Raw genomic sequence first — 288358 nt, 5'->3', positions numbered from 1 at the left:
GACAGGATGTGGGGAAGAGCTAGCCCCTACTGTGACTACAGAAGTGGCCCCCAATACCACCAGCACATGTGCTGAGGGCTAACTCAGTGTGAAGCACTTTATGTGGGTTATTGTATTTAATCTTCACAGCAAGCCTGAGAAGGAGGCACCATTATCATACCCATTTTACAGATGAGGAAGTTGAGGATACGCAAAGTTAGTAACTTGCCCATGAGCTCACAACTATAGGTGAGATCCAGGATTCAAATTCAAGTTTAAACCACTAAACTACAGTGCACCCCACCTCATGTCCTACGTGTCAGGACCTGCATTGGAAAGGCATGTCTGTTGGCCCCCTATGAAATAAGAATCCAGCACTTCTAGGGGACATAGACCCAACCCAACTGACACAAAAGGTGATGTCACAGTGGGACAGGACCATTCTCAACTTTTCCAACCTCCCCCACACTGTGTCCTCAGGCAGTAGTATCCTACCTTCTGGCAGGAACAGCTTCCCCCCAGGCAGACTAGTGATTCCCTGCAGGGGTGATGGCAGCCTGGGGCTTGAAGAGATGCATGTCATGTCCTGGCCAGGCCTGGAGGTAACACGCTCCTGAAAGCCAGGCTTCAGCTGTTGGGGTCCTGGATGGCTGCCAGGCAGGAGGGCACGGACAGAAGAGAGGGGAATTCCTGCCTGGGCAGGGAGCCCTAGTAATCTGGGGTGAATGCTCCAAAGCACAGAATCTACCAGAAAAAAAAAAAGACCGGCCAGGACAAATGACCCTTCCCTCGCAAAGCTCTGACCTCCAATACTTTATTTCAAATTCAAAACAAAACGAACATACAAATAATGAAATCCACCACCTCCCAGAGCAGGGCCTAAAGGAGACCCAGAAAGTCTGGTTCTAAATCTGGAGTCTAAGAGGAGACCTGTAAACTAAGCTGATGGCCATGTCCTGAGACCCTGAAGAACTGCCAGTCAGGCCTGGGCAGGGAGGGGCCACAGCAAGGTGGGAGGGGGTGGAGGTTTCTGTCTCCAATGCCAATTCAGAAATGAAGCTGCTGTCGCTCCAGGTAGACTGCCAGCTGAGGTTGTGCAGCCTGGCCATTGAAGTCGAGAGCACGGTGCCTGTTGTCTCAGGGCAGCAAGCTTAACCAGAAGGGGGTCCTAGGGGCCCCAGCTATGCACAGCCCCAAGGCCCCGCTGGATTCCAGCACCACCCTGCCAACATTTGGTCAAGATAGGGGTGGGGGGGTAGTCTCAGCTATCCCATTCCCATTCAGAGCCCAGCCCAGCCTGCTGTCCGGGCATGCAGAGTGCAGCCTGGAGGTGGCAGATTGGCACACATCAGCCAGAGTGAACTCATGAGAACCTGCATATGACACAGGAGAAAGTCCCCTCATGAAGGGTTTCACTGGCCCCAGCCAAAGCCCGTGGCATGTGGCCCTGCACTGCCCCTCCTGTGCCTCCCACCTGCCTCCCGCTGTCCCAGGTGGCGGCCTCACCTCTTGCTCAAACTGGAAACTTCAGCCTCCTGCAAGTCCTCCTCCTTCCCAAACCCACTGCACACCGTCTGTGTGTGGATGTGGGGTGTGCATGTGTGTGTGTCCCTAACAGATCCCTTTGGCGCCAATGTCCCCGTTACCCTGGGCTCTTGTCTTCCACACTAATCTCCAACGGCAGCCAAAGGGCTATTCCTAAAATGAGATCTGGCCCGGCCACCCTTTCCACAGCTCCCTAAGTCCCTTTCCTCACTCACACCAAGATGCTCACAATGGGGACCCCCTTGCCAGCCTCCCAACCCAATGAACACCCAACACAGCCTGCACTGCAGTGACTCAAACGGCGCAAGCAGGACAGGACGGGCAGCTCCGAGCCTGGCTGTTGGACCAGGCTGTTCTCTCTCCGCCTCTACACCCTTTTCCCTCCCCTCCCCCACTGTGTCCTCAAGACCCTGCTCAGCTATGGCCCCATGGGAAGCTGTCCTCCCCACTCATTCATCACCTCTCTGCTCACGTCCCCACAGCCATTTGATCTCTCCAGTCTGGCCCCACCGACTGGGGCTCCCAGAGCCCCTGTGCATGGCAAGCATGAGGACAGCCCAGCACCCACGGGTCACTGCCCAGAGCGTGATGTGCCTGCCCCATACCACACACAGAGGGACAGACAGGCCCAGGCCCCCGGGCTGGACAGAGCCTCATGACTGCGTGAAAACCTGCTTGAGCACATTTTAAAAGGGAGGCAAGGTCAAGTCTCCTCCACCCATCACACTCACCTCCTCTGGAAGAAGTGGTTCTGATTTGCTGTCATTTTTAAGCAGGGGTGGCATTTTACCCGGCCCTAGCCTTACCCAGCTAGGAGTGGGAAAGGCGCGGTTCTGGGTAAGAAGGCCCACTGGGACCTTGGGAGGCAGTCTCACCTGAAGTGTACCATTCTCACCTTGCTCCTTTGGCCTGTGAGCAGGTCACTTCTGCTTTAAAAATTAACCCATTGTTGCCTGAGTCACTTCCACCTCAGTGAGTACCAGGTCCCTGGGGGTGGGAAAAGGTAAGCCAGCTGTCAGGTCCTGGGTTCCCAGGTACAGAGTGGAACAGGGCCAGATTATGGGCAGGGCTGCATGTGAGCCCTGTCTCCACCATCCCATGCCGGGTGACCCTGGGCAGGACACTAACCTTCTGGCTCTCACTTGGATTTTCAACGCTAATGCCCGGACCAAGCCCACTGCCACCCTCCACAGGCCATGAGAGGTCCTAGGGCCATGAAGTCAGGCTGTGCCAAGCCCTTGTGTCCTGCGCTCCCCAACTCCCAAGGTCCCCTGGGCCTCAGGATCCCTGGCGCATGTCAGGTCACGTGGGCAGGACTAGGCAAATAGGCCCACAGGCCTCCCTGACCCCCACAGCCTCTGGGCTTCTGCCATTTCCCACCAGCTGGGAGACCCCACCCCAGTCTCCTTCTCTTTTCCCATCCATTCCTGCCCTCCCTCCTTTGAAGAACTGCACCAGCTGAAAATTAATCCTTAAACCAAAAGAATGAGGTGATAATGGTACAATTTCAGGCACTGTGACATATTTGGGGACAGATGGCCACCTGTTCTCCCCTTCCTGAGGCCAGCCCCTTGACACAGTGGCCTACAAGTACCTAGAAGTACGCTGCGGCCCCTTCTGTAATGCTCAGCACCCCAGTAACTGAGGTGTACCCCCCTTCCACACGGGAGCTCAGTGAGGTCACAGGAAGCCTCTGTCTCATTCCCCAAGGAATCCACAGAACCTGGCACAGAATGTGGGCTCAATAAATTCTGCTTGCTCACGACTGCCCTGCACTGACTGGCCGTGTGCTGCAGGAAGACACCCCCGCCTTCAGCCACCCCTGCTTTGAACCTGAGCCCACCACTGCAAGCTCTCCAACCTGGGCATGCGGCATAGCTGTGCCAAATGCCTGTGGTTTCATCTGTACCACGGGGTGAAGACTCAGCAAGGCCAGGTGATAGGCAGTGTGTGGAACGCAGAAGGCCTCTGACAGTGTCCGTTCCCTTCTCTAAACACCCGGCCAATCCCTGTCACTTAGGGCCCCACACCTCATGTCAAGGATTCAGTATATCGCAGCACTGCTTTAAAATAAAGCCACCAAGAGTCCTAGGGGAAATCATGGCAGAGTTCTGAAGAGAGCCTGAACAGAAGGCGAGTATTTTCACAGAAAATTCAGGATATCCCTCATGCACAGTGCTGAAACTCTGTCCCAAAGTTCAGAGCCCAGATGTGTAGAGATGTGGCTCTTAGGAATCAAGCCCTTAAAAACCAGCGCAACTGAGAGTAGCAAGAAGTCCCAGGCTGCAGTCCGGTGGTCTGCTGGCAGCCGGCAACAGACGTGTCCATGGCTGCCAGTGGGTCCAAGGAGGATGTGGTCCCCACTGTCCCTGGCCTGCGGCTGAGTCCATGGGCCCAGGCAGCTCCTCACTCGGGGGCTGCACTGGAACAGCCACAGCAGCTGGGATGCCGCAGAGACTGCATGACAGCTCGAAGCGGCCCCCTCCTGCCCTCGGCAGACAGGCTGTCCTCGCTGGCAGGCGCTTGTTTCAGCTGCTCAAACTGCATCTCCAGGTGCTTCTGGATGGCCACGCCGAGCACCTCAGGGTCCACAGCAGCTCCATACACCTCCCAGGTCATGCCCTCAGCATCCCATCGAACATCCTGCACAGGGGACGGCTCCTCCTCCAGGCTGGATCCCAGAGTTACCTCTGGGAATGTATGCAGGGCCATAGGGGCTTCCAGGGGCGGGCTGGTGGCCACAGCCTTGCACACTGCCATAGGGGCCACCTGTACACCAGCATCCTGGGCTGACAGAGGGGATGCCAACACAGGGGCCAAGTCACTGGCTGATGTCATGGTACACACATCCTTGGTCCTGGCGCCAGTCTCCATAGCTAACCCAGTGGGACCCCAAGGGTGGGCACAGCAGTGGGAATGCCCAGAAAGTGCCCCAGACAACCTACACTGGAACTTCATCCCATGCTGAGCCTGTAGCCCAGACTCACTCACTGATGCCACCAGTTTGGGAAAGGCGAGGATCCCTGGGGCAGGCAGGGCATGGCAGTAGCCACCTGTCCCCACCTCCTCCATGCCACAGAGTAGAGCTGCTGGGGGCAGAGCATGGCAGGAGGAGGTAGCCGACTGCCCAGTGGCTTTGGGCCCAGGCTTCGGACTGCTGCTGTGGATGGTTGTGCTGCCCAGGTCCAGTGGTGGCACCTGACTCTCTCCCACTGTCCAGGCTGAGTCCAAAGTCACATCCTCCAGAACCAGATCCCGTTCCAGACCTGCAGGGGTCTGACATCCCTGTCTAGAAGTACTGCTGGGCTGCAGCTGAGCCCTGTGGACTGGTGAGCTGCCGAGAGCTGAGCAGCTGAGGCTGGCCTTCCGAGCACCACTGTGGCCCCGGGTCTGGGTGCTACGGACCAGGTCCGAGTGGCTCCTCTGTACAGCAGTGGCACTGGGGGTTCGCAGGCGACACAGGTCACCACCACCCACGGTAGACACGTTGCCCACAGTGCTGCTCCGCCAGTGGCCCACAGCACTGGGCCGTGGCTGGGGGCTGGGGGCCCATGTCTGCTCCGTGCTCTCAGCCTGGTGCCCCGCTTCCTCTGGGGCCTGGGGACTGGTGCTGGCCTCACCCGACTGGGCCTGCCATACAGTGCTGCTGGCACTCTTTCGGAGCTCTGGCCTCTGTCCCCTGCCTTCACCCAGGAGGCTGGAAGAGCTCCGGGACAGGGGCTGTGAGCGGGGGCTCAGCGGTGCCTGGGCACCCGGCTCAGGGTGGCTGGTGGTCATGGCTGCCTGCAGGAGAGAGGGAGGGGGAAAGTGGAGTTGAGTTGGGTGACAGCACTTCTGGACTCTGCTGTGGGCTCACAGGGTGCCAGGTACGCTGGGGGGACAAAACACCAAACACTTCACACCAAGGTCATCACACATTATACACAGGGATGACAGTTGAAATATCTAATAACTGGTACCAAGTGATTAGAACCAACCCAAGAATAGGGTCCTAGAGACCACCCACCATGCCAGCTGTGGATTCTTTCCTGCTGGATTATGGGGATGGAGGGGAAGCCAGGGGAGAGGCCACATCTGCTGGGGCTTTGTGGGTAGGGGCTTTGGGACAATAGCTCTTAGTCAGCACAGAAGTATTGCAGTATTTTAATAACCAGTAAAGCTTGACTGGCGAATACTAGCCTGGTTCCTCCCAGGACTGTCAGCATCCATCTGGGTCTGGACTAGGGCCTCCTTTGCACGGTGTGGGGGCCCAGAGAAGGTCTGTGGGATAAAAAAGCAGTAAGTAGAGGACACACTGAGAGCTGTCCCGGGTTCTCTCTGGCCCAGCCTGGCTGAGCTGTCATGTCTCTGAGATTCAGTCTTGGCAGCTGTGAAGGGACAGGGGTTTCCTGACCCCCATCTCTGGCTCCAGGTGTAGGGAGAGGACGCCTGTACCAGCCCTTCACACGCAGGACTCACTCAGCATTTGTCATTCATTCCACAGCCATATTCTGAACACCTACTGCATACCAGGCTCTAATTTAGATCTGCCTGTGCCCTGTGAATGGGGTCCCATACCACCAGTCAGACACACCCTCTGTAAAGTTAAACTCCCTCTTGCCAGGTATACCTGCACTCTCCTTGCCCCCTCCTCCCCACCATTTCTGTCCCTTCCTCCAGCCACATAGACCCTTATGCCCATTTACCCATCCGGAGCCTTGAGTTAGCACTGGCCCCTTCAACCTCAGTGTCTCATCCTGGGGAAGCTTTCCCAAGCTGGGCTGGGGCCATGTTTGGCTGAGCACTGTCTGGCCTGGATGGAAGATTCTGGCCAACCACAGGCATTACATCAGCCTGAAGCTGTCAAAGCAGGCCGGGAGCCTGTTCCCCTGTCTGTCCAGCACCCAGCACTGACCTGACACATACCTGGCACTCAGAGAAAGTCTGCTGTATGCCTGACCGAGAGAATAAGCAAAAACAAGAGTAAACTACAAAGGAATAGTGCTGAGCACCAAAAACAGGGTCTGAGGGAGGGCATTTCTGAGACAGGAGAGCTCACTTTATGTGATGGATTAGAAAAGGCCCAGCCCTGTAAGTCGTGCCTGGAAGGAGGAGGGAAAGGGTGCTCCGGGGGAAGAAACAGGGTGAGCAGAAGGCAGGAAGCCATGTGTGCAGAGCACCTAAGGCTGGATCTGGGCAGGGCCCCGAAAGAAGTGAGGTCAGGACATCTGGACCAGCCAGTCCCGGCCAAAGCTGTGAATGAGGAACACACTCTGGGACACCCTGCCCAGCAGGATGGGCTGGAGAAACAGGGCAGGGACAGCAGGCAACAGGTAGAGTTTGGGCAACCCCAAGTCCTCCCACCCCTGGGCTGATAAGAATGCCAAAAACCAACCAACCACCTAGGCCAGGAGAGCAAGGCCACCTGAAAGGGAATGTGGGAAGGGCCTTGGTTTCTGTTTAATGACAAACTTCTTGCTGTCCCAGCGCTCAACAGATGGCTGGTGGCTGTCTAAGCCAACAGTGAGGATGTTTCTGGAGCTATGGTCCCCTGAGAGCTCGAGACTTGTTATGGAGTCCAGTTCAGCACAACTTCCTGCTATGATGAAAACTCTACTCTGCGCTGTCCAATACAGTAGGCACTGGCCACGGGTGGTTAATGATTACCATACTAGACTGCAGTTCTAGACCCAGTCCTAGTCTGGGCAGGAGTGGCCCACCCTGGCTGCTCTTTGGGGCCAACACCAGACTGGCCCTTGGAAGGGTCAGGAAAAGGATGAGTAGCCAAGAGAGACTATGACCCAGTCCCCACCCTCAAGGAGCTGTATGATGGACATATACACAAAGGACAACAAAGCCAATAAGAATCAGGGCGATGATGATGATGGCTCCCAGTACCAAATCACCCACCATGTGCCAGGATGTGCCACATTCCTTCCAGCACATTTACTTGTCAGAGCAAATTCATGAGATACGTCATCATTCCCATTCTATAGATGAGAAGGCCAAAGCTCAGAGAAGTTTAGTGACTCACCTAAGGGCACACCGCTGGTGAGTGGCTAAGCTAGGAATCAAACCCAGGAATGTCTATGGTTCTCTGTGCCCCACCATGTCTGGGCAGACCTCTATCCTGGAAGCTCTCACCCTCCACTGTCATCAGCTTTTTACTTACCCATTGCCCTGACTCAACTGGAGCCCAGCACCCAGCACAGTGTCTGGCACTCGCAGTGGTGCCCAAGACATGTCAGTGGAACACATAAGTAAGTGGGAACAAAGCTTGGACCCCCCACCCCACCTGCTTCTAGCAGCTTCTTAGGCCGCCTGGAGTCAGGAGGGCAGGAGGTGCTCCTGCTGGCTGGGAAGGCCGTGGTCACCAAGCCCCTAGCAGGCAGACAACCACCCAGCTGCAGGTCCAAGAATGCCGAGGTGGCCTCCTCTGGACAGCCTACACAGCCTCTGGCTGAGCTCCACCTCCCTCAGACCCTCCTAGGGAGCAAGACCATAAAGAGCCAAGCCACAGCCTGGCTTCCCTGAGGAAACAGGTGGAATGAGGCTGGGGTGCCTTCAGACCCCACCAGGAGCGAGTGAGAAGCCATCAGTGACAAGCGTCCCCCTGTGCCTGCCTCATCAGGTGGCTGCCCAGTACCCATGGCTAGTCACGACCCAGAGACAGCAGTGACCACAGAGGCCCCAGAGGGGTAGGGGATATGTATCTGTTGGTTCTCTCCCTCATCCTATTCCACAGGTGGCAGGTGACAAAACTGAGACCTGAAGCTGCTCAGAACTGTCAAAGAACCGACAGCTGAACCCCAACAGGGTGAGTATTCGTTCCTCTTACAACCTGGCCTTCCCAGCTCTGAGGGAGGGAAGGCCTCTGAGGAAAGTCACCCAGGTTATTCCTCAGGAAAGGAGGTTTCCCACACCCCCTATCTCAAAGGAGAGGGGCCCTGCAGGGAGTGGTGGGAACTGGCCAAATGTGCCTTGGAGCCATGGGTGAGCAGGTGGGGCAGGGCGTCTGCTTCCAAGCCTTGCTCCTCCCCTTCCTGCGTCAGTGCAGGTGGACATCTAACCACTCTGGGCCTCACTCTCCCCAATCTGCAAAACAGAAGTAAACCCGTACCCTGCAGGGCTGTTGTGAAGACTAAATGTGATGGCATATGGACTGTCTGGAACAGAGGTTGTTAATAATCTTTTCTTCCCCCTTCCAACAGGAGTGACTTCTGCTCAAGGTACCATAGGAACTAGGGGGGGGGGGGAGGGGGAGGGCAGGCCCTTTTAGGAAACCATTGAGACACCCCATAGGTTAGCCTAATCTTGCTTCCCAATCCTCCTTACCGTCATCCCATCCTAGGACATAGTCACCACCAGTGTCCCCAATGTCTTCATCAGCACACTAAGTTTCCCAGTCTATTTCAAACCTTCATTTGGGAGGACACACGTGCACATGCAGGCACAGGTGCATGGGCACACACAGGTTTAAAGTCTGCATTCTAAATGCCCAGAAAACCATGGGAAAGCCTCTGGTTTCACCCTGGCAAGATGTTTTAGCACAAGATAAAAGGCACACAGGGGTATCCAAGGACCCTCATGTTCTTTGGACGGCACTTTAGCGCTCGCTCTAGGGCCCCATTTGATGTCAAAGTTGGGAAGTGGCCCATGCCCTGTGGCCAATGCGGGACTGTCCTGTTGCCTCGGTTCTGCGTGTCAGTAAGTGGAGGAGCAGCCAGCTTCACATGCAGCAATCAACCAATGTCACTCTCAGTAAAAGCTCCCAGTTCTGCAGAAACTTCCAGACTGGCCCAGGCAAACAGACTGCTCGGTCACTTGGTCAAAGATTCCAACTCTTGCTATGTCACCCCAGCACAGATGCACAGGCCTTTTGGTGTGTACCAAGGGGGACAACCAAGGCCACCGCACGCAGGCCCCATCTCAGACCACACTTGTGGCATCCACATAAGCCCCCTCGTAAGGGACACATAATTGGATGATGAGTTCTGCTTCCAGCAAAACCAAAACAGGAAAGGCAAGCCCACGTGGTCAGAAGAGGAAACTGCTTAAATGTTAAAATAAGGACCTTAGTACCCAGGGCCCAGGTAAAGTAACACACCTCATAAATCCCTCAGTGCAGAGCGGGGCGTGGCAACCTTCAGCAGGTGGTCTGATCCATGCCAGCAGGGCCTGGGAGCCTGACAGGGAGCTCAAGGCCAAAGTTGGGCAATGAAGCAGGGAACACTCCTGAGAGGGAGTGTTGAGAGGGGACAAAGCTTGCCCTTCACAGAGAAGGACCTTTAAGAACCAGGTGCCCAGAAACAAGCTGTGCCAGGAAAGGGTTCTAGGGTAACTGTGGACCCAAGGACCCAGCTGTCTTCACCAGAGAGAAGCCCAAGCCCCTATCAGCTTCAGAGCTTCTTCACCTGAGGAGGATGTGCCCACACTTCCCAGGAGACACCTGAGGTGGAGAAGGTAAGCCTCCAGGCCCTGCTGCCCCAAACCAGAAGCATCCCCAGCAGCTGTCGTGTCCCTACTTGCATGCTCATGGGCACCAGTGCACTGCCATGGGTCCGCACCCCACCCACAGACACACCGGAGATGGATGTCCAGGCCCTTTTGCTGGGGAGACTGTAGGAAACAGCATCTACACAGCTGCATCTGCAAACCGATCGTACAGGCCACCTCTGACTGCCGGGCCAAAGGCCTGAACACACACCAGACCACACATCCTTCCCAGGGCTGGGGTCCCTTCTCCGCCCCTCTCGCTCAAAGCCCACCCGGACTCAGGGAGAAGGTCAACGTGCTCCCCAAACTAGGCTACAGACCTTCCCAGCAGCAAGGACAGCAGCTGAAGGAAGATGGGCTGTGTGGCAAGGGGGTAGGGAGGAGGGCAGGAGAATAAGAGGGAAGGGAGGTTTGGGGCTGAGGGCGGAAAGTGCGGTGGTACGGAGGGAGGGTACAGGGAGGGGAATTAGGAGCAGCAAGAAGCCATAGGAGCAGGGGTGAGTGCAGAAGGAGACGGGGTCCTGGGCAGAGTAAATGGGAGGATGGGCAGAGGAGACATAGACGAGGGCATGGGATAGGCAATGAAAGGAGACACGGGAGAAGGGATGCGGCCCTGGGGGTCGCCGAGACCTGGGCAGGGGCCAGGATGCAGAGAGTCTGAGAGCAAAGAGAGGTGAGGTGTGGGGTTCCGGGGCGCAGGAAGGGGAGGCACCGCCCATGTCAGCCCACCCCCCCACGGGCACACTCTGAGCCGGCCTCTCACCCTCTCGCCCGCCCCGGGCCGCACTGGCCGGCGGAAGCGCTTCTCCTGCGGCCGCCACAGGTGCCGGTTCAGCGGCCCAAGATGGAGCCGGACCTGGCCTGGGACGAAGACGCCGCCAGCCGCTGTCCGCCCGACCCGCGGAGGGTACCCAGGGAGGAGGGGCGGAGGGGGCGGCGGCCCTGCTCACCTGGGCCCGCCCCCGCGCTCCACCGCCTGCGTCAGCGTCCGGCCCCGCCCCCGAGGCAGCCCAAGTCCACTTCCTCATAGCCCTGCTCCTTGGTCCTGCTCCCCTCCCTCACACGCCGCGTACTGAGGTCTGCAGCCCTTCTGGTGACCCCCTCCTCACGGTCCCGCCCCATGTCCTTCGTCACTCTGGCTCCGCCCTTCACTAGTCGCGGGCATCCGACTCTGCCTTCGAGACCCCTAAGCTCTAGGGCCCGCCCTCTGGGATACAGGGTCCCGACCCTTCCAGCCCCATCCTTACGGATCCCCATTCTCCTAGCCCTGGACTTCACAGTCCCAACCTCCTGGACCCCAAGATCGACCCTGGTCCTTTGAGCTCTGCCTCCATGACCCCTCCACCCGCCAGGCCTAGTACTGAGCCCTCCGCCCAACCTCATAGGCTCCATCCCCAGAGTTGCGTCCTCAGCCCCGCCACCAAGGCCTATATTCTCCCACCCCTTTCCTCGCCCACGTCTGTATCCCCACCAACCCAACCCAACTCCGGGCATTCAATCTCCAGCCCACTCCCATGGACCCCCAACAGCCGGCGTGCGTAATAGCAGTGCGGAGGTGAGATGATCCCACCCAAAGCCCACACCCCTTCCCGCGGCTCCTGCAGCCCCAAAACGCCCTCCCTAGCTCCCACTCCGCCCCACGACGTCTGGAGCCAGTCCAGACCCTGGGAACACTGGGTCACGCCCTGCCAGACCGGCGGAAGCCTGAGGGCTGCTCAGTTCTCTCAACCTCCCCCCAATCTCGGACAGCCGCTGGCTGGGCTCTGGGCACACAGATTCTCAACAGGCGGCCACCCTTCCAGCCTTGCCCCCAACCCCTTACACCCTCCAGGGGTCTCCTACCACCCACCCCCAAGGACCACGTGATAAGAAGAACTTGTCCTATCTCTGGGCCCCAGTCTCCGAGATTTGGGTCCCAATGTCAGCCCTCCTCTGTTGACCCCAGCTCCAAGGACCCCTGATTTGCTTGACCAGCCGTTTGCTGAGAGGTCTGCACCCTCTCTGGTCCAGTGACCTGGAAGCCAACACCATCTCAACACCTCCAGTTTGAGAAGTCCTTAGGCCCCAGCCTCAACTCTTGCTGCCATGTGCTGCCACTGGAGCATCAGGATGGGTCTACAGAAAGCCCCCCAATCCTGGGAGCGAGACTGAGATGGAAAGCCCAGGGAGTGCGCTACTCATTTCCCCATAGTCCCCCTAGCCTAGCACCTCGCCCAGGAAAGGGTGTGCAGTGAGATGCTGCAGAAGCGCCTAGCCAGCCCATTCCCCCCCCGCCAGTACCCCTGTCTGTAGCTCTGAGCTGCTCCTCATCAGTTTGCCTCATGGACCCAAGGAGGCAACAGACACTGCCACGGCAGGCACAGCATTTGCCCTGGGGTCATACCCTCATGCTTCCCTGCGTGGCTTTGAACCATAGGCACCACTGCCAGCTCCCCACAGCCTGTGGTCCTGCTTCTTCAGGCCTGGAAAGGCTGGTCCTATCTTTTCTGCCCCTCCACCCATGGTCAGTTACAGCTTCAAGTTGGGGACTCACTCACTGGTGCAGTGGGTGGGTTCTACTCAGGAAGACACTTTCCAGTGGGGCCTTAGCACACAATCCCAGAGCCTGACAGAGGGTTGTTCTGGGGGCCTGAGCACTGGAGGCTAACAGGGGTGTCCAAGTAGAGGCTCCAGGACTTGGCCTCCCCACCACACACAGCCTGGCAGGAAGAATCCTGCCCAAGTGGGCAAATATGGGATTTGTTTGCTGAAGACACCACCTACTCCTGCCCTGCCCAGGACTTAGGACCCCTTCTTCCTCCACATCTCAGAAATTTTACTCATTGTGTGTTTTTAGGGAAGTCAACTGAGCACCAAGAAGGGATGAGCTACATAGGGTTACATAGACTTGGTGCCAGATCTGAGGCTCAAACCTGGGGCTCCCAGCTCCCTGAGTATCCAAGAGCCCTCCAAGCTCCTCACCTGAGTGTTTCAAGGCCCGCTTGGAGCTGGGTGCCAGCAAATGTCTGCCACACTGCAGACACAGCCTGGCTGAACCAGCCACCAGGGTCTCTGAGCATCGCTCTGACCTTGGCCCCTTGTCCAATTGGTCTTCTCCCATTTGTAGCTTGTCGAGGAAGGTCCCCTGGCTGCCCAGGGAGAGCCCAGGATTGGGAGTAAGACATGAATTGCAATCCCAATCCCCCACCCTCCCTTTCACTGGTTCTTCAATCCCACACCCAGGCAACACTGTTCATCTCTCTGGGTGTCGGTTCCCTCATTTGCAGAGTGGCAATAATTATACTTGCCTCACAGAGCTGTGGTGAAGATGGGATTTGTGAAAGTGTTGTGTAGAGTGCCCTTGCTGCTATCAGTCATTTGATCAAATATTTATTGAGCTCCTCCTGTGTCAGGTTTTGGAGATACAAGCCAGGACTGCATTATGTTGGGGTAGGAGTGGGGTTTGTTGGTTGCTTTGGTAGAGAGGAGGCTCTGGCTTAGGACCCCAAGTCCAAGTGCCATTTCCTGAGACTTAGAACCCTGACAGAAGAGGAGCAAGTCTGGTGTTCTCAGGAGTCCAGGGAGGGTGCACTGGGATGGGGGAGACCCCAGGTGGAGAGGCAAGTAGGACGGGAGTTTCCTAGGAGGTCTGGGCATCCCGGGCACAGGGTCCCTGAAGTCACAGGAATGGATAAGGTCTTCAGGGAGAGTGTGGAGGAAAGATCCTAGGACCCAGCTGTGAGTAACGAGATAGAAAAGGACTGAGAGGGAGCGGCCAGAAAAGAAAGAGGAAAACTGGGACATTGCTGTAACCCACGGCACTCAGAGCAACCAGCTTCAATGAGGTGATGGAACAGAAGCTATTGGAGCAGACTGAGGGGTGAGTTGGAGGGGAGAATTGAAGGTAGCGCAGGTGAAGACAACTTTTAAGCATGAGCATAAAGGGGAGAAGACAGAAAGGTGTCACTTGGGAGGGGATGTGGGGTCAAGAGAGATTTTTTTTTTTTTGGCTCTGTTTTATGGTTTGCTTTTTAATATCCCTGCCTGTAGATCTGAGCTGCCTCTCATCACTTTGCCTCATGCCTCATGGAGTAGAATTCCTCGATTTCAAGCAACAGAAAACAACTCTGCTTAAGTTGAGCAAAAAGGGAATGTGTTGGAAGCCTGCAGCGAGCGCAGAATGGAAACTCATGCTGGAGTTTCCCCTTGGTTCTTCAAGACAGGATACAGGGCACTCCAGACCTGGGCAGCAGGAGCCGCTCCGCAGTTTCACCCTGTCACCACCACAGAGGAAGGATTCCAGTTGTTTGTCCTTCGTGTGCCTGGCAGCTCAAATTCAGGGTCTCACGGGAACAAGAGCCACTTGGCTGAGCTACAGCCATGTGCCCTCTGTCCTTGGATGGTGAGAGGACTACCTGGCCGAATGCATGTGTAAGAGCACCCTTGGCCCACCAGGACCACACACACACGACGTTTCCCCAGAAGGAGGAGTGGAATCTGGGTGGCCAGACACAGACAGATCCACTGCACCTTGTAACAAATTGAGCATGTTTGAGCGCGGGAGAAGGACCCGTAGAGCAGGAGTGAATGAAGAACAGGAAGGAGTGGGAACCACAGCTGGCAGAAGGTCCCCATGGGCTGGAATCCAGAATGTGTGAAACACGTCGTGGCAGCCTCTCTATGAAGCGAGAAGAAATGATGGGGGTAGTCCTAGGTAATTTAGTAGGTTTGGAAATTGAAGTTTGATGGTTTCCGTTTTCTCTGTGAAATAAAATGCAAGCTCATATGCTGAGACAGAAAGGGGAAGATGGAAAGGTTGGAAGAGTGAAGAGAGCGGAAGAGGTTTGGAGTAGTCATTGCAGAGAGTGGAATTGCCTATTGGCCAAAGAAGTCCAGTAGAAGATTGCCAGGCAATATTGTAGCCTATGCAAGATTTGTGACCAGCAATAATATACCCCAGAAAGAACCTTCATCAAAGACAAACAAGTTTTCATTAGGACTCACAGTTGTAAGAGAGCAAAAGAGTCAAAGGTTACAGCCTTCTGGATACTGGTGGCCAGGACGACACTTGAACTGGCTGAGCACTTCTGCTCTCACCAGTTGAGCTGTTGGCTCACCAAGAGTCAGTTGCATTTGTACCAAAGTTACTTATTCCAACCGTACATGTTGTAATTATGCAATTTAACTAAATAGCACATAAACTGATGGAATATGAATATGGAGAGAAAGTTTTGTACCTGTGAAAACTAGTTAAATGCTTTGGAAGGCGAGTCACAGAAACTGATGTCAGTTAAGTGTGTAAGTGTGGGGAAGGCCACTAGAAAAAGAAAGAATAGGAGGAAAGTCATAACAATCTTAAAAAACTCAATCAGATTGCTTCCCAACTGTCTTTAAGTTAACTGACTTGCCTATTAACCAACCATTTACAGACTTGAATGCTGGATTAAAGGGCTAATATTGTATAGTTTAGGCAAGTGAGAATTGTTGAACCCAACTTCAGGCATTGCCAAAGCCAAAGGCTCAGACATGAGGACAGAGCTCTGTCTCGCGCCTCCTTCCCTCTGATTCCCTCTGGTGTAGATTCATCCTGACATAGGCTCTCTTTTCTTGGGAACCAGTTTCTGGCAGCCCCAAATCTACATCCTCACATCTCTGGATCCACAAATCAAATCTAACTGACCCTGCTTGACAATCCTGGGACAGAGAAAGAAAGCTCTTGGATTGGCCAACCTGTGTCACATGCTCCCTCTGAGAGGGTGGGGGCACTGTACTAGGACTGACAGCCCCTCCCAAGTCACAGAGTGGTGGAAGGGCAAGATGCTGTTGCCAGACTAATGGGAAAGTGACAATGAGCTGGCCCCAAACACAGACAACCACTGTGGGCGCACCTCTGGGGGTCTCAGAAAGGGAGACACTGAAAGTTTGAATGTGTCACTGTGTCCTCAATGCCTAAGGAAGAGAGAATTGTGACTAGTTGAACAGTATCTGTTCTTCAGACCAAAAAGTCCCTAGACTGTGAGAGATTCCTCTAGCCATAAGATCCTTAAGTGAAGAAGACACTGACTTCCCAGGGCTGACATTTAATAGATGCTCACAGAAAGAAAGGAAGGGAGGGACAGAGAGAGGGAGGGAGGGAGAGAGAAAGGAAGGAAGGAAGGAAGGGAGAGAAAAGAAAGGAGAGAGGGACGGAGGGAGGGAAGGAAGGAAGGAAAGAAGGGAGGAAGGAAGGAAGGTAGGAAGGAAGGGGAAAGAAAGAGAAAGAGGGGAAGAGGGGAAGGGAAGGGAGGAGAGGGAAGGAAGGAAGGAAGGAAGGAAGGAAGGAAGGAAGGAAGGAAGGAAAGTTTAGTTTATCCAGGAATACCTATTGCCACTCAGTTTCATCCACAAATATTTTACTGAGTCCCTAGTAAGTGCCAGTCCTAGGCAGTTGGGAACACAGGCCAAATCAGAGGTGCCTTAAGCTGGAGCCTGTGTGATGGGGGATTCGAAGACAGCAATGACAGACACACAGGCAGACAGACAGTGATTAAAGGAAACAGAAGCGGCTGGGGCACACACAGAAGAGGCCCTGTAGTAGACACCTGTTGTTTTTTAGCTCCCCACAATTTATCCCCTCATTTCATTCAGCGGATCACCCCAAGATAGAGACTGCTAGCTGTCCCCCAATACTTATTCTCCCTTTCTATAGTAATAGAACTCCTCTAGCTGAGAACATACGTGCTCAGAATAGAGACCACCTGCAGACAGGTGGGAAAGAAACTTCTGTCTTGCTTAAGCCAATCAAATTTGAAGTCTCCCAGCAGCTCAACCTACATTCTAAAAACTACTCACCCTCTCTCCTCTACACCCATGTGCTTTGGGTGGGTCTCCGAGGAGGAGCATATGACGAGGCCCAGTCACTGCTTCTCATTATAATGGCCACAGAAATTGTTCAGGATAAGCATGTGTCCCACTTAGAGCCAATGACATGCAGTAAAGCATTTCTCTGGCAGTCCTGAGAAGGAGACTCACTCTTTTCCATAAGGGGATATAGAGACTGAAGCCACCATCTTACTCAAAGCCTGATACTGGAGCCAACCCAGAGGGTGACAAAGCGAGGATGTAAAAGAAGTCAGATCCTTAGTACATATGAGTCTTGCATCCAGTAAAGGCTGAAGCAGGTCTCATCCCTTGACTTCTCAACTAAGCCAATAAATAGCCTTTTTGTTGAAATTCCTTTAGGTTAAATTCCCATCCCTTGGTCCCAAAAGCAGCCTGTGTGACAGTGTTCAGCCAAGCCTAGTAGTATTGTGGAGGCAACACGGAAAGCAGATGCCTGAGTTCAGTCTTGCAAGGTAAGTCAGAGACCATCTGAAGCTGCTTGGGTGGGAAATGGGTTTATTATAGGGATACATGTAGATTTCAACCAGAATTGGAAAGTCCTCAGGAACAAGCAAAACAGACATAGAAATACCCATTGCTGCATCGCGTCCTTCCTGGAGCTGTGTGCACCATCTCCCACCTGATGGTTGTCCCCTGCTCTGCTGTTTCTGCCAGCTAGCTCGCGCCCTCTGCTGGCACATCATTTCTGATAATTGGCTATTTGAAGCACCAAGGCCCCAGCAGCTCATGGAGGCGTCTCTTAAGCATCCTTCTTACTTCTTCCCCTGTGGCTAGCTGCCTCCCTCCTGCCACTTGTCCCAATTCCCAGTTACACAAGAGAAATCTGACAGACATAGGTCATCTTTAATGTCAGAAGGAAACTGCCAGCCGATGGATTTAGGATTTAGCACCTGGTTCAGGTGCCCTCTCCCATCCAGCAGTCACGTGGTCTAAAACATTTCCACCTACTGGCTGTCCCCTCTGCTAGGGCTGCGGGCATGGCAGGTACCACTGCTGACATGTATGTCTACACAGAAATATATTAGCCCATACTCTTTTGACTTCAAGGGACAGGAACTCAACTCAAATTGGCTAAAACCCCAAAATGATTTTTCTTTGGTGCTTGTAAGTCAGGAGTTCGAGGCAGTCAGGCTTGGCTAGAGCCACAGGCCTGAGTGATGTCATCAGAACCTGGCATTTCTCCATCTCTTTTAGGTCGACTTTGCATATGTAGTTGGCTCTCAGCAGCTCGGGGATGATATCCTCACAGCCAAGCTATTGTATAGCTATGATTGTTATAATCACTCCCAACAGTTTCCCCAAAATCCTAGGTCTGAGTCATAGTAAACGAATGCGAGTCACTGCCCAGCTCTTAACCCATTACTGTGGCCTAAGGGATGTGATGCTCTGACTGCTGAGCTCTGGATCAAGCCTAGCCCGTAGTTAATGCCTGGGAACATTTGGATTCCCAACTCTTGTCATGAGGCCACTAACACAGTCCTTGACTAGAAGGGAATTGTTTGTGCCAATTCAGGCCTAGGTCGTGGCTCATCACTATCTGACCATGACCTTGACTGAGGACCAAACACAAACACTGCTAATTACCCACCTATGTCAGGATAGGCTAGGGTATGCTGCGATAGCAAACCTCGCAAAAATGTCAGTGGCTTAACTAAACAAAGGCCTAGTTTTCACTCGTGCTTTATGTCCATCATAGGTTGGCAAGAGCATTCTATTCCCCTGCTCCCTCAGGGACCCAGGCAGCTAAAGGCTTCTTCATACACGCTTTTACAATCGCCACATCAATAGAGAAGAACATGGGAGATTGTGCACTAATTCTTAAAGTTTCCACTAGAAAGTGATACATGTCACCTCTGCTCATATTTCACTGGCCAAAGTAAATCCATGCCTAAGCCCCAAGTGGGGCTTCATACCATCAGCGTGAGAAGAGGAAAACCAAGTATACTAACCCAATACATGCTGCACTAGTGACAACCCACTACCCAATTTCTCTCTCTTCTTCTTCCTGCCTAACAGACTCCCAGTTTTGTCCAGGATGACGATGTGCCCAGCTAAATATATTCACCTTTCCAGAATTCCTTGTAAGTAGTGATAGCCATGTGACCTTATGACCAATGAGATGTAAGAGGAAATCACTTATTGAACTCCCAGGAGTTCGATGTGATGCCTTGAAATGCAGCAGCCATGCTGTGAGCATAAGGACAGAAGCTGTACAACCAGGAAGGTGAAGGAGGAGAATGAGAGAGCCTGGGATCTTGATAAAATCCTTGAGCAGCTACCTTGCCCTGGGGTGCTTGTTACATGAGAGCAATACACCCCTACCTCTTTGATCCACTGAAGGTTGGGTTGTCTGGTGTTTACATTCAAATACATTCCTTCCTATTTACTTTCTATGTGTTTGAAGTTTCTCAATGTTCAGTCTTTAGCATACAGATGATTCACAGTGCAATGGAAAGAACATGGGCTTTTGGATTACTCAATACTGGCTTAAAAAGCTAGGGTCGGCCAATTTCTATTTATGTGTCCTTGGGCAGATAACTAAGCACACATAACTAAGGCTCTTTCAGCCTTATTTTCCTTGTCTGTAAAATGGGAATAAAAGTCCTGTGACATAGACAGTCATTGCGGATAACCCTTCCCCTTGCCTACCTCCCACTGTAAGGCTGAAAAGGTCAGATACCCACTTTCTTGGTCTCTCTTGAAACCCGCATAGCTATGTGTGGGTCTGGCCAATGAGGCATAAGAATTAACGTGCAGGGGTTTTTCTGATGAAAGGATAGAAGTGAGTGAGGAAAGAACTACTTCTCCCACACATGTTCCCTTCCTTCTTTTCCTGCCTTTGAATTTTGTATTAAAGGATAACAAGCGTGGTGCTGTAGTAGCTATCTTGCAACTTTAAGGGGACATATGCTGAGATGGCAGAGCAGAAAGACACAAGAGGATTGCGTCTTGGATGATAATCTTGAGCTGCCAAACCAAATCTGAGGCTGTCTAACTACAAATCTCTTGTTAAGCAATACATATTTCACATTTAACACCTCTGAAATCAAGTCACATCTTACAACTGATTTGATAGTAAAGAATTGCATCGTAGTTTCACAGCATTTTCTCTTATGCAAAGAAAGTGGTGCAATAGTGGTGCGTTTTACAATCAATGGCATCTTAGAGTTGATGAAATACTCATACGGTAATAAATCTCCTTATGATTTAAGTCACATTTAGCCAGGTTTTCTGTAAGTTATAGCCAAAAGAATTTGTAACTGATTAAAAATACCTACTATAGAGGGTGGTTGTGAACAATGAATGAATAAAATAATGTCAGTAAACACTTTGTGCAGATTATTTTAAAGGGATAGCGTTTGGCCAGGAGTTCATATCTTTTTAAATAAATTATTTTTTCTACTATGTCCAACTGTATACACACACACACACACACACACACACACAAAGAGAGATATAATAATGTCCAGAAATTAAGGACACATAAAACTCAAAGCAGGTGGCTAATCTTGTGTCATTCAAGATTTTTTATTACAAATGGCAGATACCTACTCAAATGAGAGTTTGTTGACTCACCTAAGGCAAAAGTTGAATGATGCTGTGACTTCAGACATGATCTGATTCAGCTGTCACCAAAGCTCAGTATCTCTGTCCCTCTCGTCCCTGCGCATCACTTGCTCCAAGCTGATCCTGTTCTCAGTCAGGCTCTTTTCTGATCATTCTGATCATGCGAGATCCCCCACTAGATTCAAGGCCCACAGGAAGAGCACCTGCCGCTGTCCCAGCACTGTCAGGAAAATCCATGTTGTATCTCATTGGCTGTGGTCAGTCCCTGTGCCTATGTTCCCCAAACCTATCACTGCAGCCAGGAGAGGGAGCTGCCAAAGAACCAAGGTCAGTTCAAAGCAGAGGGTTGGATCAGCCACACCTGAGCCATCGGCATGGAGAGGAGAGAAGGGCTCTCATAGAACACAAGGGGCACCATTTTAGCAGAAGGATGAAAGATGCTGTGTTACAACAACCCAGATGTCCTCCCTGAGCTCCCTTTCTTTCCTAAGCCCACTACCGCCACCCAGGCTTCGGCACCTATCACTCCCACAACAGATGGAGTTGGTCCAGAGAAAACCCAAGTCAGCCAGTAAAGAGAAGGGGCAAGACTATCCACCCCAGACCACGACTTCAAAATGTGTGGAGGGTGAGAAAGGGGGTAGCTTTCCAAAGGTGAGCCCTGCTCAGCTCACCACTCTAGTCTCATCAAACAAATCAACAAGAGAGTGACTGTTTCAGCCAGCGTTTGCTGCTTACAGAATCTCTATGGCAGTTTACATCTCCCTTCCTTGTCTGCAAGTTGGCTGGCATAGGTTGGATAGGCTAGACTCGTTGATTCCAGGCTTCTGGTTGGGTTTGGATCTGCTCCACAGATCTCCCATTAGCCTGGAACCAGCAGCTACCTGGGGCAGGCTCTTCTTACTGTGATGGCAGAAACACAAGAGAGCAGGGCACTTCTGGCCTCTGCGTGCATCATCCCTGTCCATTGGCGCAAGCAAGTCACAGGGCCAAGCTCAAAGCCAACTGGTAGGGAAGTATGTTTCCCCACCACCTTGCAAAGAAGCAAGAGTATAATACCAGTACTGGGGAGGGAACTTGGGACCCATATTATAATCTGCCACAGAAGGTAACCAAAGAATGACCTTCCCTACAGGCTCAGCCCTTTTAACTGATTTGCCTGTTATAGTGAAAGCTCAGCCTTGAGCCCTAAAGCCCAATCAGAATGCCTTGTCCATGATCACATGGTCTATTTGGGGTAAAGGAGGAGGATATGAGGAAGCCCTGAACTCCATATGGAGGCCACACGTGCAATGGAGCAAGTCAACAGAGATTACTTCTCATCTGTCCACTATCCTCAAACAGTCTTGATTCAGTCATCAAAAAGCCCAGCGCAGGTGACAATCAAATCAGAAAATGAGTTAGCGTTGTCTTTGTGACTCCTACAGCTAGGGCTAGGGCCAGCCTCAGGTAACCCCTGCTCTCTGAGAGAGCGACGTGGTCAACATCTTCTTTCCTCTCTCCCCTCACCGCTGACTGCAGACTTCTGAGGTCACAGTATAAGGAGAGAGGAAGGGACGGGAGTATGGAAAGTTCTTTCTTGATAGTCCCATAGATGGTCTTACGCTCTCTGGATCTGGAATAGGTTTAACACTCTCATGGGCACTTTGAAAACTTCCTTAAAGACTTTCGCTTTCCCGCTTCTACTCCCCCGCCCCCAGCTTTCGAGCTGTGATTCCCTTGCCCCCAGCAAATGAATCAGAAGCCATTCGCTCTTTCCTCAGCTCCTAGAAAGTTCACCTCCTACAACCTTGTGCTGCAGTCCCATCAGCTCTCTGGCAGGCCTTTGGGACAGGATCTGAGGTGATCACACACCAGCTCTTTCCTTCATGTGGCCCACATCTGGTCATGGGAAATACACACACACTCCACATTCTCACAAGCCTGTAGGAGCAGGACAGCGGCAATTCCCATCACACTCAGGCCTACACCCCCACCACAAGCAGCACTTCTAGTCCCCAAGATCCAGGAGCCTTTGCCCCACCATGAGAGGGAGTACAGCTACTTCCCAACATAGCAGCAGCTTGCTCTTGCCTTGCAGTTTCTCTCCACCATCTCTAGTCAAAGCCACAATTGCCTGTGTGCACCAACCACCAGTCCACTCCCTCCCAACCTCCCGAGGACTCAAAGCAAGCTCTTGGAGTGGTCCTGTTGAAGGACGCCAGCACTCTCTGGGCTTGAGAGAGTGTAGCTACTCCACCTGTCCCTTGTTGGGGGATCCCCCATCACAGCCCCTGCCCTCATCACAGGAATATCACAAGTCCTCTATCTCCTCCATTTTCTCAGCCTTTTCTCTCCCACTATGTGCCAGTTGTCCAACTGGTTCTCAGCCACCTTTAAAAATCTGCATCATGGTCTTTCAACGCTTTTTGGAATTTGATAGCTAACTTCTTTGTGTTTCAGCCAAAACATTAGTTTAACATCTTGATACATATACATATATATATATATATATACACACACACACACACACACACACACACACACACACACACACTCTAGCAGCCCCCTAGAAGATGTCCTCATGGGTTTCATTGGCTAACACACTGCCATATGGTCACCCCTAACTGCAAAGAAGGCTGGTCAAGTCAGAATCTAGGAAAGGGGGATGAGAGTGCCATGAATGGCTCTTACAGTTCAGATTCATCCCTGGAGCCTAAGCACATTGCTGCCGCCAACAAAATCCAGATTCTGCTTTGAGCAACAGAGAAGCTGGAGGAGGGATGGAGGTGGGTGCTAGAGGCTGCGTAGTAAAGTTCCTGTTATTTGTCGCAATGGCCCTGGTTGATAAGACCCCAGCCCTGAGTGGCCAACAATCCCTGCCACAGCTACGTGGCCAGGGGTAACGATTCAGAAAGGACAGACCTTGCCTCAGCCCCTGACTTCTGCTCTGTCTGAGGGGCAGCCTGTGTGGTCGAGAGCCCAGAGGCTAGAACAGCTGATGTCAAACCTGGCCAGCCACTTCCTAACTGAGTGGCCTCAGGCCACCCATCACCCCAGTGTCCCTGTTCTTCTACCTGAGTAAAAGGAGAATAAGAGTCTCACAGCGCTGCCCGCCTCCATCTCCTGCCTTGACTAAGACTCTTAGTTGCAAGTGGCAGAAATAAACACATACTGGCTTAGGGGGAAAAGGTAGTTTATCAAATCTTCCAGAGATAGGTGGCTGCCAGCACAGTAGGACCAAGGGTCAGACAGCCTCATCAGGCCTCCTGCTCTGCTCTGGGCCCCTGTGCTGGCTTTGTCTCACACACACTCCTGCACACGGGCACTCCCAGCTGCCTCAGCCTTGGTTCCTTCGGCTCCACAATTCCCACACAAAAGGGAGTGTTTCTTCCCCTGCAGATCCACAAACATTCCAGGCTTGACCCTGGTGATGGCCCTAAACTATGTGCAAGCCCCAGAACAGAGGTGAGCTGGCTTCAGTTATGTGGACAAAGGGAGGCGAATGTAATTCCCAAGGAAGAAAAGGCAGGATGCTGTTGCCAGTAGAGGGAAAGGCTGCCAGGCAGGGGCAGGAAGGAGGGAGAACTGAGCAGGGAGCGAGAACAGTCCCAGGAGGCAGGAGTGATTCCTGGGCTCTGGGCTCCATCCTGGGACTCTGAGTGGTTGTCCACAGGATGGTACACATTGGAGCCAGCATGGTAGAGTGGGGGACAAGCAGGGAGCTTCTGACAAGGACAGATACTCCCTCCAAACTCGTGAAAAGAAGGGACTATAGGAAATTAATGCTGAGGCCACTAAAAGAGATGGTGCTGGTGGTGGGAAAACCCTTCCTCACCTCACAAAAGGACCTGGGGTGACCAGGGTGGGATTGACATAAATGTGAGGAATGCAGTCTTTGACGTGTTTCTCAGCATGGCCTTTATCCTGCTCTGGCCTCTGTTCCTAAATGATGAGAGATGACACTTCCTCGGATGGGGCTGATTCTTAAGGTTAATTGAAAGTGGCCTTTCTTGTGAATCATCCATTACACTGAATTATTAATCACCTGCAGGCATTTACAGGCCTTTAAACACTTGGACTTCCTGCAACCGTCCGTGGGAATGCTTTTGCCAATGGAAATATGACTTCCTTTTGGCCACGGAAAAGAGAAACCATGTCTGCTACTGTTTCCAGATTTCCCAGCTCCCAGAGACCCAGTAAGGAGCAAGATCTGAAAACAGGAAGCAGGGCCAGGGCTGCAGCCGACCAGGAGGCCGTTCTGTTATGTGGAGTTGGCCCAGTTGTGGAGTTAGCTGAGTGTGGATGGATGTCATGCCCTGTCAGGAGCCGTCAGGCCAGGCAAGACAGCTGGGGGCTGGGGTCATAACAGCTGAAGGGCTACTATGCAGGGACACGTGACCTTGCTACCTGCCTGGGTTCTGGTCTTGGGATGCGCTGAGAGCTCCAGGAAGCAGGAGGAAGAAGAATGTAAACCATGCCTCCCAAAGGGCTGTATGGACACTGTGTCAGCACAATAATGGCTCCAAAGACATCTATGTCCTAATTCCTGGAACCTGGGAATAGGTTTCCTTACATGGCAAAAGGGACTTTGCAGATGTGATTAAATTAAGGATCTTGAGATGGGGAGATTATCCTGGATTATCTGGGTGGGCCCCATATAATCACAAAAGTCCTTATAAGAGGGACTCAGAGAGATGAGAAAATGCTGCTGCTGGCTTTGAAGATGAAGGAAGGGGCTACTTGCAAACAGCTTCTACAAGGTGGGAAAGGCAACCAAATGGATTTTCCCCCAGCCCCCAGAAGGAATACAGCCCAGAAGACCCATTTTACTTTTCTGCCCTCCAGAATGGTAAGATAATAAATTTGTGGTTTTAACCACAACATTTGTGGTAATTTGTTATAGCAGCAACAGGAAACTAATACAGACATCCAACTCATACCTGAGGGGGAAAATAGGGAAGTTTTTAGGGGACCCAGGCCCCATTTCCTGAGACACCACCACCATTGCCAGCCCAGGGGAAACAGAGGTCAGGACCCCAGGCTCTCCAGACCCTCCAGCCAATATGACTGAGGACAGGTTTGCAGGAGGAGAAAGGCGAGTGGGGAAGTGTCCTGCCCCAATGGGTTCCTAGCAGGGTGTGGGAAAGGAGCAGAGGGAGAGGTGAGGGGTAAAGGGGTGCTGTGTGGCCTTTCCACCACCTCACACCCATCCAGACCCCGGAAAGAAAGTGTTCATGCTTCCTCTGCATACAGAGGCCAAAAGCTCCCAGCCCCCGCCTCTGTGTGAAGGGGACCCAGTTCCCCCATGCACCCCGCTGCAATTGCGTGTCATCCAGGGGTCAGGCTGTGCAGAGCCTCACCCACGCCGAAGGCCTGGGCCGCTTTCCATCTTGTCCACCCCGCCTCCTCCGTCGGGTGATAGGCACAGGTACCACAGGGGTGGGGGCCCAGACTGGGTTCCCCGCCACACACACACACATATTCCTTTTGTCCCCACTTACAGACGCCTGAAGGTCTCAGACGCTCCCACAAGAGTCTTCTGCAGGAAGCTGTGGGGGCGCCGCAAGGGTGCACACACCCCGACAGGGCACACTCAGGGTGGAAGCAGGCGCTGGACCTGTATGGCCCTTACCCGAGCCTCTCCATCAAGGCTGCGGCTACCAGCCTCGACTGGCGCCGCCCCTGTGGTCTAGTAATAATCACTATAATAATAGGGGCTATGGGTGCAGAGGGGACCCAGGCAACGTCGTCCTCGGTCAGACATTCACCGTAATAGGGTTGGCCTGTGCTGCGTCCCTCTCCCTTGGGCCAGTCGCCGTTCTAAGTGTCTCTTACGTCTATTAACCCTAGAGGGAGTACTATTATTAGCCCAGTTGAGGAAAGTGAGCCCAGAGTGTTGAAGTACATTGTCCCAAATGGCGCAGGCGGCGCGTGGGGAGCCGGAGTTGGGACCCAGGTGGTAGGGCTGCAGCATCTGCGTTCTCCCGGCCTCATTATTCTGTCTTCTGAGACCGCGAACCAGAACACTTTCGCGGGCACCATGCGCCCAGGCGGGCAGGCCGGCAGCATCTGGCCCGGGATAGGGCTCCCGGACGAAGCCCTGGGATCGCGGAGGCCCCTTGAAGCAGGGGTCGCAGCGGGTGCTGAACCCCGCAGCCTCAGCCCGCGGAGGAGCTGCAGCAGGTGAGGCGCATCTCTAGACGGGCACGCGCCCAAGCCGCCAGGTGTAACGGGCCAGGTAGCCCTCTATCAGACGAGGGCGGTGAAGGCTTCGGCTCTGTCCTCCGGAAAGGGGTGATCCTCGCACTGCGCCCCGCCCGCAGCCGCAGGGAGCCCCAGGCGCCCGCCCCACTCGGAACCCTGCGGTTTCCGGGAGCCCTGGCTTGGCTCCGCGCCCCTCCTCTGCCTCAGCCAAAGCCAGGGCCAGGCAGGGGCGGAGCTGCAGTCTCCAGGCGCTGGGTCCCTGTCCCCGCCATCCACCGCCTCAGGGCCAGAGTGCGACGAGGGACAGCTCTCGCGCCCGCGCCGGCCTACGGCCCCTCGCCCGGCTTTAACACCGTGGCCCGCGGCAGCCGCGGTAGGCAAGGAGACCCGCAAGACAGAGCCCCAAGCCGCCCCCGACGGCTGGCCGGCCAGAGCAGCCCCATGGCGGGTGAGTGCCCTCGCCTCCCCACGCTCGACCCCAGCGCGGCGCCCGGCCCCTTTGGCCACTTTCCTCCGCACCGCTGGCTCGCGCTGGGGCGTAGCCCCTGCCCTACCCCAGGTTCCGAGCGGGGTGTACTGGAGAATGAGGCCGGCTCCTCGCAAAGAGCTGCAGGTCAGGAGGTGTGGCGGTCTCGCCTTCTCACCACCCCACCCGGTCCAGAGCCCAGAACCCAGAGCCCGGAACCCGCAAGCCCCGCGCCCCCATGTTACACAAAGGAGGCCGTTCTTTGCCCAGCCGGGGCAGCGGGTGGGTGCGTGGGACTCAGCCTCCGACCACTCTCAGAGGGCGCCGGGTGAAGGCTCCCAAGTTGCTGCAAATGTGGGGCTTAGGTGTCAACAGCAAAGGGTCCCTCGGTCTCCGTTTCTCATACTTGCTGCCCCCATCCTCATCCACTACCTCTCCAGCGCCTCCCACCGACTCCGGACTCCCAGAACAGGGTTCACCTTGATAGAGCGTTGAGGGAAGGAGCTGGTTTTGGAGAAAGTTACAGAATTCAAACATAAGTCCAGCCTGTCCGCAGGTTCCAGGACCCCAGATGATAGGGTCCGGAATGCACCCAGATCACCCCTTCCTGGGCTTTGCTTAAGTTCATGGTGCCCACGCCCAGCTCACCCGCAAGCCTGAACGGGACCCCAGGGAAAATGAAGGTTCTGGTAAGAGAAGGCTTCATTTCTACTCAGAGACACAAGGAAGTGGCTCAGTTCAGCCAGAATCCCAAGTCCAGGATCAGGTACTTTCCAAAGGAAACCAGAAGGTGCCGCCCAAGGCCGAGGGACCCCAAGGGAAATGGCTTTTCCGGTGAGACCTAGCAGAGCCCAGCTAGCAGCCCCCCTCAGCGGTCCCAGGAAGCCTGCTTCTGTCTCACTCCTGGGGTCCAAATCAGTTGGGGGGAGGGGGGTGCCGCCCAAATTCTGCCCCCAGCAGGCCAGTGGTGTGAAGGCGCGTGGTTCTCCCAGGCATCACAGTTCTGGTGGTCTCCCGCACCCAGAGCAGGTGGCCCTGGTGATTGGGGGTCTCACTGCGGGGCTGCTGCTACTCCTGTTGATCGTGGTGAGCTGCTGTCTCTGGAAGAGGCTTTGTGCCAAGTTCCCCTATGAGGAGCTGCCGCGGGAGACCACAGCTGCCTCCAGCCTCCAGGGGGACAAGCTCTGCCCGCTACATGCGGGGACCCAGACAAGCAGGTGAGGAAGGATGTGGGGCCCAGAGAGCTCCGGCCTTGCTTAGGGCCCTCCCTGTGGCGTTTCCCTTGAAGTGGGGTGGGCAGGAAAGGTGTGTTTATGGAGCACAACCTCTGCTATTGCCATGCGGGGAGCTATCACAATGAAACCCCAGAATTCTTGCCACAGCCATGAGGCAGGCATTATGAAGCCCATTGTCCAGCTGAGGGAACAGGCTCAGAGGATCTAAGTAGTAAGTGAGAGAACAGGCATTCAAACCCAGGCAGGCTGGCTCCAGAGGCTGTGTTCCTTCTCCAACTCGCCACTGCTGTGGGCAGACAGAGGTGTTGGCTCTGGTTGTGTGTGTGGGGGGGGAAGGGGGGTTCAGGGGGGCTAGTGTGGAGCCAGAAAATGGTATTCTTGCCTCCTCCTGGCTCCCACTGGTTTTTCTTCCTCCAGCCCCTGGCACTCAACCCATCTGGGCTGAGTGCTCTGAGCCACATGATCCACTTGCCACCTATATGTTGTCTCTTTGCCTCTGGACAGGCCACTGGGTGTGCCATTTGTTGTGCCCCCTTCCCTCCAAAGCCGAGACTGGGTGCCCCTGCACAGCAGAGAGTGGGCCCAGGTGCCACAGGGCCCCTGCTTAGCCCCGGAGCTCCTGCCCCACACCACTGGCAGCAACCTTGGTGAGTGTGCCCACCAGGGCCTGCCCAGGGCTCAGGGCCTGCTTAAGCCAGGGAAGACCCATCTATTTTCACAAGCCTGACTCCAGAACACAGCCTGGATGGGCCCAGGGATGCCAGAACTGGCCAGTAACCACTCTTTCCAGGTACTTCGGGTTACCAAGTGCCTGCTGTACCCCAGCGCAGGCCAGATACGGCCTCATGTGCCATTTTGAAGTTAGACTTCACCACGCCTCTTTGGAAAGAGGGGCTGTCACCCCATTTGATACATTCATCAACTGAGGCTCGGAAGGTTAACCATGCCTTGCCCAAGGTCACAGAGGCAATAAGCAAAAGATCTGAAGAATGCAGCCCTGGTGTTTGCGGGTACAGAACCTGTGCTGGGTCCAGGATGATGGGCGGGCTGATCCACAGGGCAGAATGGCAGGAGGTGGGTGCACAGCTTTCTGTCCACCTCTTTATTCTGAAGCCCTCCCAAGCGACCTTCCCAGGTACCACCCAGTCATCAGCTCGGCCCTTCTAATTCGAAGAGGAAGAAAAGAGGCAATATTTTATCACTGAAATATTCTCTAAACACCACAGAAAGGGGTCATCCAGGTGCTGGGTGCTGTGACACACCACACTCACACCCCAAGTAACCCCTGCCCACTGAAGATTGGGGTTGACCACAGGGGACAGGAGTTGAGTGAATACTGCGGCCTCTGCTGGGCCCCAGAGAGGGATGGATGTATGATACCCTAAGGCCTGGATGTATGATGCCCTAAGTGCTGAGAAGGACTCTTAGAGGAACTGCACTAGAGAAGGGCTGTGTTTAGTCTGGAGACGAGAGTGGGGTGGATGTGGTCTGGAAAGGCCTTGTTGAGGCTCAACTAAAAAGGGATGGGCCAGAGGGGGGGGGTGAAGCAGAGAGCTTCCTGCCCCCAGGCCTCTACCATCCTCTGGCCTGCCAGACCTCCCAGCCCCTGTGTTGTAGGAAATATGTGCATGGTGGGGACCATCAACCCAGAGCTGTACAAGTTCCCAGAGGACAAGAGTGAGACCGACGTCCCCGAGGGCTGCCGGGGACGGCTGTGGTTCTCTGTGGAGTACCAGCAGGAGGCCGAGCGGCTGCTGGTCGGCCTGATCAAGGCACAGTGGCTACAAGCCCCCTCAGAGACCTGCCGCCCCCTGGTGAAGCTCCACCTGCTGCCAGATGAGCGGCGCTTCCTCCAGTCAAAGACCAAACGCAAAACCGCCAACCCACAGTTTGACGAACACTTCATCTTCCAGGTATGGCCTCTGAAGCAAGCAGGGTCTGGGAAGGGGTAGGCATTGTGCAGGAGAGCCTCCAGCCTCCTGTGCTAGCCAGGACCCTGCAGCCCCCAGAAGCCCCATGCCATGGGCTCTGCTTTACCTCGCCTGCCAGGTCAGGATCTATCAGAGCCCTGAACTCCAATGGCAGGGGCAAGGGAGAAACTTGGAGGGTGAGGGGGCAGAGGATAGGCTCCTCCTACACAGCCTGTCTGGATAGGAGAGAAAAAGAAAGTGCATTATAGAAGCACCTACTAAGTGCCAGGCCCTGGCCCTTGGGATGTGGAGGAAGCACCCCAAAGCCCTGGAGCACTGTGGGGTTTCTGGCAAGGTTATCCCAGTGGGTGAGACCCCCCCCCCCAGCTTCTTGGAGTGGGGTTAGGAACTTGCCTATTCTGTCAGAAGCTGACACAGGACCCAAGAATCATCCTGGGCAGGTGGGACCTTTGCTGCATGGTGGGCCAGCTGGTACAGGGTCTGGAGATACAGAAGCTATCGGGGCACTGAGCCAAGCTCACAGTTACCTGGGAACCTGAGCAGGTGACTGGGGGCCCTTATGGGAAACCAACCATCAAGAGCTGCCCAGAGGCACTGGACAAACATTTTTAAGAGCTGGGCAGTGGGCAGGCTGACAAGGGAAGGCGAGACAATCGACATCCGGGAAGAGTGTGATTGCAGAGGCCAGAGCCCTGATTCTTGCCTTCTTCTGGGGCTGAGAGCTGAGAAGAGAGGTGGTGCGGGGCCCAGACCCTGGCCATCCTGCTGGGCCAAGGCTGTGAGAATCCACAGGTGAACCCTGCTCTTGTTGAGACATCAAGACCCAGTTGCGCAGGCTGGCTGACGTCATGCTCACATACTTATTTTTCTCCACTCGTTTTCTTCACTGTCCCGTCCCTGCCTTAACTTGATCCTGGCCTCTCTGTGCTTTAAGGGAGAAGGGAAAGGAGAGGAAGAAGAGAAGAGAATCAATATTTACTGACCACCTGCCATAGGTCATGCACTGTGATTGGGGTTTTACAACCCAGAGAGTAAGAGCCATTGCCCCATTTCTCAGGGAGGGTGGGGTGGTGTGCCCAACTCAGATACCATGTTTCCCCGAAAATAAGACCCAGCCAGACCATCAGCTCTATGTGTCTTTTGAAGCAAAAATTAATATAAGACCCGGTCTTATTTTAATATAAAACCAGGTCTTATGTAATACAATATAAGACCGGATATAATATAATATGATATAATTAGTATAATATAATATAACTATCGGGTCTTATATTAACTTTTGCTCCAAAAGACACATTAGAGCTGATGGTCTGGCTAGGTCTTATTTTCGGAGAAACATGGTAGCAGAGACAGGCAGTTTCCCTAGGCTCCAGCGCGGGACTTCTCACACCTCCACGAGCAGGCATATTAGTGGGCAGTCCTGTGAAACAGTAGATTCCACTTCATGGGTCTGGAGTGAGGCCCAACGTTCTGAATTTCAAACAAGGATTCTGCTGGTCCTGTCCCAGTCTGCATGGCAAGGCTTTGGGTCACAGTCCCACCTCCCAGGGGTACCAGCCCCGCTGCTATGAAGGGTCCTCAATGATGCCTGGATTTAGGGTGTGCAGGTCCCTGGTGGAGACACCCCTCACCACGAGCTCCTATGTCCAGAACAATGTCCCACACTATCCCATCTCTTGTCCCCACACCTGACCCCAGCCCAACCCTCATCTCCCCCAGGTGTCAAGCAAAAGCATCAGTCAGATGGTGCTGAGGTTCTCCGTGTACCACGTGGACAGGCAAAGGAAGCATCAGCTCCTGGGCCAGGTGCTCTTCCCCCTGAAGAACGAGATCCTGGCAGGTGACTGTCCACGCATTATCTGGAGAGACCTGGAGGCAGAAAGCCTGGAGGTAAAGGTCAAGGTCACCAGAAAAATGCCACCAAGGGTCAGACTACCGTGAGCAGTCAACAGGTGTGGCCCAGGACCTGTTGGCCCATCAGCCCTCAGCAAACTGCCCACCACCTCTACAGGGTGACTCGGGGTGGTGGGCCTGAGTGGAGCTGCAGGAATGAAGGGGGGATGGTGTGGAACCAGTCCTGGGCAGGGAGGGACCACCTGAGGTTCTTTTCCCTGGAGGTCAGATTGCCTGGAGCAACTTGAAAAACCCATGTTTGGATCCCCGTCCAGATCAGACAGCTGTGAAAGGCAACACCCCAAATGAACCTCAAGGAAAATGTTTACCCGCTTCCCCCAACCCCCAGGAAAGACCCTGGGACTCACAATAGGCTTCGGAGTTCCCCAGATCTGGGTGTGAATCTTCAACTCTGGTCTTCACTGCAGTGTGATCTCTAGCAGGTCCCTTCAACTCTCCAGACCTTAGTGTCCCCACCTGTAAAGTGGCAGGTGGCGAAAAGGAGGGAGTGTGGGTACGACATATAGGTCCCGTGCCTGACTACTGGGAGGAAGGAGACAGACCCTGGGGCACCTCCAGCACTTTCCAGTGTGACAGAGTGCCTTCCTCTCGGCCTCTCTAGCCTCCCTCGGAGTTTGGCGACCTCCAGTTCTGCCTCAGCTACAATGACTGCCTGAGCCGGCTGACAGTAGTCGTGCTGAGAGCCAAGGGCCTCCAGCTGCAGGAGGACAGGACTTTTGTCAGTAAGCTTTCCTCCTGGGCCAGGGCCAGCCCTGTGAGCTTGGGGCCCGGCACTGGAGTCTGACCCTCACCCTTGGCCATCCAGTTTCTGCCTGCACACTGTCCATGGCAGAGCGCTGTAATCTGAGCCACGCTCTCCCTCTGTGGACATTGTGGTATGAGAAACCACTTCTTTATGTTGAATCCAAGGCTGCATTCCCTTGACCTCCAGCAAGACCTCCAAGGCCCCTAAGACCAAGTCAGGCCCTCCCAAGGCAGCACCTGGGCTCCTTGAAATGTGCTGCCCACCTCCAGCCCTGCCCTTCTGTGAGGGGGTCCAGTTCCTCCAAGGAAAGGCCCGAGGCCCCCTGCCCCCAGGGAGGGCTGCCCTGCACACGGGCATGACACTCTGCTGGAAGAAGAGGCACCCCAGGGCAGCAGGCTGGGTAGTGCTCTGCTTCCTCCAGCCTCCTAGGACCCAGCCGCTGGAGGAGCCGAGGCCCTGCACTATCTCACCCACCTGTCCTGCCCCTTGTGGGCCCCCAGCAAGGTGGTGGTTGTCAGCCACCTCTGTGCCTGCATCTCAGTCACCATAAGCAAGCTGGCGTTCAACCTTCCACTGCAGATCCAAGACCCATCTGAGCCCTCCCCCCAAAACTTGGCTCTCTGAAGGAGAAAGTGTTTAAGGGGCCCCAGGGGGCCTGAGCACCCAGCAGGCAGGACACCTCCCACGCAACCCTGTCCTGATGGGAGGGACAGATGTGTGGTGCCAGGCTGTGGTAAACAAGGGCTAGTCGAGCTGTGGGTAGTTCAGGAAGCAGAGAGGAAGGAAGAGGAAGGGAGCTGAGCGTTTCCTCGTCCCTAAAGCGGTACACTAATGAACCCGGTTTCCTCTTATCACGCCCTCTGGCTGCAGCGGCTGTGAGTAATGGGGTCCCGGCACCCGGGTGGGCATGTGCCCCCAGCCACCCTTCCCACGAGCCAGAGGCTGGACCCCTGCCTGCCTCGCCCAGTCTCCAGTCTGCACTTGCCCCTCAGGTGTGTTTGTCAAAGTGTCCCTGATGAACCACAACAAGTTTGTCAAGTGCAAGAGGACTTCGGCTGTGCTGGGCTCTGTCAACCCTGTGTACAACGAGACCTTCAGCTTCAAGGCCGAGCCCACCGAGCTGGACACTGCCAGCCTCTGCCTGACAGTGATGCAGACCACCGAAGGGGACAGTAAGGCTGCTTTCCACCCGCATGCTGGTGGGGCAACAGGCAAAGGAGGGGCTGCGGAGCATTCAGGCCGTGTGTACACTCAAAGGAAGCTGTATAGTTTCTGTTCTCTGTCTCAGGAAACTAGCGCTCAGAGAGGCTGAGACACTTGCCCAAGGACACAGAGCTCGCTAGTGAGAGAGCTGGGATACATATCCAGCTTTATTCCAGTTTGATTTTCTGTGGCACCCTAGAAAGAGGATGGCCTCTGCCACCAGCTCCTGGGGCAAATCAGTGTGGCCAAGTGACCTGATGTCATGTGTCACTGTGTGCCCTGCATTGCCTCATGCCTTCAGACAAGCCTTTAGGTCCTGGGTGAGGTTCAGGGTGGATGACAGAGTGGATCTGTCCCAGCCAGATCTCCACACTGCCTCCAACCCCAATGTCCACTGCCACTGTCTGGGGAAGCAGAGCCGGCTGGTCTCATGGACCAGAGCTTAAGACCCTTCTCCATTGTGACAGATGGTGGGTAGAAATTGTGTTGAATGTTCCCCTTGAATGTATAAGGAGCTGATGGAAGAGGGCTTCTTTCTAGAGGCGTCTCTTTCTCCCTCAGCTCTCTGACCCCTAAAGGGCAAGATGTCCACCTGGGCTTCCTTCCCTGCCATCTGCAGTTTCAGTACCTCTTTGGAGGCCATCAGCTCTGTGTTTAAAGAGGGTGGGGGCTGGCTACTTCCTTGGAGGGCAGGAGTGAATGGTGGAGGGGGGCAGGGCGACGCATGCCTGGGGTGGTGTGGCTTCTGTGCCTCTTTGCCCAGAGTAACAGTGCTTTCTGTCCCTGCAGAGAGCCACCAGGTGGGCCGGGTGGTGGTGGGCCCCTACATGTACGCCCGCGGCAAAGAACTGGAGCACTGGACGGACATGCTTAGCAAGCCCAAGGAGCTGGTGAAGTGCTGGCACGCCCTTTGCCACGCCGCAGAGTCCTGACTCGGGCAGGGACCTCGGTCAGCCTCAGTAGCCGGCTCTCCCACCACCATGCGTGACAGCCAAAGGCCTGCATGCTTCTTCCAGAACCTCACTGGGCTGCTAAGCCAGCCAGCCCATGCCAGGGGGACTTGAGTGCTGATGTACAGGAGAGAAAAGGGGCAAGAGCCCTGGCCTGCGTCAGCAGTGTGGCCGCTCCCCAGGCTGAGGGACCCTCCCAATTCACTCTGTCTTTACCCACGGGGCTGCCTCGGCTTGCAATCCTGGCTCCTGGTCATCACAGTCCCAATTTGCCTGGCATTCAGAAGAAATGGTCCGTTTAGCGATAGCATGGCTGTGTCTGCTGAATGGAGGTGCAAGGGAAACTCGGGTTTCACCATCTTGGAAAGCTGATGACGTGTTGATGCTAAAGCTGCAGTTTTTCGGCTATGGTTTCTCTGCCTTCTTCCTAGCGGAGAGAAAAATTGCCCTGGGGGACATAAGAGGAGGGGGAACCACCTCCCCCAGCACTTATTTCTGTTGGTCCACAATAAACAGCACCATCTCAGAATGGGGTTCTGTGTGGAGGTGTGGGACAGTCCCAGGGTGTCTGGGCCACATGGCGTTCCTACAGCTCAGGACAGAAAGCTCCCGGGGATGGGGATTCCCTGCCTGCAGGGCTTGTGGGAGAATGCTGTGAGCAGCCCGCCCGGCACCCAGGTTCTCGGCATCAGCTCTCTGTGCCAGCTTCGGGGGGGGGGGGGGGCGCATCCATGTGTTAGGTCTCTCCCTGCAGCTATGACAAATCCTGCCTCCATGCCATGCCAAGTCTCGCCCACAGCCTGCCCTCCCGGAGCCTGCACCTCACCCTCCCTGCTCGTTCCTGTGGTCTCCCTGGTTATGCCGTTCTTCTCCTGGGGCACACACTTTCGACAGAAAGTGGTGAAAATCCATGGCCAAAACGTAGCCTATGGAGCCGAGAGCTTTGCCTGTAAACCTAGCAGTTCCATTATGATTATTGTGCAGTGGTAGGTGTAGGTGTAAAATTCATTAAAGTGGAAGCTCCCACAAACCATGGTCTTCAACCACCATGAAGTTGTACTCTAGGTAATGAGCAGCCATTTCACTTGTCACTCTTAACAGCCAGTTTGCATTTTCACCCTAATGCTGTTGAACTTGCAGCGTCAACACATTGTTATTGTATAACTAGAACAAAAGTTTAAACCGGCATCATCTCTTTTCTTGTGCAGTGAAGCAACTTCAGCAAAAGAAAGTAGTGAACCTTGTACTCAGTTTCTGCCTCTTTCACCTGACTTCCAGTCTCAGGCCGTGCACTAATACAAGCTTTCCCTCGCAGTGGTCCGTGCAGACAGAATATCTGTCTGTGCATTCTCTCACTTATTTCACGTGCACATGTTCAAGGTAGTCCATACTCCAGCCATTTTTAATTAGTGTCGTAGCTCACACATAACGAGTTCTCTATATGTTTTCATAGCAGGTTACCTAGGGTCCTGATACAGTAGCTGCCAACCACCACCACATTTCAAGGCGAGACTCATGCCTATCGGTGGCCTTTCCAGGGCCACTTGGAAAAGCTGGAAAGCATCCCTTTCGCAGGACAGAGTGGACTGGTGTGTCCGACTCACAGCTGATAAAACTCAGTGGCAAAAGACTGGCAGGCTCTCTGCTCTGATGGGGAGGAAGAAGGGGGTGCTGTGTTGGGGTGGCCCCCGTCTACAAATGGTCAGCCCAAAACATAAACAGTGCTCTTTACAGACCAGAGAGAGCCAGCCTGGATTGTCTCAGATACTGTCCACAAGGTGACCCTACCAGAAAGAAGCCCTTGGCATTTCCATACAACATCTTAGAATCAGCTTGTCGATTTCCACACCAAAAAAGTACTAGGATTTAAATGTATCTCACTGAGTGTATAGACCAGTTTAACTGTATCTCACTCAGTGTATAGACCAGTTTGGGGGCCACATGACGCTTGCAATATTCAATCTTTGATCCATTACCATGGTGTATCCCTCCATTTGGTTAAGTCTCTTGCAAGTTTGATTAGAACTGTTTTGTGGTTTTCAGTGTTCTTGCACATCTTTCATTGGATTTATTCTTAGGTGTTTTTATGTGTTTATTGCTAGTATACAGGGATTATATTGATATTTTTGTATGTTGGTATCATATCTAGTGAGTGGCCTTGCTAAAGTCACTTAAATTGTAGTAGTTTGTCAGTAGATTCTTTGTATTTTCTTTGTATGTATTCATGACATCTGCAAATGATAGTTTTATTTCTTCCTTTGCAATCTTCATGCCTTCTTTATCTCTTGCCAAATTGTTGTGGCTGGGCGATTGGGCCAAGAAAAAGAGATGAAAGTCATCCAGATTGTAAAGGAAGAAGTAAAACTATATTTGCAGATGACATGTTCTTATATGTAGAAAACCCTAAGGAATCTACAAAAATCTATTAAAGCTAATACACAAGTTCAGCAAAGTTGCAGGATAGAAGGTTGATACTGAAATTGCATTGGGTAGGGCCCCCAGCAGAATGCTGACTGCAGTGGTGATACTGGGTGTACCTGTCTCCTTCTCAATCTTGGGGACGGGCAGAGCTTTCAATATTCACTATTAAATATGATGTTTGCTATAGGACTTTTAATGTACTCATGATCATGTATTCTCAATTTGTTAAAAGTTTTTTATCATAAACAGTGTTAGATTTTATCAAATACTTTTTCTGCATCTTTCAAGATAATCATATTTTTCTCCTTTATTCTTTTAATGTGATGAATTATATTGATTGATTTTTGACACAAATACCCTTCTGGTTTCTGTTATAAGATTGTAAGTTTGGATTTTTGATTCACAGCAAAATTGTGGGGAAGGTATAGAGATTTCCTATATACCCCTTGAACCTATATATGCACAAGCCTCCTCCATTGTGAACACTTTTCAGTTCTTAATTTCAGTTCTTCATTTCCATTTGATACTTTGTTGTAGATCCTAATTCTTTGATGAAAGTCTTTATTTTTGTCAGTCACACCAATATCTGGGTCATTGACGGATCCGTTTTACTGTTGTTGATGTAAGAACGTCCAAACCTATAAAGAAATTTTATAAAATTTTATTTGAGCCACACAGAGGATACACCTGGAAGCAAGAGCTCAACAGACTGAGATAAACAAACTTCCTAGAATGACAGTTTACAGCTTCTTTTATGCATTGGGAAGTTAAGAAAGATTAAATGAAGGTGAGAGAAAGCAAGGTGGGAATTGGATTACAGGATAGTTAACAAAATTATGTGCCCTTTTGAGGGTGGTTATGCCTCTGAGGGGTCTGAAAAAGAGAATTACTCTGTCATTTCAAAGGTGTGTTAACCTAGATGCAGAGAAACAATGTACAGGGCTTGCTTAAGGCAAAGATAAGCCTTTTACTACAGAAGTTTTATTCCGAGGGTGGGACTGCCCACCATGACCTGCGCCATTAGGAATTTATGATCAGATCACCCAGTGAGGTGACTTTCCATAGAACCTTTTTCATCCACATTTTGTATATGAGGTCAGACAATTAAGTGTGCAAACTTATTGCAACGATGTTGGTAAACTTTTTTGATATCAGAGGGATTATTCATTATGAATTTGTGCCAACTGGACAAACAGTTAACCAAGTTCACCATTTGGAAGTGCTGAAAAGGCTGCGTGAAAAAGTTAGACGACCTGAACTTTTCACCAACAATTCATGGCTTTTATGTCACGACAATGTACCAGCTCACACGGCACTGTCTGTGAGGGAGTTTTTAGCCAGTGAGCAAATAACAGTATTGGAACACCCTCCCGACTCACCTGATCTGGTCCCCAATGACTTCTTTCTTTACCCAAAGATAAAGGAAATATTGAAAGGAAGACATTTTGATGACATTCAGAACATCAAGGGTAATATGCCAATAGCTCTGATGGCCATTCCAGAAAGAGTTCCAAACTTGCTTTGAAGGGTGGACTAGGCACTGGCATCAGTGCATAGCTTCCCAAGGGGAGTACTTAGCAGGTGACCATAGTGATATTCAGCAATAAGGTACTGTGTTCCCCGAAAATAAGATCAGGTCTTATATTAAGTTTTGCTCCAAAAGACACATTAGGGCTTATGTTCAGGGGATATCATCCTGAAAAATCATGCTAGGGCTTATTTTCCAGTTAGGTCTTATTTTCGGGAAAACATGGTATGTAACACTTTTTCTAGGAGAGTTCGTGACCTTAATTGTCAGATCTTGTATGTTTTCCCCCTACAATCCTGTTTCTTGGTATGCTGGATAATTTATTATTGACCGTTATGATAAATTACAGTGGCTCCAGGAGACATTATTCCTCCATCTGGTAGACAGATAGAATGGAGTAGGTCACTTCAATCCAATCTGGTAGTGAACTGACTGGAGTCAAGTTTGCAGTTTTTGTAAGACTCTATCTCTACCTACGGTTTCCCCCATTTCTAGAGTATAGTCTTCCAAGGATTACTAAATGAGAATCTGGTGTGTTTACTAGGCTTCTTTCCCTAGGGGTCCTTAACTCCAATTTTTATCTCCTTAGTGTCATGGTATTGCAAAGAAAAAGAAAAAAAACCCTGCTGTATTTTATAGGCTTTCTACATAGCTTAATAAATCATAGCTTTATAATTTAACAAATGCTTCAAGGGGAAAAACCTGTGTCAGAATTACTTTTCTGTGTCTCCCTTCTATCTGACATCCTGGCTCTTCCAGTCCCAGCTGCCTTGGCAACCTCAACCTTCAATTTCTTGTCTCTCCAGGTCCAGAGACTCTGCTACCTTTTCTGACTGTTAGCCATGGCCCTCTGCCCAAATTCTCAGTCTCTTACCTACAATCAGCAAATTTCCTGAAAGGAAAAATGGTTCACAGAATGTCAGCTCACCTCATTGTGTTTTTCTTCTTCTGAGATCATGGCCCATCAAATGCTTGTCAACTTGGCAGCTCTTTAATACCTTAAAAAAGAGGTTTTCTGTATTTTATTCAGCTTTTCTAGTTGTTCTTGGCATGAATATCAGTTTGCCTCAAGCAGAAAAATAATTATTTTCTCAGAACTTTTTTGCCAGAAATGGAATTCTCAACTAAAAGTGATTTTATACAGGGATTTTGATTACACAATTCTTGAGAAGGCTGATGAAGTCAAAAGGGGAAAAGTTGCTTGTATCAGTTAGCTATTTTTGCAATAATGGCGCATAACAAAGAATCATCACGTCTCAGTGTTCCACTAAAATGAGCACTTATTTCTCATACATGAATGGGTCAGTTGAGTGTGGGCTGCTTTAGGTTCGGCAAATCACCTTCGAGCTGTGGATCTGGCTAGGCTCAGTTCCTCACATAGGCCTGCTCCATGTTTGTTCATTCCAAGCACAGGGTAAAGGGGCAGCAGCCACCCAGGGAAAGCTCTTTTCATGGTGAAAGCAGAAGACGGGCAAACACGTTTCTACCCCCCTGCTTGTGTTATGTCGCCTAATATCCCATTGGCTGAAGCAAGTCATGTGGCCAAGTTCAAATTCAAGGTACGTGGAAGTAAACTATGTCTTTCTGTGAACTGCGAAAGCTACATGACCATGGACACAGTTACATGGAAGGGTGAAGAATTGGGGTGATGATTCATTGTACCATGTTAATGTTCCCTAGAATTAGGGAATTTCAGGGGCCTGTGCCTGGCTGTGCAGTCACCAGGAGGAGACCTCACTGCAGTGTAGCTGCTGCCAAGCCTCAAAGCCACTGCTTCCGATTTGGTACCCCATAGTGGTTATGGGCTGCAATTATCAGAGGTATTTGCCAATATGTTTTTTTCTGATTTTTCGTTGTGGAAGTCCTTGTCCAAACTACTGCAAACACCTCCAGCATCCTGCTTTCGTAAAAATGCCAGAGTTAAAGGAAGAAAAGGATGGGTTTTATCTTCTTTCTGCTTTCCAGTCTCACATTTGGCAAACTCAACCTGGAGCCCTATTTGTAAGAGTGTTGGGGAAATATAATTTCCAGACTTTCCATTTTTAGAAAATGTAATAAAGACCTTTAAAGGGGATGGGTACGGTGCTGCGTGCCAACCTACACTCTGGGGCCAGCCTGGGTCACAGGACCCTGCAGTAAGGGATCCACACGCAAAGGAGGCGCTTAAATAAGCCATGTGACTACTCCAGCTCATTACTGAACCTCCCCTGCCCCTTGGGTGGCCTCCTTCCCTTACCCCTTAGCTGCCCCTGCTAGGATGATCAGAAACCCCTGTTAGCAAGTCAGGGAAGGAGGAATGGAAGCACAAAATGGAGAAATAGGACAATTGCTCCATGCCCATTTCCTGTTGCAGCCTCATACAGCTGAGAGCCAAGGAGAGGGAGGAGTGAATGGGGAAGCTTCACCTTTAAATGAAGTTGGAGGTTTAGACTACTACATGAAATTGGACGTTTTCAGTGCTGAATACAGCCTGCTTTTGTAATGAGAAGTTACAGGAAAAATGTATTGTTACCTAAGCGTAATCAAAGAAGTCATGGGACTTGCCCTAGATTTTTTCCAAAGGGCAGGGAGTAGCAGAGCAAGTTTGAATGGGTTGCTGGAAAAACAGGATGAAGTAGCTTGCTGATTACATTCCATAAGCCTGACTCTTTCAACATAATGGATATATTTCTTAAATGAATTTAATATGCCATTATGAAGACAGATTGTACCCTCTGCCTACTATGCTTTTTCCTAATTTTAAAGTGTGGAATTATTTGCCCAAATCACTCTACCACTCCCCATTTTTAACCAGTATGTCAGGAGGTGTGTTTCTCAGAGTGAAATGACTCTCAATGTGAAGAAAGGAAATAGCTCTTGGGAATTGTGCAGCCCTTATAAGGCAGTTTGTTAAACCTGCACAGCAGCCCAGGAGGAGCCCATCCCACATTTAGAAATGAGGAAAGGGAGCCTCAGGGAGGGGATGCCATTTCTCAGACCCCCATAGCAAGGAAGTGGTGAAGCTGGAACTGCAGATTCCAGGTGTCCCAAAATGGTGTCATTATTAAATACTGCCAGAAAGACCTCAAAAACGACAGAGACGACGTGTAGTGCCGTCACATTCACACAGCCTGGGGTCTGTTTCCCTGCCTAGTAGACAGGCCACTTCTGTTTTATGTACCTTTACCTGCTAGTGAGGTTGTGCGTTTCTCATTTCCTCCCCCTCTCTGTTTCCTTTTCCCTTCTTCCCTCTCTCCCTTCCTTCCTCCTCTATCTTCCTTCCTTCTTTTTCCCTCTCTCCCACCTTTCTGCGGTGTCTCCCTCCCCTTCACCCCTCTTCTTTCCTGGCCCCCTTCCTTCTATGTAAATAATGTTCACCTCCAGCGATGCGGAAGTATAATCCCGCAAGTGACCAGATTTGGTTCCTGTTGGCCCTTTGCTTTTGAGAATATGCTTTTATCAGTTTGTTGATTAACAAACCTTATGAGGTCGACTGCCAGGAGGTGGATGATTCGAGGGAGTAGGAGCATCGGTGCAGACGGGACCCAGAGGCTTGCATCGCGTGATGTCCACGTCAGAAGGGCCATGGGAACATGATTGACAGGTCGGGCCGGGATACAAGGTGGACAAGGGACCGAAAGTCCAGGGCGTGTGGCCAGGGCAGAGAGCCACCCGGTGTCTTCACACACGCACACACAGTGACTGAAATACAGCTACCGGAACCAGAAAGAACAGCACCTGCCTTCCTCACTGTGTCTCTAGCGCCCTCTACTGTTTAGCATCGTACTCACCTCCGATGGAGAGCCGCTTAAGGGAATTCCGTCTGCAGAGCACGTGTTGAAGAATGAGTTTGGAGCTGCAAGGTAATTGACCATCGGCAATCCAGCCTTCCCAGAGTCTTCCCTTGTAACCCCTCCCAAACACTACCTCTGCCTCCCCACCAAAATAGCCACTCACCTGATTTTATGGTAACCACTTCTTTGCTTCTACCACCTAACTATGCAGCTCTAAAAGCTATAGGTGTTTTGGGTTTGGTTTGGTTTGGTTTAAAGTTTTTGTAGAGAATCAGAAAGCAAGCATTCTTTTGTGTGTGTGGCTTCCTTCATGCACATGATGTTTTGAGATTCATCATACCTTTGGGGGTGGGCGTGGGGGTATAAAGATAGAAGTGGAGTTGCTGGGTCATAGGGGGTTTCATATATTCCAATTTACTAGATAAAGCCAAAGTGTTCTCCAAAGGCGATGTACATACTAATTCACATTCTCACCAGCAGTGCATGAGAGTTTCCATGTCTCTGGGTCCCCGTCAACCCTTGGTATTGACGGCCTTTTTATTTTAGCGATTCCTTTCTGTCTGTAAAGGAGATTATCTCCTTGTGGATTTAATGTGTACTCCCCTGATGACTAATGCGGTCAAACAATGGTTTTTATGTTAATTGTTAGTGAGGTTGGTCATCCCTCCTTTGTGATGTACTTGTTCATGGATCGGACCCATTTTTCTATTGGGTTATTTGTGGTTTTCTTATTGCTTTGTAGGAATTTCTTTTGATTGAATGAATTGCAAATGTTTTCTACCATTCTCTTTTTTAAATTACTAATATATTTTCAGTTGATTTCCTCCCATTTTATGGCTTCCTTTTGATAAACAGAAGTTTTTTATTTCAGTGCAGTCAAATGAAGTAATCTTTTATATTAGTGCTTTTTGTGTCTGTTTTTTAAGAAGTTTTTCCATAACTTGAGATCATGAAGATATTCTATACTGCTTTCAAGAAGCTGTATTATTTTGCCTTTCACATTTAGATATAGAATCTACTTGAAGATGGTTAGGTAAGTTATAACATTGGGCTCGAGTTTCTTTCCTTTTTTTCCACAAGAATATTCAATTATCCCAGCACCATTTATTGAAAAGACTATTCTTTCCCTCACTGGTCTGTTGCACCACCTAGGTAATAAATAAAGCATCCATATACAGAGGGTGCCAAAAAAATATACACACGTTTTAAGAAACGAAAACTGTATTAAAATTCTAATACTCAATATATACCGATAACAAAAGATGAATACAAGTCACGTTTGACTTCTGCAATTACAAGAGATGTTCAAAGTGGTGACCATCAGCATCCAGACACTTCTGATTGCAGCGAACTACTGCTTGAGCAACGTTGATCAAAGTGTCCACTTGTATACATTCTTTTGGCACCCCTGGCATATTTATTTCTAGGCGCCTTCTGTTACATTAGTAAATTTGCCTATCTTTTCACTAATGCCACTATGTCTTAATTACTGATTTGTAATATCAACATCTGCAGTCTTCAACCTAGTTCTTCTTCTCAAGAGTGGGTTGGCTATTTGGGCACTTTGCATTTCCATATAAATTTTAGAATCAGCTTGCTAAGTCCCTCCCATCTCCCAGAGAAGCCAGTTGTGACTTTTATTGGGATTGCATTGAGTTTATATAAGTAAGTCAGTTCAGGGGGAACTGACATCTTTAAAACAGAGTCCTCTATTTATTTAGCTCCTCTCTAATTTCTCTAAAAAAAGTTCTAGTGGTATGTGTAGAGGTTTTGTACATCCTTCATTAAGTTTATCCCTAGACATTTGATTTTCTTATACTGTTGTAAATGAAATTGTTTTTAAAATTTTTATCTTGTAATTCTGTTATACATAAAGTTGGTTTTCCTATATTGACTTTATGTCCAGCAATTAAAATCACAAACTCTAATAATTTAGCTCCAGATTCTTTTGAGCTTTCATTATACACAATCATTGTTTTATATCTTAGTTCCAGTCCATATATATATATAATATATATACACATAAATTTGCTTTGTTTGCTTTATTACTCTGGCTAGGAACACTAGAAAAGTATCGGATATAAGTTTTAACAGTGGATATCCTTGTCTGATTTCCGTTTGCAGAAATTTTCCCCACTTTATCATTAAGTAAAATGCACTGTTGTTGTTAGCTCCTTATGATAAACATTGTTAAAATTTGTTGACCACTCTCCATTGATTTAACGTATGTCTTTACAAAACAGAAATAGTTTACATACTATTTCCTAATATGATTTTTCACTTAATATACTATCAACATCAAGACCATGTTTTTTATTCATTGTTTTGCCTACCTTATTCTTAAAATGTCAGCTTTAGAAAAACATTTTCTGTTTATTCTTTTTTAACAGCTTTATTGAGATATAATTCACATACCATTCAATTCACTCATTTAAAGTGTATACAATTCAATGATTTTTAGAGTATTCACATTCCTTTTTATTCTTCTCAATTAACTTTTAAATCAATTTATCAACTTCTATGTGCCATCCTTCAGGGATTTGGTTAATATCAAATCAACTCTACATATCAAATCTTTTCAACCAGCAGGAGCATGTATAATGTTTAATTGATTCAGGTATAATGTCTCATTGATTTCTGTCTCCTTTTATTTCCTTCTTGGTTTTAAAATCATTCTCTTTAATGCAAATAAAAACCACAATGAGATACCACCTCACCCCAGTCAAGATGGCTATCATCAATAAATCAACAAACAACAAGTGCTGGCGTGGATGTGGAGAAAAGGGAACGCTGGTGCACTGTTGGTGGGAATGCAGATTGGTGCAGCCACTATGGAAAACAGTTTGGAGGTATCTCAAAAATCTGAAAATGGAACTACCTTATGATCCAGCAATCCCACTCCTAGGTGTCTATCCGGAGAAATCCAAAACTCCAATTCAAAAATCTTTATGCACTCATGTGTTTATTGCAGCACTATACACAATAGTCAAGACCTGGAAACAACCAAAATGCCCATCAGTAGATGACTGGATTAAGAAACTGTGATACATTTATACAATGGAGTATTACGCAGCCATAAAGAAGAAAGAAATCTTACCATTTGTAACAACATGGATGGACCTAGAAAACATTATGTTAAGTGAAATAAGTCAGACAGAGAAAGAGAAATACCATATGATCTCACTTATATGTGGAATCGAAAGAAAAGAATAAGTGAATGAACTAATCAGAGACAGTTTTGGAAACATGTAGGAAAAACTGAGGGTTGCTAGAGGGGCGGGGGGGTGGGGATAAGGGGAAGGTGAGAGGTTTAGAAAATAGTCGGTAACCACAAGATGACCACGGGGTTTTGAAAATTAATTTGGAGAACGTACAGAGGGATAGTGGATGGGGGGAGGGGGGTTCACACAGTGTGAGGGATATAAATGAGAAACGTCTAAGTTTTGCTTTGTCTTGTGCACCTAATAAAATAAAATTTAAAAAAAATAAAAAAAAATAAAATCATTCTCTTTGAGTAAAGCCTTTAATGTTTTTTATTTATCTGTAAGCATATTTTTATTATATTTAGAACTGTATATAATTGGTACATAGGAATATTATTATATTATTCATTTTAAATTGGTAAGTTTATGTTATATTTAATTACTGTAATATGTGATAAATGTATTACCGACATATTTTTGTTTGATTTCCTGGGATTATTTTTCTGGGTATATATTCTAGTCATTCAAAATAGTGACATTTTAATTTATTTAAGACTTTTTGTTACAACTACATATTTCTGTTTCTTTTCAAATTATATGGCCGGCATTTCTAATTCTGAAAAAAAACACTTAAAAAAATCAATAGTACACACATACACATCTGATTTTTATCTAAAACATATATATGACCAGTAAAAAAAAAAAGAAACTCAAGAAAATAAATGTACAAAAATAACTGAAGCAGACACTTCACAAGTGAAGATGTACAGATAGCAAATAAGCAAGTGAAAAGTTGCTCAACATCTTTAGTCATCAGGAAATCCACTTCACACTCAGTAGAATGGCTAAATTGGAAATGAATGACACCTCCAAATGTTGACAAGGATGCAGAACAACTGGAATCCTCATACATAGCTGTGAGCATGTAAAATTGTACAACTTTGGGGCACTGTTTGGAAGTTTCTTATAAAGTTAAATCTACACCTATCTTACAAATCAGCAAGCTCAATCCTAGGTATTCCCCCCCTCCAAAATTAAGACATATGTCCAACAAGACTTGTAAAAAGATGTTTGTAGTAGGTGTTCATAATAGCCCCCAAATGGAAACAATCCAAATCACCTTCATTAGGAAAATCATGTAATATATTCATAGATTGGTATACTACTCAGCAATAGAAAGCATGCACTACTGAGTCACATAATCATTTGGATGAACCTCAAAAATATTGTTATGTGAAAAAAGCAAGTCACAAAGGAGTATAACCTGTATGATTTCATTTATATGAAGTTCAAGATTAAAACTAATCTATGGTGATAGAAATTAGAACAGTGGTTGCCTATCATGGGTGGGAATTGACTGGAAGTAGAATTGAGGGAAATTCTTAAAGTGATGTAAATGTTCCAAATCCTGATTGGGATATTGGTTACACAAATGTATATATTTGTCAAAACCCAGCAAATTGTACGTTTTAAGATCTGTATGTTTTACTGTATGTAAATCTTAACTCAACTTTTTTAGTTCCCGGTAAAAAGAATCTGATCAGCCCAGCTTAAGTCAGGCATCCTTTCCCTCTGACTACTCCATTTTTGCCCAGGTATCAAACTAAATAGAACAGATATGGCCCAAAGAAGAGGCATCATTGTTTCTTGGCTGCCATCCCATGAAGTATCTACATCTATTATGTGGAGTTCAAAATCATATTAGGTTTTGCTATACTTGAGAAGTGGTCTTTTTAATATAGGGAATTTGTACCCTTAGAAATTATGGGAAATTTCCTAGTCAATCTATCAGATAAAAATAATAATGAAAGAGAAATTAAAACTAGGCCCTAATTCCCCACCCAGGATAACCACTGCACCATTTTAGTAAGATTTTTCCAGGCAGTATGATCACAATGTCACATAAACTGAATTGTACTATGTATTATGTAAATAAGGCATTAGCTTGTCTAATGTCTGATTATGCAGAGAATTTGTTCAGCATGGAGTGAAGTGAATCAGAGAGAAATATGAGGATGGAGAGGAGGGGACATTTGGAGAAAGTTGAAGGATGGAAGAGACCAGGCAGGAGTTTGATCTCCTATGACAAGAAACTCGTATACTGTGTAAGAAGCTCAGCCCTCCACAGAACCCTCGCATGCACTGCAGAAGGAGTGTTGGATGCCAGGTGCGCAGAAGGCATCATCAGTAGGCAGGATGGGCTAGACAAATAGAGACCAGCAGAGACCATATTGGGAGCCGGTTTGTAAGGAGACCTTTGGCCCCTTTCCTTCATTCCTCCCTGCCCCCACTCGCTGGAAGAGCTGGGCATCAGGGAACGGGGGAGGAATGAGGAGAAGTTGTCCCAGTGCCAATGCTTGCCCTCCCTCCAGCTCCAAGGAGCTGCAGTGGGAGGAAAGGAAGAGATGACCATACCTCCTCCTCCACTTGGAAGCAGAGAGGTCACCCTTAGTAAATACAGCCGTTAAGTAGGTGGAATGAACTTCTTAGTAACGAACCAGGTTCAAGACCTTCAGAGACAGAATGACAACTGATGGCAAACTTCATTCACATATTTCTCTCCCTGTTGACATTAAAACAGGGGCCAGTATTAAACTCCCAGGAAAGATGAACACTTTATTATAATCGTTCTGATTCACGACCTGTATCGCACCACCTAGAATCCCGCCAGGATACAAATTTATCATTTAAAATGAAAGACGTAAGGATGGTTAGTTTTTCTGTTTCATTCTGTATTGTTCTGAGAAACTACAGGTATTTTCTTGTAAGAAAACCATGTCACCTACGTAGGTTGTGCTGCTAAAGGAATATAAGTCTAATGAGGGCCTCATATCACAGAAGTTTAGGAGAATTCTGGGGATGAAATTTTATGACCACTGTGAAAGTTATCTATCAAAACTTTACAGAACTGTCTACTTTTTCACAATAACATTATGGAATAAAAGCCCTCTTTTGGTCTACTTCAAACCCAATGAATGTGAATTTTAGAACATGAAGTGTTATAGTAAATTTGTCATTAATGTTCTTAGATTCAATTTCTAGATTCATTTTAACTCATAACAAACCATATTTCAAAGACTGAATTACAATGGTAACTCAAATATTTGCGATATGATAGAACTTGTCTGTGGTTTCCCAGCATTCCAGAGTAATACTCTACGGCTGAAGAATTGGTATGGCATCTCAGTCATGTCATTGGTGTCCACTAAAAAATGTAATTCAGTGCTTTGCACAAATCAATGTTTTCACATACTAAATTGAACCTATAGATAAAACCTCTGTTGCTTTGTGAGTTAAGATTTCTTCAGAAATGTATTGTCTTGGTTGCACTGTCTTATGCCTCACTTGTTCATTCAAGGAGTAGGGGATGGTATTCATTTTTTTCAGCCCCGTTTGAGATGTTCCATTTTTCCAAATATGCTATTGTATGCCCATCACTCTGTTGTTATGAACACCTCCCGTATTTTAAAATGCAGGTTAAATATTTTATCTTTGAAGCCTTCTTGCATCTTCCATGGCCACAGACATGTTTGTCTGCCTAGGGCTCTCTTTTCATTAATGGTGGGCTCCTTTTGTCCTATGTGGTTCAATGCGTGTCCCACTCACCCCTGGTCACAGGGGGAGGGCAGGTAATCTAAGCAGAGTCCATCAGAGTTCTTCCATGAAATTTGCTATGTGACATCAGCAAAGAGAGCCTCTTTCTGTAAAGAAGTAAGTATGGTGCTTCCTATGGTCATCTCTTCTCCGTGACCATAGGTGGGAAAGATAAAAAGAAAAGAGGGAAAGATGAAGGAGGGAAAGGAGAGGGGAAAAATACAAACACGTAGTTGGGGAGAGAACAGGGCAAGGAGAGAAACAGGAGAAATGGAAGGAAAGGAAAAGAATTAGGGGCAACCAGATGACACAATTTAAGCCAAAGGATTCAAGTGTGCTTTAGGCTAGTACCACCCTCAGTTATATGAACCAATAGCTCCCCCTTTTTGCTCAAGCTAGTGTGAGTTGGGTTTTTATCACTTGCCACCAAGAGTGCTAATAAACCTGTTCTATTACTTCTTCTGCCTTTTCCACACAGCTTTAATCCCAGCACTATTATTTTGTTTAAAATATTTCTTCACCAGCTTGTGTATGAACTCACTGAAGACAGGCCTTCTTACTTCTTTATATTCGTGTTGTACTCAGCAAGTGTCTGCAGGATGGATCACATGTCCAATTTTGTCATCTCCCTTGAAGATCAGAACCCCTCCCCCCAAAAAAAAACCCCAAGAAGTAAAAGGAAATTTAGCACATATGAATGCCTCTAATAGCTGTTAGAGAAACTATACATTTGGGAAAGCTAAGTTAATATCAAGTCCCAATGTTTCTCTGAGATGGGAGAGCATCCCTGTCAGCTGAACTATCAGGAGATGAAGAATGAGGTCTACCTAAAATGCCTACCATGCGATTGCCAGATACAGAACCGCTGAACTGGCTGACACACTTAGGCTACCCTAAAACGAAAATGCATAGAGTAGGTTTAATATACTCATATTTCAGACAGGTAAAACAGCTAGGATCCCGATTAAGCAATTTCTAGGCATAGGTTAGATTCCTCAGAACAGGAGGCAATAGTTTTCAGCCTAAATAAGGGTTCCTGGAAATGTGCGTTAACCCATGAAATATATACCAAAGGCTGGGAAGAGATATTGGTGTGACCGGGTATTCTTTGTCTCACTCAGAATGGCTTAAAGACTTCTTCCCAATAGGATGTGAAGAGCCATCTATTTCAAAAGATTGTTTTGGTTGACATAGGGATTAGGCCACATCTTGGGGACAAAGCAGAGAAGGGTAAACTTAAGAGAATAGCTCTCTCAATGGACTTATACTGATTGGGAAAATTTTTATGTCAGAACTCTGAGTTTGCACCTACTGTGGTTATGGTTGAAAGACATGGATTAGAGGACATCAGCTCCAGGCTCCAGTTTCATCACTCGTTAGATGTATTATCCATGAGCGCCAACTATTTTGTTTGAATTCCAGTATCTCTAGATACAAAATGGGACAGATCTTTCTCTACTCACCTTACTAGCTGCCAGATAAAAGCTTAGCAATCATTTGATCTAATCTCCCTATCTTCCCCATGAATTAACTCACAAAGTAAATGTTTCTACCTTTTTTTCTTTTATTGGTCAAAGATCTCTCTGAGGATTTGTTGAAAAGTAGGGACCCTACTCCACAGAAAAACATACTTTTGTATGTATGCACTCTCACACACACATTTTTGCATATTGTTTTTGGGAGAATCACAAAACTCCTAAGATTCATTTTTAGGGAAGCCAAGTTTTTTTAAAAAGCCTGAATTTGAGAAGACAGTTTCAATGAATGAAAAGAATTTAACAAAACACACACATAGTAAATTAAACTTGTTCATATCATCATAAATTTCGTTATTTTCAAGCAATATTACTAATCTACTACCTCTCAGCATACTCCAAACTTACAGGTTAAGTACCACTCCCTATTTCCTCATTGATGACTACCATTTTATACAAGCTTCTATAATCATAACAAGAGAACAAACTGCTAGATGTTTGTTGGTAAGTAAATTCAGTATGGCACTCAAATCCTAGAAATGAACTAACAATATGACTCTCTTCCTCCCTTTATAAAATGGGTTGAAGGATGACCTTGTTTCCTTCATTTTCAATGGTTCTTTATAGAGAGACATACTTACCTTGAGCTTGTCTAAACATAGGCTTATACAAACTAATCCATTATCATGTACAGTTAAAAGCAAGGAAATCATTTCATGTTGATAGCTTATTAAAGTAGGAATAAGGAAAGCACTTAGAGTTTGTGAGTGGAGCAGAAAAGCAATTCCTGAAGAAATGTCTTACGTCTGTATCCCCAGTACTTGGTACACTGCCTGGAATGGAGCAGGGACCGTATAAAGTGACCCTTTCATTCCTGAGGAATGTATTGCCTTTGTTGCTAGATCATTTCACTAGAAGCAAGAAAGGAGAAAATAAAACAAACAAAACTCATAGAATTTCTTAGAAAAAAGTTTTAATTTATATATTTAGCTCTTTATAAAATATATTTATTTAGCTCTTTATAAAATATATTTTAAAATGCTAAGCAGAAGTCCTGTCATTCATTTGTTTCGAAAGACAAATAATTTCCATAGTCTTTCCTGAAGTGCCTGCAGTTTCTCCATCCAGTCTCAGGGCATGGCACAGGTTGCGTGCTTTACATTGTAGGGATAAAAGTCCAGTAGAGAGAAATCTTGTTGCAGCGGGTAGCTGTTTTCATCTAACACAAAGAGGCTCTGCATCTTCATTACACAAGGCGCCCCGCCCCCTGCCAACAGGGAGTGGAACAAGTCTGCTGCGACCAGGCCATAGGTGATCTCTGAGGAAGGGACTGAAGAAGACGCAAATGAACACACAGCTCTCACTGTCCTTTCCAGGTGGCCAGAGACACACACATTGAAGGGTTCGTTTTTTCCCTTGGTTTCTCAAGTCCCACCCCCAGTTTAAATTTCTCTTGCTATCCCTTCCCTTTCTATTAAGTTGGTGCAAAAGTAATTGCAGTTTAAAAGGTTAAAAAATGGCAAAAACCGCAGTTACTTTTGCACCAACCTAACAGCCACAGGTTGCTGAAGTTACTCTAGAATGATGACATGCAATTCCTGTTGATCATGGAGAGAAGGCACAAATAATGCGCCATTTACACTGACAGCATGTCCTGTTATAGCGCAGCTACTGGCTTCTTAAAACAATAGAGGAAAGAACTGAGATTAACATTTTCCTAAATTAAGCCTTAAACAAAAACGGTATGTCCATATCAGAAAAGTACTCTTATATTTATCCAGTCTACAGTTCTTATCATAGTGATATTTATATATATACACAAGAGTGTGTGTGTATGTGTGTGTGTAAAAACCTGTTTACCTCAGTCTGTCTTGTTCTATATGTAATGTTCAGCATTCAAGCAAAAATTACTAAACATACAAAAAAGCAATAAAATAAAAATCCACTATTAAGACAGAGGAATCAATAGAAAACAGATTAGCTCGTCTGCTTAGAGTCTGAGGCTAATGAGGAAAGGTAGGGAGTTAGATCACCTGACAAATGGGTTACCTTCACTTTGTTTTTAGCCACTGACTACACTTAGCATTATAGCTGAAGATACTGCAAATCCTCTCCACTGACAGTAGACTATCTTCACGTCATTGTGTCACACATTCATTTACTTACCTATTATAAAACTAAGGTGCTCACAGTATGGTGGTTACCAGAGGGGAAGGGGGATGCAGGGAGGATGAAGAGAGTGAAGGGTGTCAAATATATGGTGATGGAAGGAGACTAACCTTTGCATGGTGAGCACACAATGCAAGACACAGATTATGTATTATAGAATTATACACCTGAAACTTATATAGTGTTATTAACCAATGTCATTCCAGTAAATGTATTTTTAAAAAGCTAAGGTAATAAATAAATAAATAAATAAATAAATAAATAAATAAATAAATAAAATTTAAAAAGCTAAGGTCCTAGTGTTTTTGCTTACTAATTGAGAATTTAAAGTAAAAAGAGATTAGGTGCTTGCTTCCCTCTATTCATGTGCTGAGACAAACATAGAGTAAGTCTTACCCTCCAACTTGCATAATCTTATGCTTCACTCAGCTAAATTATCCTTCTACTTTTATACTGACAGAAATAAACCTCAGTTTACAGTCTAGTGTTCTTTCTGTTCCAATATACGCTCCTGAAATGAATGGTTTCACCAAGAATAACCTCTTGATGGTGTGTTGATATCTTACCTATAATTTTGTTGAGCCAGTCAGGAGAAATGTTGAGAAGAATTTTCTCTATGACCTTTGATCCTACATGGATGCAAACCTTATATATTCCATCAACTATGGTCATTAAAGCTGGCCTATAAAAGAGTAAATAGCACATGACCTTCAAAAAAGATTTTCAAACTTAAAAATATGTTTAAATGCAATATAATTTCAGAAAGCACTAGGTTTTTATGCAGGGTTAATTTTAATTTCTAAAGCAACTCTACGTGTTCTGAAACATCCTAGAAACAAGAGAAAGGCATTTTAAGACAAGTTTCAAATCATAAAACAATAAATTAGATTTATTCCATATTCATCTTATAATTTCAGGTACTAATATAAAAAAACATTATTTTACACTGTTGTGTAAATTATTTTTTGAAACAAAAATAAAGATGATAACCACATATTTCACAATCACAATTTCAAGTTATTCTTTTCTACTGGGTTCTTTCCTATCAAAAACAAACTCTTTTGGGCGGCCGGATGGCTCAGTTAGTTAGAACGCGAGCTCTGAACAACGGGGTTGCCAGTTCAATTCCCACATGGGCCAATGAGCTGCACCCTCCACAACTAGATTGAAGACAACGAGCTGCCACTGACCTTACAGAGGGATGGCCAGATGGCTCAGTTGGTTAGAGCATGAGTTCTCAACAACAAGGTTGCTGGTTCAATTCCCACATGGGATGGTGGGCTGTGCCCCCTGCAACTAAAGAGTGAAAACAACGACTGGATTTGGAGCTGAGCTGTGCCCTCCACAACTAGATTGAAGGACAATGACTGGGAGCTGATGGGCCCTGGAGAAACATACGCCTCCAATAAAATTTATTAAAAAGAACACACAAAAACTCTTTTGTGTGTCAGTAAATAGGGAACTAGATAAACAATTTTCAGTATGTCATGCAATGGTATGCAATGTGGCATGAAAAAGAACGAGGAAGATTGTAAGAGCCATTAGGGAAGGCACGCCATGATATGCTCTAAGCAACAAACAATGTGAACAAAACAATATAATAATATTATTCTATCTATGTATGTACTTTTAAAGAAAGGGATATATGTGTGCTGGTATTAGCATAATAAATTACTGGAAGAATACAAAAAAAAACTTCTAACAAGCATGAAAATAGCATTGATGGTGGAGGGAGTGGATGGGGCAAAAGACTTTTACTTTTTTTTTTATACCGTTCCTTTATAGTTTGCATTTTTATCACAATATGTATTACCTCTTTTAAAAATAAATTTAAAAAATAAATTGAGAACAGAATTTAGAAACAGACTCATGAATATAGGGGAATTCAGTGTAACAGCTAAAACAACACTACTGATTTTCCCTGTAAAAACCTACTTCCCCCTTCCCCCATATGATGTTGTCCTTTCCTCTTTTTCACTCTACACTCTTTCCCAGGCTATCTCTCTTCCTCCATTCTTTACTTCAACAAATACATATTAAACAGTGATTATGTACCATCCACTGTGCTAAGTACTGGGCATTGTAAAAGAAAAATAGTAAAATGGAGTTGATATTGTCAAGAGGGCAGTTTAAAATGGAGTCAGGAGACCTCCAGGAAGCTGAGCTAACACACACCCTCCATGTGAAACTGAACTTTTGAACTGGGCTAAAACGCAAATGGCTACATCCTGATATAGTCCCTGGAATTAGTACTGCATCACTGAACTCTCTATTAAGAAATAAATCTTTCACCTAGCAAAAGACATAAGCAATTAATCATGTATAGCATATTGTAAGTCTGCTTGCCAGCACCAATCACAGCTCTTTCAAAGCAACTTGTGTAATCCCTCTGGAAGCCCCCCTTTTCTGTCTTTATAAATTCTGTCCTTTTCTTCCCCCTCTCAGAGCACATTTGGGTTTCTACCCAAATCTGTGTCTTCAAAATTGCAACTCCTAAAAGACCCTAAAATAAACCTTTTGTTTGCCTTGCAGTTCTTGGTCAAAATTGATTGACAGTATATACACTAGTGACCAAGGCAGATCTGGTACCTTCACTTGAAGAACTTCGGAGTTTAGTGGGAGAAAAAGACAAGAAGCTTTTTGGCAATGGTGCCAGGATGATTCAATGGGGAAAGATTAGTCTTTTCAACAAATAATCCTGGGACAACTGGATAGTTACATGCAAAAGAATGTAACTATACACATACACCATACACAAAAATTAACTCAAAATAAATCATGGACCTATACGTAAAATTCTTAGAAGGAATTTTAGAAAATTTCCTAATTTATAGGAGGAAATCTTCATGCGCTTGGCTTAGGAATGATACCTTTCTTAGGTATGATACCAAAAGCACAAGCAACCAAAAGAAAAACAGATAATAAAAAGTATTGGCAAGGATGTCGGGAAACTGCAACCCTCATACATTGTGGGTGAAAATGTAAAGTTGTACAGCAGCTGTGGAAAACAGTTTGACAGTTCCTCAAAAGGTTAAACATAGACTTACCATATGACCCAGCAATTCTACTCTTGAGTATATACCCAAGAGTAATGAAGACACACATCCACACAAAAATTTGTACATGAATGTGCACAGTAGTATTAATTATAATAGCCAAAACGTGGGAACAATCCAAACGCTGAGATGGAGAAAAGGGGAAGGAAAAGTGACTGATAATTCAGTACGGGACCTTTGGGGGAGGGGGTGATGAAAATGTCCTAAAATTGAGTGCTATTTTGTAAAGCCATGTGGTTTATAAAGTAAAAAGATTATCCAAGACTTTGAACATTTGTTATTTGAAAAACAATGAGTTTAAACTGAGTTGGTTAGCCATTTTACCATAGAACATTTACTATCCTTAATTTCTAATGTGAAGTTGGGAAGACAGAGGTACAGAAAGGTACACTTTACTATTAGGTTGGTGCAAAAGTAATTGTGCTTTTTGCATTAACCTTTTAAACCGCAATTACTTTCGCACCAACCTAATTGCTTCCACAATTCATAGGTTAGATCATATAATACTTTTAACCTTTAAATTCCACTTATATATTAAGGTGGGAAAGTGAATGCCTTCTGAACTATTTAGATCTTGGTTAAAAGTATAAACAGGTAAAAATTTTCTTAAGTATAGCTGCTTCAAGACAATAAAATCTCCCAATTACTGCTTTTAAACATTCCTGTTATGATTACGGAGCAATTTTTGCTTTCATAAATAGCTATTATCACTCAGGGGAGAAATTTATTCTCTTGGGTTAGTTCTAGTTAGTTCCCATTAGAAAAGAGTTGATATGTGTAATTTGGGGGGGTCATTTCAAGTTCTATAAAAATAAATATTTTCCATCCAATTGGCTTGCTTATTAGTTGCCTCACCTGTAGTATGTTTTCTTGCTAGTACATGGCAAACAGCTGAAACACTGTTTGTAGATCTTGTTCTCATCTGTGTCTAGTTCTAATCCACATTTAGCACAGCCAATATATATAATGTTGGGAAGAGAAGAGAAAATGCTCTTCAGAGAACTGCGAGCATTTAGAACTACGTTCTGAGCTGCTGTAGTAGGAAACACTAGCTGTGAAATCCGGGCTTGGATGAGAATCACTCCTACAAGAGACAAATAAAAAGAAATGTTATAGAGGACCAAAGTTATAACTTTAATTTATAAACATGGTTAATTGCGTAGTTGATGCACAGTTACATATACTAACGGGTACACCCAAGGTCTTGTCCTTGGTCTTCTCTTCGTTCTTTCCCTAAATAATCTTACTCACTTCTGGCCTCGTATTAACACTGGAATGTAAGGGGTGACCTGCCTGCAACTTAGAGTGAAGATTTATTTAGCGAATTTGGCTGAACAGGTGGATGTTGTCTTTCTCCCTGCCCCCTGGAATCATGCAAAATAAGTTTAATCCCTCTTTTAGGAGAAATCCAGTCAAACACTTGAAACTGGCTAATATACCTTCTCTCCTTGCCCTCTATTCTGTTTTTTTAATTGATCACCATCTAAAGCCAAATAGGAGGTGAATTATTCTATTCTCTATTTTGTCCACAAATAATATACCACTAGCTTATCCTCTTTCTAAACTTTCTTTTTCGATTTCCTGGCCATCATCATGCATGCTCATGCTGCGCAATGAGCGTCCTCATTTACTAAAAGTGTGACTCACCAGGAACCTCAGGCATGCTCAGTGGCTCATGTTAATTCACATGTTAACAAATACTAAGTATCTATTACCCACCAGATATTCTTTTTTCCTAATTTATCTTTGTCTTATTGTATACTGAGTTCTTTGTCTAGTGAGGCTGATGAGTTTATCTGAGCATTCTTCTCCCTTCCTTTCCATATTCAGTTTAAAGCCTTTAAGTTTGTTCTTCGTCCTTTTAGCAGGTAATACAATCCAGGTCAAGGACTCATCATTGTGGTGTCCTATTCTCTTTTCTGGTGCCATTAACGGTGACTTTCCTATTCCTAAGTCCTTCTGTTTGCTTTAGTCTTTTAGTGCCTAAAGATTGTTTCATCATCTCTTCCAATCATGTCATATATCCTACATGAATAACAAGAGTATGTAGTGGGCAGCATACCCGATAAACTACTGCAGACTCTATATCACACTTTTCCACAGACATGTTGAATCACTAAGAAATTATGTAATGAAAGAATTGAATAATTTTAGAAGAATGTTAACATAACTCCTAACATTTTGCAAATTTACACACCTCTTTAAAAGAAAAGTTCCTTACAAATGCGGACTCTGCTTTCAAGGGCCTTACAGCCTGCTGGGCACTGGCATTCTGCTGATGGCAGGATGAGATGCTCAGTAAGCATCTTCATTGCTTTACAAGGAGTCAGGCACAGCCTCCTCCCCCTCTGGCTTTTGTACACTTTGTAAAGAGAGCAAACCCTCTTAGGAAATGCTCCCATGTTGATCTCCCTTTCTCCCTCCTTTTATTAAACTATGGAATAGGTTAGGAAAAAATTGCTTGTACTTCCATGTGCTCTCTCCATTTCTGTCTTAAAACACATAAACAATGATAGACATTATGAATTCAGCCCTCATAGTTGAACATAACAAGAATGAAAATGGCTAAAAGGGCCTCTCTGGACACAACCTACCAGGGATTGAGTGCAACAGTACAAAGTTTTTGCACGGTTTCCCAATAGGGAGCAAATCTCCAGGGTTTGCAAGAATACTCCCAATTCCCAGCCTCATCCCCAAAACCAACGAGGCTGTCTATATTCTTGGTACCATCAGTCATCAGAACTGTGACCACCTATTTTGTTGTCATTCATGATGTTGTTGACTTTTAAAGTCTAATTCTAAGTCTTTAATTCCAGCAGGTAGCTGTTTTGTGTTAGCAGTAGATAAGAGGGTTGACTTCTCCATAACTCCAAATTAAATGTAGCCCCTCTTCTGTCTACGGTTTTCCTTCTCACAGTGACCAGCTCCATAAGCCTGTGGGGATTTTGGGGGGAAAAAGGAGGGCACACAAATATAAATTGTTTTAGGAACTTACGTGACACTACAACATTACCCAAGACTTCACCAGGTAGCATAAATCTAGAGTCTTCTGTGGCCACAAATAACTTACTTCCATTTTTGAAAGTTGTATAAAATTTAACAGTATAAAAATTTGTAAATTTTCTATCACTTGTATTTACCTTTCAGAAATATAAAATTTAAATTAACTATTAGTATTAATAATGCTTCAATGCAGAACTGGGTATATGGAATTATTCTTCTGAGAATAAAGCTCTATATTCCACTAAAAGTTGGGGTTTTTGAGACGTGTTACATATTGTTTTTGTTTTGTACTTGCATTCTCCTTATCTTACTTTTATGATGTAATAATGCTAGTGGCTATAATTATATCTTGTAAAACATATATACAGGGCCGGCCCGATGGCTCAGGTGGTTAGAACTCCATGCTCCTAACTCTGAAGGCTGCCGGTTTGATTCCCACATGGGCCAGTGGGCTCTCAACCACAAGGTTGCCAGTTCAATTCCTTTAGTCCCGCAAGGGATGGTGGGCAGTGCCCCCTGCAACTAAGATTGAACATGGCACCTTGAACTGAGCTGCCTCCCAAATGGCTCAGTTGGTTGGAGCATGGGCTCTCAACCACAAGGTTGCCAGTTTGATTCCACGCGTCCCGCAAGGGATGGTGGGCAGCGCCCCCTGCAACTAAAATTGAACACGGCACCTTGAACTGAGCTGCTGCTGAGCTCCCAGATGGCTTAGTTGGTTGGAGTGCGTCCTCTCAACCATGAGGTTGCCAGTTCGACTCCCGCAAGGGATGGTGGGCTGTGCCCCCTGCAACTAGAAACAGCAACTGGACCTGGAGCTGAGCTGCGCCCTCCACAACTACGACTGAAAGGACAACTTGAAGCTGAACGGCACCCTCCACAACTAAGATTGAAAGGACAACAACTTGACTTGGAAAAAAGTCCTGGAAGTGCATACTGTTCCCCAATAAAGTCCTGTTCCCCTTCCCCAATAAAATCTTAAAAAAAAAAAAAAAAACATATATCCATACCTATGTGAATTAAAACTTGTAAAATTTTAATCTGGCATTCAGCCAAGGTAGAGTAAGGGACTAGATTTATGCTCCAACCTTTTTGTATAATAAAAAACAAATATGTGTCTTTGTCCCTAGCCCTGGCACACAGCTCCCCAAACCCTTGGAATCTCCAGAGTGATAAGAGTGTCTATTGCATGCTCATCAGATGGCTGGTGGCTGGTGACTGGGGGCCAGGCCCATAGAGAGGTTCAGGATGGGGGTGGTCACCAGAAACACCAAGGCATAATTTGAGGGTTGGAATTTTCAGCCTCACCCCACAACCTCTAAAAGTTGGAGTTAATCACCAATGGCCAATGATTTAACCAATCATACCTACATAATGAGTCCTTGATCAAAAGCTTCTGGGTTGATGAACACAGAGTGGGGCACCCAGAGAGGACACGGAAGCTCCACGCCGTTCCCCCACACCTTCCCCTATGCATGTCTTCCATTTGGCTGTTCCTGAGTTGTATCCTTTATAATAAGTTGGTAAATATCAATAAAAAGTGTTCCTGGGTTCTATGAACAATTCTAGCAAATTATTGAACCTGAAAGGGGGGGTGGGCGGTGGAAGTTCCCAACTGTGTAGCCATGTCAGACAGAAGCATGGGTATCCTGGCACCTAATACTTCTGACTAGCACCTGAAGTGAGGACAGTGTTATGGGCTTTGCCCTTAAACCTATGCAGTCTGACATTGACTCTAGGTAGGTAGGGTCAGAATTGAACTGAACTGTGGGACACCCAGTTGGTGATCCGAGAATTGGAGGACTGGTTGTTGGTATGGAAAAAGAAAACCCACATATTTGTGTCAGAAGTGTTGTATAAAAAAACAGTTCCGATACTTGAAACAATTGAAAAACCAAACAAAATGTATGAAACGACAATTCTCAAGACCTCGGATCTCAGGCAACAAAGGGCAGTGATCCTTAAGAAATAGAAAAAAAGAAGTGAGCTGGGTGATGACCCCAGCTTATAGACAAGAATTTCCTGGCTGTGGTGCAGGAAAGGGGTCTCCTGGCAGAGCTTGGCTGGTTTCCTCGAGTTGAGAGAGGAAACCAGAGCTTTGAGTACGGGAGGCTAAAAGAGCTAGAGTTCTCAGGGCAGGGTACTAGACAGACGAGAGCTGCAAAAACAGAAAGCTCTGGAAAGCTGCAGAGGTTTCCCCTGGAGAATTCAACTGAGTGTTTACCAGTAGATGTGACCAGATGCCAAAGAAAGAACCATCTGAAAAGATTTCTGGGAAAAATCCCTGAAGCTTGCACAAAGCTGGGGAAAATGTAGTTTCCCTTCCCACCAGCTAGAATGGAAAAGCTCATAATCCACAGGGCATGGGATAGAGAACTCAGAAGCTGTACTTAGAAGGAAATGTTTGGCATTAAATGCCTACACTGGAAGAAAAGAAAAGCCTCATGTCAATGACCTCAATTTCCACTTTAATAAATGAGAAAAAGTGAAACCCAAAAAAGCAGAAGGAAATAATAAAGATCAGACCAGAAATCAATAAAATAGAAAACAGAAAAATAGCGTGTTTCCCCAAGAATACGACCTACCCGGAAAATAAGCCCTAGCATGATTTTTCAGGATGACAGCCCATGAACATAAACCCTAATGTGTCTTTTGGAGCAAAAATTAATATAAGACTGGTTCTTATTTTCGGGGAAACACAGTAGGAAAAAAAAAAATCAATGAAACCCAAAGGTAGTTATTTGAGAAGATCAATAAAATTGATAAACCTCTAGCCAAATTGATCAGGGGGGAAAAAAAGGAGATACAAATTAGCAATATCAAGTAATAATAATAATATCATTGCAGATGGTACAACTGTTTTTTGGAAAATAGTATGGTAGTTTCATTAAAAAGTTAAACATACACTTCCCATATAATCCAGCTATTTATTCAACTCCTAGGTATTTATGAACGATAAAAAAAAAGACTATGTCCATATAATGCTTTATACATGAATGTTTATAGAAACTTTATTTATAACAGCCAAGAACTGGAAATAACTCTGATGTCCATCAACAGATGAACAGACAAACAAGTACGGAATATACAATACAAGCGAATAAAAAGGAATGAATTACTGATAGGCACAACAGTACAGATACATCTGAAAAGCATTTACGAAGTTAAAGATGCCAAACAAAACAGTGTACATGCTGTTTAGTTCCACGTATCTCAAATCACAGAAAATTCAAACTAATCTCACTGTTAGAAAGCAGATTGAATTAAATGATGAGCTGCTGGTAACTAGACACAAAAAAATTTTGAGTGATCCTTAATAATTATAAATTAACCTCAAAGGATTGTAGGCAAAAAGCTAAGAAGATGCCACTATCTGGTGCAGTTATTTACAAAGATCTATATTTCACTTTTAAATTCAAATACATTTTTCCCACAAATGGTAGGTTCCTTATTTATATTAAAACAAGCAATATTTTAAGTATATAAAGATCTTACCTGAATACTTATTCTCTAGGTGTGTTGTTAAATCTGATATCTTCACAAAAGAAGGCCTGTTGTTTTGAAATTTTGCTTTAAATGTAATTGCCCTTACGTCATCATCAAACAGGCACTCACAGGATGACCAAGGTGTTGTATGCAATTCTAGGTTTTCTAGGATGCAATTTCGCTGAACGAAAAGATACTTAAATTCCCAAATGTAATCTTAAAGAAACAAATAAAAACAAAAGGTTGCCAAAAGGAATTAATCTAGGCTCAAAAACAGACTAAACAGACTGACCTGATTAAATCACTTAAATATAACTTCCATCACACTAAGGAAGTGGGGTGTAAAGAGACTAAATATGAATGTTGTATTAAGGCAATAGGACAAGGATGCTAGACATAATTTTAATAAGAATTTTTTCTAAAGATTTCTCGGTCTCCTAAACAGTCATAATTTATTATAATCAACTGCTTCTCAGAGTAGCAAATTCTCATTTTGGTATCTACAGGCAAAGATTTTTTTTAATAATAGGGACACAGAAATGGACACGTCTGCCATAATCAATATCTCTCATTGATTTTCAACACCTTAGTTTTCTTATTTAGCTAATTTTTCCAGAACAAAGGATGCATTTAGATATAGTTGCACCTATTTTTAATTCCCTCAGTAATAATTCTACTTCTTAAAACCACTAGCATAGTCCTTCTTGCCAAATATTCTATATTAATAAATACTAATATTAATACTTCTATATTCTATATTAAGTCATATTCTAGATTAATAAATTCTACATTACAACTTTAATGTTCTATTACTATATAAATTAATAAATTCTTTATTAATAAATTTGTCCTATATTAATAAATTCAATATTAAAACTACAATAAAACAGGTCTCTTAGCACTAAGTGTTCTAATAACAGCTGTCTTTTTAGTTTTCCACTTACTTCAGATCATAATCTAATTCACACACCCCACCTGCTTCCTTAGTTTCTTTCATTTGACAGTTTTGTGTGTGGAGACTCTTAGAACAAGTCAGTAAATCCATATAAATAGAGCATCATTAGAAAAACCAAATTGTATATATTCCAAGTTGTTGCTTAAAACTAGTCACTATTTTTAAAGTAGCTTTGTCTTATTACAAAATACATCCTTAGAAATCACAGATAAGCTAAGTAAATAAATAGTAACCATAATTTCAGCACCCCCAAAATAAACAGTTAACACTTGTTTTCAATTTGTTTCATTTTTACTTAATATGTCAAATATATCTTTACATGTCATTAAGTATTATTTTACATTATTTTATAATATGCATAATATGCCATTGCACAGCTAGACCAAAATCGTAAAAATTATTACAGCAATCCTCTATTTTGGAGCACGTTGGCTGGTTCTCAGGTTTTCACTATTATAAACAGTACCGTGATAATTGTATTTTTAGCTACATCTTTATGCATAGCCATGACGAATAAGTATAATTATTAGGCCAAAGGTATTACAAATGCTAAGGCTTTCATAGCATCAATTGTCCTCAAGAAGTTTTTTGCCAGTTTACATTTTCAATAGTTTATGAGAATGACTAGTTCCCCATATCCTCTCTGTAATTTCTTAGGAGAGAAATTATCTATCATCATTTTATTTGTATGTCTTTAATTACTAGTAGGAGTAGTTTTTCTTATATTTTTTAGCCATTTTTGTTTCTTATTTGGGACTTTCCTGTTCATATCTGTTGCTTATTTAGCATTACAGATATGTCTTTTGCTCATTGCATTATTTTCTAAAAAAATGCATTTTTTTTCTGTTTTTTTCACTTGTCTTTTAAATCTGTATATGGTGATTTTTATGTATAGTATAGTTTCTGTTGCTGTATTTTATTTAACCTACTAACTTTGGATTCCAATAAGTTTGCTAGTTTTTTTTCCAACTACTTATTGTTTCTTTTTTAAAAAATGTATTTGAATCAATGGATCTGGAATTTATTTTGGCACAAATATAAAATATTAATTTAATTTAATTCTATTTTTTCTCAAATTGTTAGCTAGATATTCCAGACATTACCTACCTTTTTTTTTCCAAAAGGAAAAAGGTTTCCTTTTATTTTTTAATTATAAGATAAAATATGTTCATTGTGAAATATTTAGACAGTAAAAGAGTAAGGAAGTAATAGGTGAAGTAAGATTGGTCATATTTTAATAAGCTGGATAATGGTATTTTAGTTCATTATATTATTATCTCTATATACCAGGGATGCCAAAAAATGTATACACATGACTTGTATTCATCTTTTGTTACCAGTATATATTGAGTATTACAATTTTAATAGTTTTTTTTCCTTTCTTATAATGTGTATACATGTTTAAATTTTTTCATAAAATATTTAAAAAGTAAATGCAGTTTTCACACATGCTTAAAATTCAAACTAAAAGTAAAGAAAAAATAAAAGCCACATAAAACTACCATACAGAGATAGCCATTGCTAGCATTTTAGCATCTATAGCTCCAGATTTTAAAATGTACATACATACTTATATATCCACTTTTATTACAATGGATCCTAGTGTACATGAAGTTCTATAATTTTTTTATACTAAATAAGACATCACACACGTCTCTCTGGGCTAGTGAGCACACATATCTTTGGTACTGAATACCTTTTGTGTGGCCACCCAGACTACAAATGCCCCCATAACTGTTCCCTCACCCTCCGAAATAAGCTCAGGCATTCCTATTTGTACTTTTGAACCCTGTCCTTCAGGCCACAGATGATTCAATCAAATTCCATCTGAGCAGTAAGATTTTCTTTGCAGGGAAATGGGACTGGTCTCTTAAAGAAAAAAAAGTAAAAGGGGCGGCCGGTTAGCTCAGTTGGTTACAGAACAGTGCTCTTAAGGTTGCCGGTTCAATCCCCACATGGGCCACTGTGAGCTGCACACTCCACAACTAGACTGAAGCAACTACTTGACTTGGAGCTGATGGGTCCTGGAAAAACACACTTAAATAAATGAAAGTTTAAAAAAAGTAAAATCAGGATCTACAGAGTAACTATCTGCTTTTCACATGGTGGAGAAGCAGAGAAAGTCTGCACAGAGTACATAAAGCAGATATATGGAGAAGTTGCCTGCAACCAACAAAGCTTTTCAACGCCTAGTTCCAAGTCCCCCCAAAACCCATAAGCCCTCTTGCCCTATGTACTGTGAGATATTCCTGCATACTTCAAATACAGCCACCTTCATTGTTTAAGTTAACCAGAGTAGAGTTCTAGTTCTAACTACAAGCCTCAGTGACCAAGTTTAAATATAATTTCTTAATACATCCCAAGGATTGCAAAACTTCATGTACATGCATTTTTTACTTCCTCATTTTTTTCTTATCATTTGATACAAGCAAAGTTATTTCCTCCTCAAACTTTAGTCTTTTACTCCTTAAAGATGGGGATTTGGAATGGTTGTCTGATCTGTACTTTACTCTTCATTCATTCACTAATTCATAAAGAAAACATTTACCAGGGCAGACACAGTAACAGTGTGATTGGGACACAATGGTAAACAAGCTAGTGAGGGTGCTTGTACACACAGAACTTACAATCTACTGAGAAAATTAGTTAATTATCAAGCAAGCAAATAGCCAGATAATCTCAGTTGTGTTAAGTGGCACGAATGGAATACAAAGAGTGATCTGACAGAGAGTGGTCATGTATACACATGTGTGAGGCCTCCCTGAGGATGTGAAATTGGAGCTGAAAGATAAAGGAACCATGCATGTGAGAGACTTGGAGGAAAAAGCACTCCAGGCAGAAGAAACATGTAAATTCAAGGTGATGAGGCAGGAAAAGGACTGGCACGTTCAAGTACCAGAAAGAAGTCGTGTACAGGTCAGGCTAGGAAGTCTGAGGGAGAGTGGTATTGAGACAATTTGTGATACATTTCTGTGTTTGAATCACGAATTAGGGTGTGAATGGATTTCAAATCTCCACGCAGACATAATTATGATTGTGCATGAAAATCACTGCAGTGTCGGGATTATTTGCATTTATTCTGTGTTTAATGAGTAATGTCATGAGAGTACTTTATTATAATTTATTTTTTAAATATTAGACTTCTATGAAATAATTTCAGGAGGATATTGCACGGAATGGCATTTAGTTCTGAATAGCTTATTTTATGCATACCCAATTATTCTTAAGAAGTATAATTTAGGTTCCTAGTATAGTCTCATTAGGACCTAAATTGTAACCAAAGCTTGCCACATATGAGGCACACCGAACGTGAACTTGGAATTATTCTTCCCAAAAACATCAACTCTGTTATCTCCAGTATTCAGTAATAACTGCTTGATAATCATTTCTGATTGTATCACCTAAATGTGAGTTGTGGTTTTTTTATCCTTGGGAACAAATAAAAGCAGTGTCCAGTATAAAGGTCAATAGAGAATGCTTCAAGAAATACCAAATGAATAGCTAGAATGCTACCAATTTCTGAAAGTAGAAATCACTTACTCAGATCACTATTAAAAATTGGTATTGTCCCATTTTAAAAAGAATAATCTTGAGGTATTGAGGTAGATATTAAAACTTAAAAATGGTGGTTATAAATAAAGTATGCTGAATGAGTGAATGAACAAAGAACAACTACATCTGAATTCCTGGATTCATACATTTTCAATATTAACCTAAAAACCACAGAATAATCTAGAGACAACTATAATTTCTCTTCTATCAACCAAATAACTACTCATTTTAAAAGAATATTCATATTAAGCATGGAGCCATCTGCTTTGCTATAGCTCCATTAGAACCGGAATAATACCTTTGACCTACATTTTGATCAGCATGCACTAGACTCATGCTCCTGGCTATGAAATGTTGGTCAATAATGACCAACATTTAGTCTATCATTGACACATTTGTCAGATTTCTCAACCAAGCAAATATTTACCACTGATCCTAACATAAAAGTCCAAAGTCAGATTTATCTCAAATCCTAGTCACAGACTATTAATGATTAAGAGAGATAATGTGGCAGATCCTATATTTGGGTTAAGTATTTGTAAGTAAAAGTTTGGGAAGAGACATTAACTTTTGGGTAAAAAAGAATAGGTCACACAATCATCTCAATTAATTTAACAGGATAAAGTAAGTCATAAGCTACTAATTAATTAATTATTCTATCTGACTGTTACAACTATAGGATGTCACAATATCAAAAGGAAAATATACTATTTATTGAAATATCAATTCCATTTAATTCAATACATCATAAATTATTAATTTATGCTTTGAAGAAAAATGTAATCACGGGTCGCATTTTCAACATAAACATTCTATGGGTGGCTAATAGCCCATACTTTTTAAATAACTGGAATTATAACCTGGAACTCAGTAATTTACTAAACAGTAACATTGTGACTTGAAAGAATTAATACAACTCCACTATCTGCCTTATAACCAGAGAGAAGTTTATTTATCAGAGTACTTTGGCTGAAAAAAAAATTGTAGAAGCTTCTCCAAAATTAAATTTTTAAAGAACATTATCCGAAAGAGATAAGATCTTCACTAGAAAGGTAAAGTAGTATACCTGGGAATAAATGGAAGCTTTTATTTTGCCACCATCAATCATAGAGAACTTATTAGATTACTGAATTGCTTACTGGAGGTATAAAATTATAATAGAAGAAATCTGCAGAAGAATATTCAATCATGATCACTTATATTTCAAATTTAATCTAATCCTTTAAAATTCTCTTCATCTTAGGTTCATAAGCATTAATCATTTACCCAACTATAAATACGTAGACTAAATGCTTTTTGGTGTATTTACCTTTTTTCCTTTGAAGTTGAGGGTACCAGTCTGCTCCACGACCCCATAATACAAGCACATAATGTTGACCTTGGACCTGTTCCACAGTTACTATAACTTTCCTTTGCTTCTGTCCTCTATAACTATATAATGCCTCTGGAAAAGGAAAAGGAATATTTTAGTTGACATTATTCTATCACATGTGATACCATACTTTAATATCTAATGATTAATACATAACGATAACCAAATGGTACACTAAGAAGGTCTTGTATCTTTGTTTTGTAATCTAAAATTAAAGAGTTGCCCAAAATGATTACCTGTCAGTATAGTGATATCGACAACTCTTAATACTGCATGGACTAATACGTCAGGCTGAAGCTGCTCCAATTTTACAAATTCTATTCCGTTCATTTTCTGAGGCTGCCTCTGAGGAAGATCTCTCAGATAGGAGTGTTTTGAAGCCACATAAGCCAGTAAATCTTGAAGTACAACATCACTAATTACACTGGAATCTAAGAAAGAAACACACACACACATATAAAAGATGACAAAACTATATTTTCTTAACACAGTATTTTCTTAGAATTGTAAAGTTGTAAAGTGTGATTAAAAGTACAACATGATTTTATATCTACAAAACATGTAGCTTATTCTTGAATCAGTTTAGATGCAAAAATAAGCTTGATATTTTTAACCAATAGAAACAGAATCGTTTACCATCACCAAAAAACTTGCCCTGTTCTCTCACTTTTCCATTTTGTTATAAATCATTTTTCTACCAACTAACCAAGACCAATACTTCAGTTATTTTTTGAGTCCTCCATTACCCTGTTATATCCAGTCAGTTCCCTAATCCCTGGAGTCTGATTTGATCACGTCTTCCCCAACTATCCCAACCACTGCCATTCTTCCTCAAGATTCTTAGCATGTCACAGCTGAAATACTCTAGGAATCGCCTAACTGGCTCTTTCTCTCAACTGCCTTATTCTTTCCCATTTCCAAGCCTCTGTCCTCACCATTTTCACTGCTGCAGTGCTGTCACCCTCCTCTCTACCTAACCAAACACTGCACAGAGTAATAACCACTAAAGGCTCCCAGTGGTTTCTCCTTTTATCTCTAACTCTCACTGGCATTTGAGCATGTGATACATTATATTATTTCTCTTGATGATAGATCAGTCATTTAATTCATCAATCATTATCCCATTTAGATGTTTTTGTTTTCCAGTCTCAAATTTTTTTCTAGTTTTTTTGAGATATACTTTACACACAGTAAAATACACACATTTTAAATGTACAAATTGATAAGTTTGGGTATTTTTAAATTTTAATTTCCCTGAAGGAAAGGGAGGTATGTTTGAATGTGTGATTGATTGTTGATCCAATAAGATCTCAGCAAAAAACACTTTGTAGAAAAGTACTTTTTAGAAAGCAGAGACTATTAACCATTTTCAGTAGAAAAAAGTAAATGACTCTTCTTTCCTCCTCTCAGTAACATTCTCATCCTGATGTATTTCTTATACCACACTAAGGCCTCATTTTTCACTCACTCAGCAGTAGACCATCCACTATATGACTGGCATTACATCAGGTACTAAGGATACAAAGACATATCATGTCACCATCCAACACTGAAGGGATTATCAACCTGGAGACAGTAAATAACAAGCACTGGGCTCAAAGCATAAGAGGCATATGTGAGCATTCCTAAGAACACACAGAAAGAACTGCCCGGGGAAGCTAGAAGAGGCTTTGAGGGAATATTTGAGCTGCGTTTTGCAAAAATGTCTAATCAAAGATTTCCAGGTAGTAATTAGGGATGGGGAATATAGCATTTCCAGGTAAATAGAAGGGGTCTGCAATTCTTTTTACACACCATAGATGCTTTTGGTAGTCTGATGAAACATGTACACCCATTGTTAGAATAGAATTTTTATACCAGCTTTATTGAGCTATAATTCACATACATAAAATTCACCCTTTTAAAGTTTACAATTCAGTGTTTTTTAGTTTACAAAGTTGTGCAACTATTACCATTATTTAATTTTAGAATATTTTTATTACAGAATAATGTTTTACATGCATAAATGAAATATTAGTAAGATCACAAAACCAATTAATGGAAATATAGCAATCAAACTATTTTTAAACTGAGATAATATATGTGTCTCATTACCACATTAAATAACAAGATATAGCAGAATATATAGTAACTATTGCAATTTCAAAGTATGCCAGAGTATCATGGACATAATTCAAGTTATCTTCAACAACTGTAATGTGATATGAAAATCTTTGTGCTTTCCATTGGTGACCAAGTCACAAGTACTGCTAATATTACTGTGGATTGCTGCCTTATTCATAATGCAATTAGTGAAAATAAAGATGTAATGTCTTCCCATCCAAGTTTATGGACCCTTTAATGTAGAGGAATCAATTTTCATAGAAGAGAGACTACGAAGAACATTTAGGAGGCTAATGACCATCCAGAAGGCGATGAAGGAGCATTGGAACCAGACAAGACTGCATGAAGGGGAAAAAAGTTATAGATGTGTGAAATAGCTCAGAGGTAGAACCCAAGAAACACTCAGAGATGGAGGGTGAAGAAAAGATGAAAGATGACATCAAGATTTCTAGTACACCTGAGTGGATGGATTAAAACAAAGATTTTAGAGCTTCTAAAACCTGATACATAAAATCTATTCTAATTAAGATTACTGAATTCCTAAATGAATTTTATAAAATAATGATAACACTAACAAAGATAATGAGCATGAGAGAAAAGAATCAAGAGTATGAAAGATGAATGAGAGAAGGAGGGAAGAATAGAGATAAGGAGATCATTTAGATTACAGCAAAACCCAACCCCAAGTATCTCCTTCCACAGCTCCAATTTATTCACCAGACCTCCTGATTCTTCTTTCACAATATTTCCAGCACATCTGGAATCGGAAGAGCTGGGTTCAGATTCTGACTCTGTAAATAATGAGTTCTGTGAACTTGTACATTAATTTCTCTTGGCTTTATTCTTTGTCTACAATATGGAGCTTTTGGGGGGGTACTCCTGATATAAAATTATTTTCTTATCCCTGCTTCATGAAAATTAATATGGAAATATCTGATTACAGTTGTACCTCGGTTTTCAAACATCTCTGTTGACAAACATTTTAGTCTACAAACGCCATAAATTTTATTTATCTATGGTATCATTAGATAGCAAAATTCATGCTAAATTTTCAGTTTTAGGAGTTGATTTTAAAGGTCTGGAACTGTTTAATACATTTTGCATTACTTTCTATGGGGAAACCACACCTCAGTTTTCAACGTTTCATAACTCGAAGGTCTTCCGGAACGGATTACATTCGAAAACCGAGGTACCACTGTATTTAGATTCCAAATAGTCTATTTCATGAATCACTCTGCTAACCTTTGATTTATATATTTTATTTAATTTGATATTTAAAATAAATTTATATCCTATCACATTATCAGGACTAGGTTTGTAAAATATGTAATACCTCACTATAATGAGAAAAGAACAAAAGTCTCTTCAAAAGTACAATATATTGATCAAAAGTAAGAATGCTCTCGACATGTAATTATTTGCAAAAGAAAACCATAAGCTAACCAAACTGATTTATTCTTTCACTAGAAAAACAATTGCAGTGTTCTCAAAGTATCAACTGATAACCATTTGCCTAAATCAATTTGCCTACAGCCAAAAAGCCTGAGAATATACTTTATTTAGCTAACCTGTGAAAAACAAGGCAACATAAATTCCTATGTAAATATAAAAACAAAGTCTTTGAAGTAACCTCTAAAAGTTACCTAATTATAATTAGTTCAAGGTTTTCTATTGTTCTACAAAAACCTTAAGCTCCCCCGGGGTTCCACTGTCTATTTCCCACCAGAATTAGGTCCTAAGATTTTTATGAAACTACTAAACTAGATCAGCTTTACTTGAATCTAGATTGGCCTTAAAATCAGAGCTATCTACTCCTATCTCCCAAATCCCTTGCAAAATATTGGCATACTATGTTATTTTCATTATTTCAAAACATTCTTTACCCTTCCATTGTATTAACATCTGTAAAATGTGACAAATTTTAATTAAACACCATTTAGCTCGTAGGAAATATGCTTTCCAAGGTGTGGCAACTTCAAATATTCGTAACAAAAGATTAAACTTAAGTCTTTTAAAGAAATCCCCAAAATAAAAATTTACTGCCTTAAAATCAACTGGCCCAAAGCATACTGTTTTTAATTATTATAAGTTCATACTAAATACTGATTGATATCTGATAGGGCAAAATATTCCTCCCTGCTCCTCTTTTTCAAAAATGCCCTGGCTGTTTTTGTCCTTTTATTCTTCCATATATCAGAATAATCTTATCAATTTCATACAAATCATATTGGGACTTTGATTGGATTTGCACTGAATTTATAGATAACTTGGGGAGAATCACAATGCTAAATCTTCCAAGCAATTCATAAAGTGTATGTTTATTTAATTCTTTAATTTCTCTTAATTAAATTTTTTTCCTTTAATAGTAAAACTGTTAAATTTATTACTAGATAATGTCTTATTATCACATGATAATATTGTAAATGGTGTCTCCTCTTTGTTGTTCCACTCTAGAAATGCAACTGACTTGTGTGTATTAATCTTATGCCCAGCCACCTTGCTAAACATTCCCATTATTTCTAATAATTTGCTTGAGTTTTTAGAGAAGAAAGATCCTATGTAAACCCCCATGTCATCTATAAATAATGACAGCTTTGTTCTTTTTTTCCAATCTTTTTGGAAATTTCCTTTTCCACATTTTATCTCACTGGTTAGTATCTCCGATACAATGCTGAATAAAAGTAGTAAGAGGAGCACCCTCGTCTCATTCCTATTTTTATAAGGAATGTTCCTAATATTTCTCCGATTAGGATGACATTTGCACTGGGTTTCTTAAAGACACTCTTTATGAAGTTACAATAAATTTCTTTGTATTCCTAATGAATGGGTGTTGAATTTTATTTTTAAAAGCTTTCTTTGTATGTATTGAGATGACGATATACAGCTTTTTTTAAACTTGTGTTTAAGCTAATGTTAGACTTACAAAAAAGTTGCAGAATAGTAGAATTTCCTTATGTTCCTCTCATAGAGAGCATCATAAATAACCATAGAATGTGAGCATAGAATGTGCTTCTAATGTGAGCATCTAATGTGCTTCTAATGTGAGCATCTTAAATAACCATAGAATAATTATCATGAAGAAGAAATTAATGCTGGTTAAATATGAACTAAACTTAGATATTATTCATATTTTACCAATTTTCCCACTAATCGCCTTCTTCTGCCTCAGATCCTATCCAGGACTCTACATTACATTTTAGTTATTTTTCTTTCATCTCCTCCAGTCAGTAACAATTCATCAGTCTTTCTTACCTTTTATGAGCTTGACAGTTGTGAAGAGTATTGATCAATTATTTTATATAATGTCCCTCCATCTGGGGTTCTCCATTGTTTTCTCATGACTGGAATGAGCTAATGCATTTTTGGCAAGAATACCACAAAAATTATTCTGCGTCCTTCTCAATGCATCATAGCAAGGGATTCATGATATCAATATATCTTATTACTGATGATATTTACCTTACTCATTCAGTTAAATAGGTTTCTGCCAAGTTTCTTCACTGTAAAATTATTTTCTCCTTGTAAGCTGATAACGTCCTGGGGAGATACTTTGAGACTATGCCATGCTATTTCTCCTCAAACTTTCACCTACTAATTTTAGTATCTATTAGTGGATCCTTGTCTGCACTATTTATTACTGTGATGTCTGCCTAATGGTAATTCTCTACTTTTCTCTTTCCTCTCACATTTATTCACTGCAACTCCATTCAGAGGAATGCAATCTTATGTATATATACGTATGTATGTATGTATTTAGTCAATTAGTTGAATATTTATCTATATCAATATGGATCCATAAATATCTTATTCTACAGTTTATAATCCAATATTATCATTATTTATTTATTTATTGCTTAAATTGCCCCAACTTGGGCCAGTAGATGCCTTCGTGTATGCTCTCCTATTTTTTCAATAGCCTTCACCACCAGAAGTTCCAGACTCACATTGTATCTTCCGTCCCAGTCCTACAATCAACCACTTCTGGCAGTGTTGGTTCCTTTTATTACAGAATACTGTTTACAGACCAAGACCTGGGTACTAGGTATGCTCATGTTACTGAGGTGTCACTGCTCCTGTGCCCTTCAGCAGACAGAGATAGGAAATATACATACATATATTAGCCCACCCATACATACATAGCTATATCTCTTTATCTTTTTGTGTATCCATCTATCTATATATTGAAAACTGTAAGTTTTTAACAACTACCTCTGGCTCCAAAACAAAAGTTTCTTTTTAACCTTCTCTCTTTATTTATAATTTCTTTCTATAACAGTGAGAAGAAACCCAATTCTCATTATCTACAATTTACTTACTTACTTGTTCAATACATAGACCTGTTGCTAACCCGTTCCACTTTGAGAAATACTTTTACTAACTAGATTACAGCATCCACGTACAGTCCTTTTTGTCTTTAGCTTTGTAGAATCCAGTCAACATACTGTTTTCCATGGTTACTTAGGTTTGTTCTTTTCTTCCCCTCACTTTTCGGTGTAGTGGTTTTTTTAATTTGTAATACTGTTAGGTTCATTTGTTGTTTGTATTCCATTTTGGGTTCCCCCCCTCTACCACATTCTAGATGGTTTCAATTGTTTATTTGTGGGGTATGTGAAATATTACTATGGTTTTATGAGCCAGCACTCTACACAAAGATACACTCAGAGAAGTGTCACTGCCTCTTCATCAATGCTACCTTATTTCCACTCCCTTCTTTCTATACTTTCCCCACCTGCTCCTGTAGGTAACCAGTCTCCTTAGTTTCTGGCTTATCCTTCCTGCTGTTTTTATTTTTTGCACAAATGAGATATACATGTATTTTCTTATTCCTCTCTTCTTTCTTACATGCAGGATAGCATACTATATATACTTTTTTGAGCTTTGTGCTTTTCACTTAACAGTATGTCCTAGAAATCACTTCATAGAGCTCTTTTTTCATTTTTTTATAGCTTTGCAGTATTCCACTATGTGAACATACCATAATTTAGTCAAACATTCTGCTCAGATTTTTCCCAATGTCTTGCAATTACAAACAATACTGCAATGAATAAACTTGTGCATATGTATTTCATATTGTCGCAGTTATGTATTCAAGATAGATTCCTAAAAGTAGGTTTGCTGGGTTGAAAGCTAAGAACATATGTAATTTTGGGGGTATTGCCCATATACCCTTCAGAAGGGTTGTAGCAATTTGGATTCCCATCAGCAATGTATAAGAGGGCCTATTTCCCCACATCGTCACCAACAGAATGTGTTGTACTATTTTTTAATTTTTGCCAATCTAATAGGTGGAAAATGATATCTCTGTGTAGTTTTAATTTGAATTTCTCATGTCTTTTTTCCATCAGGTCCTTTCTGCTTTAATTTTTTAAGAGTTCTCTATATATTAGGAATATTAGCTTTTTGTTAAGGTGTACATTGCAAATATTCTCTCCAAGTTTACCAGTTGTCTTTTGATTTTGTTTATGGTGTTTTGGTCATTCAAAATTTTATTTTTCTGTAGTCAAATTTATCAGTCTTGTTTTTTACTGCCTCTGGATTCTGAGTAATAGAAAGAAAGCCTTTCCCTACACCAAGATTAAAGAGGAATTCATCCATTTCTCTTTAGTAGTTGTAAGGTTTTATTTTTTACATTTAGATTCTGAATACATTTGGAGTTTATTCTTCTATTTGTTGTGAGATATGGATCTAATTTTGTCTTTTTCTAAATGGCTACTCAGTTGCCAGAACACTATTCATTAAAAAGTTAAACTTTATTGTGGTGATTTCAGATACCATCTTTGTGATATACCAAATTTTATGAATGTGGGTCTACTTCTGATCTTCCTATTGTGTTCCACTTGTCTATTCATGCACCAGTGTCACACTGATTTCATGATAGAGGCCTTATAGTATGTTTTAATGACTGGTAAGCGTGGTCTCATGGCTTTTGTTTTTCAGTGTTTTCCTAGCTCTTCTTGCATGTTAGTTTTTCCTCATGAATATCAATATCAACTGGTAATATGCCATAACATAGCTTGTTGGTATTTTTATTGAGACTGCATTATATTTATAGATTAACTTATGGAGAACTGATGATCATTATAATGTTGAGTCATCCTATCCAAGAATAGGGAATGTTGTCTTTCCATTTGTTCATGTCTTTATTTTTTTCTGGAATGTTTAAAATTTTCTGCATATTGGTTTTGCACATTTCTTATTATACTGATTCCAAAGTATCTTCTTTAGTGGTATTGTGAGTTTTTCCCATTCATTATGCCCTTTGTTTAGTGTTTGTGTATATGAAGGCTATTGATTTTTTTTAACATTAAGTTTTTGTTTGTTTGTTTTTCGTTTTTGTTTTTGTTTATTTTTGTATTAGTTTCAGGTGCACAAGACAAAGTAATACTTAGACGTTTATCATTTATATCCCTCACACTGTGTGAACCCCTCTGGGGAGAGGGGTTAAACTATCCACTATCCCTCTGACATCGCACACAGCCATTACATTTCCACTGTCTCTATTCGTAATGCTGTACTCCGCTTCTTGTAAGTATATACATACATATATATATACATATATGTATGTGTGTGTGTGTGTGTGTGTGTGTGTGTGTATATATATATATATATATATATATATATATATATATATATATATATCATAGTTGGCATTCATTATTGTTCAATTCAGGTGTACAGTGCAGTGATCAGGTATCTACATCTTCCCTGAGGTGGTTTCCCTAATGAGACCACCTCCATCGGATACCCTACAAGATCTTTACATTATTGATTACATTCCCCAAGTTAATTTTCAAAACCCCGTGCCATCTTGTGGTTACCGACTGTTTTCTAATCCCCTCACCTTCTCCCTTATCCCCACTCCCCTGTCCATCTAGCAACCCTCAGCTTTTCCTCTATATCTCCAAAACTGTTTCTGATTAGATCATTCACTTATTCTTTTCTTTAGATTCCTCATATAAGTGAGATCATATGGTATTTGTCTTTCTCCGTCTGACTTATTTCACTTAACATAATGTTCTCTAGGTCCATCCACGTTGTTGCAGATGGTTAGATTTCTTTCTTCTTTATGGCTGCGTAACACTCCATTGTATAAATGTACCACAGTTTCTTAATCCAACCATCTACCGATGGGGATTTCGGTTGTTTCCATGTCTTGGCTATTGTGTATAGTGCTGCAATAAACATAGGAGTGCATAAAGATTTTTGAATTGGAGTTTTGGATTTCTCTGGATAGATACCTAGGAGTAGAATTGCTAGATCATAAGGTAGTTCCATTTTCAGATTTTTGAGATACCTCCATACTGTTTTCCATAGTGGCTGCACCAATCTGCAATCCCACCAACAGTGCACAAGCGTTCCCTTTTCTCCACATCCGTGCCAGCACTTGTTGTTTATTGATTTATTGATGATAGCCATTTTGACTGGGTCGCGAGGTGGTATCTCATTGTGGTTTTTATTTGCATTTCTCTGATGGTTAGTGAGATTGAGTATTTCTTCATGTCTGTTTGCCATCTGTATGTCCTTTTTAGAAAAATGTCTCTTCATGTCCTCTGCCGATTTTTCAATTGGGTTGTTTGTTTTTTTGGAGTTGAGAGAGTTTTTTATAAATTTGTGATATTAAACCCTTATCAGATATATCATTGGCAAATATCTTTTCCCATTCAGTAGGATCCCTTTTTGTTTCATTGATGGTTTCCTTTGCTGTGAAAAAAACTTTTTAGTTTGATGTAATCCCACATGTTTATTTTTTCTCTTACTTCCCTCGCGCAAAGGGATGTATCAGTAAAAATCTTACTCCAGGTAATGTCTGTGAAGTTTCTTCCTATATTTTCTTCTAGGAATTTTATGGTTTCAGATCTTACATTTAAGTCTTTAAGCCATATTGAATTTATTTTTGTATATGGTGTAAGGAGGTGGTCCAGCTTCATTTTTTTGCATGTGTCTGTCCAGGTTTCTCAGCACCATTTATTGAATAGACTGTCTTTACCCCACCATACATTCTTGTTTCCATTGTCGTAGATTAAATGGCCATATAGGCATGGATTTATTTCTGGACTCTCTATTCTGTTCTATTGATCTATGTGTCTGTTTTTATGCCAGTACCATGCTGTTTTGATTACTGTAGCCTTGTACTATAATTTTATGTCAGGTATTGTTATACCTCCCACTTTGTTCTTATTTCTCAAGATTGCTGAGGCTATCCGGGGTCTTTTATGGGCCCATATAAATTTTAGGATTATATGTTCTATTTCTGTGGAAAACGTCATTGGTAGTTTGACAGGAATTGTGTTGAATATGTATATTGCCTTAGGCAGTATGGACATTTTAACTATATTAATTCTTCCTATCCATGAACATGGTATGTGTTTCCATCTATTTGTATCTTCTTTCATTTCTTTCCTCAGTGTCTCATAATTTTCTGAGTACAGATCTTTACTTCTTTGGTTAAATTTATTCCCAGGTATTTTATAGTCTTTGGAGCAATTGTAAATGGGACTGCTTTTTTAATTTCTCCTTCTGATGTTTTATTATTGGTATATACAAATGTAACTGATTTCTGAATATTAATTTTGTATCCTGCTACTTTACTAAATTCATCTATCAGCTCTAATAGTTTCTTGGTGGAGTCTTTAGGGTTTTCTATATATAGTATCATGTCATCTGCATATAATGACAATGCATTACTTCCTCCTTACCGATTTGGATGCCTTTTATTTATTTTTCTTGTCTGATTGCTGTGGCTAGAACTTCCAGCACTATGTTGAATAGAAGAGGAGAAAGTGGGCAACCTTGCCTTGTTCCTGATCTTAAGGGGAATGGTTTTAGCTTTTCCCCATTGAGTATGATGTTAGCTGTGGGTTTATCATATGTGGCCTTTATTATGTTGAGATATGATCCCTCTATTCCCACTTTCTTAAGGGTTTTTATCATAAATGGCTGCTGGATTTTAGCAAATGCTTTTTCTGCATCTATTGATATGACCATGTAATTTTTATTTTTCATTTTGTTAATGTGGTGTATCACATTAATTGATTTGCGGATGTTGAACCACCCTTGCATACCAAGAATAGATCCCACTTGCTCATGGTGTATGATCTTTTTAATGTATTGCTGAATTCCATTCGCTAATATTTTGTTGAGGATTTTTGCATCTATGTTCGTTAGCGATATCGGCCTGTAGTTTTCTTATTTGTGGTGTCTTTGCCTGATTTTGGGATCACGGTGATAGTGGCTTCGTAAAAAATGTTTGGGAGTCTTCCCTCCTCCTGGATTTTTTGGAAGAACTTGAAGAGAATAGGTGATAGTGCTTTTTTGAACGTTTTGTAAAATTCACCTGTAAAGCCATCTGGTCCAGGGCTTTTGTTTGGTGGGAGATTGTTGATTACTGATTCAATTTCCCTGGTGGTAATCAGTCTATTCAGGTTTTCTGTTTCTTCTTGAGTTAGCCCTGGAAGGTTATACGCCTCTAGAAAATTGTCCATTTCTTCCAGATTGTCAAATTTGTTGGCATATAGTTGCTCATAGTAATTTCTTTAAATTGTTTGTATTTCTGTGGTGTCTGTTGTCACTTCTTTCATTCCTGATTGTATTAATTTGGGTCCTCTCTCTCTTTTTTTTAATGAGTCTGGCTAAAGGTTTGTCAATTTTGTTTATCTTCTCTAAGAACCAACTCTTGGATTCATTGATCTTTTGTATTGTTTTTCTGGTTTCTATTTCATTTATTTCCACTCTGATCTTTATTATCTCCTTCCTTGTACTCCTTTTAGGCTTATTTTGCTGTTCTTTTTCCAGATCCCTTAAGTGTGACGATAAACTGTAGATTAGTGATTTTTGTTGTTTCTTTAGGTAGGCCTGCAATGCTATGAATTTCCCTCTTAGGACTGCTTTCGCGGCATCCCATAGATTTTGGGTCGTTGTATTTTCATTTTCGTTTGTCTCGAGATATCTTTTGATTTCTTCCTTGATCTCCTGTTTGACCCATTCATTATTTAGTAACATATTATTCAGCCTCCATGAATTTGTGTGTCTTCCAGTTTTTTTCCTGTAGTTCATTTCTAATTTCATAGCACTGTGGTCAGAGAAGACACTTGGTATGATTTCAATTTTCTTAAATTTATCAAGACTTGTTTTGTGGCCTAACATATGGTCTATCTTGGAAAATGTTCCATGTGCGCTTGAGAGGAATGTGTATTCTGCAGCTTTGCAGTGAAATGCTCTGAAAATATTGATTAAATCCAAGTGGTGAGTCATTTAAGGCTGTTGTTTCCATATTGATTTTCCGTCTGGAAGACCTGTCCCTTGTTGTCAGAGGTGTGTTGAAGTCCCCTATTATGATAGTGTTACTGTTGATCTCTGTCTTTATGTCAGTCAACATCTGTTTTGTATATTTAGGTGCTCCTATGTTGGGTGCATAGATGTTTACTAGGGTTATGTCCTCTTGTCGGATGGATCCCTTTATTATTATATAGTGCCCCTCTTTGCCTTTTAATATATTCTTCGTTTTAAAGTCTGTTTTGTCAGATATAAGTATTGCAACTCCAGCTTTTTTCTCATTTCCATTTGCATGAAATATCTTACTCCAACCCTTCACTTTCAGCCTGTGTGTGTCTTTTTATCTGAGGTGAGTCTCTTGTATACAGCATATACAAGGGTCTTGCTTTCTTATCCACTCAGCCACCCTATGTCTCTTGATTGAAACATTTAATCCGTTTACATTTAAAGTGATTATTGATAAGTACATAATTATTGCCATTTTTAAATTTGTAGTTAGATTGTTTTCATCTTCTATTTATAGAAGTCCTTTTAGTATTTCTTGCAATGCTGGCTTGGTGGTAATAAATTCCTTTAGCTTATTCTTTTCTGGGAAGCTCTTTATCTCTCCATCAATTTTAAATGATAGCCTTGCTGGGTAAAGCAATCTAGGTTGTAGGCCTTTGTTTTCCATCACTTTGAGTATCTCCTGCCACTCCCTCCGGGCCTTCAATGTTTCTGTAGAAAAGTCATTTGATAGTCTTATGGGAGTTCCCTTGTATGTAACCCTCTGTCTTTCTCTTGCTGCTTTTAGGATTCTCTCTTTGTCTTTAACCTTTGCCATTTTAAGTATAATGTGTCTTGGTGTGAACCTGTTTGGGTTTATCCTGGTTGGAACTCTCTGCACTTCCTGGGCTTGTATGTTGGTTTCCTTCATCAGGTTAGGGGAGTTTTCGGACATTGTTACTTCAAATATGTTCTCGATCCCTTGCTCCCTCTCTTCTCCTTCTGGTATTCCTATGATGCGCATGTTGTTGCACTCGATGTTATCCCATAGGTCTCTTAAACCATCTTCATTGTTTTTTATTCTCTTTTCTTTCTGTTGTTCCGTTTGGGTGATCTCTGCTAATTTGTCTTCTAAATCGCTGATTCGATCTTCTGCTTCATCTAACCTGCTGTTAATTCCTTCAAGTGAGTTCTTTATTTCGGTAATTGTGTTCTTTATTTCTAACTGGTTGTTCATTATGATTTCTACAGCCTTCTTTATGTCATCTCTAAGCTCCTTAAACATTCTTATCATCAGTGTTCTGAACTCTGTCTCTGATAGGTTGGTTACCTCTGTTTCATTTGGTTCCATTTCTGGAGGTTTCTTCTGTTCTTTCATTTGGAACATGTTTCTTTGTTTCCCCATTCTGGCTTGACTCTCTGTGTTTGCTTCAATGTATTAGGTAGATCCCCTAGGGTTCTTAGTTCTTGCTGGGTTATCTTATGTAGTATGTGTCCTTTATATTTGACTTGCACTACTTCGTTCTTCTCCTCTGCATGTGCTCCAAAGGTGACTCTTGTGTTGTGTATATTGTCCTGTTAAAGAAGATCTTTAATTGCTTTTCACTTGTGAGTAGGTGCGGTTAACTCCTAGGCTAACTAGTTTTGAGAGTTGGCTCTGCCCACTGCAGGGTGTTCTGCTGTGTGAGGGTTGACCACTTAAATGTGGTTTGGCCTCTATGGGCTCTTGTGCCTGCAGAGAATTCCCTCTGGGTGTGTCACTTGTAGGTCAAACCCAATAGTACTCTGGTTTGGTCTGGAGTTGGCCTCTGGGTGTGTTGAATCTTGTGCCGCTTAAGCTGGGCCTTTCTTTGTGCAAGTCGCCTCTCTCTCTTCAACTTCAGGACTTAACATTAAGTTTCATGTCCTGTTACTCCAGTGATTTTTTTTTATTGTTTGAATTGGTTTTATCTTCGATTCCTTGGAGTTTTCCAGAGATGTTATCCTAGTATTTGTACATAGAGGTAATTTTCATTCTTCTTCACCCATTTAGATGCTCCTTCTTGTCTAACTGCATTGGTTAATAACTCTAGTATTAGGTTGATGCAAAAGTAATTGCAGTTTTAGCAATTCTTAATCTTTTGAACCGCAATTACTTTTGCACCAACCTAGTATAATGATGAAGAGTAGCAGACATAGTTCACATCCTCATCTTGTTCCTGATTTTAGTGGAAATGCCTCTCATGTTTCTCCATTATATAAGATACTGGCATTAGGACTAAGTATATCTATTTTATAGAGAGAGTATCAATTGTATTGTAACACAGTACTGATACTGCATTTGTAAATATAGAAGCAGAAAGTATCCCTCTATTCCTATTTCCAGGAGTGCTTTTTATAATAAATGGGTGTTGGATTTTGTCAAAGGGTCTCGCAACATCTATTGGAGATAATGATACAATTTTCCCTTAGGTTTATTAATATGGTACATAATATTCATGGATCTTCTAATATTGAACGAGTCTTCCATTTCTGGAATAAATTTCCTTTTGTCATTATTTCCTTAATGTGGTGTTAGGTTTCATTTACTAATATTTTGTTTAGATTTTTTGCATCAATAATCATGTATAATATTGATCTATATTTTTATCTGTAATGCCTTTATTTGGTTTAGGTATCAGGGTTATATTTGCTCTAGAAAAAAAATGAGGAAGTTTCCTTCTTCGATATTCTGGAATGATTCATAGAGCACTGGAACCATCCAAACTTTGAAGGTTGGTATGATTCTCCTGTGAAACTACCTGGGTCTGGCACTTTTTTGTATGATAGTTCCTCAATAATGTTCTCTATTTCTTCTTTAGAAATGCTCTCTTTCAGCTTCTATCTCTAATGGGGTCAATTTTGGCAATCTGTCTTTCCCTAGAAAATTACACATCTAGATTTTTCAAATTTATTTGCATAAAATTCTGAAAAGTAGCTTCTTGGTTTTTAACTTCTTCTGTTTCAACAATTATTTTCTCCTTGTCATTTATTTTGTATATTTGTGCTTTCTCCCTTTTTTATTGATCAAATTAATTATTTTATTCATCTATTTTGTTATTTTTAGAAACAGGATTTTGATTTATTAAGTATATTTATTGTTTTTCAATTCTCATTCTTACTGATTTCTGCTTTTATCTTTATTATTTTATTCCTTGTGATTTCTTTGGTTTACTTTGTTGTTCTTTGGCTAACGTTTAAACATATACTTCTATTATTAGGATGTAGAGTTTAATTTATATCCATAAGATCTACCTTATGCACTATGTTATTTACAAAGTTTATCTCCTTAGTTATATTCTATTAGATCTTGTGCCATTAGAGAAATGCAAATTAAAACTACAATGAGATATCACTCCACACTGATTAGAATAGCTAAAATAATAAATAGGGTAATACCAAATGCTGGCAAGGATGTAGAGAAACTTGAAGATACATTGCTGACAGGAATTTTAAACAATACAGCCATTGTGGAACATAATTTGGAAGTTTCTTATAAAACTAAACATGCATTTACCTTACAACCCAGCAACTGTACTCTTAAATATTTATGCCAAAGAACTGAAAATTTATGTTCATACAAAAACCTATATACAAATTTCATAGCTGCTTTATTCATAACAGCCCATATAGGAAACAACCCAAATGTTATTCAGTAGCTAAATAATTAAACTTTGGTTGAAGGAAAGTACCTCAACATAATAAAGGCCATATACAATGAACCCTCAGCTAATATCATACTTAATGGTGAAAAGCTGAAAGGTTTTCCTCTATGATCAGGAACAAAACAAGGATGCCCCCTCTCACCACTGTTATTCAACATAGTGTTGGAAGTCCTTGCCAGAGCAATCAGTCAAGAGAAAGAAATAAAAAGCATTCAAATTGGGAATGAAGTCACTTTTTGCAGATGACATGATTCTTTATATAGAAAACCCTAAAGACTCCAGCAAAAAACTATTAGAAACAATAAACAAATATAGGATACAAAAATCAATGTACAAATATCCATTACATTCCTATATACTAATGGTGAAATTTCAGAAAAAGAAATTTAAAAATCAATTCCTTTTGCAATTGCAACAAAAAGAATAAAATACCTAGGAATAAACTTAACAAAGGATGTGAAGGACTTACACACTGAAAACTACAGACATTATTAAACAAAATTGAAGAAGACCCAAAGAAATGGAAAGATATTCCATGCTTATGGATTGGAAGAATCCACATAGTTAAAATGACCATATTATCCAAAGCAATATACAGATTTAATGCAATCCCCATCAAAATCCCAATGGTGTTTTTTAAAGAAATATAACAACAACAAAAACAAAAAAACCAACAGATTTGTATGGAATCACAAAAGACCCTGAATAGCCAAAGCAATCCTGAGGGGAAAAAACACAACAGCAGAGGTATCATACCCCCGACTTCAATTTATATTACAAAGTACCAATAATCAAAACAGCATGGTATTGGCAGAAAAATAGACACACACCCCAATGGAATAGAATTAAGAACCCAGAAATAAACCTACATGTGTATGGACACAGGCAGACAATTTTCAACAAAGGAGCCAAAAACACAATGGAAAAAAGAAAGCGTCTTCAATAAATGATGCTGGGAAAATTTGAAAGCCATGTGCAAAAGAATGAAACTAGACGGCTATCTGTCACCCATAAACTCAAAATGGATCAAAGACCTAAATATAAGACCTGAAATAATAAAATACACTTAAAAATACACAGGTACTAAACTTATGGACCTTGGTCTTAGTGAGGATTTTATGAATTTGACCTCAAAGGCAAGGGAAGTAAAAGCAAAAATAAACAAATGGGACTATATCAAACTAAAAAGCTTCTGCACAGCCAATGAAACCGTCAACAAAACAAAGAGGCAACCAACCAAATGGGAGAAGATATTTGCAAACAACTCCTCCGGTAAGGGGCTAATATCCAAAATATATAAAGAACTCACTCATACAACTCAACAACAAAAAACAAACAATCCAAATAAAAAATGGACAGAGGACCTGAACAGACACTTCTCCCAACAAGACATACAATTGGCTAACAGATATATGAAAAGATGCTCAACCTCATTAGCTATAAGGGAAAGCAAATCGAAACCACAATGAGATACCACCTCACACCTGTAAGAATGGCTGTCATCAACAAGACAAGTAATAACAAGTGTTGGAGAGGTTGGAGAGAAAAAGGAACCCTCATACACTGCTGGTGGGAATGTAAATTGATACAATCACTATGGAAGGCGGTTCCAGTGTGCAGGTTCCTCAAAAAATTAAGAATAGACTTACCATACAACCCAGCAATCCCTCTTCTGAGTAGCTACCAAAAAAATCTGAAAACATTTATCCGTAATGATATAAGCACCTCTATGTTCACTGCAGCATTGTTCACGGTGGCCAAGACATGGAAACAACCAAAATGTCCTTCAATAGATGACTGGATGAAGAAGATGTGGTATATATACACAATGGAAAATTACTCGGCCGTAAGATGAAAGGCTGCCATTTGCAACAACATGGATAGATCCTGAGAATATCATGCTAAGCGAAATAAGTCAGACAGAAAATGTCAACAACCATACGATTTCACTCAGATGTGGGATATAAAACTGAAAGCAACAAACGAACAAACAGACAAACAAACAAAAATTCATAGACACAGACAACAGTAGAGTGGTCAGCAGAGGGTAAGGGGGTAGAGGGGTAGAAAAGCATAAAGGGGATCAAATATATGGTGATGGAAGATTTGACTTTGGGTGGTGAACACAGTGCAATATACAGATGAATGGTACATTTGAAACCTATATAATTTTATTAATCAGTCACCCCAATAAATTTAATAAAATTTGAAAAAGAAGCAAAATTGGATGTCATAGAAGGAAAGCAGTTTTTCTTAGCAGTGGTAGATAGAAGAACAAGGATTCAAACTATAACTGCCTGACTATAAGACGCATGCTTTTTTTTTTAATTACCTCAAGGATTCTTAATCAGAGGCTCAGAAATTCCACAAAAGAACTTTGGAAGTCCATGGAACCACTTGGTATTATATGCAAAATTTTGTGTCTATCTACTTAAGTCCATTTTTCTGGAGAAATGGCCCATAGCTTCTTAAAGAAGTCTATGACTCCCCAAAAGGGTAAGAACCACCACTACAGTAACTCTCTAAGAAAAATAAGAAAATGAAACATGAACCCCAATATTTCTTAAAATACATATAATTTACAGTGTAGTTCATTTTTGTAAATGTTATTTTCATTCTTACTAAATAAAATAAAACAATACTCTCCAGCAAACTTGTTTAGAAAACATTCTGTACAATTACCATTTTAACTCTAGCTTTTTTCTAATGTGTATATACTTTAAATACTAAGAAGTTATTGCTTTTAAAATGTGTCTTACATTCTTCAGGCTGGACAGATGAATAACTCCCAAGATTTAATAACTGACTGGTAAATGTTGATTGCAGTATTGTCTCACCAACCCAATGATCTTCGTGAATAGTTACATCTAGAAGGGAAAAAACAAAAGTCTGATCATGCCATAAATTCCTTCACACTGAAAAATGCATGCTTCCTACATATCAGGCAACTAAAATTCAAACATGTTAAATGATCTGCCTAACAGCACAAAATGATAATATAGCAAATCCAAAACCTGAATCTAAGTATGCATGAGTATGTAGGGAAAAATTTTAAAACTGCTTCTATACATTCAAACAATATCAATGTAGAAGCTCACTGCTCCATAGAGAACAGTTTAGTGGCTTTTATTTACATAAGACAGTGTTAGAATGTATATTTCTGATGAAAGGAAATCATTCAGGGCCAAGAAGCAAAATAATGGTTCCAAAGCAGTAGTGCCTAGAGGAGTAAAAATATTTGGCATGCATTTGTCCCTTCTGCTATAAACAGATGAATATAATTAAGGTATTCTTAAAGAACTTTGATAATTTTTCTCTAAATAGCATGGTAATCATCTTCTCTGGATATTAAAAGGGAAAGACTTTAGAGGTAAGGAACACTTTCCAATGGGAGAAGAAAAGTACTGTACGATCTACGAGAGAAGAATCCTTTAGTGGAACTAAACACCCAACAGGCAGAAAGAATCCTAAGTTTAGCAAAAATTAAGACAGAGATTGATCCCAGGCGGGCTATTATCAGTGTAGAAAATGTTAGAGGTATACAGCTATACTAACAGCAGCAAAATAATTTTGAGATAATAAGAAAGAAAAACAAGGATGCATAAATTCCAAGTATTTCCAAATTTATATCCCAGCCCTCTTCTCAGCTTCAAACCCATTTATCCAGAATTGCCTAATGGACATTCCTGACTGGATATTCTATTGGCTCCCCAAACTCAGCATTGCTCAAACCTGCTTTTCTTCTCCTATTACCCATCTCATTTATTGGCACTATGCTGCTAGCCAGGTAAATTAACATGTGAAATCACCCTGAACTTCTGCCTCTCCCTTCCCACCTTTGTCACCAACCTTACCTGCTGACTCTGCCTCCTGACTCCGCCCACAGCCCTGGCACTGCTACTCTTGACATCATGTACTCCCCTCTCTGTTAGCAGGTCCCTCCACACACCTCCAATCCATGTCCCACTATGCTAATGAGGGATTTATCAGGCACATTAATGTGATGTGTTGTTGACTTGCTTATAAAACACCCAGTGGGCTCCTGGCCAAGAGTAGCTAGCACAGCATTCAAGGCTTTTCACAATCTAACTTTCAGAATGCCTGCTCTTCAGAAAAGAACAGATAAGAAATTTCAAGGAGAGCCTTCTGAAAACTAGATTGTAAAACCTATGTCGATTGGTGATGTGTTAATTATTAGTGATAGGGTGCAGGGCAATGGATAGCCCAGCCTTGCCTCCTGGTTCTCTCGCCCACCACTGATAGGCCCAGCTCCTCTTCTGTTTGTTCTTAAACACTGTGGTTTCCCACAGTTACGTTCCAGGTCCTCTTCTCTCTTTAGTCAGTCATCTCCCTTAGACAATCCTTGCTTACAGTATATTTTCGTTCTATTGCTAAAGTATACGAGTAATAGCAAAATGTCATTGTGTTACTGAATGGAACATGACCTGGCATACATTTGTTACATAGAATTTTTCAGTTTGGGGTGTATAATCATCAGGTAGCATGAGATATCCAACACAGAGAAAGAATAATGTACAATTGGACGCTATTAGTTACAATGGAATTTCACCCATAAATGCCTATGTAAATGTAATTTCCACTACTTAATAGGGACAATGGAAAAGTAGATTTCTCTTTTTTCCATAAAGTTTCCATCTGTTCCACACAAACAAAAGAAACTTATTCAGAAATTGGTGAAGTGGATAACTTTTTCCGTAAGGAAATAAGGCAAAACAGAAAAAAAAAATTATATTTATAAACAGGTACTCATAGAAATATTCTAAGTATCCTATAAAAAGAAAATGGTTAAGTGAACTGTAGTAAAGTCACTTAATAGAATGTTACCTAGCCATCAACAACTGTATGGACACCAGGAAAAACACAGAGGTGGCAAGGCTGAGTTTCCATCTGCTGGGAAAGGCCTCCCTTGAGGCTCACACAAGTGACAGTAATTGCCTTAGTAAAATAACCTTGTCCAGGGTCCGGCCCTCTCTTTACAGTCTGGGGAACCTGAGTTTGTCAGCATTCCAAAAATAGATTTCAGCTCTTCAACTGGAAGCACACATTAAACCAGTTAACGAGACAAACAACAAAAACAGAACACATTTTTTAAAAATTTACAATGAGGCATTAATTACCAAAGTAACAATACTCGCAGGCTGTTCTCACCTTGTAGGCAGTTTTACACCTGGGAAGCCAAGTCATGATCAAAGGGCTGCTCAGTGAGCACTGAATCCGAACATAAGGAATTAGGTGAATTGACTTGCCAGCAAATAAGATGATATTGCCAGTGGGAAGCGATTCTGTTAGTTACTTACCTCTGTATCAGAGACTGCACCTGACAATCTTACACAAATACGAAGGTATATTGGCTAAGGTTCTCATTCCTCCAGCAAACCATTTGGTAGGAACTACCAATGCTTGCCTTGGTGTTTTCTATTTCTAAGCTTCTAAGGCTGACCTCCACCTCTCCTCTATCATATTCTTTCTTTATATATGTTATTAAGCTTAATCAACTTCCTTCCGGTCTGGGATTCAGCCTTAAAATAAATGGTATCTCTGCTCTAATACCATGTATTGATTTTAAGTCAATAAAGAAATGTAACACAATGTTAAATTTCTTATGTCAGGTGAAAAAGCAAGATAAAACCTTTGTATGATTACAACTATACAGTAAGAATACAAATTCAGGACTCCAGGGTAAAGAGTTGATATACATGTAGAGTCTAAAACAGGGTCTGACACAAAGTAAATTCCCAATAAGTTTCAGCTTGTGTGTATGCATTTATGTACATTTTAAAGAGCATAGGGAAGATTACTGGAAGTTAACACTCTAAAACTCAACTGGTGGTTATATGAGGTTGGTATGATATCAGTTTTCCTTTCCATATTTCCAAAAGTGATTAATATAATTTCAATAATTTTAAAATGCAATAGAAGAAATTCTGTATCTGTTCCCTCAATAAGAATGTAATATACACGGCATTATTAAGAAGTAGTAGAAACACTGTCCTTTCATCATAAAATGCTAATATAGTTAAAGAAAGGAGTTAAAAATAAGGCAGACAAAACCGTAAGAAAACAAAGAGCCAGTCTGACTGCATGACTTGAAAGCTAACATAGTGAATGAATAGGAGGGCACGGGGAAGGTTTCTGAGGGAGATGAGTGGAAAGGAGGGCAATGCACAGGACACTGGGCAATGGTAAGGAGCCAACACAGGTGCCAGCAAGGGACAGACCATGCTGATGCCCAGAAAGGCCAATGGGAAAAAAGAGTCCTCAAGTGGGAGGGGGAAAAAGCCTGCAGCTTATAAAATAAACATTCGCTATACCATGATGACCTTACCTGTGAGTAAAATTATATCTCCAAGAAACACTGTAAGTGCCCAAAATGCGGCAGTCCTCCACAGAAAAACCTTCTTTTTAATTTCTGATTGGTCAATTACCACAATTGTGGCTAAAGGCACTTGAGAGCCAGAATTTGGTCCAGATTTTATAGTTATTTCTTTCATGTGACATAGAGATAACACCATGACTAAACAATTATACTTCTGACTTTCAGAATCACAGTTTTTTATCAATGATGTTTTTTTAATACCCTTAAATCCAAACACATTCCTCTGGTTCCTTGCTACAGCAGGATCTGCTGCATTAGAAACCAACTTAATTTTCTTAGCTACTTGGAGGACTTTAGAGAGAGCTTTAGGATGGCCCCATTTATCTTCAGGGGTCCCATTTCTTTTGCTAGAATGTTTGTGGAAGGTATTTAGTTGGGAATACAGTATCCCTGAGCTACATGACTCAATACATATCTCATTTGGTGGCAGTTTATCTTCCAAACTGAAAAGTTCTTGAGATCCTGTATTTTCTCCGAGACCTTTATCAGAGTTTATGTGACTATGGCTACTTTTTGTTTCAGGACAGACAGGACTAAAAAGTTCAAGGGAATGTGCTTGGTTTTGTCCATTTTCGTATCCTTCTGCAAGATCATCGTTTGGCTGATTCAAACTATCCTCAGGTATTTTCATTTCCCCATGACTTGCTTTTGGTTCAATCTCCACGTATATGGTCCCTTTATTCACTGAAATTTCCTCTTTATACTTCCTTTGAGAAAAAAAAGCAACCTGGCTGGAGGTCATTATACTGAGAAATTCAGTGTCAGTAGATACCTTAAGGTCTGAGACCTTCCTAACTGCTCCTTCAGACCTTGGCTTATCTGCTGTGTTAGAGGAGAAGACCTCCAGACACTGGTTTTGTATTTCGTGATGTTCTGTTGTTACACACACTGTTTCCATAGCTCCTGGCCCGATATTAATCTGTTCAGTACTACAGACCAAATCCAGTATAGCTGCACACTTATGGTCTAACTGAAAGGAATTTTTCTGGACGTTTTGACCACATATATTTGATTGATCTTTATGCTGTTCATCTGTGGTTTTCTTATTTTCACTGGAAAGCTTTTGATAATTTTCTTCTTCAGTTAAATACTGAACTCTACCCTTAAGTTCACGTATTTGCACATCAGAGTTACTTATATCACTCATCCTTATGGGATGACTCTTCTGGAATTTTATAGTCTGCGTTTCAGAAATGCAATGTATAAAGTCATCTTTCACATGAACAGATGTATTCATGGAGTTTGCTAAAAAATGACCATTAAGAGGATCTGGAGGGCCAGGAGCTTCCAGGACTTGATACTCTCCAAGATTTTTGTGCTTGTATTTTTCATTCTTCAGATGTAAAGAATGTGGATTACATAAGAGCTGAATTTTTTTCCAGGGGTCAGCAGTGGACATTAAAGAAGTTGATTCCTGTGATACCGTCATTTTCAATGGCCCAATTGGAGCACCCCAAAAAATGTGGACTTCAGATCCTCTACTCATGGTTTCTGAAAAAAATGAAAAACCTAAACTGAGTATTTTGTCAGTAGATTTTTACATATTGATATTAACTTAATAATATAAAAAAAGGAAATATAATATAGACAATCAAAAACACAATTAATAGAGGTAATTCATAGTGATATTTTAACTATAAATTCATAAATATACAAAAAATCATAAAGAGAAAATCAAAATATCCACAAAAAATCCTCATGTAAAGACTCTTTAATAAATTAAATTAGATAACTATAAAAAAACTCTCTTTAAGGAAAATGAAGATAAGTATACTAACAGCAAATGAGTAAATAAATTCTTAGTATGTTCATTTCTTGTGTTGTATAAACTTGCACCAGTTAAATAACAAGTTAGTAAAGAAGGGGGGAAAGGCATTTGTTTAATTGTATCATAGTCATCTTTAAATTTCCTGTTTTCTTTACTACATAGATTATTTCAGGGCCTCCTTCCTTCAAATGTTAACTCAATTCCCAAGACCAAAACAGAAGGCTCAAACCAGATGGGAGAGAAAAATAAAGAACTGGGGCTCTCTTTAAAATGTACAAGTGACTATACACATATTATCTATTGTCATTCCAATCTGTTAGCATAATCATTCATTCCTTCTGTACTCTTTAGTCTTCTCTAAAACACAAATAGAAAGATTGAGAATAGTCATTTTGTAAAATACAGATAAAAGAAACTCATTATAATTTAAATATTTTTCATTAACTGTGGCACTTGATATAAGCATCATAATTACTGAGCTAAAAATAATCATACCACTATTTACTTGACAATAACTGACTTTCAAAAAGTATGTATTAAATCTATTCCTAGAGTTTCCTGAAAATTATTTTAACAGTGCTACAAGGACAAACAGATGGTTCTTGGCCTAAGGAAACTGTCAGCCTGGTTTTAAAAAAAACAATAAAGAGAGAGAAAGAGTGAAAGTTTCAAAATAACATAATAGATACTATATAAGCTATGAACAGGAGACGATAATCTACTGGGGAAGAATGCTAGTACGGAAGGCCAGACTATGGCTAAGAGCATTTAAACAAAAGAAAGAGCATCTGCAAAGGCAGTTGGGAAAGACCCTGGTATGATTAAGGACTTGTGACTGGAGGACTTGGATCTCCTTCTGTACTCACGCCCTAGGTGAGTACATTCAGTCTCAGAGCTCTAAATCTCTTCCATACGCTAACGACTACTACACACACATCTCCATCACAACCTCTCCTCTGAACTCCTGACTCCTTATCCAACTTGCTACTTCTTATTGCCACAAAAGTCAAATAGGCATCTGTGCAGAAAAGAATTAACAAGAGCAGGCCTGAGACCACTGTCCTTAAAAAGGCCTGTTTGTAAGGTGGGCCCTGGGCTGGCATCCATGAATTTAGATTTCAGGAGAGTTCACGCTATTCCTTGATAACAATAGCCTGCTGTGCCTAAGCTGTCTAAGTAAACACTGTTATGAGGATACTTGCTGCCCTTCTGAGAGACTGGAATTTTGATATGTGTTAGACAGAGGGGGCTATGTGACCAGGACTCCTCAGAGAAACAGCTGATTTTGGGTCTGGGGTAGGAAATGCACAAGATGAACCTGAAATATCTCATCAGACCAAAAAGCAAGAAAACTATCAAAGACTACTACCGTGTTTCCCCGAAAATAAGACCTAGCCGGACAATCAGCTCTAATGCGTGTTTTGGAGCAAAATTAATACAAGACCTGGTCTTATATAATATAATATAGTATAAGACCTGGTCTTATTTTACTATAAGACCCGGTCTTATATAATATAATATAGTATAAGACCTGGTCTTATTTTACTATAAGACCCAGTCTTATATAATATAGTATAAGACTGGGTCTTATATTAATTTTTGCTCCAAAACATGCATTAGAGCTGATTGTCCAGCTAGGTCTTATTTTTGGGGAAACAGGGTAGAGCTGTGTCAAAGAACTCAGGAGCCAACTTAAAGAGGCTCCCACTGGTCAAAGTTGGGCAATCTGAGTATCAATAGGAATGATTACTAGGGACTGGAACACATCAAATATATTTAAACCCATGAGTTCATTAGGATAACTAAAACAAACTCACCCAATGATCACCTTTGTAGGATACCAGGTGACTAAATAATTGTTTTAAAAGTTGGTGAATGAAAGGAAAGAAGATTTATTCTTTCTTTACTAATAGGATCTCAAGATGACCAACAATTTGAGGAGAGGCAATCTTTCTTTATAGAGGTATTCTGATAATTAACAAACAAAAAAGGAATGATAGAATAGCACCATTTTGCCACTCCTAATAAGTTAGTGGGTTTTCTAGGCAATGATCATTAATGGCCGCTAACAGCTCAAGGTAGATGTAAGGGAGAGTAGAGGGAATCTGTCGATGGAGACCAATTACAATGTATGGACCTTATTTAGATCCTGATTTGAAGACACAAATGTGAAAATATTATAAGCCAGTTAGAGAAACTGAAACTTTGATATTTTATAACATTAAGAGATTGTTATTCTTTTCGTGGGACAATGTTAGTGAGGCTCTGTATGAAAGAGTTATATGCTAGAAACGCATAATGAGTATTTGCAGATAAAATGGTGTGACATCTCAGATTCTTTTAAAACACTGGGCGGGGAGAGGGAGTGAGGGTATAATAGATGAAACAAGATGGGCCATGTGTTGATAATCACTGAGGCAGGGTGACGGGATGCATAGCGGGTCACTACACTAATCACTCTATTTTTGTACATGTTTTAGATATCCCATAATACTAGTGTTTTTTTGTTGTGATTTTTAAGAAACACTGTTTCATATCCACAGGACTGGTACGAGATTTAAGCAGTCTAACAACACCCTAGATTGGGGAACTCTTACACTGTTAGTAGAACAGTAAATAGGAATAGCACTTTGAAAACCAGTTTGGTAAAGCTGAGATGCACACCCACACAACCAATGATTCCACGTCTGAGCTTCTGCCCTGGAGAACTCTTGCACAGATGTACATAAGAAAACATGCACAAGAATGATTATGAGAGACTATAAGCAAAACATTTAGAACCTAAACGTCTATGAAGAGGAGAATTGATAAATCACAGAACATTCAGAGAAAGATTACGCGTATAGCAGCAAAAATAAGTGACCAAGAGTTACATGTCAACATGGATACATCTTGCAAACATAACTTTAAATGAAAGAAGCAATTTGAAGACTATATAACTTATTATATCAATACACTGAGTTTCAAAATGTGCCTGAGAATAAAATACCAAATTCAGGATGGTGGTTACTTTTGGGAGCGAGGTATGGGGATGTGATAGGTAAAGGGTACACAAAGGGCTTCCGCTGTACTGAATATGTTTTATATTTTTACAGAGGTGTTCCTCAAATTGTTCAGAAATATTTTATAATATTTTTTAAATCCTAGAAAAAAAACATTGAGAAGCAACATTGAGGACAATTTTTTTAAATTTCTATATTTTAAAAGTTTGATTGTGATGAATAATGAATGTGCATTATTTTCATAATAATCAAATCTTATTTATTTGGTAATTCAGGCTTTTCTTTCAAAATCTTCAAATTAAATTTGAAGTTCCAATAGTTGTATAACAATGGGCCTAAATCTAACACTGCAGCTATTAACACGTTGCATATGGCGGGGTTTAAATCCTTCATACCCCTCTATTCCGGCAGGTTTTTAAAAGAAACTACTTTAAAATGCACTCTTCTCTTTAAAGCGTAAATGCTTCTATGTCATTTATTATTTTTCTATGGAATTTTTTAGGATTTACTCACCTATGATGTTAGTAATCCCTCCTGGTGTGATACTGCAGAAAGCAGCTTCCTTTGTTATTAACAAAACACAAATAATTCAATAAAATGTGCAAAGTAAAAAGAGTCAACAGTAAAAACGAGAATTCTCGTTATCCGTCCTTAACGCATGGCTCAGAAAAAAACGAAGATTCTTGTGATCCGTACGCAACGTGTTAATGTATTAGCAGCTAAAACAAAGATATACTGCAATGTTCAGTTAATAATAAGGAATTATTACCAAGGAAAAGAAGTCATAGTAAGTTTAATTGTCAAGTTTTGACCCATAACAATCAAAGAGGATGAAGCAACACTAGCTGCTATAACCACATACCCCACCCTCATCTAATCCTCACAGAAAGAATAACCAGCATAAGGAATGGTATATAAGATCTAATTAACGTTTTACTATTTATATGTCATTATTAGATTTGCCACTAGAGGACCCCAAACAGCAGAGCAAAAACCTTCAATTTCAAAAGCTAAGGTATCAAAACCAAATGGAAGATAAGTATCCATCAAATACACTACAAAATCTTTACAACAGTCTTATTAGGGAAACCACTTCATGGATGGTGCAGATGCCTGATCACTGCACTGTACACCTGAAGCTGAAGCTGAATAACAATGAATATCAACTATAATTTAATATATATATAGTCACAGGATGTTGAGTACAGCATAAGGAACAGAGTCAGTGGAATTGTAATAGCTATATATGATATCAGAAGAGGTAGTAGATTGGGGGAGAGGGGTTATCACTTTGTGAGGGGTATAATTGTCTAACTGTTACATTATTTTGTACACCTGAAACTAATAATAAAGTAATAATAATTAAAAAAACAAGTAGAAGAGCAAGAAATATATTATCCTGACATGTAGGTGGGAATACTTAGTATATTCAAATCAAATGCATAAACTTACTATGATAATGAACTTCCCCGTCTCAAATCTTTGGGGTTCTCTCCAATGGTTTCTTGCCTTTAGTGTTAAATCTTTAAAAACAAAAACAAAACAAAAATCCTGTTGTTTTTTTGGTCTCACTTTCCATGTATTCTTAAACCCAATTAAATACGGCTCTTACTCTAATCATTTTCCTATAACGCTTTTTACCATAGAAACCAATGACCTTTAACAGTCAAATCCAAAGGTTAGTTTTCAATCCTTGTCTGACTGCCATTTGAAACTGTTTATCAAATCCTCTTTTTGAAACATTCTGCTTCTTTCATTTTCTGAGTCCATTGAATTGGAAATCTTTTGTGCTTAAAAGACAGGTAATTATTGGTTTATTCATTCAATCATTCATGTAACAAATATTTACTCAATTATCATGTGCCAGGCATTAAGCTAGATACTGGGAATTCAATATAATAACAAGGAGCTTTAATAGTCTAATGGGAGAGAGAACATGACAATGACAAAATAGTAATATTGAGCTACCCCAGGTTTAAATGCAGGGGTGTCCCTGGAAGGGAGAACCCTGGGGCAACTCAACCAAAGTGGGAATGCCCATCATCTGCAATTTTCATAGGCTCTTTGGGCTATGGTTAGTGACAAAATTTTAAAACTGAATTTGAATAATATTCAGTAAAAAGTACAGTAGAGCCCCTGAGTTATCCCTCTTCTCCCACAACACAGGATCTAGGAAAATAGCCTAAGCTGTGTTACCCAAGGGATAGGACCACTACAGGTAAACTCCAAATTGTTTAAGGGGAGTGTATGACATTCACTGAACGTGTGTCCTCACCTAACATTTTCTCCTAAATGTCCTGCAATCTCATTTCTATTTCCCATCTCTATGAAGAAAACAGCGAAGTCCAAATTATCAAATAAATACAGCACTTGACTACTCCAATTGTGAAACTCTCCTGAGTTTCTAGAACACACCTCTTTCCTTACTCGTTCTTTTACCTTTTCAATTTTTCTTTCTCTATCTTTTCTTCCTTGGGCCATCTCTTCTTTTCATTCCACACAACTCTACAGAATTTCATCCAATCCCATTCATTTAACTACTAAATATCCAATCATGCTTTACCGATCTATAGTGAACCAACCACTCTCCCTAACACCAGACATATTTCTAGTACATTATATTTGATACAATCACAGTAGAGTTTTTAAAATGTTCTATTTAGGGGCAGCCGGATGGCTCAGTTGGTTAGAGCGTGAGCTCTGAACAACAGCGTTGCCAGTTCAATTCCCACATGGGCCAGTGAGCTGCGCCCTCCACAATTAGATTGAAGACAATGAGCTGCCACTGAGCTTCTGGAGGAGTGGCTGGATGGCTCAGTTGGTTAGAGCGCGAACTCTTAACGACAAGGTTGTTGGTTCAATTCCCGCATGGGATGGTGGGCTGCGCCCCTCACAACTAAAGATTGAAAACAGCGACTGGACTTGGAACTGAGCTGCACCCCCCACAACTAAATTGAAGAACAATGACTTGGAGCTGATGGGCCCTGGAAAAACACACTGTTCCCCAATATTCCCCAATAAAAAAATTAAAAAAATAAAAGTTCCGTTTAGCCTCTTTCTTGAAGGGAAAATCTGACTAGATGACTCTTTACCCAGACTATATTACAGAGTCCTTGGATTCAAGTTTGGTGTGCTTTATGGTTCTGAGGCCATGAGGCTATGCAGCAAGCAGAGCCCTAAGATTCAGAGCTTTATTTGCTCTCCAGACAGCGGAAGATGGTGAGACTCACGGGGGCGACACAAAGCAGTCCTGAGAGTTCAGAGAGGATCTCCCAGGGTAAGAGATGTCTGAAAAAAATAAAAGCTCTATAAAACACAGGTTATTTGTGTATGATAATTACTTCAGTGTGCCTTTTTAAAAATACATTGGTCTAAATATATACCCATGTAAGTGTGGGACACCCATTACCAAAATAAATAAATAAATAAATAACTAGGAAGTATGGTCCTGTTAATTCAAAACAGTAATTTTGTAAAAAGTGTTTGTACCTAAAGTTGCTTCTACTAAATGCTCTGATTTATAGGGAGTGTGAGTGGGGTGGGGGTGGGGGGAATGGATGTGGTGAGGGAAAACAAAATTATTTATCAGAGCAAAAACACACAGACTGAAGAGTTAAGTTATAAAAAACTCATAAATTTCAATGATTCTAGATACGTTTTGGGTGTACTCAGAGGGTTTAAAGCTCATTAAGATACCAGATGAAACTTGCAAGTACATATCCATTACCGTAGTTAATAATTATACAATTTCTCAATCTGCAGAAGGCAATTCGGTCAGAAAGACCAATACAACCACAATTCCTTATCTTTAGAGTGGTCAGAGTCTGATGAATGGGTCAAAGATTTATAAAACAGGATGAACTGTATCAGCAGGTTTTGTCTTTGCAGAACACTGCAACTAAAAAATGCTTATTACAAAATATACGTAGTTAAAAGAGAGTGCTTTCTCCAACTTATTTATTACTAACCTAAAAACTCACTGTTATATGGCCTTTCCATGTCTATTTTACCTAAAACACTAAGTAATCATAAAATTACTCAATAGCATCAAAGGATAAAATGAAAAGGCAAACAGGATTGTAATAAAAAGCATGGGTTTTGGAGTAAGAAAGATGTGGGTTAAAACCCTACTCTGTATCTTACTAGAAAATGTAAACTTGAAATAATTGAAGCTAGGTGTTAGTTACTTGAGGTTCATTATATTATTCTTTCATTTTCAGTATATTTTGAAAACATCCATAATAAAAAACGAAATTTCTTTACATGTCAAGTGAGGATTAAGTTTCTTTATCTGTCAAATGAGAATAACATCAATCCCTGCGTAACAGTGTTTGTGAAATGGGCACAGAGTAAATACTCAAAAAATGTTAGAGTTGAGAGTCAAGATGGTGGAATAGGTAAACACTGTGCCTGCCACCTCCCATGACCACATTAAAATTACAACTAAATCACAGAACAATCAACCTCTAGAATGATCTGAAGATTAGCTGAATAGAACCCCTATATCTAAGGATATAAAGAGCAGGCCACGTAAAGACTGGTAAGAGGAACAGAGACGTGAAACGGGCCTACTCCAAACACACAGGTAGTGGTTGAGCATCAGGAAGGACACCTCAACGGCAGAGGAACCCCCATGAAGACTAAGGAGTCCCAGGTCCACACCAGGATCCCCAACCCAGGGGTCCTTGCTGGGAAGAGGAATCCCTACAACATCTGGCAATGAAAATCAGCGAGGATTTTGTCCCTCCAATCTAGTGAGACAGAAGGTGGCTAGAAACCCAGACATCCACTTAAAGGGCCCTTGCATAGACTCACCCAGTTGCAATCACTCACCCTGGGCTCCAGCGGAGGGGCAGCAACTCGAAGGTGCCAGAGACATGCAGGGAAAGACTGAGCTGTGTGGCTACAGGATGAGGGCTACAGAAACAGCCTCCATTATCCTTCTTTACATGTAGCCTACAGGCAAGTGCCATTTTTCCTGTGTTGACACCTCCCCCACAGGGCCAAATCTGAGACCACACTGGCCTGCTGAACGCCACACACACCCCACACAGGTGACTCCCTGGGACCCTGCCCTGCCCAGCTAGTGCAGCATCACCAGGGAGCACTCTAAACTCCTGAAGGGCAAGCCCACCCCGTAAGCTGTGAGAGGATTTTACAGCAGCGGACAGTCTGAGGTGGCATGGGAAACTTTTGGTGGTGGGCAGTCAGCCCCAGCTCGCTGGCAGCCTTTCACAGGCAGCTCCCAGAGATGTACAGCAGCTGGTCATGGTGTTCTCTGGGCATTTTGTGAAATGGCCACAGGCTCAGCACTGGTACAAGAACTGAATCTGCATTAACTCTGGGAAAACCACCAGACCCACCCTAGTGACTCCCTGGGACTCTGCCGTACCCAATTTGGGCAGCACTGCCGGGGGCACTGTCAACACTGGGTCAACCAGCCTTGCCCAAACACCGAAGGAGGCTCTTTCGGTGGCTGAGCCTTACAGGCAGCCGGCAGGTGGCAACAGGCCTAGAGGTGCCCAAGGTCTTTTGTTAAGCTGCCCCAGGCCCAATACTGGTAGAGGCTGACCTTGGTTCATAGCAAGGCCACCCCCACATGCCTTGAGGTCCAGCACAGGCAGTAACCCACTGCATATAGCTTTGTAGCTCCTACCAGGTAGCCCCAGGCTGGTCAGAGGCAAAGCTGAAATTGGCACGCACGGGCGCCCCTCCCAAGAGGCACCAGAAACAACACACCCATTACCAGAGGCTAAGGGGGGAGGGGGGTGGTAGATGAGGGTCAAGGGGATCCAATATATGGTGATGGAAAGAGAACTAACTCTGGGTGGTGAACACACAATGTGATATACAGATGATGTATTACAGAATTGTATACCTGAAGTCTATGTAACTTTGCTAACAATTGTCACCCCAATAAACTTTAATTAAAAAAAAAAAGAAAGAAAAAAAGAAACAACACACCCAGAGGCCAACTCCAGGTCACACCAGAGCATTACCTGGCTAGCCCCACAAGTGACACACCCAAAGGGTGGTTTTTACAGGCACAAGAGCCCACAGGGGCAGACCCCCCTCTGAAAAGTCACCCCCCCCCCAACACAGCAGCTCATACATTGTGGCCATAGCCAGTCCTTACAGTCAGCCAGCCTGGGAGTCAATTCCCACCCACAGACTCTCCAAAAGCAATCAAGGCTCATCTACAACAGGAGAATACATACCACCCACATGAGGACACTCCTGGAACACAGGTGATCTGGGAGACTGCGCCACTGGACCGCACAGAACACCTACTACATAAGGCCATCCGGTGAAGGCTGAGAGACATAGGAATCTACCTAATGCATAGAAGCAAACACAGAAAGGCAGCCATAACCAGGAAACAAACATGTTCCAAATAAAAGAACAGGAGAAACCTCCAGAAAAAGAACTAAGTGAAAGAGGGAACCAACCGACCAGAGACAGAGTTCAAAACACTGGTTATAAGAATGCTTAAGGAATTTAGTGAGAACTTCAACAAAGAGATAGTAAGCATAAAGAAGGACATAGAAACCATAAAAAATCAACTAGTCAGAAATACACTAGAAAAAAATCAACAGAAGATTAGACCAAGCAAAGGATCGAATAAGAATTAGAAGACAAGAGAGCAAAAAAACACCCAGTCGGAACAATGAAAAAGGATAAAAACAATTAACATAAAATATCATATAAAATTTTTCTTCAATATACTGATATATAAAACATGAAAACTATAGAAAATTATATATGGAAATATTAAAAAAACAGTATTCAATTTACCACTGTTTACCTTGAAGTTAAAACCATTTCTTCTCCTATATAAGAAAAAATGTGTTCTCCATAATGACTAATACAAGTGGTAGTAAACAAGAAATAGTTCTTTTATTCTTTAACCTCATTTAATCAATCCAATTTGTAATGTTAATTCATTGTGCTAATATCTGAATTCCCTATTTAAAATGATAGAACATTGCTACATTTTATGTGACTTATGAAAGGATATAAGATGCATTATTTGTCCCTCAAGAACAAAAGTAATTGAAATTTAAAGGTATTACACATTCATGCATCTGAAGTAATAGTTACTAAAACAAACCTATGAGCAGACAATTGATTGCTTAAATCTCTTTGCACAAGCTGGATTTCCTTTGCAATAAGGTATCTGCAATCGCATTCTTATCATCATACGAGGCTAATGCAGTCAAGTGAGCCTCTTGATCCTGCGGACAACAGGGAATTTCTCCCTCGCACCCCTATTCTAGGCATGTCTTCTCCCTGTAAAAGCCAAGCATTTAAACAGGAAGTGGACCTTAATCCAGCTGCTGTTTTGCCTTAAGAATAGGGTGAACATACATTCTGATTTGCCCAGAACTTCCTTTTTCCCATTAGATTGATTTGGCACTCTGGTAGAAAAATGTGTGAGTCCATTTCTGAGCCCTCTATTATATACTATTGATCTATATGTCTGTCCTTATGCTGACAGCACACTGTAGTTTTATGGAAAATCCTGGTATCAGGAAACAAATGGCCTCCAACTCTGTCCTTTTTCAAAATTATTTTGGTTATTCTTAAGTCCTTTGCATTTGAATAATTTCATAGAATCAGCTTATCTATTTCTTCAAACAAAGCCTGCTAGGATGTTAATGATGATTTCACTGAATCCATACATAGATCAATTTAGAGACAATTCAAGTATAGGGCCTACGGCGCAACGGCTAACGCATCTGACTATGGATCAGAAGATTCTAGAGAGAATTCCATCTTAACAATGCTGAGTCTTCCAACCCATTAATGTGATATATCACCACTCCTCTAAGTCATTTTAAACTTACGTCAGCAACATTTTCTATCTTTCAGTGTTGAGAGTATATCCTTAGATTTATTCATAAGTACTTGATAGTTTTTCATGCTATCAGAAATAACAGTTTTTATTTCACTTTTCAAATAGTTCATTGCTTGTATAAAGAACTACAAATGATTTTTGTATACCGACTTTGCTATATTCATTTATTAGAATTTCTTGTGGATTCCATAGGGCTTTTTTATGTACACAATCATGTCATACATAAATAACAATTTTACTTCTTTTCTAATTTTCATGCCTTACTATTTTCCTTTCCTTGGCTTATTATACTTTCTAGGACCACTAGTTCAATGTTTGAATAGAAGTGGTGAAAGTGAAATATACACCCACATTATTGTTTTAAAATCTATAGATCCATAGCTGAGGTTGGCAAATGTTTTCTATAAAGGGCCAGAGAGTAAATATTTTAGGCTTCTCAGGCCATACAGTATGTCACAAATACTTACACTGTGGATATGGCAGGAAAGTACCCATAGACAATACATAAACAAATAAGCATGACTATGTTCCAAGAAAATATGGCTACAAACGAAATTTAAAATTCCTATTCAAATGGGAATTCACACGTCACAAAAAAATGTTTCCTTTTGATCCTTTTTCAGCCATTTCAATATGTAAAAGCCATTCTTAGGTCACAGGCTACACAAGAACAAATGTTGGACTAGATCTGACCCATAGGCTGAAGTTTGTTGATCTCTGGTTTAGACCATTAATTTTGAGACCTTTCTTCTACTCCAATATAAGCATTTAATGCAATAAATTTCCCTCCAAACATTCTTTTAACTACATTATTATTTGCATTATTTCTGCTTTGTACTATTTTTTAGCCATTGCTATAGGATTTTCAATTTACATCTTTAATTTAACACAGCCTATCTTCAAATAATACTATACCACTTAACCTAAAGACCTTGCTATAGCATTCTTCCATTTTCCTCTTCTCATTTTTTGTGCTATTTTTGTCATATATTTCACTTATAAATGTCATAATCCCTAAGATATGCTGCAACTATTTTTGATTTATACAATCAATGATCTTTTAAAGAGATTAAAAGTGAATTAAATGTCCTTAATATATACCCGCATAATTGCTATTTCTGCAACTCTATGTATACATTCAACTTTCCTTCTGGTATCATTTTCCTTTTTCCTTAAGAACTTCCTTTAACATTTTTTATAGCTCAGATCTGCTGGCAATAGATTCTCTCATCTTTGTTAGTCTGAAAGAATTCTTTATTTTTTAAAGTATTTTTTACTGAATATAAAACTTTATGTTGACAGTATTGATTTTTCTTCAAATACTTTGAAGAGACTGCTCCATTGTCCTCTGACTAGCATAGTTTTTAATCTTAGCTTTTTTCCTCTTTAAGTAATGTGCTTTTTTCTCTAGTTACTTTTAAGAACTTCTTTTTCTCGCCGAGTTTCAGCAAGATAAGGTAAGGTAAGGTAAGGTAAGGTAAGGTAAGGTAAGGTAAGGTAATCCGTCCAGGTAAGATTTTATTTATGGTTATTCTACTTAATATTCCTTGAGATTCTTGGATCTGCAGCTTTGTAGTTTTCATCAGATTTGGAAATTTTTCAGTCATTATTTCTTGAAATAACTTTTCTGTTGACCCTCTCCCTCTTTTCCAGGACTGCAATTATACATATATATTACACAACTTGATACTGTTCCATAGATGTTCTATTAATATTGCAGTCTTTCTTCCTCTTTGCACTCCATTTTGAAGTTTCTTCTATATTTTCAAGTTCAATGATCTTTTCTTCTGCAGTGTCTAATACGATGTTAATCCCATCCAGTGGTTGGTTTTCATTTTGGATATTGTATTTTTCATCTCTAGATATTCCATTTGAGTCCTTTTTTCTATCATTCATTTCTCTCCTTATCATACTCATGTTTTCTTATACCTTCTTCAACATATGGAGCACATTTATAATAGCTGTTTTAAGATCCTTCTCTGATAATTCTATCATCTAAAATATTTCAGATGATTCTTCATTTCTAGTTCTCTTTCAATTGATTCGTTTTTCTCCTGGTTATAGGTTATTTTCCTGTTTCATTAGTATCCCTAGTAATCTTTTATTTGATGCTGGACATCTTCATTGCTGGGTGCTGGTTTTTACTGTATTCATTTAAAGAGTGTTAGACTTAGTTTTGACACAGTTGAGTTACTTGCAATAAATTTGATACTTTCAAAATTTGTTTTTAAGTTTGTTTGGGTGGGTTTAGACAGACCTTCAGTCTGTGGCTAATTTAACTCCACTTGAAGATCGCTAGGCAATCAATGCCCCATGCGTATAACCATCTCTTCACTATGCCTAGTAGAAACACAAACTATTCCCAGCACTTGTGAGCTTCTGGAATTGTTCAACGTACTAATTTTCACTGTGACTTTCCCCAGGATTGCGGAGTTTCATACTTTACATATGTAGATGAGTATTCAACAAAAGATTCTAGAGGACCCCTCTATAGCTTTCCCAAGACCACTTAGTTATGTAGATTTTTGTATAGTTCCCTCCACTCCAGTTTTCTACCCCACAAATTCTAGTTGCTTTAGTTTCTCCAAACTCTCCTGGGTTCTATTTGGGTTTCCTTACTTTGTACTGCAACCTATAAAGTGCCCATAGGCAGTATGCTGGGGCACTTTATAAGGGTCATGTCATTTTTTTTCCTTCTCTCAAGGATCACCACCCTGCATTGACTATTGTCCAATATCTGAAAACAGTTGTTTCATATATTTTTATCCTGTTTTCTAGTTGTTTAAAGCACGAAGGCAATTTTTATACCACTTAATTCTACATGGACAGATACACTCTTTCTATACTATCCCCTTTTTGTGTTATTTTTCAGTTTCTCTACAGGTTAAAATATGTATTGTGAAGTTATTAAAGCCTATCTTCAAATAAGAGTATACTAATTCAGTGTATAAAACTTATGACAGTTTAATTCCATTTCCCTCCTTTTGCATCTCATAGTTTTAAACTTTACATCTATATATGTTGTAAACCTCACATATATTAATATTTTTGCTTTAAATAGTCAATATTCTGTGCGTATATACATAGGTGAAGGTACCAAAAAATTTTCTCTATATTTAAACAGATATTTACCATTTCTGGTGTTCTTCATTCTTTTCTGTAAACCCAAAGTTCCATCTGGTATCTTTTGTCTTTAGCTCATGAAACATTTTTTAACATTTCTTGGCAGTCAAATTCTGCAAGAGACAAATTCTTTCACTTTTTAATCTGTCTAAAAATATCTTTGTTTTGCCTTTATTTTTGAAGATTATTTCTGCTAGATATATACTGTGTTTCCCTGAAAATAAGACCTAGCCAGACAATCAGTTCTAATGCACCTTTTGTAGCAAAAATGAATATAAGACCCGGTATTACTATATTATTATATTATATTATATTATATTATATTATATTATGTTATTATTATATAAGACCCAGTTTTATATTATAGTAAAATAAGACCGGGTCTTATATTAATTTTTGCTCCAAAAGATGCATTAGAGCTAATTGTCTGGCTAGGTTTTATTTTTGGGAAAACACGGTAGAATTCTAGGTTGACAGATTTTCTTTTTCTTTCATCCCTTTTATGGATGTCATTCCATTGCCTCTAAGCCTCTATTTTTTCTGGTAAGAAGTTAGTTATAATTCCTAATGTTATCCCCACGTATTTAATGTATTCTTCTATTGCTTATAAGATCTGCTCTTTAAGTTTTCAACAGTTTGATTATGATGTGCCTAAGTCTGAGATGTTGTTGTTTATTTGTTGGTTTGTTTTTATTTTGTTTTGGACTTCACCTGTTTGGGGTTTGTTGAACTTCTTGAATTTGTGAGTTTATATCAGAAGTTCTTAACCAGTATCTCCTCAAACATGTCTTTTGCCACATTCTCTCCTCTCTTTCTAAAACTCCAATTACACGTATGTTAGACTATTTAACATTACCCCACAGATCTGGGAGCTCTTTTCTGCCTCTCCCCTACTCTGTTCTGTTTTTTCATTAATTTGAATATGTTCTGTCAACCTTTCTTCACATTCACTGATGTTTTCTTGATATGTTAAGAAGCTGTTAAGCCTATGTAATTAATTCTTCATTTCTAATATTGTATTTTTCATTTATAGAATTTCAGTTTGGTTCTTTGGTATAGTTTCCATGATTTTGCTGAAGATCCCCATTTTTCATGCATGTTGTCCACCTTTACCATTAGATCCTCTGGCATTGTTTTTTTTTCATTGTTACCTTTAAATCCCTGTCTGATAATTCCACCATCTGGATTACCTCTGGGTCTCCCTCTACTGAAGGTTTCATCTCTTGACCTTTGGTCATATTTTTTTGCATTTTGCAATTTTATTATAAAATAAATAACATTTTACTCCTAGAAAAAGACACAACTCTTCTGTCAGATCACTAAAATGGGGTCTGAGTCAGTCTCATCTGTAATAGAGCTGGGTCTGGGCTTTGATGTAGCTTGAGTTTGATTCAATTCATCACTGGATTCAAATATTTAGAGGGTGGGAATCAGGACTTTCACCTCAGTGGGATTGGGATCTGAGCCCAAGTAGAATTCCAGAGATCTGTCTATGCTTCATAGTTAAGCCACCAGTTTTCAAAACTGTGGGAGTACTTTACATATACATTAGAACTGAATAATTAAGTAAACAGGTGGAAGATGGTGTAAGCCAGCTTTCTCACTACTGGAATAGAAGTTTCAGATAAGCAAGGGGGAGAGGTCATAATGATCTATGTGGTAATAGATTAGAGTTGGATACCTCAGCAATAACTCACATTTAGCATAATATAAACATAAATGGTTACATATAAAAATATTTATAGCTATGTGCATATGCACAGATTAGTAAATGCACATATATTTCCAGTCACTGTCAGCTAGAGGACCTACAACCAACACCCCAGTAGCAATAAGCACATCTAGCACCTCGATCTTGGTTTCTCCATTCTCCAGTCAAAGGAACCAAGGCTCCTTGGAGAAATGAGCAATTCTAGAATGGAGGCAGGAAATATACAAAACGAACCTAGAGCATTATGTAGTGCCAAAAAGTGAGGAAGTGCATGCTCTCTGTCTCTGTGTCTCTCTGTCTCTCTGTCTCTCTCTCTCTCTCTCTCTCTCTCACACACACACACACACACACACACACACACTGATGGGGTATGTCAAAGAGACATAGGAACTAACTGCAAAAGCTCCCAATGGCCAAAGCTGGAAGAATTTCACCAACAAAATCAATAAAGTAGTAACTGTGTTATAACCTCAAGTATAAAGTAAATATCCATGAGTCAATACTGATATAATGAATGACTGAATAAATAAATACATGAGAGAGAAGAGACAAATCTCCTGCACAGAATTCCAAATAATTTATGCAGATACTCCACCCCTGAGGACGGGGAGCATAACTACCCACTCCGTAAGTGTGAGCTGCACATAAATGACTTCTTTCCAAAGAGTACGGTATGGAAAGAGAATAAAAGAGTAGGTTTACAGATGAGAAATTTGGCAAATACTACCATGACCAGGTGACCAAGATCAACATCAATGCTAATAAATCATGTTCACAGTATCTACCTTTAATATAATGAAAAGAGCACTTAACCTCTGTGGACATCCTCCAGAAAAACCCAAAACCCCAGTCTAATCATGAGAGAAACATGAGACAAACAACACTAGAAGGACATTCTATAAAATACCTGAATAATACTCCTCAAAACTGTCAAAATATCAAAAACGAGGGAAATACCATGTTTCCCGAAAATAAGACCGGGTTTTATATTAATTTTTGCTTCAAAACATGCACTAGGGCTTACGTTCAGGGGATGTCACCCGGAAAAATCATGCTAGGGCTTATTTTCCAGTTAGGTCTTATTTTTGGGAAACACAGTATGAGAAACTGATAGCCAAGAAGAGATTAAGTAGACATGACAGCTAAATGTAATGTGGGACCCTGGATGGGATCCTGGAAGGGAAACAAGAACATTAGGTATAAACAAAGGGATGTGTGCATAAAATATGGACTTCAGTTAAAAATAATGTATCAGAGACGTCATCAAAATGGCGGCGTGACGTGTGCCTCTGTAAAGCTCCCCTGGAATTTACAACTAATCGAACAACAATATCTCCACAAAGGACTCCCTGCACAGCAGACAGGCAAGACAAAGAGGCCCACTACTGAATTCACCTAAAGGTGGGAGAATCACGCAAGCAGGGGAGGAGGAAAGGGAGAAGTGCAGAGACGGAGCCACGCGGGCACAAGACGCAGACCTAGCTCAGTGCTCCGAGCTCGCTGCTTCCCGGAACTACCGCAGCTGCGGGAAAGGGAAGAACTCGGACTGCTGGGGCTCCGCTTATGGCCCACAGGGCTGAGGGGGCAGCATATAACACGGCTGAACCCAACGCTCATGGCAGAGACCTCGGAGAAAAGACTGAGGGAAGAAGGTTGAAAACGGTGGTTTAAGCCCTCACTGCCGAGCAGAGAATGGAAGCCTTAGGCACTGATACTAGCCGCCACCTCCCTACCCTCCCAGAGCTCGCCCCGCCCCCACCTGCCCGGTGCAAGACAGAACAGTAACAGTGTCAGATCAAAAGAACAGAATATTTGCTGTTCTGAGAACTGTGGACCACAGACACAGATTCGCAGCCCAACTAGTCCCGGCAAAGGGGAGGGAGCTGTGGAAGCAGGACCAGCTGTGGTGGTGGTCGCTGCCATTGCTCTGGCACCTCTCACCCCGCCCCTGGCCCCACCTATCTGGGTGGATCCCTGCAGGAGTAAACAGAACTGCTAAAACATACAGGCTCTGAAACTGGAGCTGGAAAAGCTTTGGAACTTCAAAAGCTCTCCGCATATCCAAACGGACACAGCGCCCTGTGACCCAGGCAAACTATTAACAAAGGAGAAGCCCATCTCCCAGGGAATCCCCCCATTGTGTGAGAAGCTGGAATCGTGCAGAGAAAACATAGCACTACCATGTGAGAGAGAAAAAAAAAGGCTGCAGTCGGAGAGAAAATAAAACATTCTACCAACAAGTACTGGAAAACAAAAGAAAGACCTCTTCCTATCAACCTGTTCCAGAAGCCATTCCTGTAGATATCTAGGAAGAGAAACAATAAATCAGTAATTGCCATGAAAAAACAAGGCAACAAGACAGCTCAGAAAGAAAGTGAAAAGTCTCCAGAAAAGGAACTTAAAGATATGGAAATATGTGACTTAAATGACAGAGAATTCAAGATTGCAGTTCTGAAAAAACTCAATGAGATGCAAGAAAACACAGAAAGGCAGTTTAACGAACTCAGAAACACAATCAAAGAGCAACATGAGCATTTTACGAAAGAGATTGAATTTTAAAAAACGAACCAAATAGAATTTCTGGAGATTAAGAACTCAATAGAAGGGGCCGGTCCGGTGGCTCAGGCGGTTAGAGCTCCATGCTCCTAACTCCAAAGGCTGCCGGTTCGATTCCCACATGGGCCAGTGGGCTCTCAACCACAAGGTTGCCAGTTCAACTCCTCGACTCCCGCAAGGGATGGTGGGCTCCGCCCCCTGCAACTAGTAATGGCAACTGGACCTGGAGCTGAGCTGTGCCCTCCAAACTAAGACTGAAAGAACAACAACTTGAAGCTGAACAGCACCACAACTGAGATTGAAAGGACAACTTGACTTGGAAAAAAGGCCTGCAACTACACACTGTTCCCCAATAAAAAAAAAAAAGTTCTGTTCCCTTTCCCCAATAAAATCTTAAAAAAAAAAAAAAGAACTCAATAGAAGAAATTAAGAGTGAAATAGCCAGCTTAGGTTGTAGAGTTGACCAGATGGAGGAAAGAATCAGTGACGTCGAAGATAGAAACCTGGAAATGACACAGATGGAAGAAGAAAGAGACTTGAGACTTAAAAGAAATGAAAGAACTCTACAAGAACTTTCTGACTCCATCAGAAAGAGCAATATAAGAATAACGGGCATACCAGAAGGAGAAGAAAGAGAGAAGGGAACAGAGAATATATTCAAACAAATTGTTGATGAGAACTTCCCAAACTTGTGGACAGAACTGGATCCTCGAATCCAAGAAGCAAATAGAACACCTAATAACCTCAATCTCAACAGGCCTTCTCCAAGGCACATTATATTGAAGCTGTCTAAAATCAACGACAAAGAAAGAATCCTCAAGGCAGCCAGGGAGAGAAGACGGAAACCTACAAAGGAAAGATCATTAGATTATCATCAGATTTTTCAGCAGAAACTCTACAAGTCAGGAGGGAATGGAACCAAATATTCAAACTATTGAAAGACAGAAATTATGAGCCAAGAATAATATATCCAGCAAAGATATCCTTTAGATATGAAGAAGGAATAAAGACCTTTCCAGACATACAGAAGCTGAGGGAATTTTCTAATACACGACCTGCACTACAAGAAATACTAAAGGAGGCTATTCGACCACCATCAACAGGGACAATTTGTGGCAACCGAAACATAAAAAGGGGGAGAGTAAAGGCCTGAACCAGAATATGGGAACGGAGAAAGTAAGCGTGCTGAAGAAAATGGAATACTCTAAATATCAAACTTTCTTTTAAATAAACTTAAGGGTAACCACTCAATTGACATAATTGACATTTATAGAGCACTTCATCCTAAAACATCAGACTATATATTCATTTCTAGTGTACTTGGAACATTCTCAAGGATAGACCATATATTGGGACATAAAATCAGCCTCAGCAAATTTAAGAAGATTGAAATCATACCAAGCATATTCTCTGATCGCAAGGCTTTGAAATTGGATATCAACTGCAAAAAGAAAGCAGGAAAAAACACAAATACATGGAGATTAAACAACATACTTTTAAAGAACGACTGGGTCAAAGAAGAAACTAGAGGAGAGATCAAAAGATACATAGAAACAAATGACAATGAAAATACATCCTACCAAAATTTTGGGGATGCAGTGAAAGCAGTTTTAAGAGGGAAATTTATATCATTACAGGCCTGTCTCAAGAAACAAGAAAAATCCCGAATAAATAACCTCATGTTACACCTTAAAGAACTAGAAAAAGAAGAACAAGTAAAACCCAAGATCAGCAGAAGAAAGGAAATAACAAAAATCAGAGCAGAACTAAGTGAAATAGAGAACAAAAAGACAATAGAAAAAATTAATGTGACAAAGAGCTGGTTCTTCGAAAAGATTAACAAAATCGACAAACCATTGGCTAGACTCACTAAGATAAAAAGAGAGAAGACACTAATTAACAAAATCAGAAATGAAAAAGGGGAAGTTATCATGGACATCACAGAAATACAAAGGATCATCCAAGAATACTATGAAGGACTATATGCCATCAAATTCAATAACCTAGAAGAAATGAACAAGTTCTTAGAAACATATCGCCTTCCAAGGCTGAACCATGAAGAACTGGAAAATCTAAACAGAATGATCACCAGTAACGAAATTGAATCAATCATCCAAAACCTTCCCAAAAGCAAAAGTCCGGGACCAGATGGCTTCACTAGTGAATTCTACCAAACCTTCAAAGAGGATCTAATACCAATCCTGCTCAAACTCTTCCAAAAAATTGAAGAAGAGACAGTACTCCCTAACTCATTTTATGAGGCCAACATTACCCTGATACCAAAATCTGGTAAGGATAACACAATAAAAGAAAATTACAGATCAATATCTCTGATGAATACCCATGCAAAAATCCTAAACAAAATTCTAGCAAATCGAATACAACAATGCATTAAAATGATTATTCATCACGACCAAGTGGGGATCATCCCCGGGGCACAAGGATGGTTCAACATCCACAAATCCATCAATTGTGATACATCATACCAACAAAATAAAGGACAAAAATCATATGATTATATCAATTGACGCAGAAAAAGCATTTGACAAGATACAACATCCATTTATGATTAAAACAATAAAATAGGTATAGAAGGAAAATACCTTATCATAATAAAGGCCATATATGATAAGCCCTCAGCTAATCTCATAATTAATGGTGAAAAACTGAAGCCCTTTGCTCTACGTTCAGGAACACGACAGGGCTGTCCCCTATTACCTCTGCTTTTCAACATAGTGTTGGAAGTCCTTTGCCAGAGCAATCAGGCAAGAGAAAGAAATAAAAGGCATCCAAATTGGGAATGAAGAAGTTAAATTATCACTCTTTGCAGATGACATGATGCTATATATCGAAAACCCTAAAGACTCCACCAAAAAGCTATTAGAAACATTCAACGAATACAGTAAAGTTGCAGGCTACAAAATCAACGTACAAAAGTCCACTGCATTCCTATATACTAAGGATGAAATCTCAGAAAAAGAAATACAAAAAACAATTCCTTTTGCAATTGCAGCAAAAACGATAAAATACCTAGGAATAAACTTAACCAAGGATGTGAAGGACCTATATGCTGAAAACTATAAGACATTTTTGAAAGAAATTGAAGAAGACACAAAGAGATGGAAAGACATTCCGTGCTCATGGATTGGAAGAATCAACATAGTTAAAATGGCCATATTACCCAAAGCAATATACAGATTTAATGCAATCCCCATCAAAATCCCAAAGGCATTTTTTTAAAGAAACAGAACAAAAAATCATCAGATTTGTTTGGAACCACAAAAGACCCTGAATAGCCAAAGCAATCTTAATGGAAGGAGAACTGACTGGGTGATGAACACACAATGGGATTTATAGATGATGTAATACAGAATTGTACACCTGAAATCTATGTAATTTTACTAACAATTGTCACCCCAATAAATTTAATTGAAAAAAAAAAAAAAGAAGAACAATACTGGAGGTATCACACTCCCTGACTTTAGCTTGTACTACAGGGCTACAATAATTAAAACGGCATGGTATTGGCAGAAAAACAGACACACAGACCAATAAATCTAAATCTGAAAACATTTATACATAAAGACACGTGTGCTCCAATGTTCATTGCAGCTTTGTTTATGGTGGCCAAGACATGGAAACAACCAAAATGTCCTTCAATAGATGAATGGATAAAGAAGTTGTGGTATATATACACAATGGAATACTATTCGGCGGTAAGAAAAGATGATATAGGAACATTTGTGACAACATGGATGGATCTTGAGAGTGTAATGCTGAGCAAAATAAGTCAGACAGAGAAAGCAGAGAACCATATGATTTCACTGATATGTGGTATATAAACCAAAACAACAAAAGAACAAGACAAACAAATAAGAAACAAAAACTCATAGACACAGACAATAGTTTAGTGGTTACCAGAGGGTAAGGGGGGTGGGGGGTGGGAGATGAGGGTAAGGGGGATCAAATATATGGTGATGGAAGGGGAACTGACTCTGGGTGGTGAACACACAATGGGATTTATAGATGATGTAATACAGAATTGTACACCTGAAATCTACGTAATTTTACTAATTGTCATCCCAATAAATTTTTTAAAAATCCAAAAAAAAGTAAATAAATAATGTATCAATTTTTTGATACATTACTTATAACAAATGTACTCTATGAATGTAGGTGTTATAGGGGAAGTTAGCTGGGGGGCATCTGGGAACTCTCTAATTTTGTAAACTCTCTGTAAAAAAAGCTTTGCAATTTTTCTATAAATCTAAAACTATTTCAAAAAAATAAAGTTTATTTAAAGAAGACAAAGAAAAACAATTGGGAGCTCTATCTGTGCTTTAAGCATGACTGCCAGTTTTTCCATTTGCTAGGGAATTCTCTTCTCTTTCCAGTCCCACACCTTGCTTTCTGCATCTTGAGTGCTCTTTCAGCTCTCCTCCCCAGCCTTCCTTTTGGAGACCAGTTTCCCTACGTGATGTCACGGCCTGGAATAAACTGGAGGAGCTTCTCTCACCTCTCCTGCCCTGCCCCCAGTCCGCGGTGATGAAAAGCACAGTGCCAGGGTATAAGGTGGGGGTTCATCTCCAGGTCCTTCCTGGCCTTCAGCCTTCCATAACTAAAAGACTAGCGTGCCTCTGGTGGGCATCTCCCAGCTCTCCTGCTCTATGCCATGACCCTCCCTTGACCCCTGCCTTCTAGGGGAGGCTGCTGTGCACCAGGGGGAGTTCCAAGTGTCTCAGGTAGATCTGTCAGCTCTACTTCCCTGACCCAGCCTTGCGCTCACTCCCCTTGAGCATTCCGTGAAGACCTAGGGTAGGAGCTGGAGGATAGATGCAGACTTGCCCTTTGGTACAAGAGAAACTGGGGCTCTTCAGGATTTTAGCTGGTCACACCAGCCCAAGTATGGCCATTCAAGCTTGTTGAAAGTTTGGCTGGTTTCTCCTTTCCCCCATCTATGGCAGATTCCTCGTCCTCAGGCTGTTTTATCCCAGAGCAGCCATGGGTTTCTTCTCTACTATGAAGGTTTCATTGCTTTCTGCAGTTTGGTTCATTTAGGTTCCCTTGTGTCCTCAGCTCTCTCAGGGATTTTTTTAAATGATGCTTATTTGGCTTCCGTTGGTTTTCAGGGTGAGAATGACACTATATTACAACTTTGCACATCTGAAGCAGCAGAATTCTTTCCCCAGACTTTTTATGGATCGGTCCCCCCCATATATTAAGGTCTCTTCTCAAATACCACCTCTTCAAAGAGGCATTCCCTGATCACACCATCTAAAAAGTCTCCTTTTTCAGGAGGACTTAAAATAACAATCCTTCCAAATAACCAGAGAAGTAAACACAAATGACACTCTTTCTGTCCATATTACATCACAACTATAGAATACGCAAGTGTTCAAGGGGGAATAAAAAGTACCTACAGGGAAAACAATATTTGCAAATCATATAGCTGAAGAGTACCTAGTATCCAGAATATATAAAGAACTCTTATAATTCAACAATAAAAAGACAAACAACTCAATTTTAAAAATTGGCAAAGCGGTTGATATTTCTCTAAAAAAGATATGTAAATGGCCAACAATAACATGACAAGTTGCACTATGTTATTAGTTATTAGATAAATGCAAATCAAAATCACAATATGATACTACTTTGCACCCAGTAGACTGGCAATATTAAAAAAAAAAATTCAAAGGAAAATAACAAGTGGCGGCAAGGATGTGGAGAAACTAGAACTCTCGTGCATTGCTGGTAGGAATGGAAAATGGTGCGGTTGCTGTGGAAAACAGTTTGGCAATTTCTCAATAAGTTAAACATAGAATCACCTTGTCACCCAGCAATTCCACTCCTAGATATATAGCCAGAAGAATTGAAAAGAAGATTCTCCAGAGCATTTGGGATCTTGCTCCCTGGCATATGAGGTCAGTTTGGCTCAAATGAACTCTTAGAAAAAAATTTTTCTAAAAAGAATTGAGATGAGCCAGGAATTATGGACGAAGAGCAAATATATATGAGAGATATATTTTTGGTCATCTGAATGACCAAACACAAACATTTTTATAAATCACAGTATTACACACATTGAGCATGTGCTCTGTGTCAGCACTGCCCTGGGGGCCTGATGCCAGGATGAAGGAGTGCCAAGAAAACTATGAAGAACCTGGGCCCCAGAGAGGGTCACTCCCTGAAGCAAGGCTGCTATAGCTAATGTATGTATTGGAGATGTCATCGAATTTAGCCTGTGAAACGCAAGAGGTCCTGCACATACATAGGAAGCGCCCACCGCTGGAGCACCAGGCCCTTCACCGCCTCACCTGCCCCAGCTCTGCCCCAGGGTCACCACAAACCAGTACAACAACCCCTCCGGCCTCTACTCCTCTAGAAACATGTCCAACTTCCACAGCGCCTTGGAGTCAAAGCCAGTAGCCAGGGGACCAGGGACAATGGCAGTCTTAGAGGATTCTCAGTCTCCAAGCCGACTGTCATCAACAGGAATCTGAAGTTTACAAGATGCTGCAGGAAAAACAGGAGTTAAATGAGCCTCCGCAACAGGCCACTGCATTCCTAGTTTAACAGGAAATGCTGGAGTCTGAGGAGAAAGGGGATCCCAACAAGCCCTCAGGATTCAGAAGTGTTAAGGCTCCAGTCACCAAAGTGGATGCATCTATTGGAAATGCCCAGAAGTTACCCATGTGTGACAATGTGGCACCGGCACTGTTGGTGTGTTTGTGAAGCTGCGGGAGCATCACCCCTACTCTGAGTGGTATGTGTGCACCGACTGTGGCACAAACTGGAACCAAGAGGGCCATTCCTTTGTGGAAGGCCAAATCTGTGAAAAGCACACCCGAGAGTGGGTGACACCACCCGATCTACCACATGCTCACCGTGTTCCCCAAGTGAACCAGCAGATCTGCAGGAACACTCTCCAGCCAGACCCTGTTGTAACTTGTTCTCTAATGCTCTGGCCCTCTCCTCTTGGAAGTTTTTGCTCACTTTGGTTTTCTCCCCTGCTCATGAAATGTTGCTTCCCCTGCCTTTGCTGACCGACTCGCACTGCAATGTGATGCCTAATGGAAGACTGCTCTGTTCAGTGTCCCCAGGCCAGCATCACGGTGTCTTCTCACCTCAGTTCATCTCTGCTGCAAATGGACATCAGTCAAATTTGAACCAAAGTGAAGTTAATATGTCTGACATTGATTTTGCTTTTACTCAACAAATTTATAGACTAAAAAAACAAGAATTGAAAACAAACGTTCGAACAAAAACTGGTACACAAATGTTCATGGGGGCACAATAGCCAAAAAAGTGGATATAACCAAAAATCCGTCAACTGATGATTGAATAAACAAAATGTAGTATATCCATACAATGGAAATTACTCAGCCATAAAAAAGGAAATATTGATTTGTGTTACACCATAGACGAACCTTGAAAACATTATGTTAAGTGAAAATCTGTGACTCAAAGACCACATAGTGTATGATTCCATTTAGATAAGGTGTCCAGAAGAGGAAACTACAGAGAGACAGAAGGCAGTTCAACGGCTGTCAGGGGCTGGCATGAGGAGTAGGGAATCACTGCTTAATGGACATAGGGTTTCTTTTTAGAGTGATGAAAAAGTTCTGGAACTAGATAATGGTGATGACTACACAACACAGTGAATGTACTTAAAGATACTGAATTGTACACTTTAAAATGGTTAATAAATGTTATATGTATTTTTATCACAATAAAAAAAGAACAGATAACTAAAAGCTTTAAAAATCTAGAACTAGATTCTGGGTAAAAATGGAAGACTGAATACATATTTAATCTCATTCCCTCTCAAAATTGTGCTAAAATACTAACAAGGTATTTTAAAGACATAAACAAAAGTTTGAAGGCTGGAAAACATATGGTAACAGAAGATCTAAGAAACCTAAATCCTAAACCAGCAATATCAAAAGCCAAAACCAACATGACTTAGTCCACAGAATTCTCAAAAGACTCAGGAACTGGTAACAGATAGAACCTCCAGAAATGGGTAAAGGGAGCACTAAATTAGGAAGGTTGGCTGAAACCTCTTTAAGAAATGGCTTAATCTCTCAAAGTCTTTCATTCCATTTGGTTGGCTTACTATTCCTCTGTTAACAATCAAAAATTCTAGAGGATTATTCTCTGAAGAGGATTATTTTCTGAACAGAGGTACACAAAACATATTGTGGGGAGAAGGACTTACTGAAACCAGGAGTATTAAGTAAACACATATATGTCGGGATGCCAAAAACATGTATACAAATGGACACGTTGATCAATGTTGCTCAAGCAGTAGTTTGCCATAATCAGAAGTGTCTGGATGCTGATGGTCACCACTTTGAGCACATCTTGTAATTGCAGAAGTCAAACGTGACTTGTATTTATCTTTTGTTATCAGCATATATTATTACAATTTTAATAGTTTTTTCCTGTATTAAAATGTGTACATTTTTTTGGCACCCTCGGTATACTCCCCACATTCAGCTCCCTGAGAACCAGCTTTCACACACCAGGCAGGAGATTAAAAGACTTCTCTTTTGGAAAGAGAAAAGAAATGAGAAGCAGATATCAGGGTTCCCAATTAAATAGCAAAGCCAGATCACCTTAAGTGAACTCATAGTCAATGAGTACCAGTGATGTACTCAGAGCTTCCAATCAACTTTTAGGGCCACACCTGCAGGCAGCTAAGGTTCACCACTCATCTGAGCAAGGCCTCTATCAGAAAGCTAAGGAAACAAATCGGGAATAAAAGAAGTTGGAGGAAACACAGACAATGTAGGGAGAAGAAAATTTTAAGTTAAAAAAAAAATTTTTTAACCCTATCATTAATATCCTTGGAGAAGAGCAATAGTCCATCCATTGAAAAAAAGGGATACTTTTTAAAAGCATCCTTGGAAATTAAACTTAAATAAATTGATCAGAAAGAATAAAGGATAAAATAGATGATATTAAGAAACTGGAGGGCTAGTCAAAATAATTCAATATCTGTACAACAGAGGGGGAAAATCAATGAATTAATTCAGGAAAATATTCCAGAATTAAACAATGTATGATTACTATTTGAAAACACAGAATGCATAGCAATGAATTTTAAAAGTACATCAATAATAAAGCGTATCTTTTTGAAATTTCAAAACAGTGGGAACCAAGAGAAGATTCTACAAGTTTCCAGAGATGGAAAAATAGGTCACAGTAGATGAAAAATCAGAATGATTTTGAGCTTTCAGCAGCCACATTATAAGCTAGACAACAATGGAACAAAATCATCAAAATTCTGAAGGAAAATTATTCCCAGTCTGAATGTTACACACAGGCCAAACTAGTAATCAAGGTTAAGAGGAAAATAAAGGCATTTTAAGAAATGCAAGGTATCAAATAACTTGGCTCCCATTCACCCTTTCTTCAGCAAAATGTGGGATCAAACAGAGAAAGAAGATACAGGACAGAAGAAATAGAAGATCCAACACAGGAGAAAAGAAGGAACTGCTAGACTGCTCGCTGGGACCACGAGGACCCAGAAACCGCCCCAGGTTGGAGCACTTTGCTTGGGAGGGACTTCTCCAATATGATGACACTGACAGAACAAATGATGTGAAAGAAAATAGGAAATTTGAGCACTTAGAAAATCCTGAGTTGAGTTAGTGATAAGGACACAGAAAACCACATAACCAATGTCCTAAACTGAAAACTCAGTAACATCAATTCAAACGGTACTTGAAAAATGACAGAAAAACACCAAGAATTGAAAATGGTTACCTCTGAGAAGGGAAAATGAAGGCGGGAACTGAGAATTACTGTTTGAACAATCCCTGACAAACTTCTTAACTCGTTAATCTGTAACTTTGAAAAAAATGGAGATATTTTTATATGTGGAAGATAGAAATATAAGGTTCCTAAAGATTTCCCAAGGACATAAAACCCACCTTGGCAACTAATTCTGACCTCTGAAAACTAAGAAGTCTATCAAAATTGTCCTGCAAAGCAAAAAATAACAAAAACAAGTAAGTTTGGGGTGGGGAAAGGCAAGAAAGAAGCAGTATTACTCTCATGCCATCATAACTTGTCAAATGCATGTACTCAGTAGCAGAAATCCTTAGGTTTCTGTGCCTCAGTCCCCCAGTCTATGAAGTGGGTATAATAGCATCCCTCTCATAGGATTGTTGCGAGGCTCAATTGGATAATTAACGTAAAATGTTGGATTCAAATATTATTAACATAGTTAACACTTTACTCTTTTTTAAAATAACTGAAATTATTTTTATATCAAATCATTTAATTGTCACAGTGATACTAAAGAGTTTACTTGAATGCTTACCTTACCTACTCAAATATAAGGCCTCTAACCCTTTCACCACATATCACCTAAAAAAGGGGAGAGAGAGAAACGTCTGATTATCCATGAGAAACAGAAATAATTGATGAAAGTTGTTTATAAAGATGCTTATACTGAAGAACTGACTGTACCTAAAAATTACTCAGGCCACCCTTTTTCTTACACTTTTCAGTTTATTATGATCAATCATTCACTCACTAAGCAAGTCAGCAATTAGAATTGAAAACTTTGTACTAACTATACATTAACTCAGAAATGTTGAGGCAAGCATTTCTCTATTTCAAAACAAGTCTCTTAACTATGCATAGATCGTGTTCTCCAAGTTCAGTTACACTTTATTATAAAACTTGAGAAATATTTTTCCAAAGAAACAAAATTATGAAACAAGGTTGAGATCCTGGGCAATAAACAAAGGCCAACTTAACCCATAAGTACCTAAGAACCATGGAGAAAGAAAGGAATAAATATTACCATATTAGGTAACTTTTAACCACTTTTGTGCTCCCACAGCTAACAAAAAATAGCTATCTAAGGATTGTGTCACACTTTTTATTTATTTTTGTATCCTTGTAAATATGAACAGCATATAACATAGTACTGCCTTGTACCAAGAATTTGAAATGTTTATTTAATTAATGAAGAACTAGAATTAAGAGTACTATTTGAACCATACTCTTTCTATGGAGAAATGCATTATGATTTCTAATTAAGGGAATAATTGAGGGAACTTGGAACAAGACCAGAGTTTGATCACCAAGAAAAATAAAGCTTGGGCAGATACTCAATCTATATAACAATCACTCTTCCTAGAAATCACATTCTTGTCACAGATAATTAATACTGTTTCTAAGTATGTGTAAATCATTAACTTGGGTTTTCATAACTCGACCTCCAAAATTTCCTTGGCTTCTTTCCCTTTACCAATACCTTAAATTAATATAGCAGCCATAATGTTTTATCTGGGAATATATTTTTCCCCCGTTTTATTGAGACATAATTGACATATAACATTGTATTAGTTTAAGGTGTACACTATAATGATTTGACATGTATATATTGCAAAACGGTTACCAGATTAACAACCATCACCTCACAAGTTGTGAATTTTTTTTCCTTGTGATGAGAACTTTTAAAATCTACTCTCAGCAATTTTCAAACATACAATACAGTATTGTTAACCACAGTCACCATGCTGTACATCACATTTCCAGAACTTACTTATCTTTTAACTGAAGTTTATACCTTGTGACTGACTACCTTTACCCATTTCCCCCAACCCCGACCTTCTGCAACCACCAATCTGTTCTGTTTCTATGCCTTTGGTTTTATGAGATCATACAATATTTGTCTTTCTCTGTCTGACTTATTTCACTTAGCATAATGTCCTCAAGGTCCATGTTGTCTCAAATGACAGGATTTCCTTCTTTTTTATGGCTGAATAGTGTGTGTATGTGCGTGTGTGTGTGTGTGTGTGTGTATGCACAAGTGTGTATATAGCTCACATTCTCATTATCCAATCATCCATCGATGGACACTTAGGTTGTTTCCATGTCTTGGGTATTGTAAATAATGCTGCAGTGAACATGGAGGTGCAGATAATCTCTTTAAGATAGTGATTTCATTTCCTTCAGATATATATCCAAAAGTGGACTTGCTGGATCACATAGTTCTATTTTTAATTTTTTGAGGTTGATTGTTTTAACCTTGTAGTTTCTGTACTATTTCTAGTTAGTACAGGTTGTCAACTGCAAACTTAATATGATGGCCCCCAAAATGAAAAAAAATATATATATATATGTGTGTATATATATATATATATATATATATAGAGAGAGAGAGAGAGAGAGAGAGAGTTAATATACAGAGAGAGAGAGAGAGTTAATATATAGACAAAATTTCTGGTTAAAATCCAACATTTCTCTAGCTCAAATATTTACATATTCCTGAAGTGAAGTAGATAAAATTACCCAACACAACACAAATTATTTTAGGCACCAAAATAATTGCAAAAATAACTGAAAATTACAGGTTAAAATTACAGAATTTAGTAAACAACATATCCAATAGCCACAGTGATACTGACTTTTATATTTTAAACCCTGAGAGAAACTCCCCAGAAAAGAACTCTCTGAATGTTTCATTACTTAAAGAAAACAACTCAATTTCTATTACATCATTAAAAAAAATAAAGATTCATTTATCCTAGAGAGCCAGAGCTCACTTCAAGCTTTATGGAATGACTGATAATCACTTTTACTCTTCTAAATATAAAATTCATATGGATTGCTACCTTAAATGACTTAAGGCATGAAGAGCACTTAAGCTCTAATACAGCCTTAGAAATTACTCCATAAGTAGTATTTCTCTTGAGTACCCTTTCTGCTTTGAAATTCTATACCCCCAGTGAAACCAATTCCTTATAATGATTTGATTTTATGTAAATTTATGAAAGCTGTATAAATATTTATGGGAATGAGTGTGGGAGGCTAAATAGTTGATGATGACTTGTGAGCAACAGAAGAGACATGGATAATGTCATCAGAGGAGGAGAAAAAAGCATCTCTAAACCACCTGCTACATTAACACAGTATCTTCTACACAAACATTTTTTAAGTGAAGTCTTTATGTAGTATTTTTGAAAATTATTTTTACATCCAAGAAAATTTAATCATAGTTAAATCTGTTTTGAATTTTGACAGAATAATGTTTTTTGTAGAAAGAGCAATACTCAATTTCTCTGCATTAGTAAATTATGTATAAGACATGAAAATCGCTAAGGAAAGCAAAGCAGGAACCTTAATTAAAGCAGAGGACTATCCTTGTGCGATACACATCATCAATTTGAAGTATATCCCAAACTTTTAGGAGAAGTGGGAGGGTGGTGGACTAAGAGAGCATAAGAAATTGACACTATTTCTATGGTGTAGATTTACATTTTAATGTTTTCACTAGAAAAAGTAAATGAAGTAGATTGAGACCTCCATCTGACTTGCCAGAAGAGCTATCATGAGTACTAATATTCTTAGGTTAACATTTTAATAAACTATTCGCTCATTTTTTCCAAGTATCTTAGATAACATTTAAAACTACGTAACATGATAAAGCTGCTTTGAAAAGACAGTTTGGAGTTCCTCTAAAAGTTAAACATACAGCTGGATGACATCATAAAAATGGCAGCATGAGGTGAGCCTCTTGAAATCTCCCCTGGAATTTACAACAAATCGAACAACTATAACTCCACAAAGAACTCCCTACACAGCAGACAGCCAAGACGAAGAGACCCACTACTGAATTCACCTAAAGGTGGGCGAATCGCGCGAGCGGGGGAGGAGGAAAGGGAGAAGTGCAGAGACTGAACTGCGTGGGCGCAGGACGCAGACCCAGCTCAGTGCTCCGAGCTCGCTGCATCCAGGAACTACCTAAGCTGCTGGAGAGGGAAGGACTCGGATACCTAGGGCTCCGCTTATGGCTCACAGGGCTGAGGGGGCAGCATATAACATGGCTGAACCCAACGCTCATGGCAGAGACCTCGGAGAAAAGACTGAGGGAAGAAGGCTGAAAATGGTGGTTTAATTCCTCACTGCCGAGCAGAGAACGGAAGGCGTAGACACTGAGACTAGCCGCCCCCGCCCTACCCTCTCAGAGCTCGCCCCGCCCCCACCTGCCCCATGCTAAAAGCGGAACAGTAGCAGTTTCAGATCGAAAGAACAGAATATTTGCTGTTCTGAGAACTGTGGTCCGCAGACACAGATTTGCAGCCCAAGCAGTTCCGGCAAAGGGGAGGGAGCTGTGGAAGCAGGACTGGCTATGGTGGTGGTCGCTGCCATTGCCCTGGGCCACCTCTCACAATTCACCCTGCCCCTGGCCCCACCTATCTGGGCGGATCCCTGCAGGAGTAAACAGAGCTGCTGAAACACACGGACTCTGAATCTGGTGCAGGAAGAGCTTTGGAACTTCAAAAGCTCTCCGTATACCCACACGCACACTGCGCCCTGTGACCCAGGCGAACTATTAACAGAGGAGAAGCCCGTCTCCCAGGGAATCCCCCCATTGTGTGAGAAGCTGGAATAGTGCAGAGAAAACATAGCATTACAGTGTAAGAGAGAAAAAAAGGGCTGCAGTCAGAGAGAACATAAAACATTCTACCGACATCTGCTGGAAAACAAAAGAAAGACCTCTTCCTATCAACCTTATGCAGAAGCCACTCCTGTAGATGTCTAGGAAGAGAAATAATAAATCAGTAATTGCCATGAATAACTAAGGCAACAAGACAGCTCAGAAAGAAAGTGAAAAGTCTCCAGAAAAGGAACTTAAAGATATGGAAATATGTGACTTAAATGACAGAGAATTCAAGATCGCAGTTCTTAAAAAACTCAACAAGATGCAAGAACACACAGACAGGCAGTTTAATGAACTCAGAAACACAATCAAATAACAAAATGAACATTTTACCAAAGAGATTGAAATTTTAAAACAGAACTAAATAGAATTTCTGCAGATTAAGAACTCAATAAAAGAGAAATGAAGAATGAAATATCCAGCTTAGGTAGTAGAGTTGACCAGATGGAGGAAAGAATCACTGACGTCGAAGATAGAAATCTGGAAATGACACGGATGGAAGAAGAAAGAGACTTGAGACTTAAAAGAAATGAAAGAACTCTACAAGAACTTTCTGACTCCATCAGAAAGAGCAATATAAGAATAATGGGCATACCAGAAGGAGAAGAAAGAGAGAAGGGAACAGAGAATATATTCAAAAAAATAGTCAATGAGAACTTCGCAAAACTGTGGAAAGAACTAGATCCTCGAACCCAAGAAAACCAAATTACCTCAACACCAACAGGCCTTTTCCAAGGCACATTGTATTGAAATTGTCAAAAATTAACGACAAAGAAAGAATCCTCAAGACAGCCAGGGAAAAGAAGACAGTAACCTACAAAGGAAAGTCCATTAGATTATCATCAGATTTTTCAACAGAAACTCTACAAGCCAGGAGGGAATGGAATCTAATATTCTAACTATTTAAAGAGAGAAATTATGAGCCAAGAATAATATATCCAGCAAAGATATCCTTTCGATATGAAGGACTAATAAAGACCTTTCCAGACATACAGAAGCTTAGGGAATTTTCTAACACACGACCTGCACTACAAGAAATACTAAAGGAGGCTATTCAACCAGCATAAAGAGGGATAATTTGTGACAACCAAAACATAAAGGGGGGAGAGTAAAGGCCTGAACCAGAATATGGGAATGGAGAAAGTAAGCATGCTGAAGAAAATGGAATACTCTAAATATTAAACTTTCTTTTACATAAACTTAATGATAATCACTCAAAAAAAATCCAAGCTGAAGTATATAAAGTAATAAAACAAAAAACAGATGGAAAAATCATAGACTACCACGCAGAAATAATAGACAACAAAAAAAGGCAAAGAAACAATGGAGACACAGTCTTACCGGAAAACCCAAGACAGAATAATAGCAAATCCTCACATATCAATAATCACCCTAAATGTAAATGGACTGAACTCAACAATAAAAAGGCACAGAATAGAAGATTGGATGAAAAAGCTAAACCCAACCCGACGCTGCCTCCAAGAGACACATCTCAGCTACAAGGACAAACACAGACTCAAAGTGAAAGGGTGGAAATTGACACTCCAAGCAAATGGTATCCAGAGAAAATCAGGTGTAGCCACACTGATATCAGATGAAACAGACTTCAGGATAAAAACAGTGACAAGAGACAAAGATGGACATTTCATAATGGTCAAGGGGACTATACAACAAGAAGACATAACAGTCATCAATATTTATGTCCCCAATCAGGGAGCACCGAAATATACCAAGCAACTACTAACAGAACTAAAGGGAGAAATTGACCAAAACACAATTATAGTACGGGACCTAAATACATCATTGACAGCTATGGATAGATCATCCAAACAGAAAATAAATAACGAAATAGCAGCCCTAAATGACACATTAGATGAAATGGACATAATTGACATATATAGAGCACTTTGTCCTAAAACATCAGACTATACATTCTTTTCTACTGTCCATGGAACATTCTCCAGGATACACCATATACCGGGACATAAAATCAGCCTCAGCAAATTTAAGAAGATTGAAATCATACCAAGCATATTCTCTGATCACAAAGCTTTGAAATTGGATATCAACTGCAAAAAGAAAGCAGGAGAAACCACAAAAATGTGGAGATTAAACAACATACTTTTAAAGAACAACCGGGTCAAAGAAGAAATAAGAGGAGAGATCAAAAGATGCATAAAAACAAATGAGAATAAAAATACATCCTACCAAAATTTCTGGGATGCAGCAAAAGCAGTTTTAAGAAGGAAATTTATATCATTATAGGCCTATCTCGAGAAACAAGAAAAATCCCAGATAAATAACCTCACATTACACCTTAAAGAACTAGAAACAGAAGAACAAATGAAACCCAAAGTCAGCAGAAGAAAGGAAATAACAAAAATCAGAGCAGAACTAAATGAAATAGAGAACAAAAAGACAATAGAAAAAATTAATGTGACAAAGAGCTGGTTCTTTGAAAGATTAATAAAATTGACAAACCCTTGGCTAGACTAAGATAAAAAGAGAAAAGACACTAATAAACAAAATCAGAAATGAAAGAGGGGAAGTTACAATGGATGCCACAGAAATACAAAGATACTATGAAGGACGATATACCACCAAATTCAATAACCTAGAAGAAATGGACAAGTTCTTAGAAACATATAGCCTTCCTAGGCTGAATCATGAAGAATCGGAAAATCTAAGTAGACAAATCATGAGTAAGGAAATTGAATCAGTCATCTGAAACCTTCTCAAAAGCAAAAGTCTGGAACCAGATGGCTTCACTAGTGAATTCCACCAAACCTTCAAAGAGGATCTAATACCAATCCTGCTCAAACTCTTCCAAAAATTGAAGAAGAGCCAATACTCCCTAACTCATTTTATGAGGCCAACTTTACCCTGATACCAAACCTGGTAAGGATAACACAAAAAAAGAAAACTACAGACCAATGTCTCTGCTGAATACAGATGCAAAAATACTAAACAAAATTCTAGTAAATCGAATGCAACAATACATTCCATTAAAAAGATTATTCATCACGACTAAGTGGGGTTCATCCCAGGGGCACAAAGATGGTTTAACATACGCAAATCCAGCAATGTGATACATCACATAAAGAAAATGAAGGACAAAAATATGATTATACCAATTCATTGCAATCCTATATAAAACAATGAAATCTCAGAAAAAGAAATATAAAAAACAATTCCTTTTGCAATTGCAACAAAAAGAATAAAATACCTAGGAATAAACTTAACCAAGGATGTAAAAGACCTATATGCTGAAAACTGTAAGACATTTTTGAAAGAAATTGAAGAAGACACAGAGATGGAAAGACATTCCGTGCTCATGGATTGGAAGAATCAACATAGTTAAAATGGCCGTATTACCCAAAGCAATACACAGATTTAATGCAATCCCCATCAAAATACCAATGGCATTTTTTAAAGAAATAGAACAAAAAATCATCAGATTTGTTTGGAACCACAAAAGACCCCGAATAGCCAAAGCAATCCCAAGAAAAAAGAACAATGCTGGAGGTATCACACTCCCTGACTTTAGCTTGTACTACAGGGCAACAATAATCAAAACAGCAGAAAAACAGACACGTAGACCAATGGAATAGAATTGAGAACCCAGAAATAAACACACATAAATATGGACAGATAATTTTTGACAGAGAAGCAAAAAACACACAATGGAAAAAAGACGGCCTCTTCAATAAATGGTGCTGGGAAAATTGGAAAGCCACATGCAGAAGAATGAAACTGGGGCTGGCCCGGTGGCTCAAGCGGTTGGAGCTCCGTGCTGCTAACTCCAAAGGCTGCTGGTTTGATTCCCACATGGGCCAGTGGGCTCTCAACTTGTCGGCTGCCGGTTCAACAACTCGAGTCCCGCAAGGGATGGTGGGCTCCGCCCCCTGCAACTAGAAATGGCAACTGGACCTGGAGCTGAGCTGCGCCCACCACAACTAAGACTGAAAGGATAACAATTTAAAGCTGAACGGCACCCTGCACAACTAAGGTTGAAAGAACAACAACTTGACTTGGAAAAATGTCCTGGAAGTACATACTGTTCCCCAATAAAAGTCCTGTTCCCCTTCCCCCCCGGCAAAAAAAAAAAAAAAAAAATTAAAAAAAAAAGAATGAAACTGGACTGCTATCTATCACCATGTACCAAAATTAATTCAAAATGGACCAAAGACCTAAGCATACAACCTGAAAGAATAAACTGCATAGAAGAAAACTTAGGTACTAAACTTACGGACCTTGGGTTTAAAGAGTATTTTATGAATTTGAATCCAAAGGCAAGGGAAGTAAAAGCTGAAATAAGTGAATGGGACTATGTCAAACTTAAAAGCTTCTGCACAGCAAAAGAAACCATCGACAAAATAAAGAGGCAACCAACTGAATGGGAGAAGATTTGTGCAAACAGCGCCTCCGATAAGGGGCTAATATCCAAAATATACAAGGAACTCATACAACTTAAGAACAAAAATCAAACAACCAAATTGAAAATTGGGCAGAGGACCTGAAGAGACATTTCTCCAAAGAGGACATACAAATGGCAAATAGACATATGAAAAAATGCTCAACATCACTAATCATCAGAGAAATGCAAATCAAAACTACAATGAGATATCACCTCACCCCAGTCAGAATGGCTATCATCAACAAGACAAATAGTAACAAGTGTTGGAGAAGCAGTGGAGAAAAAAGAACTCTCATACACTGTTGGTGGGAATGCAGACTGGTGCAGCCGCTATGGAAGGCAGTGTGGAGGTTCCTCAAAAAATTACAAATAGAATTACCGTATGACCCAGCAATCGCTCTCCTGGGTATCTACTCAAAAAATCTGAAAACATTTATACATAAAGACAAGTGTGCTCCAATGTTCATTGCAGCTTTATTTATGGTGGCCAAGACATGGAAACAACCAAACTGTCTTTCAATAGATGAATGGATAAAGAAGTTGTGGTATATATTCACAACGGAATACTATTCGGCGGTAAGAAAAGATGAAATAGGACCATTTGTGCCAACATGGATGTATGTTGAGATTATAATGCTAAGCAAAATAAGTCAAGACAGAAAAAGTAGAGAACCATATGATTTCACTGATATGTGGTATATAAAACTGAAAACTAAAGAACAAGACAAACAAATGAAGGAATGAAAACTCATAGACATAGACAATAGTTTAGGGGTTACCAGAGGGTAAGGGGGGCGGGGGGCTCTGGAAAAGGGTAAACAGGATCTAATATATGGTGATGGAAAGAGAACTAACTGTGGGCGGTGAACACACAATGTGAGATATAGACAGTGTATTACAGAATTGTACACCTGAAATCTATGTAACTTTACTAACACTGTCACCCCAATAAATTTTAATTTAAAAAAAACAGTTAAACATAAAGTTACCATGTGACCTATTACCGTGTTTTCCCAAAAATAAGACCTACCCGGACCATCAGCTCTAATGCATCTTTTGTAGCAAAAACTAATATAAGACCCGGTCTTAGTTTAATACAAGACCAGGTATAATATAATATAATATAATATAATATAATATAATATAATATAATATAATATAATATAATATATATAATATAATATAATATAATACCGGGTCTTATATTAATTTTTGTTCCAAAAGACGCATTACAGCTGATGGTCCAGCTAGGTCTTATTTTTGGGGAAACACGGTAATTCCATCCCAGGTATATACCTGGGAAAACTGAAAACATATGTCCACCAAAAAACTTGTACCCAAATGTTCAGAATAGCATCATTCAAAATAACCAAAAGATGGAAATAACCTAAACATCCATCAACTGATGAATGGATAAACAAAATGTGATGTATCCTTACAATGAAATATTATTCAGCCATAAAAAATGAAGTACTGATATACATCATAACATAAACTTTGAAAACATGCTAACTGAAAGAAACCAGATACAGAAGACTATATATCATATGATTCCACGTATCTGAAATACTCAGAATAGGCAAATCCATAGAGAAATAAGCAGATAGTGGCTTCTAGGGGCTAGGGGAAGAGGGAAATGTGAAGTAACTGCTTCATGGGTAAGGGGTTTCCTTTGGGAGTGATGAAAAAGTTCTGGAACTAGATAATGGTAATGGTTACATACATTGTGACTATACTTAACACTACTGAAACTTTTATACGAATTATATTTTAATTAATGAAACCCTACATACAAAAAATAGATGTTAGCATCTTATCAGAGAAAGTTAACTTCCAAAATAAATGTTAATTATTTTGGCACCTCTTTAAGAAAGCCTTACTGTTTATTTGATAAGGACGTTATAAACATTTTCAAAATTAAACGTTTTTCTATAATGTCCAATGCCATCCTTAAGATTTTCTATTTGCTAGGAATCCTCCTAAAACTCTTAGCACCAGTTTTGCAATGCTTAGTCTGCCAGGGCAGGAGTCAATTTTACATAACATCTAAACAATTCATGTAAATTTTAAAACGGGCAGAATATTTTATTAAATTTGGTTTACCAATATCATATCTTGAATTTTAGTACAATAGAGGAACATACGGGGGCAGCCAGATGGCTCAGTTGGTGCTCAACAACAAGGTTGCTGGTTCAATTCCCGCATGGGATGGTGGGCTGCGCCCCCTGCAACTAAAGACTGGGGTAAAAAACCTGCAACTGGACTTGGAGCTGAGCTGCGCCCCCACCACAACTAGATTGAGGGACAATGACTTGGAGCTGATGAGCCCTGGAGAGACACACTGTTCCCCAATATTCCCCAATAAAATTTAAAAATACATGTATATGTACATTTTTTAAAAGAGAGAGAGGAACATACTTATTTCTAATGAACAAGATCAGCAAAAGATGCAAAACTTTTTAGATAGCAAAATTTTCCTAGTCTGCTTTAGCACTCATGAACCTCTCTGACATTCTTTTTTTAAAAAAATTTTGATATTCAATAGAGAAAGGCAACATCAAAACCAAACCAAACCAAAAAAAAGCCACACCACGTGAAATAACAGCCCATTAGTTTATTTCACTTCAAACACAATAGAAAATATGACTTCTGCTGAACCTGAGTCTAGGCAAGACCAAATTCAGTCACCTACATAATTATATACCCAATGTTCATTCACAATCTTCCTGCCTGCTCTTAACAGGGTTTGCTTAGAGTAGGCTCCCAATATACATGAAATTATGTAAATTATCAGATTAAATAAGTTTCCATTTAAAATAATAACATCTATTTGGGGCCTGCACAAACCAGACAGTGAACTAGGTGTTTTACACATATTATTCCTCACTTCAGGCTCACGACACGTTATACAGGTTAAATAACCCGCCTAAGGTCACAACCCTAGTACACCACAAAGCCAGGATTCAAGCTGAGGTCTGTCAGACATACAATCATTTTTGCATTCCAAGTGTGGGCTACAGAGGAACATATTTTCAGTTTAACTGGCAAACATTCATATTTTCTCTTGAATAGAGCTTCTAAATGTTTAGGGAATGAGAAAGAAAAATTACTGAGGAGTGAAGTGAGGTGTCTGGGGAAACACACAATGCATTGTGTGCCTACTATGTACCCCGTGCTGTGCTGGCTATCTTAAATGCATGAAGGCTTAATTGTTACAACAATCATGGGAAGTAAATATTGGTACCTCCTTTTTTATATAAGAGGAAACTGAAGCTTAGAAGAGTCAAGAAGGTTCAAGATTACAGAAATTGTAAGACACAAAGGTAGGATCAGAAATCAAATTCAGTCCATCGATAATATTTATTGAATGCTTACTATGTAACAGGGCTAAGAGGCACTTAGAATAGAATATTAGAGATCTCTAAATACCCCTCAAACCAAACCCATTTTCTTTTTGCTTAGGGAGTAAACCATTGTGAAATTGAAAAATCCCCATAGATTTTCTTTTAATAGCTTTGTTTTCAATGATTATTCATGCTTTGGTTATATATGCTAAGTATTGCCCATAAACCCCAGAAGTTGACTGCCATGAAAACCAAACAACCCTCCAGCAGTAAATGTGCAAATATAAGCAATTCTGTCCAACATGCATGACTGTGAACATATTGCCAGACAGAGAAGACCACTTTGGAAAATACACTTCACATGTTCTGGAGGATGATTTAAACCATTAAGCATTCTATGAAGCTTTAGAACGTCTGTCAGATTTTAAATGACAACAGTGAAATTTCAAAAAGAACAGGAGAAGTCAGCACCAAAGCTAGTTTAACATTAATAATAAGTGATCTAATAAACAGGTCTATGTTTGCCAAGTCAGGTCTTGCTTATAATGTCAGCTGGAACGCGGGAAGGAAACTGGTTTTAACTCCCATATAACCTGTATCCTGACAACCTCACTTTATCACAAATGTAGCTGATGTCAGCGTAACACTGAGACCGGTCAAATTTACAATTGATCTTTCTTTTCCAACTATTTTCATAATTCATTCATGGTATAGAATTTAGACAACCTCCTTAGGGGGAAAAATCATAATTAAGATTTACTGAGAGCCTTTATGTGCCAGACACACACGAATTTATTTTCTCATTTAATTCTCATAGCCACCCTGCAAGACATTAACGTTGTCTTTTAGAGGAAGAAACAGAAGATTTGAAAAACGAAGTAACATTTCTAAGGTCACATACCTAATAGAGAGGCAGAGCCAAGGTTCAAACTCAGATGTCAATTATTATAACGCTCCACAGCACTAAACAATTGTCAGTTTCTTGACTTTTAAAGACACTTTTATTTCTAAAAAATTATGATCTAATATTAGAGCAGAGAAAGTGGAGTAAAATAGTGGTTTGGATTATAAACTGGTTTAGTACCATAAAAGTACTATAGGGTGATATTGACCTTCTAAAAATTCCTGGGAAGGTCATTGTGAAAGAGAATATAAAATGCCTTGAGGTGAAAATACTAGGCTTTCAAGTAGAAAAAAGTAACAAATAAATAAATATAACATTTAATATTATCAACAGAGAACAAAGTTAAGAAAAACAAAAACCACCTAGTTCCATTCTAAAACAATGACATTGAAAAGACTGTAGATGAGCAGTGTAGGCTGGCTCAAAGCGGCATCTCCCAGAGATAATGAGTTTCCATAATCAAACAAGTCTGACAAATGCTGGACTTAACACTAAACCAGTTTCTTTCCTGGTAAACACTAGTAAGAACAATCCACTACTTGAAAGCCTCCCAGATCCCGTCTACTGGGTTTGCATCCTGGTTATTCCACTTGCCAGCCTCACCACGTGACTTTGGGCATGTTGTTTTACAGTCTGGGCCTCAGTTTTCTCATGGGGGGGGGGGGAAAAAAGGAGGTAATTGTAGAAGATGGAGTCGTTGTAAAGATTAGGAAGATTAATACACATGGGTTGTTAGGACAGTTTTAAAACAATACGTGCTCAATAAATGTTAAATGATTCATACTAATATCACTTCCCTGAGCCTTTATTAAGCTGACAAAAGTTAATGTTCATCATGAACCACCACGGTGGGAAGAGATATAGTATGCAGTTTCCCAAACTTACATGATGGAACCATTTTTTCACAGACCATGCCTCAAGACTAGTTAATGTCTTTAAAAAAAAAAAAAAAAAAAAGGCAGAGAACTCCATTACCAAAATAAAATCTGTTTTCAAACGAACAAGGTTAGTGCTTCCCACCTGGTGAACACCGGGAGGTGCTGGAAGGGCGGCACGTTGGAGAGGGCGTGGAGCTTCCAGGCCCTTGCCCCACACCTTCCCCTATGCATCTCTTCCATTTGGCTGTAATGTTGCATCCAGTAACGTCTCCTCACAGATTCCAGCACATGGATCAGTGCCTGGAACATGTACGTGTAGTGGAATGGAGCAATCGTCTGCCTTATGAGAGCAGTCATTCAATTATCCCAGACACTGTGTGCCACCTATTCAGTCATCATCCACCTGGAATCAACTAAACAAGGACAAGAACATTTTCCATTATCAAGATATAGCCATTCATCTATGTCTCATATCCACTGTATAGACTTGAAGTCAATATTCAAATGATGGCGTTTTCTTCATTTGGTTGTGCCCATTTGTGAAATTTACAGTCATTATTTTAAGTGCCAATTATGCTACCCTTCCATTTAAAATTTTTTCTAAGCAACACGTGTCAGGATTTTCAGAAATGCTTATATTCTTTCATCAAACAAATCCATTTCCAAGAATCTATATTAGGGGAGTAAATAAGAATACAAGATAAAACTTAATGCAGAAATACATATTGCAACATTGCTTAATTTGTGGAAAATTAGAAATACTCAAAAAGTCTAATTTTAGGGGAAGGATTAAATAATGAGTGGTACATGAGTTGTACTGTATAGTCGTTACAAATGATGCTTCAAAGATTATGAATAATGCTATGTGAAAAAGCAGATTATAAATTTGTTTACAGTATAAGGATAACTATCTAAAATAAACAAACCAACAAACACCAAATAATCAAAATTTAAGATAAAAACTAAATCTAGAAAGACATACACCAAAATGTCAACTGTGCTTGATTTGAGCCATAGGTCACTCTTCTTCCTACTCTTCTATATTTTCCAAGTTTTCTTACTTGGAAAACTTGGAGCATGTCATACTGTTAAAATAAGTTTTAAAAACTACACACACACAAAAAAAAGGTAGAATTTTCTCCCCCAATTTTTCCTTACTTCTTACTTGCTATCACTTGCCTTTGAGTTAAAGTTCTAAGAGATAATAAAAGAAACAATGTAAATTGGCCTAGTGGTTAAAAGATGGGAAAATTGGGAAATGTGCTTTCTTTCTAAAGTTATTTATTATTTTGAGAGACAGAGATGGTTAAACATATAATGCAGTCATATTTTCTGCTAGCAACATTGTTCTTAGTTTGTATAGTGAAATCCTATATATCAATATTTCTTAGTGTTCTGCAAAAACACCATGCATCATGATTCTAAGTATTCTATGACCTGAGGAAATCTGAAAGTACATTTTAAATATGCAAAAATTTAATGTCATATAACCTTTGGTTTTAAGATAGGCTTTTAGAGAGAGGTAAAACTTTTAGAGTATTATTTTGCAACTTTCTGAATTGACGCATTTTCTAACTCTTAAAAATAAATGTTTATTATGTAGCATGTGGGGCTATACTTTATGACTTAAATATTGTTGCAATATTATTAAATTTACATGCCTTGAAAGAGATCTTGAATCATTCATATTGCTATTCCCTCCTTTTGGGGCTCGGAACATTTTACATTCTCTCTCATCCTGGTGTCAAGCGTTCCAAAGGCCGCACCCCAATCTGGACTCAGGGTTGGTTATCTCTCCCCATCTACCCACCCCTTAGAGAAAAGTTTGTCAAGGCCAAAAGATCAAGTGAGCTCCAATCACTTCCACCCCTGCCTTCCTCCTTACCCTAAGCTTTGCCAAAGAAGAAAACAGCCCCAAGCTAGGATTCTTTATGACCTGCTGAGCAAAGGCCACAGATTGCTAAATGTTGCTGAGTAGACCTGAAAGCAATCAAGTCATCCAGCTTTGTGCATAGGCAATATCTCAGTCTGTCAACATAAACACATTTTCCCCGCAAAATTAATAAAAATTTTGAAATCAGCTAAGACCACCATGTTCTTCATCATCACCACAATCATCGGAAATGTAAACCCTTCCAATAATTAAGCCCTCTAATTAATTCCCCTTTTCTGCTGCACTTTGATCTCCTAGAGATGAGATCTCTGTGTCCTCTACCCTCATAGACCACCACACATCCTCCGACAGCTGTATTTCCTGATAACCCTTCACGTTGTTCCATGGTGAATGAATACCCTAGACCCTGAGCCAATTTAAGTAACACTCTAGCAATTATCTTGTCTAACCTGATAACTGAGTGCAAACTATTCTTTCACTCAGCAAACACACAGCATGGGAGTAATTCCTCATTCACCATGTGTTCTGTACCCTCAAATAAAAGTACCTCTGTTGAGGTATATGTCATGTGTTACTACCTATCTCTTCTTATTTCTGTTATCTATAACCTCTTGGTCACTTTTCCACATTCACTAAAGACTTTTGAACCTGGTTCAGAATCTCTCCACCCTTTGCTCTGCCACCATTCTGAGCAACTCAATTCAGTGTAACTGACTCCTGTAATCCTTAGCTTTACAGTCTCTTATCTCCTCAACTCCAATAACCTTCACTTTCTCTCCACTTCAGAAACCCATTAGATACCCATATGTTGCATTCAGTCAGAACCAGCAACCATTCCTCCTACTTAATCTTAAATTCCAATATCCATCTTGACCACTTCATATTACGGCAGCTACTTTCTGGTTTCATTTGCTCCCTATTCAGCCTAGACTCAATGGCCCATCACCTCAAACACTCTCACTACTTGGAATCTCTTGCCTTCTGACCCTTTCTGCCACACTGGACTGTAAAACCTAAACCGAGATCAATCCAAATGTTCAATTTGTTTGCTTAGACATTCAGGCTGGTGAGGCCTAAGAGAGGGGGAAAATCATCACACAACTATATACACCAGAGCCATGAAAAACGCATTATGATCCTTCTTCTAAGTAATCCCATTCAGTTAGTCCTCTGATTTCCCTCAATGACCTTCTCAAAATTCTCCCTTTTTCCTCAAATTCTCCCTTACAATCACCAGCTTCTTCCCCTATCATCTCAGCTGATAATATTATCCCCTATCCACCTCACCCCACCCCCACCCCCGCCACTTCACTGAAAACACACCAAGTGTATTGATGGCCCAAATTCCTTACCTACCACCCAAACATTATTCTCCATCTGCACCATCCCTTCTTCCATTATTCCTACTTCAGTGGAAACTATATTCCTATCCCTACTCAAACTCAGTATCTTCACTCCATTCTCTCTACTCAGAAGGACAACATTACTTGTAGTCTCACATACCTACCTTTTTCCTATACCTTCAGCTTCTCCCTTTCTACTGACCTTTTCCATTTAGCATATAAACATGCTGAAGTCTTTCTCATCTTGATGCAACACGACCTTTATACCTATTACCCTACCTTTTTTCATAACCAAGCTTTTTGAAAAGAATGTCTTCACTTCCTGTTTCCACTCTCTCATAAATATTCACTCTTCAGCCCTCAGCAACCTACCATTTAGCTCTACTTTGGAGACGCCACTGAAACTATTCTATAGAAGACGATCCATCAGCTAGTTACTTGCTCTGTCCTTATATTGTTGATCTGCTACATTTGACACTGCTGACCACTCTTTCTTAAAACTTCTCAGTCTTCATTTAACATTTACTGAAAATCGACTTTGTGACAAGAACAGGAGATAAAATAATTAACCTGACACAGACACAGCTCTCAAAAGCTTAAAATCAAGTGGAGGAAGCGTCTATGGTAATTCATGCTCTTCTTTTAACAGGCAGATCTTTCCTTCCTTTCTCTGCTCAGCTCTTAAATGCTGACAACACCCAGCCCCAGGGCTCCTTTCTTTGCTCTTGTCACATCCATCCCATCTTTGCTGTATTTATGTTACCTGTTCACTGATAACAAAATTTATATCTCTAGCTAAGAATTCTATCCTGAATTCTAGACCCGTTTACTCTCTATGAAAAGATATTGCTACTTGGATATCTCACTATCTTCATAGTGTCCTTTGATCCACACAAGTTTTTAATTTTGATGAAGTCTGATTTATAAATTTTTTCTTTGGTTATTTGTGTGTTTGTTGTCATATTTAAGAAACCACTGCTTATTCTAAAATTATGAATATTTACACGTACGTTTTTTCCTAAGAGTTTGTAGTTTCGGTTCCTATATATAGGTCCATCAAAATCATAATTCTTGAAAACTAAGAATTTCAATTGCAGTATCTAAGGATTTAAGAGTAAAAAGATTTTTAAATTCTAAAACCATGGCTTTCAACATCGCAAACCAAAGTGTGGAGGAAAGATCTGACCCTGTAGCTGGACTGGGCCAGAACCCAGCCTGCTTCCCATAAATCCCCTCAGAGACTGATGGATCCCGCCCTCTGCCCCAGGTGCGCTGGTTCCTAGAACAGGCCCATGCCCTTCCCCCAGCAAACACGTAAGGCATTTTCTCCTTCCCTAGGGCAGGACATGCCCCAGTGCCCCCATCCAGCCTGCCCTGTCCTATATAACTCTTTAGCACCTGCCACATGGCGCAGAGGACATCCATGTTGTCTTGCCCCCGCCCACCAGGTGCCTCATCTGTAAGTTCCCTTAATAAACTCTTCATGTAATCATGAGTTGTCAAGCTCTCTGCGCTCTCAGCCCCAGGAAACCGTACATAACACAAAGCAAGAAAACGTTGCTGGCGAGTTAACACTAAAACCTATAGCACGTAGAGAAAGGTGATGACCTAAGTGCAATTCTCCAACAACTGAGAAGACATGTAAAACCTGAGGGAAGAGTGTAGAGAAAGTTAGAAGATAGCTTAGATATAAGTTCAGAATTGTTACCACCTGTCCATCTGGGGCTGTCTTGAGGTAAGGAAACTCTCCAGTATGTTTGTGCGGGAGGACGCAGAATAAAAGATAATTATGCTTCCTTTCCCCAAGTCATGGTCCAGGGAACTACAAGACTTTTGGCAAAACCTGTACCTAACTCCATCAGTGTGGTAGGGGAAAAACAGCCGATGACATGCCCAGACTGCATTCCGGGAAAACTGCCTCGGGGTCCCCAGCCTGCCAGCACAGTGCAGGAACCACTGGGCCCAGAAGATTTTAGGATTAAAGGGAACTCAGCTCACACGGGCCTGTTGACCAGAGGCCATGGGAGTAGCAGGGACAGCAAGTGAGGTTGGTTGGCAGAGAAGTGGATGGCGGATTGCAGATCGTGTGGCTCCTGCTTCCTGTGTCTCCAACCCAGCCGCCAACGAGAATATAGTGGTATGACTCCCCTATCTATGGCGCCGTGGGTGTTCCTTTTTGGCCTCACCATGTCCTGCGTTCTTATGTGGGGAGTGGGACCAGAGACCCTGCATGACACCCTGCATGACAGTAAGTTTTTGTTTGATGGACTTATGGGATATGTGGAACACAGTTCAAAGCACAGGACACACATAAAATGATGAGTCTAAAAAGAGGGTATCCCCACAACAACCTGTAACCCTAAAGGACAACACCCTCGGGGTAACAGCCATCAAAATTAAACCAGTCCCTGCAGTCCTATAACCAAGGCTGAGAATTGCAAACCTTGGATGAAGGTGGCATTAGCTGACCCTAGGCACCTATAGAATGAGGAACAGAAAAAGGGAAAGTCAGAAAACAAAAAGAGTAGGTAAGAAACGAAGATAAAGTGAAGGAGGATAGAATGGGGTAGAGACAGGATCTGAAGAGGCAACAGTTGAAAGTGTTCTAGAACATATGAAAGATCCCCATCTCCAGATTCAAAAATTGCAAAGAATGGAATATTATTTGGCCATAAGAAATGATGAAATAGTACCATTTGCAACAACATGGATGGATCTTGAGAGTATGATGCTAAGCGAAATAAGTCAGACAGAAAAAGTAGAGAACCCTATGATTTCACTGATATGTGGGATATAAAACTGAAAACAACAAAAGAACAAGACAAACAAATGAGAAACAAAAACTCATAGACACAGACAATAGTTTAGTGGTTACCAGAGGGTAAGGGGGTTGGGGGGGGGGGAGATGAGGGTAAGGGGGATCAAATATATGGTGATGGAAGGAGAACTGACTCTGGGTGGTGAACACACAATGTGATATACAGATGATGTATTACAGAATTGTACACCTGAAATCTATGTAACTTTACTAACAATTGTCACCCCAATAAACTTCAATTAAAAAAAATCGCAAAGAATAAATATACAATAGAGGACATCAGTAAAATCAATAAATTGGTCCTATAAAGAGGCACACCATCTGTTGAGCTACCCCCTGATCTCCTGCCTTTTCTTCTCCTGTCTCCTCCTCTGTCCCCCACAGAAACATATACAAGGTCTGACAATTAAGTTCACGAACTTGTTGCACGGATGCTGTTAACCTTTTTTGATATCAGAGGGATAATTCATTATGAATTTGTACCAACTGGACAAACAATTAACCAAGTTTACTATTTGGAAGTGCTAAAAAGGCTGCATGAAAAAGTTGAACGACCTGAACTTTTCCCCAACAATTCATGGCTCTTGCATCACAACAATGCACCAGCTCACACAGCACTGTCTGTGAGGGAGTTTTTAGCCAGTAAACAAATAACCGTATTGGAACACCCTCCCTACTTACCTGATCTGGCCCCAATGACTTCTTTCTTTACCTGAAGATAAAGGAAATATTGAAAGGAAGACATTTTGATGACATTCAGGACATCAAGGGTAATATGACAACAGCTTGATGGCCATTCCAAAAAAAGTTCCAAAATTGCTTTGAAGGGCGGACTAGATGCTGGCATTGGTGCATATCTTCCCAAGGGAAGTACTTCGAAGGTGACCGTAGTGATATTCAGCAATGAGGTGTGTAACACTTTTTCTAGGATGAGTTTGCGAACTTAATTGTCTGACCTCATATATAAACACTCCAACCACAGTGAATTATGACGCAGTTACCTAATGCATACTATTTTAATCAGGCTTTTTTGGTTTAAAAACACTAGGACTTCTTTTAAAATAGGGGAGGGGTGATATTATAAAGATACACATAGATTAGAAATAAAATTAAAATCGGAAAGCCATCTTTCTGACCAAGTCATATCATGGGCTTCTGGCCAGCATTTATACTGAACATGGCCAGGCACCTGCCTGAAAGGCAGTCAGTCATGTGTAGCCTGAGGAAAAGAGAATTAAGGTCACTGGGGGACAGAGTCCCAGAGAGCAGTTTTCAGCCTCTCAGCTTCGCATGGGGGGTGCTGGCTTGGGTGATGGTCAGCCATTGGCTGTAGCCGGTTGACCAATTGGCTGCTGATGTAACTGCCGTGACTGTGATGGTTGGTTGGTTGGCAGGCAGAACCGTGGCCAGCGGATTGCGGATCGTGTGGATCTTACTGTGTGTGTCTCGCCCAGCCACCAATGAGAATATAGTGGTATGACTCCCTTATCTATGGCTCCGTGGGTGTTCCTTTTTGGCCTCACCATATCTGTGTTCTTATGTGGGGAGCGGGAGCTGAGACCCCGTATGACACCCTGCATAACACATGGCACAATGGGCAGGGTCTGGTGTCAGCCAAAACTCTCCATAATGTAATGGAGCAGTTTATATGTATGAAAGCTCAGTTTCAGGAGGCCCGTGAGGAGCTGCACCAGGAAGGGGAAGCACGGTCTGCCCGGGGGGACTCGAGCCTCCAGATGGCACACCACCCTCTTGGCCATAGAAGGCGTTGCCTTCCTTTTGGTAATCTGCTGCTGCTGTAGGTTCTGAGGGTTGCGGACATCTTGCACCGAGGCCTCCACCCAATTGGATGCCTGGCACGGGGAGCAGGATTCCGGCCAGGTAGAAATGGCGTCTGACTCTGGGCAGGAGGACATGTGGACCCCCCCTCCCCCCAGTTTGTGGTGTCCGGTGGCCACTGTTCTCAGGAGTTGGACCCCCAAGGAGGGGTGGGAGGACATGGACGGCTCTCCGGACAGCGTGGAGAGGGCCCTGCAGGTTCTGGCTGAGCGGTTGGCAGGGGAGGTGAAGGGTACAGCTGGCCGTGTGGGCTGGATGTACCTCACCACGTTGCATCATAACATGGAGGATGCGCTTAATGAAATAGTTCAGGTGCAGGACCAGCAGCCCCGGTGGGGAGGCGCTGGAAGCTCGGGACCGTCGGTTGAAATTGGTTCTCACCACAGTGCATCATAACTCGGAGAGAGCGCTTGCTGGAATAGCACAGGTGCAGGACCAGGTGTCCCAGTGGGAGGCGCTAGAAGATCGGGTCCTCCTGTTAGATGAGCCCCTCAGTGGAGACTCTGGACGACATGAGTGGAGACAATGTAGCTCTCAATCCCCACATCTGGCCCATCTTGAAGCAAAAGGTAAAGCATGAGCAACCTTTGGGCCCCAGTGGCATTGCTGCCGGTAACCCAGCTGACCAAGTTCACAACCTACACTCCTTACACTCCCACTGAGCTGCAGGAGCTGGGGAGGTGGTACCGACAGCACCCTGGAGAGCCAATCTTGGCTTGGCTACTACGTTTATAGGATGAGGGGGCAGACAGCATTCTCTGCTCCCCAGGTGAAATGGAAAAGCTAGCCTTCGTGACGGTGCATCCGTCCCTGCGACAAAGGTTACAGAATTGCCATAGGTTGGCCCAAGACCAGGGCAACCACACTCGAATGGAGTGGCTCACTGCTGCTGTAAGCACAGTATGGGGACAGGCTGGCGAGCTGCCAGACACTGTGAGTAAATGGCGATCGTATACTGAGCTTACTCAAATCATCCGTGAGTGGGTATGAGACATGCTATGTTCAACCCTAATATGCAGGAGCCAGATGGCGAGCATTTTACAACCAGCATGAGAGATCTGGTTTTGGATACTGCACCTGCGAGTGCTTTTGGATCCTTGGTTGCCATTCTTAGGCCCTATGTGGGGCGGCGGATCCATGAAATTACCATCGTTATGGCCACCCTAGGGGATGTTGAAAGCCAATGGCAAAGGAAGTTAAGACAGGAGGTCCGAGAAGTCAAGACATGGAAGCCCAAATCAAAAGTAAGGGAGCAAGGTCGCAGGCCTCAGAGAGTAACACACACGCAGATGTGACGTAATCTCGTGGCAGCAGGGGTTGATCGGGGAAAAAATAGACCCACAACCCAACGCACTCTTGTTGGAACTTTGGAAAGAGTTGCGTCCGAAACAGCAATTCCAGCAAATCCGAAAGGATAAGTCCGGGAAAGCGCGACCCATGTCCCTCCAGGACTTCATGCGGCCACTTGAGGCTGACTCCTTTCAGCTTGATTAAGGGTAGGGCCAAGGTACCCGTTCAGAGGGGATGAGCAGGGACTGGAGGCCCCATGTGGAAACGTCCATACATTGGTTCCCTTCTAATGTGCAGAGGGTTTTGGCCCTAGTTGACACTGGCACAGACTGCAGTCTTGTTTATGAGAAACCCTGGCTGTGCCCAGAAAGTAGGTGGACATCGAGGGACACCCCCTGGGATATTACCTGAACTGGACTGGGACCTTTCTTTTTTCGTGAGCTGGGTTCCTGACACAGGGCCCCTCGTGGAAGACGCTTGTCTCGTAGATTGTGAAGCGAGACCCTGCAGGGGTGGAGTGTGGGGACAGAGTCCCAGAGAACAGTTTCCAGGCTCTTGGCCTCACATGCGGGGTTGTTGGCTTGGGTGGTTGTTGGCTGTGGCCAGTGGCCAATTGGCTGCTGATGTAACTGCTGTGACTGTGTTGGTTGGTTGGTTGGTTGGCTGGTTGGCTGGTTGGCAGGCAGAAAAGCAGACGGCAGATTGTGGATCGTGTGGGTCCTATTTCATGTGTCTCGCCCGGCCACCAACGAGAACATAGTGGTATGATTCCCTATCTATGTCTCCATGGGTGTTCCTTTATGGCCTCATCATATCCTGTGTTCTTATGTGGGGAGTGGGAGCTGAGACCCCCGCATGACACCCTACATGACAGTCACAGTATACCAAATAAGACCACCTAAAAGGGCTGAGGACGTAGCAGTGATCATGATTAACATCAAAAGTACAGCTCCAGTAAATGTGGCAAAAAGCATGTTGTGCAACGTGACGATCTGGCTGACATGACAATCAAAAATAAATACACCTGTAACCAAAGTTAATTTCCTAGTGCTGATACATGTGTTGTGGCTATGTAAGGTTTAACATTAGAGAAAGTTGGGTAAAGGAACTCTTTACAGTATATTTGTAACTCTTATATAAATCTAAAATATCTCTAAAGAAAAATTATTTCCAACCAAATTATTATAAGTAAAATTATTTCAAAATAAAAAATCAATTTGAAAAGCAGAAGGGGTGGCTGGTTGGCTCAGCTGGTTAGAGCGCGGTGCTCTTAGCAACAGGGTTGCCGGTTCAATCCCCACATGGGTCACTGTGAGCTGCGCCCTCCACAACTAGATTGAAACAACTACTTGACTTGGAACTGATGGGTCCTGGAAAAATACACTTTAAAAAACAAAGAAAAGAAAAAAGAAAGAAAGCTTAAAAAGCAAAAAAATTGAGTATACTTAATTACATAATGGGGTGCTTCTATGATCCTCGATACATATTTTAAAGAATTAATCTTTGATTTTTCAGAATTCTCAGGTTTTACCCTAGTTTTTAAAATTCTGATTTATTTCTTGGCCAGTTATTACTGCTTTAACTGATTACTATAGAGAAAAATTAGAAAAACTTAAATGTTCCATAATGAGAACCAATATGAAAGAATGGTGATGTAGAATAGAAATAATACGAATCTATAGAAGTTAGGAATAAAAATCTAAGTATCCCTTGCTGTCCCATCTATTCTGTTTGTGAGTGCAGACAGCAAGAGTTGGTCAGTGAGGAATACCTGTAGTTGAAAATGCACAGTTATAGCAGACTTACGGGGTAGGCTTTCTATTATTCTCATTTGTACAATTTTTAATTTTCTCTAAGAAAATGTTAAAATAAATGAAACTCATAAGAGGCAAGGACCTGGAATTTCTCAGGGCTTGGGTTTTTTCATTTTTTCCACTTAAAATTTTTCTAGCTAATTTAAAACCAATTATGATTGCTTCTCTAATGTGGCTTGGTTCACTTTTTTTGATGTTTATATTACGTTATAAGAGGCATGCAAGAAAATAAAATTATAGGAGATAGTCAAAGTCTATAATTCATTACAACAGACATAAAAATATACCTATGAGTCTTCAAAATAATTCAATTTTGGACTTGACCTGAAAAACACATGAAGATAGGAATTGAGCCATTCACCAAAATCTTCCCTTATTTTTGAGGTCCTGATACTTCCTCTATCTTGGTATTAGCAATTTCCCACTGACATACTATTGTTCAGATACTTCATCCTTTTTTTTTAAATAGCTGATCATAACCTTCGTTGCTGATAGATGGCAGATATCAAATTCCGGAATCGAAGATGGAATCCCTTTGTGCTATCCTAGCCCTCCAAGAATGCAATCATAAAGGTTCCATATTTGATGAGGAATCTGTGAAGGATAATAACAATAACTATGGGCAGTGCTCCTTGAACACCCACACTCCATGTGCCTTCAGAACAGACTTATCCTAGGGTGTGCTTCCCACAGTATGTTACTCTAACACAGAGACGCAAGTGAGACTGTCATTTCTGCCCTCAGCACAAAGACAAAAACTCCTAATTTCAACACAAAGGCCAGATTAGTCCTCTTGTGTATTTAAGTCACTTGCCTATGTGTTACAGCAATGACAATAAATTGCTGACAACAGCTTCATCTGAAAACCTGTTGAAATCATTTGAATACTCGACATTTCATCACAATTCCCAGATTCTTCCCATACATTGATAGGTTTCTGTTCTGTCCACTTGTCTGGCAACCAAGTAAACATCACAGATTGGAGTTACTGCCTTACAGAACTGTCAGTGGTAAAAAGCTGTTCAAAAAAAGGAGGCATAATGTTAAAACTATCATCACTATGTAAGATCTCAAAGGGAACTAGACTGCAAATTTCTCAATGTAGAGAACATGAAACATGATGATAATTTTCAAAGGGAACTGGAATTTGTAGATTTCTCAATGCAGAGAACACGAAACCACAAGCATCCTAATTCCCAGTGTTATATTTAACAATGTCTCATGCCTCTAAAACCCCACTTGTATGCTAAGGAAGCAGATTATCACAATAAGACAGTACAGCGCAGGTCAGTTCTTTTCTATAGCAAATATGGCAAACACTGTTGATTGCCAATTTAGCATTTGTCTCTTACAACCCTTTTTCTTTGTTAGCAGATCCTAAAAGTGCCAGAAAGTCCTCTTTCTAGCCTCCCTCACAGCAAGGCCCTGGATATTAAACCCAGTCCTAGCTCCTGGGGTCTAAAAGAGCAGAAGCTGGCAGGCAGGCCTTTGCAAAGGATTTCTTCATCAATAAAGAGATTGTATGAGAGGAAATTGCTGTTCTTCTACACAGTACTTAGCTGTGTTTGCATGTGACCCCTGGAACTGCTATAGCATTTTTATAGTCATGAGGAAAGATATCACACAACTTGCTGAGTATAACACAGAGAAAAGCACTTGGGTCCTGGGTATCACTGAGTCCTGTCCCCACAACAGAATAGCCTTGTCTCCTGACACTTTTTGTTAGATAATAGCTATCTCAGTTAGTTTGTGGCTTTAGTTTAAGCCATTTTTATTTGGATATTGTTACTTGATGGCCAAAGCGCCCTAAGTAATATAGCTAGGAAATATCTGTTCACTCCACGCTATCTAGATCAAGAAGTTAGACCACTGCTACTTAGCTGACCCCAGCCATTACCAGTGTCTACCTTGATCCCTACTGCTTCATTCGTGTTTTCCTTTTCTACCTTTCACTACGGAGCAAACTCAGTGTAATTATACTCATATATATGCTTCACAATAAAGTCTGTTTCTTCCACAACTCTTCCACAATGGGAAGGTACTTTTTGCTTCTACAGTATATTTTTCAGTTCTGCTTTTAACAGCATCACAGAAGTGTCCCAAGTTTTAGCTTACACTTTCTTACTGTACAAATTCCAATCCCATATTGAAATCACAACTGATCTAAAATTTCCAAAGAGAAAATGCTAAAGATTGAATAAAGATTTGCTTTTATAGAGGGTCACCCACATCGATCAATAAATGAGGCTGAATGGTGAGTCATCCTGAATGATACGTCAATGTGCTATACTTTTTACATATAAGTAAAACAAAAAACTTAACCTTAATTTAAAAACAAACAACAACAGGGGACGGCCCGGTGGCTCAGGCGATTAGAGCTCCACGCTCCTAATTCCGAAGGCTGCCTGTTCGATTCCCACATGGGCCAGTGGGCTCTCAACCACAAGGTTGCCAGTTCAATTCCTCGACTCCCGCAAGGGATGGTGGGCAGCGCCCCCTGCAACTAAAATTGAACACGGCACCTTGAGCTGAGCTGCCTCCCAGATGGCTCAGTTGGTTGGAGCGCATTCTCTCAACCACAAGGTTGCCGTTCGACTCCCTCAAGGGATGGTGGGCTGCGCCCCCTGCAACTAGCAACAGCAACTGGACCTAGAGCTGAGCTGTGCCCTCCACAACTAAGACTGAAAGGACAATAACTTGAAGCTGAACGGCAACCTCCACAACTAAGATTGAAAGGACAACAACTTGACTTGGAAAAAAAGTCCTGGAAGTACACACTGTTCCCCAATAAAGTCCTGTTCCACTTCCCCAATAAAAATTTTTAAAACAAAAAAAACAAACAACAACAAAAAAAGACAGAGACATGAGTTACATACAGGTGAGGTCAGAATCCTTAGTACAGTTAATTTTTAAGAGGCCTCACTTGTTTTCACGTGCTATGCTTAAAAGGATAGAAATCCTACTACAATTTTTCATGTTTACTCACAACATGGAAAGAACCCTTAAGCGAGTTGATAAAACTTTTGTTGACCATTATTCAGCAATGCAGCAAGATGATAACTGAACCAAACCAGCCAAGCACATATAACTGACATTTGATTTATTAGGAATAAACAGTTCTTTCTTAAGAGGAAAAAGACTATAAACACTGAAAATATCAGATCCTTTTCTTTGATATATTTTTCTTTGTTTTTTGCTTATTACAAAAACATGCTCACTAAAGGGAAAAAAATTAAAATTACAAATTTTTCTCTGAAGTCAATTAGAAACACAAAAGCACATATTAGAAAAAATTTTCCTGAAAACAATAGCACAAAGTCTCTGAAAACAATCCATAATTCACCTAAATTATAAATACCTGAAAAAAACTAGGCGATATTCATTTTTAAGCAAATTGTTGTTTAAGCCAAACTATTGTGATGATCAAATTGCTTTTAACTAAAGTATATGCTACCCTATATTTTCAAACCATGGTCTCATTTATTTTCAGGCTTTTGCATATGAGGTGTGATCAAACAATATGATGAATGTTTAAATTTTAAAAAAATTATTACAGTAAAAGACACATTGCCATTAATCCCCTTCAAAATACTCCACCTTGTTTCAAACACTTATCCCATCATTCTTGCCACTTTCTGAAGCAGTTCTGGAAGTCCTCTTTCATGAGTGTCTTTAGTTGCCTGTCGTAGCTTCTTCAATGTCCTGAATCATTTTGACTTTGGGGAAGAGCCAGAAGTCACACAGTTCCAGATCCAGTGAATAAGGTGGATGAGGACACACTGTAATGTTTTTATTTGACAGAAATTGCCATCCCAGAAGCATACCAGAATGCATTCAGAAATTGCCATACCAGAATGTGTGACACGGAGCATTGTTATGATGGAGGAAGATTTACAGCACACTTTAAAACAGACTTCTCAACCGTAGCTCACACCCGACTGCACTGAACAAGTTGAAACTTGTCATACAGTTACTAAGGTTGGATGTGCTGCTTCCAGTATTGAAGATCCCTGCCCTTCCGTTGGATGGGACTCGGCACCAGCATTCACCGTACCTTTGGTCACAACGGAAAGACTCCGTGTCACACATGAATTTTGGTATACGGCAATTTCTGTCAGGTAAAAACATTACGATGTGTCCTTATCCATCTTATTCACCAGATAGGACACTGTGCGACTTCTGGCTCTTCCCCAAAGTCAAAATAATTCAGGACATCGAGGCAGCCATGACAGCACAACTGAAGACACGAAAGAGGATTTCCGGAACTGCTTCAGAAAGTGGCAAGAACGATGGGATAAGTGTGTTCAAAGCGAGGGAGAGTATTTTGAGGGGGATATGGCAATGTGTCTTTTACTGTAATAATTTTTTTTTATTTAAACATTCACTGAATTTTTTGAGCACACCTCATATGGTGTTCCCTTAGTATAGGGTACTCTTCACTCCCCACACTCATCTAACTGATTAATGAAGTACTAACAAGCACTTATGTACTAAAACCTTTTAAAATTAGTAATATGCGAACTTGATTTAAAAAAAAAAAAAAAGATTTTTTTCAGTTCCCTGTTTTAAAAGTTCTTGTTTAAAAAATTAAATATTTGATTTGTGATATCATTTGGTTTTATATCACTTTTAATATCTAGATATGGTAACATTTTTGTCAAACATAAACTAAGCAACTTTATAAGAAAACAAAATTCTGATGACTATTAAAACCTTTCTATGTTCAAATTCACTATCATACTTAAAAAGGTAAAGTAGTCCTGAGATGAAAGAGTTTGAAAACTGATGTTCTATATAGTAACAGGTTATTCATTGTAGCACTGCTGTAACTACAAAATATTGAAAACAACCTACATGTCCATCAGTGAGAAACTAGCAAAAATAATTTTGGTACATCCATAAAATGAAACAGTAAAAGATAATGAGGAGCAATTAGGCAATAAAATAAAATAAAACACATCCAAATTAGAAAGGGAGAAGTAAAACTATCTCTGATCTTATATATAGAAAATCTAAGGAATCCACCAAAACAATTATCAGAACTAATAAATGAGTTCACTAAGGTTGAAGCATGAAAGATCAACATACAATACCATAACCAATTGTATTTCTATACACTTGCAGTAAATAATCTGAAAATGAAGTTAAGAAAACAATTCATTATAATGGCATCAAAAAGTAAAATCTTAGTAATAAACTTAATAAAAGTACAAAACTTATATTCTGAAAAGACAAAACATTGCTGAGAGAAAATTTAAAAGACCTACAAAAATGATGACATTTCATGTTCATGAATTAGAAAATGTAATATTGTTAAAATGGCACTACTTTCCAAATTAATCTATAGATTCAATATAATCCCAATCAAAATTCCAGCCAACTTCTTTGCAGAAATTGACCACCTGATCCTAAAATTTATGTGAAAATTCAAGAAATTCAGAATAACCAAACAATCTTGAAAAAGAACAAAGTTGGAGAGTTGGAGGACTCACACTTCTCAATTTCAAAACATACTAAACAAAACAAAACAAACAAAAAAATGAAAAACAAAAAATCTTACTGCAAAGCTACAGTAGTCAAGACAGTGTGGTACGAGCAAAAGGATAGACATATGAGCAAGTGGAAAAGAACTGAAGAGTCCAGAAATAAACCCGCACATTTAGGTCAATTAATTTTTGTGAAGACAACTCAATGGGGAAGAAATAGTCTTTTGAACAAATGGTGCTGGGACAAATGGATATCTACATGCAAAAGAATGAAAGTGACTCTTTTCTCGCTCCACATAGTAAAATCAACCCAAAATAGATCACAGACCTAAATGTAAAAGCTAAAACTATAAAACTCTTAGAAAAAAAACATAGGTATAAATCTTCATAACCTCCTGTTAGACAGTGATTTCTTAGACATGACACCAAAAGCACAAGCAACAAATGAAAACATTTATACTCGTAAATTGGACTTCATTAAAAGTAAAAACCTTCTGTGTTGCAAAGGACACAATTAAAAAATTAAAAGAAAACACTTGCAAATCCTGTATCTGATAAGGGGTTTATATCTAGAATATATGAAGAACTCTTACAATTCAACAATAAGAAGACAAATAATGCAGTTTAAGAATATGAATAGACATTTCTCAAAAAAAGATATACAAATGGCAAATGAGCACATGAAAAGCCACTCAACATCACTAGCCATTCAGGAAATGCAAATCAAAACCAAAATGAACTATGACTTTATACCAGATAATAAAGAGAATTAAAGAGGATGTGGTAAGGGGCCGGCGCGGTGGCTCAGGCGGTTAGAACTCCACGCTCCTAACTCCGAAGGCTGCCTGTTCGATTCCCACATGGGCTAGTGGGCTCTCAACCACAAGGTTGCCAGTTCAATTCCTCCAGTCCCACAAGGGATGGTGGGCTCTGCCTCCTGCAAATAAAATTGTACACTGCACCTTGAGCTGAGCTGCCTCCCCAATGGCTCAGTTGGTTGGAGCGCATCCTCTCAACCACAAGATTGCTGGTTCGACTCCTGCAAGGGATGGTGGGCTACACCGCCTGCAACTAGCAACGGGCAACTGGACCTGGAACTGAGCTGTGCCCTCCACAACTAAGACTGAAAGTACAACAACTTGACTTTGAAAAAAAAAAAAAAAGGCCTGAAAGTACACACTGTTCCCAAATAAAGTTCTGTACCCCTTCCCTAATTAAAAAAAAAAAAAAAAAAAGAGGATGTGGTAAAATTGGAACCCTCATACACTGCTGGTAAGAATTAAAATGCTGCTGCAGCTGCTGTAGAAAACAGTTTGGCAGTTCCTCAAAGGTTAAACGTAGAGTTACCATATGACCCAGCAATCCCACTCCTAGGTATATACCCAAGAGAATGTAAAACATATGTCTAAACAAAAACTTTTACAACAATGTTCACAATAGCCAAAAAGTGGAAATAACCCAAATATCCATCAACAATGAATGGATTAAAATGATATAGCCATACAATGAATACTATTCAGCCATAAAAAGAAATGAAAAACTGAGACATTCTATAACATAGATGAATTTTTAAAACATTATGCTAAGTGAAAGAAGCCAGTCACAAATTGTATGATTTGTGTAAATGTAAATGAAAATAATAATCATATACTGCATGATTCCACGTAAATGAAATGTCCAGCATAGACAAATCTCAACATACAGAAAGTAGAAAGTATATGTCACTTTTCAAATAAAATTATTTTTTAAAATGACTATGTTGTTCTTGTATTTATATATCTTTCTAAATATTAAAATTCTTCTAAAATATTTTTAAAAGCACTTGGAAGCACAAAAGTATGCTATGGATCAAGGAGAAAAAGAACTGGAATTTTAAAACAAATAAGGAAAACTCATAAACCTCAAAGGCAGAAAACTGATTTGTCTGTTAAATGCTATCAAATGACCAAAATTTCCTTCAAGTTAAATTCTGGCCACCTTTTTAACTGGAAATTACTACTAATAATTAGTCTTTAATTTGCAAAGTATCTGTATGTTTTATAAAGACAATCATCAATGTAAAGCTGAAACTCACTGGACGTTACATCACAGTAAACAATTTTAAACTAAATGCAACAACTACCTAAAATATGTCTTCAAATAGTAAAAATGGCGTAACTCTGGAGTCAGATACATGGGTTTGAATCTTAGCCGGCTATTTACTAGCTAGGTGATCATCAATTTACTTGGTCTCTGTCAGTCTCAGACCACCTCTTCTGTTAAATCAGGAATTAGAATACTACCTGCTTCAGTGTGAAAAGAAACACTCCAACTACTCACAAAACGGGAGCAGGGGATAATTTCACTCTTTTTAAAAAACCTATCTGTACGATTTAAAATTTTTTTATAGCATGCATATAATTTAAAAACATAATGAAGATTATAAAAATAAAAACATCTATTTTATAGGATTCTTATGGAGCCACTTTGTAAGAGAGCTATACATAGGAGACTCCCAATTAAAAATAATTTCCTCACTCTTTCCATAGCCCTTCCACCTTCTTGAATTCAGGTGAACAAGACTAGGAAGAAGCAAAGTGAAACATTTATTTTTCTGAAGGCAATGGTTATCAAGAAAGAGATAAACAAGGGCAATAAAACTAAGGTTTTATTCAGAATTTCGTCTGAAGAGAAAAGGATATCCACATGCTTACTGATTCTAATTTACTTTATTCTGAAACTTGAAGGTTTTGGGATTTTTTGGTGGTGGGGGGGGTGCAACGTAAATGATAACACTATCAAGTGAAAAGGAAATTCGGTACCTTAATTTTTTGACCAAGACAAACTCAGGATTCAGTTTGGAGAGTATGTTTCATGAAAAACGTAATACAAATATAAATCATGACTATCAGTTATCTAGCAAATAAGGTAAAATATCAGCTCCATCATTTTTGCTTTGACAATATACTGAGATAGATGAATGTAATTTAATTGACCTACATTGTCACCTTATACTTCGCAGAATATTGTGAGAATTAAGAACATTCTCTTCCATATTCTAATACATGAGTAAAGTGAATGTCAGGAAGCAAAGTAATCTTGCAGGTCCAAAAGGTGGCTTTTAAAATCACCAAAGGATCATCCTTGTAAGACACAAAGGAGAGACACTGGGACTAAAAGCAGAAGCCCACGTGAAGACAGAGGCAAAGGTAGAAGCAATGCAGCTACAAGCTAAGGGATGCATGAAGCCACCAGGAACTAGAAGAGACAAGGAAGGATCCTCCCTTGAGCCCTTCAGAGGAGCTCAGTCCTGCTGGCACCTTAATTTTGGACTTCTGGACTCCAGAACTGTGAACTTGATTGTTTCGAGCCACCAGGTTTTTGGTAATTTGTTGCTGCAGCCCTAGGAAACTAATATACCATTCTTCTGATATCCATGCAGTTACTGGAAGGAATGACACGGCAAAACATTTACTCAGTGCCTAACAGAAACCAAGCAACGCTTGTTCTTGTGCAGTTTAATTATCATGCATCCAGTTTCGAAGACATCTGAAGGGAAATACAGGCTATGAAACAAACATATCCTAAGGCAAAGTGTTTGCTAGTTAAAAAAGGATACCAACAAAATGTCAACCTCACCTTCTGAAGGAATTTCCTGACAAATTGATATAACTCCACTTTGGACTTGGTTTTTTCTTTGTCCATTCACTTAAGTATTTTATTGGATTAAAGCTCTCTTTGGGGGTTAATTTAACTCAATGCAATTTGTAAAAGTGGGGACAAAAATCACCAAAGTACGTTGGGACCACAAAAGCTGGTAATGTGGCCTTCGGTAGCGTGTCTTAAAGACTGAGACATTAGACTTTACAAGTACCAAACTTACTCATCCGAGTGTATAATGTCAGCATTTCTCATCAAGTATGCATAAGTACATAATTAAACCCTCGTGTAACTTCAAGTTTACAAAATCCTATCCTGGGCCATTTAACATATACATTACTGAGAATTTCCTGGAGTATTATTGCATTTCTATAGTCTCTTTGTTTTTAGACTATTTCAAGAACATATTTCTGTCAACATAAGAAATGTCCAAACCTGAAGAGAAAAATTTTTTAAGACTTTATGTGAGCCAAAACTGAGGACAATTGCCAGGAAGCAAGATCTCAAATGCTCCTGAGAATAACAGTTTTGCAGTTTCTTTATGCATTTGGAATTAAAAAAGGAACTAAGGAAAATTACCTGAGGGTGGGAGAAACCAAGGAGGAGATGGGATTAAAGAGTAGTTAAGATTGTATGCTCTCTTGAGGGTGGTCACCCTTTAGCAGGAGGGGTCTGAAAAGAGTGTGTTATCCTAGATGCACGGAAACAAAGGGTAGGGTTTGCTTAAGGAAAAGATAAGCCTTTTACTAAAAAAATGTTATATTCCCGGGGCGGGACTACCCACCGTGACGTGCCCAGTTAGGAATTTATGATTAAAGCACTCTTTTCTTGCCCACAAGGAAATGGGGAAGCACAGTCAGTAAATTTTATAAAGCTACAACAGTGATTTACATAACTATTTTATCTCAACATCGTTGAGTGGTTGAAAGAGACAAAATTAAAAATTTAAAGTGGTAAAAGCCAGTCGATAAGGGATTCCCCAGCTCCCAGGCTTTCTCCTGTCCAGTTCCTGCAAGCCACCTCAAAACTGCAACTCGGGATGACATTAAGCTCTCCGCAGTCCTGCTGCAAATAGTGAAGCCCTTAGCCGGCCTTCAACCGCTGCCTCTCCGGCTCCCGTCAGGACCGCCGGAAGACTAGCCCAGGGGGTGGCAGGATGGCCGCCCCGCCCGACAGAGGAAAGGAGGGACACCCCATGACTCAGTCCCCGGGCCCGCCGCCAGACCGCACCACCTTCTTCCGGGCGCAGTCCCCACACCCGCCTCTCAGCGCCCTGCAGAGGCGGGCACGCCCCTTCCCCGGGCAGGCCCCCTCCCCAAATAGGCCCCCTCCCCCAGAAAACACCCCCACCACCCACCTCTTCCCTGCAAGGTCGGGGCCGCGCACAGACCTGAGACACCGCCTCCCTGCAGATTGAGGCAGCTTGCGGAGGCCCTCGTCCCTCCCCACAGCACCGTGAGCATGCGCAGTGGACCTACGGTGCCCCCCCCCCCCGCGCGCGCCTGCGCGCCCCCGCCGGCACGCGCCACCGTTGGGGAGGCCGGGCGAGGCCACCGCGGAGGCGGAGGCGGAGGCGGAGGCGGAGGCCGGGCTCCCTGGGCGGCGCGCGCCCCCTACCCCTCCGCCCTGCCACTCACCGGGGAGGTGGGCCCGCAGCCCCAAAGTCGGTCCTCCTGGTTAGGCGGCGAGCGCCGGAGGGGAGGGGACAGCTACTAAGGCAGGAAGCTGCGGCTTAAAAGGGCAGTCCGCGCCGGGCCCTTCCTCCCTCCCTCCGTCCCAGAGCCTCCTAGAGCTCCTCTCCTCAGCGGCCTCCGCCCCGCCGCCATGTACCGCTGCCTGGGCGAAGCGCTCCTGCTGTCCCGTGCGGGGCCCGCCGCCCTGGGGTCGGCGGCGGCCGACTCGGCCGCGCTGCTGGGCCGGGCCCGCGGACAGCCTGCCGCCGCCCCGCAGCCGGGGCTCGCGCCGTCCTCCCGGCGACACTACAGCGAGGCGACGGCCGACCGCGAAGACGACCCCAACTTCTTCAAGATGGTGGAGGGCTTCTTTGACCGCGGTGCCAGCATCGTGGAGGACAAGCTGGTGGAGGACCTCAAGACCCGGGAGAGCGCGGAGCAGAAGCGGAACCGGGTGCGCGGCATCCTGCGGATCATCAAGCCCTGCAACCATGTGCTGAGCCTGTCCTTCCCCATCCGGCGCGACGACGGCTCCTGGGAGGTCATCGAGGGCTACCGGGCCCAGCACAGCCAGCACCGGACGCCCTGCAAGGGAGGTGAGCGCGGACCCGAACCCCTCGCACCCTTCCCCGCGGCCCGGCCTGCTGCCTGCCCGGGGGCCACAGCTCGGCCCAGCCGGCGGGCATTGGCCCCTCCCCCACGTCCTGCCGCCAGCCCCCGCCTCGGATGTGTCAGGCTCCGGTGGACACCGATTTTTCCGCCTTAAGCCACCCACCACGATGTTGGCCCTGTCTCCCTCCCCCGTGAGGCATCACCCCGGGCTTCTGCCTGTGTTGATGCTGTGTGCAGAATAGACACTGCACCGCTCTTTCGATCCTAGTGTGTATTACACACTGGGTGGGTCCTGACGAAATGCACATCTACAAAAGGGAATGATGACCGGCCTATCTGTTTGTGCCTCTTGCAAGTTTTTGTGGGCTTCTATGACTCACCCGAAGGCAAACTATAAAGTAACTGTTTTATGATTGTTTTCACTCTGTTTTACATCAGTGACAGATGATACAGGAAAATACAAAATGAATTGCCTTCTAGGTGTGAAATCTAGACAGTTTCATTAACAAATTAATTTACTAATTACACGTTGATCTTGAAAATTGTTTTTTCTATCCAGACAGTTTCTGTTTCGTACAAAATAATAATAATGATACATTTGCAGTGTAACATCTGACAAATAAACACCGGGCGTCCTGACAGTAAATCTAAAGGGTGTAGACTGCACGATGGCCCGCCAGCCAATGGAATGAAATAGCCCTGGGGGTGTGTGCCGTTCCAGGCTAACTCCAGATTTGAGGTTAGGGAAAAGATAAGTAAGAGGAGAAAGGAGTTGAGTCGGTTACAATTTGGTAACCACCAAGTTATCCTGTACATAGTTTAAATCTTTGAATTTCTCTTTGGCTTCTGCATTAGAATTACTTTCTTTGAGCAAATTAAAACGTGGTTTTTTCCCCCCATTTTTTTCCTCCAATACATTGCACAATACATCTTTAAAGGTGCTTAAAAGTAACCCAAAATAGAAAGGGAGGTGAAGAGGCTTGCTGGAGGTTGCACAGAGCCTGTAGGGCTGTGCCCTTTGCCTGGGTAAGCCTGATACAGGGTTCTATTATACCAACTGACTTACAATTTTTAGAAATCTCTCTACCAGAAAAAATTGAGCTCTGCTGGCATTCTCATCAGGGAACAAAGGTTGTTTCAAACTGTTTAATGATTTACTTGCTAAATTCGCGTTGACCCCACCCTCTTCTTGTACAAACCTTTAACTATCCTCTAGCTCTGTTTCTTCTTCTAAAACCAATGTTTGAACCACTTTGACCTCCCAATTTCCTTTTCCATATCCAAAATAATATAAAATGTACACATTGTCAATCTCCTACACCCCCTTCCTTATTCCTACCACTCCCTTATTCTCTAAACCAAGAATACAAGTTCAGAATCGGAAGAAAAGCAAACAAGGATGTTGGAGGAAGAAGCAGTTAGCAAATACTAAATTGCAATAATTCTCTAAAATGGATGTCAAGTTCGTGTTACTATCTTGTTAGTATTTTCCACTGGCTTAAAAGATAGATGAATAAACTAGTATGTTTGTTTTTTTTCTGCAGGGTCTGATTTAGTTGGACGTTCTTTATATTCTTCTGTTCTTTATATGTCAAACCCTCTCCTATCTTTATACATCACAACTCCACAAATGCACTAAAGTTTACCATAGTTTGTCAGTCCTCTCCGTCTTGTTGCCACAGCAGTTTCAATATCAAAATATTGAACCTAGCAACATTGCATTAGCCATCCTGAAGCACTGTTATTGTAGACTTGCTTGTAGTAGAGTGTAAGATAAAATTATCTTAGATTATACCATTTACAAGAAGGCATGCTACTGAAAGTATTATTAACTCTCAGCATATAAAGAGAGAGAAACTGAATTGCAACTAATAAATAGCAAGCGTTGCAAGGTAATATGAATGAAAATTGGCCTCTTTATATAAAGTGATAGGTTTATTCTTTTTAGGAATTTGAAAGACTATGGAGAGGATGGGGCGGGGGATTGCATAGCTATGAAAGCCCTTAAAAATATTTTAGTGTGCTTAAGATAGTCAGTAGTATGCAAAAGGGATGATGAGCAAAACTTTGGATACATACTGTAGACTTCCATGTTTTGCTATCATGACACTTAGGATCTTCCTACCCAATTGTCTGATTGCAGAGAAGGTATACTCTAAAAAGAACTTACTTTTAATGGGGTGCTTCAAACAAAAACTTAAAGCTTTTTTTGACTCATAAGAAAGTTGTTAACCTCCTTGGCTCTACTCTGGTCTTAGAAATACAGAATATATTAGTTAGGTAATTGAGATTTTAAAAGATGCTTTGGATAATCCCTATACACTTCACTAAGTTTTACCCTCTGAAAGCATACTTTAAGCATGCCTTAAGCATACTTCAGCAGACTTTTCTCTCCCCACCCTCACTCAACTGCTTTCTCTACCAGTGTTTTTGCAAAACAAACAAACAACAACTTGCCTGCTCCTCTTTATCCTTTTCCCAACCCTCAGCTTTCTGTATCTAATCTTTCCTCAAGAGTGACCTTATACGTACCTGAGTTTTCTGAAATAAAATTCTCAAGGTTGAAGCAAAGCAACAATCAAATTACAATCTCTGTAAGGGAAACAGGTGGTTTCAAGCTCTGGGGTGGCTGACGTGTACTTTATACCGGGTAAATATTTAATAATATTGTTTTTGTGCTTCTCTTTTCCCACATACCATATTTAACTGAAGCCATTAGATTTGCATCTAATTTGTAAGAGTGTGCAGCAGGCCCTGAAGGGGGACGTTTTAAGGGAGGCCTTAATATTTTCAGCAAAGATGAACATTGTGGGAATTTCTGCTTTTATTTAGATTTTCTTCAAAAGCTCTTATTTATGTCTTTGAAAATATTCGTGATTGTTCCTGTTAACTTTCTCAGAATAAATTATGGTTCTGCCTGAGACCAATCTAACTTTTTAGAGAGAAGTTTATCATTTGAAAGTCCATTTGAGGGGAAAGTACAGATTGATAATAGCAATTCATTGCTGTAGAAGCAATTTAACTTTCTCTTCCAGCCTGACCACCCCTTGTCTCCTATTAAAACTATTAACTTGAAAAAAAAAACTATTAACTTGAAATTCCCTGTGATTAACTCTTCCTATCATAGAATTTTCTAAAATTATAATTTAAATAGAGTTGATGGGCTGTAAATAGAATCCTCTGATACATTAACTCTAAATCTTTCATTTAAATACAAATATCAGTACCCAACAACAACAAAAAAGTATTCCCTCTGTGAACCCCCAGACTTGTTTTAAGAGCCAAATACAAAAAGCAATAGTAGGAAGTAGATGGTCTTTGTTCTTGTCTTTGGGCAGCAGGATGCCCAGCTGGAGGTCAGGAGGGGCAGCTAAGGCTTGGGGAAAATGCAGTATTAGCCCCCCTCAGCCTCTGGGATATAATTGTGTGGTGGATGGTAGTACTTTGGAAAAGACTGCAGAAAGTACTTTTATGTCTTCACTGAAAAGGAAAATTTCTGACTTCTCTGTGCTGAATTGACAACCATCAAAACTTGGGGAACTTTGAATAAACTCACACTTTCTAAAGTGTGATTTGTGTATCTGCCTCTTCTGCCACAAGATAAAATGTAGACTTTGTAGGTAAATTAAATTTAGGATTAACTCAATCTGAAAGTTCAGTTAGATGACAGGTAATTTGTTTGTCTCCTACCCCCTAACCCTGAGGTTTTTGTTGTTGTTACTGTTGTTTATAATACTTTTTAGATAAATAAGGGACTGTGTTGCTATTATAACGGCCTTTTTTTTTTTTTCAGAAAAAAAAACGAGGGGAAAAAACAAGCCAAATGCCTCTAAACACCCCCCACCCCCACCAAATATACCATGTTTTCCTGAAAATAAGACCTAGCCGGACAATCAGCTCTAATGCATCTTTTGGAGCAAAAATTAATTAATATAAGACCCGATCTCATATTATAGTTAAAATAAGACCAGGTCTTATATTAATTAATTTTTGTTCCAAAAGATGCATTAGAGCTGTTTGTCTGGCTAGGTCTTATTTTCAGGCAAACATAGTACTAAGGAAGGAAAAGCTAAGATAATGGTGGAGACCTATATCAGGTTGTCATTCAGTCTCCGTTGCTTTCTGTGAATCCATCTAGCTACTTTGCTTTCCCAGCAAAAACCCACGTGCAGGAAGACAAACACTGCTCACTTACTGTGCAAAGTACACTTTGCAGGAATTGGAGCATCAAAAATTGGACGATAACACCAATATGTATTAAATTCCAATAAAACTGGCAGTGTTGAAATTTTAAGTACAAGAAATAAAAATTGAACGTGAACTTTCTGACTTATAGTGGGGAAAAATTTGGTTTAGTACTGTTGTTTTTTGTTTGTTTGTTTGTTTGTTTGTTTTTGTCCAATTATGTTAGATACTGAGGGTTCTGCCAGGAATCAATGAAGACTAAAAATAACCTTCGGATGTTTAAAATTTCCTAAGCAATAGTTTTTGACATGATACTTTTAGTTGTTGGTTTTTTTCCTTATCTATTTTGCATAGTAAATTAGGTTTTCATAATATAAATAATAAAAAAGCCTCTAGTTTAATGTAGTACATAAATGGCCCATGATTGCTCTACCCGACAAACACCAGTTAAAATACATATGTATGATTCGAATATTCAAATAGCAATGAAAGTTACAAAATGAAAAGTGAGGCAGCTCTATCCCCAGCCCTTCCCCACAAAATAATGAACAATCTTAAATCCAAAACTGTTATCTAAAACTGGGCTAGTTATCCAGATGAATCAATATTTTCCCCCTTTTCAGGGGCAGAAATTAGTGCAGATTGAAGTTCTCACTGTCAAGACTGAAGTATGTGAAATACTATTGATAAAGGCAGGAAAGATTTTTAAGAAGGGCAAGAAGACAACCTGGGTGGGAGAGGGCTGCTCAGACCTTTTTAATTACCATTCGCAAGGGCAGTGGTATCTGGGAGATTCAGCCTTCACAAAGCAAGGGGAACAGTGCTAGCTAACATTTATTGAGCTTTATGTGTACACCAGGCATTTTGCTGAGAGCTTTTCATGCATCGTCGCTTTTATTCCTCATAACAACCTTATGAAATAAATGTTTTCCTCAGTTTTCAAACATGGATACTATGGCTGAAGAGTGAAATCTCTTTCCGCAGGGTTACACAGCTAGTAAGCAGTGGATCAGACTCCAGCCATCTGATTCCAACACCCCCTTTCTTGATCATTATTGTCTGGGATTTATTCATGTAAAAAGTTACAAACTATCTCGGGGTAAGCACTGATTGAGAACCAAGTCATGCCACTGGCACAATGACTCCTAACGCTTTGGATCATTTGAAATTCGTTAAAAACTTTAAAAGACCTACCTTCTTTCCAGAAAATAAATGCATATTCAAACAACTGCACATGGAACTCATTCATAGATGGTATCTTTAGAGGCCCATTTATTCTAATTACTTAGTCAATGAAATAACATTTTTAAAGAGAGTTTTCCATTGAAAGAGATTTGAAGAGCTTTGGTGTTTATTATGTAGCCAGAACAACACATTTCTCTACCAAAGTGTTACTATATGTATGTTTTTCAATAGAAACATTTTTAAATGGCTTTCTTCCAGTGTCTCTTCCTTTAAAACTAAGAAAAGTCTTTGTTTATCAAGAACTGCTATTATTTCTCCTGATTATTCTTGGAGAAAATCTGTGAGACCTAATTTTTCTAAATTGCTTCTTGACTAGAGGAAAATGTGAACATGACACAAATGAAGATTATAAAGGTGATCAGTAATGTGATTCCTTTTGCCTTTTATCGTCACAAATATGTCAACATAGACCTTTTAAAAAAGCATTTTGTACATATTGGGCCTTAGGACTTATATGCACTCTTTTAATCCGTTACCAAGAGAGAAACAGCAAAGAAATAATCAAGGGTAATAATACGCATGTTAGGGGATTTCTTGATAAGGACTATGTTCATTACAAACTATAGACTATATTCCAAATCAGTTTTTCCATTATGTTTTTCCCCCTGCAGGCAAGAGTTTTTAAACTTTATGCTTAAAGAACACTGTTTAGTTCATGAGGATTTCTGATAATTAATGTGTTCATTGTATGTCTTTTAATTGACTGTCAAGGTACCATGCTCTGTGCTGGGGAACTATCCTTAAGTTTTTTTGTGTTTTTTTTAAAAGCTGGGTTTTTTTGTTTGTTTGTTTTTTAAAATGGTTTTTCATTGGTTTCCCCAAAGTAGAGCAGAATCCAAAATCTCCTCTGCACTATATCATTCTTTCTTTGCTTTAAGCTTCGTATTCTGTTTCTCCGATTTTCCTTTTCCAAAAACTGTCAGAATGAAATAGTAGGTAATAGCAGAGGAAATTAAAAGTAAAGGGCAGATAAAACTTTTTGAAGAAAGGATAGTATTATCTAACAGGTAAGATATAGAATGAAGACAAGAGTCATAAGATATCTCAGATTTCTAGCCTGAGACACTGGAAGAAAAAAATGGTGTCAGGGATAGAAAAGTGGGTTTTGAAAATAAAGGAAATCAACGATCCTTGGGCAAATTGGAAATACAGGCATATACTTTCTCAATCTTACCCTTGCAAAGTGCAGTCTCTACCTGGTGCAGGTCCATACCTTATCCGTCTCTATAATTCTTCTCTTCCTCTCTTAAGAGCCATCTCAAATGTCACTTAGACTTGTAAATAATTTAGATGTAACTGGATATCTGAAATTTCAAGTCATTACCCCTTTGAACCTTTTTATAACAAGTTACTGTTAATCTTTTGCTAAACGTTATCCAACTTCATATTCACTGATTTAACTAGCATCATTTCCAAGATCTGTTTGGTATGGTATGGTTAAGTTTACCCTTAGAATTATCAGAATAAGGAATCTATTTAAAAATGAACAAGATCTTCCTTTAAATGTATATTCTTTCTTCCATTTATTGGGCAGTTAGTTAAATACTCAAGCACAAAACAAAGCTGCATTTCTGTAGATACGTATGTACATAAATGCAGGGAAATGATTTGGGAGGACACATATACATTTAAGTTGCTAAGAATGGTCACCCTGAAGAAGACTGCGGTTATAAGTGGTAATCACAAGTGGTAATTGGGAGACTTCAGCTGTTTCTGTATTTAAATTTTGATGAAAACATATACATATGTGTTACATAATTTTAATGTTTTAGTGAAAAGAAAAAATGAAATATTTTTCATTTCATTTTTCAAACATCAGTTAAATGTTAAATATTTGTTTCCCAGAAAGTCTGTCTCTTCAAATTGCTTAAAATAAAGATTTTGATAATGGATTAAAACACATATTTATTTCCGTGTCTAATATAGAACAATACATGGTTACTGTCAGAAACTAAGTGTATGATTTTGCTTAGCATCTATATGAAATGTTCCCCTTGCTGAATGAATTTTTATCTGAGACTTGTAGTTTACATGATCATTACTTGCTGATGGGTACTAGTTTCTCACTGTTTGTCTCCTCTCCTCATTTTTAATTAAGTTTTGGTATGCTGTTGCGAGTTAGGAAGTATTAAGTGAGAAAATAGATTCTACTGAGTAAATGGCAGGAGTGTTACTGCATGAATTTTAAGAGTTCTAAGGCTTTTGCCCTTCTGGGGATTCTATGCTTGTGGCTGTTGAATAAATCGTTTCTGAAAAATGAGAGAATACAGTTTGAAATTTGATTTCTGATGAATAAATCAAAACCTATTAAAAGATCCAGGTTCACATAATTTTAAAAACCATTTGAATGATCATGAGTGTTTAATGATTCATCATAAGAAACAATGGTGACAGTCGCTAGGAGCTTCTTTGTATGTTTTTTATTTTTGAGTCAGCTAGCAAGAGGAAAAAAATTCAAGCAAATTCAAGCTATTCAGTTGTGGTTTTTACTGACTTTTTCAAGCTAGTGTGTTTTCTTCATCACCATAGCAACTTCAGCTAGTTTTTTGTTTTGATTTCTCCTAGAAATTAGTGTACACCAGTCATTAGACTTTTGAGGATAGTAAGAAATATCTTTGGTAAATAAGTTAAAAGGCAGAGAACTATACACAGGTTTGTGCTGTGTATAGTTTGCAGATGTCTGCATTTCATTAATGTTTTGAAACATCTGGGTACCAGTTAGCTCAAAATAACAATTATATAGTTAATTTAATTTATCTTGAGAATAAAAGGGATGATTTCAAAGTTCCCACTGCAGTAGGTACTTAATTCTACACCAGCCCTCCCCCTAACTTGACCAAGTTTGATAAATAACAGACATCGTCATAGGTGGTGTTTCTTTCATTTCCTGCAGTGAACTGAGCACAAATGACCCTGTCAGCCTGTCCCAAGGTGGCCTTGATCTGTGTCATCACCGCTCACTTTCTACTCATTTAGCCAACTTTTCGTTGAAAGTATCTACCTCCATTCCTTGAATCTTTTACACCTGCCAGCACTGTTGTTCAAAGACTCAGTTGATTCCTTCCCAAACATTAGTAATGCTAGTGTCAAAAGAGGCTTACAGATAGCGGTCTAAGCCTTCAGGATACCAGGGGGGAAAAAAACATACTGTGTTTCCCTGAAAATAAGACCTACCCCGAAAATAAACCCCAGTTAAGATCGTCAGCCAGATGGATGTATTAGTGCATTATGACGATGTTCCAGAAGATGACATGACTGTATTTGAATAAATGTAGATTGTTGTACATGAAAAAATAAGACATCCCCTGAAAATACGTCCTAATGCGTCTTTTGGAGCAAAAATTAATATAAGACCTGGTCTTATTTTCAGAGAAACACGGTAGTTTACTTTTCTGCATTTCTAGAATAAAAATTTTGCTATATTTTCTGTCCTTGTGCCCCCATCTGATCCATTGGTCCTGCTCACCTGTAGCCTTCTCTGCCATACTTCCCATCCCACAGAAAAGGAGGAAAGGCTTGGTTTTATGAAAAGTGAGAATATTCAGACTGCAAATATCCTTGCTGCATTTCACTTTAAAACATTTTAAGGTTTTTTTGGTTTTCTTGTATTATGCATATATCACCTGTTATTTGGCATTATTGAACGACTTTGTGTTCAAATTGAGGAATGTTGATGTACTTACTAGTAGGCATTCAAAAATGCTAGTTTCCCCTTTCTTTCAAAATTTTAAAGTATGTCACATCATTTTTGTCCTTCCATACTCTAATTCTGCTAATTTCTCCTAATCTGCTTAATTTGTAAATTTAGTGGAGAGTATCTTCTGTTTTACAATCATATTCTTAGTGTCTGTTGGAATGTGGTTAAGAATTTTCCAGTGACAGAATATTTTTAGTAATTATCTTTGGTTTCCAATTCCAGGAGAGAAAGAGCAACTAGCTTTCCTGGGTGTGGGTAACTCCTTTATTATTGGAGTTCGTTTTGTCTCAAGTATTGCTAGAGTATTTTATTTATGGGGATTCTTTAAGACTTTTTCAGATTAACAATTTAAGTAACCCTGTACTAGTGTATCTGCCAACTTCCAGAAGTAAAAACCTTTAAGTACCACTGATTAGTTAGAAAATTAAAACAAAAGCCTGTTTCTTCTTTAGCCCAGGCTGTGTTTGCTTCTGGGTCCTCCCTACCTGGTCAGCTCCAGGGCTTATTCCCCTGATTCTTCCCTTATAGCTCCTCCCACCGCGGTTCATTACAAGTTCTTCATTGGTCCGCGGTTCATTACAAGTTCTTCATTGGTTCATAGACTGCAGGAAAATGCCTGTGGTGTGAAGTAATTTATGCAACTTCTTCAAAGTCTTGGCGGTTGAGCTCTTTAATGGGTGTGGCTGGGAAAGAAATTTTCGCTTTGCAAACAAGAATTTCCTGGGTTCTATCCAATGGAAATGTTTTTTGTTATACATGCACAGTTTCTGACTCATCATCCCAAGACTTTTGCAATAAACTAGACATTTTATTGACACTTTTGTAGCTGGAGGGGGTCTAGTTTCTAGTATACAGGTTTCCCTCGCTGTCTGAAAGTAGAGTTTTCCTAAGCCGAAAATGGCATAAAGTGAAGAAGCAGTGACCATTAATTTATATGGAAAATGTTTGAGCCTTCCCAGCCACAAAAAAATAGCCTACCAAGTCATACCAAATAACACATAAAAGTTAAAACAATAAAAACATAGGGTAAAAACAGTGCCACTCTCACCCAGGGTGCATACTGCCTGTATAACAGCTCACTGCAAAATAAACGCTGGTACTGTTTCTGATTTTTCATAAAGGCGCAAATCTCTTCAGATTTCTTTTGGTTAGTGTAAACAGGTACTAAGGTAGATCTTTCGTAAAAGTAGAGCAGTGTAACTTGAAAAGCAGGGGATACACGTATTAATTAGAATTGCTGTCTGATTTATAAATATAACTATTTTGAGACATTTTTTAGTTTCCCACTGAATGCGTTAATTATAAGCACTGGATAAGACAAAGTAACTTTTTCTCCACTTAAGAAAGCAAGGAAAATTAAAATAACTTAGTGACTACTTCCATCAGGCTCTGCAAAATGGAAAACTGTCCCTTCTGTGTAATAGGTATGGTTTCCGGGCGGGAATTCCCACCCGTTCTCAAGAATTGTTTTCGCTTTCCCGTTCCCAAATCCTGAGAAAAGTTGGTTGGAAATCGGGAAAATCGGCTCCTTGAACCCAGTAATACCCACAATGGGAAATAAACGTACTACTCACAATGTATCTACTCATAATGTATCTCTTAGACATTTTTCCTATTTATCGATAGGGTTTCTGGGTGGGAATTCCCGCCCATTCTTGGGAATTTTTTTCACTTTTCCGTTCCCGAATCCCGAGAAAAGTTGGTCCGGTAATCAGGGAAATTGGCTCCTTGGACCCAAGTGGTTGGTAGTATCGGCTGTCACTTTATGGAAACGATTCATCGTGGAGAAGAGAAAACAGTTTATATCTCGGGAACGGGAAAGTGAAGAAAATTCCTGTGAACAGGTGGGAATTCCCGCCTGGAAACCCTAGTAATAGGAATACTAATTAATAGTAAACTATTATCTCCATGAAATCAAGGTTCATTAAGCTGCTTGTTTAAACTCCTGCCAGGTTAGACTTTTTTAGTCCTTTCATATATATGGACACTTACGGTGAATTGTGTAGAACTTAATGTGTATGTCAAAAAATTTAGTGGCCATGGCTTTTCTTTTTCCACCTTAAGTTTTAATAGTCAAGAAATACATATTTTTCAATGTGTAATTGAATGCCTTAATACCTGCCATTTTTTGTATTAGACATCAAGAGTTAAAGCAGTAAACAAAACAAAGTCTGTCCTCAGAGAAGCCAGACAGTAAACAAATACATAATAAAGTCAATGATAAAATATTAAATAAGGTAGAGGGCACTAGAAACGGGGTGAGGAAGAGGTGCTATTTTAAATAGGGTGGTCAGGGAGAGTTTCTGGGAAGGAGGAAAGTTTTTAACAGACACCCGAAGGAAATGGGGAAGGAAGCAAGCTGTACAGATAATTTCCGTATGCAAAAAAAATAATAATCACCCAAAAAATAGTAATAATCACCTGTCATTTCTCATTCCTAAAATTTTAATAATAATTAAATTTATTCCACAAATATTTTGAGAACTCATCATATGTAAGGTATAGTTGTTCTAACAGCTCACTTTTCTAAATATAATCGTTTTATTTTTCCAGTAGGCCAAAGAAATATGTTCCACTTCAGAATTTACTCTTTATGGTCACATACATGACAGAAAATTCTCTTAACACATAGCATTATGTATAAATAGATGTTTTCTGGAACATATAAGAAATCAGCTTTTAAAAATGGCTAGGGAAGTTGTCTGAAATTGCCAGTTCATAAGATGTGTGTATATTTCTAACTAAAATCTTAATAACAAGTAAATTTATTCCACTAATACTTTTTTTATATGTTTCTAACTAAAAAACTTTTATTCCCAGAATTCTTTAGGCGAAATCCCTGGATCTCGAATTTCTTGTAACTCTCAATGGAAGTTGTATCCAACTTTATCCAGATACCCTTCATCACACACACACACACACACACACACACACACACAGTCAGGGCGCCCTAAGCGATGTGTAGTCAAACAGCCTGACTCAGGCTTTCTTCCTTGGGATTGAGAAGCAATGTGCTGTAAGACTAGAGAAAAGGAAAGGTGGCTTAACCCTGCAAAACTTAGAAGGGTGATTGACCAAGATCCCTAAAACCAAAGCAGTGGGCATACATACGTACTGTCTGTGTGCCTCTACCAAACACCCAGTCACTTCTAAAAAGTACAGAGGCATTAAGACCCAGAGTGGCCTATCTGCTTGTCTACCTCCCGTCCTGGCAGAAGGAGTGAAGGAAATTGCTCATCCCCAGGAAGGAGAGATGACTTTCTCAGCTGACTTTCTCAGGTGAATCTCTTGGTTGAAAGAGGCTAGCGATGGGTGAGGATGGTAACAGGTAAGGATCTCTGGGCACACCTGTTTGAAGCTAAAACCTCTATTTAGACACCTGATATCCAAGTTGAATCTGTCAACCTGTTGACTATCCATTTGCCCATATTTGTATGTTATCAGAAAGCAAAATTCACGAACTCCCTGCTACCAAGTCACCCAAACCAAAAAGAAAAAGAAAAAAGCCTTTGCTGAGTTAGTTAGTTGCCTTCCTAAAAGTGTAAAAACCATTCATTTGAAGGAAATATTTGTCTTGTGAAATCATAGTTACTGTTACTTCCCACTGGTTTGCAAGTCCCCAAAGGACGAGACTAGTTCTTACTCCTCTAAATCTCCAGGAACTCGGTTGGGTGCTTTTATCTACCTACTACCGGAAAGCAAAACCTGAACTTCCACACTAGTCTTTTCTCGTAGCTTTCAGAATACTTAAAATCCAACTCAGTGCTCTTTCTGGTAGTTCTTTCTGGGTGTCTACTGAGCAGCTTTTCCTTTTGACCTTCACATTGACCTTTCCTTATAAGCTACTTCAAGTGTTCTTGGAAATAACCAGCGTGTGAAATACAAAAAGTGTAGACATTTTCAATTTGTAGCATTTTTTTAACCTGTCAGAAGGCTGTTCTCAATACATCCCCTTCTTTCTCACCCTCACCCCTCTCTTTTTAACCACCGCCAGGTATCCGTTACAGCACTGATGTGAGTGTAGATGAAGTAAAGGCTTTGGCTTCTCTGATGACCTACAAGTGTGCAGTGGTTGGTAAGTGATTTCCTTGGTTACTACCTTGTAAGAACTCTTTGGGGAAATAGGTTTACATATAGGATTACTGTTAAGATGTTAGAGAAATAGACTGTAGCAGAACTGATTATTTTTTTAAGTTGCACCGTTTAAGGCTTACATCATTTTTTAATTAAACTTAAGATTTAGTCTTTTTTTAAATGGGGAACTTTTTATAGCAACTAATTGGATTTTCTTTAAGTGAAGATCTTTGTTTAAAGCCCTTTCCATACTCTGTAAATAAGACCAAATCATAGAAGAAAAAGAAATATGCTGTTCCCTTTCATAAGTAGTAAAGCATACTGATTAAACATGCATTGTAACTTGCCTGGGTTTATAATTTCTGTTCACTAGAATTTTAAAGTACAACATTTCAGAAGAGGTTAATATGGGTTGATTGCTTGAATTTTCTGAAATTAAAACTTAAAGCATCATACATTTTTGTAATGTTATGTAGTGCTTTCTTCCTTCTTAAATGTGTTACCCTTTATATGGAATAACAACTTTCAGCCGTCTATTACAGATGTGCCGTTTGGGGGTGCCAAAGCTGGTGTTAAGATCAATCCTAAGAATTATACTGTAAGTATCAAAGTTACATTTGCACGCAGTGCATTTAAAGGACTTGAAATTACTAAGTCTCTATTGCTTTTAAAAGGAATGGAAAAACAAGTAAATAATTAACTCATTGAGTGTTTGCCATATAAAAGGTCACCTGCTTAACATGTCCTTTTTCATTTTCGTACTTTGTGAGAAAGTAATTAATACCTCCATATTCTTAGGCACTTAATCCACGTTTATAATTACTATAATCTGAGATTTTTGTATCAGGATCTCTAGATTCTGGTGACAATTATCTTAACTGATTTGGTAAAAAAAAATCTTGCTATTTATGCTATCAGTTCCGAGATCATGAAAGCTAGTTATTACTATGTTTTACAGTACCAAAGTAACACCTGTACACATATATAATAAACATATGGTGTTATTCTTTTAAAAATTCACCATTTAAATGAAAATATAATGTAAGGGTTGCTCAGAAGGTCTTATATTATTACAAAGCACAGGAACTGGGTTTTGAGCCCTAGTTCTACTCAGTTGTTTACATAACCTAATTTCTGATCTCTCATTTTCTTATCGTTGACATGGGAATGCCTGCTTGATGAGTTATTCTGAGAAGAACAAGAAGATATATTAAAAGTTCTATAACTAGAAAAGATGATGCAACTATTAGTTATCTCCACAAGTGGCTTTTCTATCAAAATTGTTTTTGTTTTCTCTTTTTCTTCACAGGATAATGAATTGGAAAAGATCACAAGGAGGTTCACCATGGAGCTGGCAAAGAAGGGCTTTATTGGTATGTGTTGCCATGTAGGTTTCCACATGGAGTGGGAACATCTGAAAATTGTCTTAATTTGAACTCCTGCTTTTATCTGTACATGCATGGATTGAGTTGCCCTTTTTACTGAGAAACTGGGTTCTGTGATACACATGGTGAAATACCTGGGCCTATTTATGACACATCTCTAAAAGAAAAGTTCAGGTTCCCAGTATTCAGTGGACACCGGGAGAGGTCACTTCTATCTCTCCTCCTTGTGCATACTGTGTTTCCCCAAAAATGAGACCTAGCCGGACAATCAGCTCTGATGTGTCTTTTGGAGCAAAAATTAATATAAGACCCGGTCTTTTTTTTTTTTTTTAATTTTATTGGGGAAGGGGAACAGGACTCTTTTTTATTGGGGAACAGTGTATGCTTCCAGGTCTTTTTCCAAGTCGAGTTGTTGTCCTTTCAATCTTAGCTGTGGAGGGCGCAGCTCAGCTCAGGTCCAGTTGCCGTTGTTAGTTGCAGGGGCACAGCCCATCATCCCTTGCGGGAGTCGAGGAGTCAAACCAGCAACCTTGTGGTTGAGAGCCCACTGGCCCATGTGGCATCCTTCGGCATTGGGATTACGGAGCTCCAACTGGCTGAGCCACCGGGCCTGCCCCTACCCGGTCTTATTTTGCTATAAGACCAGGTCTTATATAACATAACATAATTAATATAATATAACATAATATAAAATACCAGGTGGGTCTTATATTAATTTTTGCTCCAAAAGACGCATTAGAACTGATGGTCCGACTAGGTCTTATTTTCAGGGAAACGGTAGTAAAGGCTTCTAATCTCCCTAATAGCATTGCACAACGTCTACTGTGACTTCTAGAAAGACTAAAGCCATACTTTCAGGAGCTAAATAATACCTGTATTATAAACATTTTTTGATGTATAAAAAGCAGTTTTACAACAGTAATCCTGTTGTTCGGATAGCAGTGAGAAATCTGATCCCTTTTAGAACTGGAGGCTTAAACAGGCCTGTCTCCAAAGCAGCGGGCACAGGCAGGGAAGTAGGGGTGCTTCTTGCTGATGACTCCCTTTGCCATCACCAGCTTGTTTGGGGGTTCCCTAAAATTCATTGTTTGTTACTAGAGCTTTTGCCAAACTGACTAAATTTCTGAAGGCACTGATCTTCATTTGCTTGACGTTTTTATGTCACACTAATTAATTATCTGTGTCATGTTCTTTTCGTGAGATAGGAATATTTTCTGTGATGTATAAATATTAATTAACCTTTAATTTTCAAACACTGAGTCTTTCTGTCTTTTCTTGTTCCAGAAGTAGTCTGATGTTTTAATAAAATAAACCAAATTATTTATTACAGTGTTTGCCCTTTCAATTTAGTTAAACTAAAGAAGGCTAATATAGAAAAGATAAGCTACTTTTTCTCTTTTCCTGCCCATGTTTTTCTTCCCCAGTATTCCCCCCACTATTGATAAGTTCCTATGAACTTAAGATATCCTTATTTTGAAATTTCCCCCCTTTTTAGGAAATAAAGCATGAAATGAATAAACTAATACAGAAATAAGTGTAGGTGACACTAGAACTTACTAGATTTGGCTTGTCTTACATAATTTCAAAGGCATTTGGATTCTTGGCTTGCCTCCTCTTCCTCCGCACCACTGTGGACTAGAACTAGTTAATGAATTGACTCTCTCCTCCACAGGAATGAATGCCTACTAATCCTGAAATTTGTGAATTGAAGTCATATTCAACCAACTAATAGCCTACATAAATTTTTATGCTATGTTTCCTCTTAGCCTAAATCTCAAAAGTATTTAATAATCTTGAGTGGTTTCAGACTTTATTCAGTTGTATTTATCGCCCATATCCAGAGTATATTCAGCTTAATTTTCTCTATCTTGACAAGTGCTTTATAGTTCCAAAGGTTAAAAAGTGATTCATTGCAACAGGGAAAGCTTAAATACTAGCAATTTGATTTCTTAGCTTATGTGCAAAAGCCTCATTAACTCACAATGCAACTAAACCGACCTGTGGACCCAGAAAATGGAGGTCAGAGGATTTCTTTCTCACCCTCCAGGGCACAGAACTGGTCCTGGGCAAAACTTTGGAATTGATGTCCTTTCTCTATTATTTTTTTGGCTTCCTTTTCTACAGAGAATTTCAGATTGCAGTTTTAACCTGAGTCTGAGTCCTGGCCCTATCACGTTGTATGAGTTGAAGATCAGCTTTTCAATTTCTTTAAAAAAAAAAAAAAAAATGTCAGCTGGGATGTTGATAGGGTTTGCATTGAATCTGCAGACCAATTTATAGAGTATTGCCATCTTAACCATATTAACTCTTCCAGTCCATGACTACTGGATGTCTTTCCACTTGTTTACATTTTTAATTTCTTTCAATGATGTTTTGTCATTTTCAGTATACAAGTCTTACACTACTTTTCAAAGTTTATTCTTAAGTGTTTTATCCTTTTTGATGCTGTTCTAAGGGATTCTGGCCTGCAGAATTCTTGTGAGGTCTTTGATATCAGAATAAGACTAATAGAATATCTAATAGAATGAGTTGTGAAGTATTCTTTCTTCTGTCGGTTTTTTTTTTTTTAAGTTGTGAAAGGTCGACATTAATTCTATTATGTGAGTTTAGGTATCCCCTTTTTAAAGTGGTTAAGTTTATAACCATTTGCTTTGTAAACTTTATAAAAAGTTCCCTTACAATAACCAGTGTCTCCATTCTTTCCATTCCCCTGTATCTCCATACACCAAAATTACCCCTTCAGCTCTATCTCTATGCTCATGTTTTGTTAAAGCAGTTATTTCTTTTAGACAGTTTTTCATCTTATTTATATGCTGTTAGAGGGTTGAGTGATGACAGTTTAACTTTCCTGAGGGTAATTACCTGAGGGTGTTTTTAAAAGGATGGACTTCAGACCTGTTCTCTGTAGGGTATTTAAGAATTTATCTGTAATTCAGGAATTGAGAAAAACAGGTGCAATGCCCTTTCCCTGTGCCCCCAGGTCCTGGCATTGATGTGCCTGCCCCAGACATGAGCACGGGCGAGCGGGAGATGTCCTGGATTGCTGACACCTATGCTAGCACCATAGGGCACTATGTGAGTACCCTCCAGAGGCCTCGGGGCTTCATTTGCTATCTAAGAAATAACAGTTTGTATTATATGTGAAACTAGAGAACTCAGTGGGTGTTTCTCCACCCCTTTAATCATATCTTGATTTGCATCTTATTTTACTTCTGTCTGTATCCTTAAACCTTAAATTTAGTGGACATGGATTGAGTTTTTTCTTACATGCCACCCTATCCTGGATGCTGAGATGGGACCCTCAAAGAGGGATCACCTACTAGGGCAAGACACTAGTAAGGAAATAAAGAAGCATTCCGTTCTGACTTTTCCCTTAACACGTTGCGTACGGCGGGGTTTAAATCCCTCATACCCCTCTGTTCCGGCAGGTTTTTAAAAGAAACTACTTTAAAATGGACTCTTCTCTTTAAAGCGTGAATGCTTCTGTGTCATTTATTATTTTTCTATGGAATTTTTTAGGATTTACTCACCTATGATGTTAGTAATCCCTCCTGGTGTGATACTGCAGAAAGCAGCTTCCTTTGTTATTAACGAAACACAAATAATTCAATAAAATGTGCAAAGTAAAAAGAGTCAACAGTAAAAACGAGAATTCTCGTTATCCGTCCTTAACGCATGGCTCAGAAAAAAACAAAGCTTCTCATGATCCGTACGCAACGTGTTAAGTGCTTTCTCTTAAAGAGGGATTAAGTCACGTAAGCAAATAAGTTATGGTGACAGTGTCATACAAGGGTGGAAAGTTACGGTTTCTGAAAGAAGGCTTCCTTGAGGAGGTATTTGGGGTAGGCCTTGAAAATGGGTAGAATTTGAACATACGGAGATTTGGGATGTAGGAGGAGAAACAGGAGAGCTCAGGTGTCTGGAGGTAAAGCATATTTTAAAATGTTACAGAAGCATGAAGAGGGAAGTGGATGAGGACAAAGATATCAAGCCCTTGTGTTTTGTAGTACTTGCTGGTCCTAGGGGAGCCTATGGTGCTGATCGTGCCTCAGGGGAGAGTGGGTTGGAGGCAGTGTTGGCTGCACTGGAACAAAGAGATAACCTCCACATAGTGTCAGCACCTGTCCTCATAGCCCGGGAGCCACAGGGACCGGGGACAGACTCAGCAAGACTGGGTTGGATGTGTGAGATCAAGGAGAAGGACCATGTTGAGGCAGGGGGACCAGAAGGCTTTGATGTGAGGGACTGGAAGAAGTGGGGCTTCTGGTCTGCCCTGTGAAGATGAGCAGACACCAACTAGGGGAAGGGCGGCGCGAGCGTTAGAGGCAGAAGGAGGCATCTGGGTAACAGGCCTCATGTACAGAAGAGGCGAACTTGAGAGACTGAGGGAAGACCGCAGGAGCCAAAGTGGTGAGCGAGAGAATAGGGCGGAAGAGAGGCCAGCAGAGGAGGGTCAGACCAGGTTATCGCCCTATAGGTGATAGCAGGACTTTGGCCTTTGTTTTGAGAACAGAGGGAAGCCACTGAAGCGTACTGGTTGTGAGCAGGTGTGTGACACAGCAAAGTGTGCTTTCTCATCTTCACTCTGTGTGGCAGAGAATGGGATTGTAGGCAGAGGCCTACCGGGAGCCCAGAACGAGAGAGGTGATGTTAGCCTGCCCTAGCATTGGAGAGAAATGGACAGATTGAAGAGCAATTTAGGTGAAGAAAGCAGTCAGTTTTTAAAAACGAAAAGCACTGAGGACTCCATGTTGTGGATTTTAACGGGGCAGCAGATTCTGAAAAGAAACCAATTCAGCAACTGGTTTGTCTGTGGAGTGGTGAGATGGGAATCAGACTTCACGGGTGTGTTGAGAAAGGGAAGTATGGCATAAAGAGTAGCCTCCACTTAAGAAAGATGTACCAAAGAAGGCAACTTGAAAGATGGCTATAGTTCAAATGAAAAGATTTTTGTTGTTGGTTGGCTTTAGGCCACAGATTCATTAGTGCAAGAGAGAGATGATGTAAGAGAAATGTGGGATGGTAGGTGTAGTAAAGTCTTCCGAGGAAATAAAGGCCTGGTGAATTTTCCTTCTAGGGCCCTAGTGGAAAAATCAGCCTTGGAAAAGAGGAAGGCTATTTCTTCCTCTGAGACAGAGGGAGGGAGGGAGGGGCTGCAGCCTCTCTGGTGTAGGAGTGTAGAGATCAGTGTCATTTCCTGAGGGGTGCAGTCTGTAGTGGGGAGCATGGGCAGACAACCTGGATTCTGGAACTGCCTCCTTCATGACCTGCACCAGCTCCGTGACCTGTGGTAATTGCCTTGAGTGCTCTGTGCCTCGGTTTCTTTATGTGTAAAATGACAGTAATAATAGTACTTACTTCACAAGACAGTCGTGAGAATTAAATGAATAATAACATAATGCACTTAGAACAGTACCCAGGCCTTGGTAAGCACCCACGAAATAAATATTTATAAATACCACATCAGGTCAATTGCACAGATGTCCTGAAATACAAGAGAGCAATATGAGGCACTTCAAAGAATTTTGTTTGGCTGTTTTCCATGTCACCTTTTTATGTTAGCTGAGCTCTGGGTATGGTCTCTCATTTTTTTTGTTCCTTTTTAAGCAAGACACTAGATCGAATAGTACAAAGTAGTAGGCAATATATTGTCATTTGTAGCTCATTCCCAATGGTGACAGCAAAAGAAAGTTTTGCGAGGCACTGCCAGCTAAAACCTTGGACTATACTGGTAGACTTTTCCTTTGAATGATGGGAAATTCAAAATCAGGACCTAAGGTAAGGAAGCCATAGTTTTTGTTACTTATTTCCAGACGTGAACCTAAACAACACAGCTCCTGTTGTCTGGCCCCACCTGGAAGAGCCAGTATTGGAGGGAGAGTGCATTCTCCTCCCTAGGCTTCCGGGACAATTAGGTATGCTCAGGCGCTGGCAGCTGGCTCCACGCCTGACCTCGGACAAGACTGCTGGAGGCTCCAGCATTTGCATTTCCACTGTTTAAAAGCACTTGGCATTGGGTTTGCCATTCTGTATTTATAATGGTTCATTATTCGTGAAAGAAAACTGTGGGAAAACTACTAATTCTGTAAATCACTTTACTAGACTGCTTTTTTCCTACTTGTTTTTATTCTTTTTGTTGGTAATTATATGAGTAATACAATTCTAAGTTCTCTCTGTAAAAAGTATTTAAACAATACAGATAAAGACAATCACTTTTTAACTCAGCCAGGACATACAGTGGGGGGTAGGGCATAAGGTGTGAAGTAAGCACTTTATCTTGTTTCACATGGTTAGCAAATTGCCTTAATAAGTTATGAAATAGTCCATACTCTAGCCACTGATGTAAAATGCTTTCATCATTTTATATTGATTTCCTATATATAACAGGACTGTCTAGTTTCTCCTGTCCCACTAATCAACTTGTCTATTCTGCACTGTTTGCTACAGTTTATAATATATTTATTACCTTGGAAGGGAAGCCCTCCCAAGCCCTTTCTTCTTTTTCCTAATTATACTTGTTTCTGAACAAGAATCTGTGCACATCAGTTCAGAGTATAGAAAGGTGGTGGTGAAAACTGTTACTTCCCCACCTACTGCACTTCCCCAAGTTAACCGCTGGTACCAGAGGTTCTCTACTCACAGAAGGTGTGGACCTCTGTGTCTCATCCCCCAAATGATACTGTACTAAATAGACCAAAAAAATGAATTCCTAGAAGTAGAGTTTCTGGGTTAATGGGTATTTTTATTTTGGTAGATATTCCAAATTTCCCTGACAACCCCTAATTATTTTGTTGTCTTTTTTTTCCCTTGAGTATTGACTGTTGCTGACCCACTTTTTTAGGTGAACTTGAGTATTTTCTTTTAAAGTTCTTTTTTTATTATTATTAAAATGTATTGGGGGTGACCATGGTTATTAGTAAAATTACACAGGTTTTGAGTGTACAATTCTGTAATACATCATCTATATATTGTGTTCACCACCCAGAGTCCTCCTCCCAAGAAACAATGGTTAGATGCCCCGAAGTAAATGGCAATGCCGTAACCCGTATGCGTATTATTAGGCCTGAGGGCCTCTTCCATCCTTGTCTAGAGGAGTGCGAACATTCTCTCCTTTCTCACAACACTTAGAGTTCTTTTTAAAAAGTAGCATTTTATTGAATTTGTAGATTAGTTTCACAGAAGGATATCTTTACAACGTTGAGTCTTCCCATTCAAGAGCACCACAATGCCTCTTCCTATCTTAAGCTCTGTTTTGGTGACATGCTCCTCTTATAGTAGATTTCAAGACACTTAAGGAAGGATAGAGTGCACCCTGACTTAGTAGGGCTTAAATGTTTGTTGAAGGGATAATAGTTTTAAGCTAAACTATCTGTGCTTTTTGTGACACTGTTATTTGTACTTACCTGATGCTAAATTCCTAAACACCCTGTTTCTCCCATCGGAAAATATAGTCTATTTTTTCTAGGAAAGAAATCTGAAAAAGTGAGGCATGTCCCTACTGATGAAAGTGTACATTAAATACACACACTCCTAATGAGCATATTTTCGTTAAATGAGAATGTGTTTTGGCTTTAATCTTTCATTATATTGGTTCGTCATAGAAATTGTCCTTGACGTTTCATCTTTGAAGTTTTGTCTTTCTTTTGCAGGATATTAATGCCCATGCCTGTGTCACTGGTAAACCCATCAGTCAGGGTGGAATCCACGGAAGGATCTCTGCTACTGGCCGGGGAGTGTTCCACGGGATTGAAAACTTCATCAATGAAGCTTCCTACATGAGCATTTTAGGAATGACACCAGGGTTTGGAGATAAAACATTTGTTGTTCAGGTAAAAATTTTTGCTTTCTTAAAGAAAAATTGATATACGTAAAGTAAGTTTTTAAATGTTTTTAGATTTGTAATTTTAAAATCTTGATTCTTTTGAATCTCCTAAGTTTTAGAATGGTTGTTTTCAGAGTATTATATCCTTTATTGTTTGAACTTGGTAAAATTCATGTGACTAGAACCGATTTGAGTATCTCAGATACATACGAAACTATCAGCAACTTCTTTTGGTCAATATTTATATTAAAAGTGTATCCAGAAGGGGATGTCTGTTAAACTATTAGGGGCATACATAAAGGTTTGCACAGTGATCCAAATTTCAGCTTTCAGAAAGAATTGACATGGTATTTGATTATTTTACTTAGAGAAATTTAAATTGAGTGCTATTTTAAAATAGAATTCATATTCCTCCCATTTAATGACTTAATCTTTCTACGACCATTGCACATCTGGACTGACCTCGGTGGTATGGTTGACACCACTGCGATTTCTTTATAAACCAACATGGCTGCACCTAACTAAACTTCAGGACTCATTATTACGGAAAACAAAGGGTTGAGTTCCACATTTTCTTAAACATAGAAATTTATTGTTGAAGAGAAGCCATTTAGCCCATTGTTTCTTTTGGCAAATGGATTTTGAGAATTACTTCTAACAGAATGTCAGATGTATTGGTCAGAATATGACTCTTACAATCTATCTGTGCTAGGAGTTTGGCTTTATGTCGTGTAATTATTCTATACAGGGTTTTGGTAATGTGGGCCTGCACTCTATGAGATACTTGCATCGCTTTGGTGCTAAATGTGTTGGTGTTGGTGAATCTGATGGGAGCATATGGAATCCAGATGGTATTGACCCAAAGGAACTGGAAGACTACAAATTGGTATGTTAATCTAATATCTGAACAGTTTGACTACTCTGAATATTGTAAAGTGAAAATAAGTCTTATTGAACTATCTCCATTGCTTATTTTTTAAAATGTAACTTGAAGAGCTTTAAAGATAACTGAGTTTTCATATCATAAGCACTAAACATAATCATTTAAGCTCCGGTATAGTTGTTCATTCTGATTTTCAATCAATTGCAGCAACATGGATCAATCCTGGGCTTCCCCAAGGCAAAGCTTTATGAAGGGAACATCCTGGAGGCTGACTGTGACATACTGATCCCTGCTGCCAGCGAGAAGCAGCTGACCAAGTCCAATGCACCCAGAATCAAAGCCAGGGTGAGGGCAGAATGAAGACTGGGTTCAGCATTACCAATATGGTTAACAGCTTTATTGGGACATAATACACATACCATACAATTCACCTAAGTATATAATCTAAAAGCTTTTAGTATATTCACAGAGTTGTGTAACTATCACCATGGGTTTCCTCTTAAACCAAACTTCCAAAAAATAGTTATGGGAATTGAAAGGTAAAGAACAGTTTTGTGTACTTTATATAGAGCAAAATAACTTATTAATTTGATTTAAACTGGAATTATGCTTGTCACCACAACTCCCTGCCCATATATGCACATCTGCGCTCAGTGGAGGGGATTTAGTGGTGTTATTGGCATTTCTATATTTTCCTGACTTAAAGATCATTGCTGAGGGTGCCAATGGACCGACGACTCCAGAGGCTGACAAGATTTTCCTGGAGAGGAACATTATGGTTATTCCAGTAAGTCATCTGTGTTTGCCAGTTTTATATGTACTTGAAATCATAATTGTCTTCTGGAAGAAATTGGGGGGCGTGGGTATTGTTAGTTCCCAAGCTGTAGTGAATTCTTCACCTTTATTTTGTGTTTAAGAAAATTAAGTAGAAACATGGTTAGTATAATAAGCCAGTCAATTTTCACTTTAGCCTGAACATTTTCTTTCAACTACAAGCTATTTCTTGAATGTGTATTTAATATATTTAGCCTTAAGAACCCAATTATATAAATGTAGATTGTGCTAGAAATACTATTCTAACTTAAAGATTATTTTATGATTCCTAACCTTATGCTTTTCAAATGTCCCTGCTACTTTATTCAGAAAGCTGATATGAGGAATATGTGTTAGGTTTTCTAGTGAATAAGCATGGGATCTATACCAAAAGGTTACTGGAAATTGGAAGTTAGTGTGGACTTGTGATGCATTTTGAAGAACCCCCTTTGCTCAAAGCACTTAAAAAATTAAGTTTACCCGAAATAGACTGCCCTTAGGTGGTCAGAGAGGGAACACCATGGACAATCCAATCCAGTGGTTAATTGGCAAGCAATTTTGTCTGAAAACTTTATTGGTGGAGAAGAGGGTCTAACCAAAGTTGATCAAATACTTGATTAATAAACCAAGAATTTGTTATATTCTAAATATTTTATAATTTATCATAAACCAAAAAATAATTTTTTCTTCCAAATGGAAAAAAACCTCAGATGGATTGGGAAGAGGGGTTGTTAAATTTAAGTGTGACATTCCTGATACTGTCTAAGATATGTTTGGGAAGTTTGAAGCTTAATCTGCTTTGATATTAAAATTGAGCTCTTAGGTTTATTGTAAGTTTTTATTGAAACCATTGTCTTCTCATTTCTTTGGTGTCTTCCTGTTGCATTTTTGTATATAGGATCTCTACTTGAATGCTGGAGGAGTGACAGTATCTTACTTTGAGTGGCTGAAGAACCTAAATCATGTCAGCTATGGCCGTTTGACCTTCAAATATGAAAGGGATTCTAACTACCACTTGCTCAGTAAGTTCTGATGATCTTGTTCTCCAAAAATAATCTTTTGGGCCAGGTAGGAGGCTGGAAAAAGCTTGCACTTATGAGAACTAGTTTCCTTTTCGTAATTCTAAAGAATTTAAATTAAGTTCAGAACAGAAAACTATATTATCCTGTCTTATGAGTCTTAGACCATAAATATACAATTTTTTTTATGGGTAACATATTAGCTCTCTCAAATATATTTTTATATTCCAATGTGTGTTCTGTGATGCAATGTTCCCAGAACATAACCTACACATTACTAATAGAAAGAGTATCATTTTAAACCGGGAACTCCTATTGATACGCATCCATTTCTACTTCTGCTTGCTCTTAATAAAGACCTATTTAGTGTCAAGAATGTTTCCAGTCTTCTAATGAGAATACTGTTTTTCTCTGACTAGAGTAGGCTCCAGAGTTAACAGAATTTTCATCAAGCTGAAATAAGACCAAGACCTCCAACTGAGCTTCCCTACTCAGACCACTCAGATTTGGGTGAAGTGATCCATGTATTTCCGTTTCTTTTTCCCTCAGCATTTTCTTTTTTTTAAGAGCCAAGGAAAAACCCTGGTAATGGGTGTTATGGAAACAGAGCAGTGACCTAAATTCACTGGCCAAGTGCTGTATTCCTTTTTAACTGTGTTTTAAATGATTAACTCTTTGGTGTCATGAGTGTCAAAGGTTTCTAAAACTCTGTTAGTCTTTGGGTTGTGGATATAGTTTGGGACGACTTTTGGTTCTACTTTATTTTTTTTCTACTAGCAATGTCTTCATTTCTTGCCTTTTCATAGTGTCTGTTCAAGAGAGTTTGGAAAGAAAATTTGGAAAGCACGGTGGAACTATCCCTGTTGTGCCCACAGCAGAGTTCCAAGACAGGATATCGGTGAGTGTGCTTGTGACAGAGTTGGTATTTTACACACACTGCCTGCTCTCTTTAGACTAAGGTCAAGTAGATTGAGTTGACAGGTTGTAATCACCCTGATAGTAATTACATGACTTGGGTATGTTTTTATACCTTCCTCTTTCATTACATTCTAAAAATGGAGTAAGGATTCTAATGTAAAACAAATAACTAATAGTTCTGCTTTGGTACTTTCTCAATACAGGTGACTCAACAAGTGATTCAAATGTGATTGTGAAGAATTGTTATGTATTTTAACTCTTTTAAGCTTCAGAGAAATAAAAATAAATTAGATAGAACTAGATGAAAACTTGGAATTGCTATATGGATACAAATAAGACAGTTAAAGAAAACAGATTAGAAAAGGTGTTTTATGTGAATTAGCTATTGACAAGCCGTATAAATAGTACGTACGCATCACAGAGAGAACTTCACCATTAAATGGCAGAAGACATGAAAAACGAAATCAGAGGAAATAGGCCAAAAAAAAGAAATGTTTAACCTTTCAGTTAAAGAAACACAAATTAAATAAGTTTTCTTTAATGTATTCAACTAGCAAGAACTAATGGAGCTTATACTACTCGTATCTGTGGTGAAGCAGCTGTACCCTTATTCTGATAGTAATGCAGATTAGTGCAGCTCTTTGGAAAAACTGAAGCCTTAGTAAAGTGTTCCTGAAGCCTTTTGACATTATAATAACATCCCCGCTGGGAATTGGGAATTTATCCAAAGAAAATAATTCTCCATCCATCATGATGTCACTGCAACTGTTTGCAGTCAGTCAGTTTTTAAAATGAGGTTTGACGCTGATATATGGAAGGAAAATGACTAAGTTATAATATATCTTATGAAATGAAATAGTCATGGAAAATAAAGACTGTATTGAAACATGGGGAAAAGTTAAGGGTTTTATTTTGAAGAAGATGCTTTTGCCACACTAGGTACTAACTGTTCCCCTAAATGAGCCTCCCTCTTTCCTAGAGCCATGTCTCTGTTAGCTCTGGCCCCTCTGTCTGAAATGCCAAGCCCTGTCCCTGCTTAGGCGTCACCACATCTCTGTGGCCTTCCCTGAAAGCACTCTGCGTGCCAGAATCGCGTGCATCCTTCCTTCATGAGTAACCACTGGGCCTTGGCAGGACTGCTCCGCTCTTCTGTGGTCCTCTAGCTCCTCCTTGTGGTCACCCCATGTCCAAGCACCTGCCGGGCACACGGCAGTTACTCAGATGGAGAAACCTCGAGAGGCAGTACAGAGAGAAGATGGCCAGTTAGTTAGGAAGACAGCTGTGATGACTTTCTTTTTCATCCTTTTTAAATAATCTCCCAGTGTATTGGTCTCTCAAGTTTCAAATGCTTTCATTGCTTCTAATTTTAGACTTTAGTGCCATTTCTCACCTCTTACTGACTTGCCTATTACAGGAGTCTTGTAATAAAGTATCAGTTGGAAAACCAGTTTTTTTCCATCTCCTTTCCTCTACTGTTGCCCTCCCCAGTCATGCTCTGGCCCTGCCAGGACCTGTATCGCATGCCTTACTATCTTTTCACTGTCCCTCATCACCCTCTGATGTCTGTAGTTCTCTCCTTATCTGACTTCAGTTCCATGCCTCATCATTACAGTGGCTCCCGCTCTTGTTTGCATCATCATATAAACCCTGATGACACCCAAATCTCTGCTCCCTCCATGCCTGCATCCCTGCAGCTGGAGGGGAGGCCCGTTGACTGTTCAGATCCTGACCACTAACCTCAATAGGTTCTCAGGTCCCAGCAATTATACTGCTTTTCCCTGATCCATTATTTTTTTGTTCTTCTGGTTGATTGTATCATATTTTCTCCTCTCCCCTGTGTTCCAGATCATGGCCTGGTATATTTTCACAGAGAAAATTGAAGTAGTCAGAGAACTTCCTTATATGTACCCAGCTCCTGGTATCTGTGTGTCTTGTGTCATCTCTCCTTATTACAGCGCAACTCTCTGCTTCCGTCTAAGCCCAAGTCTTGTTCTAGGCATTGGATGACCTATTTCTACCCTCTCAAATGCCCTGCTCACGCCAGTCTTCCCCTCTCTCTTCTGCAGCTCAGTCCTTCTTTTGTTCAGTCTTTTCTATCAATGTACCAAATGCTGTCGTAAAAACATGCAAATCTTAATCCCACTTCCCCTTCCATTTAGAGTTGTATATATTCTGTTTCCAGTTCTTCCATATTCGAAACCTACTCTTATGCCCATCACTCCGCCAAATCTTTCATTCTTACCAAGGTAACCAGTGACATTGGCATCACCGAATCCTGTCAGCAGCTGTTGTCACAGTGATCACTCCCCCCTGAAATCTTCTCTTACCTTTCAGGAAAACCACATTGTCCTGGTTTTCTTCCTGCTTCACTAGCCATTCCTTCTCGTTGCCTTGTGCTCATCCTGTCAGCTCTCCACTAGCTTACCGTAGGAAGGCCTTGGTCCCTGGACCAGTTCTCTGTATGAATTCAAAGTTGTGGTGATCTCACTCAGCCTCGGGGTTTTAAGTCTCTTCCCACTAGAATGTAAACTCCATGAGAACAGGATTCTCATTATTTTGTTTTCTGCTGTGTCTCCACTGTGTAGAAGAGTGCCTGGCACCTAGTCGGTACTCAATAAATGTTTGGTGGACAAATGAATGAATGAGCAAAGAAACAGCAGTATTTCACCTGTAAAGCAAGTTTTTTTCTTCTTCCCAACTTAGTGAAACAAAACAAAGTTTAACCTAAATGTTTTTTAGTTGATACAAATGTTATAGAAATGTGCCTTCTTAATTGAATAAAGTATTAATTGGTTGAAGTTCAACACAGATAATTTTTGTTGGTGACCCATTTTTTAAGTTTTTTGGTGGCATATCGGGATATTGTTTGATAGCTATATGTGTCATATTAGGATGGTAGTGGTAGTTAATGTTCCTAAAAATTTTTTCCCTTTCTTCCGTCTCCCCCACACACACACTCTGGTTCAAGCCGTTGTTTCTCAGTCTGGTTGTGTAGGTCACAGCTCCCTGGCCCATGCTGGTACTATGAGCCTTGTGCTCCCCCGAGCTGAGGCAGTCAGTTGCGGTTGTCGGTCAGCCACTCACGGCAGCTCTCACCGGCTGCCGGCCACTCATGGCAGTACACGGTAGCCCGCGGCAGCACTCAGCAGCCCACAGCCGCTCACACCAACCTCCGGCTGCTCACAGCAGCCTGCTCCAAGGAGAGCGGTTGTTCACAATCTTAGCTGTAGAGGGCGCAGCCCACTGGCCCATGTGGGAATTGAATTGGCGACCTTCTGCATTAGGAGCACGGCGCTCCAACTGCCTGAACGACCAGGCCGGCCCTGTGTTCCTAAAATTTTAGAAAGTGTTCCAAAACACAAATTAGAGGAATCTATTGAAAGAAATTGACTGTTGAGAATCCATTGAGATAACTGGCTTGGGAAAGAAATGAGCTGACTTGGTGGTTGAGGTACCTGAGTTATATCCCAGCTCCAAAAATAGTTGTTTGTAAACTTGGCCAACTTCTCTAGTCCAGTTTCCTCATTGGTAGAATTAAGGGTTTATTTAATTCTGATCCTGTTCGTCCAGCTTTAAAAGTTGGTGGCACTGCTGAATACATTCAGGATTCTACCCCAGAGCTGTTATTGGAGATGCCCAGATGCCTTTCTGTGCTTGTGTCGTGTCCCTGTTCTGGGGAACGGAAGTGAATGCACTGTGACCAGAACGATATGACGTGTGGCGGTGTGTGACTGCATGTCAGATGGGTGGCTGGTGCTGATCTCACTACTTGCCTTTGTGTTTCTTGGTTTGTACTTTTCTGTGTTGTTTTACCATTATCTGATGAGTATTAGTTTACTGTCAAATATAATGAAAACTAAGTTGTGATTAAAATGCTACTTAACTAGGTATCAAGAAATTGCATGTATCTTTACAATTTTGGCTACATATTGACTTAAGAATCCTTCGCTTACATAGGTGCAGTGAAGCATATGTTTGTGTCGTTTTATTAAGTTTGTTTCTTGTTTTTTTTTCCTCATAGGGGGCATCTGAGAAAGACATCGTACACTCTGGCTTAGCTTACACTATGGAGCGCTCTGCCAGGGTATGTGTGCACGTGCTGTTTGCATCTCAGCTGTCATTTCAGCCGCCAGATCGTGTGTGCAGGTGTAGCGCTAGAAAACAGCCGTTTGTTTACCTGTTGCTCACTTACGTGCAGCAAAATGCATGCTTTTTTAGTCTTAAATGATGAGCAGTGTTTTGGGGGTTTTCAATCTGTTTATAGGCTTATGGGAATAAATAATAGCAAGTTAGGACAAAGTGATGTTAGGTGGTTAGCTAAAAATCAAATAGTCAGCCAAACTGGATTACAGCTCAGGGCATCACTCCGTTACAGTGACAGGAAGCTGCTTCACTATGGAATTTGGTATAAGTAAAAGGCTTTTTGACCACTTGGCTCTAAGTTGAAATAGCATAAACAGATATTAAAGAAGAAAAAGGTAGTGTTTGTTGTTAATTTTTTATTGAGATACCATAAATTCATCCTTTAAAAGTATGTAATTTAGCAGCCTTAAGTATATTCACAGGGCTGTGTAACCATCACCACTAACTCCAGACCATTTTCATCACCCCATTCTTAGTTCTTTTAAATTATCACAAAGTATCAAATGAACTGGCTCCAGATAACAGGATGTCTAAAGGGCAGAAAGACAGCTCACATCTTACTGCTGCCTAGACAGTGGTTTCTTGAATTCTAGAGAAATAGTCCTTCCTGGCTAGAAGTTACTCTACTGCCTGAGTAGTTTCCCTTTGGCTGCCCAAGTCCTGCACTGAAATGGTGACAGGTAACTTGTATCAGGTACATATGTGCCTGTGTGTTTGTGGCCTGTATGCTTGAGTTGGGGTGGTCTTCACTGTTCTCTCCTTCATTTCAGCAAATCATGCGCACGGCCATGAAGTATAACCTGGGGTTGGACCTGAGAACAGCTGCCTACGTCAACGCCATTGAGAAAGTCTTCAAGGTGTACAACGAAGCCGGTGTGACCTTCACATAGACGGGTTGTAGCTGACTTCTTCACTGCCCTCTTCACCTCTTCATCTGTAGCCCTATCATCACAAGTTTACGTGTAACCACAGAAATCCTTCTCTCATGACTTCATAGGTAATGGATGCCATTCTCAACAAGTCAATCCAAATCAGTCCCTTAAAAAAAAGAAATTAAGGTTAGGGGATCCTGTACAAAGATGATGAGTGTGAAAGTAGCAATGACCGATGCCACAGAGCTATTGGGTACCTTGCCTTTAAATCAAACGTCTCTTCTGTCTGGCTGTGCTGCCTTGCTCCCCGGCTGTCCCCCCCAGCAGTCAGAGCTGAGGCCGGGAGAGGACCTGCTGGCCAGGCGCAGTCGCTTGCTGCTTCAGCTCTGGACAAGTCTGAAACGGGCTGTAACTGACATGCTTCAAAAGCAGGGGTGTGGCATTTTCAGAAGGTGGCATGGTCCTCAAGTGAGTTATTGGTATTTTATATCAGCAAAAGAACTCAATTTTACAGATTGCAAACAAAAATAAAAGCTATTTCTCTTTATACATTTTATTCTTTTAGAATAAAATAAGTACATGCTGCTGTAATAAAATTGCCTTTAATCACTCAGTAAGCCTAACCTTGACTCAAGCAGTGAATGCCTATAAACATAATGAATGAAAAAGCTAGTATTTTTATAACAAAACAGTATCATTTATAGCTTATCAATAGTATATTGTTGTCCCACAAAACAAAAAGCCCAGTGGAGAGTTAAGTTACCTTCATACATATCATTCAGTAGCACATGATGGAGGCTATTTTTGTTAAGACTGACTTGAAATTTACTAACCACAATTATGACAAATAGTCCAAAGAATACTGTAACCTCATTATCATGTTAATTAATTGGTCTTCTCTTTTGAAAATCTATTGTGTTCACTGATTAAACAATAATTCACATAGAGTCCCAGAAAAACCCACGTGGCTCCCTCTGGAGCCTGGCTGGCGGCTCTGAGCTTTGCCGATGGCCCGGCTCGCCCTGACTGTGTCCTCTTCAGAGGCCTCGCATTCTACACGCAGCTTCCTTACAGCGGCCTGAAAACAACCTGGGGTGGAGTGTTGTGTTTGGGAGTTATTTTGCCAGGGCCTTTTGAAGTAGTGTCCCAATGAAGTGCTAGATATTATTTATGTAAGAATGAGCTTTTTTTCTTTTTTTAACAATAATATCCTTTCAGAAATTTCTAACTACTTTGTAACTGCATGACTTAACCTGGTGATAAAAGCAGTTATTAAAAGTCTACCTTTTCCAAAGTTTGTTTCTTTTCTGTGTCTTTATATTTAATAGTGTCTCTTTTAGTAGATGACAAAAATACAGTTGGCTTTCTGAAATTTTTGAAACAACCACCTATGTAACATTACTTTCCTCTATATTGTGAGCTGCCCACATTTTATTCTTGAATTATTTTATTTCATTCTCTTGAACAACATCAATGTCTATTCTTATGGAAGAGTTTCTAGTGCTTAAAGCTAATATACTGAAGTAATTTTTCGTGCCTTTTTTTAATAAAGGGAGGTTTCATTGACTAGGGTTTGTTTTTAATCGTTTAGCCCCAGAATATATCAATTTAAGACAGAATACTAACTGTAATCAGCAGAACTGGATTCTAGACCTGATTCCACCAGTTACTTAGCTACCAAATCTGGAGCATAACTTCCAGCTGCACTGTTTTGTCCTGATTTTGCCTCCATGGCTCCGAGCATCACAGTAGATGAGCCAGCCCCAGGACAGTGAGCCCCTCCTGAGCTGCTGGTGTCTGCTTGCAGTCTAGGTGGAGCAGTCAAGTGTTTGTGGGGGAAGAGATATGAAAATAAGTTCCAGAATATTTGGAACAATACTGGCTGGGGCAGGAGTCTTAGGTCCTGTGAAAGCAGGATAAGAAGTCTTAGTTTTGGCCTTTGGAGTATTTATAGTGATTTTTCTAAAGATTTGATTAAAGATGTGCATTATTGACGTTAATGTTTAAAAAACTGCTCTTGTCCATGTAGCTGTATAAAGACAACATAGCACTAGTATCAACTTTGGTTCCTGGAACTTTGAGTTAGAAAGTTCTGGTCGGTTTAACTGTTGCCTCATGAACTTCTACACTAAAATGTGTTTTACTCTTATAAAGTTTAGGGAAATTAGGAAGGAAAGCTCAATGTTTTTAAGCAGTCCTGGCACTCAATTACTAAGATTGGTGATTTACTTTAAAAAAAAATAGCCTGGAATCTTAACTCACAAGCTTTAAGTAAATTCTCTTAACATTCCTGGCAAGCTTTCTCAGCCCTGCTATGCATTAAGGCAGTCAAAGCATGGCACATGAAGTAAATAATTTCTGTGAACTTTGCACAGAAACTTCTGCAAAAGAATTTTTTTTTCTTTGTAATACGGGTATTATGATTTTAACATTTTTGGGGTGTTTTTTTTTTCACAAATGTATTGGCTTCTTTGTGTTTGTTTTTGTTTTGTTGTTTCCCCTTCCTCCGCCTCCCCCCCACCACCCACCCCCCACTGCGGTTCAAGCCGTTGTTTCTCAGTCTAGTTGTGTAGGACAGTTCCCTGGCCCATGCTGGTATTATGAGCCTGCACCAACCGTCAGTCGGCCGCTCCCAGCAGCTCATGATGGCAGCGCACAGCAGCTCACACTGGCAGCCGGCCACTCATAGCAGCACTCAGCAGCCCACGGAAGTTCACGCGAACCTCCGCCTGCTCACCACATCACAGCTCCAGGGAGAACTGTTGTTCACAATCTTACCTGTAGAGGGCGCAGCTCACTGGCCCATGTGGGAATTGGACCGGTGACCTCGGCGTTAGGAGCACGTGCTCCAACCACCTGAGCCACCGGGCCGGCCCTAGTTTCCACTTTTTTCCCCCTTTAAATGGGTCATAATTTCTTTTCTTGCATATCTTTGTTGGGTGGTTTTGTTTTTGCTAAAAGCGAGACATGTTAAATAACATAATGTGGCAACTCTGGAAATCAGATTCCACACCCCTCCACCGAGATTTGTTATTGCTGCTGTTGTTTTGCTTAATGACATTTCTGAACTAATTCTATAGTCTGTTTTCTTTGTTGTGTGTGGCTACTGAAGTTCTACTCAGCTTGGTGGTCAGCTAATGATTGGACAGAGATTTCTTTAAGTACCTAGAACCAGTAAGTCTCTCATCTTTGCAAGGGGACCCTGTACGCCTGTTGGTCCTCACCGTCAATATTCAGCCAGGCAGTTTACATTTCCACCTGTGTTTTCACTTCCTACTTGCACAGAGCCTCAAGGTTAGTCAGAGGTGAGAGTTTGGGCCTCCTCAGGTCTTTCCTGGCACAGTACTACACGTGCATGGCCTTTTAGATTCCCAGGAATATGTTGAAATTTTCAAAGCTTCTATGGATGTTTTATACCCGTTTTTCTTTACACTTTTTGGTTAGCGTATTGTTGGTCCAAACTGTTATCCTCCACCTGATGCAGCCACCAACCTAAAAATTTGCCTCTAAATGTTTCACGAGAAACATCTCCAGGAAAAAGGTTTTTTGCCTTACGTGAGCTCCTGGTCAGGACAAATAAAGGCAGCCTTGCAGTGAGGTCTTCCTAGGAACCACCAGTCCAGGCAAATAATGACAGTTCTCTAAGACTGAGGCTTTGAAGGAACTCCAACCCTATTCTCTTCTTTCCAGTAACAGCCGAGCTGTTGGTTTTCAAGGCTACAGTGGAGCTAGAGAAGAGTGATGTGGGGGAAAATGAGAATAGAATAGGGCAAGTTAAAACCATCACAAAGATTGCTGTTCTTAACAAGATTTTGTTTGTTCTTAATTTGTTTTACATAAATGCTTCGTCGATTGCTGTAAGACTTTGGTTAATTTCCAGAGTTCTGGAAAAAGTTCATTCTGTTTTTACCAGTTTTCTCACCAATTTTATAGAGGAGAGAATTTTGGGGGGTCATTTCTCCACCATTTTTTCTGACATCACTCTACTGCTTTTTATAACATGCTTAGAGTTTGCCTGAGTTGATGTCATGCCCCCTCATTGCATAACACACACAGTAAAAAGAAAATGAAAGAAGGGAGTATTTATTCCAGAACAGCACACTGCAAGGTAAAGTTAAGGGAATGTGGGCAATGCTGCTCCTACTCTGTGTACTAAAAGACCAGTTTTGGGGGATTTTGTTTGTTTCTTAATCTAATTCATTGTGTTATGTGGTCCTACTTCATGTGACTAGTTCATGTACACATTATTACCATGCAAGTTCAGCAACCTGAGACGATCTATACCCTGTTCAACAGTAATTGTCCTCTCCTGGAGGTCCAGGCAATGTCTAGGAGTATAAATGCTCTGTTTCTTTACTTATCTCATTGCCAGTAGTAACAAAAGTTGAAAACCAGCAAACTTTGAGTAGCTCTTAACCAGGAAACAATCTTTTTTTTTTTTTTTTTTTAATTTATTGGGGTGACAATTGTTAGTAAAATTACATAGATTTAAGGTGTACAATTCTGTATTACATCATCTATAAATCCCATTGTGTGTTCACCACCCAGGGTCAGTTCCCCTTCCATCACCATATATTTGATCCCTCTTACCCTCATCTCCCACCCCCCACCCCCCTTACCCTCTGGCAACCACTAAACTATTGTCTGTGTTTATGAGTTTTTGTTTCTAATTTGTTTGTCTTGTTCTTTTGTTGTTGTTGGTTTATATACCACATATCAGTGAAATCATATGGTTCTCTGCATTTTCTGTCTGACTTATTTCGCTTAGCATCATACTCTGAAGCTCCATCCATGTTGTCAAAAATGTTCCTATATCATCTTTTCTTACCGCCGAATAGTATTCCATTGTGTATATATACCACAACTTCTTTATCCATTCATCTATCGAAGGACATTTTGGTTGTTTCCATGTCTTGGCCACCGTAAACAAAGCTGCAATGAACATTGGAGCACACGTGTCTTTATGAGTAAATGTTTTCAGATTTTTTGGGTAGATACCCAGAAGAGGGATTGCTGGGTCATATGGCAATTCTATTCGTAATTTTTTGAGGAACTTCCACACTGCCTTCCATAATGGCTACACCAGTCTGCATTCCCACCAACAATCTATGAGGGTTCCTTTTTCTCCACAGCCTCTCCAACACTTGTTACTATTTGTCTTGTTGATGATCGCCATTCTGACTGGTGTGAGGTGATATCTCATTGTGGTTTTTATTTGCATTTCTCTGATGATTAGTGATGTTGAGCATTTTTTCATATGTCTATTTGCCACTTGTATGTCCTCTTTGGAGAAATGTCTCTTCAGGTCCTCTGCCCATTTTTCAATTGGGCTGTTTGTTTTTTTGTTGTTGAGTTGCAAGAGTTCCTTGTATATTCTGGATACTAGCCCCTTATCAGAGGCACTGTTTGCAAAAATCTTCTCCCATTCAGTTGGTGGCCTCTTTATTTTGTCGATGGTTTCTTTTGCTGTGCAGAAGCTTTTAAATTTCATATTTTAGCTTTCGTTTATTTTAGCTTTTATTTCCCTTGCCTTCGGAGTCAAATTCATAAAATGCTCTTTGAACCCAAGGTCCGTAAGTTTAGTACCTATGTTTTCGTCTATGCAATTTATTGTGTCAGGTCTTATGCTTAAGTCTTTGATCCATTTTGAAATAATTTTGGTACATGGTGACAGGTAGCAGTCCAGTTTCATTCTTTTGCATGTGGCTATCCAATTCTCCCAGCACCATTTATTGAAGAGGCTGTCTTTCCTCCATTGTATGTTTTTAGCTTCTTTCTCAAAAATTATCTGTCCATATTTATGTGGTTTTATTTCTGGGTTTTCAATTCTATTCCATTGGTCTATGTGTCTGTTTTTCTGCCAATACCATGCTGTTTTAATTATTGTAGCCCTGTAGTACAAGCTAAAGTCAGGGAGTAGGGAGTGTGATACCTCCAGTATTGTTCTTTTTTCTTAAGATAGCTTTGGCTATTCAGGGTCTTTTGTGGTTCCAAACAAATCTGATGATTTTTTGTTCTATTTCTTTAAAAAATGCCATTGGGATTTTGATGGGGATTGCATTAAATCTGTATATTGCTTTGGGCAATATGGCCATTTTAACTATGTTGATTCTTCCAATCCATGAGCACAGAATGTCTTTCCATCTCTTTGTGTCTTCTTCAATTTCTTTCAAAAATGTCTTATAGTTTTCAGCATATAGGTCCTTCACATCCTTGGTTAAGTTTATTCCTAGGTATTTTATCCTTTTTGCTGCAATTGCAAAAGGAATTGTTTTTTGTATTTCTTTTTCTGAGATTTCACTGTTAGTATATAGGAATGCAATGGACTTTTGTATGTTGATTTTGTAGCCAGCAACTTTACTGTATTCATTGGTTGTTTCTAATAGCTTTTTGGTGGAGTCTTTAGGGTTTTCTATATATAGCATCATGTCATCTGCAAAGAGTGATAATTTAACTTCTTCATTTCCAATTTGGGTGCCTTTTATTTCTTTCTCTTGCCTGATTGCTCTGGCAAGGACTTCCAACACTATGTTGAAAAGCAGAGGTGATAGGGGACAGCCCTGTCGTGTTCCTGAACGTAGAGCAAAGGGCTCCGTTTTCACCATTAATTATGAGATTAGCTGAGGGCTTGTCATATATGGCCTTTATTATGTTAGGGTATTTTCCTTCTATACCTATTTTAAAAGTGTTTTAATCATAAATGGATGTTGTATCTTTTCAAATGCTTTTTCTGCATCAATTGATATAATCATAGGATTTTTTTCCTTTATTTTGTTTATGTGATGTATCACATTGATGGATTTGCGGATGTTGAACCATCCTTATGCCCCGGGGTTGAACCCCACTTGGTCGTGATGAATAATCTTCTTAATGCATTGTTGTATTCTATTTGCTAGAATTTTGTTTAGGATTTTTGCAGCTGTATTCATCAGAGATATTGGTCTGTAGTTTTCTTTTTTTGTGTTGTCACAGGGCGCAGTGTCCGTGTGGGTATGCAGAGAGCTTAGAGTCTGCTAAGAGGAATTGCCATTCAAAGAGGTTTTGAAGTTCCAAAACTCTTCCAGCTCCAGATTCAGAGCCCGTATGTTTTAGCAGTTCTGTTTACTCCCACAGGGATCTGCCCAGATAGGTGGGGCCAGGGGCAGGGTGAGTTGTGAGAGGTGGCCCAGAGCAATGACGTCGACCACCACCACAGCCGGTCATGCTTCCATAGCTCCCTCCTCTTTGCCGGAACTAGTTGGGCTGCGAATCTGTGTCTGTGGTCCACAGGTCTCAGAACAGCAAATATTCTGTTCTTTTGATCTGACTCTGCTACTGTTCCGTTTCTAGCACCGGGCAGGTGGGGGCGGGGCGAGCTCTGGGAGGGGAGGGAGGGGGCCGCTGGTCTCAGTGCCTAAGGCTTCCGTTCTCTGCTCGGCAGTGAGGGCTTAAACCACCGTTTTCAGCCTTCTTCCCTCAGTCTTTGCTCCGAGGTCTCTGCCGTGAGCGTTGGGTTCAGCCGTGTTATATGCTGCCCCCTCAGCCCTGTGGGCCATAAGCAGAGCCCTAGCAGTCCGAGTTCTTCCCTTTCCCGCAGCTACGGTAGTTCCGGGAAGCAGCGAGCTCGGAGCACTGAGCTAGGTCTGCGTCCTGCGCCCCCGCGGCTCCATCTCTGCACTTCTCCCTTCCCTCCTCCCCAGCTCGTGCGATTTGCCCACCTTTAGGTGAATTCAGTAGTGGGCCTCTTCGTCTTTCCTGCCTGCTGTGCAGGGAGTCCTTTGTGGAGTTATTGTTGTTCGATTAGTTGTAAATTCCAGGGGAGCTTTACAGAGACTCACCTCACGCCGCCATTTTGAGGACGTCAGCCTCAGAAACAATCTTGAATAAGCTAGTATGTGCATTCCATGACCACATTTCAAACTATTTCTATATTGGTTTTCTCTTAAATTCAAGCATCATGGAAATATATGATGTGGAAAATGAAGATTCCTCATATTCTCACAGACACAGAGATGAATACTGTTAATATGTTTGCTATCTATATGCTATGAGTTTTTTCTATTTTTATAAAATTATGTGTTTGCTTTGCTTTATAAAATTAGCTTATTCTACATACATATATTTTACATCTTATTTGACGTGTTCCCATATGACATACATACATTTCTTAATTCTTAACAGCCATGGAGTATTCCACTTCATAGATATGAATTCTCTATAGGTGTCCATCTAGACACAGGTCCCGTTTCTCAAGCTGGGGCATTACAGTACTTTAGAAGTAATAGATGTCATCGCTAGATTGTATGCCAAACCTAATAAGCAGAGCAAAACTTGCCATCCCAGTGATTTCTGATGAGCATTTTAGGGTGTTTCCAACCTCTTGCTGTTACAGACACGCCACAGTGAATCTGTTCATCCTTTGGGTGTCTGCATGTACCTGTGTACATCTGAAGAGTAAAGTCTGCTAAGAGGAATTGCCATTCAAAGAGGTGTTGCAGTCTACACTGCCACCAACAATGCTGTCATCCTTTTGAGAGTGGATTTGAACTGGGGAAATTCAAAAGTTATCAGAAACCAAACCAAGGTATAATAAGGTCTAGATCCAGCTGGACAGTGGCAGATGTTCTAATCCAGAACATTGGATTCCTGGGCTGTTTAGAAACTTGTGAAGCCAATTCTAAAAGAAAGTCAGAAATATGGTGAGCAACTAACTTGTTCCTTAAAACACCTTTTCTACGGGGGCGGTAGATGAGGGTAAAAGGGATCAAATATATGGTGATGGAAAGAACTGACTGGGTGGTAAACACACAATGGGACATACAGATGATGTATTACAGAATTGTACACCTGAAACCTATGTAACTATTAACCATTGTCACCCCAATAAGCTTTAATTTAAAATAATTTCTGCTGAAAACAAAACTTTTAGCAAGATAAATAAGCAATGCCATTCCTTATTTTAATCCAAAATATTAAGCTAAATGCTGTTTAAACATTGTTTAACCTTCATAGTACTGACTCATAGCAGGAAGGAGAGGAGGCCAAGCATTCTTGCCCGCCCTCCAATTAGTCCTAACACAAGTGTCGGAGGGGAGATCTGACAGCAGCTTCAACAGCTAAGAAGCAGTGGACTTGGTTCTTCCTTGACCTAATTTTGTGACTATCCAGCAGAAATGCTTCTCTGAAGCCCCTTTCAGAATATGGAGCATCTCAAGCTGACTGAGCTTGTCCAGCTAACCTCAGTCAGGTTGATCCATTATCTTCCCTAACTCTTGTACGAACATTTCAAGGAAAACCCAAGGAACATGTGGGCTGAATTATGGTCCTCCCTTGGGGTGTCCTTGAAGCATTGAGGTATCTGAAACCTATATATAGTTTCTGGGAAAATAATCTTTTAAGAAATGTAGCACTGACCCTAACAATTCTTCAAGCGGTCCTTGGTGATGTGAGAAATCTTCATGTAAGAGCAGCACATCTGATTAATTGGGACCTATCTGATCCCCAGTGGGTGTCAATGTGTGACAGCAGGTGACATAAACAGCGCTTCCATCCAACCAGGAATAAATCCAGGGGCGAGTGTACACATTTCACAGATTTTATTGAGATTCAAGAAGAGTCTGCCAGTGGCGGGCGTGCTCACTGTCCCAGTTTACCCAGGCCTTCCGCTGCATGGGTGACGGCATTTGTGACAGTGTGGGTCACTGTCTCGGTGACTTCCTTTACCACTTTGTCCCCTGTCTCCTGAGCCTTCTTGAAGGCTTCGGCAATGGCTGTCAGGAAGAAAAGAGGAATGTCTGGTGAGCAAAGTAAATGTTTCCAGCCACTTGCTAGGCCAATGTCACCTGGAGTGGCCTGTGGGACGTGGCAGTCTTCCTGGCTTGTGCCCGGGACGATCCCCCATGGGATGCAGGGCAGCAAAGCTCCTGGAGGAATGTGTTCCAATTTTGTTTTATTTCTCCCAGTGACTTGCTTTCCTTCAGCCATGACTATCTGCTCTTGGGTGTACTGCCTACTCAGGCTTCATTTCCTGTGAACTGCCTGATATTGGGGTTATCATTTCTACTATAAATACTATGTGGTTTTTCATTTAGCTTAGCTTATTGTTTTTTGTTATGAAAAATTTCAACTTTCATATTGTCAAATTTGCCTAATATTTCCTTAATAGCTGTTGGGTTTTCTATCATAGTTAAAAGATCCTCCCCTCTCTGAGATTTTGCCAAAATCTCTGCTCTTTTCTAATGGTTTAATATTTTCATGTATTTATATTTAAGTCCTGGATCCATCTGGAATCTGTTTTGTTGAAAGGAATGAGGTATACGTACGCTTTTTACCTAGTTAGGCTCACAGCACACATATACATATAAACATGATGTAAATATGTATTTATAAATATGTATAAAAAATGTTTTTTCCCAGTGTGCTACCACATAGTCTTTTGTAACATCCTAGTTTTTGTTTCTTTTTCCCTTTTTTTTTTTGTCTTTGGTTTTTCATTTGTGACTGTGTCATAACATTCCACAGAGAGTGCTATCTAGTTGGATCTTGCTTCAGCAAAGTTTGGTCTGTGGCCTCAATGTAGATAATTGCATACCAACTGAAAGGGCACAACATCCCTCAGGGTTTGACCTTAGTCAAAGAACAGGTTCCCAGCACCTTCCCTCTTCCCTCCTTCCTTCCTTCCCTCCCTTGCCCCACCATACCTTTCTCTCCAGCCTCCTTGGCATGCTCCACCACCTCCTTTACCACTCCCTCCACGACATGAACTGAAAAGATGAGACAAACCCAAAGTGAGAGCACAGTGCGAGCCAGCTGTTCCCCACGTTGGGGCCCACACAGTGCTGGATATTCCGAATGGGACTCTGGGATGCCGCTCCAGCCAGGACAAACTGGCTCACGGGAAGGAATCCCAGCTGGTTTCCTTCAGAGATTCAAGTGGGTCCTGGCTGCTGGGGAAAAGCTGAGTGAGCCAAGCAAAGGCACAGGGCCCTCCATGCCCCTCAGCCTGGCAAGGTCTGGAATGCCAATGAACAGTCCCTCCTGCCAGCTGGGAGCCTGGCAGCAAGGCTAAGCTTGTTTCCCAGGTCACCACACCTCTCAGGTGAGCTGCTGTCCTGCCTTAAGCAAGACAGAGGCTGCAACCGGAAGCCGAACCCTGAAGCCTCCTCCAGCAAAACCAGTTCCCCAAAGCCATTCTTCCAACAGAAGAGGGCTTTCTGCCCACCTAGGAGCTATTTAACATTTGGGTGGTAGTGTGCTAGAAATGGAAGATTCTGGAGTCAGAAGAACTGGTTCTAACTCCCCCTTCACTGCTTGGTTCCTTCATCTGTAGAATGGGAATAATACAGAATTCGGAGGGCTGTGAAGGAGGAAAGAGGGTAGTCAACACAGCCAAGAGTTAACCAATGGAACACAGACGAGTTAGCCATTTAGAAAGAGAGCAGCAGACTTAACGTCAGACAGGTGGGACCTGGATCAGCCTCCCCACATACAGTAGCTGATCTCTGCACACAAAACAAGGACTTCTGGGGACTTTGAAGACATTGCAAATGTCCTTTGTATAAACCCCGAACCCTGGGAGCTGACTTTGAACAGAATCAGACTTGGTGGTTTTTTAATAAAGAATCATGAAAGCTTCAAAGTTATGGTAAAAATAAAAAATCTGCCTTCCTTTTCCTGTATAGGATATTCAGAACAGGCACCCAGGTTTCCAGAGGGAAGGATTCAAGCTACCAGCTGCTCACCCAGCATCCCGGCTCCCCTCAGGCTCCCTGGGGCCTCTGAGCTGGCCTCCCTCCTACCCTCAGCTACATGGAGTGAGGGTTGCCTGAGGCAGTCAGCTCCTCCAGGCTCTGCTCCCAGCTGCCCTCCTCAGCCTCCTTCCCCCACCCCCCCTCAGCTCCGTCCTATCCTTGTAGGGCTGATTGCTCGGCCAAGGCCTGCCTCAAACCTGCGGGGATCAGCTTTGGGCAGGCCCAGTCTAGTCAGTCCCCAACCCCAGCCTGAGGGAATAGCCCAGGTGGAAAGGAGCCGCAGGCCCTTACCAGCTTCCCCAGTAGCCTTCTCGGTGCGGTGGGCCAGGCCCTCAGCAGCAAGCTTCCCCAGTCCTCCTAGCATTGTGCTGCAACAGGTGGCGACCAAGCAGGATGCTGGGGCCTGGACCAGTGTGCTTTTATAGGTGCCCCTGATGCCTGGCTGGGCTTTGGGGCACCAACCCTCACCCCGGCCAAGTAGTAGGTCAGACAGTGAGTCAGCGCAGGTGTGACAGGAGGAAGAGGCTGGGTGTGGCACTGCCCTTCTGGGCAGCCAGCACGTGAGGGAATCTGGCCCTCCCTGCACCTTGGGGAGGCCCTGTGAGGTCAGCAGTGGAGGTGGCCAGGAGGTCAAGAGGTCCTGGAGGAGTAGATGGAGGATTCACCACCACCTGGGGAGGTGCTCTGGCCTTAGCAAGAATTCCCAGAAAGCTGCTGTACTGGCCCCTGACACATCACAGGCTTAGGGAGCCAGGCTGCCTCCCTCGTTACTCAGAATGGAGAGAGATGCCTTAAGCCCCATGCCACATACTACGTTTCTTAGTCACTAGGCCAACCTGAGCCTCAGTTTCCTCATCTATACAATAGGGACAGCCACGCCTTCCTGTCTGTGTCATTGATCGTCGGTGGGATCGTGCACACAAGCTCTCGGTAAACTTCTGTTTCCTCCTCATCATCACTGATGTGACACAGAGGGGCCCCTTGACACTGAGCCCTGACCAACCAGTGGGTAGACCAAAGAGTGGAGGGGATCTGGGGCTGCCTTGGAGCCCGAGGGCTGGGGGATGTGACCCCACTGGGCAGGAGTCATGGAGGGAAGGTCCTCCCAGTCCTTGTTCATGCAGTCAGGCCTGGGGCAGGAGCCCAAGGCCCCCTCCTCCATGCAGGCTCCCTCATCCTTCAGAGCTGCCCAGGAGGGCGTGGCAGGACCTAATTAGTGTTTACCTGACCGCAGGCCTTCACAGCCTGGGTCCTACCGGGAGAGACACTCCCACATTCCTGAGTGATGTGGGGGGTCCCCCAGGCTGTGGCCAGCTCCCTGGGGTAGGCAGTAGGTACTGTGAGTCACAAGGCCACAGCACCACGAGTGGTTGGGTTTTAAACAATTTGAAGAGGTCTCCTTAAGAAAAGGAATACAATAATACTACTCTTGTAAGGTTTCTTTCCCCCCCTTTCTTCCACCTCCCCCAACTCTAGTTCAAGCCGTTGTTTCTCAGTCTCATTGTGTAGGACACAGCTCCCTGGCTCATGCTGGTATTATGAGCCTTGCGCTCCCTGTGCTGAGGCAATTGGTTGTCAGTCATCCGTGGGCTGCTCACAGCAGCCCACGGCAGCTCACAGCAGCCCACGGCAGCTCACAGCAGAACCAGCTCCAGGGAGAGCTGTTGTTCACAATCTTAGCTGTAGAGGGCGCAGCTCACTGGCCCATGTGGGAATTGAACAGGCAACCTAGGCGTTGGGAGCACGGTGCTCCAACCACCTGAGCCACTGGTCTGGCCCTACTCTTGTAAGTTTTACAATTATGTAGGTATGACCCTGTGGACTCAGAGGGGCTGTGAAAGTGAAGGCCCTGGAGCTTGAGCAGGTCCAGATGACTCTGTTCTATTCTTGGTATAGCCAAATACCAGAATATTGGGCTCAGGACATCAGGACAATGTTGCCAAGGGTGGGGGGACTTTCTGGGACATGGCTGGTGGGAATTGGGCTGAGAGACACACAGGGACATTGCCTAGACTCATCAAAGCCCCTTCCCTGTTTCCCTGGAGGTTGTGTGTGTCTCCCACCCCCCACAGGGTCCTCTCTGGGCTTGTTCTCCTCACAAGATGACGTGTCACCCACCAGTTCTGGGATGGTTTCCAGACCCCACAGACCCTTTCCCACCAGCCCCCACCCTGGGATACTCTTTACAGTCCCCCTCGCCTCAGGAGATCACCAGCCCCTCAACAGGCCCCTGTGAGGACTTGGTCACTCAGCAGATCTCTGGCCCCAGTGCCGGCCCACAGTCGGCCTGTAGCTATGCTTTTCCCTTGCTGTCAGGCTTTTGCTGCCATCACTACATCATTTCCGGGCCCATGAGAATCTGCTCCTCTTTAATGCATTGCCCTGCTGTGAGCACCCTGACTCCAGGGACAACACACCATGGTCCCAGATCTCCCGGCAAGGCTGGGTCCAAACATAAATCCCAGTGTCCAGCAAGGCGACAGCAAGAGGCCTCAAGACACCAAGCTGCCCAAGGCCAGACTTGGGCCCCAGACCTTGGTGCTCTGGCCCAGATCCCGGCCCACTTGGCCCTCCAGCTCCAGCTGTGAGCAGCACCTGTCCTCTCAGCCCAGCCCTTGGCTCCCTAAGGATGGACTCCTTTGCAGCCCAAGACCCTCCTAGCCAGAGCTGTATTCCCATCTGAGGGATTGGGCTCAGGTGACTCCTGCAAGGAACAACGTTACCTGCCTGGATGCAGTTGAGGATGACTCCGGGGGGAACCGCGCCACCTGGCAAGAGGCATGGCCATGCTGGGCCCCAGTGGAGCAGCCCCAGAACCAGGCACCCAGGTCAGCTTGTCCTGAGTCAGAAGGTCACGTCCAAGCCTTGGGGCAGGGAGAATCAGGCCCTGACAGGAGCCCATTAATTCTCCAAGTGGAATTTGCTCAACAACCCAGTTTGGCAAAGGACCAGCTGCCTACATCATCAAGTCAAGGAGAATCAGTTTTCAAATAGCAATTTGCCAATTTAGCAATTACCAATTCTGAAGAAAAAATATACTTAACTACTTAGGTCTGTCTTATATCTTAAGCATGATGGTTTCTTGTGTGATATGAATAGGAGATATCATGAATATCCTGAGTTTCATGATTGTCCGTCCTGCCTATGCTTTCTCTTACTTCTGCTTCATGGATTTGAGCTCACTGTATATACTGAGCCCACATCTCCTGCACAGCCACAGGGGAGCCAAGCACAGACTCCTGGAGACTTGGTGTATCTGTCACCAAAGGAGGACTTCCCCATCATGTCCACACCCACATAGCCATGGGTGTCAGTCAGTAGGATTCGACTTCCTACTGATATCCCCCATTGACTGAGGGAGCCTGGGTGATGCAGTTCTAGAAGACAGGTTCCCAGGACAAGTGCAGGGAGAAGCAGGTGGGGTGTGGATGTGAATTCTCTGTAAACAGAGAATACCAGCTCAGCCTGCCAGACTTCCAGGTCTGGAAGCAACATGGTGTCAGTTTAATTCTAAATGGTCCCATTTCTTCTTAAAACTGAAGAAGCAGGAGCAGGAGCAGGAGAAAGAGAAGAAGGAGAAGAGAAAGAGGAAGAGGAAAAGGAAGAAGGAAGAGAAGACAGGGGAGGAAGAAGAGGAGGAAAAGAGAAAGAAGGAAGGTTGGGGAGGGGAGAAGGGGAAGAGGAAGAGGAAGAAGAAGAAAGGCCGTCACCAACACACACAATAAACTTCAGAGAAACTAGGAGACTGGGAAACCTTTGGGGTGGGGGTTGGGGCGTCGGTCTCAGATGTTGCCAAACAACACTCAGTCCCAGGAGGAGACGACCCTGTGAGAGAGAACTGCATGGGACAGGACTAAGACACAAGGAGATGAAGAAAGAAGAGGAAGGTGACCAAGGAATTCCGGAGGGTGTCGTATCTTAGAGAGTACCACTTTCCAAGACAGAAGGGAGTCCTTGGGAAGGCAAGGATTGACTGACACCCTAGAGGCTGCAAGTGGGAAAACAAGGTTGCCCACAGTATCTTCCCAAAGAGTTCTGAGAGGCAGAGGGGTCACCATTACACAGGTGAACCCAACACTTCTGTGAAAGAAGCACAGGCTCCTGAGCAAAAGAGCCTGGGTAACTCCCCTGGCCTGGCCCCCTCTCTCCAGAGGAATCTCCCTCTGATGTCTGGGAAATTGACTTCAGATTTGAACTTCAGATTCCTAACAACCTCCAATACATCATGAATACAAGGGTTTTATGAAAGGGTAGGTTTCTCTCTGCCAGCTCAATGTTAATTGAGTCGCAAAAATAGTATAGTTTCCGTATCTTCCTCACGAAACCTCCCCTGATGTTCAAATCTTACATCACAATAAAATGATCAGAACTAGGACATTACCATTAGCATATTTAGTTAAATTAAGTATAAAATTATTTAATTAAATAATACGTTGAAATAAATTTAAATTATTTCAATTAGCTAAAGACCTTATTTGAATTTCACCAGTTTTTCCATTAATGTTCTTTTTCTGTCCTAGAATTCTATCCACAATCAAACATTGCATTTCGTTATTTCTCCTTAGTCTCCTGCAGTTTTGTAAGACTGAGATAACAGTTCCTCCATTTTTCCTTGTCTTTCATAACCTTGAGTCTTTTAACCAGTCCTCATCCGTTATTTTGTCAAATGTTTCTTATTGGGTTTGTCTGATGTTTTCTCATGATTGGACTGAGGTTATGCATTTTGAGCAAGGCTACTACAAAAAAGATGTTGTATCCTTTCCAGTGCATCATATCACAGGGTTCCTGATGTTGATACATCTTATTACTAATGATGTTAAACTTGACCATTTGGTTAAGGAGGCCTCTGCTGGGTTTCTCCACAATAATGTTACTATCTTTCCTTTGTAGTTAATAAACATCTAAGAAGAGATACTTTGAGACTATGCAAACTGTTTCTCTTCAAACTTAAAAATTATGTGGTAAAATACACATAGCATAAAATTTACTATCTTATTTGTAAATGTACAGTTGAGTAGTGTTAACTATTCACATTGTTGTGCAACTAATCTCCAGAACTTTTTCGTTTCCCAAAACTGAAGCTCTGCTTCCATCAAATAACTCTCCATGTCCCCATCCTCCTAGCCCCTGGCAACCACCGTTTTATTAGGTTGGTGCAAAAGTAATTGCGGTTTTTGCAATTATTTTTAACCTTTTAAACCGCAATTATTTTTGCACCAACCTAATACTTTGTTTCTATGAGTTTGACTATTCTAGGGGCCTCATATAAGTGAAATCATATAGTATTTGTCTTTTTGTAATTGACTTATTTCGCCTAGCATAATGTTCTCAAGGCTCATCCATGTTGTAGCATGTGTCAAAATTCCCTTCCTTTTTAAGGCCAAACAATATTCCATTGTATGTATATGCCACATTTTGTTTATCCATTCATCCATCAGTAGACATTTAGGTTGCTTTCACTTTTTGGCTATTGTGAATAATGCTGCTGTGATCATGGATTACAAACCTTTTTTCAAGATCTTACCTTCAATTCTTTTGGATATATGCCCAGAAGTGCTATTGCTGGATCATACGGTAGTTCTGTTTTTAATTTTTTGAGGAACCGCCATACTGTTTTCTATAACCGCTGCGTCATTTTGTATTCCCACAAGCAATGCACAAGTGTTCCAATTTCTCCACATCCTCGACAACATTTGTTGTTTTCTGGGATTGTTTTGGTTTTGGTTTTGGTTTTTTTGATAGCAGCCATTCTAATGGGTGCAAGTTGATATCTCCTTGTAGTTTTGATTTGCATTTCCCTAACGATTACTGATGTTAAGCATCTTTTTATATGCATATCAGCCATTTGTATATCATCTTTGAAGAAATGTCTATTCAAGTTCTTTATCCATTTTTAAGTATATTATTTTTTTTAATTGTTAAGTTGTAGGAGTTCTTTACATATTCTGGATATTAATCTCTTCTCAGATATGACTTGCAAATGTTTTTTCCCATTCCGTAGATTGCCTTTTCTCTTGCTGGTGTGTCCTTTGATGAACAGAAGCTTTTAATTTTGAGGTAATTCAATTTGTCTAGTTTTTCTTTTATTGTCTGTGCCTTCAGTGTCATAACCAATAAATTATTGACAAATCCGATGTCATCAACCTTTCTCCTCATATTTTCTTCTAAAAGTTGTATAGTTTTAGGTCTTACGTTTATGTCTTTGATCCATTTTGAGTTAATTTTTGTATATGGTACAAGGTAAAGGTTCAACTTCATTCTTTTGCATGTGAATACCCAGTTTTCCCACCACCATTCGTTGAAAAAATTGTACTTTTCCCATTTAATGGTCTTGGCAGCCTTGTCAAAAATCATTTGACCTCTCCTCAAACTTTTGCACATTAATTTTAGCCTCTATCAGTGGATCTTATCTGCAATAATTATTTCTCTGGTATTTGCCTAATGATTCACTATTTTCCCTTTCCTTCTTCATTAATTAATTAAAATTCTACTATAAGAGTTGCCCCTTCTCCACATCTATTTATTATTTACTCATATCAGAATGGATTCGTGAATAGAATATTTATCTTATTCTATGGGTTAAAACCTAATACTATCATTATTTATTTTTTTGCTCTAATTAGTCCAGCTTGGGCCATTAGAAGCTCCTTCACGTCGGCTCCTGTGTTTTTTCTATAAGCCTCCATCTTTTCCCTTTCTTTCTTTCTTTCTTTCTTTCTTTCTTTCTTTCTTTCTTTCTTTCTTTCTTTCTTTCTTTCTTTCTTTCTATCTATCTGTCTATCTATCTATCATCTGTCTTAGCATTTCCTTACTTTCTAGCACTACAAGGATGTTCCAAGCTAATCTTGTATTTTCCCCACCCCAGCCCTATAATCAACTACTTCTCCTCAGAGCCCTGGTTCCTTTTATTAGAGAATGGTATTTAGAGATCAAGATCTGATAATAAGTGTGCTTATTGATACTGGGATGTCATTGCTTCTAGGAACTCTCAGCAGATAGATCTAGGAAGTATATGTGTGTATTTACATATATGTGTGTGTTGTATGTGCTTGTATGTGTGTATACATACACACACACAAAGGATGCTAAAAAAATGTATACACTTTTTTTTTTAATTTTTATATTGGGGAATATTGGGGAACAGTGTGCTTTTCCAGGACCTATCAGCTCCAAGTCAAGTTGTTGTTTTCAGTCTAGTTGTGGAGGGCGCAGCTCACTGGCCCATGTGGGAATCGAATCGGCAACCTTGGTGTTATGAGCACTGCGCTCCAACCAACTGAGCCAATGGGTCGCCCCTGTATATACATTTTAAGAAAGGAAAAAACTGTTAAAATTGTAATACAATGAATGACACTAGCATTCATTTGATTAATGCCATACTACACATTGCTACCATAATTCAACTTCGAAAAGTAATATGTAGATAACATCTTTTAAAATGTGTACATTTTTTTGGCATCCCTTAGTATACAGTAGCCCCTCCATTATCCATGTTTTCACTTTCCATGGTTCCAGTTACCCAGAGTCAAGCTTGGTGCAAAATATTAAATGGAAAATTCCAGAAACAAACAATTCATAAGTTTTAAATTGCACACCATTCTGTGTGATGAAATCTCACACCATTCCACTCCATCCTGCCAGACGTGAGTCATTTGTTTGTCCAGTATATCCACGAAAGAGTACTGATGCTGGCAATTCAGATATGCCAAACAGAAGCCATAAAGAACTTCTTTAAATGAAAACATATGTGTGTATAGGAAAAACATAGTATACATTGGGTTCAATACTCTCTGTGGTTCAGGCATTCACCGGAGATCTTGGAACATATCCCCTATGGATAAGGGGGAACTATTATACATACATTCTGGTATACACATTTTTTCAGAACTACTAACTCACAGTCCTATGAAAAACACATTTACTGACTAGATTACAGAATTTTCTACAGTTCTTTTTGCCTTTAGCCTTACAGAATCCAGTCAATACAGTCATATGCCACATAATGACATTTTGGTCAGTGACAGACCACATATATGATAAAGGTTCCATAAGATTGTAATGAAGCTGAAAAATTCCTGTCGCTTAGTGATGTCGTCATTGTAACATCATAGTACAATGCGTTATTCATGTGTTTGTGGTGATGCTGGTGTAAATAAACCTACTGCTCTGCCAAGTGTATAAAAGTACAGCACATACAATTATGTCCAGTACCTAATAGTTGATAGTGATAATAAATGACAATGTTACTGGTTTATATATTTACTATATCACACTCTTTATCATTATTTTACAGTGTATTCTTTCTATTTGTAAACAAAAAGTTTACTGTAAAATAGTATGTGGTATAATGCCAGCAGTGTAACCTCATACATCTCGTGTTTAACATATCTCTTGATTGCATCATTTTCTCTTGTGCTTGATTTAATCTCATGTTGCTTTGTACAGTAACATGGTGTAAAGACTTATAGCCTAGGAACAATAGGCTACACCATACAGCCTGGGTAGGCAGTAGGCTATACTACCTACGTTTGTGTAAGTGCACTCACTCTATGATGTTCATACAATGAGGACATTGCTTAACGGCATATTTCTCACAACTTACACCCATCATTAAGTGGCGCATGATTGTATACTATTTTCCAAAGCTACTTAGTTTTTTTCTTTTTTTTCCCTTTCGGTGTGGCCATTTAATTCATTTGTAATAGTTAGGATGATTTGTTAGTGTTTGTATCCCATTTTGGCTTCTCTCTCTACCACATTCTAGTTGATTTTAGTACTTTATTTTGGGGATATGCGAAACATTGCTATGGTTCTTCAAGCCAGAACTACACAAAAAGATATAAAGAAGTGTCACTCTCTTCTCATCTCTGCTACCCTGTCCTCATTCCCCCTTTCCACTGCCTTCCTACTTGTCCCCTGTATATAACCAATCCCTTTGGATTCTGGTTTATCCTCCCTGTATTTTCTTTCCATAAATATGTAGAGATGTGTATTTTCTTACATCTTCTTTCTTTACAAGAAAAACAGCATATCATACAAGGTCTGACAATTAAATTCACAAACTCATCCTAGAAAAAGTGCTACATACCTCATTGCTGAATATCACTACAGTCACCTTCAAAGTACTCCCCTTGGGAAGCTATGCACTGATGCCAGTGCCTAGTCCACCCTTCAGAGCAATTTTGGAACTCTTTTTCTGGAATGGCCATCAGAGCTGTCGTCATACTATCTTTGATGTCCTGAATGTCATCAAAATGACTTCCTTTCAATATTCCCTTTATCTTCAAATAAAGAAGTTACTGGGGACCAGATCAGGTGAGTCGGGAGGGTGTTCCAATACTGTTATTTGCTCACTGGCTAAAAACTCCCTCACAGACAGTGCCGTGTGAGCTGGTGCATTGTCGTGATGCAAGAGCCATGAATTGTTGGTGAAAAGGTCAGGTTGTCTAACTTTTTCACGCAGCCTTTTCAGCACTTTCAAATAGTAAACTTGGTTAACTATTTGTCCAGTTGGTACAAATTCATAATAAATAATCCCTCTGATATCACAAAAGGTTAGCAACATCATTGCAACAAGTTTATGAACTTAAGTAGAAAAAAGTGAAGTGCAAAACAGCACTTTTATGAGATCTGACAATTAAAATATACTAGTAAAAATATACTACTATTTTTAAAATATGGGAAAAATACCAAAACTACATTGCATATGAAGAAATTCTACTAGAAAAATTTACATCAAAGAAGGCACCTGTAAATTATTACTTAACATGAATTAAATTCTAATGTTTAAAAGAAGATACAGTAAAACAGAAATGCCAGAATTCCGAGATAAGATGGCAAACAATAGGTCTAGGCAGAACAGGAACTTATAGATCTCAGGAATAAAACAGAAGAAAAAAGATTTAAAAAGCCATTGCAGAAACATAGACTAAACTATAAAGAGCCAGCTATGGAATAGAAATGAAAAAAGAAAAGAAATCATATTAAAGAGATACACAGTGTTTGGGAAACAATGGCAGATCTGGAAACTAAGTATTATAGGAAAAAACTTCATACCCATAACTGAAATTCCCAAAGAAGAAAGTTAAGCAATGCAATAGAGCAAATATTTAAAAACACAATTAAGAAATACTCCTGAAATTAAAAAAATCTAGACTCAATATTCAAAATGCAAATTGTATACTAGGGAAAATTGAACCAGAACAATCATCACTGAGTCAAACCCCAGAAAACTCATTGAAAGATAAAAAAGACAGTCCGCCAAAAAGATCATGTCCCTTTTTAGAAATTCCAGTGAATTAGAAAATAGGCTTGTAGGGACTGCTCAACCTTCTGTGCAAGAGGGCAGTGACACTTAGAAGATACTCAAAGAATACAGTGCAAACTGTACATTTCAAACCCAGCCAAGGTTAAGTAAAAAGGCTATAGACCAACAATACCACACATTTAAGAACTCAGAATATGGTTCACATGAGAACTTCTTTTTTTCATTTTAACTTTTTAACATTTTTAATAGAAAATTCCATACATAAAAGTAGGAAACGATGAACCCTCATTACAATAACCCAAGGGGCTTAGCTGTTACAATTATCAAGCCTAGATGTCTCTTCTCAGTTCATCTGTAAATATCTCAATCTTGAGGAAATTTCTAGAGGCCTAACTCCAACCAACCAAGAGATAGCAGAAAATATTTCAGCAAAAGGCATGGCAGAGAGATTTTGACATCTTCAGTTGCAGATCTAGGACAAGACAAGGGTGTGTCTCAGAATAGAGGAATGGAATGTAAATGCTACATGTTTTCATAAAATAGAAATGAGAAAAACAGAAGGGGAGTACTCTTATTCCTAAGAAAACTAAGGAGCCATGAAAAGTCAGAGTGATTCAATTTACAAATATAAATGCTGAATATGTCTGTTAAATAAAATACAAGAGCAGAGATAATAAATTATAACCAACTTTCCATTTCCAATGTTAATTAAAGGAGGCTGTTGTGGATAATCAAACACAGCAAATTTTAAAAAATTTAAAAAAGAGTGAGGGTAGAAGATGGCAAGTAGAAAACTCTGCCCCTTATCTCTTATGTAATTTGATGTAATCAGAGTTGAGAAGTCCAGTGGAACCAAAAAGTAATGCTAAGTGATTGCGTTTGGCTAGTTGAGGAACTGGAATTTGGAGAATTGAGAATTTGGGGGCAATTGCTAATGAAAGAATTGATCTTTGGAGACCTGACTGAGACCCAACAGGTATGGTGGCCACAGTCTTCTCCTCAGTGTCTGGGCTCAACTAGCTTTCTGAACGTCATGGAGACAGGTCTCCTATAGGCTTCCGTGGGGTCCTCTGGCACCGTGCCCACTGAGTCCCAGCCATGGGGCAAAAGACAGATCCGGACTCACAATGTTGAGAGAACGGAGGCACACAGAAACAGGTTTATGTACAGTGCCGCGGGCCAGCTGCACGGGGGGTTGTGAGGTAGTGTGGAATGGGCCACACTGATGAGATGGCACCATGGTGACAATGTGTGAACTCATTGTTATCCCATAGAAGAACCGAAGGACAGTCACTTGCGCATTCATTTAGCAGATGGTGGCAGAGCATCACTCTAGGCAGGGCATGCACTGGAAAGGCCTTGGTTGCAGCCCTGTGACAACTGTCATAGAGATGCACACAGGAAAGCATCACTGTGGAAAAGAAATACAGAGGGTGTGAATTCTCCAACAGCAGTGGCTGGACCCATTCTGAGTGTTTGTGTGTTGGGGGCAGTTGGGGAAGCTGAGAACTGAAGGATGAAAAAGCAGGAGCCACCTGGACAAGGGTGATTTATGGGGGAGGATGGAGTGCATTCCAGGCAGAAAAAAACAGCATATGCAAAGACTGAGGCAAGCAGGGGCTTGATGGCAAGGGAAATGAAAACAAATCTATGTGGCTGAGGCAGAGAGGAGAGGGTGTTGTGAGAAGAGTTTGGCAAGGTGGGTAAGGCCAGTAAGTGAAGGACCTTGGCATCCAGGCAACATCAAGAGGATTTGAACTTTTGTTTGCAGCAGAAAAACTAACATACAGGGGCTCAAATGGTGAGGAAACTGCATCCTCTCATACAGCATGTTGTGGCAGCTGCAGGATTGACTTAGGAACTGAATAAAGTAGCCCTAGGTTCTTTCTATATTTCTACTTTGCCCTAATCAGCAAGTTGGCTTTGCCTTTGGCTTGTTCTTCCTACGGTGACAAAGGCTGCCACAGTTCTACGCATCATTTCCAGCCACAAAAATGTCCGATGGAGGAGGAGGGACTTTTTAGTTTTTCATTTGTTTGTTTTTAGGATGAAAAACTTTTCCTAGACGCCTCCTGGCCCTCAGACCTGACCTTTTCTCCCTTTGGCCAGAGCTGGGTCACACACCCAAACCTAAGGCAATCACTCAGGAGAACTAAAGTGAAGACGGATTGTTAGGCCAGCTGGGATTTCTCCCTTAGTCACTAGGGAAGGATGCATACCAGAAAAGAAGTGAGGGCTCCGCCAGTCTAGCCCCACCAGCCTCCCGACCGGTGTGATCCCAGGTGGTCTCTCCCCACCCTGGCATCCCTACTCCTGGAGATGCTGGAAGCGCCATCCCGACTTACCCAGGTGTCTCTTCAAGGACCTTCCCTCTGAGCCAGATTGAGCAGCCGTGGCCCATTTTGCAGACTAGAGGAAGCCTTTTGGGGACAGCAACAAGGAACCAAGCACGAAAGTGGGTGACAGTGAAGATGCTGAGGGGGTAGCGAGGAACATGTTGGGCGCTTGGGAGGGAATCTCAGATTGGAGAAGTGAAAAGTCACCTTAGCAGATCGTCACCCACAAGGCGTGGTGGCGGTGGTGCGGGTGGGGGGGAGCTACATTGCCACCTGCTGGTAGGCCGTGGAAGGCCTCCCCGAAAGCCGGCATGAGTGCTCGGGCGAAGGAAAGACAAAGCTTTTCCCTCTCAATCGCCCCAGAACTAGGAGGTGCCATGTAATCAATATCGTGAATTGAAACGGCATGATTACACATGTACTCGACCAGAAGCAAACTAGATTATTATGATGAAGAAAATAACGTATTCAAAGACATGGCGGTGGAGAAGGAGAACGGGGCAGCACCAGCCGTGTGGCAGGGGGTTCTGATGATGGCGGCTGCAGAAGCCAGGGCTGGACATTGTCCTGTGGCAACTGTGAGTCACCCATCAGCAGGGCGTACCAAGGGCTGGTGTCGCGTGCGTGGACCCGTGCTAAGGGATGGGAAGGAATTAGGCTTGCCGTAACCCTAGGCCACCCTGCCAGACAAAAAGTCACGCCTTCGTAAGGGGGCAGAGGTACAGCTGCACCCAGGAGCGAAACTTGAGGGAGGGTTCTCACTCACACGCGCGCCAGCACACGGGCCCGTCTCGTGCCTCACGCCCACGTGAACGGCCCCGTGCGTTATAGGCCCCTCCCGTGGGGCGTGTCCCCTCCCGGCCGCCACACCCAACACTGCAAGTCCAGCGGGCGGGGCCCAGTCTTGGAGTCGCGTACTCGCCCTACCGGGTGACTCACCGCGGGACGAGGCCCGCACACAAATACCCGGCGGGATGAGGCCCGCACACAAATACCCCGCGGGATGGGCGGAGGTAGCGAGGGCGGGTAAGCCGCCCCAACGACTCTACGTAGTCCAGGCGAGCTCCCGCAGCCTGGGGTGCTTGCGGGCGCCGAGTCCTGGGATGCCCTCGTGCTCCAAGCCTTCCCACTCAGCTCGCGGGGCGTTGGGGTTAGTACCTGTGGCCCGGGCCCTTGGAGCTCCGCCCTCAGCCCAGAGCTGAACCCTTCTAGCATCAGAGGAGTGAATATCCCCCTCCTAAGAGGGCGGGGTTCCTGGAGTTGGGGGAGCCAGGATGGCTTCTGAATTGAGCTGGGGATGGGGCACGTACCTAGGTGGGTTGAGCTTCGGGGATAAAGGAGCGTCTGGATCCGCGATTGAGACGATGGGAAATAAATTCATGAACAATCGGTGTGGGTTTCGCATATGGAATGCCAGGACTCTGGATGTGGGGGCTGGGCTTCTGGGTATGGCGGTTCTGCTCTTGGTGAGGGAGGACTGGCCCAGCTTGGCGGGAGACATGACATGGACACAGGGTAGGAATATGTGCTTTAATGAGGCATTAGGCCAAGGGGGCAGCCGCTGACCGGAGCTCAGGGCCTGGAGGGGAGTCACCGGTGGCTCCCTTCTGTCATTTCAGGAGGCCTAATTTTTTCCCAAAACCCGAGAAAGATTCAGAGGCCTGGTTAGCAGACTTGTCGATGGTTTCCTGGGTAGATTTGGCCACCTGGTCCATGGCTGGGGAAGGAAAGGGGAGAGCAGATGAGGATGGGGTCCTGAGGAACCAGAGCCATGCCGGGTTAGCCTGGCCTGGGTCTTCTCCCAGGAAGCAGTGTGAGCAGAGGGGCTGCAGAGGAGAGGGTTTGCCTGGGCAAGAGCTGGGTGGGGTGGGGAGGGTGCTGCCCACCCTCTTGCCGCCCTCCCCCAAACCCCACCAGACCTTTCTGCCCTGCCTCTGTGGCCTGATCCACCACTTGCTGAGCTGCTGCTCCAGCTGCAGTCACTGAAACAAGAGAGATTTAGTCTGTAGCCTCTGTTGAGGCACCATGGACCACAGGGGCTGCACCATTGTCCCCCACCCCCATCTGTTCTCTAGATGGCATAGGGACAGATGCCATCAAGGGAAAGTCCCTTGACCAAGGCCACCGAGCCAGTGAGGGGCATGAGCCCTCCTTTCTCCATGCCTCTGGGCTGTTCTTGTTTATTTATTACTCTGGGCCCCTCCCCTCTAGCCTGCTTCCATCCTATCACCAGGATGGCTGAGAAAAGGAAGGGCAGGGCAGAGCAGGGCCAGGCTGAAACTGGCATCTGGGCTGTGGCTGCTGCTGCTGGGCATGGCTCAGGAAGAATCCTGGCCCCTTTAGCAACTTTCCCCCCAGATGCCTGAATTCTCACCTTTAGTGCACACTCAGTGCACTGGGGCCTCTACTTTTTGCAAGGCCCTCTCACCACCTCAGCTTTCCTGTGCCTCACCCCAGAGGGCACACAGTAGTGATGACAATGCCTCCATGGGCAGGTAGCTTAAGGCATTAGGAACAAAATGCAGAAAGGAAGTGAAACTTCCAAGGCCAGGCTATCTCCCCTGGACCAGAGTTTGTATCTGTGGTGAACAGTGTTTCCAGGGCCTCGGGTGGGCAGACAGGTGGCTCTGGCCTCCAGAGATCTGACTCATCCGTACTGCTGAACAGGAAACGGCCTGCCTTCCCCACACCCTGCGGTCCTTGTCTGACATAGCCAAAACCACAGGGAAAGAGCCTTTGCACCCAGCTTACAGGTAAAGAAAGTGAGATCCAGAAGGAAGGGTCCTATACATAGAGGCTTCCTACTAGCGTTTTAGTCTCTGAGGAGCAACTGTGGGCTTTCCTTGGGAATTGGTGATGGAAGGGGTTGCTTTGAGTATTGTCTGTGGACTGGGATATGTGCAGGACAGATTGGGAGCAGCAGCTCCAAGGGACGATGAGCTGGGACTGGAAGAGCTGACACTGGTGTGCCCAGGGGTCCCCTCACATCTTGCCCCCCTCCCCCCATCCATACATCCACCCCCCATCCCACCCCCGACTGTGTAACCTCAGGTCAAAGGAGGAAAGAGCTGGAGGTGGAGAAGCTAAGGCTGGAGACCTGCCCCGCTGGAGTGAGGGTGGGAAGGCCCTCTGGGTGAGGACTTAAAAGTAAGGAAACAATTATTTTTCGGGGGGGGGGGAAGGGCTCAAAACAAAGCCCAGTGGGGGTCTGGTGCCCCCTCCCCCATCCCATCTGGTCCTGTGCGCTGAGCCGCAAGTGGGTAGAGGTAGGTCTCAGGGTGGCAGAGCCTCCTCTCTCCGTGGACCTTCACCATTCCCTAATGGCCCGGGTGGGGCCCCTCCCTGCCTGCGCAGCCTCCTCAGATTGGTTCTAGCAATGCCCAAAGTGCAACCTGGGCTCCTGGGGCACCGCTGTCTCCCCCACGCCCACCCAAGGATCATCTCCGAGGTTGGTCGGGTGGGCGTCCTGCCCAGTCCCTGAATCTCAGGAGAGGGCCCACTCCGAGCCTGAGCGGCCTGCCAACTTTCCGGCTGCGAAGACCCGCGCCTTCCTCTCTTGAGCTTCCAGCCGGGTGCCCCTGCCAATGCCTCAGGTCGCGCGCTGTCCTCACCTGCGTCCTGGGCCGCCCCTTCCACTTGTTGCTTCAGATCCTTCAAGCCTTTGTTGGCCATGGCTACGGGGTTTCTGCGAGGTCGTCAAAGGTAACCGCAGCGACGTTGGATGATGCTCACAGCTGCGGCGACCAGAGAACTAGATCTGGTTTTTAAGGCACCCCAGGGCCGGCCCGCCCTGCGGAGGGCGGGGCAGAGGGGGGTGCAGGGCGGTTCCCGGCAGACCCGCTGGGGGAGTGACCGGGACCTGCTCCATGCGCTGCGCACTGGGGGAGCACATCCTGGCCTCAGGCCGGCCACGGTGGGAAGGCGGCGGCCCCTTCCGGGGTCGGAAGAGGGGCTAGGAGTGACAGAGGGACTGGGTAAGGGGTCCAGAGAGAGGCCGGGGCAAGAAAGGGGCGCACACACCACCTGTACCGCGACGGCTTGCTTCCTCCCTCAGGGACCCGGAGAAACCCCAGTCCGTGAGCGTCGGGTCAGTCCAGCCTCTTCGATAATCTTTACAATCTCGTGAAATGGGTATTTTCAGTTTATAGGAAGAAACAGACACAGAGTGGGCAAGAAACTGCAGACAGGCCACCGGCCAGCCGCCACTGGGACCCGGCGGACAGAGGGGTGGGGCGTGTCCGGTAATTCTCCCTCCCCCCCCCCCCCAGTAGAGGGTGCGTCACCGGCTGGCGCCCCTGGGGATGGTCAGTTCGCTCTGGGAGGGGTTTAGAGACCTGCGCGTAAGTGGAGGAGCCAGGATCCTGAGGACAACAAAACGACTCGCAGGCACAACCGCCCCGCACTCAAGGGCGTAGCTGGAGTCCCCACCCCGCCACCGCCCACTCCGGAGTCGGGCTTCGGAGCCTGGAGGCCTCCAGAACACACACACCCTCCGTGTCTCTGTGGGGCATCGCGCGCCCCTCTCCAATGCTGCTGCTCTCTGATTCTTTCTCTCCAAGCCTGTCTGCACCTCTGTAGGAATCGCTCCTATTCTGAAGCTCTGGGAAACTCCACCTACCCAGGTCTGCTCCTCTAGCCCATGCTCTACCTCTTGTGGAGGGAAAGGGGGACACATAGTAAACCTGACAAGCTCAGGAGATGGAAAATAACCACATAAGATGGCGTGAGCATAAAAAATTTAATAACTGAGTGGGCCATGGTGGGAAGTCATATCTTTAGCTAAAAGCTTCCTTCATAAAGTCAATCTTCACCTTACATGAGCCTGTCTATTGTCTTTTTGCACCTAAGATGACATCCTTGGAATGTCAGTAGTCCCTTTCTCCAGAGCAGAGCAGGCAAGTACAGAATCCCTCATTATTCTTGTCCCTTGATTAACACCTATATGTGAACTATTAACTGTCCTGTACCCACCTATGTGAAAGAAGTACCTTCTCTCCAATTTACTTTTATCCAATCCCAGAGATTTCCCGGTTTTGCTTTCTCCCACCCCCTTAATCTATCGCCAGTGGATTTCATGTAACCCTCCTCCTTTGATTCTATGTATAAAATGAGCTGCAAACCGCCATTTCATGGAGCATTTTCTCAATCCGTTGACATTTTGCTTCCTGGCAATTGTCGTTAGTTTGGCTCAAATAAATTCTTATAAGCTTTCTCTCAGGCTGGATATTTTTCGGGGACACTCAGATGGGGGTGGGATAGAGAGAGTGGAAGGGAGAGGCTGGGGGTAAGCGGGTATCATCAACCCCTAATGTGGCGTATCTGGAAGTGCGTGCACACACACGCTGGGAAAGGATCGCTGGGAGATAAGGTCTACTCTGGGCAAGAGAAAGGGGCCTCCGCTGAGATCAGGTACGGGGGGTGGGGGGGGGATACCAAGCGTAGACTAACAGAGCAGCTGCCACGCCTGCTCCCTCCCTTCCCCACCCCTCCGGACTTTCAGACTGGTCTCGCTTAGAGCACAAAGGCACTGCCGGGAGCCACCTAATGGAGGGTTCCGGGACTCCGGGAGCCCTGCCGGGTCACCGCCCCAGGCCTGCCATCCCTCCTGAAATCCCACCAGAAGCACCAGTCCTTTTAGCCTGGAAGGCCTTTTACACTGCTCCACTTAGCTCCTCTGGGCTGCTGAGGCTACTGGGCGTCAGGCCCAGTGGGCAAGGAGTAAGATGGGGGAATAGCTGCTGGCCTCAGCAGGTGATAATAGAGACAGCTCTGAGTGGCCCTAAAGCAACAGGCACTGGAGTCGACCTCTGGGTTCAGCTACCCCCTAGGGCGAGACCATTGATCTCCCTGAGCCTCAATGTCCCGATCCTTGATGATGGGGGGAGAATAACTGAATTTCGCCGAAGTGTTACTATGAGGATTAAATGGGCTGAAGGATGCCTTACACTCAGCCAGGGCCCTTCAGGAGGGGGCAGGGCACCCGGTGGGGGCTTCTCTGATAAGGAAGGAATAGAGAAAGGGCAGTCACTCCTCTAGGGAAGTCAAGTGCAGCCCCACGGAGTGAGAGCACTTATGGGGGTTTAAGGGCAAAGTGCACTGCAGTTGCCATGGGGTGGGGGGGGTCTTCCTGGACTGGGCAGGCTTTGATGTTTGGCATTTGACCCCAGGAACGGCCGTGAGTATGTGTCTAGGGTGGGGGCAAGCAGCAGGGACCTTTGCAGGCTCCTTCAGAGCACTGGGAGCATGGTGAAAAACTGCCCAGGGGCCAGGTGTAGGTGTCTCCTTACCCCAGTCACCTGAGTGGCCTTGCTGCTCCTCACGTTTTCTTACAGCCCAAGAGCTCCCTGGCACGCCCAGGCCCCTCCTGGGGCATGCACAGGCCCGCTGCTATGCACATGTCTGGGCTGGGCCTGGGAGAAGGAACACCGGGACTGCCCCAGTGTCTTCTACACCCTTCATTCCTCGTATGGCAGGGTTTAAGGGGCTGGGGGACTAGCAGCATCCCTGCTCCTTTTCACCTCCTCAGCAGTGGATGCCCGTGGCCAGCAGGCTAGGATACAACCCAGCTCAGCTCTGCTTGCCTGGGCTCCCAGCCCCGTGCTCCTCAGCACGGAGAGGCAAGATGGGAAAGTGGTAGTGTCTGAAGTTGGGTGTGGACTCTGGCTCCAATATCCAGGCCTGGAGGCCTGGGGCAAGTCACTTAGAGGCTCTGAGCCCAATCTGTCCGGGTATCCAAAGGGAGGGAACCCTGGTCTCTGCTCAGCCACTTCTGAGCAAGCCTCCTGGGTGTGATGCCAACAACCCTTTGTGTAGGACACTGACCAGCCCGATCCCAGGATGTTTTGAAATCTGGGGCATGGCAGAATCTACCATAAGCTCACTGGAGCCCATGCGGTCAGGCCAGCCTCAGCAGAGCATGGGAGATGCTAAGAGAAAACCACAGGCAAAAAATGGCATCCCTGGTGCTAAAAGCTCATGATACCAAACCCAGATTTCATACCTGATCTATTGTAGTTTCAACCTCTCCCAGAAACATAATCTTTATCAATTGGTATAGAATTTTCTGGTCAAGCACCAGTAAGGTGACCTGTCATATGGGCTCTCTCTGTCCCCTATGTAGAAAGGAGGCAACCTGCATGATAACATCCCTTCCATGCTCCTCTTTCTTCCATTCTCTTCACCCAAAGAAAAGATGTCCCTGCCCCCAAACAATCCTTTCTTTTCTTTTGTCAACTGCTCCCTGGCCCCACCTTTCTTCCTATAAAAATCTTCCATTTTGTACAGCTCCATGGTGCTCCCTGCTAGTTGCTAGATGAATGCTGTTCGATTCATGAATTGTTTGCTAAAGCCAATTATATGTTCAAATTTACTTGGTTGAATTTTGTGTGTTTTTTTATAGAGTCAACTGGGTGGCGCTGGAGTCAGGCCACCTGGGCTTCTGCCCAGTCCCGAGCCTCCTAGCTCCGTGCCCCTAGGCAAGATGTTCAAGCTCTCTGTTCCTCAGTTCACTCTCAGTGAAACATCAGAACAACTATTTGTTCTGAGGATTAAATGGGGTAAAGCAGTCAGTACTGTCTGACACCTGGGAGGAGGTCAACATATATTCGTTTTTTACCATTTTTCTCTCAAGGTAGAGGCTTATTCTCCTGCATCTCAGCTGCTGTGTTTTCTAACGATACTTGACAGACTCCTTGGTGAAGGAAGGGAGAGCCCAGCTCCAACCTGGTGGGAGCTTGACGCTGGGTGGGGCCAGCTGGTGGAGGAGGAGGAAGAGGATGGAGGACTCCTGGCTATGGATTTAGACTTCACAGTTTTGAAAGATACCATCTGCTCTGGGGAGGGGTGTTAGGTCTCCCTTTGTCTGCAGGACACTGGAGCCACAGACACACGACAAAGGGATGGCTCAGGAGGCCCTTCCTCACCTCTTGTTGTCATGGGCCCCCTCCCTGGAGGGTAAACTACAGCTCAAACCTGGAGGCAGCTGTTGTGGTCTCAAGGACCACCTGACCTGGAGGTTGTCCTGGGAGCCCAAAGCAGGGCCACCTCCTCCACATTAGAAGGCAATAATGGATGGGTTGGGGGTGGGAGGAGTTCCCTGAAGGCAGTGCCTACTTGCAGCAGGTTCCAGCAATGCCCAGGGTATCTCTGTAGGGCACCTGGTCCCAGATATTCTTCCCTGACCCATCAACAGGCTGGTTCAACTCTGTTCCCAGCAGGGCCCAGGGGGCTTCTTCATGAGTGAGGCAACATACAGCAGAAGCAGGTGCCAGTATGGCCAGGAGTAGGGACTTGAGTTTTATTTGAAATCATTAAAATAAAAAAATTCACAGCAGCATCTGTGGGGTCAGAAGGACTAGAGGCTGGGAGGGGTCAAGGGAGAGAGATGAAAATGGGGGTAGCACGAGAGGACAGGCATGTGGTGGCTGGGTGTGCTATGGAAGCGTGGGTGATCCCAAAGGTCACACTCCAGGACCGGTCACTCCCGTGCCAGGAGAGAATGAGGTCCAGGCAGAGGGGTGTTGTAGTCCTCTAGTCTCCTCCACTCTTGGCCTAGGACAGAGAGTGACCGTCACAGGTAGCTCTGGGTCCCCACCCCTCAGTGGCCACCCTGAGTGGGGTGGGGACAGAAGTTACCTTTGCCCCTCTTCCCTGAGGCATTCATGAGGGGACCTCACACTTAGGCTCGGGGCTGCATTAGGTCAGGAGTCTCCCCTGAGGGCTCTACGACCCCAAGAGGGACACAGAGAGTCTGTGAGGGATGGGGTCCCTCCCTGGAACGTTCTCTAGAGGGTGGCTTGCCCCGGGAGCCCTGGTGGAGCTCGGGAGCCTAGCTCCTACCTCCTCAGCCGCTTCCTCTTCCACTTTGGCTGCCTCATCCTCCTGTGGGGGGGCAGTCTGCTTCAGTTCCTCCTGTGGGGAGCAAAAGGGATGTGGGACCACGTGGAGGGCACAGAGCCCCCAGCTGCCCGGCGACCAGGGCCTCATCCACCCTGGCCTCAAAGGTGAACGGATGCCTTCATCACCTCGCTGTCCATAGTGGGTCGAGGTGAGGGCGGTGTGAGGGCCAGACTGACTGTGGGGGTGATAGAGCATCATGTAGGGGCCCACAGTAGGGGCTCTGTCTGATGATTCCAAGGCCTTTTGGGGGTACCAACGACCCTGGAGCCCAGCTCCCCCTCTGCAAGCTGATGCCGCCCAGGGATTCAATGAGGAAGCCAGGTGGCCCCTGATACCCTAGGCCTGACCCCACCCTCAGTGTCCCTGAGTCATATGACCACACACCCTTGTCCTCCTGAGCCTGCAAAAAGTCCTAGGGAAAGGAATGTATCATCACTGTTCACACAGGGACCCTGAGGCCAAGGAAGCCAGGAATCCAGCTTGAGGCCTCAGAGCTCAGAACAATGGGGCTGGTAGGGATCAGGTCGGGCTTGCTCCAGGCCCATCACTATCCCCTTAGGGTGAATGCCTCCTCTCCTCCCTGCCTCCTGCATGGGCTGGCTCTAGGCTCAGGCTGGTCGGGTTGGGGCCAGCAGGGGTTATACAATCCTCTTCCACCCCTATACACCCAGCTGGATGCTTGCTGGAGGCCTGCCTGGGGCTGGTCTTATGACAGCTAGTGGGCAGGGCCAGACTGAGTGATCAGCACATAGGTCTGGTGGGTCTGTCACCTCCATGCTACCACAGGGCCATCGTGCCCCTTGGTGTCCTGGGGCATAAAAGGTCACTGAACTTTGTCAGCCAGCATTGTGGTAGTCTCTCCAGGTGAAGGGTGGGTGGCCGCCTGCCTAGTCTTGTTGCCCCAAGTCAGGGGTATGAGGCCAGTGGCATGAGCAGTCAGACATATAGGTGCGTCCTTCCACAGTTCACTAGAGGGTAAGTCGTGACTGACTTTGGGTGTCACCAGGAAATGTCTCTCTTGGGGTAGCCACCCCCACCACAGGGTCTGGGGTGGCTCCAGGGACTCATCAGCCCTCCTCTAAGGTCAGAGAGAGGTGCCTAAGCAGCCTGGGCCCACCCCAGGGCATCTTTTGCTGGGGAGTGGGAAAGGGAGGGGCCCGGTCTCTCCTGGAGCGCATGTGGGTCCTGCCCAGGGGCACTGCTGCTGATGATGATACAGTCACCTCCCTTTGTTGGGTGCTCACCATGAGCCAGGCATAACCGCTTCATGGGGACCATGTCCCTGCATTATCACACAACCCCGTGAGCAGATACTCTCACCCCCATCCCCATTTTAAAGATGAGGAAATGGTTCAGTAGCTTCCCAAGGTCATGTAGCTAGGAAGGGGCAGAGCTGGGAACTAGGAGAGGAAGCAGCTGCCTCTGCCAGGACATGGAGACCCTGTGCTGGCCCTGCAAGCAGACTCCTTTGTGCTGCCCGCAGAGCCAGGGGCAGGGCGACCAGCCTCCTCCCCTGCACCCACCCACTGCCAGAGCAGGGATTCTGAGTGCTGGGTGTTCCGGGCAGCCTGTTCCAGGTAGGGGAGCTCTCCAGAGGACAGCCTCAGACAGAGCTGGGGACAGCTCCTCTGGAATGCCTCAACATGGGTCCCACCCTCCCTGAGACCTGACACTCACACAGCGGCTCTCTGTCAGAGCACGGGCTTGGAGCCGGGCTGCCCTGGGACTTGCACGCTCACACAGACCAGCCGTGGGACCTTGGGCACAACACTTAATCTGTCTGGGCCTCACTCCCACACCCTGTCTCATGGGATTTTTGTATTGATTAAATCAGTAAATACTCGTAAGTGTAAAATGCTTCAAGCAGAGCCTGCTCTGTGATGAGTACAGGGATGGCTCACCTGGCCGGCCTCCTGGGTGGAGGGGCCCACTGCTCCTGTATTCTCTGTTGCTGGGCAGCACACAGGCACACACACATGTACACGCGCATGCACACTCAACACCACACACAAAGGCAGAGGCAGAGGTGGAGGGCGGGCTCAGAACCTCATAGTTTTTCCATCACCAGGGGGTGCTGCTTCCCTGCCACTCCTGGGGGGGTGAGACCGGACACCGGGTGAGTGGTGACTCCCTGGTGTCCACTGCCAGGGAGGCTGCTTGTCACCACGTGGGGCCCACAGGACCTGCCTTCACTGCTCAAATGTGGTATCTCCTGAGGGCTGAGCACCATCAAGAGGGCGTGGTTTTGAGCCTCATGTTCTGGTTGGGCCCCAAACTGGCCCCCTCACAGGGATAGCTTTGAGAATTCTAAGTACATTGATGTGAAAACACCAAGCACAGACCACCACAGCCCCTGAGTCTCATTTCCCTGTATGTCAATGGGGTGATGGTGCCTCCTCCCCAGCTGGCCTCTCTGGGGCCCAGGGAAAGGGTGGCACTGGTTTGCAAGCCAGGACTGGGGACCAGGTCTCACCTTGTGCACCACTCCTGAGGTGACCGCGATATTCTCCACCTCCTCCACGGTCTTGGTGGCCACGGTGTTGACGCTGGTGACCACGGCCTCACTCACGGCACTGGCCTGCTCCTTGGTTTTCTCAGCCACTGTGGGAGGACTCTGGCTAGGCTTGGCCCTGACCTCTCCCCACCCGTGTCTGGCTTGCCCAAGTCAGGCCTGAGCAGCCCCTTCCCAGGGCACTTTCACCTCTGGCGCTACCCAAGAGCCCAGGCTGCCTCCTCTCTGATGCCAGGGGAGCTCTGATGATGATTGGCCTGACCAACCCTGCGTCTAGCCTCAGGTTCTAAGGGGTCTGGGTCCCTGTATAGCTTGGGACCCCAGTTTGGGGATAAGGCGGACCCTGGGCTTGGGCCTTTAGTACTAGGGTGCAGAGGTCCCTGGAGGTCCCACCCCCGTGTTCCCTGGTCACGGGGCTCCTCACCTGAGGTCACGCTCTGCACAACACCCTCCTTGGTCTTGGCTCCTGGGGAGGAAATGGAGGCATCAACCCAGGCCCACTCCTTTTGGTGTTGGGAGGGGGGTGGTCAGGACAACAGAATAGCTGGACAAGCTTTAGGGTCGGTATTGGGAGAGGGTGGTGTCTGGAGTCCGGCAGTCCCTTCAAAAGCCACTTCCTGCTGTGTCTGGAGGAAGGGGATGGATGGGAAGTGGACGGGACGGGATGGGGGGATGAGAGAGACCACGCTTGAACTGGGGTCTGGATCCTGCCTGGGAGTGGCCCCAGAAACAGCAGCAGGACAGCACTGATGAGAGCTGAGTCATCAGCTTAGCCTCCTCTTTGGAGGAAGCTGAAGGAGAATGAAGCTGGACAAGGCACTGACTGGCCATGGGACTGAGTCTGGTCTCATCTCTCCAGCCCCACACCTTCCCTCTGAATAGGGTGGGGACCTGTGGCCTGGCTGCTGAGCACCTGTCAGCTCGGCCCAAGGGGCCTCCAGGCTTAGTGTGGCTTATCTGAGTCAAGGGGCCTGTGGGTGATGGGGGGCGTTGGTGCGTGTAGTCATGTGTGCATAAACAGCTGTGTCCCGGAGCCAAATACCCCACTTGCTGTCCTGCCCCAGAGACCCCTGGGGCCCTGAGGAGGTCGAAATGGACACTGATGTATGCAGGAGAGTGGAGATGCTACAGGGCCCAGAGACCCTGACTCAGCAGCCAGATCCTCCTCCCCTCCCGAAAGGCCACCTGGGGCTGAGGGACAAGGTCAGACCCAAAGCAACTGGGCATCCCAGGCTCTGGCCACCACGCTGTTCCGCCCTGCCCCGCCCAACTCACCCACATACATGACACCCTCCTTGGTCTTCTCAGCCGCTTCCGTCACCCCCTGCTTGGTCTTCTCCACGGCACCCACCACTCCCTCCTTGGCGATGGAGAAGCCCTTCTTGAAGACGTCCATGGCGGTGGCAGGAACGGATGCCTGACTCTCCCTGCAAGCTGTGGCTGGAGCTGGCACGAGTGCTGCCGCAGCTGCTGTCCCCACTGCTGCCTCTTATTGACGCCGATGAAATATTGATGATGCAGCGGCGGCAGGCCTGTGGGAGCCCAGCCAGCCTGGGGGCGGGGCGGGAGCGCGGCCGGGGAGGGAGGAGGCCGGCAGCAGGTCTGGACACATCCTTATCCATCACTGTCCTTCATTCATTCACTGCCCTGCCCACCCACAGGGGCAGCCTGCCCAGGGTCTGTCAGGCCTGGGGCTGCTGTGTCTGTGACATCTGGGGCAGAGAGAGGTCAGAGAAGGGAGGCGCCTATGCTACCAGTGTCCCAGGTAGGGTAGGGGTCAGGGCCATGCAGTCCTGTCAGGCAAGAGTGGCCAACCTCCCAGACCGGCACGGGCTGCCCAGCCACTCACTGTGGAGCCCCCATCCTGCGGCTGTGGAGAGGCCAAATGGAGGAGCCAGGGTGGGGCCCACAAGGGCTCCCCTAAGCCCTGGCCTCTGGCTACACACTCTGTGGCCCTCAGACAGCTCCGTTCTCCCTCTGAGCCTCCACCCACCTGCCGATTCCCACAGCCTAGTGATGACAAGCACTGAGCAGGGATGAAGTGCCCCCCACTTCCTGGCCACCAGCACGGATGGAAAGCAGGTTCCCTGAGATTGACCAACTACTTCCTCCCGCACACCTCAACCCTGGTGCTCTTCTCCTAACTCCCATGGGGACATATTCAGTGGGGCCAATTTCCTGCATCCCCTGCACCCCGAGGTCCTGACCCAAGTCCTCTCAGGGCGTAGGAACCAGCCAGATTGTTGGCTGCCTCTATGGGGGCCAAGGGGTGGGGGTATGTGTGAGGGGGCCGGATGAGACGCAATGGGTAGGCTGGCCCAGGCCACTTCCTCTCTTTGTTGTCCCTGTGCTTTCTTTTCCTTTTGAGACTTAACTTGAAGCAGTTTGTGGAATCACTGGCAAAGGCTGAGTCTGTCCACTGGCAACATGATCCTGACACTGCTGCTCAGGACCCTAGGCTGGGGGGTGCTGGGGGCCTGGGCCCAGGCCCCCAGTGCCAGGTTCTCTGATCCACACAGCCCCAGGCTGCCTGGGGTCTGGAGGGCAGAAGCTGAGGACGTTGGCAGGGACCCCATCGGACGGTAAGGAGGGGCCTGGGCCTTGGGTGACATCGTGGTGCAGGATCTGAATCCCAGCTCAGCCAGAGCTGGGGCTCTCTGGACCTCGGTTACCCATCTGTAAAATGGGTTAATATTTTCTATCCGCTGTACAGCTGAGAGGCTGAATGAGGTGCTAGGTGCCAGGCTCCCATTCAAGAGGAACCCCCAGCCAGCCTGGACTGGGGCACCCTAGGACCAGCCTGAGGACCACAGGACATTCTCTGTCTGACCTGTGGCAGGAAATGGGCTTGGGAATTGCGCAGGGTGGGAGCACTTCTTGCCATCAACCACCCAGCGTGGGGAGCTGAGGGGCTGTGGTTCCGGAAATTTCCAGGTGGCCTGGCAGTGGCTCCTATTCTTCGAAGTAAGTCAATTCTGAAAGCTGAGCTGAGGTGAGGCTGACCCATAAGCCACAGAGGACAGATTTGGGTGGGTGGGGGGGGCTGGATTTTAATCCGAGTGCCCTGGGGGACTGGTGTGGGTCCTCAGCCTGGCTCTGAGCACAAGCAGTGATTGGAGACGGTGCCCTGCTCCATCTTCAGAACAAAAAGGTGGGGTATCCAGTGAGCTCTGCTTCAGTGCTCCTCTGGGAATGGGCAGAAGGTCCTGCCACTGGGCCAGGACTCTGTTTGTCCAGAGCCAGGGATCCTCCTGCTGATGAGGGGCTAGGCCCATGGTTCCCTCCTCAGGGTGCCCCACAGTCACAGCAGCAGGTGCCATTTATTAGGCCAAGCACCTTGCCAAGGGTTATCTCAGTTACTCCTCCCAACAGCCCTAGTTACAGAGGAGTCTGCAGCTCAGAGAGGCTAATCATCTGGCCCAAGGTCACACAGCTAAGGAGAGCCTGACCCAGGACCTGAGGCTGACTCTAGAGTTCAGGTTCTGACCCCCGGAGAACTTAGAGGCAGCCTGGCCTCCAGATGTGCCTATTCCCCCACCTGTTGCCAAATGCGTGTGCACACGTGCGCACACACACACACACACACACACACACCCTTACACACACAACTTGATTGAGGGCATCTGTATGGATTTGGAAGGTCAGAAGGGTCAACTCACACCCACCCAGTCTCCCACGTGGCTGTCATTGATTCACCATCTTTCTGGCTTACAGAACGCATCTGCCAGGGACAGTCTCCTACACAGCTCTGATGCTTCAAGGTGAATGTGTTTGTTGGACACTTTCTTTTTTCTTTTTTTTTTTTTTTTGTTGGACACTTTCTGAACGTGGATTTAACTAGGGAGAGGCAGGAGGGTGAGTGTAAGTGAGTGCACACTGACCCTCAGTGAGGGAGGAGTGGCCCCAAGATGGACCTAGAGAGACCCCATTCTTGCCTGCCCTCAGTTCTGCTCAGGGCTGGGAGGCACAGGTGACTCTGGTGGGGAACCCAGACACACTGATTTCAGGGCCAAGCACCAAGCCTTCCCTCCCCTCAGCCATTAGCTCCACGCCTCTGTCTCTGGGCCTCCTGCCCCCTTTCATGAAAGAAAGGATAAAGGGCCCCAGTGAATGGGAAGAAAGTGGGAGACAGTCCTCTTCATCCCCACCCTCTCAGCTGTGGGGAGGGACTGCATTTTCTTAGCCCCAGGGAGGGTGGGCCTCTGGACTGCTTGTGGACTTCCCTGCAGGGGTCACTCAGCCATTATCTAGGTGGCGATGGTATGTACAGAGCGTGTGCAGAGGTACCTTGGCCCAGGAATGCCCAGGAAGACATCCCAAGCCCTGGTCCCCGGGGTACCCAGGGGGTCCCAGCAGGCCCACTGTGTCTCCGCACCACAACCCGGAAGTTTCAGTCCCCAATGGCCAAGCGCAGGTTTTCAAGGCCTCCAGAGGGACTGGTGAGAAAGGAAGGAAACGCTGCTCGGCTTCCTCAGGCTGATTGCTTCCCGTGCTCCTGTGACAAGAGAGGAAACGCTGCTTCAGCCCCCCTCCTGCAACAGGGGAAGGGGAGGTGGAACAGGCACGCCACACTCAATCAGGGCATCAACACCATCAGCCACAAGCCCGGTGGACCCACCACTTGACTGCCAGAGCCAGGCCTCCTGTCCTTCATTTGCCCTTCACACCCGTTTCTGGGGCCTGAAGCCCAGGCAGGCCTCAGGATACAGACCCAGATAAGTAAGACCCTTGCAAGGAGAAGGTTGAACAGAACAAGCTGGTGCCCTATGCCAGGTTCCGGGGTGGAGGAGGGGTGTGGTTGAGTGCTTCCTAGGTCCCCGGAGACCCCCAGGGGCAGGACCCAGTGAGCCAGCAATGTGGTTATTGGACTCCGTTGGGCAGGAGGCTCTTTGTGCTCCCAGGTGGGGGTGGAGAGGGAGGCAGTTTAGAGTGTGGACTCTTCAGACACAGCATTGAGCCTGCAGAGGGGACCGAGCTAAGCCCCATGTCCACATTGTTGTGACAGTGCTGAGATCACCACTATTCTCTCCACTTTACATGTTGTGAGGCTTGGGGTGGGAGGAACAGGTCAGAGCCAAGGACCACATCTGCTGGGCTGCAAATCCCAGGCGTCCTGTCTTGTCTCCCCAAGACAGGTGGGAGTGTAGGCGGAGATGTTGCTCCCAGCATCCCAGCTGGCCCCAAGCCGCCAGCATCAGCTTTTCCTGACCCAGCTCAAGGAGCATTTGTGATTTTTGTAGCTGGGGCCCAGAGGAGTCACGTATATTGCTGTGGGTCACATCACACAAGCCCACGCCCTCAGCTCACCTCCTACACCCGTTCCTGCTATATGCTGTATGCTGTATGCGGCACAGGGCCCTGGGCACAAACAGGGAAAACCCCACTGTCAGAAGTCTCACTCAGGGAACCTGGGCTCTGGGCTGGATGCTGAGTGGGCCTCAGGCTCCTCTGCTATGGCCCCCGTTCTGGCTCAGAGACAAAGCCCTGCAAAATTCACTCCTAGAGTTGTCACATTCCTGGCTGCATTCAGAGCCTCAGAGAGCAAGGATGCCTGAGAACACGCCCTCCTTCCCCGGGAAGACTTCAGGGGCAGCTGGAGGTGGGTTTCACTGGCTAGTTAAGAGGCACTTAAGTGTCCCAGGGGGCCATGGCAGCAGCACGTCCATAACTCAGGAGGCCCCAGCTAACAGCCTTTTCCCTGTAAGAGGTTCTCTGCCTTCGCTATAGCTCCTCCCTCTGTGCCCTGGGAGGGGCCGGAAGTGGGAATCTTCTTTACCTCTCCAGGACTCACTGTGTGTGTGTGTGTGTGTGTGTGTGTGTGTGTGTGTGTGTGTGTGTGTGTGTAAGCGCCGGAGCATACTCGAGCCTTGCTGAAGGTCACCCTGAGTCCAGGGAGGGGTGGGCAGGAGAGCCCCAGTCTCCTAGCTCCCATTAGAAGCTCCAAGGGGGTCATCCGTCTCTCCCCTGCCTGGGGCTAGGTATCAGGTCGGGGCCATGTCAGAAGCTCAGGGCAGGCCCAACCGCAGCTGGAGGACCCCCACACTCATTTCTACGCTGGCGCCTGCCTCAGTACACCATTGTGAGATGAAAGCACAAAGAGGGTGCAGGAATGAGACCAGGAGGCAGTGAGAAAAATGGAGAGTCTCAGCGAGTTGGGCAGGGCGCATGGGCTCAGAGGGCCAGCAAGAAGCTGCCAAGAGCTGGAGGAAACCAAAGCAAAGGTCAGGAATGTTCCCAGGGCTTCTGGGCCAACAGCCTGTACTGTGCCAAGGGTATGGTGCTGCCAAGGGGGGGGCCAGTGTGGGCAGGGAGAATAGCAATTGCTGGAGCCCGAGATTCGGGCTGGTCAGGAGAGAAAGTTCCTGGGCAGGAAGGGTGGGCAGCATTGATTCCAGTTCCAGGAGCTCGAGGTGGAAAGTCCCGGTCACTCCCTGGCATGCTGGACCAGACCCAGCACGTCCAGGGCCCAGGCCTTCTGGACCCTTTGGAGCAGTTCAGAGGGTATGCAAGGAGTACACTTTGTTTTGAGCGGGTGTTTCTCAACCTTGGACCTATTGACATTTGAGACTGGATGATTCTTTGTTGTGGGGGTGCAGGGCTATGCAGTGTGCATTGTGGGGTACTGAGCAGCGTCCCTGGTCTCCACCCACTAGATGCCAGTAGTACCCTACCCTCTCAGCTGTGACAACCATAAATATCTCCAGAGATTGCCAGATACACCTGGGGAGAAGTCCCCTCTCCCCAGTTGAGAACCACTGGTTCAGAGAAACACTGTCCCTAGGGCTGAGCCCATGTTCCAGGAATTTGCATGGGGCTCAGGGTGGGGGTTGGGTGGGGGGTGAAGTTTCTGGTCCTTGGAACAGTCTGTGCAGGCTGACCTCTGGGCCCAGCGCCTTTATAGGCTACTGTTTTGGAGTTGAGTGAACGTTCCCAGACTCGTGGGTATGTGACCTGAGCAGTCTACACAGCGCAGGACACGCAGAAGAGCCCCACTTGGTTTAATCTCTGTTGTTGACTCGCATTTTCATTTTGCACTGGACCCTACAAATCATGTAGTTGATTGTGTGTAGAATATTTGCTATCTGTCCCTTTACAGAAAAACTTTGCTGACTCTTTGGGGGTAGAGTCAAACCTTCAACAATGTTTGTTGAGACAATCAGAAGCTCAAGCCTCTCGGGTCCCCAAAGGCAATGACTTAACAAATCTATAGGGGGCTCTTTGGCAATAACACGCTTACATGGCTGCTTCTTGGGAAGTAGCATTACCTATGCTTCAGCCCTCATTCCTACTCCGTACCCCAACCTCACATGCATGCATATGTGTGTATCAGCGTGCACGCATCACACACACGCGTGCACACACTGCCTATCCATCATTCTCCCATATTGTCATTTTGAGTATTTACATTCATATGACTATGAATGCTACTTAGAGTTGAGGCTTGAAAAAAACTATGAATCGTTTTATCCCCCCATGTGTACTTCTGGTTTTCCCCAGAGGAAACAATTGTCTTTTTTTCCCTTTGGCTTAGTTTTCTGTGTCTTTGTCACATTCCCAACTCTCAGCCAGTGGCCCACACCTGAGCTCACCTTTCATTCGTGTCAGGTGTTTGACCACCTGTGTCTCCTTGGAGACACCTCCTCTCTCAGAGCTGCCGCTGTGCTCTAGTCTGGACTGGGCCTCTCACCCACCGCCCCCATTGTCCTGCTCCTGGTCTCTCCCTGCACCATCTCCCTGGGGACTCCCTGTTGGCACTCCTGTTTCCTGATGCCGCGCTTTCCTCCTCGTTGGTGTTCTCTCTCATTTTGGTGGAGCATTTCTGGCACAATGGTACTCTCCTGGACAGTGTCTTGGGATGACTCAGAGAACTTTAAAGTGCAGATGCCCAGGCCTCAACCCCAGAGAATCTCATTTAACTGGCCTGGGGTGGGGTCCAGAGGCTCTTATATTTTAGAGTGCCACACGATAGTGTTGATGTAAAGATTTGGTGGCAAGCCTGGGAACCACTGCTCTAGTGGCTCCCTGATAAGGAGTTCTGGGGAGGAGAATGTTTTGAAACCTGGCATGTTGGGAATGTCTTTATTCTGCTCTCCTTACCTTGACGGACAATTAAGCTAGGTGTTGGATTCTACACTGGAAATAATTTTCCGTCAGTATTTTGAAGGCAATTCTCCACTGTGTTCTAGTTTCCAGTATTGCTGTCGAGACGATCAAGGCCATTCTAATTACTGGTGTGTGTGTGCGCACGCGCGCATGTGCACTCATGTGTGTATTTGTCTTGGTTTTTTTCTCTGGAAAGTGTAGACTCATTTTCATTCCCAGAGTTTTAAAATGTCATGATGATGTGCTTTGATGTGAGTTTATTTTCATTGTATCGAGGGCCCTTTGAATCTGAAAATCCAAGTCCTTCACTTCTGAAGTATTTGGTGTTTTTCATCTATGATTTTGTCCTTTTGTTCTCTTTGTTCTCTCTTTCTGGAACTCCTATTGTTTAGATGTTGGATTTCCAACACTGGTCCTCTACTTTTCTGATTTTTTTTTTTCTCCGTTGTCCATCTTTCTGTTTGTTCTTCTTTTAGGGAAATTTCTTTAACTCTACTCTCTGACATTTTTATTACATTCTACTGTTATATTTTTAATTCCCAAGGGTTCTTTTCTTTGTCTTTTCTGTTGTTCCCCTTTTTATAGCTTTCTGTTCTTATTTTGTGGATGCAGTGAGATCTCTTATCAATCTGGGAATATTAATGCAAATTTGGGGTAAGGTGTTTTCACCCTCCTCAGTCTTGGATTTCTCCAAGTTGATTTTTTCCAGTTGCTCGTTTTGGCCTCCCTCTTTTATAAGAGAGATTTTCCTTAGGGGTCATCCTTGGATGTCTGCCACTCAAGAGTAGAGACTGAGAAGCTGATTGGAAACTGGGTGTATGGATGGGGCTTTCTTTTTTCTTTTTTTTTAAAGATTTTATTGGGGAAGGGGAACAGGACTTTATTGGGGAACAATGGTCAATCTTAGTTGTGGGGGGTTCTGTTCAGCTTCAAGTTGTTGTTCTTTCAGTCTTAGTTGTGGAGGGCGCAGCTCAGCTCCAGGTCCAGTTGCCGTTGCTAGTTGCAGGGGGCGCAGCCCACCATCCCTTGCGGGAGTCGAACCGGCAACCTTGTGGTTGAGAGGACAGGCTCCAACCAACTGAGCCATCCGGGAGCTCAGCAGCAGCTCAGCTCAAGGTGCAGTGTTCAGTGTTAGTTGCAGGGGGCAGAGCCCACCATCCCTTGCGGGACTCGAGGAATTGAACTGGCAACCTTGTGGTTGAGAGCCCACTGGCCCATGTGGGAATCGAACCGGCAGCCTTCGGAGTTAGGAGCACGGAGCTCTAACCGCCTGAGCCACCAGGCCGGCCCTGGATGGGGCTTTCTGATCTGTTTTGTTATAGGTTGCTCTGCGGGACTGTTTCATTGGTGGAACCTGTGATGACAGTGTCTGTAGGGCTTTCCTCTTGAGCAGGGTCATCTTCCTAACAAGCTTTTTCAGCCTGCTGCCAAGAGGATAAAGGCTGGCTGCCAGACTTCTGGGAGCCGACTGGGAAAGCAGGCTGGGCAGGGAGGGTCTCTGCATTCAAAATAGATATGGTCACTCAGCTCACCTCAATCCTTTCCCACCCTCCTCAGTAACATCCTTGTGTGAGGGTGCCTGATGACCCACAATAGAGATCAGACCCAGAGCAGTAAAAGCCCAACCCCAATGCCACTGCATCTCCAATGCCCCTGAACATTGCTTCCTAATAGCTCATAACTGTGGCCATTTCTCTCCATATCAACCACCATCATCCAGTGTAAGCATCTCTGACCTAGAATCCTGACACAACCATCTATATCTCGCCCCTTCCTTCCATGCTGCACCCACAAACAGGAAAGGGTGGCTCGTTCATATCACTTCCCTGCTTAGACCCCTCTGTGACTTCCCACGCCTTCAAGTTCAGCGCCTCAGCTGGCACTCAAGGCCTCCATGGTCTGGCTTCTTACCTTTGCAGCCTCTTCTCTGCAGCCCCCACCCTCTGCGACTCTGTAGGGCCACATACCTCTGTCACAGCTCCTGCTGTGACACAGCGCAATTTTCACCTCATCCTGAAAGTCTCCCCAGGTCCTAGCGGCTGTCACACCATCTGAGATTGCCTTGCGACCCTGAAGGGAAGGGCTGCACTTTCCTGTCAGCACTGGGTGCCGCTGAGCTTGAGCCCAGCACCTAGTGCCCAAGAGGTGCTGAGCTGAACTGAATCGTGGAAGTCATTGTCACTTGCAACTCTGGAGAGCTCTGCTCTGGGAGCTGACTGCCAGGGAAGGGCTTCTACTGAGCCTATCAAGTCTGCCACTGGGTCAGGGAGCTCAGGCTGAATCAGCAGTGAACATCTCCCCAGTCCTGGACCTGCAAGGGACAAAGAAGGAGAGGCTATCTCCCGGTATTCAGGATGCTGAGCACTACCCCCAAACCACCCTGTAGGAACTCGGTGTGGGTGACCTTTCCCGGAGAAGGGACTGCTCAGCCCAGCTGCCTTTGCCTACAACTCTTTGAAAGTCCATTTCCATAATGGGCATAATGCAGCATGACCAGGGAGCAGGTGCCCTCCCTGCTGGGTCTCTGGTGAAGAAAGACATGAGAGGTAAAGGGGGAGGCTGCCGGGTCAGTGCTGCAGTGTCCATTAAGCACTTGTCAGGAGCCATCCACTTGGAGGAGGGTATTACAATCTCCACTGGAGAGATGGAGCATGGAAACTCCCTAAGTACCTCACTCCAGCTCACACAGTCAGAAAGTGTGAGGGATTCAAATCCAGGACTCTCCAGGCCCAGTGGCACTACGCTGCCTCCCTAGCACCAAGAGAAACAGTGAGAGCCCTTCCTGCCTCTGTGGGTAATTTTGCTGTATGCCTTTTGGGGGGCTCCTCAGCCTCTTTGTGCTGTCTCTGGAGAGGTATCCTGGAAAACAGTGAAATAGATGCCCTTGCAGGCAGGGTTTGTGGAGTTCTTGCTCTGGAGCTGAGGGATGAATAATGCAGAACACTCCCTTCTCAGGCTAATGGATTCCAGAATTCCTGGCATGGGTGGGGCAGGGAGGTGGGGTGGGGCACTCTGTCCTGGCACCCTTGTTGACCTTTAGGAAGGGTTGTGGGGTTCCTGGGCATGGCTCAGCAGCCCTCTCCTCTGGCTTGATTTTTCCAGTAACTGGTGTCCCTACCAGATATCCAGGCTGGTCACCTTTGTAGCGGCTTGCAAAACAGAGAAATTCCTCGTCCACTCGCAGCAGCCATGTCTACAGGGGGCTCCAGACTGCCAGACCATCAAAGTCATGTGAGTGGGGGCAGGGCGGGGTAGGCCATCAATCCAGTTCCTCCCCTGGCTCATCCCGGGGTCGCTGAGCTGGCTCTCTTCCTCCAGGTACCGCATGGCCCACAAGCCGGTGTACCAGGTCAAGCAGAAGGTGCTGGCCTCCGTGGCCTGGAGGTGCTGCCCGGGCTTTGCTGGCTCTGACTGCCAGCACCATGGTAGGGCTCCCTGTGGCCTCCTCCCGCCTCAACTTCTGACCCCAGAGGCCATGTACTCCTCTGACCTCTTGGGGTCAACGTCTGATGCCTCCTCTCTTCAGATCCCACTGTGATCCCTGAGCCTGCCGACCCGGGTGATGGCCTCCAGGAGCCTTGGGGTGAAGTTGGCTTTGAACCCGGTATGTTGCTTTTGTGGAAGGGGCAGGAGGGGCAGGCAGGCAGAAAGAACCCATGTGCCCAAGCCCTTTCTCCTCTGATAGGGTGGTGCCATTTCAGGAAAACTGCCCCCAGAATCAGCAGAGGCCCCTCTATGGCCCTGCATCATCCCACCCCACACCAGGGAGGCCAGGTTCACAGGGCCCTCAGTGACCTGCTTGCTGGCAAAGCACATGCACCCTTTTCTTTACCCCATTTTCTGGGAAGGACAGTTTTATCTGGCACCTGCCTTGCTGAACTGTACAAGCTCCCATGGCCTGGAAGAAGCCTTCCAATAGTCCTGCCCCCAACAGCCAGGAAGGCACACTGTCCCTGTTCTTGAGTCAGCAGACAGAAGCCACCAAGAGACCCCACTTGTGGGACCTTTCAAGGCTGGGCCAAGGTTGGGGTGGCAAACGAGTTTTACCATGTGGTGAACTGCTATCTATTGACAAGGGCTGTCTAGAATGATATTGAGAGGTAACGTCCATGTGACTGAGGAGGAAAGTGTGCTATGACTGATTAGTCATGCCTGCTGTGGACATGGGTGGCAAGGTGAGGGCTCATTTACCACGTATTTGCTCATCTGGGGCTAAAAACTTCTAAGCTCCTGCTCAAAGGACATCAGTATACACCTCTCTCTCTGCTCTCAACCCTGAAATCTCTGTACCTTATGATCTTCCCAGGCCTGTGGAGAGTTAGCCCTCAACCTTTATTTCTCATGTATCTTTAGGCCACCCAGTTGCAGAGACCAGCAACCTTGTGGTGAAGCAGGAGCACCTGCTAGGAGATCTCCAGAATGACATTCACCACATGGCAGATGGCCTCCCAGGCCAATGGAAGGCCCCAGCAAGCAACCTCACAGCGGCAATGACTGAGGCAAATCAGACGGAGCCTGGTGAGTGGCAGGCTCATGGGCTGAGGAAGAACCTGATCACATCCAAGGGGATGAGCGGGAGGGGAGGCTGGAAGGCCCCAACCTCAGAGGACCCCCTTCTATAGGCCCTGCCTGGGGAGGGTGTCTGCTCCAGCAGGGCTTGGTCAAAACGTGCATCTGTTGCAGAGTTTCCTGGCAGACCCTCGGAGCAAGCGCTGCATTTCAACCCCATCTGGAGTAGCTTAAACCAAAGCCTGCACATCCTCTCCCAGGCCATAAGAAACCTATCTCTTGATGTGGAGACCAACCGACAGGCCATCAAGATGCTTCAGGAGAGTGCCGTACCCAGGGCTGACGTCCAGGAGCTTGGTGCCAAATTTGAGACCAAGGTCCAGGAGAACACCCAGAAGATAGGTCAGCTGCAGCAGGACACGGACGACCGCCTGCACGCCCAGCAGCTCTCCCTGCACCAATCCCTCTCTGAGGTCCAGGCCAATGTGGACACCAATTTGAAGAGGATCCTTAAAGCCCAGGAGCATCTGGCGTCCAATGGCAGCCTGGTGGCCGCAGCGGCAGGGGCTGCAGCAAGGCCGGAGCCAGAGAGCCTGCAGGCCAGGCTGAGCCAGCTGCAGAGGAACCTCTCCGCTCTCCACCTGGCCACCAGCCGAAGGGAAGATGAGTTACAGAGCACCCTGGCGGACATGAAGGCGACTCTGGCCAGGCATGTGGATGAGATCAGGGAACTGTATTCCGAATCTGATGAGACCTTTGATCAGATCAGCAAGGTGGAGCGCCAGGTGGAAGAGCTGCAGGTGAACCACACGGCACTGCGTGAGCTGCGTGTGATCCTCATGGAGAAGTCGCTGATCATGGAGGAGAACAAGGAGGAGATTGAGCGGCAGCTCCTGGAGCTCAACCTCACCCTCCAGCACCTGCAGGGTGGCCACGCTGACCTCATCAAGTATGTCAAGGATTGCAACTGCCAGAAGCTTTACTTTGATTTGGATATCATCCGAGAAGGCCAGAGGGACACCACACGTGCCCTGGAGGAGACCCAGGTAAGCCTGGACGAGCGGCACCAGCAGGACGGCTCCTCCCTGCAGGCCCTGAGCGGCACGGTGGCCGCCCTGTCGCTGGAGGTGGAGGCACAGCAGGCAGAAGGCGAGAGGGCACGCGCCGACAGAGCTCGGCTCCGGAGCCAGCTTCAGGCTCTGAGGGGCGAGGCGGTCGCGCTGAGGGCCTCTGAAGGCGAGCTCCGCCATGAGGTCGGCAAGCTGCACAGCTCCTTCGCGGCCCTGCTGGAGGACGCGCTGCGGCATGAGGCCGTGCTGGGCGCCCTCTTTGGGGAGGAGGTGATGGAGGAGATGTCTGAGGAGGCACCTGGCCCGCTGCCCCTGCGCTACGAACAGATCCGCACAGGGCTACAGGATGCAGCCAGTGGGCTGCATGAGCAGGCACTTGGCTGGGTTGCATTGGCCGCCAGGGTGACAGCCCTGGAACAGGCGGCAGAGGGTGGCAGGCAGGGCCCCGAGCACCTGGAGCCCAGCCACGATGCGGCGCCAGAGGAGGCCAGTGAGACGGAGCCGGGACGGATGGCACAGGAGCTCCAGCGCTTGGGCTCCGACATCAAGCGTCTGGGGCAGTGCTGTGAGACCTCCTGGGCCGCCGCCCTCAATGGCTCTCTGGAGGACCTCCAAGGAGCGCTCTCTACCACCCAGCACCGCCTGGAGCAGCACCAGCAGCTCTTCCACAACCTCTTTGGGAACTTCCAAGCGCTTGCGGCAGCCAACGTCAGCCTGGACCTAGGGAAACTTCAGGCCATGCTGAGCAGGAAAGGGAAGAAGAAGCAGAAAGATCTGGAAGCTCTCCAGAGGAGGGACAAGAAGCAAGTGGAGCCTTTGGTGGATGCCCATGTCAAAGGGCCAGTGCTGGGTGCCCTTGGAGCAGAGCTCCACAAGGCAGGTGAGTTCCTGGCTCAGGAAGACTGGGTGAGTCTAGGAAGACAGGGCTGTCTGCAAGCAGCTCTTCTGCCTCAGAGGTGGCGGAGACGAAGGAACAGGATGGTAGTCATGACTCCTTAGGGCTGGCCTTGCCCTTGTTCCACCTTCCGTTTAAGACAAGGGGCATCTTAAGTTCCCTGAGTATAAGGAGGTAGAAATCATGAAAACCAGCCCTCAGGGAACAGGCTGAGCCCTTCCATGTAAACCTTTGAGGCTCATATATACATGGCTGGCTGCCTGCCTCTCTAACTATATAGTAGGGAGAGGAATGCATCCTTTTCTCCCATGCCACACCTCAAATCCCTCCACCTCAGCTCTTCACCCACCCCACTTCACACCCCCATGTGTCTTTAACCCATAGCAGCTCCCCACAAGAGGTGAATCCTGAAAGGTGCTCATTCTGCTAACAGTTGACCCATCTTTCTGCCTGGCACCAGGTCCCCTGCAACGCTCTTCTTGGGCTTTGCCATGTTGACTCATCACAGCAGCTCAACAATGCAGTATCACTACCATCTCATTGAAACTGAGACTCTGGCAGGGGAAGTATCCTGCTCACACAGCTAGTAAGAGACACGGAGGAGCCCTGAACCCAGTCCAGCTGTCTCTAAGGTGCTGGCTCTTCCCCTGGGAAAGGCCCTCGATGGCTGGTCCCTGCGGGGCCCTGGGGACCTGGACCTGGGAAGCTGGTTCTGAGGCTGAAGCGATGTGCAGCCAGCCTTCCCATCCCCTCCCCAAGTGTGGCCCTGGGAAGGGACCCACTAGGCTCTGTGCTTCAAGTGACTTTCCCCTGCCAGAGGCTGGCCTTGGGGTTATGGCCACCTCCTTGACATGGGGCTAGATACAAAGCCACCATGTGGGCTGTCTGTACCCTGCTGTAGCCTGGCATGTAGGACATCCTTACTGAAGGTGCCACCCCAAGCCGGCCCTGCTCCCACTAGCCGTCCATTATGGCCCCTGTGTCTCCCTGGGGGCAGTGAACAGAGCACAGTCTCTAGCACCACTTGTTCCAGTTTCTCCCTCCATAAAATGGGAGAATCACATCTACATCAAAGGGTTGTTATGAAGATGAATAGATGCATTTACCAAACACCTAGCACAAGGCTTAACATTTAGTAGAAACCTGTCAATGTTTTCTCGTTTCCCCAGCATTTTCAGCGCTGAGGTTGAGTCCACTCTTTGATCTTTTTTCCACTTGGGAGTGCTGCAAGGCCTCAATTACCTGATGGTTTAGGAATCTGAGTTCATCACTACAATATTTTATTTCAAAAATATTTTTTCCTTAAAATTAAAAATTCCCCCTTATTTGTCTTGCAGGCAGGCCATAGGGCTTGAATTTGTGCCCTGCGGGGAAGCCCATTCTCAATTTGCCTGCTAGCAAATAAGGAAGTACAACTCCTCCTTCTGAGAGCACGTTGGGCCCACTGACTGGGTGGGGGCTCCCTCTACAGCTCAAGTGCAAACCACAGTCAGGCTGGCTCGAACGAGTGCAGGGGGACCAAGCACCGGAAGAGGGCGCTCCTAGGCCCGCCTTCCTTCAGCTGGGCGAGCGCCCCACCTCCTGGGTGCTGGAGGGAACTGCAGGGCCAGCGGCGGGCCTTTGAATGTGACACAATCTTACACAAATGGGAACGCTATTCTGAACTCTAATTCTCAGAAAATCTCCCAGAACTAGAGAAGAGCAAAATTTTGTCATCCACAAGTCTATTGCTGGACTGGGAGCCAAATAGCTGGGGCACTAGTTCTGGGACCTAAGTCACTAACTGCTATGCAAATTGTTCCTCCTTTAGGCCTTGGTATCATCTCCTGAGAAACGGGAAGCTTCATCTCAACAGAGGGAGGGAAGGGGGAAAAGGAGAGAGGGAGGAGAGTGAGCACGTGTACCCACATGTTGAGGGAGCACGAGAAGCGTGACCTCATCAGTGCCAAGGTCTTTGTCCTGGTTGGAACCCCAGTGGGACTCATCCTTCCTGTCCCATCTCCTGTTCCTGTCCCTGCCTGAGCATCTTGGCCAGGCAGCCCAGCCACTCCTTCCTCACTGTACCTTCACCCTCTACACAGAGGGCTTCCTCTGACTCCATGCCTGTGCTCTGTCTTACTTATCTGCCTAAAGTGCTTCTTCAAGTGGGAAGAGCACCAGAAATAAGGATATCCAAGGATAGCTCACAGTTTGGTAATTTATCAATGTCATCTGGAGCAAGCTTTCCCTTTCTGGGCCTGTTTCTCCATCTGTAACTCCATGGCTCTGTGCAACATTTTGAAAATATTAAGATGACCAGTTTGAAAAGGCTTTTCTTCCCTGGTCCCGCCTGCTGTTTCCTTCTCTCTCTAAGGTCCTGTGCCAAACATCCAGTAGGAACCACTCCTCACTGTTCCTTCGTTATCTCAGTGTTAGCATTGTTAGCTTGAGGATCAGTGTATTTTCTCTTTCCCTTGGGTATCTCAAGATCCCTAGCAGGTGGCAGTAGTTTGGAAGTCAGAGACCTGAGTTCCTGTCCCAGCCTGCCACTGACAAGCCATGCAGCCTTGGACCAGTTAAGCTCTCAAAACTTGAAGTTTCCTCAGTCAGGGCTACTTATGTCTCAAGGATGTTGGAAGGAAAAGAGATCAAACAAGGAAGTGCTTTTAAAAAACATACACCAGTAGAGACAACAGACTTGTGTTTTCCTTTCTCTCAACTAGTGAAATACTAAGAATTGGCCCGTTAGCTCCCACTGTGAGATACATTGCTATTGGGAATACATAGGTTATTTAGCAATAATGACCCATTTCTCACATTAATAAGGTGAAGAAGGCAGGTCTCGGGATTGAATTTCCCCTCCAAGGGAGTGAGGAACTGATTTACTGAGCACTTTCCTCCTGCGTTCCAGGCTCCCCTGTGGCCTTCTACGCCAGCTTTTCAGAAGGGACATCTACTCTGCAGACAGTGAAGTTCAACTCTACTTACATCAACATTGGCAGTAGCTACTTCCCTGAAGATGGCTACTTCCGAGCCCCTGAGCGTGGGATCTACCTGTTTGCAGTGAGCATTGAATTCGGCCCAGGGCCAGGCACTGGGCAGCTGGTATTTGGAGGTCACCATCGGACCCCTGTCTGTACCACTGAGGAGCAGAGGGGTGGAAGCACGGCAACAACCTTTGCTATGGCTGAGCTGCAAAAGGGTGAGCGAGTGTGGTTTGAGTTAACACAAGGATCAGTAATAAAGAGAAGCCCATCGGGGACTGCATTTGGGGGCTTTCTGCTGTTCAAGACCTGAACACTGGGCCAGCTCTGACCAGAGGATGTGGACTTGCCCAGCTCTCCTTGGCCTGGGGCTTTGGCCGGGGTTGGTCTGGAGACCATCCAATTGGTCTAGCTCTTCTCTAGAAATCTTCTGCAGACAGTGGGCCTCCCTCTAGATGCACTGGGTTTAGGTATTTCTTAATGAATGAGAAGGACCGGAATTCTCTGGGCAGGACCCAGTCCAGGCAAGCGTGCACCATGACGTGGTGTGCCTTCTGGGGCAGCTTGGCTTGGCTTCAGCAATTTACCACACCTGCTGCTCTCCAGCCTCTCTGGGGTTTTGCTTCTCCTGTGGTTGAAAACTTCTGTACAACACGAAACCTTTCTCCCAATTCCTCATCTCCCTAATCTTATACGAGAAAATGATTCTTTCCCAGAAAGAATATGTTTAACATAGAGGTGACGTTTTGGACAATATTGGAAACCAGTCTCTAACCACTACAGGGCAGTAGGACAAAACCAACCCGTTTGGTTTTGGAGACAAGGGCCTGCTTGAGTTAACCAAGGGAAACACAATAAGTATCTTCACCTTAGTTTCAATCCTTCCTTGAATTTATCTGTCACTTTAATTTCACTTTGTGTTCTCCCGCCTCATACGGGATAAAGGCCAAGACATGCCAGACATGACCTGAAATGTGTATAGCTTTCACCTTTTTACTTCCTCCAATAGCTTATGGCCACCCTAATTCGTATTAGCATCTCTACCAGGAAGGGAGCTGAGGGGGGAAGTGAAAGCAGACTGTAAAAATCTCCCTCAATTTCATCACCTTTGGAATAAAGCAATGTCCTTCAAATCTCTGCCTGGTTTACTTATGGAGAGCAAAAAGATTTGGTAAAGTAGGTAGAAATGTGGGACGAGATGAAACTATTTGGGATAAATGTGATTTTCATTATTCCAGGCCATATTTACTTCACAATTTCCGTGAATTCTACATAAAACAACACTCAGGGGCCTGTGTAGTAGGCACTGGCATGAATATTGGATTAGACAGCACAGCTCAGAGCTGTAATTACTCCTGCAACACCGATATGCGGTTTTCAAAAAATTACAGATTGCAGAGAAAAGAGGCTTGAGAAAGCAGTCATCTAGTTGTCAGAAAATGTTTTTATTTTGGCAGTAGCTATTCAATATTTGTTGCATATACTCTTCTCCATAAGAAAATCAGATCGGGCTGGGTAATGAGAAAGGACAGGAGTTGGTTGTCAGGGTTAACACGGTTCTAGCCCTTCTCATATGTTCTAAGGGTCATCATTCAAGTCATTGTCCTTCAGAATTTATTTACCACTAATTTTGGTGTGCTCAGTGTTGAAAGGAACAGTATGCCAGGCCACCCTCCCCCTGACGGTTTGACACTGGGCTAAATCACGAGCTTTTGTGAACTTTTTTCCATCTGTAGTATGAGGTGGTTAGGCTAACAACTCTCATTAAGTATTTTGGTATTTTATTACCTTGAGGACAAGTTTAGCTCTCACCTACCTGCCCTTCCCTCTGGCCAGGACCTCTTGCCCAGTGCAGCTCTCAGGTGCCAAGACGAATCCTGACCCAAGGCATGATGTATGTGGGCCACTTCAGACCAATGGTCAGAAAGCCAGCACCAAGTCACCCTCGCTGCCCGAAAGACCACGGCCATGTCTGCTTTCTGCCCAGTATTGCTATTATTGGTCAGGCTGTGCGGATGACTAAGTGGAAACATTAGGGTAATGAAGTCTTATCACTTAAGATTTTCATTTGGAATTTATTGCACATAATAAGCAGAGTGAATTGATCTCCTCTAGAAAGGACACATGTCCTCCAACCCTCATGCAGCGGGTGCTCATTGAGAGAAGTGTTATACAGAGAAGTGCTAATTGGTAAGCTCTGCCAGCAGCATGGATGAGTCACTCCAGAAAAGTTAATGCGATGAGAACGTGTTTTGCATGCAAATTTCACAAAACCTTAATATCAAATTTAAGTGCAAATTTTCTGTTTTAACACTTCTATCATTAGGACTCCAGCTCAGCATGAATTCTAAAGTTCATTTGATAGGTTTCTTATCTCCACTAAGGCATCTAATACCCTTTTCACTGCCTTACAAGTCAATGCCCTGTTACCCCAGGTCAACGTTAAAATACCCTTCACTCGTCCTGAACAAGACAGCTTACTGAGTACACAGTGATATCATACCTCCCCAAATCTGATGGAAAAAATAAAATACCATTGAAAAACAAGAAAGGGTACCATAAGCAGATCAGGAAATTTTAGTCATTTCTAAAATGTAGGAAGTAGACAGGATCAAGTATAAAATGAAATAACAATAGGAAATCATAACCCAAAACATTTGAGACTATTGGGGAGAAGGGAGTGATTTCAGGGGGCCCCCAAACTCAAACTCAGTCCCTCACACACTTGGGGGGGGGGCTGTCAGTGGAGAAAGGGCAGTCAAGGCAGCAGGCAGTCAGTCCTGTCATCCTAGCCTGTGCTAAGCAGCCAGCAGCAGTGGCCTTGGCCTCGCTTAGAGCAGTGCAGGTCATCCTGAGCCCCCAGTAGGGGTAGCTCCTGACCCTCTAGAGGCAGGAAGCTCCCTTACCCAGACACCTGTAACCTTACTGCAAGCAAGACCCAAGGGAATCAATCTAGAGGCATGTCTCCACAAACTACAACACAATGTCAAAATAACTCCCAACCTTTATTTCAGAAACACCACGAAGGGGATATACATGGTCTATAAAAAATGTTTCTGAAAGCTCTTCTCTCCTCCCCTGAAGCTCTCTGGTATCCCATCATTTTTTAATTTTTAAATTGGGGAATATTGGAGAACAGTGTGTTTTTCCAGGATGTCATGTCATTGTATTTCAACCTAGTTGTGGAGGGTGCAGCTCACTGGCCCATGTGGGACACGAACCGGTGACCTTGGTGTTATGAGCACCGCATTCTAACCACTGAGCAAACTGGTTGCCCACTGTCTGCTCAGCTCCAAGCTCAAGCCATTGTTTTTAATCTAGTTGTGAAAGGTGCAGTTCACTGGCCCATGTGGGAACTGAACCGGCAAACTTGTTAGGAGCTCACGCTCTCAGTAACTGAGCCATCCGGCCGCCCCTCCCATCATTTTTTTTTTTTTTTTTTAAGAATTTATTGGGGAAGGGGAACAGGACTTTATTGGGGAACAGTGTGTACTTCCAGGACTTTTTTTCCAAATCAAGTTGTTGTCCTTTCAATCTTAGTTGTGGAGGGTGCAGCTCAGCTCCAGGTCCAGTCGCCGTTGCTAGTTGCAGGGGGCACAGCCCACTATGCCTTGCGGGAGTTGAACTGGCAACCTTGTGGTTGAGAGGACGCGTTCTAACCAACTGAGCCATCTGGGAGCTCAGTGGCAGCTCAGCTGAAGGTGCCACGTTCAATCTTAGTTGCAGGGGGTGAAGCCCACCATCCCTTGCGGGACTCGAGGAGTTGAACTGGCAACCTTGTGGTTGAGAGCCCACTGGCCCATGTGGGAATCGAACCGGCAGCCTTCCGAGTTAGGAGCATGGAGCTCTAACCACCAGGCCGGCCCCCTCCCATCATTTTCATCTTAAAAACATTAAAAACTTGTCTGATAGTTCCAGCCTGAGCATCATCCTCCCATTCTCCTCCATCAAGAAGCTCTCCCAGGCTTGGCCGGATGGCTTAGTTGGTTACAGAGCGAGCTCTCAACAACATGGTTGCCAGTTCAATTCCTGCATGGATGGTGGGCTGCTCCCCCTGCAACTAAGATTGAAAACAGCGACTGGACTTGGAGCTGAGCTGCATTCCCCACAACTAGATTGAAGGACAACGACTTGGAGCTGATGGGCCCTGGAGAAACACACTGTTTAAATAAATAAATAAATAAAAAGTTTCCCCAAACCTGGCTTGATTATGACAAAACTCTGGGGGAAGGAGGGGGGCAGAAGGAGGTAAATAAATGGAGTGGGGAAAGCCTGAACCTTCGAGTAGGCAATGAGAGGAAAGGATTACTTCTTATGTTGCTCTAACAAGCAGCTATTATCCTATTATTGCCTAATAAAAACAGGAAGCTGAGGAACATGGAACTGAGATGAGCAGGGATTCACTAATACAAAAATGAGCGACTAGCCCCAAATCGCCAAACATTTGTGGAAAATTAGCGTCACAAACAAGAAGATCCAAAACTCAACAAACTGAAGATTTTGTAATAAATAAATCTCTAAAAAATTACAGAAAATTGTAAACATAAGTCTTGATTATTTGCCACCAAGATCCTGGTCTGTAAATATCATCTCGCTAAAAGGAACCAGAGTGCTTTGGAGAAATGGTTGACTGGGGCTGACTGTATGGTTGACTGTACCACATGAGCCTGGAACATCTTAATGTACCAGAAGTAAGGAGTGCTTCAACAATGATGGGCTCATGTCAGAAGAACTCAGGAGCCAGTTTGAACTCCCAGTAGCCAAGTCTGTGTCAATTTGAACATCAAAACAAATAATGACCTAACAAGACCATAACCCATTGACTAAAATAAGAATCCACGAGTCTGTAGTGATAAGGGGACCACACCACGGCCTCTTGATGGGATGCCATGAGAAGAACACAAACATCATGTCCACAAATTCACTGGCCTTTGTTCTAGAAAATGTCAGTATCACAAAAGACTAGAGCTAGAGAACTGTTTCAGATTGAAGGTGAGTAAGGAGACATGACACTGAATACAAGATTCCAGACAGATTCTGGACCAGGAAAATATATTCTCAAGGACTTTGTTAAAACACCTCGCAAAACCTGAATAGGCCTGCAGATTACAGTTTTGCTGATGATTGTTATGGTATCAAGGCTAACTTTCCTAATTTTGATAATTATACATACTTGATTATATAATAGAATATACCTGAAGTATTTAGGGGTAAAGAGGCATGAGCTCTGCAATTTAGTCCAAGTAGTTCAGAAAACAGAATGGGTAGATATGTGTGTACACAAATTCCATGAGCCTTTGTCACTCTTATATATACAGACAGAATGAAAAAGCATTTGTAGCAAAAGTTTATGAATATGGGTAAAATGACATTTTTTATACTACTTTTGCAACTTTTCTGGAAGTTTGAAATTATTTCAAAATAAAGTTAAAATAAAGTTTGGTTGTTGAAATAAAAAAAGAAAACCTCAGTAGGTGGGCTGGAAAGAGGAAGGTAGGATGTAACATAAGAGAGTCATGTTAGGAAATTTGGAAGAAGCATTTGGGAGGCCTAATATTTTGTCTAAAAATAGTAGTTTCAGAATGAGACAAGTAAAAGAAGGGAGGAAATAATGGAAGAAAAGTTCCCAGATCCGAGCTAAGATAAAAAAGACCCTATTAGTACTGAGTAACAGAATGAATGTATCCAGACATGCAAATTTAAAATTGAAAACATCAAAAAGAAAATTCTGTTTCTTTAATGAAAAATCAAGTTAAACTACAAAGAACTGAATTAGACCCGTCCCACTTCTCACTGGCAATAAGGAATGCTGGAAGGTCATTGAGTAGTATCTTCAGAGTTAGATTCTATCTCCAGCAAAAATACTAGCAAAGTATGAGGACAGAATCAAATAAAAATTGCTTTTTAAGTGATTGAAATGCCTCCCACAACAATGTTGGTCTTTTCTGTCACAGCCTTTCAATTCTTTCTTTTAATGTTTTCAACACTGGCTTGGACTTTAGTACAGGGGAGTAACAGAGAAAGAAGTAACAGATGTGCTTCATCAACCTGAATCAGCAACCTGATTCTAACTTTGCTTTAAAAAATGGCTCCGTCCAAAAAAAAAGAAAAGAAAAAAGAAAAGAAAAGCCTAAGTTCATTTTTCCTCTAGCTTGAAAATATTTTCAGTATATGCATTGCATATTGACTTTTAAATATTGGTAATATTTTAGGTTCCCTGTACAAAATTTAGGACGCGAGTAGTGAGGTGAATGTAGCGAGCACTGGGGCATCTGGAATCCCTTGAATTTCATTCTGAGCGTACATGGGACACTCAGACTGAAAGTCATTGGGGAAAGACTAGGAAGATAAAAGTTCAGAGGAGTAATATTCCATCTAAAAATGAGAAAAATAATTCCTATTTTAAAGGGTGATTATGGATTAACCTTGCAGCCAAAGTCTCTGCTTCTGTTGGAACTGATTTTTTTTTTTTTTTGAAAGATTTTATTGGGGAAGGGGAACAGGACTTTATTAGGGAACAGTGTGTACTTCCAGGCCTTTTTTCCAAGTCAAGTTGTTGTCCTTTCAATCTCAGTTGTGGAGGGTGCTGTTCAGCTTCAAGTTGTTGTTCTTTCAGTCTTAGTTGTGGAGGGCGCAGCTCAGCTCCAGGTCCAGTTGCCGTATCCAGTTGCAGGGGGCACAGCCCACCATCCCTTGCGGGAGTTGAACCAGCAACCTTGTGGTTGAGAGGATGCGCTCCAACTAACTGAGGCATCCGGGAGGCAGCTCAGCTCAAGGTGCTGTGTTCAACCTTAGTTGCAGGGGGAGGAGCCCACCATCCCTTGCGGGACTCGAGGAGTTGAACTGGCAACCTTGTGGTTGAGAGAGCCCACTGGCCCATGTGGGAATCGAACCGACAGCCTTCGGAGTTAGGAGCACGGAGCTCTAACCGCCTGAGCCACCAGGCCGGCCCCGGAACTGATTTTTTTTTGGTATGTACCTGTGCACTTGAATTAAGTTTCCTCTTCTGGACTCCCAGCCTCAGGATGATTTGCCCATTTCTGCTCATACCTGAGCTCACAGTATTTAACTCTCATGACTAGAACAGTGCCACTGCCGTTAGGTGGCCTCTACATACACTACTGGCTGGTCACCTTCAGTGACCCATGTCCCCCTAGTCAAGGGCTGAAGCATGGCTTTATAGGAATATGCATCTAACTTAAAGTGTGAAGTGCTAGAAATGGTCCATGCACTAGCAACAGGCAGATGAATATTTCTCCAAGTGAACGAAGACTTAATGGCTGAATTAGCATCAGCTTGAAAATTACCTACAAGGATGGCTCTTCTGTAAGAACAGTACCCTCATTTCTTAATGTCTACTCTATTAATATTACTAATAATATTAAAGAAACCTTGAAAATAGTCACTCTTCCAACTGAGTAGAGTAACATTATGCTGGGAAGAAAAAATGAATGTACTTCTTGAGTTTTGGGGTTAACCTTTTATAATATTTTATACATGGAAGGAAAGTTTGCAAGTATTTAATAGGCCAAGGAAAACCCTGATTCTTCATTAAGCTGAATGAGAGTGTATGCTATTGTTTTAAGAAACTGTGGAGAGATCCGGTCAAGATGGCAGAATAGGTAACCATTGTGCTAACCGCCTGTGACAACCACATCAAAATTATAACTAAACCACAGAATCACCTGAAGTCTAGCAGACCGAAGCCCTACAACTAAGGACATACAGAAGCCACCTTGAGACTGGTAGGAGGGGTGGAGACGTGGAATGAGCTGGTCCCACATCTGAGTGTGACCATTCAAAATTGGGAGGGATATCTGAGCTGCGGAGGTATGCCCTGGGAGGAGTGAGGGGTCCCTGTCCCATGCCAGGTTTCAGTGTCAGGGGGAGAAGTACCCGTAACTCCTGGCAGTGAAAACCAGCAGAGATGTGGCTGACCGAGACATGGGCAGCTTGAGTCCCAGGCATTCCTCTTAAAGAGCCTGTGCAAGGACTTACTCGCTGATGGATTCACTTGCTCTGAGCTGCAGGGCTGGGGTAGCAGATTGAATGGCACCAGAACATACAGAGAGGAACTGAATTGCCTGGCTTCAGGGCAAGGTCTGGAGGTGCAGCTTTCTCCTGGACGGAGGAGCACGCAGAAGCCATTGGTTCTTTGTTGAGTCCACCCCTTCCCAGTGTACAGATGCAGGCAGATGCCCTAGCTGAATTTCCGTCAACTTGACCAATACCCTTCATTCACCCTGATTCCCAGAGACCCCACCCCACCCAACTTTCGGGCACACCCAAGCCACTTCCAGTGGCTTTTCCATGTAAATGGCCTGTTCATGCTGCAGACTTTCCTAAAATCTCTCCAAGGTTCACAAAACTCAAACAAGCTGCATCTGGCTTCGGCATGTCTGACAGCTCTGGCTGAACAGTCCCAACCCCAGCACTAGTGTCAGTGAACCTCGGTTTGTGGCTTGGCCTCACGAGGCACCTCTAAGCCCAGCATGGGTGGCAGCCATCTGCAGATTGCTTTGTGGCTCATGCCAGGTGGCCCCAGGCAGGGCACCGACTGCAGCTGAACCTGGCCTGTAGTGGGCCTCCTCCTAGAAGGCCCTGAGTTTGGCATACCAGGTTACCAGCTTCGGACCCAGCTGGAGTACCACCCAGCTGACCCTGAGGACTACACAACCAAAGGGCAGGCACCAGAACCTGCTAAAGCAAATCTTGCTCCACAGGATAAGCCATTGCACAACAGCTTCTCCACTGTACTTATGGCCAGTACTCACAATCAATCAGCCTGAGGATCAATCCCTCCCATTGATAAGCAAACAGCAATCAAGGTTTGACTACAATGGAAGGGCACACACAACCCACACAAGGGACACACCCAGAGTACTTGGCTCAGATGACCAGAAAGACTGTGCCACTGAGCTCCACAGCACATCTACTACTTAAGGCCACTCTACCAAGTCTGGGAGACACAGCAGCTCTACCTAATACATAGAAACAAACACAGGGAGGGAGCCAAAATGGGGAGACAAGGAAACACATCCCAATTGAAAGAACAGAATAAAGCTCCAGAAAAAGAACTAAACAAAATGGAGACAAGCATCTACCAGAGGCAGAGTTCCAAACACTGGTATAAGGATGCTCAATGATCTCAGGGAGACTTCAACAAAGAGATAGGAAACATAAAAATGGAGATAGAAAAACACAAAAAGAACCAATCAGAAATAAAGAATACATGAACCGAAATGAAGAACATTTTGATGGTTGCCAGATGGAAGGAGGTTGGGGGATTAGGGGAAGGGATTAAGAAGTACAAATTGGTTATTTGAAAGCAGTCATGGGGATGTAGGGTATAGCATAAGGAATAGAGTCAATAATATTGTAATAACCATGTATGGTGTCAGATGGGTACTAGATTTATTGGGTTAATAGATAGGAGCGGGGTTGGGAGGCAGGGTGAAAAAGGTGAAGGGGTTAAGAAGTCACAAAATACATTAGAGGGAATCAACAGATCAGATGAAACAGAGGATCAGATCAGCGATTTAGAAGATAAGGTAGCAGAAAACAGCCAATCAGAACAGCAAAAAGAAAAAAGAATCCAAAGAAATAAAGAGAGTTTAAGGGGCCTCTGGGACAATATTAAGCATACAAACATTTGTATCATAGGGGTACCAGAAGGAGAAGAAAGAGAGCAAAGAATTAACCTGTTTGAAGAAATAGTGATGGAAAACTTCCCTAATCTGGCAAAGGAAATAGATACACAAGCCCAGGGAGCGCAGCGTCCCAAACAAGATGAACCCAAAGAGGCCCACATCAAGACACAGCACAATTAAAATGCCAAAGGTTAAAGACAAAGAGAAAAATGTTAAAAGCAGCAAGAGAAAAGCAGTTAGTTACCTACAAGGGAGCTGCCATAAGACTATCAGCTGATTTCTGAACAGAAACTGTGCAGGTCAGAATGGATTGGCACGAAATATTCAAAGTGATGAAAAGCCAGGACCTCCAACCAAGATTACTCTACTCTCAGCGAAGTTATCATTTAGAATCAAAGGACAGATTAAAGAGCTTCCCAGACAAGAAAAATCTAAGATCTACACCAAACCAGAATTACAAGGAATCGTAGAGGTACTTCTTTAAGAGGGGGGAAAAAAGATAAAAAATGTGAGTAATAAAATAGCAATAACTACATATCTATTACTTTCTTTTTATTTTTTATTGGGGAATGTTGGGGAACAGCGTGTTTTTCCAGGACCCACCAGCTCCATGTCAAGTAGTTGTTTTCAATCTAGTTGCGGAGGGTGCAGCTCACTGGCCCATGTGGGAATCAAACCGGTGACCTTGGTGTTATGAGCATTGAGCTCTACCCACTGAGCAAACTGGCCACCCCTAACAATTACTTTCAGTGTAAATGGATTAAATGCTCCAATCAAAAGATAGGGTGGCGGGCTGGCTGGGTGGCTCAGGAGATGGAAGCACCATGCTCCTAATGCCGAAATCGCCAGTTCAATTCCCACATGAGCCAGGGAGCTGCGCCCTCTACAGCTAAGATTGTGAACAATGGCTCTCCCTGGAGCTGGGCTGCCGTGAGCTGCCGTGGGTGACTGCGTGCCGCCGCCGGCTGCTGTGGGCTGCCATGTACCACCATGAGTGGCCAGCAGCCAGTGTAATGGCCGGCAGTGGGCGAGAAATGCTGTGAGCTACCGACAACCGGCGACTGCCTCAGCGGGGGGGGGGGGGGGGGGGGAGGGGGGGCGCAGGAGTGCAAGGATCATAATATCAGCATGGGCCAGGGAGCTGTGTGCTACACAACTAGACTGAGAAACAACGGCTTGAACCAGAGTGTGTGTGGGGTGAGGCGAAAGGAGTGGGGGAAAAGAGGGTGGCTGAATGGATAAGAAAACAAGACCCTTCATATGCTGCCTACAAGTCTCACTTCAGATCAAAAGACACACAGACTGAAAGTAAGCTATTTCATGAAAATGGAAACAAACAAAAGCTGGAGTAGTAATATTTATACCAGACAAAATAGACTATAACAAAGGCTATATAACAAGAGACAAAGGACCCAGTAATCCCACTTCTGGGTATTTTATCTGAAGAAACCCAAAATGCTACTTCGAGAGGACATGTATCATATGTGCACTGCAGCAGTTTACAAGGGCCAAGATGTGGAGGCAGCCTGGGTGTCTGGATGAAGAATAAAGAGGAGGTGGTACATATATACAATGGAATATTGCTCAGCCATGGAAGGCAATGGCTTCTTGCCATCTGCAGCAGCATAAATGGACCTGGATGGTATTGTGCTGAGTGAAGTACGTCAGACAAGGAAAGACAGACACAATGTGATATTGCTTGTACGTGGAACCTAAAAAACAAAATAAACAAACAAAACAGAAACAAATTCATAGATACAGAGAACATTTTGATGGTTGCCAGATGGGAGGAGGTTGGGGGATTAGGGGGAGGGATTAAGAAGTACAAATTGGTTATTTGAAAGCAGTCATGGGGATGTCGGGTATAGCATAAGGAATAGAGTCAATAATATTGTAATAACCATGTATGGTGTCAGATGGGTACTAGATTTATTGGGTTAATAGATAGGAACGGGGTTGGGAGGCAGGGTGAAAAAGGTGAAGGGGTTAAGAAGTTACAAAATAGTCATGGGGTTATAACATAAGACGGAATATAGTCACTAACATGATAACAACTATGTGTAGTGCCAGGTGGGTACTAATTAGGGGGATCACTTCTTAAATTACATAAATGTCTAACCACTATGCTGTACACCTAAAATTAATATAAAATATTAAATGTCAACTGCAATTGAAAAATTAAAAGAAGGGTCGGGGGAAGGTGAAGGGCAGTTAAGTGGTCCAAATTTCCATGTATAAAACAAATAAGTCATGGGAATGTAATGTACACCATAGGGATATAGTCAATAATATTGATAGCGTGGTATAGTGTCAGATGGTTGCTGGACTTATCATGGTGATCTCTTCTTTAGGTATATAAATGTTGAACTATGGTGTATACCTGCAACAAATATGTTAGCTATATTTTAATAAAAATCTTTAAAAAACATGTGCCTCATCCTGACACTAAATTGAGATTCCCTTAAGGACTCTGTAATAGGCTATCTCCAAACATATATTTTTAGCAGACATCAACTAGTCTTAAATCTTTTATGTCAATGTAACATGTTCACCAGTCTGAGAAAAGGCATCAGTAGGCACTCGGACTGAATGAATTTACAGATAACTGAGAACGGTTCTGACAGGTGGTGAGACTGAGTGCAGGAGGGAAAACAGTACGGCTGCAGAGCAGAAGGAAGTTACTTTGACTTCCCTAAAGCTTAAGCTTTTAAGAAAGCATATGATGCAGCAGGAACAACATTACCATCTTTGAGTAAAAGAAGCCAGTTACAAGAGACCAGGCACTATAGTAGCAGAGAGAGAAAAAAACTTGTAAGAAATTACCTGCCCACGTCGTGAGATGAGCACTCTCTTACATTGTGAGTGGTAGTGTAAATAAAAAGTCCTCTGGGCAGCAATATGGCAATATTTCTTAAAAATCTTAGATTTTTCCCCCCATCTTAAATAAATAATCTTTAAAAAGTTAATATCCACTAGGCCCATTTTTAGAAAGGTAATCTAGGAAAATATACAAAGATTTATATATGATATTCAATGCATTGGTTATATTTTCCAAAACAATGGAAATTAACCCAAGTATTCAATAGGGAATTAAAAAAATAAATTATTCCATCAATTTCATGGAATAGTCAATTAAAAAAATGTTTTCAATGGATATATAATGACATACTAAGATGTTAATATTGTAAAAATATAGGCAGCAGAAAAAGATTGAAAAAGAAACATTCAAATGTAAATAGTGGTAACATCTGGCAATAGAATTTTGAATGTATTTGTTTTATTCTTTCCTGTTTTCCAAAACGTCTGCAGTAGGTACATATTTTTAGAACTAGAAAAATGTTTTGTTTTGTTTTTTGTTTGTTTCCTTTTAATGAAGAAAAACAACCTTTACTATAATAGGTCTATGAGTTCTCTATCTATATAAAGGAGAGTGTATGGTTGCATGGTCACTTACCTGCCCCATGCTCTGTACTGGGTTTCTGGTAGCTGAAATGCACATCTCAGGGGTATATGTATGTACATTAAGTCATTTGTCGTAAAATCTCACCAGGCACGTGTGACTTCTGACACGCTGTACAGTCCAAGTAGAGTATCACAAAACACATTACTAAAGTATACTAAAATAAGGTTATTTACTTAAAAATGATACATTAGATGTAATCTATATATAGAACAAAGCAATTAATGGTAAACTTAATAAGGCACCTTTTAAACCAGATGCTGTACAAAATACATTTAGTGTGTTACATACCAAAGATGAATCTATACTTTTGGTGTTTTACAACTGCATAATAAAACTGCTTGGTTTTTAACCCTTCTTTCAGTGTCTATGTACAATTTCCCTAATTAAACTATAATGGTATTTTCATTTTATACAATATATACTACATTTTAGTTTTTAAATGGGCAAGGACAACAGTCACTAAAAGGGCTTAAATAATTCCACTGAAAGCATAGTACAGACAGAGCACAAGCTAAAATTACAATATATTTAATCCTTTGCAAAAGCAGTATTCACATACTTTCCTTATGGGATGATCATTACATGTGGCTTCATTTGATGCTGCCCTAGATTTAATTTGGTTTTTACGAACATGTCAGCTGTCTACAAGTCTCGCTGTGACATTGGTAACAGCACTGAGGCAAGGAGATGAAATGCTACACTGCTTTTAAACATCTGACCCAAGCAAGTAATAGATATTAACACTCATACAGTACAAGAGCTGCAACAATCCTTTTAAAAAAATCAATTAGCATTTCTGCTGTTGAAATTATTTTAGATATTACTGTAGAAACATTGCAAAACATGTATGAAAGAATGTAAGTTATTTAACTTACAAAAATCTTCCCTGGAATAAATTATTCAGTATCAAATTTGATCTAGGGCCAACTTAGATGCATGAGTCTTTAAAAATTGTATTGCATTTTTGTTTTGAACAGAAGCAAAAAATCAGGAAAAAGAAGGTACTATTTTTTTAAGTGAATAATAAATCTGGCACATTTTAGGAAAACAATTTTCAAAAACTATAGGTCAGTTTCTAAGTTTAGAAATACTTCTGGACACTGAAAAGGCAACATGTTGGTTGAAATAGCTTTTGTGCAAATATTTCTAGAGAAATTAGATTCAAATTTTATGCTTCAGAAACTTGTTCAGTAAGACAGCACAGGGAAAGCTTAGAATACATTGAAGCCAATCCTAACGTGCTTGTAATTCTAGAAACATTTATCAGAATAAAGAGAATTCATAAGAAGAATTTTCTTTGAGGGTTAACTTTTGTTATATTCAGGTGGCTTTGGTTTTCTGTTTGTTCTTATGGTTTAATCATTTAAAGGGATAACAGACAGAAGCCGCATGTTTTTAAAATGCTAAACTGTGAGACCAAATCATGGCTTGTAGGGTTTTACAAATTATTAACTACTGTACTATATGCTACTTCCTTCCTCTTCCTCTTTAAATATTTCACTTACTGCATGAACTTAGAAATTTAAGAGTAGAAGAAGGAGAGAAGAAAGTAAGTTCCACGCAACTTTTTTAGATGTTAGGATTTCAAATATGGCATCATTTGCTTTTGAAATAACATGTTATACTAGAAAATACTTTTATTTAACAAGTCTCTACCATTAATTCTTGATATTACAAAATCATTACAGTGGTCTTGTACTTACTTATACACTATCTGTAATGTTTTGCTTTCACATATTAACATTTCTAAAAACAGAGTTTGCCTTTCCTTAGATATTTTGTTATTAAGATGACAAATGATTTCAGAGTTATAGTTTATCAAATAAAAAAATAAATCCAGGTTTACCTTCGACTAAGTAGATCAGAGCTCATAAGTATTCTTAAGTCACATGGCAATTTAGATAAAAATATCTCTAAATCTCAGTATAGAGACAATGAAAACATTCTGAAAGCACAAGTTATTGGGTACTATCAATATATAAATTTACTTATCTTGAACATTTCAAACTGCAATTAATGTTAGATGAAAATTATTAAACTTAGTTAAAACTAAGTTAAAGCAAGTTTTGTGAAATTTGGTGTACAGACAAATATATAATTTTCATCCTTATGTGCCAACCAGTTTTGGTAATAAAGGGACACGCTCTGATTCCTCCCCTTTAAAGTATTTTGATCATGTGATAAATCACATTTATGTTATATTTGAAGAAAATTGTCTCACTTTATGCACCCATGATTTGTTTGTTCAGAATATTAATATTTAAAAGGCATTACAGAAGTATAAAAAGTTTAAATAAATCAGAATTATTCCTTGGGATAACAAGGCATGCATAAAATAAGTAGCATTTTCCTGAATAACAGCTATATGGTACAGACATAGGTACTTATAGATACTGAACTTTTGTGCCTGACTCTTCATTGTCTTCACAAGTTATGGAACAGAAATCACAAAATAAAAAATCTCAAATGATTTAAATGTCTAAAACAGGTGTTGATAAATTTATATCAGCTTTGAAATAGAAATTTCTAATTAGAGGATCCATTCCTAAAGGAAAATTGAGATGATAATATCTTAATGAAAGTCTATGCCTGAAGTTAACAAGTCCTAGGTTTGATATCCTACTTTGAAAGCGTTAGTTCTGAAAATTCATATGTAGTTTTACTTTATAATATTTTCTTCTGACGATCTTTTTTTCCCCTTAAGGATGGGATGTGAGGTACATGTGAGCTGGTTTCTACAGTATGAATGTATGTACATATATAAAATATTGTTGTCAGAGGAGCAAGTGTTTTGCAAATAAAGCATATTACACACAAAATATAAATAACTTCCCTTTTAAAAGTTACTGAGAATAAAGAATACAGAACATGGTTATAGGCACTTAACATTGCTATCAAATGCAGTAATTAGTAATTCACTTCAATAAGAAGTGGTTTCTTTACAAGGTTCATGGCATTGGAAGTTCCAACTTTGGACAGAATTCTTCTCGTGACAAAATAATAATAATTACAAAAAAAAAAAAAAAAAAAATTTGGGTGGGAGGAAAATAGTCCAAATTTACGGGCACTTTCAACTTCTTTTGGCTTTTATATCAACTTTTATGTTAAAAATAAAGTTGGTGGAGAAGCTAGCTCACCTGCAAGGTAAATGGCTTTTATGTGATTGGCAAATCTTGGTCAGACCATGCATTTTTAAAGCACAGAACCAACAGCCACTAATATCCTTCTGTGCATTCATAAATGATTTTCTTCTAATTCAAACGGCAGCAGAGGAATCCTGGTTTGCCTGTGCGCACACACCATGACCAAAGAACGATAAACTCTCATCAACTAAGCATTATCCCAAACAGATCATAATCCATAGGCTGTTTACAAAGGTAGAATACAAACAGATTAAAATTTTTCAGGTAGAAGGCAAGTGTATATTTCTCCATCTCTGCTGAATTCGTTTATCTTCTTAAGGCTTTCACAGAAAGCACCATTTTATGAACAGGTAATTCAGTACCCAGAGTTTGATTGGAGGCTTATTTATCAGGATTAAAGTCTTGATGCAGTTCATAAAACCCAATAAAAAAAAAAAGGCATCAAAAACCACATTTAAAATAAAAGCTGTCCATATACAAAGAATGAAGTGTTTAGAAGTTCCCAGCTTATGTTCTACAGAGTACTGAAAGGTTTAATATTAGCAGCCTGTGAAGGTGTAGTGAGGAAAGAGTCTGAGAACCAAGTTATCCTTATTCTACTCTAATTCCACCCATTCCTTGGGTGAAAACAGTTCTTGCAGTCTAGAGTTTCTCCTCATGATTGCTTAACTGTCAAATCTTTACATCTTGGGATTCAACCATCTTGGCAAGTGTCTTCTTGATTCTCAGCGCTGTAAGTCTGGAGGCTGGATTGTGGGCCCAGCATTCTGACATTAGCTTCAAAACTGCTCGTAGACACTGAAAAGTAAAGAGAATGTCATGAGCGGGTAAATACCCTTGGCAACGCTCCCCAAACACTTCCTCAGAGGACTGAGTTCCACTTACTTCATCACTGTTCCATCGATTAGACACAATTGGCCGCAAACGTTTGACACACACAACCTCACGCATATCTTCATAGGATGGATCATTGGGCACCATGTTGTAATACGGCAACTGGTACTCTTCTACTATCCCTGTGGGGAGTAAGAAAACGCAGTGGGTGCAGGAATGGTGGTACAGTAAGCTATTCAGCAGTAAGCTATTCAGCAGTAAGCTATTCAGCTTACTGAACTAAGGAACTAAAACTGATTCCCACATAGAGAAGAAAAAAATTATAGAACGGATGATTCACTTGTAATAATGTTCTCTTTTTTATGTCTAATTATTTCTCCTACGTCCATCAGGATCCCCATTACAGCTGTGGACATACCAACATCCTTAAAAAAACACAAAAAACAAGGTGAAACACTCACACTAATATTTAACCTATTTATGTGTGTACACAATTGTTCCTACTAATGGATATTTTTTTTTTTTTAATTTTGTTTTGTTCTGTAGTAGAAAGACAACATGATATGTAGAAAAGAGGTAACACAGCAAGCCTGAGCCTGAGCCTGCTATCCTTAAAAAGGTCTGCTTGCAAGGCTGGCCCTTGGCTGGTGTCTGGGAACTTGTCTGATCAACAGTTCCCTATACTGACATAAAACTTTCCCTAAATGATAACATTGGCTAACTGTGCCTAGAATATTTGTGCAAACAATGGTTTATGCTGCACACCAGCTTTCTTTCTGAGAGTTTGGAATTTTGGTACACTCTAGGTAGAGGGGGCCCATGTGCCCAGCCTCCCATAAAATCTTTGGGAACTGTCTCTAGTAACTTCCCTGGATGACGATGTTTCACACATTGCCACAACAGGCTGGAGGAATTAAGTGCATCCTGTGTGACTCTACTTGGAGAGGACTTTGCAAACTTGTGTCCAATTTCCTCTGAACTTTGCCCCACATAGTTTTCCCTTTGCTGACTTTGCTTTGTATCCTTTCACTATAACAAATTTTAGCTGCGAGGACTGTGTCCTGTGAGTCCTAGTGAAATCAGAGCCTGGGAGTGGTCTCGGGGACCCCTGACATACATGACATCTAAAAATACGTAACAGGAGCTGTTAGTTTTTTTGAATGATGTGGATACAAACCTAACCAGAAACGCACTCCCTGAACTCCTACCTACCTCCTGTGATACAACGACGAGCCATTTCCCAAATGATTAGGCCAAAGCTATAGATGTCTGCCATTATGTACGGCTGGAAATGGTTTTTATTCAGGCTTTCATCTAGCACTTCTGGAGCCATATAGCGTTTGGTACCCACCCTGGTATTTAAGGGTACATCAACTTCATTTGTGTCGCTGAAACAGAAGACAGATAACGTCCATGTTGATGGTCAAGAACAAAACAGTTTATTTTCCATTTTTGTTGTGTACACACGTACACACACACACACCTCTATCTATCTATCTATCTATCTATCTATCTATCTATCTATCTATCTATCTAATCTAATCTATCATCTCTATCTATCTATCATCTCTATCTATCTATCTATCTATCTATCTATCTATCTATCTATCTATCTATCTATCTATCTATCTATCTATCTATCTAAAATCTCTGTATTCCTCATCAGAAATCCTTGGGGCCAGATGCATTTTAAAATTTAATATCTTTCTCATTTTAGAAAAGTGATGTACCCTTTAAATATATGCCATATGTTATTTAACATCCCCAGCAGGGTCCAGAGCAGTACTCTTAAATCAAGAGGAATCATTTGCTTTCACGATTCTCATGTGATGATATAGGATTACATTTTCTTCTTTATGGGCCCAACCAACTTGGTTCTGTTATGTGTAATGTTTACACAATCATACTAACAATCAGTAATAAATGATGTTTATTGTTTTCTCAATTTTTGGAGTAAATTTTAGAGTTGAAAAACATGAATGCTCTGTTGTGCCAGGCCCCCGGTTCTGGCAGGTTCTGGAAACGACTCTGAAGCACAGATTAACATATTTCCTATTTCCTTATATAGCATCTGATGAATATTTAAGCTAATAAACACTACATTGATTAAAAAAAAGGATTAGAACACCAGGGAAAAAGATTTAATTTTTTTAAATGTTTATTTTATTATGGACTAGCACTTTTATCTTATGGCCTGAAATTAATTCTGAAATGTGAAATGGCTGCTGTACTCTAGAGTTATAACAACATTAAAACAGTTTCAATAGTTTCCTAAAATTTTTATAAATGTTTAAAAATATTAACAACATATCAAGTGGCTTTAATGGAGAAATGGCATAGTTATACTGTTTATGGGAGTGTAAATTGATGCATGCTCTTTCAAGAGGTAACTTGCAATATACCTTAATTTAATATAGACATACTCTTGGTCTAGCTCCCTCTCTAGGAATCCACCATGAAGAAATACTTGTATAAGTGCTCAAGGATATAATATATGTGGATAAAATACAGTTTTCATTAAACATTTTTTAAATTATAGAGATAAGCCAGAGGAACTTTAATGCCTATTAGTCATGGAGTAAATTACAGTACATCCATATTTGGAAAAACTGCATCAACACTGTTAAAAAGAATGAAGTAAATCTACATAAACTGAAATAGAAGGATGTGTAAGACAATAAAAAAATGAAATCAAGAATTACGTAGAGTAGAATGCAACTTTTGTAAACAAAACGCACCAAAACAAACCAACCAAGACAAAAACCCAATTATATATTTATGTAACTATATAAGCACAAACACATGCTCGGAACTCCACTATCCAGAATACAAATATTCCAATATCTTTCGGAGATTATAACATAAATAATTTCAGAACAGCCGGCAAAGAACCACACTCACCTGTTGAATTTAACAGCAAGACCCAGGTCAGCAATACAACAACTTCCATTTTTCTTGATGAGGATGTTTTTGCTCTTTAGGTCTCGGTGAGCAATTGCAGGCTTTCCTTGGGTGCCATAAATTTCCGTGTGGAGATGGCACAGACCACAGGCAGCTGAATAGGCCAACTTGAGGAGGGCTCTGGTGTCTAGTGTAGCACATTTCAGGAAATCATAGAGAGATCCATTTTCATGGTAATCAGTAATTAGATAGAGCTGAGTCCAGGAACCTGTACCCTTAATGTCTGCTGCTATGAAACCTGTTCAATGAATGAATTGAAAAGGTTAGTTATCAGAGGTGGCTATGAAGAATAATGAATGCTCATTTAAGATACTGAGAATAAGTAAGGTATCGTGTGCAGACAATAAACATTCAATTTGCCTAATCAAGCTTCTTGAATGTTCCCCCAGGTTTACACATATAACTCTATACTTCTGCAATAAACTTAAAATAATATTAATGATCATCATGAAAATGGTAATAGGACTGAGAAGATCACATACCATACAATCACCTGGGGGAATGTTACCATCTACATGGTTCTCTGATCATGAAGAACGATAAAGAAGGAATGTGCAAAAGGCTCTCAATTTCACTTTGAAAAGGGGATATATTAAAATAATAAAGTTAAAAATGCTCAACTAAGAGTTTGTGCCTAACCAAACCAATTCCATTTGTCCATCAATGCGTCCTCACATCCACCTTTGGTCTGGGTGGTTGACGAGCAGGTTGGTGATACTGAACCCCTTTCCTTCTCCTCCCCCTTCAGAAAAAGGTCAGTTAAAAGCGCTGGGTTGAAGTGTCCTTCTCCCCACCCCCCCAATTCACATCCACCTGGTACCTGTAAATGTGACCTTATTTGGAAACAGGGTCTTTGTAGATGTAATCAAATGCACATGAGGTCATACTAGATTAGGGTGGGTGTCACAATTCAATGACTGGTGTCCTTATAAGAGGGAAATTTGGACACAGACACACAGGGGAGGCCATGTGATGACAGAGACAGAGATAAAAATGTTGTTTCCAAGCCAACGAACACCAAAGATCGCTGGCAATCACCAGAAGCCAGGAAGAGGCAAGGAAGGGTCCTCTCCTAGAGCCTCCAGAGGGCAGGGCCCTGCCGACACCTTGATTTTAAACTTCAGGCCTCCAAAACTCAGGGAGCATACATTTCTATTGTTTTAAGGCATGCAATTTGTGGTAGTTTGTTACGATAGCCTTAGGATGCTAACCCAAGTGCCTACACTCTTGGCAATGTACTATGCACTGTATAAAAAGAAGGGAAATCAGAGCTAAACAGAAAAGTCAGGAAAGCTAGATGAGTTTCCGCACCCTACTGGTCAGATCATACCTGAATTATTTTGCGACTGTGTCCATGGGGTGGGGTGAGGAGGGAGAGACCTGCTAAGCACACAACACTAAGCTACGTCATATGGTGGTAGTGGCTTAGCTTACAAAGGGCAAAAGGTGTTATAGTTAAAGTTACCCTAGAAAATTGCTTAAATTACCTATAAAAGACTTGTTTTTTGTTATTGTCTGAGTAAGTCCAATAAACTGGCATTACTTCCAATTTGAAACTCACTCCTCTTTCCTTAGTAGGGTAGGGAATAAAATGGTTGGCTGGCATTCAGGGCTGGGTTGTATCTAAGCTGTGTATTCTACTGGGCTTCCTTTAGCTCAATTCAAATAATGGAATTTATGCGCTTTTAGAGCCCAGGCGGCACGCCCCTCACCTTATTAGAATACAGAATTGACTGAAATCAGATGTGTACCCACCAAGTATATTTTCATGGCGCATTAGCACAGTTTGATAGATTTCTGTTTCTCGAAACCAGCTAGCTTCTTCAGTGGTAAAAAAAACTTTGACTGCCACTTTTTCACCACGCCATTTACCCATCCACACTTCTCCGTATCGGCCTTTACCAACTTGCCGAACCATCTGAATCTGTTTGGCAATAGTTCGCTGAACCTTCATAAGAAAAATAAATAAATAAATAAATAAATAAATAAATAAATAAATAAATAAATAAAACGTTTTGGGTTCTTGATGAAAGGAACCTATTAAAACTGAGAAAGTGGTCTGAGAGTCCATCCCATCAAAAAGGATGGTAGATACAATCAACCAACTCCAATGTTAAAAATTAAAACGTATTTAAAAGATGAAACAATAAACAACATTTCGAAATCACAACTAACAACTGTGGCAGACTGCTTGCAAAAAAAGTTAAATAATTCCCCTCCCAGTACACACACCCTCGGGTTGTTTCTTCCTAGAGGCTGGGCTTGGCCACGTGACTTGCTTTGTAACAGGACAATAGAAAATGTGATGCAAGTGAAGACCTGGCAAGTGTGCACTGGAGCTTGCCCTTTCTTGTGTTCTGGAGAGCTCTGTGACCAATGAACAGAATCACGTGAACCACTGACCATGTGCACAAACTATACCATCTAGGTCTAATTGAGCAAGTCCAGAAAAATAACTGCCCAGCAGACCCACAGAATCATGAGAAATAACGTTTGTTGCTTCAGGCAACTAAGGTTTGGGGTGGTTCATTATGCAATAAAATCTAAATGACAGTTAAAAATCTTCAACTCAGTCTTTAAGACCCTACATGATCTGGCCCCTGCCCAATGCTCCAGCCTCATCATTTACTATAATCACACCAGCTTCACGTAACCCTCTTATTTCAACTTTTAGAATTTACTCAAGCTTCTTCCCGTCTCAGAGCCTTTGCACATGTGCAGTTTCCTTTACTTGGGAGTGCTGTTGCTTTGTTCAGCATCTTCAGAGCACACATAGACTTTTCAGTTGCCGCACTTATCACAACTACAATTTTATTATTATTCATATATGTATTTGTTAGAATTCTATCCCACTCTGCTCACAGAACATAGGTATGTATTTAAGACAACACCTAGAGTACACTAAGTGCTTTCATTAATATTTCTTCAATGAAAGATGTACGTTAATTGTTACCTTTCATTTTCAGAAGCATAGTGGTCATCCTAAATTAAAAAGAACACGAAGGTCCAGATTGGAATGCACACTAAAATGGGTTAGATTTTGTGCACACCTAAACTAACTTACTTTATGTATCATTTTATTTAATAAATAATAATCCTTTAATAATTTTTTTCAAAGTCTGGATTATTGAGGCATAATTTATATACAGTAGAATTCACTGTTTTTGACAACTGTTTTGACAAATATAAAGTCATATAACCAGCAATACCACAATTAAGATACACAGTACATCCATCACCCAGAAAAGCTCCCCTCTTTCAAGTCAATCCCCTGCCCACCCATCCCCAGTCCCTGGCATCACTGGTCTGTTTTCTGTCCCTACAGTTCGCCTTTATAGAGTCCCACACAAATGGAAACATATAATATATAGCCTTTTGTGTCTCAGTTTTTTCACTTAGCATAAAACACTCTCAAATTCACCTATGTTGTTGCATGTATCAGTAGCTTGTTTCTTTTTATTGATGAGTCGGATTCCACTCTATGAATGTACCACCACTTGTTTATCCAATTACCCACTGATGAACTTTTGGGTTGTTTACAATTTACATCTATTGTGATTAAAGCTGCTATAAACATTTACATTCAGGTCTTTGGACATGTTTGCACAGTTCTTCGCTATACTCTTAGTAGGAGGGACGGCTTCACTGTGTGTGCTTAAGTTTACAGTCAACTGTCAAACACTTTCCCCAAGTGGCTGTACCACTGTGCATTTCAATCAGCAATGTATGATTTCCAGCTGATATCCTCAGTCTTAGCCACGCGAGGGGATGCGAGGGGATGCGTGGTAGCACCTCACTGTGTTAGTTTGCATTTCCCCATGATGCTGAGGATTGTTTCATATGCTTATCTGCCATTCTTCTATCTTCTTTGGGAAAGTGTCTATTCAAATTTTTTATCGATTAAAAAATTGAAATTGTTTGTCTTATTACCAAATTGTAAAAGTTCTTTATATATATTCTGCAGCACAAATTCTTTATCAGATCTCCTTTGCCAATTGGTGACTTGCTTTTTTTTCATTTTCTTAGAAGTGTCTTCTGAAGAGACAGTCTTAAATTTTGAGAAAGCCCAATTTATCATTTTAAAAAAACAATTCATGTCTTTTGTGTGCTAAGAAATCTTTGCTTGACCCAAGGTCACAATGAGTGTTCTAAAACATTTTCTTTTAAAAGTTGTGTACTTTATCTTTTACATTTAGATCTATGCTCCATTTCAAGGTAATTTTGTACACGGAGTGAGGTAAGGGTTCAGATCCACTTTGTGGCAAATGGATGTGCAATTTTTCTTGCACTATTTGTTGAACAGACTATCTTTTCCCCCACTGAATTACTCTAGCACCCAAATCAACTGATCATATATATACACCGTGTTTCCCTGAAAATAAGACCCGGTCTTACATTAAGTTTTGCTCCAAAAGACGCATTGGGGTTTATTTTCAGGGGATGTCTTATTGAAAATCATGCTAGGGCTTATTTTCTGGTTAGGTCTTATTTTTGGGGAAAAAGGGTATATGCCCATTTCTAGACTCTCTGTTCTGTTTCACTGATACCCATATTTATCCTTATGCCAGCTCCACAGTGTTAATTACTATAGCTTTACACTTTAAGTCCAGGAATCATGTAGAAGAATCCTTTTTGTTTTCTTTTTCAAAATTATTTTGGCTCTTCTAGGTCCTTTCATTTCGTATAAATGTTAGAATCAGCTAATCAATTTCTACAAAAGTTTGCGCTGATTTTGATTTACATTGAATGGAAAATATAAGTCAATTTTAGGAAAACTGAAATCTTAATCCTGAGTCCTCTGATTCACAAACAGGATAGACATACGTCTCCACTTATTCAAGGCTGTGTTAATTTCTTTTGGCAATGTTTTCTAATTTTCAGTGTACAGGTTTTAATAAATTTTGTTAAGTTTATTCCAAAATATTGAACTTTTTGTTGCTAATCCAACTGACACAGCGTTTAAAATGTTAACTCCTAATTGTTTTTTGCCAGTTTACATAAATTCAATGGTTTTTGTACAATGACATATTTTGCAACCCTGCTAATCTCGCTTATTGGTTGTCGTAGCTTTATGGTATCATTCTTGAGATTTTTTTTACATAGACAATCATGTTGTAGGCATATAAAGACAGTTTTACTTCACCTTTCTAATTCAATTACAGAACTATTTAATTCCATGAAATTTTAAATTAGAGATAAATGTATGTTAACAAATACCTATCTGAATGTCTGGTATTTATTACAAGGGTCCTCTGGGCCCCTAAGTCTGAGTATTGCCTTACATATAATCCTCTTAGAATTATTAATAACTCTCTTTAAAATTACTTTTATGAACTGTGCTTGGTAATATAGCATTATATTGAGGGAGGCATCCTCTGTATGAAGATATGTGAGAGAAACTTCCCTTTGATTTCAGAATCTGAAATAGTTATACTTCTCACAATAATCTGTTTAACCTTACCGATGTAAGGAATTGTATACCTGGTTCCTCTTTTCAAGTTGGCTGCTGAAAGCAAAACTTGTGAACTAACTCACTTTATGACCGTACCTTTTTTCCTAAGTTGCTGTGGCTCTATCTTACTTGACTATTCAATTTTTTTTTGTTTCATATTTCTTATATTTAACTAATTTCATCTTGTACTACTGTAGCCATCTTTTTCCAAGAAGGAAAAAATATGTGTAACAATGTTCCCTAATCTGCAGTAATTATGCTACCTACATATGCGGACACATTCTGTATCAATAAACCATTCATGTTCATATGATAGTTTATCTCACCAATAAAGGTAGTCCAGATCCACTACCGGAACTTTGTGACTGGTCAATAAGGTCTTTTAAGGATTCTCCAACGGGAATAAATGCTTCATCCTGTTCCAAATCACGATTATAACGACGTCTGCTTGAGATGCTCTTGCAATAGTGTCTTTTAAAAAAGCAGAAAATAGTCTACATTGAAATCCTAAAACTATAAAGATCAAAGTAAGAAAATCTTGAGGTTGTCAACACCATTATCTTTCCTTCAGACATGATCATATCAAAATCAGTCTTATCAGAGATCATGTTAAAGTAACGTCCTGAAATGGAATTTATGAGGTAGATTTCTATGTATCATGTTAAAATGAACAGATGTCCACGGTGTATTCACAAGCGAAAAATAAAACAGATTAAAAAACAGCATGTAAAGTGTGATCCTAGCTATGAAAAAATTTTAAATAATATATTTATATATGTCTAAAAAGATCAGAAAGGGTATATAGCAAGTTGTAAAGAAGTTATTTCTGAGGATGTAGAATATACACTTTCTACTTTACACAAGTATTTTCATTGGAATTTATAAGTACGTACTTTATATCAAAATGAACAGTAAACATATTTCCATTTTTTAAAAAGGGAAAAGTTGTTTATGGAAAAGAAATCAAACAAGTTCTCTTAATTCATTCTCATATTTTAAAAGGTTACTCTTTAAAATTTCAAATTATGAAAGATTCAAATATACAGGAAGGTAGAGATTAATTTAATTGGCACCCATGTGTACACCATTTAATAAATATTAACATTATGCTATGTTTATTTTAGATATATTTAAAATAAATAAACACAAATATTTGAAGCTCTAGGTATTTCCCTGATAATTCTACTTCCCTTCTTTACTCTTAAAAGACAAACACCATCCTGAAGGTGATTATAGCCTTCTAATGTATGTATTTATGCTTTTACCATAATTGTAAATATTTATAAACAACATTGTTTCTCTGGATACAAATTTACATAAATGGCACATTACATTAATTTTTTATACCTTGCTTTTTAATAAAAAACACTCATGTTTTACGTATTTATCCATGTTGATACATGTAAAAAACAACAGCTTACTTTTGTTGATGCTGTGTGTCAGCCATTGTTCTATGACTCACTTAATCTTCACAAAACTCCTAAGAGGTAAGTACTATTGTTCCCATTTTACAAATGAGGTTCATCATTTGCCCCAAGTCACACAGGTGGCCAGGTGGAGAAACTGGGATCCAAACCCAGAGGCCTGGATCAGGAGTCCATGGACTTATTCCCGACTATTTTGTCAAGGAAATGATTTAAATTATACATAGTGTTCCTGTTATGAATTTGCCACAATTTACCCCAATGCTGTATTTAGTTATTTCCCAAAATTTGTTAATATTAACAGGGCTGCAAAAACCATTTTTGTGCCTGTCCCTTGTGAAGATGTGTAAGAACTTCCTGAAGGTGTACATACACTTTCAATTTGACATCCACCAAATTGCTCTTCAAAGTGGAATAATTTATACTTCCACCAAAAGTATAATATGACAATGTCCATTTCTCCACATTCCAATCCAAACTGGAAACTGCCATATTTTTTGACTTTTGCCAACCTAATGGGTATGAAATAGTGACTTGTTTTCATTTGTTATTCCCTGATTACGAGTGAGGTTGAGATTTTGTTTTTCTCTGTGAACTGTCTATTCCTGCTTTTTGTACATTATTTAATTGGGGCGATTTATCTTTTTTTTTAATTCATAGGAGTTCTTTATGTAACCTGGATACTAAATCTTGGATAATTATGTGTTATAAGAGTCTCCTCTCAGTTGTCATTGTCATGTCATTCTATTTATGGTGTTTCATGTCAGTTTTTAATTTTAATACTGTCAAATTAAATTCATCAACTGTTTCCTCCTTTTTGACACATGCTTTTGTGTCCTTTTTAAGACAACCTTCCAAACCCTAATGTCATAAATACATTTTCAAGGTTTAAAAATCATGTTTCTCTCCATTTAGAACTTACAGTATAGAATGGAAATTAGGGAACAAGTCAAATTAATTTTCCATATGGATAGCCCAATATACATAACCATGTTTGTAACTGTATTTTTATGAAAATATGGATAACTGACTTAAATGGTTTAAAATTCAAAAGGCACAAAAGGGTGCACAGTGAGAAATCTTCCTCCTACCTCTATCCCTAAGCCATCAACTTCATGTTCCTAGAAGGAACTTAGAACTGGAACTATTTCCAGTTTCTTGGGCAATCTGACGGAGACCATTTATGCATATTCAAACAAAAAACATATACATTGGTTTTCATCTCCCCCTCTTTTTTCTTCCAGAAATGGTACTATTCTGCGTCTTGCTTTTTAACTTTACATTATATATGGGGGATTATTCCACAGTACTGCACAAATAGCTTCCATTTTCTTTAATGGTTAAACAGTATGCTATTGTATGGCTGTTAACCATTCCCTTACTGGTAACATTTAGATAGTTTCTAGTCTTCACACGAGGCTGAAATTAGAAAAATTTTTGACAAATCTGCAGTCCAAGTTAGAAATGAATTTGGAATTTTGATGGACTACCCTATTCACTTCCCTGAAAGTTATGCCAGTTGTTATCTCTCCATCATTATATGAGAATGCACATTTTCCCCACACTTTCATCCACACTCTTCTGTTATAACACTTTCAGAACTTTGTTTTTAATTTTATCAAAGTTCTATATCTCTCTGTTTTTAAAAGTTATATATAGCAAGTCCTCAAACAATGTTGTTTCACTATAATGTTGAAGAGATGCCACAGGAACTTAAGTCTTGTTTATATCAACTAGGCTATGGTGAAACTGATTTTTTATTATTTATATTTTTTTAAGATTTTATTGGGGAAGGGGAACAGGACTTTCTTGGGGAACAGTGTGTACTTCCAGGACTTTTTCCAAGTTAAGTTGTTGTCCTTTCAATCTTAGTGTGGAGGGCGCAGTTCAGCTCCAGGTCCAGTTGACATTGTTAGTTGCAGGGGAGCAGCTCACAATCCCTTCTGGGAGTCGAGGAATCAAACAGGCAACCTTGTGGTTGAGAGTCCACTGTCCCATGTGGGAATTGAACCGGCAGCCTTCGGCGTTAGGAGCACAAAGCTCCAACCGCCTGAGCCACTGGGCTGGCCACGGCAGTTCCTTTTTTAGGTATACAATAAGTGCTTATTATCTTTATTAAATGAAACATTACATGGCAACATTTTTTGCTGCAATTACTTTCAAAATCATTATTTTTTAATACTAAACTACTGTGGGACTGAGATGTCCCCTAATGGCAGTACAGATGGATGATGGGCTGATTGTAAAGCTGGAAGAGGGCTTTGTATCTGATAAATTAATCTGTGATACTGCTCCAAAGCAGACATTCTGAATCAAGGGGAGGTTGTGTGCCAAGCACGGGGGACACTGATTCACCCTGTTCATTCTTAATACTTCAACAGAACAGTGGTAATTTATCAGCCAGCCATCATCAACATCGATGGAGAAGTAATCTCTGTTGTCATTGAGGTTCCTATCCAATGGGAAAGGCAGATTCTAGGGAACTGATTATGAGTAAGTAAACACGATTGCAAATGGAAAAATGTTAGGTCAAAGTACAAAATGTTTTAGGGGTGGAACATGGTATCTAACCACTTTTTTAAGGGTCCAAGAAATCATTTACCAAAGAGGACAAATTCTATGTCAGAGGAAAGTACAAAGAACTGGCAGAATAGAACAGAAATGACAGCAAATCTAGAACAAAGGGAGGCTAGAGAGGAGGTTTTGGAGAAGGTATTGATTTTGAGGACCATGTTATCATGAATGTAAATTGATTCAAGAAGAATAAATTCGTAAATTTTTCTAGATTAGAAGAAAACAGTCATCAGAAAAGAAGTAAAACAAAATATTAATGAGATACAAAAAAGAGACTAATCTCACTATGTGGAAATATATACCCCTCTTTAACTTTAATCTTATCCTTTTATGGCTTGTTATAGATAGAAATTTGTTTCTTGTTAAAATCGAGTTAAATGTGAATGAATACACTAAATTACTAATCTTGTAAATCTGCTTAATAATTGGTCTTCAAGTAGATAAAACTAGTACATGAAATTCAAAAGGTATATATACAGGGCAATCATGAGGTTCTCTGAAATATTTAGCTCAAAACTGTAAAAGGAGTCTAAAGGAATGTTTTGTGGTGCCTGTGTATTTTATAAACTGCTCTAGGTGCCCATGGCTTGAATCTGAGAAAAGTATTCTCTCCAGTTAATCTTAAAAGACATTATTAGTTTGTGTCAGGTTTCCTTGATCCCCATTTCCAGGGCTTTTCATTCTTTTGTGTAGCTGCATATTTCTACCTGGCATAATTTTTTTTCTGCTTGAAGAATTTCCTTTAACATTTCTTGTGCAGATCTGCTGGTGATGAAGTCTTTCAAGCTTTTGTATGTCTGAAAGTCTTCATTTCACCTACATTTTTGAAAAATATTTTCCAAGTATAGAATTCTAGGTTCATGACTTTTTCCTTTGAGTACTTTAAAGATGGTGCTCCGCTAATATTCTTGCTTGCATTGTTTCCCATGAAAAGTTGGCTACCATTCTTAGCTCTGTACATAATCTGCCTTTTTTTTCTGATTGCATTAACATTTTTTCTCTTTAACACTGGTTTTGAGCAATTTAATTATGTTGTTCCTTGGTGTAGTTTTCTTCATGTTTCTTGTACTAAGAGTTTGCTAAGCTTTTTGGATCTATGTGTTTATAGTTTTCACTACATTTGGAAAATTTTGGTCATTATTTCTTAAAATATTTTTTCTGTCCCCTCTTCTTTGGGAACTCTAACTACACACACACACACACACACACACACACACACACATTTTAGGCCATTTGAAGTGCCACAGCTCAATGGTGCTCAATTAATATTTTAAGTTCTTAATGTTTGTTTACTTTCTATTGCTGTCTTCCTGTTCACTGCCATTACTCTCACCCAGTGTATATTTGACCTCAGATAACACAGATTTCATTTCCTGGAGTTTGATTTGATACAGACATAGCTTTCATGTCTCTACTTAATTTTTCAACATATAAAATACAGTTATATTAACTGTTTTAATGCTCTTGTCTGCTAATTCTAAAATCTACATTGGTTCTGGGTCAGTGGTACCGATTTCTTCACTTTCCCCCTCATTATGGGTTATATTTTCCTACTTTTTACATACCTGGTAATTGTTTAATCATTGATTGGATGGCAGATACTGTGAATTTTACTTTGTTGAGTACTGGATATTTCTGTAATCCTATAACTATCCTTGAGCTTTGTTCTAAGATGTAGCTACCTAGAAATAGTACAATCCTTTTGGGTCTTGCTTTGAGATCAGACCAGAACCATGTTTTGTGTAGGGGTAATTATTCCCCAGTACTGGAGGCAAGACCCTTCTGAGCACTCTAATCAAAACCCTGTGACTTTCAAGTTTCATAGCTGGTAGGAACAGACACTATTTCCAGCCTTGCGTGAGCAACCAAATTCTGTTTCCTTCAATCTTTTCAGGTATTCGTTCCCAGCCTTGGGTAGTTTCCTTACTTATACTCACTGATCAAGACTCTGGTGAATATTCAATGGGATTCTGCAGTTCTCCAGATTCTTTCTCTGTGAGGCTCTGTCCTCTCCAGTGCTCTCTCCTATGAACCACAGCTGCTGTTCTCTCCCAAACTCTCAGCTGTGTCTCCTTGATTCAGAGTCCGCTGGGCTACATCTGGGCTCCTTCTGTGTCCTGCAGCCAGTAAGCTGGGCAATCATAGGCTCAGCTCATTTGTTTCCTGTTTCTCAGGAATCAATGTCCTTTACTGCCTGATTGGCAGCTGTTAGTACGTGAGTGGGGCTTACTAATTATAGGCTTCAGTATAAGATAATCTGCCTGGGCCATTTCACTGGGCCCTGATGTCAGTATGTTTAGGTTGTTTCTCTTGGGCTGTGGGATTTCCCTAAGAAGAATCTTCCTATCTGTTGTCTCGAGGCAGCTGCGTTGACAAGATTCTGGAAAGGTTGCAAGGCCACCAATCTGTACATAAATGGTTCTCTTTGTTTTCACTATAATGCTGACCCTCAATAATAGGGTATCACAGAGGAGAATCTTGTTTTTGTTCTTTCCAGAGAATATACTTCCAGCCTTCTGTTAGGGAGATGGTGAAGATGTCACGTGATTATTCACAATAGGAGTGGAGATCTCAACGTCTGTGGTACTTGGCATCCAAAATGGTCTGCAAAGATCCTCACCTCTTGGTATTCATATCCTGTTTACTTCCCTCCCATAATACACTTAGGGCTGACCTGTGTGACCAACAGAATATGGCAGAAGTGATGATGTGACTTCTGAGTCTAGATCATGAATAGCACTGCAGCTTCCACCTTGGTCTCCTAGATCACTTGCTCTGGGGGGAAGCCAGGCTTCATACGGTGGCGACCCTCAAGCAGTCCTACAGAGGCTCACAAGACAGGAACTGAGGTCTTCTGCAACTGTGAGCCTTGGAGGTGCGCTACCTTGGAAGGTGACCTATCAGCTGCAGTCGAGCCTTCAGGTAAGATCCTGAGCCAACCAGTCAAGTCACTCCTGAATTCCTGACCCACAGAAACAGTGAGAGATAATAACTGCTGTTTTAAGCCGCTGAGTTTGGGCATGATTTCTTAAAGCAGTATTAGGTAACCTATACAACCTGTGACTTTCTAAAAATAGTCTTTTAAGCAATTTTCTTGGTTTTACTGCCACTTTCAACTTCACTTTCAGAGATAAATGGTACTGTCAATTCCTGAACTTCTCGGAGAATTCGACAGTATAAACTGGTTGCTTTTTGGCTCTAGCCTTTTTAGGTTTATCAAGTTACTTACTAATCCATATGCTTCACAGGTTCCAAAGGGTTTTACTGTTAGCTTCTGTGCTCCTTGTCCTGGTTGGACAAAGAAGTTAAAAACTATTGCTGTTTTAGTGGGGGGAGCAAAAGTGAATAAGTATGCTCAATCTGCCTCTTTATCTGAAAGACCTATTATCAAACAGTCGAATCTTTGCCAGTATAACAGGTGACAAACAATATCTCAGTATGACTTTAATATGTATTTTTCATATTATGAGCATTCTTGAGGCATCTTTTAATAGTTTTTTTAAGAGCCACATGTAGTTTTTAGATAAATCATGTGTTCATTTTTGTGAACTATTTTGCCAATGACTTGCTACATTTTTTTCTTCCTGACTTATAGAAGCTTTTCATGTTCGAGAAAATCAGTTCTTTGTAATATGAGCTGCCAGAGTTTTTCACTTGTAGTGGGTCTTCTGACAGCTGATGGTAGTTTCTGCCACATAGTAAAGTTTTATTAATATTTTTGTGTAGTTGATACCATCAATCTTTTCTTTTTTTAATTTTAAGGGTTTCTGGCTCCTAAGTTTTTTTCCTAATAGGGTTGGAGGGGGATTTATTTATTTTTTATTTTTTTTTTCATTTTTTTTTATTTTATTGCAGAAGGCGAACAGGACTTTATTGGGGAATAATGTGTACTTCAGGACTTTTTTTTTTTTTTTCAAGTCAAGTTGTTGTCCTTTCAATCTTAGTTGTGAAGGGTTCTGTTTAGCTTCAAGTTGTTGTCCTTTCAGTCTTAGTTGTGGAGGGCGCAGCTCAGCTCCAGTTGCCGACAGCTAGTTGCAGCCCAGCTAGTTGCAGGAGGCACAGCCCACCATCCCTTGTGGGAGTCGAACCGGCAACCTTGTGGTTGAGAGGACGCGCTCCAACCAACTGAGCCATCCAGGAGCTCAGCGGCAGCTCAGCTCAAGGTGCCGTGTTCAATTTTAGTTGCAGGGGGTGCTGCCCACCATCCCTTGTGGGAGTCGAGGAATTGAACTGGCAACCTTGTGGTTGAGAGCCCATGCTCCAACCAACAAGTGAGCTATCCGGGAGGCAGCTCAGCTCAAGGTGCTGTGTTCAATCTTAGTTGCAGGGGGCAGAGCCCACCATCCCTTGCGGGACTCGAGGAATTGAACTAGCAACCTTGTGGTTGAGAGCCGACTGGCTCATGTGGGAATCGAACCGGCAGCCTTCGGAGTTAGGAGCACGGAGCTCTAACCGCCTGAGCCACGGGGCCGGCCGGAGGGGGATTTATTTTTTTAAATAATTTTTCAGTTGCAGTTGACATACAATATTAATTTTAGGTGTACCACATAGTGATTAGACATTTACATAACTTACAAAGTGATCACCCTGATAAATCTAGTAATCATGTGACACCATAGTTATTACAATATTATTGACTATATTCCTTATGCTTTACATCCCCATGATAATTTTGTAACTACTAGTTTGTACTTCTTAATTCCTTCCCCCTTTTCGCTCATCCTCCAACACCCCTCCCATCTGGCAACCATCAAAAAGTTATCTGTGTCTATGAGTTTGCTCCTGTTTTGTTTGATCATTTATTATGTTTTTTTGGATTGACCATTGTAAACAATGCTGTAATGAACATATGGATGTAGATGTCCCTTCCAAGTAGCATTTTTTTGTGTCTTTGGATAAATACCCAGAAGTGGAATTACTGCATCCTTTTTTGTCTCTTGTGATAGGGTTCGTTTTAAGGTCTATTTTTCCTGGTATGTATTGCCACTCCAGTTTTTTGCTTGTTTCCATTTTTATGAAATATCTTTTTCTATCCCTTTACTTTCAGTCTGTGTATGTCTTTCAATCTGAAGTGAGTCTCTCATAGGCAGCATAGGAAAGGGTCTAATTTTCTTATCCATTCAGCTACCCTATGTCTTTTGATTAGAACATTTAATCCATTTATATTTAAAGTAAATGTTGATAGATAAGTAGTTATTGCCATTTTATTATAGTTTTGATCTTCTTTTTTTCTTCTTCCTCTTCTTAAAGAAGTCCCTCTAACATTCCTTGTAATACTGGTTTGGTGACAATGAACTCCTTTAGCTTTTTCTTGTCTGGGAAGATCATGACCTGTCCTTCAATTCTAAATGATAGCCTTGCGGGGTAGAGTAATCTTGGTTGTAGGTACTTTCTTTTCATCACTGAATATTTCGAGCCAATCCTTATGGGAGCTCCCTTGTAGGTAACTAACTCCTTTTCTCTTGCTGCTTTTAAGATTCCCTCTTTGATCTTTAATTTTGGCATTTCCATTATGATGTGTCTTGGTTTGGGCCTATTTGAGTTCATCTTGTTGGGGACTCTGCACTTTTTTGGGCTTGTATGTCTATTTCCTTTACCAGGTTAGGGAAGTTTTCCATCTTTATTTCTTCAAATAGGTTTTTAATTCCTTGCTCGCTCTCTTCTCCTTCTGGTACCAGAGGCCCCTTAAACTCTCCTCATTTCTTTGCATTCTTTTTTCTTTTTGCTGTTCTGATTGGCTGTTTTCTGCTAACTTGTTTCTTAAATCGCTAATTCAATCCTCTTCTTCATCTAATCTACTGTTGATTTCCTCTAACGTATTCTTTATTTCTGTTATTGTAGTCTTTATTTCTGACTGGTTCTTTTTTATGTTTTCTATCTCCTTTTTTAAGTTTCCTATCTCTTTGTTAAAGTTCTCACTGAAGTCATTTACTCTTCCCCAAAGATCACTGAGCATCCTTATAACCAGTGTTTGGAACTCTGAGTCTGGTAAATTACTTGTCTCCATTTTGTTTAGTTCTTTTTCTGGAGCTTTATTCTGTTCTTTCATTTGGGACATGTTTCTTTGTCTCCCCATTTTGGCTGCCTCCCTGTGTTTGTTTCTGTGTATTAGGTAGAGCCGCTCTGTCTCCGGGTCTAAGCAGAGTGACTTTATGTAGTAGGTGTTCTGTGGGGCCTAGTGGTCACCAGAGCCAGATGCTCCAGGTGTGTCCCTTGTGAGGGTTGTGTGTGCCCTCCTGTTGTAGTTGAGACTTGGTTGCTGTTTGTATGTTAATGGGAGGGACTGACCCTTGGGCCGATTTGTTGTGACAACTGGCTGACTATAATGGAGGAGCTGTTGTACAGGGTCTGACCTTACAGAGCAGGATTCACTTTAACGGGGTTCTGGTGCCTTCTCAGTCTGCCCTTTGGGTGTGTTGTTTGTGGAGGTGGTTGGGTGGTGCTCTGGTGTAGTCTGAAGCTGGTCACCAGGGCGTTGGTTTTGGGGTCTCTTGGGAGGGGCTCTGTTGCAGGCCAAGGTTAGCTGCTGCCTGTGCCCTGTTTGGGGCCACTTGGTGTGAGACAGAGTGATCTGCAGATGGCTGCCATTTGTGCTGGGCTTGGAAGTACCTGGGAGAGGTTAAGCTGCAAACTGAGGCTGGTTGCCACTAGTGTCAGGCTTGGGATCACTCAGCAAGAGGTATGGGGCACGCCAAGGCCAGATTCTGCTTGTTTGGGGTTTGTGAACCTTTGAGAGATTTTAGGAAAGTCCACAGCATTGGCCAAGACAGGCCATCTGTATGGAAAACCCACGGGAGGCCGCTTGGCTGGGCCTGCAAGTTGGATAAGCTCTCAGGAAATCACCAGGATGGGTGAACAGTGTTATCCAGGTTGATGGAGACTTGGATATGGTGCCCGCCTGTATCTGCATGAATGGCTTCTGCCAGCACTTGTCTGGGAGAAAGCTGTCCCTCCATCCCTTGTCCTGAAGTCAGACAATTCAGTTCCTCCCCATATGTCCCTGGCAACTTTCGAGTTGCTGTTCCAGAGATGGAGCTCAGTGTGAGTCTGTCCGTAACTCCATGCATGGGCCTTTTAAGAGGAATACCTGGGACTCCAGCTGCCCTCTGTCTCAATCAGCAACAATCTCCTCTGGTTTTTAGTCAGAAGTTGCAGAGATTTCTCCTCCCGGCATTGGAACCCTGTGCTGGGGAGCCTGGTGTGGGGTTGGGACCCCTCGCTCCTCCAGGGGGTCCTCTGCAGCCAAGACATCCCTCCCGATTTTTTAACTGCCACATGTGGTGTGAGACCAGCCCATTTTGTATCTCTGCCCTTCCACCAGTCTCGAGGGGAGTTCTGTATATCCTTAGTTACAGGACTTCTGTTCAGCTTGACTTCAGGTGATTCTTAATAATGGTTGTTCTGTAGTTATAATTTTGAGATGGTCATGAGAGGAGGCAAGCATAGCATTTATCTACTCTAAGTTTTTTTGTCAAACTCACAAAGGTCTTCCATACTTTGAGATTATTTTTGAAAATTTCTTTTCCTCAGTGATTTGAAATGTTACCTTTACCACATAACTAAATTTCTTTATATACTTGTGTCTATTTATGGGTTTAGTAACCTGTTCCATTGATATCTCTATTCATATGCTAGTAAGATGATGTTCTATTTTTGAAGTTTATGTCCTCCTCTCATTACTCTTCTCTTTTGACTTCTTCTGAAATCATGACTAAATGCAAACAATTCTTAAGGTCCAAATAACTAAAAAATGATAATATAGTTGGTTTCTTGGTACAGGTTTTAAATATTCAGACATAAAATTTCAATATGCCATAAATAAGAAAATCGTAAGTACTAATGAACATAACGAGAAATATAAAGTTGTGTCCAATTAAATGATTGGTAGTAAGATCCTCTTTTGCCTTAAGAAAACTGTAATCTAGTTAACTAAAGGAGAGCTAACCAGAGAATGCAACTTAATGGTTTCTGAATTACATTTAGCAGCCAATGGTTTCTGCCCACTGGCTTTAAGAACAACTGTTTATATCTAATGTTCAACAAAATATTTTGCATCCAAATAATTATCTTCTTACTTGTAACAAAAGCAGCTGGAGAAGATGATCATAGCAATTATGCAGATAGCCATAGAAATGAGCACAACCAGCCATCGAATGCTGCCATCGAAAAATGGACCTGACGATGAAAGTAAACAATGAAGTAAACATATGACCTTTCACATCTTATTAAAAGGGAACAATAATTTGTAGTGTTAAATTCTAGATAGCTTAGTTGTTAAAAACAGAAAATATTTTACCGAGAATCATAATCACACTTTTCTCAGCTAACCTACCTATAACAACAGGGGGCAGTGTAGGTTGTAAATACTGGTTACATAAATTGGTCCGACAACATTCTATTGTCCGGCGTAGCTGGGCTTTTGGTGAATCCTAAAGGAAGAATAATGATAAAATTAGAAATGGTTTGATATACTAAATTGATAATGAATTTTTAAAAATATTCATAAAATATGATTTCTAATTCAGTGAGCAAAATGGACTTGTACATTTTATATGTAAAAAAAAGATTATTGAAAAATTAGAATTTGTGCTGAAATAGTTTATAGTTGTGAAGACTGTGAATAGTTTTGTTGTTCTTTTAAATTTTTATTGGGGAATATTGGGGAACAGTGTATTTTTCCAGGGCCCATCAGTTCCAAGTCGTTGTCCTTCAATCTAGTTGTGGAGGGCGCAACTCAGCTCCAAGTCCAGTCACCGTTTTCAATCTTTAGTTGCAGGGGGTGCAGCCCACCATCCCATGAGGGAATCGAACTGGCAACCCTGTTAGAGCTCACACTCTAACCAACTGAGCCATCCAGCTGACCTGAAATGGTTTTTCTTAAGGAGAATGCATGTATGTGAATGGTATGTTTGAACACTAGACCATAACTTAATTGCAGATAAACAAAGGTTTATAAGTATTTTCCACCAAACTTTGGCATATCTTAACGTATTACTATTCATTTGTTTTTAGTTTACTAGTATTTAAAGCCATGAGATCTTTCCCTAAAAATCATAAATAACACATTTGATTACAGTAATAAACTAGTAGGGTAAATATGATCTTATAGTAACACTGAAACTTGGATGAAACAAGATCAGACTAAAGTAAAGAATGGAGGCTGTCTTAGGCCAAAGACAAGACAAATTAGGAAAGGTATTCGAGTAGGTAGGAGATACTGTAGATTCTGGATGTAACAACTATGTTGAAACTAACGAACTGGATGTGGAAGTAAATTGAAGCATATGTGTACATGGTGAGGAAAAGGGACAAATATAAAAACATCATTGTTGAGAATTTTTTAGCGACCACCAACCAGATATGAAATGTGTCCTAATAGATCAGAAAATAAGCGCAGAGAAAAGATTCTAGTCATGGGAACAGATTATCAACAATTATGTGTGAAGTTTTATTTGACTAACAGTGTGGTACTTGACAAATTCTTAACTTGAATGTTGACATTTCAGCACTACCTGGGAGAACTGCCATTCTGTACCACACAAAGGATCTATTTGTCATTATAAAAGTAGCAAGAAATTGACCAGGTTATTCTTAAATATCAGATGGCCAGAAAAGAAAAACCTCAGTATAATCAGGTATTTCTTTAAAAATGTGAATGTAAATCCATAACTTGAGATTTTATCACAGAAGATGGGTCAAGATGATTGGAAACCTCCAAACCGACAAGTTTTACATTTAACTACGTTTTTTACTCTTTGACAATTGATCATAACGAGAAAGAGAAAAATGTTAGGAGTTACATTAGTGACTCTGAAATAATCCAAGATCTAAAAAAACACTTACATAAAGGGTGGAATAATGAGTATACAACAGATAAATAAAAAAAGTATCAAGCATCCAAGAATAGTTCCAGGAAGGCTGAAGTTCAAAATGAGCTTAGCCTTGCAGAAGAGAAAATGTAAAGAAAAAAGAAAGGTTCACTTTGTTCACTTTGGTGGTGCTAGAAGACAAATCACCATGAATGTGTTACTGACAAGACAGTGGGTAATGAAGGAGAAAGAAAACGAGTATTTCTTCAACTCCTGTTTTGTTTCTGTCTTCTGTCTCAAGGATGATTATCGGAATGAAGAAGACAGACCAAACACCAGTAAGTGGGGATTGACATCCCAGATGTATGAAGAGATCCTGCAATGTTCCTGTATTCTGTATGAGTTCGTATCTTCTAAGCTAGGTGAATTAAATCCCAGGAAGATGAGAGCACTTGTGAAATGCCTGAAAGACAGGTATGATTTAAAGATTTTAAAAACAAGGAACATTGGAAACTAGATAGCTAAATGTTATACTCCCTTTCTTTAAAAAGGAAAAAGAAAGTAGACTTTGCCAATAACAAATGGGAGGTAGCACAGTATTACAGAAAAAACCCGAGGGCTTTGGATTAAAATAGCTTAAATTCTACCTTTGCCACTTGTTAACTTTGTGACTCTGAGCAATGAACTTACTTCTTTCTGGGTTTTAGTTTCTCCTGCTTTAAAATGGAGGATAAAAAATATTAATATCTGTCTTACAAGGTAACTGGGAAGAAATGGGGTACAATACACCAAGTACTTCATATATTAAATGCAAACAGTAAATACTCAACAAATTCTTCCTTTAGTGAACCTGACATGAATCCTGGTCAAGATTCTAGAATAAGCCATGAACGCTTAGGTAGTTTCACTAAGAATAGGCAACATCAGACCCACCTCATATCTTTCTTTTATGTAGGGTAGCTGGATAGGCAAGTCAGGTGTGTCTAGATTATGAAGTTGGTGACACAACCTTCCCCACTCTCCTCTTCCAACCAAGTCCATTTGTATCTCCAGATTTATGTGGGTAACAAAAATCCTCGTGGGGAAAAACTCGGCATTCATGACAAGAGATGTACTGAGCTTGGGTGGGAGGAGGTGAGGGAGTGGTACATAAAAAAGAAACTGAAGCCAAATTATAAGGAATGGCAGAGTGGTTTCTGAGAAATAACTCATCCTACAGGAAGAAACAGAGTAAGCTGTATTTAACAACAGAGATTGGGTGGGTGGTGGGGTGGAGGGGTGGGGAGGGAAAATCAAGGCCTGGGCAAAGCATGGTGATTATCATTTTAATCTGTTCTGATTCAAACCTGGCAGTATGTAAAAGCAATGGGAGAAAAAAGCTTAGGACAAAATTAAAAGAGCTGTTCCCCTCTGGTAGGTGCTAGGGAAATGGACAGTGATATTAGGAAGATATACAGAAAGTGAGACAAGTAAAGTTAAAATTTCTTGCTTGTGTCACCACTAAATGAGTTTTGAAAAACAACGTATCCCCTTCACATTTTAGGCTGACACCTAACATTTGTCATCATAAATAACTGCAAAGAATATATTAATGATTTCTGGCTTATTATACACAATAACATTTAACATAAAACTGTTACATCATTTTTAAATCTGTATAGTAGAGACTAAATAACAGCAAATTGACACTCATTATCATTATTTAAAAAAATTAACAAATGCTTCAACAATTCGAAATTCTAATGTTCCTTTTTGTCCTTGAATTCCTTTCCACATCTCCCACAATAATTATGTCTCAATGTAATATATTTTGATATATAATTCTCCATATCAAAAAATAAATATATGTAAATACAAATTAATGTACTTTATTTCCTGTGACAATATGTCCTTAGGTTTTAAAAAATTGTTCTGGTTTGATTTATCATCACAATTATTAGTATAAAATTGATCAAAACAATATACATTGTCTTTATTAAAATACTAAAAGTAAAAATATTTTATTGGAAAGGTATGAGACAGATGGGAAGTTAAAAAAAAATTTTAAAAAAAGTTAAATTTCCATCTGTCTCATGCTTTTCCAATAAATTTTTCTTTTACCATTAGTATTTTAATGAAGATAAATATTACTTACTGCTAGAATGAGAAATATTACTTACTGCTAGGATGAGAAGGGTCAGAATTAATTTTATTCCTGTTTTCTATTTTCCTTTTTTTGGAAACTGAAAACCACCTGACATGCAAACATATTTGATATTCCCAAGTTCCCTATAGTTGTTACTTAGATTTCAAATTACAACACTGATTGGAAACTTGAGGTTTTACATCCCAGGCCTTTGATTTGTAAATTGTGAAAAGGGAGGAAAGAAAAGAGAAATTGCTTGAGAGGTTCTGTTCTTAGGCAGATGAATAGTAAGCAATATGACCTATAGAAGTTTAGGATCTGTAAAATGATTCCCTTAAGGGGCGGCTGGATGGATGGCTCAGTTGGTTAGAGCACGAGCTCTAAGGTTGCCGGTTCGATTCCCACATGGGCCAGTGAGCTGTGCCCTCCACAACTAGATTGAAGGCATTGAGCTGCCGCTGAACTTCCAGAGGGGCGGCCGGATGGCTCAGTTGGATAGAGCATGAGCTCTCAAAAACAAGGTAGCTGGTTCAATTCCTACATGGGATGGTGGGCTGTACCCCCTGCAACTAAAGATTGAAAACAGCAACTGGACTTGGAGCTGAGCTGCACCCTCCACAACTAGATTGAAGGATAACTACTTGGAGCTGATGGGCCCTGAAGAAACACACTGTTCCCCAATATTCCCCAATAAAAAAAAAATAAAATAAAATAAAATAAAAAAAAATAAAAAAATAAAAAAAAAAATAAACTATCCATGTGTCAATGTGATCCTGTGAAATGCAGCCTGTGTGTACCCAGGAATATGTGTAACTCAGCTGAAAGGTTGCTCAGTTACAGCACCAATATGCTAAAAGCTAACATATATTAAGCCTTACTATGTGCCAACTGTGCTAGTGCTAAACTCTTTACATATGTGCTATCTCATCTGATCCTTATAATAACCGCATCACAGATGAGACAACAAGAGTAAAGCACCTTCCTCCAAGTTTCACAGCTAGTAAGAGGCAGCATATGGATTGGAACACAGACTGTCAAGCTTAACAACTAACTAATATTGGTGAATTCAGTTTGGGACACTCCAGTTTGGGACATTCCTAGTTCAGGAGGCCTGCAGGACACTGGTTACTACTGCTGAGCTCAGTGCTCTAACCATAGCTCTTTCTCCAATGGTTTTTAAGTGATTAAAAATGTATAGTATGTGTATTTGATAAATATGCAAATGGCATAAAACTGGAAGAAACAACCAAATTAGCATCCCCCCAAATCCTAACAAATTTCAGCAAAGGACTAATTCTAACATGATGAAATACAACACAGACAAGTATGTGACAACTGTATAACAAACTCATTCCATACCCATCTACTTATTTGTGTTAAGAAACCAACACTACCAATAGAGAATCGAAGAGATGGGACTCCGTGGCAGTGTGAGTGCAAGACATGGGGATCTCAGCTGACAAAAAGTATGTTTCAAGAATATGGGGTGACAGTCAAACACCTAACATGAGATTTGGCTGCACTTACGAAAAGGGAAAGGAGTTACTTATTCTCTGCTTTCTTCTTGGTCAGACCACCCTCAACTCTGCATACTACACTGAGAAAATGGAGAGTAAAGCTGATCGTATAAGGAGCAGTTGAGGAGGTCATTGTGAATTATGACTTTCATTGGGCAAAGTCTAGAGGATATGGGGAGGAAAGCAGGACAAAAGCAACCTTCTTCATACAGTAAAGGGCTATCATGTTAAAGAGGGATTAGATTTGTTCTCTATGGACCAAAGAGGCTTAGGAAGGAAGATAGATATGCAGTCATGGGGAGGAAAATTTTTCTAAAGATCAAGTCAGGTCCTTTTACAGATGAAATGGATGGTCTTGGGAGGTTATGAGTCCGTCACTAAGAGGTATAGTATATAGAAAATAGATGGCGTGCACTGTGTATTTCATACACTCTGAAGCTAATGTGGTTTCTCCCTGGTCATCTTCATCTGTGATGGCAAAGCAATGCCCACTGTGTGTGTGTGTGTGTGTGTGTGTGTGTGGTGGTTGGGGTGGATTCCAAACATCAGCCAAGAGGTTGAAGCATATAACCTTTAAGGTTTCTATCAATCCTGAGAATTTCTTAATAATTCGAATAATTTTCTAAAATAGCCAAGGCTTAAATGTGTACACAAACAGTGCTGTTTTGAGAACACTGGCAGGATCTCCTGGGGCAAAATTACTACACAGAATTTTGAATAGATTAGGTTTATAACCGAGAACATTGTCAGGATGTGCATAAACTATTACCAATCCTCTGATTCCTTTGCTGCTGCTGTGAAAATCACTCCACTGAAATCTCCTTAGAAGAACCTACCATTTCTAAGTTGTCTCAGAGTGATACAAAGGTTACTGCCCATCACCTTAAAGGTTACTGTCCATCAATTTTATAATGCACAAATAAGCATGACAGTGTCATTTTCTGCAGCCGTAACAATTTAGAAACAGGATGATTTTAAACTTTTTTTTTAAGTGAAATAAGCTGGAACTTCAATGACCACAATCGTATTACCTGAGTAAGAGCTAAGTTTCCCCCAGTATACGTATTTGCTGACAAGAACACACAGCAATGTGCCGACCAGGCACACTTCTCCTAGGGGAAGTCAGTGCTTTTCATGTGAACCCCCTTCTTTATTCCACAGGCCCAAAATTTGATCTTACCTTGCACTGAAAATCAGATCCTTCATATTTCATACACCCTGAAGTTAATGTGGTTTCTCCCTGGTCATCTTCTTCTATGATGGCAAAGCAATGCCCATTAGTTCTAAAAGAAAAAAACAAACAAAAAATTAAAAACTACAAAAACCCAAAATATCTAACTTCATATCAGAAAGTACTAATTAAACCTGAGTTTGAATGGGACCACATACTGATGGGCTTTTTTAAATTACAATTATATTCACATGTGATTTTTTGGCAAATTGCATGGGTTTTAAGGCAAATGAAAGCTGTCACATCAGAACTAACCTAAAGGTCCAGTAAGAACCCTATGAAGGTAGAAAAGGATTTCTATTAAACAAGTCCTCCAAATATGAATTATTAGGCAACTTCTCTCTGCTAATTAGTCTCGTGACTGCAGAAAGCTCATTTGAAGAATTTTATGAAATCACCTTAATTTTTAAAAATATACTTAAAAATAACTTTTTTTTTTAATCCATAAGATTTTCAGTATTCACCTACTTTATACAATGATAAATAAAAACAAACTTTCCTGTGAAACATAAAAACAGATTCAATGACAAAGTATATTTGGGAAGAACAGACTGACTAAGATCCTGAGAGGCACTTTTCATTAAACATAAAAAAGGAGAGACCTTTTGGATAGCTGATTTTTCAAGAAATTTGCATAAATGTATTTGCATTTAATGAAATTTTATAATTTTAATAATAGTATGCAGGAATTTTCCCCCTAATATATTCATTTAGACTTTAATGGATTGAAAAAAACTTCTATTAAGAAAAGCTTTTTGTGTGCCCCTTATTGTTAATATCAGTAAGTGTATTGCTTCTACTTCAAAGAATCTTTCATGAGTATTCACTTTTTATTAAGGAAAAAATGTTAAGTGTGGGGTGAAATTCTGTTAAAATTGATGATTTAGTTATACTCCAGATTACTCAGCCACTAGCAAATACCCTATACATATTGGGCAGGCGCTACAGACAAGAATTTTGGCAAGAAGTTACTTGACGACATAGTGGGGAGCATTCCCCTATGACAGATCACCTAGTATGTCACAATAAAGACAACCACCACCAGAGGACAAACACATTTAAAATGTGAGGAACTATCATATAATTTCAAGATTTTACACGTAATCATTTATGCTTTATTTCTGGTCATATTCAAAGATCGTCCAACAGTTAGGAAAAGTATAAAACAAGACATTGATTATTACCTTTATAAAAGGTAATTATTAATTACCTCATCAATTAATTGACTGATGAGGCTGAGTTGTTCAGGGAATTCTTTTTTTGGTCAATTAAACCAATTCTTCAAATACAGCATAGAATTACATGATCATATATAAATGTGTTGAATAACATAAAATTAAGTAGAAAAATTAAAATGGTTATAGAAATCTTATTTAGATTGGGGAGTTTGCTTGTAAGAAGGTAACATAAAATTACTGTAATTAAATATCACAGTATCATTCTTATATGTCTAAAATATTTCAGCCAATTTAGAATTAATTACAAGGTTTTAATGGAATTTTCATGTTTTCTTTTTGGTAATCTCAAAGTTTTCTTATACTGAGTATCAATAACTTTATGACAAAAAGATTAAATAAACTCAAAATGTTAAACAAACAGCAGATTCCTTTTATCTCGTTTAACAAGCTCTATTACAATGTTACTCTAAGAAAGTAACTTAATAGTAATAAATGTTCCTATATACAGTACAAAAAGCTTTTTGGCTCTTTGGAAAGACAGGATACAAAGTTAAGGGAAAAAACAAACCTTAGACAATGTAAACAATTCTTAAAATAGCACTAAGTGCAAAAAGGCAGCATGAAGTCCTTACATGCACGTGTTATTAATAGCATCCTCTGGGCAGTGTCCTGAGCAGTAGCACTTTAGAAAAGGCAAGGTGTCCTCTGGTGCTAAGGTTACTCCATTTTCTGACTTCTGCTGGTCGGAGTCTGATTTCATCCCAGTACCATGGAGCATACTGTCTAGATTCTGCCCTGTAATCACATATGAAATTTGTAAATAAACCATTTCTGAAAAGCTAATTCTTTTAGTTTTCAATGAGGAAAAGCTTCTAAGTTTTCTTATCACAGTAATTGCAGCTAATGTGTTTCTTTAATTAAAAATAAATTTCACACAACAGACATTTATTAATAACCTATTACATTATACACAGAATTCCTATGCCATATAAAGTTGAAGGCAACAAATGAACAAGACAAGACACATCACAATTAAAATGCCAAAGGTTAAAGACAAAGAGAGAATCTTAAAAGCAGCAAGAGAAAAGCAATTAGTTACCTACAGGGGAGCTCACATAAGATCATCAGCTGATTTCTCA

At 42.2% G+C, this 288358-nt stretch overlaps 9 protein-coding genes, 1 long non-coding RNA gene, 1 other non-coding gene and 1 pseudogene across 28 annotated transcripts; 4 read left to right on the top strand and 8 right to left on the bottom strand.

Moving 5' to 3' along the window:
- Window positions 1–325: 325 nt before the first annotated feature.
- On the bottom strand, window positions 326–10936 carry GPRIN2 (G protein regulated inducer of neurite outgrowth 2). Of its 2 annotated transcripts, none has more exons than XM_019716118.2 (2): window positions 10763–10936; window positions 326–5307 (listed from the first exon to the last, which is right to left on the bottom strand). In XM_019716118.2, the coding sequence occupies exon 2, from the start codon at window positions 5299–5301 to the stop codon at window positions 3931–3933; it is 1371 nt and encodes a 456-aa protein (XP_019571677.2). In that variant the 5' UTR covers window positions 5302–5307; window positions 10763–10936; the 3' UTR covers window positions 326–3930. The 2 variants fall into 2 exon arrangements, 1 of the variants encoding a protein (XP_019571677.2); XR_012497947.1 differs by lacking the exon at window positions 326–5307 and adding an exon at window positions 5314–5784 and having other exon boundaries at window positions 10763–10901.
- A 15955-nt stretch (window positions 10937–26891) lies between these two features.
- On the top strand, window positions 26892–37770 carry LOC109437128 (synaptotagmin-15). Of its 3 annotated transcripts, XM_074337229.1 has the most exons (9): window positions 26919–27061; window positions 27796–27913; window positions 28072–28296; window positions 28819–28961; window positions 29932–30227; window positions 31965–32135; window positions 32761–32881; window positions 33897–34076; window positions 34897–37770. In XM_074337229.1, the coding sequence occupies exons 1-9, from the start codon at window positions 27055–27057 to the stop codon at window positions 35037–35039; spliced, it is 1404 nt and encodes a 467-aa protein (XP_074193330.1). In that variant the 5' UTR covers window positions 26919–27054; the 3' UTR covers window positions 35040–37770. The 3 variants fall into 3 exon arrangements, with proteins under 3 accessions (XP_019571675.2, XP_074193330.1, XP_074193331.1); XM_019716116.2 differs by lacking the exon at window positions 27796–27913 and having other exon boundaries at window positions 26892–27061; window positions 28104–28296; XM_074337230.1 differs by lacking the exon at window positions 34897–37770 and having other exon boundaries at window positions 33775–34070.
- A 55-nt stretch (window positions 37771–37825) lies between these two features.
- Window positions 37826–42600, bottom strand: LOC109437140 (uncharacterized). The gene is made up of 3 exons (XR_002136203.2): window positions 42466–42600; window positions 39935–40004; window positions 37826–38116 (listed from the first exon to the last, which is right to left on the bottom strand). It is a non-coding gene; the product is annotated as an uncharacterized LOC109437140 (long non-coding RNA).
- Window positions 42601–52007: 9407 nt separating this feature from the next.
- Window positions 52008–156740, bottom strand: SHLD2 (shieldin complex subunit 2). 15 transcript variants are annotated; one of them, XM_074337221.1, is made up of 12 exons: window positions 156626–156693; window positions 135255–135525; window positions 121433–121479; window positions 97307–97377; window positions 91034–92575; window positions 87447–87554; window positions 68881–69075; window positions 68582–68716; window positions 62775–62981; window positions 57132–57360; window positions 53787–53902; window positions 52008–52381 (listed from the first exon to the last, which is right to left on the bottom strand). In XM_074337221.1, the coding sequence occupies exons 5-12, from the start codon at window positions 92568–92570 to the stop codon at window positions 52182–52184; spliced, it is 2727 nt and encodes a 908-aa protein (XP_074193322.1). In that variant the 5' UTR covers window positions 92571–92575; window positions 97307–97377; window positions 121433–121479; window positions 135255–135525; window positions 156626–156693; the 3' UTR covers window positions 52008–52181. The 15 variants fall into 15 exon arrangements, with proteins under 15 accessions (XP_074193322.1, XP_074193323.1, XP_074193324.1 ...); XM_074337222.1 differs by having other exon boundaries at window positions 121438–121479; XM_074337223.1 differs by lacking the exon at window positions 121433–121479 and adding an exon at window positions 96368–96589.
- LOC109437146 (PDZ and LIM domain protein 1) lies at window positions 117030–118331 on the top strand (annotated as a pseudogene).
- An 85-nt stretch (window positions 156741–156825) lies between the features above and the next one.
- Window positions 156826–189870, top strand: GLUD1 (glutamate dehydrogenase 1). The gene is made up of 13 exons (XM_019716126.2): window positions 156826–157504; window positions 170642–170722; window positions 171264–171319; window positions 172031–172094; window positions 175087–175181; window positions 179756–179935; window positions 180677–180814; window positions 181019–181156; window positions 181518–181598; window positions 182523–182646; window positions 183450–183541; window positions 187583–187645; window positions 188475–189870. Exons 1-13 carry the CDS (start codon window positions 157060–157062, stop codon window positions 188592–188594), a joined length of 1677 nt encoding a protein of 558 aa, XP_019571685.2. The 5' UTR covers window positions 156826–157059; the 3' UTR covers window positions 188595–189870.
- Window positions 179104–179230, bottom strand: LOC141572978 (U6atac minor spliceosomal RNA). Its single transcript, XR_012498567.1, has one exon. It is a non-coding gene; the product is annotated as a U6atac minor spliceosomal RNA (small nuclear RNA).
- An 8266-nt stretch (window positions 189871–198136) lies between the features above and the next one.
- FAM25A (family with sequence similarity 25 member A) lies at window positions 198137–200763 on the bottom strand. Its single transcript, XM_019716119.2, has 3 exons — window positions 200597–200763; window positions 199256–199318; window positions 198137–198325 (listed from the first exon to the last, which is right to left on the bottom strand). Exons 1-3 carry the CDS (start codon window positions 200667–200669, stop codon window positions 198192–198194), a joined length of 270 nt encoding a protein of 89 aa, XP_019571678.1. The 5' UTR covers window positions 200670–200763; the 3' UTR covers window positions 198137–198191.
- A 13661-nt stretch (window positions 200764–214424) lies between these two features.
- ADIRF (adipogenesis regulatory factor) lies at window positions 214425–216885 on the bottom strand. Its single transcript, XM_019716120.2, has 3 exons — window positions 216520–216885; window positions 214828–214890; window positions 214425–214625 (listed from the first exon to the last, which is right to left on the bottom strand). Exons 1-3 carry the CDS (start codon window positions 216578–216580, stop codon window positions 214519–214521), a joined length of 231 nt encoding a protein of 76 aa, XP_019571679.1. The 5' UTR covers window positions 216581–216885; the 3' UTR covers window positions 214425–214518.
- Window positions 216886–221190: 4305 nt separating this feature from the next.
- On the bottom strand, window positions 221191–225830 carry SNCG (synuclein gamma). The gene is made up of 5 exons (XM_019716121.2): window positions 225594–225830; window positions 224743–224784; window positions 224280–224407; window positions 221747–221818; window positions 221191–221458 (listed from the first exon to the last, which is right to left on the bottom strand). The coding sequence occupies exons 1-5, from the start codon at window positions 225712–225714 to the stop codon at window positions 221438–221440; spliced, it is 384 nt and encodes a 127-aa protein (XP_019571680.1). The 5' UTR covers window positions 225715–225830; the 3' UTR covers window positions 221191–221437.
- An 844-nt stretch (window positions 225831–226674) lies between these two features.
- MMRN2 (multimerin 2) lies at window positions 226675–242991 on the top strand. The gene is made up of 7 exons (XM_019716137.2): window positions 226675–226900; window positions 235524–235652; window positions 235740–235846; window positions 235948–236025; window positions 236775–236939; window positions 237105–238880; window positions 241786–242991. Exons 1-7 carry the CDS (start codon window positions 226746–226748, stop codon window positions 242169–242171), a joined length of 2796 nt encoding a protein of 931 aa, XP_019571696.2. The 5' UTR covers window positions 226675–226745; the 3' UTR covers window positions 242172–242991.
- Window positions 242992–255121: 12130 nt separating this feature from the next.
- BMPR1A (bone morphogenetic protein receptor type 1A) lies at window positions 255122–288053 on the bottom strand. The gene is made up of 10 exons (XM_074337212.1): window positions 287852–288053; window positions 285991–286093; window positions 279692–279788; window positions 279435–279534; window positions 267688–267832; window positions 263665–263857; window positions 261850–262147; window positions 260161–260336; window positions 259000–259130; window positions 255122–258912 (listed from the first exon to the last, which is right to left on the bottom strand). Exons 1-10 carry the CDS (start codon window positions 288046–288048, stop codon window positions 258787–258789), a joined length of 1566 nt encoding a protein of 521 aa, XP_074193313.1. The 5' UTR covers window positions 288049–288053; the 3' UTR covers window positions 255122–258786.
- Window positions 288054–288358: the final 305 nt, after the last annotated feature.

The sequence above is a fragment of the Rhinolophus sinicus genome, linkage group LG07 (genome assembly GCF_036562045.2).
Source record: "Rhinolophus sinicus isolate RSC01 linkage group LG07, ASM3656204v1, whole genome shotgun sequence".
NCBI classification, from domain to species: Eukaryota; Metazoa; Chordata; class Mammalia; order Chiroptera; family Rhinolophidae; genus Rhinolophus; species Rhinolophus sinicus.
The sequence above is the reverse complement of the archived record's forward strand: the minus strand, read 5'-3'. Positions and strand labels throughout refer to the sequence as shown.

Bases quoted from the DNA above. Each gene is read 5' to 3' on its own strand.
- GPRIN2 (XM_019716118.2), bottom strand. From the start codon at position 5,301: ATGACCACCAGCCACCCTGAGCCGGGTGCCCAGGCACCGCTGAGCCCC.
- LOC109437128 (XM_074337229.1), top strand. The intron at 27,914-28,071 runs GTGAGACCTAGC...TGGTTCTCCCAG, and splicing joins CAAGGGAAATGGCTTTTCCG to GCATCACAGTTCTGGTGGTC. The intron at 32,882-33,896 runs GTAAGCTTTCCT...CTTGCCCCTCAG, and splicing joins GGAGGACAGGACTTTTGTCA to GTGTGTTTGTCAAAGTGTCC.
- SHLD2 (XM_074337213.1), bottom strand. From the start codon at position 102,241: ATGTTTGTTTCCTGGTTATGGCTGCCTTTCTGTGTTTGCTTCTATGCA. The intron at 87,555-91,033 runs GTAAGGTCATCA...TTTCCCTTCTAG, and splicing joins AGATATAATTTTACTCACAG to ATGTAACTATTCACGAAGAT. The intron at 57,361-62,774 runs GTAAGATCTTTA...TGTCTCTTGTAG, and splicing joins CCTAGAGAATAAGTATTCAG to GAGTGATTCTCATCCAAGCC.
- GLUD1 (XM_019716126.2), top strand. From the start codon at position 157,060: ATGTACCGCTGCCTGGGCGAAGCGCTCCTGCTGTCCCGTGCGGGGCCC. The intron at 170,723-171,263 runs GTAAGTGATTTC...CGTCTATTACAG, and splicing joins CTACAAGTGTGCAGTGGTTG to ATGTGCCGTTTGGGGGTGCC. The intron at 171,320-172,030 runs GTAAGTATCAAA...TTTTCTTCACAG, and splicing joins TCAATCCTAAGAATTATACT to GATAATGAATTGGAAAAGAT.
- FAM25A (XM_019716119.2), bottom strand. From the start codon at position 200,669: ATGCTAGGAGGACTGGGGAAGCTTGCTGCTGAGGGCCTGGCCCACCGC. The intron at 199,319-200,596 runs GTAAGGGCCTGC...TCATCTTTTCAG, and splicing joins GAAGGCTACTGGGGAAGCTG to TTCATGTCGTGGAGGGAGTG. The intron at 198,326-199,255 runs GTATGGTGGGGC...TCTTCCTGACAG, and splicing joins CAAGGAGGCTGGAGAGAAAG to CCATTGCCGAAGCCTTCAAG.
- ADIRF (XM_019716120.2), bottom strand. From the start codon at position 216,580: ATGGCCAACAAAGGCTTGAAGGATCTGAAGCAACAAGTGGAAGGGGCG. The intron at 214,891-216,519 runs GTGAGGACAGCG...CTCTTGTTTCAG, and splicing joins AGGGGCGGCCCAGGACGCAG to TGACTGCAGCTGGAGCAGCA. The intron at 214,626-214,827 runs GTCTGGTGGGGT...TTCCTTCCCCAG, and splicing joins CACAGAGGCAGGGCAGAAAG to CCATGGACCAGGTGGCCAAA.
- SNCG (XM_019716121.2), bottom strand. From the start codon at position 225,714: ATGGACGTCTTCAAGAAGGGCTTCTCCATCGCCAAGGAGGGAGTGGTG. The intron at 221,819-224,279 runs GTGAGACCTGGT...TGCTCCCCACAG, and splicing joins CCTCAGGAGTGGTGCACAAG to GAGGAACTGAAGCAGACTGC. The intron at 221,459-221,746 runs GTAGGAGCTAGG...TCTCTGTCCTAG, and splicing joins AAGAGGAAGCGGCTGAGGAG to GCCAAGAGTGGAGGAGACTA.
- MMRN2 (XM_019716137.2), top strand. From the start codon at position 226,746: ATGATCCTGACACTGCTGCTCAGGACCCTAGGCTGGGGGGTGCTGGGG. The intron at 226,901-235,523 runs GTAAGGAGGGGC...TGATTTTTCCAG, and splicing joins GGCAGGGACCCCATCGGACG to TAACTGGTGTCCCTACCAGA. The intron at 236,026-236,774 runs GTATGTTGCTTT...ATGTATCTTTAG, and splicing joins TGAAGTTGGCTTTGAACCCG to GCCACCCAGTTGCAGAGACC.
- BMPR1A (XM_074337212.1), bottom strand. From the start codon at position 288,048: ATGGTTTATTTACAAATTTCATATGTGATTACAGGGCAGAATCTAGAC. The intron at 267,833-279,434 runs GTAAGAAGATAA...CTTTTTTAAAAG, and splicing joins TCCAGCTGCTTTTGTTACAA to ACACTATTGCAAGAGCATCT. The intron at 258,913-258,999 runs GTAAGTGGAACT...TTTACTTTTCAG, and splicing joins ATCGATGGAACAGTGATGAA to TGTCTACGAGCAGTTTTGAA.